The sequence below is a fragment of the Poecile atricapillus genome, chromosome 18 (assembly GCF_030490865.1).
Source record: "Poecile atricapillus isolate bPoeAtr1 chromosome 18, bPoeAtr1.hap1, whole genome shotgun sequence".
Lineage (NCBI taxonomy): Eukaryota > Metazoa > Chordata > Aves > Passeriformes > Paridae > Poecile > Poecile atricapillus.
The window spans coordinates 9,143,483-9,420,435 of NC_081266.1; the positions used below are offsets into that span (position 1 = coordinate 9,143,483).

The 276,953-nt window shown below is 39.6% G+C and overlaps 5 protein-coding genes across 5 annotated transcripts; 4 read left to right on the forward strand and 1 right to left on the reverse strand.

The window, feature by feature from the left end:
* Positions 1–20,434: 20,434 nt before the first annotated feature.
* On the forward strand, positions 20,435–79,344 carry LOC131586216 (pleckstrin homology domain-containing family A member 5-like). The gene is given in 4 exon segments (XM_058853106.1): positions 20,435–20,556; positions 20,559–20,652; positions 23,500–23,557; positions 79,169–79,344. Coding segments are annotated over 4 exon segments (369 nt in total). The 5' UTR covers positions 20,435–20,469; the 3' UTR covers positions 79,299–79,344.
* Positions 79,345–85,707: 6,363 nt separating this feature from the next.
* Positions 85,708–131,068, reverse strand: LOC131586085 (1-phosphatidylinositol 4,5-bisphosphate phosphodiesterase zeta-1-like). The gene is made up of 13 exons (XM_058852823.1): positions 130,914–131,068; positions 129,833–129,983; positions 125,235–125,469; positions 118,533–118,734; positions 116,827–116,971; positions 114,828–114,983; positions 107,384–107,611; positions 105,079–105,235; positions 103,034–103,150; positions 93,933–94,105; positions 90,905–91,037; positions 89,221–89,370; positions 85,708–85,790 (listed from the first exon to the last, which is right to left on the reverse strand). The coding sequence occupies exons 1-13, from the start codon at positions 131,066–131,068 to the stop codon at positions 85,708–85,710; spliced, it is 2,085 nt and encodes a 694-aa protein (XP_058708806.1).
* A 115-nt stretch (positions 131,069–131,183) lies between these two features.
* LOC131586086 (F-actin-capping protein subunit alpha-3-like) lies at positions 131,184–131,728 on the forward strand. Its single transcript, XM_058852824.1, is given in 4 exon segments — positions 131,184–131,283; positions 131,286–131,460; positions 131,462–131,610; positions 131,613–131,728. Coding segments are annotated over 4 exon segments (540 nt in total).
* Positions 131,729–143,749: 12,021 nt separating this feature from the next.
* Positions 143,750–156,974, forward strand: LOC131586087 (uncharacterized). Its single transcript, XM_058852825.1, has 4 exons — positions 143,750–143,809; positions 151,064–151,228; positions 154,233–154,463; positions 156,230–156,974. The coding sequence occupies exons 1-4, from the start codon at positions 143,750–143,752 to the stop codon at positions 156,638–156,640; spliced, it is 867 nt and encodes a 288-aa protein (XP_058708808.1). The 3' UTR covers positions 156,641–156,974.
* A 51,067-nt stretch (positions 156,975–208,041) lies between these two features.
* LOC131586196 (pleckstrin homology domain-containing family A member 5-like) lies at positions 208,042–275,401 on the forward strand. The gene is given in 4 exon segments (XM_058853074.1): positions 208,042–208,261; positions 208,264–208,357; positions 211,222–211,279; positions 275,171–275,401. Coding segments are annotated over 4 exon segments (369 nt in total). The 5' UTR covers positions 208,042–208,174; the 3' UTR covers positions 275,301–275,401.
* The last annotated feature ends 1,552 nt before the right edge of the window (positions 275,402–276,953 follow it).

Sequence of the window (276,953 nt, forward strand, 5' to 3'; positions counted from 1 at the left end):
TGCTCATCTTCACTGGCAGAAAGCAAAGGATCAAAGGTCTTTGCTTGTTCAGCTATTCATTGCTTTTTCTTAAATATATTTTGTTTATTCTTAAACACAGGTTTAGGAGCCTGAGGAAGATAAAATATTGAGTATGGTGCTGCTCATGTAATTTTACTGTTACCTGACTTCTGAGACACAACCAGCCCACCAAGGAGTTAGACTTTAACCCAAATAAATTGATCAGGCCATACTAAATCCTACACATTCAACTAAGTTGAAACTATGAGTATGTGTTCACAGTCATTCATGTTCATGGCTGGAGATTGTCACAGGGGCTCCTTTTGGCATTAATCCTCAGTCATTCTACCTGGGCACATGGTGAACTGCCCATTTCATGTGGCTCATTTTTGTCCACCTACTCACATTTATTTCCCTTGTTTAATGTTTAATTTAGGGTTCTGTTGGGACAGGAGAGCATACTGAGGAACATATCCCACTATGGGAATTCAATGGCTGAAAGAGTCCAAGTTCCTCTAAAGGTTAAGAAAAATAAATACGTTACAAGCCACTTCTCTTGGAGTGGGGAATTGGCAGCTAAACCTCCTAGAGACTGGTATCAGTTAAAAAAGAAAAAAAAAGTTTCAATAAACATCTTTAGTTTCAGATAGAAACTGTTTCTGAAACAAGATAATCAAAGCAAAGATGAACACATTTCTTGGGGGGGGGGGGGGGGGTATTTGTAGAGTTTTGTGAGTTTTACCCTGCAATGAAGATACTGTTAATAGGATTTCCTCTGAGAAACTCACAGAGAAGTAAACACTCCTGTACATGCCTGGAACAGCTGTGTTGTCCTTTATGTACCATTGACTCCATTGATCTTGAAGCAAATGTCATAGATAACTTCTCTTTAGAATCAGGCATGTTCCAAGCCATCGAGTTTCCTTATGCTGTTTTTCTTGCTTTATAGCATTCAACAGATGAGAAAAAGTGAGTTTTTGTTTCCAATTCTTACGAGTTCATTAGTAAATATCTTTTATAAATCCCTGTGATTATTTTTGAGAAGAAAGCAATTGCCAGCTCACTGAAGATATTAATTTTATTTAAGAACTATATTTCACACAAGACTTCCCTTTTTCAACTCACTTTAATTACATAGTCATTAGAGACAGATATGAGAAGCGCAGCTTATTTGAAGTATTTATTATTCATTCTTGTATTGTTAATGAAGTAATGCCTGAAGCGCATCTGCAGTAAGAAGTCACCTTCTTGTTCATCAGTTTTTCAAGTCCATAAAATAAATGTGATTGCTTCAGGTACTGTATTACACAGATTTAATACCATTGCTTTCCATAGTAACATCTACATGCAGATTTATTCTGTTGTTCTTTCTTCAATAATTAACATTATCTGCTAATATATTCTTGCTCAGACCAGTTCCTTTAGTAATTATCATCCAATGCTGTATGTATTCACTGAGCAGCTATAGTTTATTCTTCCTTTTTCCATCAAAAGGTCATTTTAAAGACACATCCACAACATGCCTTCTATGATCTGCAAGCCCTGCAAGAACCAAGCTGTTGTTTCAGCCCCTGGGCTGTAGTTCCATATGCCTAAATCCATTACAAAATCTGGATTTATATCAAGCCAATGAAAAACATAATTAACATTTTGGTATTTGGTGTGCAATAATTTATTTTCTGTTATCAAAGTTACATAGGCTGCCAAATGTGTGATACAGATTATGGGACAAACTGTGCTTAAAATGCAGGTTCTTTCAAAACAACCTGTTATTTCCCATGAAGTATTCATGGGAAGAAAGAGATTAAAATGCATAGGCTCGATTTTGCCTTCAGCTCTTTTCTGGCTCCTCTGTTTAAGTCCCAGTTCAACAAAGTGCTTAATTGTCTGATTAATTGCAATTATGTGACTATTTCCACTGAGAGGAGTAGTATGATATAGGTACCATGATGCTACAGTTGGTTAAATTTCATCATACAAAATGAAGGACTTGATAAAGAGGGTACAGAGAACAACAGAAATGTGCCCTTCTTTTGACTGTGGACTTTAGACCTGGCTGAAGAAAGTTGCTACAGACCAATTTCCAGTCCTTTGCTTAAATCTATTTTATAGCTTTATTTACACGATTCTGCTGCATTTTTTTCGTATTAAATATAATACAAGTTGATTCATTTTCTTTAAATTAATACTTCTAGATCCAGAAATGTTCTTAAAAGTCTAGAAGCTTTGGTAAATTAAATGCTAAGTATTTATTCTTGCTCTAGTCAGAAACACAACATTCAAGTGAAGAGCCTTGTCCATTTAAGCTCTGAGCAAGAGTGTTCAATGTCTCCTGAATTTGAGGAGGTTCTGTTGGAGGCTGAGACACAGAGTGTGGGCCCTTGTTTCTGATATTTAGTTCTAAGATCCAGAAAAACACTGAATTTCATGCAATATGAAATTTATGAGCATGTTTTCATGGTGATACATGAAAACAACTGTTAAAGTTAGATAGAAAAAGCTAAAAGTGTGAGTGTGTAGATCAGAGAGTTTTCTTAAGTCACTGGGTGAAAAAGTTAGTTTAGAGTTTAAGTTGATTTAGGAAGCAGAAGGCAAGATGGAGGATTTAGAATGTTGTCTCTTTTCCTTCTTTCTTTTTCATTTTCTTCTTCTAGAGGTTTTTGGGTAATTGTATGTGATTGAATAGAAAACGCTGCAATGCAGCACACAGGTGATGGGTCATTGGGTCATTAAGAAAAATAATATACGTGTCTATTGTTAATTGGATAAGAATGAGTATAAAGATAAAATAATTGCGTAGTTCGAGGCCATTTTGTGCCTTCAAAGCCCAAAGTGAGCCACAAGGCCATTCTGTACCATCAGAAGAAAATGAGCCAGATTGCAGTGAATTGAACTTGTGCAGAAAGTCTGGAGAGACCTGCCAAGTTTTGTGATAACATCCTAATAAACACGAGAAACAAGATCCTAATGAGCTTGAGAGCTTTCTTCAAACCCAGAGAACTGAGATAAGCAGGTCTCTCCACGAGGGAGGATCCCAAAGGAGCTCAGCCCAAAGGGGACTGAGAAATCCGGGAGGAAATAAAAATACAGAAGTGCAGCAGAATCAAGAAAGAGAAAAAAGAAACAAAAAAGAAAAAGTTGCAGGTTCAGCTGTGTGCTTCAACTCATTTTTCCACTGGAGTTCCCTTACAGCTGTAGGAAAATGTTCATGTGTCCTACAGAATGAGCAGTTTGTGGGCATGAATGGAGCAAGATTAGCATCACTCCTGACATAGCAGGGAAGTAGCTGGAGAATGTTCTGGTCATTTCTTCTGCACCAGGAAGATGTAAAAGCAGTTTTTTTAAAACTTTCCATACTGCTTTTGTGGATTCAGAAGAGTGAAGTTCTGTTTCATTTCTATGAGGTAATTGACCATTGTGTATTGGGAAAGTAAATACATGAAGCAATGTGAGCTGATGAGATTCTACAAGAGTGTGGGCTACTTACTTGTTTTCAGATGACAGGGAGGAGATTAGAAATTAAATTCATAATAAGGGTGAAAAAAAAAATTGGATTTTTGCTTGCCATGGATCTTTAGTTTAGAATTTTAGGTTGTCCAGTAGTTGGGTTTTTTTAAAGCAAGATTTATTATAAGAATTTCCTATAAAAAGGGAATTTCTGCCAATTTTCTGAAGACATAGGACCAGACTAGAAGAGGTGAAAGCATTTGTAGATTTACCCCTGCAACAGAGTAGGTAATTCCAGTGTCTGATTTCTACTGATATTGGCACAATATTTTTATAAGCAAAAAGTTGAAGTAGAAACAAAAAGAACTCAATATATTTATCATAAAATTCTGCAGTCAAAAGTGACTTTGATGCTGTCTGTTCCTGTTTCATTAAGTTCCTCATAGGCAGCATAATCCTGATAATTTCAATTCCCTAGAAGAATATTCTCTATTTCATTTGCTTCTAAAGGACCGAATTATTAACCATGTCATATTGTAAAATTGCCATCTAAAGACTTGATGATGTGCTAAGTAGAAAGGGAATTGCCAGAGGCTGTAAGCTCTGGGTCAAAGGACAGTTGTTTGTACCTCATTAGTATGATGTGGTGAAATCTGAAATTATATTAAATGTTTGTTTAAGATGTAATTAGTGAACAATTTATGCATTTTCAAGTATTCCATGCAGAGTCTCATGTAGAATCTGTAATCTCATATCAACAGTGGCAGAAATGCTTTCTTGGGTGCATTATTTGCTTCATTCAGAAGCAGGAAAACAATTCAAAAGTCAGAATAGATTGCTCAGCATGTTTGCTTCTTTTTTTTTCTTTTTTCTATTTCTCTCTTTACTCAGCTGTGCAGCCCTGACTGCCAATATATGGTTTTACAGGAGAGCTCAATTCAGTCTGTTCTGTTCCCATTCTGCCTTTTGAAGAAAATTCAAGTACAGGCTGAATTAGCCTCATGGCTTTGGGCATGTGTGGGCCAGGAGTCATTTTCCAGGCTGCTGTGACACAAGTGCTGGGTACCTCAGAGGCTCCTGCTCAGATGCACAGGCTAAAGGCTGGGTGACCTCTTTCCTCAGTCTGCTGAGAAGGAGAATAAAGTCATCACACAGAGCACTTCATCTGGACTCCTTGTTTTGATGTCAGGGAGTGTGGCATGAAATAAGAGATTGCACTTTCTCCCAGGGAAGTTGGTCTTGGTGCTGTCTCTCCCCAAGCACACACATCACCTGAGCTGCAAGCTCAATTTAGTGGTTCATCCACCCCCTTCTTCCTCCCTTTAAAGCAAGATCTGGGTGCACACCTTCACACCTAACAGCAGAACTCTTCTTCAGTGTGTCAGGTGGAAAGGATTAAGAGCCTGTGTTGGAGTCAGAGGCACAGAGAGCGTGCCCTTATCTCTGATACCTGGCTCTGACATCCAAGAAAGCACTGATTTCTTATAACATCCTGAAAACAACTGTTCAAGTTAAATAGAAAAGCTAGGGGTGTAAATGTGTCAATTAGAAAGTTTTCTTAAGTCACTGGGTGAAAAAGTTAAAGTTTGGAGTTTTAACTAGTTTAGAGAACGGAAGACAAGATGGAGAATTTAGGGTGTTATCTCTCATCTTTCTTTCTTCTTCATCTTCTTCTTCCAGAGGTTTTTGGGTAGTAATGAGTGATTGGATAGAGAATGCCACAGTGCAGCTCACAGGTGTTGGGTCATTGGGACACCAAGAAAAATAATTTACTTGGCATTTGTTAATTGGGTAAATGGACATATGAAGAACCTTAAGCAGGATCTTTTTTGGCCATTTTGCACCTTTCTATCTTAGTGCACATAGCTCCTTGTACCCTGTGTACATGTAATGCTGATAAGAGAAGAATAAACAACCAAGTCCAAACAAGAGAAAAATCTGCCTCCTTCTCATCAACTTCAGTTCAAGGGGAGAAAGAACATAATCACGAATGCCTAACAGAGACAATCCTGTTTTCCACCAACACACCAAAAGAAAAGAGCTTGGCAAGTAGCCTGGTGAATGAGAGTACCCACATCTGAAAATGAAAGAAATGGAAGGAGGCAGAAAAAAGTCTAAGTGTGCTGGGGGAGGAAATAGTGTTTGTCCTTAGAGTACAGTAGTGCCTGTTTCTTTAAAAAGACTCAGAATACAGTAAATGAGGGGCTGATATGCTTCTATCAGACTGTTGAAATAAGGATTTTGGATAGCCAAGTGTGAATCTACATTTGTTTGGTATTAAATCCTTCTAAAATCTTTGCACAACTGATCTTGGTACTGGGATATCCAAACCCTGATCAGCCTAGTTCTTGAACCAGATTCATTCCTGCTCTGCCTGAAGAGCTAAAACCCAGGCTAAGGAGGTTCTATGCACTATGGAACTACTGCAGCTCAGCTGATTTTGGAATTCATGTTGGATCTCTGAGAGAATCCCCAGTTGTGCTGCACAGTACAACTGACATTGCTACCTCTGGGGTCACTGCAAACTGGTTGTGGCCATGAAATGCCCCATATAGGACAGGACAGACCTGCCAAACATATTTCAGGGGAAGAAAAAAGCCTATAGTTGCATCTAAAATATAAAGTGTATGTGTGTATATGTATATAGATAGATATTATAAAGCATAAAGAGCATGTGTGTGTATATATGTACACACTTTGAGATGAAATAGAGCCAATAAAATTAGAAGACCTAAAAATCTCTATTGAGATATTTTATGTATATATTTATAGTATGCTCTAATTCCCATACAGGATGCAAGTTGCAGTCGCTAATTCAATGTTTAATGCTGTATCATTGAAGATTCAGTCTATGAAATAAGGTTGTAGTGGAAGTAATATTTGAGGAATTATTGAAAAATAAATATATCTAAGCAAAATGAACCTGAGTGCACTGGGTACATCTGTATTATGCTACACATGTCAGGATAATAAAAGCTTTCCTTTGAAAGAAAATAATATAATAATTAGTTGACAGCTAAACTTTTTCCCTGGCTGCCAGATAGTTTTACAAATATGCAGTTTAAAATAGTGACTTAGCTACTGTATCTAATATAATTATAGAACATTGAAGGTTTATACACAGAATTCATTGGTATCTGCATACTTTTTTAAAAAACAGCAAATACTGTGTTTTTCAGTATTACAGCCTTGGAAAATGCTATCTGATCACTTAAAAACTTGGACAAAAACCAGTTTTGATTCCAGGTCACTGTAAATATCTCTAAAAGTGGAGTTATTATGTATAAACTTGCTATTACTCATGATAAAAATCTATCCCACATTAAATCTATCCTGCTCTCATACTTAATCTGTTCCTACAAAGACAGTATTTATACACATCAGGATTGCTTTAAACATAATATTTGATTTAAATTTTGTTATTTATATACAAAGAATATTGAAATGCCTGAGTTGTGTCAAATCAAGTGAAATATCACTGAGAGTAAATGTTGCTAAAAGCTTTCAGACTTAGTAAAGGCTTGTGTATGAAATGAGTTTTGTAGCTTTGGCAATGCCCATGTAGAAACCTAGACAAAAGGTATGTAACTATTTATTGAAGACATGTTTATCCTGCATAAAACATTATAATAATAATATATAATAATATATTATAGAATACAATAAAAAGTCCTGAAAACAAACATTACTTGTACCACTATATTCCTGTACCCTGCATCCATCCTATGGGAAGCCCCATCCTAATGAATTGCTGCAATGCTGCAGAAGCACCTGCAATTAAATACACAGAGCAGCCAATACAATTTGGCTTCTTGAGCAAGGGCAAACAGCTTCAGGAGAATCAGTTTCCACCCATGAGGGGAATAAAATTGTGCCAGGTCATAGCTCAGTCTTAGGTGGGAGAGGAATGAAGCCTGCCCAGATGGACGAGGTGGAGTTCATAGTGGAGAACTTAATGGTCACAGTCCCACAAGTGCTGGCCAGGGGGGAGGTCTTCAGACACTCCACCAATACTGAGCAGATTGTTTCCAGCTTTAGGAAGAATATCCCCTGAAATTGCATCTACATGACACTGAGCAGGCAGAAAACCTCTCCTTTTTTTTCTTTTTGGTACTCCTCTGACAGCGAGCTGCACAGCCTAGAGAAGCGGGAATTAAGTGAATTATGGTGCACAGGGGTAAAAAGCTTGTGAAGGATAAAAGAGGGATGACTAGAGACCAGAAGTTAAAACAAGGGGAGATGGAAAAGGACTGGAAGAAAATGGATTTTGTAGAAGCAGACTTGCCCATAGCTCTGGAAGAGTACTCTGCATTTTGCTGTGGTTCAGCTTTGAATTTATTCTGCTGATTCTATATAATTCTAAAATTCAATTCATAATAACCTCCTATTCACTATAACCACCTTTCTTATGGGTATCTCCTTGTGTCAATACTATCTCCATATGTCAATTTGCTATGACATTTTCCTTGGTTTATCAAAGCGACAGACATTGCACTCTGCTTCAAAATGATCTACTCTTATGAATAAAGAAATACCGATATTTTCCAAGGTTTCAGAATTCTTGTTTTGATCCATTGCTCTTTAAAAATTGTGTCTAAATTTTCTATTCAACGAAAAATATGTTGAAAGCAAAGCAGTGAGATGTTTACCTTTATGTATTTCTACTTTCTGATACACTCTTTAACTGCTCAATCACACATTAGTTATTTTCTGCTTGCTTGGCTGGTGTGTTGCTTAGCTTGGTTTGCACAAATGTTCTCTTTTTTCATTAACTTATTTCATTCACATGGATGAATTTGGGATACAGTTTACACTTTCTCTTCCTTTTGACATGTTAAGAAAAAGAAGAAATAACTTCGTTTTGAGGTGGGCCACTTTTAAAATAGATTAAAGAGATTGTTATTGCTGTACAGCACAACAGAATAGCACAACTTCGCATCTCTGACTTCATCAGCAGACTATCCACCCCAATTCACTACATGTGACTGTTTATGTCGTTGTGTATTTGAATGGTCACTGCAAATTTTCATTTCTGTCATCAATTAAATGGAATATTGCAGATGGAAAAGAAATGAAGTTAAACCACTAGACTTTCAGAAGCTCACACTCTCAGCTTTTAAGTTATTGGATGTTGGTTTCCAGTCTCAAGAAGATGGACTATGTTTCAGGAAATCGATTTTGTTCTCATTTAAGCCAAAGGACCTTGCTATTGCTGCATATCCTGCTCCTTCTTCAGAAAGATTTATTACAAAAGATGTAGAAATTCTGATGAGTTTCCCTGAAAATCTAGATTATTTGAAGGCAAACTCTGTAGTGTATAACCTCACTGTTGTGCCAGTGTCTTATCACAGAAATCCCTAAATGTTGCTGCATGTCTCCTCTGTATTAGTGGGGTCTGTATTAGGGCATTCACAGAATTGTGGAATCTTCTGCTGTACTGACTGTGGCTTTGGCTAAACTAGAAAAATCTATATTCCCTCCAGAGATTAAAATCTAAAACCTGTAAAGACTGAAACATCTATTTTACACAGTGTTAAAAACCACACATAAACTTCACAGATTGTTAGGTCATGCACTACAGCAGAGAAGCAATAAGTTCCCTCTTCTCTTTTAAACAGGTGAGCTAAGTAAAACAAATTTTATCACCACTATATGCCTTGCTATGCTGCCAAATATATCCATTTAGGGACATGGAGGGAAGGAACTAGAGGTGAAGCTACACTCTTTACACAGAATAGCACGGAGGCAAAAGTTATCACAAAGAAAGCAGGGGTGCAGCCCCTGGCCCCAGGTCATGCTCTGAATTGCTGTGAAGCTCACTCTGAACTGATCAGCAAGCTGCACATGTCCACCCTGTGCACCTCTCCTGCTTTGCCAGCTCCTAAAGGGGGAAGCAAATGCATGAACTCTGACCCCAGCATCGCTTTCTGCTGCTGTTTCTCTGCCCAGAAAGTAAACAAGGAGTAGGAGTGCTCACAGAACCTGTCCATGGGATTTGATTATATACTGGAGGTACAGCTGAGAAGTCTCCATTACTGTTTGGGAAAGGTCAGCAGTAATCAAAGCTCAGAACTCTTAAGGTAGGAATATATTAAAATTTTTCCTCCCCTTTTCCCTCCCCTTTTCCTTCCCTTCTTTCCTCATACTGGATACAGCCTATAACCACAACCTCTTCTACAGTTCATTATTTCATTTCCTTCATAAAGGTATTCTGCTGTGGGCATTTCTACTGCACTATAATTATTATTACACTGGCAATCTGACTTTCTCTTTTTTTTTTTTCACTTTTATTTTTACCTCATAGTGTTACTGGAAATGTTTTATCTTCTGCTGGTTTACATGATCTTTTCAGCAGTGGTCAACAACACGGAAGAACTTTTTCCCTGGGATAGCTGAACTGGTAAAACTTTTCTTCACCACCACATAAACAGCACTGAACAACTCCTGTTAAAAAAATAATATATCCTTTCTTCTGCTTGTTTTTCTGTTGCAGCAGGCAATCTTTGTAAGTGGTGCTAGACACAAACTCTGTCTGTCATCGAGAAGAAATCAAGCACATCCCTTTCCTTGCAAACCTTCTCCTTTCCTCACATTAGCACAGGGACACACAGATGGTAACAATTGCATTGTCCCATCTCCTACCACACACATTAGGGCATTTATCTGACGAGTCTTGTGGCTCCTTGGCAGGCAGGTTAACACACCCAGGAGGGTTTGCACAACTCCTCGAGCAGGGTGGCCATGTGGCCTCTGCTGCAGCTTGTCGTGAAGCACCAGCAGCCTTTGGGCCTCTGGCGTGCTGCTGCTCACTCCTGCTTTTGATTGAGCAGGGTTGCTTCATTTGTCAGAGCTTTTGCAATCCCCTCTGCAGTTGTCTTTGTTACAGACTCTGTTTAAAAGCCCTCCCCCTGCTCTTGCTGAAGAATTCTGGTTTTCTTTTTTTCATTTCAAAGATTCAGGATTACTTAATTTCTTTCTGTTCCAGAGAGCTCCTGGTTTTCTTTCAAGCTTTTCCCAGCAGCCTGATCTCACAGAGATTTTTCTTACTCTCTTCCTAGTACGACAGTAGTATCCTTTCTTTTTTGCTTCAAGATGTTTTAAGAATAATGGCAAAGCTTGGATGTTAATCTCTTCAAGCTGCAAGGCTGACACATGCCTCCTTGACCTCTCGAAAACCTGAAAAATTAAAAGAGTTACATGTTTAACGATGTCAGTAGCTTGGTTGATGAAATTACCATGAGCATACTGAAATGTCATGAAGAAAGCAAAACAAACAGGGCTTATCTGGAGAAAGAAAGCAGCTGATCTAGCAGAGCAGCAGAGATTTCAGTCCAGAAAATGAAATCATCAGCTCTGGGAAGCAAAAATGGAACGCCAGGAGCCAGTTGTAACGGAAGGCTGAGTACAAGAGAGAGAAGAATGGTGTCAGATGGGCATTAAACATAGAAAATGAGTGGGCAGGGAGGAAAAAAAAGAAGTGATAGTCAGAACAGACTGGAGGGAGGGAAGCCTCGTTATTCACAGCACGAATCTGGGTCCTCTGGGGACCAGCTGGAGGAGCAGAGTTCTGCAGAAATTATCACAAGAGAGGACAGGTGCGCAGCCAGCCTTGGAGAGAAGATGCAGCCTTCGGGGAAAGGCAGGCGCAGGGGACAGGTCACCCTGTCACAGCTTTTACCTGTTTCTGTCCTCTGGAGAAGGAGCAGAAGTGTAAATGGAGGAAGAGAGTGGATGAGTTAAAGGGGAACGCCAGGAAATGCAAAGATAAGGAGGAGGAAGTAGGGTTCAAGGTGGAATATGGGGAGCGCCATTTCAGAGGAAGATAAAGAAGAAGTTGAGAAAGGAAGGCAGAATGGGAAGGTAAAAGCTGGTGGGAGCAGCAGAAGAAGGTAGAAAGGAAATAGAATCAGAAAATCATACAATTGTTTAGATTGGGAAAGACAAGATATTCTCCATATGCAGAAATCTGTATAAAAAATTTGAGATGAAAGTTCCTCAGTACAGAAAATATAATTTCAGAAAATTAAAAGCATAAAGATTAAAGGCAACTACTACAAATCAAGCTGGCTTAACCTTTGCTACAAGCTGGGACAAATGGAAATAGCTGGGGAAAAAAAGAGATGCATTAACAGCAATATTTAACCAGGGAATTACAGCCTGTGTGTGATGTGTGAACCACAAAGTGTTTAATGAAAGATAACCTTGTTTTCAGCTAATACAACCCTGCCACACAGGGCTCCTGCTTCCCCTGGAGAAGAGAAATCCACAAAAATAAAAATGAAGATTGGAAACCATTTGAATGACAATAGGATATGAGAAAATAAAATGTATGACAGAACTAAACAAGCATAAAACCAAGCACAGATGAGCAGCTGAGATTATGGCAAGACAAATGACAGTGGGTTTCTGGCTATAACAAAGTGACCCATTGCCTTAGAGGCTGGAACACTCCCCAGTTCAGCAACTGCTGTCAGTGATACTTGGTGACAGAAACTGGCTCAGTGGAACATTTTTAGTTTCTCCTTCACAAGTTCTTTCTTCTCTTGTATGTTTATTACTTATATATATATATATATATATATATATATATACATTTGCATGTGCCCCTTTTTTTTCTATGAGAAATGCCTTTTTTATCACTAATCTGGCATTTTCTTTGATGTAACTTAACATGTGGCAGAGTACAAACAAAAGATGACATGGAGCAAAAAAAAAGACCAGAAGGAGTGGTAAGGGGAGAACACTGGAGCAGAAACTAAAAAAATTCAAAGCATATTAAATTCTCCTGAAATGGGGGATATGGTTGAAGTAGGTTCAATAAAGTAACACAATTTTTCTTTAAAAAGGAGACAGGGCTGATGAAAAGAAAGATGAATTAAGGTAACTCTGAGTACTGCAGGACCAGAAGCACCAGATTGCTAATGAGAAATCCTGTGCTATAGCTTTGAGAAAATATTGTGCTCTTGGAAATACTGAAATATTTGAGACATGGCCACTGTATAACTGAAACCTAGAAGAAATCTTTCCAAATACTTATAATGTTTGAAAGCACTGATGATTGTGTAATTTTCAAAATCAAATCTGAGATCAGAATACTATAGGGACCAAGAGACCCTCAGAAGTTGGTTGCTAGAAGTGCACAGCTTTAGCTTGCTAAAGATTGTCAGAATTGGCTGCAGAACAGAGCTAGATCTGATTACAAGTCTTGAAAATGAAACCAGCTGATGCTACAGAACCTCATCACAAAATGAAGAAGCAGAACAGGTCTGAATAGTCAGAGATGAAGTCTAAAAACTGCAGTCAACCAGCGTGAAGTTTCATGAAGCAATGGAAGAAACTGGTTGGAAGAAAATGCACAGTTAAATTAAATAAGAATAAAAACATCTTGTAAAAGCTTTCCAAGAGTGACTACAGTTGTCTTTGAAAGAAATACTCTGTATGGGAGGCTCTTTGTGGGGACTGTCCAAATGGCAGCTGTGTTTCAGGTGGGATTTGTCTCCTCTGACTACAGCAGTTTACAGTAAAGGTCTCTGCTCCTGCCTGGGAAGGAATCCCACCACTGTTAACAGAGTCAGTGTAGCCAGTCCAGCTCAAGGTGTGATTCAAGTGAGTGGATATAGGTCCCTACATCAGAATAAGAACTGCTCCATAGTCTACATTAACTGTATTGACTATCTAGACCAGCCCACTGCTGCTGTAAAAGAGGCCTTGGAAGACACCTTCCTTTTCTCAGGAAAATCCAGCCCCAGTACCTGAAATCCAAAGAGTTTGAGCTGGACACAATTTTGCAAGCCAAGTTGCAGAAACTTTTTTTTTTTTTTTTTCAGTTAAATAACTATTCAGCACGAGTAGGTAAAAGTCATGTCATGCAGTGAACAAAATATTCTTACTGTGAGTAAAATGTAAATCAGATGTAAGGGAAACAAATGTGAAAGAACAAAACTATGTCTTACCTCCCGTTGGGAGAGCTGAAACTATGGAAGAACAGCAGTTCATGAAGATAAAATGAAAGAGATGTGCACAGAAAAGCTGAAGTATACAAAAAATACAACAAAAAAAAAAGAATAGAACTTCTAGTAAATAGATTAGGCCAGATAGAACCTGCTGAGATGATAAAAGGTGAGTGCTGTTAACAACAAAACAAGCCTTGAAACAGATACCAGCCCATATCTAAATATAGCCAAGGAAATTTTAGATCAGCAAGTTAAGATATGGCTTGGATTTGCTTATGTTGCAGGGAAAATTACAGGCTAAAAATAGATTACTTTTCTTGTTCTGCTGTAACACTATTAAAGAACATCACTGGTAATCTTATGTCTAGTCCATAAAGACTGACACACGTATTACACCAACTGTGGTAATTACAGAAAATGGCCCATGATTTGATTAAGATGTTAAATGGCTTGCAAAAATAGTATCACTTAAAGCACTTCATGGCCAAAGTATCCACAACATCATGATTTTATGGAAAATGTCATCCAGATTGCAACAAGGGTGCCTACCAAAATCTCAAGGGTGAAACACAGTATTATTTCACCCTGCTCTGGAAAAAGACTGTCAGCTGCTGAAAGTTGAATGGGAATAGCTTAAAATTCATTATATAGTTGGTATTAAACACAAACATACTTCAAATTCTTACTAGCCCCACTGAAAAAAAAAAAAAAGAGGGAGGGGGAGAATGAATGCATATGAGGAAAGGTATGAAAAAAGACCACATAAAAGACCACATAAATAAAACCTTTGCAGCCACAGGGCCCTGTATATCTCACATAATGCAAACCACAGGTGAAGCTCTTCCAGATATTCCACATGAAGCTCATTCTTATTTGTTCAAGCAATTACTGAACAAACAAAGGCAATTCTTTGGCAGAAACTCAGGTCATCTTCTTCTAGAGCAGAGAAAGCTTCTTCATCTCCTACTGTTTGAAACAGAGCAGGTTTTTGTGCAACTGGACAGCAGCAGTGAAAAGAACTGTGTGAAGAAAAGCAGATGCTGAAGTCTACCAGATACTGAAGAGATCTGTGAAACAGAGAAGCCAGCTGAGAGACAGGGAATTTATTTGTGTTGCACTGTATATGATTTCCATCTAGATGATTCAAGTGAGAGGGTTATTTGAGAGATGAAATACCCTGGCTTAAGTCAAATGGAGCTAGCAATGGCCAGTTGGAGGAAAAGTAACATATTGAGATCACTGCACTTCCCTCACAAATTATTTCCTTCTTAATACTATTTTAAACTAATCCTGGCAATAAACATGATATTAAAATGTCATTTTTAACACTCTGTGAACATCACAGGCAACTATTGTTATAGTAGGCTTGAGGGCTTCCTAAGCAAGAAGGCTGTGAAATGGTGTGAAAATAATGAAGAAGGTTCCAGAAAAGTAGCTGCTCATCTTGAAAAGTAGCATCTTCAATCCTTTTTGAAACACTGAATATCATAGCATCACTAAAAGAAACCTGAATGTCCCAAAGAGGGCATCCATCATTTCAGGCTGGAAGATTCTCATGTAACCTCACACATGACATGGACCATACAGTGAATGAGTCTCTGAAAAAAGGCTTGCAACAAAAAAGTGTATAGACTTTTTTCAAAATTACACTGAACAGGCAAGATGATTCTGGCAAGATGGTGCTGGTTCAGAGAATAATAACCCCTTTTTCTTTTCTGGTGTTGTCTGCCAGGGAAAGGCAAATTTCACACTTTGGCTTTGGAGTTTGTTTTGTATTAGTCTGACTGGATGTTTCAAAGAAAATGGCCTCATATTAGGATTCACTGCCATGAAGGAAACAAAAATTCTACACAGCACAGCTAGACCTGGAAATCATTAGTTGCAGATAAAAAAAAAATAGTTTTGAGATGAGAACAACTGCTTTTCCTGTCAAGCACAGATTGCAAAACTTATGAAGCTGTAAGATACCACTCGTTTCTACTGCCTGAGTGTGCACAGGCTTTGGTTGTGCATCTCCCAGTGTGTGAGGATATCTGGTGCTGATGGCAGGCAGGCTAATGACCCAATGCTTGTTCAGTCACATTGATGCTTTAACCCAGAGGAGGACTCCTGTGCCACTGGTACCAATGACCCCCCGAAAAACTTTCAGCCTCCAGAGCAACCAGACAGGAGCCCTGGACAGTCGTCAGGCTCTTTATTTGGAGTAAAAGAGAGGATCCATTCTAGCAACAGAGCTGTCTGCAGAGGCTGTGTTCAACAGCTTTTTTCCTCTTTCTTATTTCCTCTGACCTAGGCTAATTGCTTCTTTCATCTGCACAGAGATATCCTGACTCCAGAGAACGTTAATTAGCAGATTGTTGATTTTTTCCCCCCTCCTCATCACTGAAGAATGTAGCCTAAAGGAGTGGTTCTTCTCTTCTCACCCCATGTGTTGGATCTAGTTATCAAGTGACCTCAGGATGTGTTAGATCAGCTTATTGATCTGATAGGAAACTAATTATTTGAGAGGATTTGTGATTTATTTTCTAACAGATCAGCAAACTGATGTAATTCACCATGGTCTGCAGTACTGCTACAAAGGCAAGAAAAACTAATGTTTGGGGATGGGGTAAAAGGGAACCCACCCTTCAGAAGTAGAGCAGTGCACATTCCCTCGTGAGAATGTGTAATATAAAACTGCACCTCCAGCAATGGCCTTTCCTCACATTTAAAGGGTTATATTGTCTCACTAGTTAAACAACATAAAAAATGTAAAGTCACAGACTCCATGAAATAACCTCATCCAGTTTGATTCACGTTGACAGAACACACAGAATCAATCGTGATGAACACAGTTCTGCAGAGAGGTTTTAGGTGGAGTGTCTGCACTGGGATGGGGCAGCCCTGGCTGTATGGACAGACTGGGGTCTGGAGTGCTGGAAATGGACCAGCAATGGAATTCTATGGAATGCTGGGGTCTGGAGTGCCAGGGAAAGGGACCTGGGGGTGCTGGTCGAGGGCAAGCTGGACATGAGGCAGCAGTGTCCTGGCAGCCAGGAGGGACATCCCTGTCCTGGGGGTATCAGGGACAGCATCTCCAGCTGGGCAAGGGAGGGGATTGTCCTGCTCTGCTCGGGGCTGGGATGGCCTCACCTCGAGTTTTGGGGGCAGTTCTGGGTGCCACAATATAAAAAGGACATGAAGCTGTTAGACAGTGTCCAAAGGAGGCCACAAGGAAGGTGAAGGGCCTTGAGGGGAAGCCGTGTGAGGAGCAGCTGAGGGCACTGGGTCTGCTCAGGCTGGAGGAGACTGAGGGGACACCTCACTGCAGTCACAGCATCCTTGTGAGGGGAAGAGGAGGGGCAGGCACTGCTCTCTTCGCTCTCATGACCAGTGGCAGGACCCAAGGGAATGGCCTGAAGTTCCATCAGGGGAGGGTTAGGTTGGATGTTAGGATAAGGTGTTTCCCCCAGAGGGTGGTGGGGCACTGGAACAGGCTCCCCAGGGAAGTGGTCATGGCCCCAAGCCTGGCAGAGTTTAAGAAAGGTTTGGAAAACTCCCTCAGGCACGTGGTGTGACTGTGCAGGGCCAGGAGTTGGACTTTGATGACCCTTGTGGGTCTCTTCCAGCTCAGGATGTTCTGTGATTCTCTGACTGCAGTCCACTCCCTGCTTCAGAGGCTTTGTCAGATGCTATGCTTAGGGTCTAGCCCTCTCTACTCAGCTCATTGTGTTTGTTGTCACCTCAGACCTGTTGGGAGAGGTGTGGATGGAATTCTCTGAGTCTTATTCAATGAATGTTCTCTCAACACTGTTTTTAATTAATCTCATTTAAAGGGATTCATTGTTTTGTGGGCAGGGTTCCTTTGCCCCAGGAATTTTAAGTATTTTGATTATGAATACATTATTGAACCAAAATTATTTTCTTAAAACATCAATAGTCTTACTTCTCCCTTAGTACTCCCTGGCCTGGAGGGATTTGCTAGGAAAGGTTCTGTCGTGTGGAGGTGAAAGAGGAAGAGAAGAAGCCTGGATCAAGATGGAGAAACACGGGAAAAGTCTCAGTGGAGCTGGGTTTTTGCTTCATCCCATGCTCCCAGGGCTGGGGGTACTGATGGGAGGGCTCTGTCTCACAGATTAACATCCTGCTCCACATCCTCTTCCCGTCGGTGACAGGAGCAGCAGATAAATAAGGCCATACATGCAGAGAGCAGAGAACAGCTGTGCCAGTGGTGGTCACCACTCCAACAGTCTGTCTTCAACTCTTCTGGGAAAAAAAATAAACAAAAAAAACCCCATTGGGCAGATGGGAACATTCTGATGGATTTCTCTGAGCTTTACAAATCACACTGACCAGTTTCACATTTGGAATCATTAGCTCTTTTTTATAGTAAAAGGAATGATGTGAAAGGTACAATATGTAGTGTCTTGAATTATGCATGCAGTTTTTATAGTGATATAAACCCTTTTCAAAGACAAGTTTTACTCCCCCTAGAGATAAATCTTTTTTTTCCCTGAATGTTGTTCTCGAGTCCCTCTTTTAAGAGCATTCATGCACTTATCTGACTGTAGAAAAAAATGTATCATTACTGAACCTTGCAAAAAAACTCCATGTGTGATTTGTTTTGATCAAACTTTTAGACCAACTTTGAAGCCAAAGTTTTAACTGTGGAACCTACAGCAGCCTTCAGAAAGACAAGCTGCCAGCACCAGCCTGCACAAGTGGTGCAGATGTGCTTTCCCCCATACCCTTTGCTCCACAAAATGGCAACATTTCGGGCTCCCAGGAATCACTGTGAGTTCAGGGTGCATAGCACCTGGCAGGATAAGCATCTGCAAATACATTTTATTTGATGGCTACTTAACATAAAATACTTGAGTCCCTGAACCCAATGTCCCTGGGTGAAGTAGAACCAGGGTCTTCCATCACTCCCTGGCTGAGCTTCCTACTCATGAAACCAGCAAGTCATGCCACCACCCTATAACCCAATAATTACATTTGCAAAATAATGTGAGGGGGAGGAGGAGCACCTTCAGTATCCTCATAGAATAGTCTCAGCTTCAGAACACCGTATAGCTTGGAGCAAAAACATTTTCCTGGGAATAGAGTGGCATGGTTTTGAATGCCCTTCATCCTTGAGGCTGAATATGCTCCCCGTAGTGCTCATGGTGATGACTCTGCTGCCAGCCTGTTTGCTGTGAGTTATTCAGAAATGAAACTTGTCTTTCTTAGGTGTGGCCTGAACACGGCCGATTTATCCAGCCTCTGTGGCATCTGGGGCAGTAATGTCTTGCCTGAGAATTTGGGCATATTTTAAGTACCATGATCCTGGTTTTACCAAGATGGCAGCAATTCTAAGCACAAGCAAAACAGAAAGAGGCTGCAAAGCAAGGGACTGGCAGAACCTGGTGGCCTGAGGAAGCCATTTGGCAAAGCACATGCTGGGACTGGGCAGGATTTATGCCCCTAAATTCTACCTAAATACCTAATTTATGGATCTAGGCCAATATAAGTCTAGCTGTGCTGCATGCATTTCTCTGCTTGTGAAAAAAATTGATTCTGCATACTGGAAGGTATCCACTGTTCGGGGGATTAAGAGCACTTGCTCTACGCTTTACTTAGGCTGTGTGGGGAAATATTAGGGCATGAGCACCTCAGGAGCCCCAAATGCACAGGATTCCCACCTTGCTGTTGTCAGGCAGCTTTCCACAGCCCTTCACAGGAAGAGCCATTACTCACTTCACTCATCATCTAAGGGCTCTTTCTCTTAGGAGAGAAGGGAACTGTTTATAGAATAACTTGTGTTTTCCCCAGAGTATTGTTCCTCTGGTAGTCTATAAATCTCAGGTGCTGTCAGTGCTGAGTGGAAATGAAAGGTATTGCTGGACAGGGAGGAATTCTTATCTTGCATCCAGTTACTTAAAGATAACTCCAGATCTTCTCATATGGCTGCTCTTCGTATCTGGAATATCTTGTGTGGGACAACAGGGATTTAAAGTTTTGACCACATGGCACGATGGGGACCAAACAACAAAACACAATTTTAGTTTTCCTAAGGTGTTCAAAATGGGAAAGGGGGCAAAACTGCCTGTGCAAAATACCGTGAATTACAGATGTGGACATGGGAATGCTGCAAGACTTCCCAGCTTTAGTGCTTATTCAGAAAGTGGTATTGCAAGGCAAGGTTCCCTTAGAAATATCATGGCCAGGGCACAGTGTTTTTTTAATTTACATTTGTCATGTATAAGTTAAATCGAAGGGGTGCATGGCTATAATACACGTGCAGTAGGGTAATTTACGTGCATTAAACTATACACAAGGGCACAGAGAGTCATTTCTGCAGTGGGTTTTACCTGAATTACTGCCACTTCCCTGAAGCACTGAAAACACGCACCCATGCCATATCCCAGAGCTCTTTCGCAAGTGGGGCACAAAGCACAGATAGCACGGTTTGCGTGAAGGAAAAATATGCCACTTCTTTATACTTTGAGCCTTTACGTAAGAAATTTCAAAAACGCCTGAAGCGGAGGGTGTGAGAAGAGCGCGTTCACCCGGGGAGGAAATAGGACAAAACTTTCAATTTCCTTTGTCCTTACGGACCCGATGAGGGGCTGCCAGGGGCGCAGCCACGATTCTGGAGTTGGCAGCGCTGGGGTGCGAACGAGCGGAGCCGGGGCCGAGGAGCCGTGCCCTCCTCTGGCAGCCGCGCTCCGACCGGCCGCAGCTCCCTCCGTCCGTCCGTCCGTCCGTCCGTCCGTCCGTCCGTCAGTCCGTCCCTCCTCCCCGGCTGCCGGCCGCACATCGCCTCCCGGCCCCGCGGGACGGCCCCGGCCGCCTCCCGGCGCTCCGTCCATCCCCGCGGCTCCCTCCCCACACGCCGGAACCCGCCCCCGCCGGCCGGGCGCGCCCCCGCGGCCAGCGCGCCCCCGCGGCGGGCGGGGCGGGGCGGGGCGGGCGCTGCTCCCGCCCCTCCCCAAGGTGTTGGCGGCGGCGGGGACGCGCTCGCTGCTCGTGCCCGCGCCGCCCCCCCGCCCGCGCCGCCCCCCCGCCCGCGCTCCCCTCGGCTCTCCCCGGCTGCGGCTGCTCGGCCATGGCGGAGCTGAGCACGGAGCGGCTGCGGGCGCTGCCCGGCAGCTGGAGTTACGGGATCAGCCAGGGCGGCCGCGTCTTCTGTGTCCGTGTGTCCGTCCCCGCAGCGAGGAGGCGAAGAGCACGACCTGGCTGCACCCGCTCACCGGCGAGGCCGTGATCACCGGGCACCGCCGCAGCGCAGGTAGGACCCTGCCCGGAGCCCTGCCCGGAGCCCTGCCCGGGGCCCCCGGCCCTGCCCCGGCTCGGCCGCCCCCGCCCGCCCCTGGCCCGGGCGGGCTCAGCCCGGGGTCCCCGCGGAGCCGCCGCAGCCCCCCGGGACAAGTCCCGATCCCGCTTTCCCCGCACTTCGCGCAGTTGTTCCCCCGGGGTGAGCAGCGCTGCAGCCGCCGGGCGCTCCTGCGTGTCCAGCCTGCTCGCCAGTTTCTTCGAGCGCCTTCTCCCCCTGCCCCCGAGTTGTGCCTGTGTAATGTATCTGTCTCCGCTTTCCCTCCGTTGCCTTGTATCACCCCTGCGAGGCTGTGTAGTTACCATTAGAGACCGCCTCGTTCCTCTCGTGCTCCTTGCTGGCTACCCCGGTTATCCACCTGCATAGCATCCTTCCTCACTTGAGCACGAAACCTTTCGCCGTATTTCTGTTTCCAGCGGTACCTAGATTGAACCACGATAGGTGTACTAGAAATGGAGAGGCTGATTTCGCTAGTCACCTAGAAACCCTTTTTCTCCCTGCGCTTCCATCTAGGCTGAGAGTCTGTGTGGTTTCCAAGTGACTGTGAGAGGTGGAATAGGTAGGAGGAAAAGGGACTTGAAACATTAGAAATAACTTGGAGGGAGGAGGGTGGAATCAAGTCTTTGCTTCTGCTGTTTGCTCCACTCTGGAGAAGTAGCAGCAGGAGGTGCTGGAGGAGGAGGATTTACAGCAGACACTCTGGAGACCCGGAGCCAACTCTTGACTGCTGGAATTGCACACAGGCTGCATATGCCACTGGGAGGTGGTGGAGTGTAGTAATACGTGCAGTTGTTTTTATGTGTATAATCACTTGGATAATCACGGGGAAATAATCTGCAAGTGAATTGGTCTGTATCAGATTATCTGCTTTCATGTTTGGTTAATACTTATGCATTAAGGAATCAGAAACAGCCTTTTAGAAAACTGTGGACAGCCTTTCTTTTTTTTTTCTTTTTTTTTTTTGTAGTTTTTGAGTTGGGAATAGTTTAAAAACCACAGGGTTCTGTTTATTAGAACTCTACAGTTTGATTTGCAGCAAAGGTTCTGTTGTTTAAAAGAAGTCATTTAATGCTTGGGAGTAGAACTACTGATTGCTGTCAGGCTCCTCTTCCTCCTGCTCTCAGTGCTCAGAGAGAGTGGCCTTCATCTACAGCAATATGCATGGGGGCAGATGTGTGTGAAGTGCTTTTCTCATTCAACACTGGCATTAGCTGAGTATTAATTCTTTTTTTAAACTATTCCCACTGTCTCTGTTGACTGATGATGATTTCCCGGTAATTTTCCAAGTGTCTCATTTGTTTCTGCTGTTAAGTGCCTTCGAAAGGAAATGCAGTTTGCTTTTGAGTGTCTGGAGTATTGTGTATAACAGAGTAGAGTTATCATCAGGTAAATTAAACTTATTTTTGAACACAAGACTGAGACATGACCTTGGATACGTTGGCCATAATTCATCAATCAGATACCAAAGTGTCTAAAAACCAGATCTGTTCCTAATGTTTTCCTCATTCACAAGTATGTAAATGAATCTCTCCATACACAGATATAATCAAACAGAATTATTCTGAGGTTTATCTCTTCTTTTGCTCTGACCATTGTTTTGGAACCTAGTCAAAATATGTTCAAAATGCATCTATCTTCTCTTAAACAATTTTTGAGTGAATGGCACTTCTTTTGCAGATGTATATTATTGCAAAGCTCTCTGTTAAATAATTCTGTGAGGCATGTTCTAGACGGTGAGGAGAGCTTTGTCCTCCATTATGAATTGAAGTGCTTTTTATTCTTGCAGCTATTCAGCACTGGAAGGGTATTTTTTGCAAAGTTCTTATAGCAACCATAAATACTTCTGCTGGAGAGACTTCCTGTTTGCTGTACTTTGCCCCATTGTCGAAATACACCTTGATTTTTTGTTCTGCAGAAGACGGGAGCGAAAAAAAAAAAGCAGCCAGAGCAAATAAATAATAAGGAGGATGAAAACCACCACATAACCCAGACTGATTGCTTTCTTTTTCTTTAGGAATGCATTCTTGCTTTTATAATTCAATGAGAGAGCTCTATGTATCAATCATTATTTTTATTGACAGGGGCAAACTTTTAAGGGTGGTGGTGCATCTAGAGGTGCAATATCTCCAGAGCTTCAATCACACCAGGAAACTGTTAGTTGAGAGATTTTGACCATTAGTGGTATGGGTTTTTTTTATATCTGGACTCCTGACTCCAAAGAGTGGTAAAAGAAAGGAAGAGATATGCCCACATTCTCTACTAGATTTACATGGAAAATGATTTTCATGTAAAATGCAATAGAGTTGTAAACACTGCAGGAACACTTGTTAGTCACAAGAGTGGTGGAATTATGCTAATACAATGCTAATGCTCTGGTATAGTTGATATCGTGCCTCTTCAGGAGCTTCTGACTTGCATGGAACTCAGTTAGGTGGATTTTTGTTTAGATCTCTGCCTGCCAGGTAATGTGATGCTGCTCAAGTTCAAGGCAGGGAGATGTGGCGATGACCCCGAGTTGCTGGGCAAAGGGACCTTAAACAAGGGCACACTGAAGCCATCCTTGTTATTATTTGAGAACAAGAAAGCCCAATCAGATTTTCAGGCGTGCAGCTTCTCTTGGCTCACAGAATTCACACTTAGGCAGTTTTGTGAGTCAATTCTGAAATACTTGTTTCTGGGACTAAAGGTTTCGACATGTGGAATCAGACACCGTATTTCAACTCCCTCAGTGTTAGGGAGTAGACCAGTATGGCTAGCATCATTTCAGAAGGTAATTGGAATGTTTTGCTGCTTGTTTTCCAGACTTACCCACAGGTTGGGAGGAAGCATATACTTTTGAAGGTGCAAGATATTATGTAAAGTAAGTTGAATGTTTGTCACATTACTATAATTTTCAATTAGTTTGTCTAAATGTCACTGTAATTTTGAATGCGTTCCCAACTGAACTTGAGTGTTGTGCTGTCAATCCAAAAGGTGCATTTAAATTTGTCATAGGGTATGTAGCCCTTTTTTTACTGAATTCTGCACAGCTAAAACAATTTCTTGACTTTTTGTGTTTATTAAAGCTGTTTGAGGATGCAGATTCAAATGCAGTTTCTGCTATGAATGTAACCATCTGACAACAAATGTCCTTGCAATTCAAGAATACCTGGAATTTGTCTGTTTGCTTGACATTTGTGTGCGTACCCTCTTGTGCCATAAATGCTTTCACAAAGGCAAGATTTTACTTCATCACTGGGAGAAGAGTTGATTTCAGCCCTGTTGGCTAATTACATTGTTTAAAGCCACACTGAAGGTTTAATTTGGCCATTTTCTTTGCAGACCTCCTGCTTCTGCTTCTAGCATTGATTTCCATTATTTATTTCTTTTTTCTTCTGGTTTCAGTATGTTTTGAGGAGCACGTTCACTGTGGTAGCCTTGCTGTGTGTATTGTCTTCTTGGATGAGAGACATGAAAATCAAGCTCTTGTGTAGAAATCCAGGGGGTGTATTGGTTGGATCTGTACAAATTTCTTACAAGCTTTTCCCCTCCAGATAGTTAGTCCATTATTCCTTATCTGGAAAATTTTTAAGTGGCTAAAAATACACTATGTATATTTGGTTAATATGCTTCTTTTTCTTCTATTTAACAATTCACAGGCTTTTCTCAAATCATTCAGGAGTTTTTGCTCACTGCACTGTGTTTGGTTTGCTGTCTTTAAGTTAGTAATGTCATTAGTGGGGTAACTTTTATGAGTGAACTTTACAGATAGAGTTTATAGGCTGCAGGTAGGTTTTTCCTGTGTTGTAGTGTTGAGCACAAGGTTGCTGCTCTGTGTAAGAGGCATTGTAGGCAGCGTGAGGTGGCTGTTACATGTGTGTTTCATGGTTGATTTTATATGAGTGTGTTTGATTTGGTCCTAAACAAAAGTTAAAATAGAGAGCATACAATAGAGCATAATGCTCCCAAAAATCTGACCAGAATAGGCACTGTGCTGTCTACGAGGGCAGATTATTTGTTAATAAGCAAGTTGTTTTTCTGTTCTATTCCGCCTTCTTGCAATTTACATTGCAGGAGTGTTGTGTAGCAGTTGACAAGAAATACACCAATCTGAGGACAAGGATCCATTAAAAATTTCACCTCAGGAGTACTGTGCAGATTGTTAAATGATGACAAGTGAGAATTAAAGAAAGCTGTGTTTGTGTGTGTATACAATATGAAAAAAAAAATATTCTTCTGGACTTTGAGATGGAACCTTTTCTTGTAGAATAAACCCATGAACAGAGTGTTGGCTAGCTGTAGTAACTGGAAAATAGCAACTTGAGTTTTCCTGAATAAACAAGTGTGTGAACAGCTGTTGTACAGTAACTGATGCTCTTCTGGCCAGATTTACTGAGTGCTGAGTTGGTTGTGCACCCTTGTCCTTCCAAGATCTTGTGTTCAAGGTGCTGCCATAACTGTGAGATGTGCATGGAGCTGATTGTCTTGCTGACAGCCAACAGAAAATAGCTCTGTTTGTGTTTGGAAGTTGTGCTGCCTTTGAAAACATGTTGCACAAACACTTCTGTGTGGTTTGAGAGCTGTAGGAGGATAGCAGGGATGGTGCTGTCAGGCCTGCTGAAAGGTTCACGTGGTCTGACCAGTTTGGCATCCTAAGTTAAATACTGGTTTGTTGTGTAGTGTCTCAGGCTGAATTTGAATTCCTGCCCGGTGATAGCTTCTTTTAAAGCTGTCTCGCATTCCCTCTCTGTGCTGGTGCTAGAGAGGATGTGAGAGCTAACGAAGACAGGGTGACAACGTTATAATCACTGTCTTCTAATCCCAGGCACTGTAACTCTGGGTGATGTGTTGATTATAATAATTCTGGTTGTCTGAATTTTAACTACTGTGGGGCTTCTGCATGAGGGGCAAACAGCACGGGCTGTTGTGACCTTCTGCTATACAAACACCCCCACATGTGGATTTTTAACCATAACCTGCTGATTTGTGTGTACTGATTTGCTGAATGTTATTAATACCCAATTACGGCGTAATAAAGCTATGTTAAAAACTAAAAATATTGAAATCTTGTTTGTGGTTCTGGAAGAAACAGATCGTTTTATGTTCCATATGAGTTACAAAGTTACAATGAAATGAATTTTAATGTCATGCTTTTGGTGCTTCATCCGCTGAAACCTGTCTGTTGGATTGCTGCAATGTTTCCAGTCAGAGTTAGACAAGAAGGATAGTCAAGTTTCCTGATCACATAAATAATTTGACCTAAGTTCTGAGGCACAGCTTCAAATATGTGGGTTGAATAGAAATGTTTAACAACCTTCCTTTGTGGTAAGTTCTTATGCTAGACTGTGTTTGAAAATAAAAACCTTTTGAAAATTATTCCTCTGGTTCTTTAATAATAGGTCTTCAGTGTTCCAAGTGGGTGTGTTGCTGAATCTATTACTGTGCTTTTTTTGGCTTTGATGTAGTAAACACTGTATAATCAAATTGGGATAATGTCGAGGAGATAATCGTCAGCTAAATCTTAGCATTCCTTGGACTGGCATTTCAAACAAATGACTCAGTTTACAGACTGCATTGAAATGTGATTATTTTTAAAGGACACTCTATTTTTCTTGGGATGTGTGCACTCGGTTTCAGAATAAGTAAATACCAAACGGTGACTATTTGACACTTTTTTTTTCCTCTCCCATGGCATTGAATTTGTTCTAGTTTTAAGCTGGAAAGATACACTATAACAGGGAGAGATAAGGGGTTTTTCCCTTTGTATACTGTGGTTTTCTTTTGGTGTAGGGTTGTCTTAATAAGTTGATGCTAGCTAGGACTTTGACCTTTTTTGCATGTTATTTTTTTGGGTTTTTTCGAGTAGTAGAATATTTGCTAATGACAGAACCATTTCCCCACATCCTCCTCACCTCTAGTAAACCTGAATGACAAAAGGTGTAGTTTTCTATTTGGAGTTAAAAAGAATGTGCAATGTGGTGATACCTTGTGTATGTTCTCAGGAGAGTGGTTGTATTGTTTAGGGGTTTTGTCCCTTTCAGAGTGAGAAGTCTGGGTTTGTTTAATTTACTTAGACCTGTGCACTGACAGCCCTTCACTGGCACTTGGTGGGAACTCCAGCAATAAACTTTGCTGAAGTAGTGCTTGGTTTGGTATTTATACAACTAAACTTTTACCCAGAATATAGGTCCCCTGACTGTAGAACCAAGACATTCAATTACAACATTTGTTATTTTCAGTTAAGTATTGAATCTTCTGAAGTAAAACTCATGGGGCTTGAAAATTGTGATGCAGCAAACTTGATATTCCTTTTGTCCTGCTTTGGGTCTCTCACTGGCCTGGTTAATTGTGCTGAGTGTATTGTGCACTTTGAGCTCTGGAAAGTTAAGGGCTTTACTCCCAAAACACATCTAAGCTGGAGAGTAGTATGGGGAGCTTAAGTTACTTATGTTATTTATAAGTGCCTAAGGAAAAGGACCCCATGGGACAATCCCATTGTGATCCTTCCCAGTGGAGAAGACAGACCTGGTCACGGGCCACAGACTCCTCATCTAGTAAGATCATTGAGAATTTCCAGCTTGATCTTTTTAGGATTTTGTGATGACTTCATAATCTTTAGGCACCGAAGCACTGGGTTTGAGTACTATAAAATTACATAACTGTGTATGTGCATTTATGTATTTGCATAAGAAACCCCTTTTGGTGGTTAAAACGACCCAATGATCTAAACTCAGGCACTTGCTTCCTGTTCTTGCAGTTTTGGTTCTCATTGCAATAGTTCTGAATACATGTTCAATATTTATGTAATTTTTTGTTTTCCTTTCCAAACAAGGGTTATATTATATTATTTAAATTGCTAATTTGTCAAATAAGGTTGTTCTAAAAATCAATCCAAATACAATATTTGTGGAATTTTGCATCAGTTTGCCTAGGTTGGCTTGTACAGAAGTACTATTAGGTAAGCTGTTTGGATGTTAGAATTTGATTTTTCTCAACTTTGCTGTAGGACTGACACTTTTTGGGCAGTAAAAAAGCTGACTGCAGAAGTTCTTAAAAACTCAAAGAATTAAGAGGGTTGAAGTTTCATTTTTAGGGTTTGCTCTTGAAGTTTACCTTTTTCTGTATTCATCAGAACAGTTTTTTCCTGTTGCTAGCTGAATCAAGGCATTGGCAAACCCTGGCCACAGCCAAGGTGAATGCACTGTTGCATCAAACAGAGGTTTTGTGTGCTTTTATAGAGGCTTTTTGTCAGTGCAGGTTTGTTTATTGTAGACATGTAGCTTGAAAATTGGGAAGGCAAGAAAAATTTATTAAGTGATTAAAAGGGATAAGATCTCGTTCAGCTCTGAGTTTCTATTGTTTACTAAAATAAACCTGTGCTCATTGAGAATTCAGCTTTCATTTGAACCTTTGTCTTTTATGTGCATTCTAAAGACCCTTTCCCATTCAGATGAGACTTTCTCCAGAAAAATCAAAGAACAACCAGTAGTGTTTGCAGAGAAGCCCTTTCTTGAAAGGAAATTGGACTTTGAGAAAAATATGAACAGATCAAACAGTTTTTCTCCAGGACTAAAAAATCGCAGTGTTCCTCCTGGAAATTTAGTTCTTGTTACCTCTAACCTTTATTTTACTAAAATGAAGAATAAACTCAATTCTTTTTCTTACATGGTATGATCTGTAGGTCAAATAATGGTGTGTGGGTGAACTGGGACGTAGCTACAAGCTATCCTGTGCCTTTTGTAGTGAGCAAAGCTGTTCAGATAAGGAGAACTTTTTTGGGAATGCCTGCACATTTATTATCTGTTTTAACATTTGCTTCTTTCTTCCACTGAAATATTTTGAGAACCAAAAATACTGCAAAGCTCAAGCTGGGTGTGGAGGTGGAAGGATTCTAGGCACAGGAAGAGATGGGTGTGGGTCAGAGGAGAGGTGGGACTGCATCCAAAAAGCAGCTTCTTATGGGTTGGATGTGGAAGGACAAGGCTGTAGGTAGTGCTGTAGTGCAGGGGAAGGCTAAAAGGGTGGGAGAAGTTGCAGAAAGGGAAAGAGTGGAGAGACAAGCAGGCAGGAAGGAGCAGTGGCAAGTCAGGAAAAGGAGTGGGAGCTGATTTCCTAGGAGCAAACTTAATGGGATTTCTCCCAGAGGGAAGGGTGGCAAAAGTTCACCCTGCAAAAACAAGTTGTCTGACTCGTGTGCAGGTCTGGAAGGGCCCATTATCCCTGGCTTAGGAGTCTGTTTCAAAGTTAGTCTGGGAGGTGGAATACCAAATGTGAACGTTAGGAATTGCTGTGCTTCTAAAGGATCTTTTTGCCTATGACGTCTGTGGTTGATATTTGGAGCTGTCTCTTTCCTGCAGTGTGTTTCTAAATTGGGCAATACCTTAAATGCTTCAGTTTCACTGAGAAAGACTTGAAAGCATAAGAAAACTTACTGATTTTTTTTTAAATCTTTACCAAGTTTTTCAACACTTGTAAGAATTGACAAGTAATTATTTAAAAATACAAAAATACCTATACATGAGTAGTCACATGAGATACTGGAGTCCATGAGAAAGATATTGAAGACACTCAAACTTTTTTGATATTTGTTAACAAATTAGTAAATTGGTCTCTAGCTTTAGATCCTTGTTTTTGAAGTGGAAAGATCTTTTCCCTAGCTTTGGTCTTTTTTTGGTGATTAAGTACTACTGGCAGATAAAGTGGATATACTCTACATTTATTACAGTGAAGTGAATTCTTGCATGGTCTTTCATGTGTGAAGGATGGCAAAAAGCAGAGGAAATGCTCATCAATCAAAACTTTCATGTAGGTGGTTGCTGCAGTGTTTAATAAATACAGTAGTACATTTTTTTTCCCCAAGCCCTCCCCCCTTTGCAAAAAAAAAAAAAGATAACTGATGTGCCTTCTTCAGACTGATTTTGGGGCACATACCTGTATTTCATCTTCCTGTTGTGTCTGGGTGCTGCACAGGTTCTTTTTCTCTTCCTCACCTTGGTACCATATCCTGCAGCACCCGGAGCTGAGGGACACTTCCATAAACCTCACCTGGTGCCTTGTGAACTACTCGTTGTAGCTCTGTTTGCTAGAGCTTTTACAGGTCCAAATTTTACCTGGTGCCTTTTATGTTCTGCTTTTGCTTTAAAGGAGTTGCACCCACTTTTCTTTTTTAACCCTGTGGTCTGACGGAGTTTTGTTGTGCTGATCAAACCCGGTGTCTGTTGTGGTGTTGCGCCAAGCCTGTTTTTCCTGCACATGTTTATGTTACCCCAGCTCTTATTCTAATGAATTAGACTTCATTAAACCTGAGATACACTCGGGCTGGCAGTGCAGAGCACTCCTCAGTTCGCTTCTGTGTGCTTGTGAGAGGGGGAGAAGGCTCTTGTGGAGCTTCAGGCAAAGAAATCCTTGCTGGAAGCAAAGCTCCACAGCCCTGACTGCTGGGATTCCTGCCAGCGTGGTGCCTGGATATGTGTTCTTTTCTGTGTTTCAGTAAGTAAATACCTAAATTTAAACTCTTTCCCCTTCTCTCTCTCCCTCCTCCCTTGCCTTCTTTCTTTGGAATGTGTGAGATAACCATGCCTTGCAGCTCTCTCCTTGCATTTGCTTGAAGGTGAGGTGTTCTCTGACAGTGATGGTGAGGAGGGAAGAAGCTGCATCAGTGGTGGCCATCAGAAGTAGAAATTTGGGGATGGGAACTTGACAGCAGAGGCACTCCAGTAAAACTCTGCTTCCCAGTGCTGGGTAGGACAGGGAGGTGTGGTTAAATGCTTGGTTGAGAAGTTTCATCTCTTCTTCATCTCTGCTCCAGACCTATGAAACTTGAATACTTATTTGAAATCTATGGGGTGGGGAAAAAAAGGGTTTTTAAGACAGTATTTTGAATTTCAGTGCGGCCTGTGATTGTCTTGAAGCTTTATAGAAGCAATTAAAAAAATACTTGCATATTCAGGAGGTTCCACAAACTTAATTCTTCATGGCTTTCTCCACTGTGATTTAGTAAGAACAATTATTTGTAAGGAAAGGTACATTGCCAAGCAACCTAACCTTTAAAATTGGCTCTCTGTTTTTACTTCTTCCAGAATCTATAAAAAATCATGTTTAATAGAAACAAGTGCTTTAAAAATAAATCTTGTGTTTTATTAACTGGAAATGTTTCAGTGTGTCAGACCATGCAAGAGAGGTCCTACTAGGAAAAGGTATTTGGAAGCAAAATGCCTGGTGAAAGCTCCAATTTTCAAATGTCATCTTTGCCATCTTTCCACTCCAGTATTTCCTGGAAGCTTTTATCATCTACTCCCTGAATAAGTAGGATACCGTAATTGCACAAATCCTGCAAAAATACAGCTTTGGATTTTGTTCTGAGCTGTACTACTAGCAAAATTCTGTCATTTTGGATTTTTTTTTATTCCCTATTTTTTTATTTAATCCTGAAGATTATGCAGCTCCTGACCAACGTCTGTAAGATTTATCATTTTTGAGACTATTTTTGAGATGAGTAAAAACATGTGATGTATAATCTAAAAATTTTTTTCAGTGAACTTGGTTTATAAAAAGGACAGAAATCTCTCTTTTAAATAAAATTTTGTGAGCAACAAGAATAAACACGTGATGCTCTCAAATGCTTACAGTGAAAAACAAAACCTTTTAATCTTATTTACTTGAATGCCTGAAAGAGTAACTTGGTTTCCTCTTGGCTAAGACTGTGAGGTGGAGGGTTTTGTTGTGGATTTTAAATTTTGTTCACACCATTTTGTAGGGTTACTTTTGTCTTTTTTGATGTATAAGGAAAATCCTCTAGATGAATATAAAACTCTTTGGTTGGAAATTTTTGTAAGGTTTGATGCAAAGGTTGACAAAGAAAGTTGCAAACAAAAATACATGTTTGAGCAATCAATGTCGTAAGATCAAGTGTTCATTTAATGATGAATTTTAATCAGAAGAATGATGCAAGCTAAACCTCATTAGATATTCATATCATCTGTTCTGATCTGAAATCTCTCTTGTGGTACAAACTCATCTTCTCTGCTTGATGTGGGGATCCGTTGCTTACATGGTCTGAAACACTGAAATATTTTCAGTTGGTAAAGCACCCAAATGTTACTATTTTTTTTTTTCAATTAATAGCATTTCAGCTTGTGCTGATTGATCCATCTTCTTTGTTGTATCAGCAGAGTTAAAATAATTTGATTTTTGAATCAATAAAATTTTAACTTGTTTAATTGAAACCTGAAAATATCCCTATTACAGTGAATTTTGGAGGAATATGGCACTAAAGTTACCCTAACCCACCTCAACCTTGCCTTGAAATGCTGTGAGGATGAGGCTGGAAGGAGGCAGAGTGTGAATTTTGCTAACCCTGCTGCAAAAAGTGTTTTATTTCCTTTGTACTCCTCTTCCTCTTGTATTTCTTCATCTGCAGCTCCTGTCTGTCTGACGATTCAATAACTAAATGAAAGGGTTTTTTCCTGTAAACTGAATTTAAAAGTTTCCCAGGTTTAGGATTGCCACATTAGTGATTGCCACAAGGAGGAGGGTTAAAGGGAAGTTTTTTGTTCTTTAGAGCAGATAAAGTGACAACAAAACCATTAAATTTGCCTACTTTCCTAGCTGAATATACTGCACAGTGCATAGTACACAGCATAAAAAGTGTCATTTTAGCATTATTTAGATGAGTGATGCCTAGTAGTATGGTAAAGTGACTTCTGTTTAAATGCAAATCTAATGAAAGGGTATCCTTTTGGTCTTCCTGTTACCACTAGTGTTTATATCTTACATCTATATGTATATATATACACACATATATATATACAGAACACATTGTTCTTTATGCCTCTTTTACAGACCACCCACTCCCAAGTTTCGTACCTGGAACATTTGCATTTTACTTCACTTTCAAGGTATAATAAATATCTGAACCTTTTCCTGAAGTGCTCTTTATTCTTGCATTCGAAGCTACACACTTTGCAATGTGCTTCAGAACTGAGCTCACCCTGTGGTTTTCATCCAACTTCAGGTGAAAAGTGCCAAACCTGTCTAACAAGAAATTCGGGATTTCTGGTGCCTCTGATTGCTCATTTTGTGGTTCAAAACAACAAAAAGTGCTATCAAATTCAGCAATTCAAATACCAGTCTTTTATCCTGTTCATTATAATCTTTTGTTTGGGTGACTGCTGCCTCAAAACATTTTTGAGTTCAGATATGTAAGTTCCTTGAAAATCTTGCTGTTTGGTTGCTGAAAGAGAACTAGAAGTGAGACATAAATAGAAAACAGTCTGTTGATTAAAGTGGTGATGTCCTATTAGGCTCTAAGTGGGGTTTCGCAGCCCTCGATGATTTAAGCAAAGATTGCATCAGGCTGAGGAGTTGGAATTATCAGCATCCTGGTTTTAAATAAGAGGGGGAGGAAGTCTTTTGCTCAGTAATGGAGTTGTTTTTTCTTTCTGACTTTTAGTGATGCTGTTTTTATGTCATTAGTGCAGACAGAGACTTCTCAAACTTTTAATGAGGATTGAAGGTACCATCATTTTTGTCAAGTATTGCAACCATTAACTTACACAAGAGCTCTTGCTTTTATTATTTTCCGTGAAAAACTGCATTGTGCAATTTGAAACAGGGTTTTAAAAGGCGTTCTGGTAACTTAAGGCTTTTATTTATTTTTTCAAGGAGCTGAAGAACTGAATCTGGCTCTGGTTCAGGACCTGTGTGTCTCATACACTTTCACCAGGCCTGATATACAGGAGATTATGTTGCTGGCAGAGTGAATCTGTAAAGAACAAACAAAATTTTTCACTTGTTTGAAGATGGGTTAAGCACCTCTAAGAAATATTGGAGTAGAATTTGTGGAAAATTGGCTCCTGTATTCCTGTCTAATTTCTTTGCAGCAGTAGGAACCTGAATTGCAATGAATGGAGGTGAGCAGGTTTTGGATTTAACACCACGTGTCTCTGTTAGGAGTGGAGAGGGGATGGTCAAAAGCAGAGCTTATGGAGGATTTTATGGTCTGGGTTGTTTTTTTCTGTCCAAATTTGACATAGACATGTCAACCACAACAAAAAAATTCAACACAATGCAGACAAAGCTACAGTTGGCAGCTGTTAATTTGTTTTGATCAGAGGCAAATATTTCAAGTCTTCTGATCAGTTTATTTTCCTTGAGCTAAAGTAATTTGGTTTTTTAGTAGTCTGAAAGCCTCTCTGCACCATTGGTTTGGAAAAAAAAATAAGGATTTATTTATATCAGAAAAACAACTGTCTCCAAGTCTTTGTCTCTTCAGTTCTTCTCCTCTTCTGCTGTTTGACCTTCTCTTTCTCTTCCTTTTTATTTTATTTCTGTGTACATGCCCTTACTGTTCACCCTACTATTTTCACTGTTACTCTGCTTGCTTCTAGCACTGGTAGCTCAAGTAGTGTTAGACATGATCTTCCCCAGTTGGACTGCATGCCAGATTTTCCTGAGGGGAATGTAAATACTGCGAGGTCAGTGCAGTATCAAATGCCTGCAGCCTGAAATGAACCCAGCAAGATTTTCTGCTGTTCAGTCAAAATTAAAGCCTGCTCAGGATACGCTGCTAAATGTTGAAGAGTTGAGACTTTGAATTGTATATTCAACTTTACAGATTTTTAATTTTATTTTTTTTTATTTTAATTAAGCTTACTTTTTTCCCCTAAAGTAAGTGTGCACTAGGGACTACTCACTAGAATTGTGGTAATTAACAGATATGTTTAGAAATCTCTCTCTGTAAATTGATGGATTAGATTACTTGATTTATTTCTGAAAATGAGGAAGAGGTGTATGTATGTGCATGCTCACCTGCAACATATTTAATACAGTGACACTTAAACATTCAACTAATGTGCTGTTAATAGCAAATAAAATCTTCAGCCCATCTATTCCTCTGTTTTTCCCCTCACCTCCTTCACTCTTCCCTTTCTCCCTGGACAAGGATGGAGAGGGGTAAACTCACGTGGCAGAGCAAAAACAAATCGTTCTTTATGACTTTCTCCTGTACTTCAAACAACCTGCTGGTCATTCTTTCCAGGGAGAATTGCACCCTGTGATCCCTTCAGATCAGTGATGCTCTTTAATTTGCCATATGATAGTTTGAATTGCTTGCTAGGGGCCAGTACTTCTCGTTTTACAAGGAGTGGAAGTGGAGATGAACAATTGAACTTGAGGGGTTTTTGCTTTGTAGGGCTGCTGTCATTAGACTGACATACTTTAATTCTATTTGTCTTCCAGACTGTTGTCTGTGAAAGACTGGCTGCTATGAGTTTGGGGAAGAATCTGTCTAATTGAAGAAATTAGAAGAAAATAACCTCTGAAGGTTAATAGACAAGCCAGGGGTTGAGTTGTGTTTTGGTATTTTCTGTTGGCACACCATGGCAAGACTGATTCTTTCTCCATTTCTCTCCAGGTCTCTTAGATGTCTTGGTAATGTCACTGTGATAACAGAAAAATACGATTTGTGGTCAGGGAATTTTTGTTGGTTTTTTTTTAAATCAAAGCTGTTTTCTTTTTGGGAGGAGATAAATAGTGTTGTAGTCATTAGATAAGTCCTTACTGCTTCACAATGTTTTTGTTATGTTCCTGGTAGAGTTTCATGTTTTTGTCTTGGAGACTTCATGATGCTCAGATGAAGGAATATTTGGTTATTAAATACAACACTTTGATTTTCTCAGTGGATTGAAGTGGGTATTGAAAATAACTGTTAGAGGTATTGATGAAAAACTACAGTGCTGAACACAGAATAAAACAGATTTTAAAATGAAAAGCATTAGTAGCTGTCATGTAAGCAAAGTAGTGTTAAGTTCAAATGAATACATTAGGAAATACTCCTTCTGAAGCAAAGATGAATGCATTATGGAGTGTAAAACTATCTTTCAAGAATAGCACTAAAATACGTTCCTTGAACAGCTTTATTAATACTTAGTTTTGTGCCATTGGACAGCAGCATTTTTTCCTAGAAATGATTTACTTGGGAGATCAACATTTCATACCTTTTCTCTCGAAAAATTAAAAGGTAAAACACCTGTGTGCTGATAGACCCTTGCTTAAAATATTCAAGTGAAAACTCAGGCTATTAGATGTGAAGGAGTAGGAACAGCTCATCTATCAGTTCTTTCTTTTAAAATAAAATTAAAAGCTATTGATGGTGCTTAATAGAAGAATATATATGTGGTGTTTTTGTTGTTGTTTATGTAATGATATAATAGGAATTCCCAATGTCCATTTGAAAACGATGGGAATTTCATCAGCAGGATGACAAGAAGTCTGGCATGTGGCTGGCTGGGATTTGTGAGGTTGGTTGGTTTGTTTTTTACAACACTGTTGAATTGGGTTTTGGAAACACCAGTAAGTGCCTGACTTCACCATCTGGATTGGCTGAGGTTTGGGTTTTGCCTGAGTGAACACCACGATGTCCCTTCAGCTCATCACTGCATCACTGATTTCCCTGGTCTGATTCTGTAACCCCAGCGTTTCTTTTGGGAAAGATCCAATATTGTTGGCTGAGATGTCTACAAGGGAATGTAGTTTCCAATGTTTGTTTGGTTTTTTGGGTTTTTTTTTCAATCAAGTAGAACATTGATCTTTTTTAGAGGCTTCTTTTGAAGTGTTTAATGATTCCTCCTCATGAGGTGTGATGATTAAACATAGCATCCCTGTGCATCATTAAAACTTGAAAAAAAAGTGCTGATACTTGTTTTTCATTTCAGTAGGAAAGGGTGGTTGCATCTGCTGTCTTTTGTACAGCTCTGTGCCATGCAAGGCACGGTTTCTTCTCATTGCTGAGTGAAAAATACCTGGTGAAAGGCTCTGAGAACAACAGGGGTTCCGTCAGCGCGTCCACTGAGCGGGCTTTGGGATGACTTTGGAGCATCACCTCTGTGGTTTTGCCTCTCTGCAAACCACTGGCAGCTCTGAATGCTCTGAAATCTGTGTTTAAGCAATTTGTCTGCACCCCTTTTCTGTAGGTTAAGCTTTTCCTGGTCAGTGAAGATGAATTCTGAGAGTTTTGGGAGGAAATTCTCATTCTCGAGAAGGTGGCTGCAGCACCTCTACTCCAGGTGCACTTTCAAGTTGCATCTGTTAGATTTTGTCATCTTAAATAATTGAATCCAAAAGGAGAAGAGTTCTTTAGCATCCCTAAAATTATCTGGAGCTTATTGGCAAGTACTTTCCTCATATACAGTTTTTTAATAACTATAAACCCAGCTTTTTCTTTGGATGGGGAGAGTAAACTGAAAGCAGATAATTGTTTCAAATCCTGATCACACCGCAGGCAGTAAAATCTTATGTCTAAGCAACCACTAGAATATCATCATGGAAAAATTAAAGTTACAGGAAATTATGTTGCTGTGGAAAAAATAATTTACTTTATTCCCACAGGCACTAATTATCAGGGCTCTAAACTGAAACTTGTACTTTTCTGCAAAGGATCATTGTAAGGAAAACATAATCGAGAGCCACTAAAATCTCTGGTCTTGTTTTAAGAGATAAGTTGTGCCATTTCACTGGTTGCTTTCCAAGTTATGTATTGAAATGGTAAAACAAAGCAAAAAATTTTTGCTTGACTGAATTCCACATAATGGTACATTCTTAACACCCAGCACTCAAATAAAAGAGGTGGAAATGGAGAAGAATGTAATTTCATAATAATTTCCATAATTTAGCAACTTGAGTTTACTATGTTTTTAAATATTTGATTTTTTTTTTTTAATTTGCATACGAAACCACTGCTCGTGTTTGCTCACTTTTCAAAGCATCTCAGCTTTTCATGCTCTTTAGGCCATGTTTTGTATTGCACAAAATACCATGGAAATGTTAGTTCTAGAGTTCTCTGGTGACACTGCTTTGAGCTATTTCTGATTGCTGTTCCGGTGATTCTTTGGACCACCAAAAATTATGTAAGACCATTGCTAGTTTGTAAGTTATCCTTGGATGTTTAATAAATTTATATATATATATATATTTATTTATTTATTTACTTGCTTGAGGCGTAATAAAGAAGAGTATATAAATATTGTGTGTGGAATGAATGATCTTTGAAGCTAGGATTTTGTTTTCAGTAATTTGCTATACTCTTCCAGTGCTCTTACTTTGATTCACCTGGTGCTAATGGCCAGGGTAATAATTTGGGGAGAGCTGACTCATGTAAAGCTGAGGAGGTGCAGCTCCCAAAAAAAAAGAGAATGGTATAGAGTAGGAGCTGATGTGCATTGGTAACTTTAGAGATGTAAATATTTTGTGAGTTACAGCAGTAAACAGGGAGCTCTTGGGGAAGAGGCAGCATCCCTCTGAATGGAGACATTTCTTCAAAATAAAACTTATAATGGAGGAAAGAAAATATCTACAAGAAAGATTGTTTCTCCAAATGCTCAGGAGTAGGATTGATGAGCAGTCCTGGCAGCTGAGGAGAGAGTGATGAACACCCTACATGAAATTAGGACAGGAATTTACATACAGGAGCTGTTTCCTTTAAGCTGAGAAGAACAGCAGTGTTTTCAAGATATGACCTGTCTTGGCAGTAGATGAACTAAATAGTGTGAATTCATCAAAAGTTTATGTATCTTTGTAACCTGTTTTGAGGCTGCTGAAGTGGTTGATGTTAAATATTTTACATGGCTCAGCTCTCCCTTTTAAAGGATTTTATTTTTATCTAACCAAAATTAACCATCTGCTTGTCAGAGATTGTTTTGCCACAAAAACAGATTAAAGCTTTTCATTGTGGTGCAAGATTAATAGGTGGAAGAATATGAAGTTAGAGGCCAATTAAAATATTTTCTTGGTTACCCTGTATAGGTAGTCAGCATTAAAAAAAAAATAAAAAGAGATGTGTAATGACATTCTAGAGAGAATTTATTTTGGTAAATGTTTTTTCCTCTTTATATACTTGTTCATTTTGACTACTTAATTGATTTTCTTCTATTTTCTTTATTTTTATTTTATTTTCCCATTTGCCTGGGGGGAGGGACTTTTTGAAATTAAAATAATAGCCAAAAAAAGCACATCTATGTAGTGTTAATACTGGTTCAAGGTTTTTCTCTATAGCTGACACGTAGGGTTCATTCTTTAGGTACTGACTTGAACACTGAAATCCCTTTCTTTGCAGATTTTACCACTGGTTTCTTTAAAAAAAGAATTAAAAAAATATAAGAATCTGTTTCTTATTTAAGATAACTAGGAAGAAAACTGGCCTCTCACTTTAAATGTGTCAAGGTGAATACTGAGTTCAGCAGTAACACAGAGTACAGAGGAGTATCAGCTCCATATTCTTTCAGACTTTCAAATTTTTCAAATATATCCCAACTGTTGTCAATTGTGGTACAGATTTTTTTGTGAAGCAGGCACTAAAATTAAAATTTAATTTTGAGTTAAACAACAGCTTGTGCTTGTTTTTGGGTTTTTTTGGTTTTTTTTTTGTTTGTTTTTGCCTGATGTGATTTGAACCTCTTGAAAGGCAACCTGCAGATAATAGATGCTATTTTATCACTTCAGCTTATGGAGCCACCAGGTCTTAAATTTTAGTGATGACTTTCCAAAGGTGGATGAGTTGGAGTTTGTGTTTTTCTTTTCTTCTTTATGTCTCCTTTTGAGCCGGTATCTTAATTGAATCTTTCATTTCTACTTTGCTAAAATTAACTTGGAGCAAATGTTGCTTCTTTAATGGCTACTCCTCTGGTTTGAGCGAGGAAATTCTGCATGCATTTAAAAAAAAAACTTTACATGCAATTATATCAATTTGTTGCCTTATTGGTATTTCTAGTTCTTAGAGAGTCCTAAGCTATTCAGATGAGTGGGGATTTTTAATAATTTCATTTGAGAAGTAAAAAGTGCTTTTTGATTCTTAGGTGTGCTCTTTTTTGTCACAATGCCACTGCTTTTCACTGACCTTTTCAAGCAAGGATTTCTGGCTCTTTCTAACAAGATTTCCTTTTCCTATTTGAAAGGCAGCACTACTTGCTCAAATTCGATTGATATCTTCGTGATGCTAAGCTTATGAATTGACAGAATTGCATGCCCTCAGGATAGGAAAAAATGTAATCTATTGATATTTGGATGATATTTTATCACTTTCATTTAGGAGAAGAAGCAGAAGCTATGGCCTTCATCCACAGTGCAGAGAGAAAACAGGCTTCTTAAAATCAGACTCCAGCTGGAAAAGCCATGTGGCTGTAAAGGCCTGACATCTGAAATAATATTGTTCCAGTTCAGCGAGCTTAGTTTTATGCTAAAGTAGTACTGGTTTAACAGGAAAATGATATAACAGGACTGGAGACCCAGAGGAGTTTGACAAGGGTGATCAAAGATGGAAGAGCTTCATTTGAGGAATGCCTGCAATTCCTCACTGAGGGCTGATGTGGAGAGTGCAGGTCTTCAAAGTTAGAAATAGTAAAGTGAAGAACAAGTAAAGAACATGTTTGCTGTGTGTTCCACTAAGAGAGCTACCAGGAGGAATCACAAATGAAGAAGAGCTGGCCCTTGTGGCTGGTGTTCCAAAGGTCTGAAAGAAATGCCTGTCATTCAGGAAAGTGGCTGAAAACACATGGAAAGTGTAGCTGGGGATGGTGTAGGCTGGAAGTCTTCAGTCATGGAATCCTGTGGTCACTCCTTTCGTTTGGTGTCCCACTTGTGAACATTGGAATTGCCAAAACAAGGCATCCCTGTGCATCCCTCCCATCCTGATGGGCTGTCCCAGGTGTTTGCTGCTGATCACAGCACTGCTGTGTGGATCTAACCTAGTTCAGCAGCTCTGGAGAGCAGTGTTAATTACCAGGGTATAAATATTAATTTACTAGGAGTAAATGAGAGGAATGTTGTTTTAATTATGGCGCTGCAGGTACTTAGAAATGGTCTTGCAGAGTATCTCTGGCTGGTATCTTATCACTAAAGCTTTGATGGATGCTGTGTGTGCACAAAGCATGGCTGCATGCTTAATAGTTTGCTTATAGTAATGTTTTGGCTTTAACTTGTTTTGAAAATAAACTGTGTAAACATGAAAACCTTACTGATCTTCCTACTGAAGCTTTACTACACACACAGATTTAATGAGAGAAACATAAAAGTTATGAAATCATTAGATACTGTCTGCTGGCTGAGTATTGATTCAGACTGGTGTAATTGACTTTTTGCACAAAGGGGTTTGGGTGAATGAGTTGGAACCTGGCAAAAAGGTTTTAAAGCTGAATTGTTTTTCAGATTATAAATGGATTTGAAGTATTAAACTTGTACCTGCTTTCAGAAATCCTATGAGATCATTTTAGAGATAGTAGGAGATTAATTTAGATGATACAAGCTTGGGGTGTGTAGAGTAAGATGCTTACAACAGTCTAAATGATGAAATATTTACTTACTTGAAAAGAAAATCTTCTCTTTTTCTCTCCCTTTCTTCCCAAAAGATCCATTTTATCAAAGCACATGGGCATCTGAAGAATGATTTTTCTTCAACTCTAGATCAGTACTTGGATTATTAGGAAGTAACTATCTTTTCTATATTATTCTCTAAAGAAATAAATTGTTTGGAAAATGTAACAAGTGGGATATAAATGTTGTAGAGGTTTAATCATAATTTAGACAACATTTTTCTCTGAAGTTATGGATTTGGATTTTTTTCCTTATAACTAGTGAAGCTATGAATTTATTTGAGTAATGAATCCAGAAGCTTTTTTACATATGGATCTCAATGTTGGTCAGCTCTGAAAATGAATTTCTGTTTTCCTAAGAAAATAGTGTCAGAATACAAAGTTGCATATTCCTAAAATCTGACAGCCAAATACTTACCTTAGTATTGCTAATAGTAAATCAGTGTGGGTTGTATACATACAACTCCAAAAGGGTTTGGAGGACAAGAACCCTCTGTTAGAAGGTTCTGTGAAAGGTTTGATGCTTTGGGCTCAATATTATTTCATGTTATCAAACAGAACAGAAAACCTGTGGTGTTTTTTCCTATTTAGATGTTTGGAAGAGTGGAAATACAGATTACTGGTCTGACACAGATTATGGGTTTTGTTGTTAAACTGTATTTGTGGGGATAGACTTGTAAACTTTCTCAAAGGATGGGAATCAATTCCTAAATTTGCTGGATGTGCCACTGGAATATCTTTAAAATATGAAGAAAATGCTATGAAGAGAATTTAGCTGGTAAAAGCTGCTTAGTGTACCACCAGCTGGATTCCCACTGTAGGGTTTATGTGCTTTTAATGATTTCTCATTTGGGTTGGGAGGAGCAAGATTAGGAGCAAGTATCTAAGAGTACTGGAAACCTGGGTTCTCATGTGATCTAGTAAACAAGAGAGAACTGAGTAACAAGAATATTGGAAACGAATACTTTTTAATTCAAGTTTGTTTCTTTAAGTTGTTCATCAGCAGAAATTAGGTTGTGAAGCTTCTACCAACACTGCCTGAATTAAATCCTACCAGGTATTCAGCAAAGCTTTTAAAGCCATTTGGTGGCTTTTTTTGCATGGTTGTCCATTTCTGAAGAGAGAATAAGAAAATAACAAAACTGAAGAATAGCCGAGTGAGTTTCCAAATGCTGATAAAGATCTTGCCATGCTTTCCCAATTTTCAGGCTCTTTAATTTGGACTGGTTTGTGACTACTCCTTATCCAAAAAGAAGCCTGTTTAAATCCCGAGGAACAATAGAAGAATTGTTTGGCAGAGAAGCCAGCAGCCAGTATATTGGCACTACCTTCAGCTTTTTAAGCCAGGTTGCTGACAGCAAAAGCACGAACAGAACTTTGAAAAAAAAAGTTAAAGATCTCCAGTCTTCCAGAAGCAAGTCTAAATGGAAAATGGACTCCACTCTAGAGAGACTACAGCTTTCTATGCAGTTACTTTAAAATTCTTCTGCATAAAATAATGACACTTGAAAAGTATTTTTATCTAAAAATAGTTTTTGTTTTATGTGGAAGCTTTTCAGCTCACATAATTGCTTGCACCTAATCTAATGTGATGGCCTGTCTGCATCAAAAATTATTGGGGTGCGGCTTTCTAATTTTCATTCTCTACAAAAAACTCTTGGGACCTAACTCTTTCAGAACTCTTTGTAATAGCTGAAGAAATTGGAATGCAGGGAACAACACAAGGAATTTGACATAACTTAGAAGTTATGTCAAGAGCTGCATTTGTCAAAGCAGCATTTGCTTTCTGCCACTGTTTGATGTGTAATTTTTGAGCAAGCTTGAAGCAATGGTGAATTGAGGCCACTTTAATTGCTGACAGTATGAAATGTATAATCATATTGAAAGACCCCCGAGCTGTTCACCAGTCTTCACAGAAGTAATTGTGAATGCCGTTTATTTCTGTCTTTAGCACACCTTTTATAGGGTTCTACAGGGTCTGCAGGCAGAGCAAGCTACTATTGGCTAACACACACAGTTTACATTTTTTCTCTTACACACAGGGATATTGTTTTGCTTTACTCTCTCTTCTGCATGAAGGTTTCAAGGACTTTAGCCCTTAATATCACGACTTATTTCAAAGGCTGGTTTGTGCATACAGGCCTTTACTAATATATAAAATATAGCAACATAATCAGAATAGGGGAAAGATGATAATGGATCTTCTTCAGGCTCTGCTGTACAATTATGTATTGTAGAATGGCTTGGGTTGGGAGGGACCTTAAAGACCATCCATGGCAGGGACACCTTCCACTGTCCCAGGTAGCTCAGGACTCCATCCAACCTGGCCTTGGACACTTCCAGGGATGGGGCAGCCACAGCTTCTCTGGGAACCCTGTGCCAGGGCCTCACCACCCTCATAGTAGAGAATTTTTTCCTAATATCCAATCTAAACCTACTCTCTGTCAGTCTGAAGCCATTCCCTCTTGTCCTGTCCCTCCAGGCCCTCCATCTTTCCTGTGGGCTCCCTTCCTGTACTGGAAGGCCACAATTCGGTCACACCTAAGCCTTCTCTTTTCCAGGCTGAACACTTCAAACTGCAGTCAGAGAAATAAATAGAGTGGATGTGGCTTTGCCAGGCTCAGGGTTAATGGCTCAGTCCAAGGGTAAAAGGTGTTCAGGGGTTTTTATTTGCTTGTATTTTCACTGTACCTTTGGAGCACTTTGCCAGGATTGGTTCATCTTGGCTGAGATTGGCTTGAAGCTATAAAAGTTATCAGTGCCACAGATTCCTTTTCCCGTGGTCATGAAGTCTTTCCTCTCTTGCAATAATTTTTGCAATCATGCAGCCATAGGGCAAGTCTCATCAAAATGAAAATGTGTCATTTGTAGTTTACAGTGAGATATGAGCTGATGTGGACCTGTATCACTTTCCAGAAGAGCTGCTGCAAATACCAGCTCCTCAGACAGTTTCAGCTATTCAGGGAAAAGACTTTTGTGCTGGCATAGGCTCCATCTGCCTAAAGAAGGTTTGTTAATGCTGAAATGTTTCTCACCAAATATCATGCTGCCTGGTAATGCTCTATGGGGGGAAAAAAATCTGACATGTAGATTTGCTTATAGTTTTTATACAGTATTTTTATGTGCATACTTAAGTGATGCCAGCTCAGTATTTCCCTGCAGTTCACTGGTGTTTCTATTTATGCTTACAGTTTTCTTTGATTAACTAAAACAGTAAGTAGGTGCTATTTCTAGCATAGAAGGCATATTGAAATAAAGATGTGGAGATATTCTTTGAAGTCTGCCTCCAAAATCAGCAGAAACTTTAGAACCCAGCAAAATTGCTAATACTGCTTATTGGGTTGAGCGACTTGCCTGTCCACAGAAGTTTGAAAAAGAATGTTGTTGGGTACAGCTGAAATGGAAGCTGAATCAAGTTAAAAAGTAACTGTACTGACAGGAATGAATCAGAACTGTAGAATTAGCTGCTCTGGCTTAGCAGTGTGTGTTGAGATCTTAAATAACTAGAACTCTCTGAAACGAGTGTAAAACCTGTGGATTACACTTGCCAGGTGCAAGTCTAAACTTCTAGGTGCTTTCAAAAGTGAACTTTGGCACTGGGGGAAGGCTGATTCCCCTGTGTGTTTTCTCTTGGCTGTCACGTGTGTGCACGTGTGTTTGTATGCACATGAAACAAACTTTGGTATTTAGTATAGTTTCCTGCCAGTTTCAATATCAAAAATTCAGGTCCTCTCTTGGACTTACAGATCATATCTAGAGACTAAACTATTGAAGTTAACATAGGAAAATGAGTGCCAAGCTGACTGAGCAGGTAAAGATTTGTTTTTCAATCAAGGAGGGAAGCACCAAATATAAAATAATGGCAAAAGGAGTGTTTACCTTGGCAACAAGTTTCAGGGGGAATTTGAATCTTTAAGTTGTCTTTGATTCATTACTATATTTGATTAAAACTAAACAAAACAAAACCCCAAAATAACAAAAGAAGTTGACTTCAGAAGTGATTCAGCAAGTCATTTATCATGTTGATAAAATAAGGGAAAAGACCATTCATTTAGCTGACTTGTTCGTAAGCACTGTGTTTTCTCCATGGATTATTTGATGTGTCTGCTGCTTTTAAAGACAGAAAACGTATTCTGCATTTGACCCACCTGTTATCACAGCATAGCAGTAAATATATGGACCTCTATGCCATGAAATAGAGGAGGTATTTCTGACTGAATACCCAGAGTTCTGTCAGTTTTGGCAAGATGACTTCAGGAAATGGTTGTGCTTTGAAAAATACTGTCAGAAACAGTTTTCAGTGCAGAAACTCTGTTATTGGGCATTGACAGCTGCTGCTGCTGTTGCTGCTAACTCTTCCAGTGCTATTTGACGTAGTAATATCATTTTGTCAGCAATGGCAGGGGCTTTTGCCAGCTCTTGATGATAAGGAAATGTAATTATCCTTGAGAGGAGCATAATCTGTGACCTGCTTCATCTCAGCTTTAGACCAGAGGGGCCGTGGGGTCTCTGTCTTTGAAGATTGTTGAAACTTGACTGCACAAGGTTCTAATTAACCTGAACGAGGTTTGAGGCTGTTCCTGCTTGGAGCACGGGGTCAGAATAAATGAGCTCCAGAGGTGGCTCCCAGCCTAAATCATTGGGTGATGTTTTGTCAGTGAAGCAGTGGCTCTTCCATAAGATGATAACATTACAGTATTTTTTCCCCATGGACATCAGCTTGTGGCTGAGATATGGAAGCACTAAGAATAAATGTGAGTGCAAACACAGATCTCAGTTCTGAGAAGTGAGTGATATCAGGGTGAGCAGAGATGGGGATTTTTGATGCTTTTGTGGTCGCCAGTATAGTTGTAGGTTACAGAGAGCTGGAAATGTCTCTGAAATTGCAGTTTGTTCAGTAATGATAAAAACTGAGCACCTTTGTGGATCTCACTACCAATGAGAGGTGACTTTCAGTTTAGCCCCCTGAACTAAAAAATCAAGACACACCTTAAATGTAGACTTTAAAGTCTTGGCTGTGTGTACCTGGGAGGGAACTGAAGCTCAAACTGAGGTGGTTGACTCAGTTCTGAGCTGCCTGATGTGATGCAGTCTGGACTGGGATGAATACTGGGAGCAAGCACCATGCCCAGGCTTCTCACAAAAGCTGCATTTTGACTTTGTTTGCAGTGTTGGGGTTGGCTGTGATGTTAAGAGAAAGCTTAAAGACCCCCCCTCATATCCCAGTGGATGCAATGAAAGATTAATATTTGAAATACAGAATAAAAGTTAATGGAAGTGGGTTAAGGCACCGGCTTGTCCTGAGCTTGGTGAACTGTGAAGGAGAAATTTATGGTGCTTTTACTGTGTTTAGTGTTTTTAGTGGGTTTTATTATGCTTGTGGATTTTCTTTTATTTTTTTTTTGGTAGCAAGGATTATTTCTACTTCATATTAATTTGTATATTTTGTTTGGAAGTGCTACAGTAATTATTAAGGAAAATCTTCTCTATATCACATTGAATTTGGAACGTAGCACTTTTCAGTTTATAAAAAAATGTTGAAATGAGTCTTAGTAATCAAATTACCTCTTCTTCCAGGATGCAGATGTGTCTAGGACAAGGCATTTTTCCTGCCTTGTGCTTTAATGGCATCTCAGGAATAAATAAAAGAGTAGAGGGAGCTTGGTAGTGTCTTTGAATTGTCTAAAAACAGCAGCAGCCAAACAAAACAATCCAACACTTGTGTACCTTCTTGGGATAGCTTTGTGGTACACAAATGAAAATATGCAGGAAGGTTGCAGAGCAGTGTTGTAAGTTGCTTCATTTCTGGTTTGGTCCAGTAAAATATTACTTCATAAGAGAGAGGAAAATCTCTTTTCAATCCCATGGATGATGATAATGATAAAGTGTTTCTCAGTTTGGTTCATGTTGTTTTTTTTACTTCTGGGTAGACAGCAAAAGAACTCAAATATTAAAGTTTGTTCTTTTACGTGTTTTTTTTTAAACTTGTAATTTGTTTCTGTGCTTTTATATGGGCTTGTCCATGAAGAATTTGATGCTAAATCATTTAAAATTAAATTGGAGGATAATTGAGTGTGACAGCATTTCTGGGTGTTATCACACAAAATAAGTTTGATTTGATAAAGCATAAATCAAATAAGTTGTTTGATATTTGTTGTTCTTGTTTGGTTGTTATTTTTAGTTTTGTTTTAAATTCAGTGGCAATTGAATATTTACTTGTAATTGTTATAGGCACAATGCTTGCCTAGATGTTTCTGGTTTGCTATGTGTAAAATAAGTAGCACTGCTAGTAAGAGTAGGGCTCCAAGCACAAGTGCAGATGTAAGCTACCATTATATGTTTATTTTTTGAATTGACTCTTGATAGAGTACATTCAAACAAACTGTATGTTATGAAGTCTCAGGAATGTGTAGGTTTTTAGGTACCAAACATCTCTCTCCATAATATGATTGTACTATATATCTGTATTTATATATATATATATTTATATATATATACACCTATAGATGTGATACATAGGTGCTTTCATTTTTTTTCTTTCTTTTCTTTATTTTCTAGACCAAGAAGTCTAGAAACCAGGACAGTCTTATTTTTTACATTTTGCATGCCTGTTTTTGCATTAGTTTTAATTTATGTAGTGTAACTGTGAATGTTACTTGTAAATATGATAAAAAGAGGCAGAACTTCCTTAAATTTGGGGAGCCTAAATTTATAAATAACAACTAAAGTTGTTAGTACTTGCACTATTGAGGGGTTTTTTGGTGGTTTGAGTCTGTTGCAGTGTGTTACAAATAATCCTGGTTTAATTTATGCTTCAAATCTAATTTAAAAATTTTACAATTCCCTCTATTAAGTGGGAATCCAAAATGGGAAGAGAGAAACAGGGACTTTTGTAGAAATTACAGACTCATCTTTATTTTTTTTTTGTTTGTTCTAGAGCATCTGTTGTGGAAATTTGATAACAAATGTGCTTATTTGGGGAGTTTTGGGGTTTTTTTTAATTTTTGCTGTCTTTTGTAACTACTGCCTTTTCATGCCAGTAGATGAATTTCCTAATCTTATTTCACTGGGACGTGTTTCTTGAAGAAATAATTGCAGGGAGAAGCTTTGGCCTTGTGACTGTGATCCCACACAGACTTGTAACTCGGTTGAGGTCACTTTTTTGGATTGACTGGGTTTATGCACTCTCTGGAAGCATCAATTAGTGCAACTTTGCCGTGGCAAATGCAGATGACCTGAGAGAAAAACAGCTTTGCCTCTTTATGTGGGAGAAAAGCACCAAGTATGGGGTACAGCTACCCTCGGAAACTTTTGTCCTCTCATTGTCTCTGTTTTCCTTGGTGGTCTCTCTTGCCACTGCGTTTAAAACCTCAAACCTTGTAGCTGTTGTCACCTGGGCAAGGTCATTGTGTCAGCTTGAGAGCACTGTGGGGTTCTTAGTGGGATGTTGATTTAGGTGGTGTTATCCTCATCCTTGATTTTCAGCCCAGGGGAAGCCAAGCTAACAGGCACAGGGTTCAAATGTGACTGTGAAGAGATGAATTTCTACATGTTTATAAAGGCATTTATCTACTGTAAGTAATTTCAAACATGCCTGGTGTGGGTTAGAGCTCAAACATGATTAATCCCTACAAGGTTTTGTGTAAACAGATAGAAGCATTTATTCTGTGTGGAGAAAATATAATGGAGAACTTCAGAAATTAATTTCTGTGTGATACGCTATAGAATCCACTACTTAAATCAAGAAATCTTTCCTGAGTGAATTTTCTGGAGCATAAAAAGATTTTCAGATTGTTTGTTTTTCATCTCTGGCATACTTCTGTGCTAGTTCCAGACCAAAGCAGCATTGCTGCATAGTTCTGTGTTGTGTGCAAGTATTTCCAGTTTGATGGCTGTTAGAGATTTCCACTGTGCTTTCACATCTTTAACGTGTCCTACATTTCTTGACATTCCCTGGTAGAGCAGAGAGAAGGCTGCCTAACCAGATGCCTTCCAAAGTGTGGTGTTTTCCAGCCTTCAGAAAATAGAGCAAGCATGAACTTTGGGCACCTCCTTGAGTGAGTCTGTGTTGGTGAGATCATCGCTGCAGTTAATTTTAGTTCATGTGTCTGGAAAAAAAAAACAAAACTTGGAAGCAGGGATGAAGAAGTGGTACAATGAGGAGCAGACTGGAGGAAATGATAACTTTTAGGGTGCATGGAGTGAAGCTTCATGTTTTTGTGCAGGCAACCCCCAACTTCCTACCCCATCATGGCAGTGTAGGGGGAAATAAGTTGTAAAAGACACTGGGAAAATTCTATTTGACTGCCGTGGTTTCATCTGGACAGGAGAAACTATTTGCAAGAGTAACAAGGATTCTGTAAGCAGCTCATTTGTGGAGCAGGATATTGAGAACACCCTACCTGTTGAGTCTGCAACTTCTTCACTCGGTCAAACCTGTTTCTTTAAGAAGCAGAATGAATGTGAGTCATGGCTGCAGTTGTGTCACCTCATATGAGAAGCTTTGATCTTTTATCTAAATCATGCTAATTTCTTTGACAGTGGTTTTTAAAGCCAAATCAGTGTACATTTGTTGTGGGGTTTAGGGATAGGTGTTTCTCGTGGTGGGTTTTTTTTGAGTATTCAAATAGTGCCTTTCTATTAGAAATATTATTTAGGAAGAAAACTGCAGTAGTTAAAGCAGAGGGCAAGGAACCACTAATACTGTACTTAAAGGCTGTAAATGATGCAGGGTTATTGAGGCTTAATGGGCTCAGAACCTTTCTTCTAGACACAGAGATTGTAAAATGAGGTTGCAGCCGCCTGTTCCTGGCGTGAGTGATGTCCCTGTACTAAAATAATGATCCAGTTCTGACTGTATTGGTTTGGGTTTGCTTACCTAGAGACTACTCTTAACTTTGCAGCTTGACTGCTCAGGAGGGCACTAATTGCCAGGATCAGAACTCTGAGCAAGAGTAATTTGGGAATTTAGGACACAGATTGTTTTTTGACTCGTAGAAGCAGAAGAGAAACAGAACTCGAGCTTCTTGTTGAAGTGACCCACATGTTAAACTATAGCCCTCACCTTTTCTCTCCTAGGGCTGACATAGGTTAAAAGGAAGTGGAATAAACACTTGTATTTTAGACTAATAATATGCTTCAAAGCATAAAGCAAGACTTTTCATCTACGGGAGAAGGAGTCCTGTTATTAAGTCTGTTGTGGCAATGTGTGAAAGTGCCTAATTTTTTTGAGCTTCAGAGAGCTATCTTGTAATATTTTCCTCTATTTTTTTATAGCATCTGGATGTTTAATCACTTTCCCAAATTAAGAGAAATTCCCCCAGATATCATTCTTAGACACCTCTCAAAAATGAGCAATCCTGTGTCCAAAACCTCAGTATCTTTCTCATCTGACATCATGAAATAGCAAGTGCCTGTAAAACTTCTTCCATAGGTGCTTAGCATCCCTTTGGATCCCTTATTTGCTCCAACATGAAAACCTCATCTTTGGGAGCAAGAAAAGAAGTCAGTTGCTTCTGTGGGAGTCCTTTTGCCAGAACCACATCAAACAATGGACAACATTCATCAGCAAAGTTAATTTATTGCTTTTAAGACCCACAATATTGTAGCTATCAGAAATTACCCAATGCAAGCTGTGGTGAACGTGGGGTTGAGTGAGTTTTGTATGAAGTTTATTAAGTGTGTTGCACAACGTTGTCCATGTGATTTTGGCTCTCCTGGGCGGTGGTGCAGGTGATGAACTTAGAGTTTACAACAGTTTACAACCAGTTTAGGACCTCGTCTTTCAAGTGTAGTTGAACAGGTAATAGCAATAAAATGCTGGCTTAGGTGTTTGTGTTGCTTTGATTTGAACACAGTGTCTCTTAAGCTTTTCACTGTTTTGTTCCACTTCTAGCTTGAAACACATGAGTAATGCTGGGGTGGAGGAGCTTTGGCAATTAATTATCTTACCTCGATTATAAATGATCAAGGACTAACACAGAAGGAAAAAAAAAAACCATCCTTTCTGTGCACCACTGCTTAATTGGAGTGTGTTCTTCCATGTTAAACTATGAACTTTATGGTTGGTGTGGTCAACAAGAAAAACTTGTTTTAGGCCCCAGGGTGAGTAACTGATGAGTGCTGTGAAGCTCTTGAGGGTTTTCTTTTCTTATTTCTTTATTTTTTTTTTCTCCATTTTCAAATAATTTAGGATTACACAAACTTTAATGCTGGTGTTGACTTTTTTGCTTCATTGAGAAATAGTGTGTTATGCCAGTATGAAAGAGTAAAAATCTGTAGGACTTCACAAACACAGCTTTGTATAAGTGGGATTTATAATTTTCAGGCCAAAATATTTAAATAAATTTGGCTTAGGGAGATTAAAGTTTAATCTTTTAGGAAGAAGATTCAACAGTAAGATATAACAAAAATCCCTCAAGGCAGGAAGTAGTTTCATGAATGTGAATGTGTGTTGATTTTTAACATGGAAAATGGTGTATCACATTGGTACCTACCAAAAAAATTATAAGTTGAATTTATTGCATGACAACTCATAAATTAAACTAAATGAAAACAGCAACAACAAAACTAAGAGAAGAGCAAGAGCAGAAGGAATGACTCAATACAGTGCTAATAAAAGTTGTTCAGCATTAAGGATTTTTAGATTTTGAGTTTGTTGCCTGGGCAATGGGGCAGAGTCAAGCATCTCCCAAGGCTTTTGGTGGTTAGAATTCACCAGCAGCAGTGATAAGAACATCAGAACTTCTGAACTAATGAAGTTGAATAGCTGTCACAAGTGGTAGGTACTTCAGGACTATTTGAAGTCGTTCTTCTGGGTGAGAAGGTGCTTGAAGTGGCAGATGCATCCTGAAACCCTCAGTGCAATCTGAATATGGCAGAAAATGGACTACACTATATATGTTACATAAATAAGTTTAAAGAACCAAGGTAGGGGAATAATGATTGGAAACTTGCAAGATGTGGAAGCTGAGCTGATCCTTTAATGAGTCTACTTTCATATAGACTTCAGCATTTTACAGTGGTTTAAGAGGTTTCCTTGCTTAGATGTTAAATTTAAGAGGCTGCTTTACTTCTACACTTTTACCAAAGGTATTTTTGTGTCATTCTCTTAGGAGAGTCAATGCAGCAAGAGATGTTCCTGTTATTTATAGCACATCATAAAGAAAATCTATAGCTTACAGTCCACAAATGAGCACGTATTTTAATGTGTCTTAGTTCTTGAATTGCCAGAGTGCATCCCTGAGCTGTCAGGTTATCAATTTTTAGATATTTTGGGAGGAGGGGATGCACAGAAGTGTATTTGAAAGTCTTCCCATAACCTCAAGTAACCCTATGGAACTAATAGTTTCTTTTTTTTCCAAAAGTAGACAGGCATTAATTGTGTATATAATATATGAGAGGATTTTTCTCATTTGTATTTTATCTTTAGTAGATATCAACTGGCATCTTAATCAATTAGTTACAGATCCTTATCAGCCCTTGATTCAAGTAGCTCTTACATGTGAAAATACTGAAGTGTCTCGCTTTTTCTTCTGAGAAATGTTAGGAACATAATTTTGCTTCTGCAAGAATTTCAAGTGCTAAAAAAATATAAAATCCTGGTAATTTTAAAACTGGTAGCTGCAATATGCATGCATGTTATGGATATGATTAACAGCCACCTTCTTCTTATCTTCCCATCGACTTGAAAGAGAATCTCTTGGAAGTCTTCTGTCTGTCAAAAAGTAATTTATAAATGAAGCCAGGATACTGAAGTCTGCATTTGAATTTTACTGCACCTTGGGGGCAAGAGGAAGAGCCCTTTTAATTTAAATCCACATCAAAGAGTTCTTTCACAAATTGTCCGGAGTCAGGATGGTCACAGCTTGACATTCACACTTGTGACAATGAATAATTCGCTCGTGTGGTTTCATATGGAATTATGGAAAAGGATAAGATTTAGCAGTGCTGTGGATTTTTAGCAGCTTTTAAACCCAGAAAAAAATTATCTTTTTTTCTTTTTTTTTTTTTCCAAATTAGTGGAATCACTGTGAGATGATTTTCAGCTTCTCTGCCTGCTGGGCAATAAGGGTGTCCCCTCTGCTGGTCTGTTCATGACCTGTAAGCAGCCTACTAATTGGAATAGATTACAAATTTTTTTTAATTTTTTTTTTTTTTAAGTGATCATATTCAACTGAAATGTCTCAAATAAAACCAAACATCTTGCCACTTGCTTGCCTTAGAATCTTCTGTTTGTTGGATTTTTTATGAGATAATGTGACATTCCCCCATTTTTATATAGCCTGGCTGCTGGCATGTTTAAATTCTGCTTCCTACAGAAGTGAGAATAAGTTATTCCGTGTGGTTGGTTTACCTCTGAGTTTTATTTTGAGACCAGCAAGACTACCATGCAAGTTTGGCCAGCTCCCTCTGTTGGAAACTGGGGAGATTTCTGTGCTGAGCATCTCTGTGAGCACCCTTTCTTCCACAGATCATCCCTCCAGGAAAATGTGGGCCTGCAGCTCTACTCTGTCAGCCAAGAGAGGCCATGGAAGCAGAAATAGTAGCTTAAATTTTCCTTTTCCTGTGCTCTGTTTCAGGTGATAACCTATGGGAGTAATTTGTAGCTCCTCAGGAGTGTTTGAAACCAAAACCAAACCTAATGTGTAGTGTCCTTGGCACCAAGGGTTTTGCTTTTAAAGTTCTGTTCCTGTTTCTTCTACTTGTTTCTGTAGTCAATGACTGTAAAATGTGCTTGTTATGATCTGTTAATTGCTCACATGGTTTTAAAACAGGCTATTACTTATTTATCAGCAGGAAATGGACAATATTCAAAATAGTATAATCAGTTTCTGATGTATTTCCCTGCTTGTTTTCCCATCTGTTGAAAAGTTTTTATGGATTGTGTCTGCTCAGGATTTTAAACGTTTTGTGATGTGCCTTCTATCAATTAGTGAATCTTTTAATTGACACTTCTTTCCTTTTAGAAAAATCTGATAGTCTTTGGTCTTGGAAGAGTGCCTTCCATTATGTAATCCTTTGCTGCTGCTTTCTGCTCAGAAATCTCCAAGTTTTGAAATGCCAATTAAGGCAGCAAAGTAAAAATTCTTAGTTTTTTAAACGTTTACCTTGCACACCATTAAAAATGGTCATGAAGGCCTATTTTTCTTGCCTTTCCTGTTTTAATGAATCCTAGAAACCTTTTCAGCAAAGAGAGTCACACAGGATGCATTGCAGTTATACAATTGTTATATTAAACACTTAATATCCGTAATCTATAAATTTTATGCAACCTCTGGCTGAGCATAGGTGCTTAATTTGTACGGGCTTCATTTGAATATTTCATGTAGAAATGGAAAAATAATTCACTATCTTTTATTTTAGCGCATAAAGACTGCCAACATTAGTTTTAATTGTAACTTTTACAGCAAAAGTGACTATTGTGGCACAGACAGCTGTAAAAATACAGAACAAAAATATGAAATACGTCATATTTTTCTCACTTCATTATGAAGCAAATTGCTATGTCCATGGTATAGTCCATAATACCTGTGTTATTATAGTCCATAATACCTTTGTGTTTTCACAAAGCAAACTGACTTTTCTTTAAGGAAGAATTTACTGCAGGCAGAGGAGTTGTATTTAAACAGAGATGCAACCAAACTTTGGCTGCTGAGTTCCTTAAAAGATTGTGATGTGAGCCCCAAGGTACTGGCAGGAAGGGCTTAGCTGAATTACTGTGTAGGAAAAGGGGTCCCTGCAGGTCTGAAATACAAGTTCCAGCTGTCACACAGGCAGGTGTTGGTTTGAATTTGCAGTGTCTGCGTTCTGCTGCAGCAGAATCACTGAACTGAAATGATTTGGACCCTGGACACAAACTCCCTGGCCAGTTAGATATTACTGGGAAACTCGCAGAGGCAAGAGGAATACACAGTTGTGTTTTGCAGGAAGCACATGGAACGTGTTTCACAGTAGAAAATATTTCTTTGAACCTTTCAATTTTGTAAATGGGAAAATGGTTCTGGTTTCAACTTCCTCAGTACAGGAACTGAACTGAAATAAATCCAGAAGGGAAACTTGTACATTATAGCCCAACTAATGCATTTCCACCAAAAAGTTGCTTGTACTGTGTGCTTAGCAATTACTCTGTGTTTAAGTTTTCCTTGGAAACATTTGGATTCAGTAACTCTTCTGATGGGAGCAGTATTTTGATCTCATCAGAAGTCCAAAACAGCTTAAAAATAACAATACTGTTAAAAAGAAATCTGTTTTGCTAAAGGTATAGTCAAGGTGCGTAATCCTGAGATCACGAGAACTGATTGAAGCTGCATTGTTCTCTGGGGATATTATTCTTTTCTTTTTTTCTGCACAGGAATTAAAACAGGTCTGAAACAGCTTAAATATGAAGAGTTTCTTAAGAAAAGTACTAATGCATTGAGATCTCTTCTTGCCTAAAGCATGCAGAAAGTTGATCGCTATGGATCCTATAACTTGTGGAAATTTACAATTTTACTGAAAAAATGGTTCCCTCTAAAGAAAAATAAGAAGCGCCTTAGTTTGTACTTCTGATCTTCATCTTCAGATGTATTTCATGTGCAGATTTTAACATTTTAGACTTGGAAGGTAGTCGTAAATGGAAATGTAAAGACATTCTGCAACCACATGTAGAATACTTCGATTTTTTTTTTAAAGCTTGAATATTCCTGCCAGGTGTTCATCTCTACTTTATATCCTCAGTTATCCTCCTATGGTTTCCTATTCCCATTCTAAGCATTTCTCACATTTCCTTACCTCATGTGAGTGCATTCATTTCCCTACGACCCCCCACATCTCCATATGAAAAGACTGGCAAGAATGTTAATAGTTGTTTAAGCAATAAGCAATTTATGAGGGTCACCCCATCCCTCAGTATTTCAGTTTTTATTCTTGCCAGTAAAATGTTTTTTGTTAACTTCTTTTCCTTTTTTGTTTGTTGAGAAACAAATGATGGAGAATCACACATGAAAATGTCATTGTTTGGAGGGTTGGACTGTCAGTGTGTTTGAGTGTTAAACAACTCTGGTTTGTTATAAATGGAAATTCAAAAGAAGTGATAAACTTAAAATGCATAGCAACTCGTAGTTGCCATGGTGCTTCAACTTGAAGTAATTTTCTTCAATATTAAAATGCTTTTGGGGTATCGCTTCTGCTTTTAAGTAGTCACTCTTTAAGAAGGAAATGGCTCTGGGGAGAAGTAACGGGAAATTATTTCGGCATATTTGATGTGACAACCAATGAAGAAGTGTCAAGAAAATTCCTCAGTGTTCTAGAATGTTTGGGACCTGTGTTTTTTTGGCAATGGAGGCTTTTATGGCACAACTTCACAAAACTAAAGACATTAGTTCTAGACATTAGGTGGGTTAGCGCATTCTTGCTCCCAGTTAGGGAGAGGGTCATGAGTCAGTTCTTCACGAAACAAATACGAAGTTGAGTTTGTCAAATTCAGGAACCTCAGTCCCCAGTGTGTCCTGTCCCTTTGTGTCAGTCAGTGGATGAGCGCTTGTCCTTCTCCTCCCTTCCATCCGCGATGTTCGCCTACCTGCAGCGCTTCCTTCTGCGGTAATCAGAAAGATGATTTGTCTGGATGTGCCACTTTGGAAAGACTTTAAACTTCTCCCAGAGCTGTGATGATGTCTCACCTCGGGAATATTCGGTGCCAGAGCTATTGAAGTGTTAGGCTTGGGTCCCCCATGTGGACCCGAGCTGCACTACGGCTCCAGCTGCTGGATTTACTCTTTATTTTTCCTGCCTCTCTTTGTTTCAAATGAGCACCTTCCATATGTTCTTCTTGCACGAGACCTTTGACTTCTTAACAAGATATAAATAATGAAGAATTCTATCAGTTACTAATCATTTTATTGTGTTCTTGGAAACAACAAAGGCGTGCAAAAGCCTCCAAAGTGGTGCATGACTTTGATACATAAGTAGTTATAATCCCAAACTGGCAGTGTAGAAACTGGCTGTAAATGAATTTGCATTGAATTTCATTTAAGGAGTTCTAATACTGAGCATTTCTCTCTGACTCTTTAGCTTCATTGCATGTAAAAATCAGTAAAAGTGTCTCAGGAAATAACTGCAGGAAGTTGTTGGTTTTCATCTTTCTTCCATAAAATACTTTCTATTTTAAAGGCATAACATTTGATTTTTAAAAAATAGAGTTTAAATCTGCTCCTTTGCTGTAGTCACACAAAGACTGCAGCTGGTGGAATCTTCCTGTACAGTGAACAGGCCAATTAATACAAGTTGCATAATATAAACTTCAGATTGCAGCACTGGCTTCTTTAAAGAGCTTGCATCATGTTTATTCAAATGATCAATGCTGTGTGAACCAAACATGTCAGTTAACTCAACATGACCATGTTCAGAGTTAATTTGGGCCTCTGTATTTTGACTCCTGCTGTATAGCTTGGAAACTCAAGAAAAAAAAAAAACACTGCAGCTTGTAGCTTAAAAGTCTTTAGTTAGGGTTCACTCTGCTTCTTAGGGAACCATCAGTAGAGAAGTAAAATAACTTGTTTTTCTAGGAGTAAAAAAAAATGTTGCCTTGGGTGTATTTTAGAGTATTTTGGTTTTTGGTTGGGGTTTTATTGGCTTGTAAACAACAAGCATCTTTCTTTTCTAATTAGTCACTGAAAACATAACAAACTAAATATAAACAGAACAAACTAAATATAGCATGTTTTGAATGCCATTATTTCAGGCTGAGGCATAACAGGGCAGTGATTTTCTTAACACTAAAAGATGACCTCTCCAAAAAAAGCAGCATTCTGCAGCTGTTCAAAGCAACCTAATGGGTAAAGCTGAAATTCGTATGCAGCTTTATCCAGGACAGTAGGGCAGTGAGTGGTTATTTACTCTTGCTAGAAAGCTCTGTGCATTCCAGCAAGGTTTTAAACAATTTCCTCTCAAAAACAAGCAATAAAATTTTGCATATTTTACATCTCCACGTTGGGTTCAGAGCTGAGAAATTATCTGGGAAGCAGTCAGAAAAGCCGTAGTGCACACTGCCTTCCAAAGAATGCCTTTCTGACCCTGTCACATCCCTGCAGCGGCTTGTGATGAGAACCAGAATGTTTACGTTCTGCTTCTCAGTCTAATGCTCCACCAGCTCAGGAGCTCTGTCCTCGTTTCCAGAGTCAGGAATAAATCACATCACTTCAGAGAGCAGGTTGGTTTTTGAAATGTGCCTTCAGATTAGTCTTTCTGTCTGTCAGCAGTCAGCACAACTTAAGTTGCTTTTTACTCAATTAAGGTGACGTAACCCAGCAGTGCGGTGGACGTAGCTGAGCAGTCTGAGAAGTTTGAGGTAATTTGCCTGCCAGCAAATCCTGCTGGAACCTCCACATCAACAATACTCGAGTTGTTATTGTGAATGGGATAGTGTTTTGAGTTAGAATTCCTAAGGGATTTAATCTTGTAGCTTCAGGCACCTCAGAAGTTATTTCAAAAAGGTTGCCTGTGTTGGCACTTACACTGTGTCCTAGTGATTTCTGGGCTGACTTTTTAGACTTTCCTTACACACCAAAAGTGGTTAAACCAGAGAGAAAGATAGAACTTGACATGTTTTTGAAGCTTTCTTCCCAATGCCTCTGCTCTGCTTTCACCTCAAAATTCCCTCTGCAGTTCCTCACTGGTAATTCCTATGCTTTTATAGTTTCAAGTGTGTTACCTCTATTGTGTCAGATTTTAGGAAAGGGAATACAAGGCTCTTCTGTGCTGCTGCTGTTCCAGTGAAGCTCATAGTTATAAGAACATTTAGCAGCTCCTTCATTACCCATCTGAAGTTGTGTATTCTGTCCTGTTCAATTCCAAATGCTTCCATAGCTTTTAGCAAGACGGCTTTGTGTTTTGTGCAGTAGAACTGTAAATTAAATAATCTCATTCATGTAGCTTCTCTAGTCGAATACCAGATGCTTCCAAAAGGTGCTGTTGCTCAAGGAGCTTCTTACAATGAGAATTTTTCAATTTATCTCTTGTTCCTGCTTGCCAGCAGATATCAGTGATGACAAACACAACCTAAAACTGTGAGAGTTGCTACCAGATTGACACCACCGGAAAGCAGTAGATTTTTACCTAAAGAAATGTCAGCTAGGACATTAAATCCTGTGACTTCACTGTAGCTGCTGTGTGGAGCCCGTGGATCTCATTGTCCTAACAGCTGAGTCTGTAATACCCTCATGATTGGGTGTTCTTTACCAAAACAATCTGCAGTGTTAAGTGCAGCATGTGGTTGTGTTGCTGCTTTAAAAACAGGCAGAATTCAGTTCAGGACATCTTCACATCAGCATCAGAATCACCATCAGTTTCAGGCTTCTGTTTTTATCTGCTCTGTGGATCCCTGTGGCACTCTGGTGTAACTTTGTGCAGACAGAAGCCTGTTTCCACATCTCCTAAGTGTGTTCCAGCTGGCTTTTGAAATAAAACTGATGCCTTGAGGAAGCTGCTACCAGTGCCTTTAGGCTGTCACCTTGGATTCGTTCCATATGAAGTAAGACCTTGTGTCTTGACTTTGGTTGGTTTTTGTTTGGTGTTTGTGTGTTTTTGAGGTCCCACTGAGAAAAGATGCCAGAGACTTCTTAATGTCAGGGGAGGGGTGGGGGATGGTGTTTATGAAAGGAGTTTCATTTCTCAAGTCAGAAGTAATCATGATCTCTTAAGAAGTGTGTGAGGAGTAATAAATCTTAATTTGTGTGAGATGAGAGGCAGTTTTGGATGTACTCCAAGGAAAAATGGTACCTTTAAAATGAAATATTTACTTCTAATCTTTATTTTCTTTGCAAGGAACCTGTAGAGGTTGTTTGGATTCTTAATTTTTAATATTAGGGTGGTATCAAGAGGACTGAACCTGCTCTAAAAGGGGGTGAAGTGAGAAGAGGCAAGTTAATACAACTGTTTGTCTGACACAAAAAGGGATGCCCTAACTAGGAGAGTTAAAACAGTCGTAGAGACATGAAATGAAAAGTGAGAATTCAGCATATAAGAAGAGAGAGTGGAGAAATCCAGAAGGGAAATAGGAATACATGTTATTTTGTTAAGGTGACTCTTACAGGATATGTATAACAAGCATTTAATATCTAATGTAGTATTGGTAGGGGAACCCTGGACAAGGAAGTCTCTAAGTCTGGGAAAGGTCTTTGAAGCGTGAAATAATTGGGTAGTTTGGCTGGGGGAGCTCCAGAGTGTTTTGACAGCCTAATGCAGTCTGAACTAATTGGTAGTTTATGAGCTTGATCCTTGTTCCATTTGAGAGGAGGGACTGGCATTGAGTGAATTGTCTTTGGTAGTGCTTTGAACTGCCTCTATGACTTGTTGGAGTTCTTCCAAGTTATCTCCAGCTTATTTCTTTATAAATACGGCTCATTTTGTCATACTTGATGTCCTCCTCTGAGAGTGTATGCATTCTTGTTATGAGATTTGGTGCCTCAACTTGGAATTAGTGGCAAGGCCAGATTTGCCACTGGTGTAGTCTGGCACATAACCCATTCTTCTTTCTTTGTATTCATTTTATTCTTCTCTTGCTCTCCCTGCCTGGCATGTCAGGCAGGAGAAGGGCAGGAAAGCTTTCAGATGCAATGGATTGCTTCAACTCCAGTAGGGCCATAATGTTTGGTCTTTTGGAAGACTTTTGAGTCTGTTTCCTTGCTGAAGCTGCTCCTCTGTCATTCTTAGGAGCATCCTGGAAATGGACTTCTCTGGTCAGCCTTGGTTGCTGTAGAAGCTCATATCCAGTCAATTGATACTCAAGTCCTATTAAAACCAGTCCTGTCTGAAGTGCTTTTGGCAGCAAAGAATCTCTGAGTGCTGCAGGGGTTGGTACTGAAGATTTCTGTGTCTAATTTTTCCCTGTATTCTGGAATTATGAAGCACTCACATAAATATGCAAGTATACATAGGTAAGCTGTAAAATATTCCAGTAAAGAGGAAATAACTCCTTATTTAAATTGCAACATTATCTTATTAATAATTTATTCATTACATGTAAATTGATCCTATATTATAACTCTCTCCATGGACAAACTGTTCTCTTCCTTTTTGTTCCAAAATTAATTTTTTTTTTTCAATACTGATGCACTGGTAAAATGGACAAGTTGGATCAGTACCCCTGTTGCTCCTTTCCAAAAATACTATGCCTACAAATTAATATTGGAAAAGCTTTTTTTGTCTAGTGCTCATTACAGTTACTTAGTTCAGGATTGACAGTGGTTATATGGGGGAAATTATTTGGTATTAAAATGTGCAATTACTGTAAGTTCTTATTAAAAATATACACAGGATGAGTAAAGAAATAGATATAATTAGATATTCAATCCAGTTAATGTTTTTGATGCCACAGTTATGAAGCAAAGCCCATTTGGGTATGGACCATTCCCAGTCCATCACGGTGGCTTGTTTTCAGTTCTCCTACAGTTTTATGGTTTCTTCATTCTCAGAAAACAGCAAGGAAGGAACCTCAAAAAACACTCTATCTGCCTCATTAATGGAAAGATTTGAGCCGTGACAAAAGTGGTGCAGATGAGGAGGCTGTTTTAGATGTTCATGCAACGATTGTTGCTTTGGAAGGAAACTCTGAGGCAGATTTTTGGGGCTTGAAGGATAAAGTAAGTATTTCTGTACAAAAGGGAAGTTTATTCCCAAGTTGTAAGTACTGTGGTGACATGTTTGCTTTGTTTAAAAGAAAGTGTTGGTATTATTCTAAGATCAACATGAGATTTCTCTGTAATACTCTATCCAGTAAGATTTCCTTGTTGCAAGATCACTTTCAAGCCCATATGTAATTAACTGGCTTACAAAAGCATCTTGATTTCCCTGTCAACAATGCAGTAGTTTTATGATAAGAGCTTGCTAATTCTTATGTCCTTGCTGGAGGACAATCTTGTTCTTGCATTCTCTCTTGCCAGGATTTGGTCATCCTGGATAGAACTGGTAACTGAATCTTAGGGGTTGCTCTACAATTGATCTGTTTTATTGTGAGAGTGCTGCAGAGGTGCATCCTCAGCCATAGAGATCAACTAAAAATACCCCCAAATACTTAAATACTGAAGATATGGAGTGTGCCTGTTGAGGATGAGCAGGGCTGGTGATTTCATCCATACTAGGAATTTTGGATTGTGAAAGCCCGGTGTCCCCAGTTCCATTTATTAGAGTGGAAACCTGGTTAGGGTGAATGAGCCCCTGTTAAAAGCAGTAGTGGATTTCAGAACATGCACATTTCCACTTTCTTCAACTGTCACACATCAAATGTACTGCAAAAAATAGTGAAAAGGTTGTAAATCCATGGGTGTACCACATTTAAGCAATAATCCGGTAAAATCACATCCAGCGGGTGCAGACTTTGAGATAACAAAAACTGTGCAAAGCGATCAGAGAGTCAGGGAAACACAACCTGTAAGGAGAGATTATGTAGCCTACAGAAGAGGGAGCTGGAAGGAACTCCAGAAATACACTAATAAGAGCTGCAGCAAAGTGAGAGCAATTGGTTTTCTGTGTCTGGTAGCTGGGACAAGTACTAATGCTCTGAAGCTGGAGCTGGGAAATAAACAACGTAAAAAGAAGACTATTCCTGATAGTTTCAAAAGCCTTGGTGGGACAAATTACAGTTGCAGTCTGTGTTTGTAGTCATGGTGTTAACACACATCCAAATGATTGTTTTGTTTATTAAGCATGTGATCAAAGCATTCAAATATCTAGCTATAGCCTAGATTTATTGGCTAAGAATGTGCTCTGCATGAGCATTTTTGTTTTTATTTTGAAATTATTATGTCACTAATAAGTTGACATGTGTTAAACTTTCACATTTATTTTTGAATCAGTGTTTGTTCAGTCTTGAGTTTTTTTTTTTTTGTTTGTTTGGTTTTTTGGTGCTGCAGTCTGCATTGTGAAAGACTTTACAGATGCGTATTACTTTTAGGATGGATTTATTAGCTTTCCAGTAGTAATTAATCAGGTACATTCTGTTGCATATTGTCTGCATTTTTTGGTCTATTTTTCCCCTCTCTGAATGTAAATCTCATTGAAGTTTCATTCTGTGCTTATATGGATGATAAGATATTAATCCTTGACTGAGTTTTCCTTTATCATGTGTAGCGCACAAATCAAAATACCACTTGGTTTCTGGGCTAAGAAGGGGATTTTCTCAGGTAAAGCTGAGGCAGCTGTATGTGTTTATAATGGTACCAGGTATCAGAGCAGCTGTATTATGTGGTAGCTGTGTTCTGTGGTATCTATTCAATGGTTATTAAAGTGGTTATTATATAAATACTGGAACCAGTATTATGTACTATAACCCACTGTCTGTTACCTTTAGGAATCTGCCTTGCTTTCCATGCTAAACCAAGTGCTTTCTTTGGGGAGCCAAATTTTTTTTATTTTCCTTTGTTCATCTAGTTACCAAGATTTTACAAGTAAATGCTCCTGCAGGGAAATTAATTTTGTCTTTTGGGAGTTAATGCTGTGTTTCTTAAAAATATGTGTGTAGCAATGGCTGAATGGACTGCCTGGGAAACGAGTAAAGAGTCTTTTAGTGCTTTAGCACTCAAGAGTTGTTTTCTGTGATTGCTGGCAAAATTCTTGATGGAAGGTGAAGTCAGTTCACCTGAGTTAGGATGTTAACCTTGCTGTGATGTAATGTGGGGATAAAAGGGTTAGGCTTGAAGTTTGGGTTGATGCCTGAAGTGCCATTAGTAATTAAATTTGTGGTGCAGTGTGAAAATATTGTTGTTGGGAACAATAGATTTTTTTTTTATTTGTTAATAAACTAGTTAACTGGGAGTGCAGGTTCTGTGCTCTGGCATTAATATTGATTAAACATATTATTTTTTAATAAGTGGAGGGGAGAAAAGCCCCACAAGCATCAGTTTGTTCTCATAAAGGATTATATACCTGTTTCAGAACAATTCTAATGCATTCCCTAAGTGCATATTCAGGGTAGGATTTTATTGTAATCTTAAATGTTCTATTTTGTTATTACGCTGATACCCATGTTCCTATGCAAAAAAGCATTAAGGCTGCCTTTGGGATGTTTTGTCAAAGTGGTTGAATTTTATAGCTCAATTTTAATTGTCTAGGAAATGGGGGGTTGCTTTTGTTTTTGTTTTAATGAATGGTCATCTAGAGTATAACCTCAGAATGGTTGTACTAGGCAGACAGACCTAAAAGACCTGTGTGTGATGAATGTTAAGACCTTGAGGAAAAAATACAATGAAAATAGGGTATCTACTGGGTGTGTGGGTGTAGCTAAATGCTGCACCAAAGCATGTTGTGGTATTTTAGTACTTTTAGTCTGCATATGCATGTGGGTTTTTTTGCTCTCTAGGATACTTTATGATGGAAGATAAAGAATGTGTTCCATTTGTTTCTTTTGATGAGCAAAACTTGCTTTTCAGTGAAGCTGCTCATCCATCCATCCCTCCATCCATCCATCCCTCCATCCATCCCTCCATCCATCCATCCCTCCATCCCTCCATCCATCCCTCCATCCATCCCTCCATCCATCCCTCCATCCATCCATCCCTCCATCCCTCCATCCATCCCTCCATCCATCCCTCCATCCATCCCTCCATCCATCCCTCCATCCATCCATCCATCCATCCATCCATCCATCCATCCATCCATCCATCCATCCATCCATCCCTCCATCCATCCATCCATCCATCCACCCATCATGATGAATGATGATGAGTGCAGAAGGAATTTTCAGTATCACTTTTCAGTGTGGCTCCCCAGTTTGTCTTTCTGCTTTGTCTGTGCCATTTCTCTCGTGTGCCTCCTCCTCATTCTCTGTGCTTGAGTGCAGGTGACCGCGGGCTCTCAGAGACCCTCCGTGTTCATTGCTGTCCCTGGGGCTGGAGTAGGGCACAATGCTGCATCTCCATGGCCCCTGGAGTTCCGTGGTGACAGGGTTGGCTGCTGTTCCATGTTTGCTTTTTGACTGCCTCTGGGCTTTTCTTTTCCAGCCCTTTTCTGAGAGGCAGCACCTAATCCAAGCCTGATGCCTGGCTGCGCTTCTGTTCCCTGTAAGAATCCCTTTTCAATTAATGCACCCCTTTCAATTGCTATCTTGTATCTCAGGCACAGGCTATTGTGGGTTTTCTCAGCAGCCCTCTTCAATCAAATTTCCCTGTCCTGAATAATTTTATATCAAGTGCAAGTTATTCCTGTGCACTTCACTTGCTTTTTCAGGGAGTTTATGAATATCTTGAGTATAATGGGTCCCGTATTCTGCATATTCCTACCTGTACATACACGGGGCTCAGGTTTTGTTTCATTACTGTGAGACTTCTTTAAGAGATCTGAGTGAAGGACTTAAAAAAAATAAAAATCACATTTTTACAGATAACCATGTGGCTCTGATTAATATGATTCCATTACAATAAATGTGAGAGGCTTTCCCCTGCAGAGGTGATACTAATTTTCTTCACGGTATACTCTATACATTGAAATTTCTATTAATTATGTTCTTCTCTGAATACCTGATAATTATATTCTTCTTAATACCCGATAACCACCCAATAGAGGCTGAACTGGGAAAAAAGCAGAGAAGTGAATAAGCAGACAGGATCACCCTTTGGTATCCACATTCTTTGGATAAAACCATCCTCTTACATGTGAAGAGCAGCCATTATGTCATATTACTAATTCTTCTCCTTATTTCCTTAGAATAATTAATATTACTTTAAAGTAATATTTTTTTTTAAAATACTAATTTAACCAGGTGGTTTTATTGCAGTTCACTTATGAGTTCTCCAAAATAAAACTTCCTTAGTGACATGCTTTGGGACGCTTTATAACTCTCTTGCCTATAAAGAAATGCTTCAGTGCTTCTAAGGGGAACTTGGTTTCTCCAGTGAGAAAAACGTGTTTTACTGTGGTTTTGCCTGTCTTAAATGTATTTTCTGCCTCCTCAGATCAAACCTCTTCTTAAGATTCTAAGAGAATTTTGTCTGTTTGGAGCAAGCCTCTGTTCGATTTTTGTGCCATATGCCAGAGGCAATTTTTCTTGGCCTGCTGAAATGCAGCTTTACGTTTTTGCTTTCCATACTTGGACCGGGTTCCACCTTTTGGAGGGTCTTTTTTTTCTTGTGGATTTTATTTAGTGGCTTTTATGTTTTAAAGATTACGACTGAATAAGAATTGGCTGCTGTGTTTACCCAGCAGCTCCTCTGCCTTCCCCCCAGCTCCCTGCTTTCTTACTTGCAGCTGAAACAGAAAACTCCTGACTTTCTGGTAGATGGCAGCATTTACTGCCTGTTCTCCTGCCCATCCCAGTGCTTGCTGGAGGAGCTGGATTCACTTAATATGTGGGCAAACACATTAAAGCCAAGAGGGAGGAGGGGGGGAGATTCTTGTCAGCTTTTTCCCAGCCTTGGAGCAAGGATGCCATCCATACCTTTTGGAACGTGGCTTATGCTGAGCAGCTTGGCTCAGGAGAGGTTTTTCTTTTTCAGATCCTGGTTGTGTGGAATTTCTCAGAGGAGATTGAGTAGCTCAGCCTCTGAGTAAGAGGTGATGCTTCTCTGTTGCACAAGTCTGAGTACTGGATGCACAACCTATAAATACAGGGTATATAAATAGTATATGTTAAAGATTACTTAAGGTGAATTTGAACATAAAGACTAGGATTATTCTAGAAAGAAATCTGTCATTAATGTTGCCTGGCTTTAATAGCAGAGATTATTCAGGCTGTTTAAATCAGGTGGTATTTCCAGTCTTTCTTTCAAGCTCTCAATATTCTCTTCTCTTTGCAAATTTTCTGTGAGAACACACTTGATGTCCAGTTTAACATTTTACTTTGGCATAAATTTAGAAGTGAACTGAGAGGACAAAAAAGCAGTGTTGGAGTAGGATGTGGAATAAAATGCAATGGGGACACAAATGAGGATGATGTGGGAAAAGTAGGTATGTCAGGGGTAAATAGAATTGCAATATTTGGTGTTTTCATCCTTCCTGTGGAAAAAAAAAGCATGACTGGCTTCATTGGGTAACTGTGCTTTCAACCAGTTAGTGTATATATATCTAAAGGGGAGGCAAGTGTCAAAATATTTTTAAATCTTGCTTTTTATGTCCTTGAAATGATTGAATGTAGGGGAGGGAATGGAAATAGTTCATTGCATTATGGAAGTGTTGACTTTTGTGTCCAAACCAATTCAAGGAACATATTGAAAATGCAGTTATAATCTGTTTATCATGTTCCTCCTGTTAACAAAAACATTTGGATATTTTTTGCCAATCATATCAGACACTTTAAAGTCATCAGAGTATAGATGGAAATATCTTCTGAAGAATATGTAACTCACAGACTGGTAAAAATATTAGCCTTTATGGAAGAACTTCATAATACCTGTGCTGTGAATGTTAAATAATATAGCACTTTTCTAATGAAATCTCTAACTCACTGCATTTTTGGGCTGTAAATCTGCTGGAGCTGACTAAATCCTTATGTGTCTTGAAGGCCCAGGTCACTGGTGGGTTACAGGTGTATCAGTGTGACTAAATCAAGTTATTGATTCAGAAGAAGAAAGAATGACTTTTGTAATGATACAAGATTTAAAAGGTAGAGTAATTCTGTTATTGCTAGGAACAGAAATTTTTGACTGTTTAATCCATTCTGGCTCTTTCCTTCTCCCTCCTTTCTGTCCCAGCCTGAGTAGATAGCCCAGAGGAAAGAAGTCTCTTTCTCCAGGAAACCTACTATTTTTATTTTCCATGCTCTGAAGGCGAATTCTGTTCTTCGTATAAAAATTTATGTAAAGGATTTTTGGGGATAAACCACAGCAGTCCTTTCTCAGCATCTTTGAAACTTGAGATGAAGTCTAAACCAAACAAACGTGAGACTGTTTGGGGGGTTTGGTTTTTGTTTTTTTGTTTTTTTTTCTGAAGGAATTTACCTCATGTCTCTTTTACTACTTAAAAGGCTTTTGCTTAGGGTAAGACCCATTCTTGTAGCAACCTTCCTGCTCTTGCTGTTCAAGCCAGGAAGAACATTTGAGGCTCATTTTAATAAATGTAGACTGTCTTATGTTGTGAGATTCATTTTGTTGGGACAAGCTAAATACTTGGATAGGATTTAGTTTTTATTTGGTGGGGTATTGTTATTTTTTTTAAAGTTGCATTTGTATATTAGCTTATGCTGCAGATCAGGTTACTTCTTTCGCGTGCTTCTGTGAATAAGCTGTGCATGTTCCACATTAAAATATTAATGCAGGACATATTTGACTCCTTGGCACAAGAATAAGATTTTCCAGGTGAAGTGACTTGAAGTTGTAAAAACCATGCCAAGTACTGCAGTGCCAAAGAGCACTAGTTTATATGTAATTATTCTCAGACGTACTTCATACAATTAATAATTATATTGTACTTAGCATCATGAATAAAACCTGTTTTTCCAACTGTTTAGGTTATTCATATCTGAATCACTTCAACATGGGTTATTCTGGGGAAGGAAGTTGGCACTAAGTAGAATTTCTTAATGTTTCCAAGAGTGAAGAGGAATTTGGGACTGATTTTTAGAATGGACCTGTTGCCACACTAACCTGTGTTCATCCACAAACAGGCATAAATGTTCTGTACACAATTTAAACCAGAAAGCTGCTGTGAGGGGATACCAGTCAGGTCATCTTTCTAAAGCTGCTTCCAAACTTTAAAACTTGGATGAAGTATTTGAGGGTTAATGCTACTTTTGAGTTAATAAAATCAAAAGCTTTGGAGGAAATATGTGTTACAGGCAAGCATAAATGCTGACACTTTGTTTGGAGGATCTCTTACCAGGTCTTAAAAGAGCAGAAATGCTTGGTCTGGTCTTTAAAATAAAAATTTAGGGTTTAAAATTCATATCCAGAAGGAATAAATGTGATAATCATCAAAGGTAACTTCTGTCTTCACACTCAAAAGGAAATTCAAATGCTTCTAAGTCAACTTGCACTCAAGTCAAATTTCTCAAGCACACAAAATCTAAAACAGTTTGTCTAAAGAGAATAAAAAGGAAAAATGTAGTAGGCCACAATGTAGCTCTAAAGAATCAAAATACCCCTGTATGAAAGTAAAACAAGTCACTTTGACATTCTTTAATACACTCAGGACATTCTTTATCACATTTGAAATGTGAAGTGGTGATGTAATTTTGATTGATCATACAATGACACTGAAAATATCTCTATGTGTGCAGTTCAGATATTGGTATTTCTAATAAGCTTTTGGTAGCATTTTTTATCTGAATGTGCTCTTTGGACGGTTCCTATTTCCGTGGGTTGGCAGTGGAGTACTAGATTATTGCTTGTGGAGATTGATTTTTTTTTTTTTTTTACCTCCTGATATAAAAACTAAAGGAAATTGTAACTCTAAAATCTGGGAGCAGTAAGTAAAGGATTTCTTTGAATATTAACTTATTACAAGCTATAAGAAAATAAATAAAAACCCAACCAAACAAAACCAACCCAGAAAACAAAGCAACAAAACCCCAGCACAAACACACCCTGCAATTCCTATATTTAACAGAATTTAGTAATACAATGTGTAATACTTACCTGAACAAAAAGTTACTTTCAGACTATGGTAGTATTTTCCCTTAAATACATTTAGTAGGAGCACCTGTTTTAAAACTTACAGCAGAATTAACTTTTTTAATACTGTTCTTGGATTGTTTTTGATGTTTTGGTGCAGTAAGAACACTGTATCTTATTTAATTTAATCTTAAAAAATAATACAAGTGTGAGGACACCTTGTGTCAGAGAGAGAGAGAGATTAGGGTTTTAGCACATTAATTGAAACCTACTTTTTGGGAAAGCACTTTTTTCTTTGTCTGTCAAACTTCCAGTTCTAAACAAATTACTGAACTTCAGACCCTGGGTTTTCTTGAGCAGGGAGTGTTTGGGTGAGGAGTTTAGAACAGGAGTTGTGTTTTATTTGTTTGCTTTACACATTGAATGAATTATTCAAAACAGGGGAAAGATGTCAGTGAATCTTCAAGTACTGCTGTGCAATCCTGTGTATCCCAGCACATCCTGATGGGCTGTGGTGTGACTTCCTGGGAGCTGGAAGCTGCAAGTATGTGCCTCAGGAGCTGTCCTGGTGTAGGTGGACAAATAAAAAAATCCTGTCATACTCAATTAATAATCCTCAATTAATAGCTGGGGGTTAGTTGATGCTGCTGTCTCATTAGCCCTTGCAAGTACAAGATTTGGCAGATGTCAACACCTGTAAGGCACCCTTTGCTATGGAAATACAACAAATTCTTGTTTTTCTCTAGTGGCAGGATGTTGCCAACCTATTTCAGCTCTGTTGGCATCGCTCTGCAGTTGAGAGCACAATGATTCATTTGGTAGTACTATAATATCTCAGCATTATAGTCTCAGCAGCTAAGGATTTACCAAGAAACAGTATTAATCCATAATTAATGCTCTTTTATAATTATTCTGCAATGCTACATGTTTATATACAGAGTAAATTAGATTATTATTTCGAAGGTTTTCAGATATAATTTGCTATTTGAACTGCAGCATAGGATATTGCCTTGTAGCTCTATGTAAATTGTTTAAAGGCACCTAACACAATAGATATTTTTTCAGATGAAGGAATTAATGTGATAAAAATGTTAAACTTTTATTTGTCTGGAGATGGTTGCTGGAGAGTTTTGTAGCTGACAATAAAGATGGTCCAGGAGGGTTTGCTCTGTGCATGGTTGAGTTGTGTAGGTCAAACGTGGTGATTTTTGTCTACAGAATCATTGTCTGTCAAACTGCACATTGCAGTTACAGATTTCTTTGGGTACAATCCACTGCAGAAGACAGAGCTGCTGTTGGGCGGAGAAACTTGGAGACAAGTTGGAATAAACACATTTACAGGTTTTGTCCGTTTATGCTGTTTGCACACTCACAATGTGCCTGAACTTGAACTGTACAAACTTCTCTTTTTCAAACTGGATTACTGAAAGTAATTCAGTCTTTTTATATATATCTTTTATATATATATCTTTTTATATATATTTTCTTCCTTTTCAGTTAAGAACAAAACCAGTTTGTCATATTTTCTTATTTTATTTGAATTTATGCAATTGTTTAGGGATTTTTTTCTGAGTTTCAAGCAGTTTGCTTTGAAATCTTGGGTCACAAATGGCTTAAAAGGTGCAGAATCAGCAGCAGTTTCGAAACACAAGCAAATTTTGATTTGTTCTTTTCATCTCTTCAGCAGAGGATTAAAGTAATCATGTTCTCATGTAATAATCAGTGTATAATAAAGCATTTGATCTTTCTTTTATTTTTCTGGTTTTCGAGTAGGATGTCAGAACATTTTTTTTAAATTTTCACTTTCAGTGCTGCTTTATGACTGTTTGTATTTCAGTGTTTGTGTGGATATTTCTAAGTAATACCTTAGCCTTAAGAAAAGCCCATCAGAGGCTGATGAAAAGAACAAGCTGTGAATGAATTGCCTCTGGCTTTCACTGAAGGCTGTCTTGCTCATTAATTTTTCTCTTTTCTTTTTTGGGCTAACTGGGTTTTTGTACTTTGGTTTCAGCATGTAATATACCGTACAGTTTACCTCTCAAATTTCCTGTGATTTTTCTTTTTTTTAAGTTCTTTGGATGATAAGGAGCTTTTTTACTTACAGGAAGCCAAAACTCCAGTATTTACTATTCTATTCTTAAAGGTATTGTAAATACACATCAATGTACATCAGTGTTAGTAATTTTAAAGATGGGTATTCTAAGAAAATATAATCACTAAATATTCTTGGTGTATACTACCTTAAAAGAATTTGTACTGGAAGATTCAAAGCTGAAGAGACTTTTATTAGTCATGTAAATCCAATTGAATTGTTGATTTTCTTGTGGTTTTGTTTTTAGTTTATTTCCTGTGAATCATGTTTGAATAGTATCCTGAGAATAAATTGTGTACTTTTTGAAGGACATGAAATATTGGAGTGATAATGAAACTTCGTCCCTGGGCTGTTGTCCTGAAAGCAAAAGTCAATTAAAAAAAGCATTTTCAAGTGTTGCTCCCTCTAGTTTTTATTGATGTATGTAGGCTTTTTCCTATTGAGGAGAGTATAAAGCTCATTAAATCAGTTAAATCTGTTTTAACGAGAGGGAAAGGCAGAATGTGATGATTTTCATCTGTGCTGGTTTTATTTGAACTGTCACTGAGATTAGATTTGCTTTCAGCAGCTTTAGGAGGTTGGTGTCTGACGTGGAGTTCTTGGGGAGGGTAATGCTGAGCTGGTGGCAGCTTGGACAGAAGGAAAGCCTGTGCTATTAGGGGCTAATCCACTCTGCTGGATCCTGTGATTCAGCTGACAACAAAATTAAACAGCTACACCCTGGCTGGTGAATTTTGTTGTCTGAATATAATAAATAGTATCCCTGTTTCAGGCATCTGTCTGTGAAACCCCCCTAACACAGACTCGTATCAAGTATCTGATGGAAATTTATAATTACAGACCTGTGTTGTGTAGGGAAGTTCAACTGCAAATTAGCTGTGGATCGTTCAGAGTTTAATTATCCTGTTCACTGGTTTCATAATCTTTCAGTGTCTGTGGCTTGAGAATTACTCTACTCTCCCTTCCACAATCCATGCTGCATCAGTTTCCAGGGAAACAGGGAACAGAGGGTAAAGCTCTGGCCTGCTGGAGGGAGATGTTCTTATTTTGGCAGGCTTGTGTAATAGGCAGTGAAAGTCAACTCTGTGTCACAAGTGGGTGGATCACGTCCTGCCTTGTTGAAAAGGTGAAGAAGCCAGGGGAATAGAAAAAACTGTTGGAAGTTAGTTTTAAAGTTTGAAAAGACAAAACCCTGGTTTCTAATCCATTGATGCTGTATCATCATTCCCACTGGGCTTCATGTAACTGTGAAAAGCAGCCAAATGTAGGAGAGATTATGTCCCCTACATTTATTATTATATTATATTATTATCCAGCAGTTTGGCATGTGCTGTGTTCAAGGTTTTTTGAACAGTGTATTTAGTGGTTTTTGCAGCATTTGACAGAAACAGATTGCCAGAGGTGAGGATTTGTTTTGGAGGTTTTTTGGAGAACCTGCACAAGAATTCCTGGCCAGCAGCTGTCTGTGGTTCAGTGACTTCAAGAGTCAGAGCTGATATCTTTGTGTTTAACTGCACCTGATGGGTTTCTGTGTTCACCCCTGACCCCACACCAACTCTCCACAAGTTGTTTTAAAAACTAATTAAAAGCTCTGTGTTGTTTCATACATGCACACAAAACTTTCAGTGAATTCTCTGAGATGACCAGTCTATGAAATGGTATCTATTACTAGATTATATTACTGTTACTGCTAAGGTTTTATTCCATAGTAGAAATGGTCGTCTCAGAGCCCCCTGTTGGATTTTTCAGAATCATGGAATGGTTTGGCTTGGAAGGGGATTTAAAGATCATCTTGCTGCCATGGGCAGGGACACCTTCCACAGGACCAGGTTGTTCAAAGCCCCATCCAACCTGGCCTTGAACACCTCCAGGGAAGGGATGTCCAAAGCTTCTCTTGGCTGTCTTGTTCCAGTGTCTCACCACTCTCATAGTAAAGATTTTTTTCCAATATCTAATGTAACTCTACACTCTTTCAGTTGGCAGCCATTCCCTCTTGTCCTGTGTAAAATAGAGAGGGTTTTTTTTCATTAGTACCACTATGAAATACCACTTGCTATTTTACTGCTTGTGTTCCTAATCTTGTGTAAATCTTCTGTGATCCTTCAGCTGGGCCCTTCTTGTCATCCTGAATGGCACCCATGGTTCTGGGAATACTGCTAAGGTTTAACTTGTGTATTCACTCCCTCTTTGAAATCAGGGTGAAGAGTTTGTGAGCTCAAGTCCTTGCAGGTTTGTTAATTTGCATCCTTTCATTGTTGTGAACCACTACCATCTCTTCATTTCTGGCACCTTAGTTTCTTTCAGCAGCTTTAACAAGTGACCTTATAGGGTACTTTCAGGAGAACCAGATTCTCTGTGAGCTGAAAGGCCTGTTAGATGTTTTTATTATTATTTTTTGGTTTTGTTCATTTTTTCCCTTATTTGGTTTATGGGGTTCTTTTTGTTGTTGTTAGCTTGTTTTACCCAATAGTTCTCTGTGCTATGGCATTCATTTTCAAAAGCTGTTGTGAATGTTTTTATTTCTTTTTTAATTCATTGGGGCTTTTTTTGGTTGAAAAGCTTTCTGATTTTGAAGTTTGAAATATGAGCTGTGTTAGGTTTGAGATATAGGCCTGTCTCTCCCCTTTTTACTCTACACATTTGCAAGTGATTCCTCAGAGCCTGCAATGTATTTATATTTAGACTTGTGACTTTTCATTGAATTTTGTATTCCTTTTTCCATTTGATCACTTTGAGAATTTTTCTTTGTTCAGTACTTCTCTTACTTTGCTATTAGTGATGCTGATCTCTGTTTTGTTTTAATTAATTTGGAGTGCTAGTCACGTTTCCCTTGCAATATATTAAACTTCCTCTAATGCAGACGAGTTTTGCTGCCACTGTTTTATCACTGTTAATTCATCAACTTAATTTTTGCATATTGAGAGACTTGAGAGATGAGGCAGAGATCTTGTGCTTCTTCAGATTGGTTCAGCCAGTGCTCATGGTTGTAATTCTGCACTGGCTACACAGTCAGCAAGTTGTCAGAATAGCATGTTCTTCTAAGTAGTTAATTTTAAATTCATTAAATTTGTTTTTATAAACTGATAACTCTACAAAAGGGTATTGTAATTTCTCTTTCTTTGCCTCCCTTGGGCTCTATTCTCTGTGTCTACAACTTTTCTCTAGTCTCCCAGCCTTCTTTGGGCTGAATTCTTTTGGGATCCTCCCTTGTGGGGAGTTCCACTTATCTCAGTCTTTATGATTCGAAGAAAACTCCCGAGCTTGTTAGAATCTTGTTTCTCGTGTTTATTGAAGGATCCTTACAAAACTTAACAGGTCTCTCCAGGCTGGTTACAAGGTTAATCTTTGCAATCTGGTACATTTCTTTCTTCTGATGGTACAAACAAGGCCTTGTGGCACACTTCGTGTCTGATACACAAAATGGCCCCGAACTCCGCAGTTCTTTTATCTTTATACCTATTTTTACCCAATTAACAATAGACACGTATATTATTTTTCTTAATGACCCAATGACCCATCACCTCTGTGATGCACTGCGGCATTTTCTATCCAATCACTTACTATTACCCAAAAACCTCCAGGAGAAGAACATGAAGAAGAAAGAAGAAAGGACAAGGGACAACACCCTAAATCCTCCATCTTGTCTCCTGTTCTCTAAACTATTTTTTTTCACCCAGTGATTTAAGAAACTTTCTAATCTACACACCTACACTTTTAGCTTTTTTCATCTAACTTTATCATTTGTTTTCATGTATCACCATGAAAACATGCTCATGAATTTCATATAATATGAAATTCAGTATTCTCTTGAATCCCAGAACTACAAATTAAAAACAAGGGCACACAGTCTGTATCTCAGACTCCAACATTGGTGTTACACCTTTACAGTCTTGCAGATTTTTATAGCTTGGATTTATTTGCAAACAAACACAATGAAAGATTTAAGACAGTAATTTAAATTGGGAGTAGCTTCTTCTTAAGGAAGTAAAAGCCTTTATTTTTGGGTTAATAAAATTACTTCAGAATTAAACACAAATAGAATTCATTTTAAAACTTTAGGATTTTTCTGTTACCTTGATCACAAGTCCATTCAAGCCATAAAGGTTTTGTAAAGTGCAAAATGACTTTCCCAAGGTACCCTTTGATTTTCCTTCTGCCCTGTACTATGGACAAAAATAATTGATTTTTTAAAAACTTTTAATAAGAATAAAGAGGGAATTTGCTGGATTTCAGAACTACTTATGAGTCTGCTAGAAATCTTACTCTGTTTCTATCCTGAACTATCAGAGCAGGTACTCTTTGCTGCAAAGAGAGAAGTTCCACCTGAATATGAGGAAGAATTTCTTTCCTGTGTGGGTGACCAGAGTCTGGAACAGATTGCCCAGAGAGGGTGTGGAGAATCCCTCACTGGAGATGTTCCAGAACCATCTGGATGCAATGCTGTGCCATATGCTCTGGGATGACCCTGCTGGAGCAGGGAAGTGGGGCCAGATGACCGCTGTGGGCCCTTCCAGCCTGACCCCATCTGGGATTCTGTGGTTTTGGTCAGGTATTCCTCATGTTAACCTAAATTTATAAATAAGCCAGGGCAGACTGAGTTAGAAGTGATCACTAAATGTGATACTGTAATATGACAGAAGTCATAATCCTTAGTAAGAAAAATATTTCTGATGTTTCCTCCATTCTTTATTTCAGTGCTCAACTCAGAAACCCTAGGAGAGGATTCGTTTGCCCAAAACTTGGGGGTTTTTTGCCTGCTATGTCTGTTGTCTTAATAAAACAGTTTGCTTCAAATTCCACCTACTTATGATTTTAAAAGAGATTTTTTGCCACGTTAATCCAAGCCTTGTTTTTGCACTATTACAGTCAAACTGCCACTATCACTCCTTGTTCCTGCTAGGAAGTGTCTAGCAAAGGACAACTCTTTCCATTGCAAGTCTTGCCTCAAGAAATCCTATGGTTAAGCAGGCTCTTCACAAGAAGAGAAATTCAGCTCTTGTGCCAATCAAAAGAGAAACCGACATAAACTCATCATATGAGCTTTTTTGATTGTTTGGTGGCATAACAGTGCCTCTGCAGATGGAAAACTGGGACAATAGTGGGATTTGGAGCAGCCTGTTTGCCTTTCCTCAGCAAGGGAGGAGGAAGGAGGGAAATGTCACCTCTAAAGTGGGGGAGAAAAAAACCAATAATCAGAACTACAATGTCTACTTGGAATTCAGGTGGCTGCACATCAAGTTACCTCTAACAGTCTGACTGCTGATTGCTACTATTCATGAAAAGGGGCTTTATTTTAGTTCTGAAATAATCCAGAGCAACAGCTCCCCCGTCGAGTTTTCCCGTCTGAATCTCTAAAATGTTCTCTTTTTTAATTTTCTCTCTTGACCCTCTCCTCCCACTCACCTCTTTGAACACAGATTTAAATACATTCAAAGAGATAGTGAGGAAGTAGTTTTCAGTCCATCTCATACAGCCAAAACACTGCTGCAAAGTGCCTCCCTTAAATTTTGGGAGGAATCAGCTGACAGAGGAAGGTTAGTTGGCTGAAGGCAAGGTAACATGAGAAAGAGCAGTCCAAAAGCACAGTGACAGTTTTACCTGACTCCTTTTCAGTTAATCACATCCACTTCTGGACACCCATGTCCTGTTAAACTACATTACCTTTGGAGCCTGTCACCTCAGCCTGGTTCCTTCCTTTGTCTGAAACAACTAAAATCAGTTGACCTTCAAGTTACAGTGATGTTTACCTATTCATTGAGAAGTGCAGATCTAGATTGCACTTAGGATCCTGGTTCCTTGGACTGGGACTTAGGGCTGCATTTCATTCTCCCTCCTGATTTTTAAGAGATGCTCTGTTTACTGTTACTTGTAATCCTCAATGAAGTTTTAGTACAGTCCTAAATCAACAGAGATGGGCTTTCAAGTGGACAGTGTAAATTATAAATCCTGCATTAACAATGTGGCCACATTGGAAAATACCCTTTAGTTCCATTGCCCTTTAATGGCTCTCTTACATTGGCTATTGAATCCCCTCTATCTAAATCCCATGGGAATTTTAAATCAGATGTGCTTTGGGGAACTTAGCAATAGCAATATTAATCACTCCCATAGTGCTGACAATATGTAATGGTTTGAGTGGGGCATCCTTTGATGCTGTATGATGTTAATGGTAGCAAGAATCAGCTTTGCAGTAGACCACATCATTTGCCTTGAAGGATCATTTCAGATAACAAAAACCAGAGGTTTGTTGTGCAAGAACTGGTTGTTCACACACACAAGCACTGTTTTCCTTCCCAACAGAGAAATTATTTATTGCTAGGAGACAGCAGTTTCTTCTATCCCAGGGATATGATGTTGGTAATGCTGTAGAAAGCCCCACATTTCCAGACACATACTGTGAATAATCAAAATCTGAGAAATTTCTTCATCCTGAGCCAGGTGTAAAACTACAACAGGAGATAGAAATGCAAGTGCCTGTATAATCCTTTGGGTTCATTGGCTCCAAATGTTTTAAGTTCTCTTCTTTTTGCCTGTATTCTCATTTGCATCATGTCACTGCATTGCTTGGGTGCTGACAGGCAAACTTCCTGTCTAAAATGCTGATTATATGATCAAAATTATTGATATTTTGATACACTCCATTTTGTGCTTTCTGACTGTATACTGTGTAACCAACACAAGGGTTTGTATTTAATTATAAGCCAAGCATTAAGTGACACGTGCCTGCTCCGTAGTTTTTAATTTTTATGTTTCTTGTGTGTTCTTTTGAAGCCTCAAGTAATAGAATGTGTTTCCTGAGTAATTGTAATCTGCTTTAGGAATGACTTTACAGCTCCTCAGAAGTTATCAGAAAATTCTCCACCCACCAGCACTGGCTGGTGTTGATGACTGAGCCTGGTTAATAGATTGTCTCTGATCTCGAGTTGCTGCTGTATAAGATGGAATATCTGGAATATCATTCAGTAACCTGAACTGGAAAATTAGAGATTGCAGCTGTGTGATGGGTGAGATCAGAAAGGCTGCTGTAAGAATCCTGTTCTGCCCATATTGCTGCAGGAAATGCTCCTGGCTCTTCTATAGCAATATGTTTTACAAAACACCCTTAGAAACCATCGGTCTCCCCAATATCAGCACAGATACTTGGGGGTTAAAATCAGTAGGAGCTTGCCATCTAAAATCCAGTTCCTATGCCTTGCTCTGGAAAGTGGAAAGGCCAGACTTTGTATCAGATTAAGATGAGTTAGAGTAGATTGAGGCTTAAGGATTTTTTCCATCAGAATGAAAATATTAAAGACAGATAATTTTACCTTGTCTCTGTGTTATTTAATTTTTATTTTCCTGATTCCATTTTAAGCTGAATTCTACTAATGCTTGTTATTCCACTGGCGCTCCAGTTTAGCCCAGAGAATACTGAAAATGCAACATGTTTTTATGTCTGCTAAAAACACAGATTTCATTTGGTACTTTTTATTTGTTTTCTTTGCTAGAACATGGACACTCATATTTATGACCTTCTTGTTTTCCAGCACCTCCCAGATGGCTCTGCCCCAAGTGCACACGCTGAATTTTATCTTCTGCCAGATCCTTATGAGGTCAGTCGAAGGAAAACAAGAACAGCTCCAAGAGGCTCTGACCCTACTTACAATGAACTTGTGAGTACCATTCACTTTCTTCCACCCCTTCTTGTTTCATGGAATCATGGAAGGGGTCAGGCTGGAAGGGCCCACAGTGGTCATCTGGTGCCACCTCCCAGCTCCAGCAGGGCCATCCCAGAGCACGTGGCACAGGATTGTGTCCAGATGGTTCTGGGATATCACCGGTGAGGGATTCTCCACAGCCTCTCTGGGCAGTCTGCTCCAGTGCTCAATCACTGCACAAGGAAGTTCTTCCTCCCATTCAGGTGGAACTTCCTGGGTATCTGTTCCTCCTGTTGCCTCTTGTCCCATTTCTGGGCCTCACGGAGCAGATCCTGGTACATTCCCTGACCTCTTCCTGCAGATGCTGACAGACATGGATGAGGTCCCCTCTCAGCTGTCTCTTTTCCAGGGTGAGCCCAGCTCACTCAGAGTTTTCTCATGAGAGGGATGCCCCAGTCCCCTCACCATCTCCATAGCCCTTCACTGGACTCACTCCAGTGGTTCCCTGCTTTTCTTCATCTGCTGAGCTTGGAACTGAACACAGCACTCCAGATGTGCCTCACTAGGGCTGAGTAAAAAGGCAGGGTCACCTCCCTCAACCTCCTGTCAATACTTTTCTTGATGCACCCCAGGATCCCTTTTTGGCCATGAGGGCACACTGCAGGCTCATATTGTCCACCAGAACCCCCAGGTCCTTCTCTGCAGAGCTCCTTCCCAGCAGGTCACCTACAACCCACACAGGTGCAATTTGTTCTATTTGCTTTGCCCTCTCTTGAAACAAAACAACAATACAACATTTTTAGAGCCGTTGCAATGAGGGTGACCAAGAAGAAGGAATGTACCATAAGGAGAACCACAAATGGTGATGACTGTCTGCTTTGCATCTTTCTCAGAAGTGAAACAGTGTCTTTTATGTCTCTCTGTTCAGGAAAACAGTTGGATTTTTCACAGTGCCCTGTCTTACCCCATAACCACAGTTACACGTTAGCCAAATGAGATCAAGCATCATTGCACCATAACCCAGCAGTTCTGAATGAAGTTATGCACAATAGCATGAAAAGTATTAATTGAATGGATGCTGTTATTCAAATTAACATTTGAAAATTGGCTGTCACTGTCCTAAATGGTAACACAAGAATGAATAGCCAGGTTCTTTTCATGTTAAAATGCCATTAGTTCACAGCTATATATGATTATTTCACACACCACTGAAGTGCTCATGCCTCTGGGGTGAAAGGAAACATTTGTATGGAGAAGCATTTATGGCAGAATGGGAAGTGGTATAAACTGTGTTCGTTTGTAAGGGCAGATGAGATTGAAACAGTAGGTGGGATTGGAGATTATAATTATTACATGTAACAAATCTCCTAAAGATCTCAAAGCAATTTACAAATGCTCTTTCAGCAGGCTATAAAGTAGAAGGTGTGGAAAATATTACCACTCCACCCTGTTCCATAGATAAGATATGATGAAGGTTAGGTTAGTCAGCAGAGTCTCAGTGCTTATCTCTTCGTTTCTCAGTCCTGGAGTTGTAATATTTCTCTTTTCCCACATCTGTTAATTACAAAAGTTGCCTGCTTACACTGATGACTTCCAGCGTTCTGTAAGAAGGCTCCCTGAGTAGTATTGCTGCTCACAGCTGAGACAAATTTCCCTCCCTACAGTACTGCAGTGGAATAACAAGAAACTAGGCTTTATTTTTTCTGTTCTTTCCTTCTTTTTTCGCTATCAGAGTGGAATAAATCTAATTAATCTGTCTAAAGAAATTCCTTTACATTTGAAAGATATTTAAAGCAAACAAACATAATATGATTATATCATTACATTCATTGTAAGGTATCCAAAATGGACAACAGATAAGAGCCAGCCAGCAACACTGGAAGACAATTATCTTTCAAATTGCTCTTAGAAACCTTTGAATGCAAGGAAATCCAAAATCCCGTCTGCAGTTAGTCACTAGTCACTGGGAGGAGATTTAATTGTGGTTCACGAGTATTCCGCTGCTGTTAAAAGAAATCCCGTGAAAGCTTTAATGTCCTTAATCAAAACGGAGAGCCTTCTTCCCAGATGCTCAATCTTTTTCACTGGGAAGTGCTAATCACAGTGGGGACATATGGTTCCACTGAACTTGGCCCCTTCCAACCCGATGCCTGTGCTTTAGCAGCTCTGCTCCTCCATATGTGATGTCATTCTGGATGCATTTTTTTGTCCAAGGCTGGTAGACTGAGGCAGAAGCTGCCCCAGGGAAGCAAAACTACTAAAAATATAAGTCAGCTGTCTCTTAAGTTAGTTGCTGTCCAAAACACTGTGTACAGAAATGTAGTAGCCTTTTTTATGAGTTCATAAGTTTTTACTAAAGCCAAATGGCTGGAAGGAAGCTGTATATTAATTTCCTTCTTTGTTCCAGACTGAGAAAAATCTGAAATGTGCTTCTCTTGGGTATTTTTGATTTTAGTTTTGTACTTCTATTGCTTATGACTGCCTACAGCAAATTATCAACCTTGCAAAACTGCTTTTTATGTTTGATTTTTACTCGGGTGTGAGAGTGAAGATGTGAAAGTCCAGGAGGGCTGACAATAAAATGAGTTACAGCAAATGTTTTGGAGCTGCTTTTAGCAAACAAATCCTTCTTTTCTCTTGTGCCTGTGTTTGGATTTTGGAATTTGTGGCACTCATAGCAGTTAATGTTATATTGCATTAAGAAATGGTGGTAGAGAAGAGGAGAAGGAACACAGAAAAGTGGAATGCAGTGTAAAGAGAAAAGGAAGGCAGAGCAGCCCCAGCCAGTCTGATGAAAGGGGAGGAGGGGAACTGCACCAGGAGCCACGGCTGCTCCCTCCAGCACCATGCATCAAAACTGCCTTGGATTAATTACCAAATCTAGGAACTGTGCCATGGCTACCTATGGAGAAGCAACTGTCCCTCATTTGTGATTAAAATGTCATTAGACTCCTGTAGGTCAACAGTGTTTCTCTTTTTGCAGCCAGCAATAGTTGAATTCCAGCCCTAACTGTCCCACTGATTTGCTGCATGGCCACATATAACTCACCTCCATCGGATCTGTCTGTGTAAAAGGCAGGCAAATATTCTCACAGCACAATCATTTCAGGATTTAACTGTTCCCAAATTCTGGAACGTGCCATTTGTTTTATCCACACCCTTATTCAGCTTTCTCCAGACCTTTCTTCTGTCCCTACATCCTGATAATAATCCTTACTCCAGCTGAATTTGCAATACCATTTTAGAAACAGTTTACTGGGAGAATTTGAAAACCACCTACCCTGCACTGCAAAAGTCTGTCATTGCTCAAAGATGAAAGCCTATTTTTGGCCAAAGATTGAAAGTTGCTCATTACCCCAGTTCAGTTTCTTAACATTTACAGCTGATATGTGTAGGTTTTGGTGATTTAAAGCAACAGCTGGTACCTTTAATACATTGGCAAAGAAACAAGGCAGCTTTCTTTGATAGCATTAGCATCACCTCAGCATCAGATCACAGACTTATTCTAAATTATATTCTGCTTACTGTGCCTGTCCTTGCTTTTCAGATTTTCTTCATCATCTCACTTTTATTTTGGTGAGGAAAAGAGAAGCTGTGGAATCTGTAATTCATGGGCAATCTGGCAAATTAGACACAGTAAACATGAAAACCAAAAAGCACCAGGTGCAAATTTCATGACAGCCATCCCAAGCTATTATTTCCAAAGGCTTCTAAATGGAAAAGGGAATTTTAACCCCCTGGTAAGACCTTTCTTGGTGTCCTGTTGGTGCTTTCTGTGAGGGTCACCTGGTGTCCTGTCCATTCCATGAATGCAATTGCAAGTGGAAATACAGAGAGGGTTTATCAGTCCAGCCCACAGAGGTCCAAGCCAGAGGAGCTCAGTCTGCCTCTCCTTTCCCTCAGCAGTGCCATAGGTAACAGCCTGCATTCAGATTCCATGGAAAATCCAAGCAGGCAAATGACTTTAAGGCAGTTTCAGTTTTCCATTCTCCTGAAGTGAGAGAATGTCGCCACGTTTGCTTTTTAAATGGCATAGAGAGATTAAAATTTAAAGCATTTTTCCACTGCAAGTGAAATAGCAAAAACATTTCCAGCCATACCAATTTTAGATTAAATGAGCTTCTCTTAAGCAAACTTACCTTTCAGGCCCGCTCTGAGAGCATTTTCCTTCATATTTTTATCAGCCCACATGCAGTTTGCTCAACAGTTTTTGATTAATGCAGGGACTGAAGCATGGGAATTTGTTCTAAGTGCAATTTATTCTTGTTAGGCTATTGCTCCAGATTATTTGGGGTTTTTTTAAAATTCAGAAACTACACCATTATAATTTCATACTTTATCCCTGTGTGTTCTCACAATATTAAGGTAATTTAAAAGCTATTTTAAATCTATAGACATTAATAATTGTTTAAGACATGCTAAACTACCATCTCATTTATTTGGAGAAGTATCAACAGCACATCTGGAGTATCAGATATATCTAAATTTAGTAACTTCCATTTGCTCAACTGGGTCCAATCTTTCCCAGTTTTCACAGGGAAAATTATGAATACTGGTTTTTTTTTTTCTCAAGCATTGTTCAAGACAGGTTTCAAATTTATTTTAAAATGGTAATCAGATTTCACGAGCTTAAGCTCGTGATTCTAAGGTAGAATCTCTTTATATAAACTAGATAAGGTCAAATGTATTTCTGAGGTAAATTCACTAAGTTAAGTGAATTTGGCTCATGGTTAATAGCTTACTATTCTGGATGGAAGTTTAAAGCAATTATCACAAAGTTGGATTAATCATCATCCTATTTGAAGTGCTTTGCCTGTCAAATAGATTAACAAACTTGTATTTTTTTTTCTATTTCACTATATATTATTGCAGATTGTATATGACAGAGTCCCAGAGCTCCAAGGCCGTGTACTGAAGCTTGTTGTGAAAAGCAAAGGAACATTTGTGGGAGCTGTTAACATTCAGCTGAGCAGTGTCCAGTTCAATGAAGAAAAGTGGTACTCCCTGGGAAACAGTGTAATTTAAATGCTCTCCGAGATGATTCAATTATTTGCCCACTCACTAATGTTTCTTTATCCCATTTCCCACGGTACATTTTGTCTCAGTTGCCCTTGAGAATAGGCAGTCATCTGCTGAGCACATATCCTAACATTTCATAATGCTGTTGTCTTAAATGTGCTACCATGTTCCTGCCACAGATTCCTGACAGCGTGAGTTTAAGGAATCACGTGCTAAGGACTTGTAGCAATATGCAGAAGTTCTTATGACAGCAATGAAGGGCTTGGTTTTGTTAATATTAAATAGTACAGTAAAAATACTAAATTCTCAGTGTGTGGGGCCGCATTCTTTGCCCATTAATTCCACTGATGGTGTTGAAACAATGCTGGTAATGATGTAATTTATCATCATTGCATGTGATGAGTTCACCAGAGGACCACGGGATGGTTCCCTGCCAATACATTTCCCTGCAGATGTCCAGCAAATTTCATATTAAATCTTATCCAATCAATACTTTGGGTTTTTTAAAGAATGTTAGAAGTTTTGATACAATGTCACATTTAATCCAGGACATTAATTTGTCAACAATATGTATCATTGTTTCTTTTATTCTGACATCCAAGAGGCAGATATAACTGGTCATTTGTGTGAAGAGAGGAGGGAGAAGCTGATGTTCATGAATAAAGAGAATATATTGAGTGTGAGCTTTCAGGGGGGATTTATTTAAGCTCATGATGCCACAGATATTTGTTCAGCAGTCTTCCCACATTGCAGTCCTATGCTGCATAAGGGGTTCAAGTCAATACATGCATTGAATAGACTTAGAGCTATAAATATATATTTATATATTAAATAATTAACATGAGTGGTTCCTTTAAGTTCACAGATGCTAATTATGATCATTTTCATGACCCTCCTCTAGACTCTCTCCAAAAGATCAACCTCTTTCTTGTGTTGGAGGCCCCAAAGCTAAATGCAACTTCCCAAGTGGGACCTCCTGAGAGCAGACTAGGAGGGTAAAATCACCTCCCTCAACGCTGATTTTGATAGCAGATGTGGGCTATGTTTCCACTTTTTCCATCAGTGGGAACTTCCCCAACCTGCCCTGACTTCCCAAGTGAGGGATCGCGGCTCAGGCCAGTTTCCTCAGGACCTGTGGATGTTTCTCATCACGTCCCATGGACCTGTGCACCTCAAGGCTCCTTAGGTTTTCTCAGACCCAGTCTTCTCCTACAGAAAAACAGCAGTAGGGCCAAGGACAGCAGCCCTTATTTGGGATACCCCCTCCATAATATTCCCTCTGGCTTCACAAAATCATTGTGAATGTGCCTCTCTGGGAATCAGGCCACTGGGGCTGTTGCAAAGCCACAGATGTTACTTTATTGGAGCAGGGGGCAATCCTCCAGAATGATTTCTTCTGCAGGACATCACTAACAATAACAAAGATAAATAAACAGTGATGCAGGTTCCAGCTTGATGCCTTCTTTGGATATCAATGGAATGTTACGGTAACCTGTAAATATAATGACACCTTTATTAGTGTATTAACCACAAGCACAAATATTATGATGGAGTGTTTTTATGATCACCAATGCAAACAAGGCATAATTTATGATTCTGTAAGTAGCTCTTTAAAATAAAATGAAATTATACTAGAACTGAATATCATTTGTGCTGGTTTTTCTCATTTATATATATATAGTATTTCAATTCTGGTATTTTTGGTGTCAGAGTGAAAAAGCCCAGTGTTTTGCAGGATGTGATATTTTTTCAAATGGAAGACTTTCAGCCCAGTGATATTTAAACATGGGCAAACTTACATTGTAACATCCCAGGTTATGTGCTGCACACATTGTTTTGAGAGCAAATGAAAGAACTTGTGAATCAGCAGTGATAGCACCTACAGAACGGTGCTGCAGCAGCCATGCACTGTGCAGCTGAGGCAGAAAAAAGTGAAGTGTAAGACTTTCTACCATGACTTCTTAAAAAGTTAATTTCATATGAGTAATTCACTTTATCAGAGATAGGTCATGCCATCATGAAGCTACGTGTTCATCTGGTTATTGAAGCATTTGGAAAAGCCATAGTTCTCAATTTCAAACATAATTCACTTACCTGCTTAGAAAACAAAACAACTTTTTCTTAAAAATCCCGGCCTGTACTGCTTTATATGACTAAATGTCCCTTATTTAATAACAAGTGACAATGTCACTTATGGTTAAAAAAAATTCTGTGTTTTTTCTATGTATATATGTAAATAATTCCAGCTATTTAAGTAAGTCTGTTTTGTAGAAGTATCCATGTTCTGAACTGCAGTTTTCAAAATCCCTCTTTAGCTGTGTGTGGATGCCTGTGGAGTCTTTGGGAGCCACATTTACCTGGGTTTGGAATTTCTTGCTTCTTTCATACAGAATCATAGAATTGTTTAGATTGGAAAAGAGCTCTAAGATCATCAAGTCCAGCCTTTGACTGAACACCTCCTTGTGAACCAGGGCATGGCACTGAGTGCCACATCCAATTGTTTCTTGAACACCTTCAGAGATGGTGGTTCCACCTCCTGTCTGAGCAGCTCTTTCTAATAATGGACAACCCTACCAGTGACAAAATTCTCCCTGATGTCCAACTGAACCTTCCCTGGCACAGCTTGAGCCATTTCCCCTTGTTCTGTCACACTACACATAAGTTCCTGTGGTATTTAAGGTTCAGATTCTAGGCAGCAAATATTAAAGCTGGTTGTAGGCAATTTACATTTGAGATCAGTTTTTAAGGCATGCACACAATATGTGGAAGGCTTGGTTGATTTCCTATCCAAAGATACACTTCAAAGACTAAGACTAATTTCTGAAGACTTGTGTTCTAGCCCCTACCTACAGAAGATTCTACAAAGTTTCCTGAGAGAAGTAAAACTTCTTTTTTATTATTGAAATTGCCCCAATTTGCATTAAATAATTAACTACTCTTGGATCCCATGATAATAGAGTTAAAAATTGAGTTCCTGTCCTGTATTAGTATTCACCATGGCAGATTCATTGGCACAGGGACTGTAAGAGAGGACTCCCCCCTCCTATTTGCCTTTAACCACCCAGGTAGAGAATTTTTCTCAATTTCAGCCCCTCTGAGTATAGCTACATAATCACTACATGGAAAATCAAATTCTGCTGCAGCTGGACAGCGAGCATTCCTCCCCAGTGGAGTCTACAGGTAGTTGGGAGTCTGCTGCTGGGGAAAGGAAGGCAGTGTGGATATAGATTTGAATCCTTTCAAAAGAAAATGCAGAGCAGGGAGGAAATGGCACAACCTTGCCCCTCTGGCTGTCAAAGAAAATAAAAGATGTAAGCACTGCTCAGCTTTTGGAAGCAACTTGCCCTCAGGGAAACCTCAGGGATATGAATCCTAGGGACCTGGGGACAGTCCTGTAGTACAGATTTAAGCAATTGGAATGCTGAAGTCTAAGACTGAAATCCATGCTCACTCTCCAGCATATTAGGCAGTTCTTGCCTTGTCTTCTGCTTGTTGTGGCTCCCTCTGCAAGAACATTATTTTCCTATTTCACTGTTTAGAGAGTACTTGGGTACCTAAAGCAAAACCATCGTTCCAGACCTGCTTTCAGAGATCTCAATGTTAAGCATTGCAATGAATGTAATAAATTGTAATAAATTTTGAAATTATTTATCACTTTACCTCTTAGAAGCATTTTATTTATGGCCTCTGGGCATTCTGATAGCAAATTACTTTTTTTATATTGTGTTAAGTGGGGATTGGGGCAATTTGTTTGGCATCATTTATAATTTTTGTACCTAGACTCACTCCCTAGAATTTTAATTATTGCACTGAAAATGTTTCCTCAGAAATCTACTGCTCTTACTTTTCCAAAATATGAATCCCTCATTTGTAACCAAAATTATAAAGACATTAAGCCTCACTGAAAATTTGTATCTAAAAAAACCTCAATCAATAATTTTGCAAGTGCTTGTAAGCAGCAGTGCCTGATATTTGAATTTGTCTCAGATATTGTGAATTGTTAGGTTGAGTGTTCTTTCATTATCCTGAAGTATACAAATAAAAGGAAACGAAAAGGTTATCAGTGTAAAAATTCATGTTGTAGAAAAACAACTGAGCTCTAAGAGTAATGTCATTTTTCTTGTATAACTCCTCAGCCTCACCTAAGAATCACAAGCAGCTTTATGACTTCCAAACATGAGGGAAAAAAAATGCACCATTTAAAATCCTGTTAAGCTTAATAAAAAAGGTGTGGTGCCTGTTGCCAGCTCCAGTGTTTTGCCTTGCCGTCTTTATTCACTAATAAAAGCTGTTTGTTTTGTCAGAAATGGCTTTGGAAAGCCAGTGTAGTAAACAGCCATTTTACATAAGCCTTTCTCCTTGGCCTATTGGCTTCTGTGTCTGCTCTTTATGAGCAGCCTTTTCATTACAAAAGTTCCAGGAACTCTACTGGCTTAACAAAAGAAACTCCAGCAAGAAAAATACCATGAATATTTTGCCCTATTTTTAAACATTGTGCTCCACTCTGAAAAGTTGCAGATAGGTTACCTGAGGGGGTTTTGGTGGTTGATTTTGTTTTAATTTGGTATTGGGTTTTGAACTTATCTAAGTGCACAAAACCACTGTCTTCATAGCAGCTCTGACTAGTCTCACTTCTTGCAATGAATTAAAATACCACCTGGGCAGTTTCCATCTAGAATGGAACACTGCAGTGGGAAGAATCACCTGCCATTAATATTGTTCTGATTTCAACATCATGGATTTGCATTCAGAGAATATGTTTATTTCAAACACAGAGAGTGCCATTTATTCATTTTGTTACAAAATCGTGTTCTAGAAAATAAAGGTGGTGCTGAAGTCTCTCAATGCTACAGTAACAAAAAAAGCCTGGAATGTTGCAGATTTTTTTGAGCTGTTATAAGTGGTTGACATAAAAATATTACCTGTATTGAGGCTCGTCACAGGTAAAGTGTATTGGCCAAGGAATTCGTTGTTACACACAGAAATCTCATTCTGCACGCAGAAGCGTATCATTGCCAGTTCTGGAACTTGGATGTTAAAAGAGAATGTTTCATTCCATTTAGGGCTCAAAGCTAATTAAAGGAGAAAAGAAACAGGATTAAAATATGATTTCTTTTTTTTCTACTCTATAACTAAGCTGCTATCACTAGTCTGAACTGGTAAAGAGTTTCTTTTACCCTAGGTATCTGTGCCCATTTAAACAAATAACTAAACTCCCACTGACTGTAGTGGGGCAAAAGCCTAAGATAGTTGGTGTCATCCCTTAAAAGAGAGAAAAATGAGACAAGGATAGTCAGGTTAAGAACCTCTGCTCAGCTTAAATTTTCCTATAGCCATACCAGTTTCATGCTTTTGTCAAAGTTTCTCCTTTCACAGTGTTGGAAATGAATAAATTCAGGTAGTAAAACGTTCACTTGACTAGAAATACAAAAAGAGAATGTGGAACAGGAGGGGTTTGCCTGGTCTTTAGCAATGGTCATACAGGGAAAAGAAATTCAGGGGCTGATTTAAAACAGCAGCTATCTATAAAAAAGAAAAAGGAAGCATAGAAGACAGAGGCACAGACAAAATGAGATCACAGAAAGCTTGTAGTCTGAGACATCAAGAAGATCTGTATTATAAAGATAAGGGAGTGCTCACAGACAGCTACAAAGAGTACACACTTCACCTGTCAAGCAATTAAGGGATTACTCCTACCAGAGACTTCAAATGAGACGAGTGATGAAGTTACAGCAATTTCTTAAGAAAACCTCGTGTACTGGTTAAGGCTGGGATAGGGTTAACTTTCTTCATGCCAACCCCTATGGTGCTGCATTTTGGATTTTTGACTCAAACAGCACTGACTACACCCCAGTGTTTGAGCTATTGCTGAATAGGGCTTCCACAGTGTCGAGATTTCTGTCTTTCTCACTGCAGAGCAGCCTCCCCATCCCAGTGAGGGGGCTGGGGGTACCCAGGAAGTTGGGAGGAGGCACAAGTGGTACAGCTGACCCCAGCTGGCCAAGGGGATGTTCCTTACAAATGGTGTCATGCTCACAGCTGGGGAGAAGGAGGAAGAGAGGGCATTCAGAATTGCAGTGTCTGTCTTCCCAAGTAACCTCAGAGCTCCAAAATGAAGCCTTGTTTCCCTGGGAATGGCTCTACACCTGCCTGCCCATGGGAAGTGGTGAATGAATTCCTTATTTTGCTTTGCTTGTGTGGGCAGCTTTTGCTTTATCTATCAAACTGTCTTCTTCTCAACCCGGGGATTTCTCATTTTGACCTTTCCAGCCCTCTTCCCATCCAACTAGAGGACAACAAGCAAGCAGCTCTTTGGAGCTGAGCTGCTGTCCAGGATGAGCCCACAGCAGTGTGAAAAAAAATAAATTCCACCTTCCTTTAGAAAGGGGGAGTGCTCCCAGCTGTGTGTTTGTGCTTCCTTAATCTACCAGTCTAGAAAAATGGCACACACAGCATGAACTTCTGCTACAGATTTTGTGCCAGGAAATCCTAGTCTAGAGAGAAATAATTGCATTTTCTATAACTCCTTGGGATGCAAAGTTGGTGTTTCCTTATAAAATGTTGTTGTGCTTTGTTCACAGCCTAGAGAAGCAGACTGATGCTCACCATTGCTTCTTACAATACTAGAGTTCTTTCTTGCTTCATCCTCTGGCACACCATGGATTTCTATCTGTACCATGGGGTTAGCTTTGTTGCTCCTTGACGTGCTGCTGCGTGGTAACTGATGGCCACTGATGAGCTGGAAAATTAAAGTTATATTGAAATAACTGTAAGAACGAACTAATTCACCACAGCCATATAGTCACCATAATAGAAATAGCTTTCAAAAGAAATTACTTTAAGTATATGCCAGTCATAAACTGGTGTAATAAACACAGTGGAATCAAGAATATGGTGCTTCCTATCTAATTTACTTATATATATATATATACTTTTTTAGAAACATTGTGGTTTAGGAGCATGTTTTAACTAGATCAGATTGGTCTGAGCCCAGTCCAAACTGACCATGAATGGTTAGAGGGATGGGATACACATAACCTCTCTGGGCTGCCTGTGCCAGTGTTTCACCACCCTCTTTATAAATAAATAAATATAGAGATAAATAAATAACTGAAATAATATTTTAAACAATAATTTTCAGGTTTTTTTATTCAATAGCTATACATAAAAATTATATTTTGCTACTGTACAAAATAATCCTATTGGAATCAGCCTACAGTGATTTTTACACTTTCTGCTATCGAGCTCATGAATTCCAATCTGTGTGGAGTGGATCAGCATCAAGACCCACCGTGACATCAGCATTGTGCTACAGGGTATGTAGCAGACTGCCTCACCTGTGCCTCATCTCTTGCACAGTGTTCCTTAGTATTAGACAAAAACTCTTCATTCAGTGAGCTTCCTGATGTGTTTTGACCAAAATTTCCAAAACCAGGAAATTTTGTCTCAGACTGCCCTGTAATCTGGCACCCAGACTAAGACAGGATTTATGAAAGTCACAACTTTGTCTGCTTTTTATCTATATTTCAGGGTAGCTAGGAAAGAGTCAACATCTGTGCAGTAATCAGCCTTTTAGGAATTAGTATATAACATGTATTGAGAGAGATATACAAGCCTGAAAGCCCAGGTGAAAGATATGACTCCTGACCCTGGTCTCAGGCCTAAGCATCATAAGAGATTCTTATTCCCCTGTCAACCACCCCAAAAATCAAAACCCACAAATCCCACACTTTGCTTTGATATTTTCCAGTGCTTGTAGCACCTTGCCCCAAGAGAAGTTCTAGCCTGAAATACTGAAGAGCAGTGGCTTGGCAAACACTGATGCTCTTTCTTCCTAAGGAATTGCTGCTGCCTTCACCAGGAATCTTTGCAATCACTGATGGGCTGCCCACTAAGGACATGGGAGATTCCTTGCCATGTCCTGAGGGCCATTGCCAAGGCCTGCATGACCCACTGCTAGACCTAGCCTAAGCCTCCCCTGGCATGGGAAAAGAGTGAGTTCTTTCAAGCACACTGTGACCCAAAGCCATAAATCAAATCAATTTTTGACATCCAAGGTGAAGCAGAGATACAGAGTGATGTATAAATTTAGGAAGCACCTTGAACATCCCTATTTCTGCTTCAAAGGCTCTATGCCTCTTGATGGGAATTGTGGCACATTGGGTTAAGGATAAGGAATTCAGTAACATCAGGCCCTATGTGATTTTTCTATTCTTCATTCGTTCATTCATTCATTCGTTCAGAGAGATTTGCCCCTTAGATGTTTTCTATCTTTGCTTTCTGTTGTCATTTCTGCATTCATCTGGTTAGTAACTTTTTCAGCAGAAGCTGCTTTTCCTTTGACTCCTGCTCCAAATTGCTTTTGTCTTCAACCACAATTTCCTGGTTTTTGCTGCTGGCTATGAATGGGGCTCTCTGTGCCCTTCATTCCCTCAGCCAGTGGGATGCCATTGCCTCTCTGCAGCCCGCACTATCCAGCCTGAAGTCTCAGTCTAAAGTCCTCAATCTTAAACACAGCCTTTCTCTTCTCCAGCTCCTTCCAAACTCAGACACTTCCTCTGCATTGACAATGGTTTTGTCTGTCTCCTGCATTACAATTCAGGGTTTCTCCTCATCCTAATTCCAGCTTCATACAAATTAGGGCTAAAATAAGTGATGTATTTGCCTGGCTGCCTGAAATCATCCAGCAATGTCTATTCACAATTGGTATGCTCACTGTCAGGACACTAGAATGTTCTTGATTAGGTGCGTGCATTATGTAAGTATTTTATAATTGTCACTAACTATTGTTTTATCTCCGCTATTTATTACTCTGAAAGAAACAAAATAGCAATTACACACTAATTATATGCTAATTAAATAGCATTTATGCAAGTGGTATTCTGTGTAATCAGAAATATTACCTTTTCATTGGGAAAAGGGACTTTTCTAATTAGTGAACAATTATAACAAATCTACTTGACCTCAAAATAAAGGCCTTATCTAATCATTTATTTGTAAATGGCATGCATTTCAAGTATTTTTGGGAAGTAAATCACATTATAATTTGGGAGAAGTAGAAATAATTCAAAGACTTATTAATTCATCCCTCCTTTCACCCTTATTTATACCATTTAAGGATTATAAATAGTCTTTTATATATGCATAGAAAGATAATGAGACTTAAAAGAAGCATGAAGCTTCCTATCTTATCTTTAAAAATTTCCATTTGTCAATTAACATTATAATAGTACACGTGGTATTATTGATAGTGAAAGAAATAACACCCGAAGTGCACATTTGAATTCTGTGTTTTCAGTTCAGCTTCCACATGCACAATTGTCTGGCTCCTTTTGCAGCTACATTATTTATATTTATTTGTACAGCATCATTAAAAATCATGTATTTTTACAGTCTCCTGGAGGCTCTGAACCCCTACATATTTTTAGCAAGCATAAGTGAAATACAGATGGGAAAGCACCCAAGCAGCAGTTGATACTCTGTGAGAGTTTTACCATCTTGTTCAAAACATTAGTTCCCAACAAACAGGAATAGGAATAAAATGGGGAAAAAAATTAGATAATAATTGCATCTGAAATACATAAAATTTGCTTTCCCATTTTCATGGAACAAAACAACACTTCAGTCATCTTACCCTTATTGACAGAGACATTGGTTTGCTGTATCCTCCCACATTTCGGGGTGTAAATGTGGTATTGCGATCCCTCAAGAATACAGGTTTCAGCACATAGCCACAACCACCATTGTCCAGGAATTTTCCATCTTGCAATTCCATTTGTGTTCCCGGTGTTTGGAAGTTTAAGGCCACTGTAAAATTATATCAGTATTGATTTTAGTGAATTAGATTTGATATCATTTTATAAAAAAAAGTTAAAAAAAATTTCAAATGAGCTTAAGATATCTACATCTTTCAATTCATATGTAGGATCCTGTTATTTCCCTTAAATTAAGTGATACTCAATAACGAATTATTTGTGCACAAAAACAGTACACTCTTTAGAACTGCACCCTCTTTTAAGAACTAATCTATAGATCTTTTTTACATTGCTATACCTCTCTTCCCTTTTCTTTCTAAATTAGACCTTGGAGAATATGAAATAAGAGATCCTTCTCTCTGCAAGAACTGAATTCACATCCTAGTTTCTCTACAGCAGCAAGACCCTGCACTCCAAACCTGCTATCAAAGATCTGGTGCAGAAGTCAAAACCTCAGGATTGTATCTAACCTTAGTTATGGTGCAGAATTCATCACAAAAACATCTCACCCAGAAGATTAAGAAGCTTTAGTTTAGTTAGAATACTCAGTGAAAATACATATAAATTTATAGAACTAGAAGCAATTTTAAAAGTGTTCTTAAATTTATGTGAGCACACACTCTCTTGGAGCTTAATCCTCAAGTACTGGTGATTATTCTAAGAATACACCTGACAGATTTTTTCCTTTCCTTGGCAGTTCAAAACATTTTCAGTTTGCTGCAGCACCAATAATAAAATATCACACTTCTCATCAACAGGATATTGTAATTCATGAGATAAAGCCAACATTGAAATAGACCTGTTTAATGAAATTTCCCCCTATTCCAGTGCAATGGAGCTTCTTGTCACATTCCAAATAGAAAATGCAGAAGTCAAATCAGCAATGAATTATGACATTATGAACCCATGACATGTGTTAAACAGAGAATGATAAGAAGTCATTTACTTAAAAGGATGGTTTGGTAGGAATGAAAAAAGAAGACTTTAAGCAGTTCAAGTGACTCATAATAATTCATAAAGAGGACCTTATTACATTTTCCTGGGAGATAATATGAATGTATTGAATGAACATTTGACATAATGCAAAAATCCTTATTGCAAGTGGAAAACACACAAAATTGTTTTCACTGCAAAAATTACTCATTCCTTCACTGCTTTGATGATCATTTTAAAATATTCTGAAGCAAACAACACAAATAGGAATGAAGCAGCTGGTACAATGGACCTGATATTTATAATATGATATATAAACACATGTTTTTGGTGGGGTTACTTCTGAAGAGCTCTGGTTCCGTAGTCTCAAAACCAATGAATGGGTGGAATACATGAATTGCTCCCAGAGTGCATCATCTGTTTAATCTGAAAGAAATCCCATCTGTGCTAGCTAAAATTGCTCTGCATCATGAACCAACATGCAGCAAGTAGGAATAACTGGAAACCTTGTCTAGAAAAACCTCAAACAAAACGAAAAAAGCCTCCAAAACAAAACACAACATGCACTCCTGCTTTGATCAAAGTGTTAATGTAGATAAAGACATGATTTTATGTTAATATACACAGGAATTTTGTTTTACCTTTAACAACAGAAACCAAACTTCAGAGTGTTCATATTGCCCATTGCCCACCATTGCCTTTTTTAAACAGGGTTGGTATTTTCTTGGTATGGTTTTGGCAGCGGTTCAAAATTTTCTCTTTATGACTCAACCCATCATCCAGAAACAGCCCCAAATTTGGTGCTATATGATGCTTGTATATTTTAATGCACTGAATCAAGCTGTGCAGAGGATGCTACAGGAGCTGCAACCCTGTGGCCCCTGGAAGTCTGAACTACAGATAAGCCAGGATCTCTCAGTCCTCAGGTGAGTCCTAGGCCACACTTTCAGGATACGTGGGTTTAAAAGTGCAACTGAAATTAGGCACATCGAACAGTCAGCTTCAAATAGCAGCTTCCACATGATGAACCAAATTACATGATTGCACATAATGAGACTATTGCTAAATTTACCAAGCTTTATAGGCGACTAAGCAGGAAAATCTGATGTAACAACAGCAACAAGCAAACGAGAATACTTTATATTTTATCACATTAGGAAAATTACTTTTGCAACACAAGTGAAGGGCAATGTTATTATGGGTTGATATCTCTAAACATCAGCACTGTGTTTTCACTTAATTTAATTTGACCTTAAGAACAAGTTAAAAAACGCATGGAACAGTAGTTTTAATTTACTTACTGGTTTCTTTGTATTGCAAGTTTTAAGGTGATTAAGCAAATGTGAGATTTTGTGTCATATTCTCTGAGATGCAAACCTCTACTAAAACTGTTTACAGGGCTCATAGCTGCTTGGAGCCTCCCAGGGCACTACTTTATGGTGCATTGATGTACAATTTTTCTTTTTAAACAGGTGCAGTATAGCCCTAACACTTCTTGAGAAATGGCAAGGATCATAAACTAAAAGCTATGCCCAGCAGCTTGGGCTGAGCAATATCTTTCTGCAAACAATCCTGAACTTCTACCCAGTGTTTCATTTTAGCTTTGGTGAATTCAAGAGCAGAACTGTTCAATAATATTCTTTGTACTTTTGTTTTATGAAACAGTATAAATATAATGCATGTATGAAGAGAGATTTAAACTGACAGTTTATTTTGGAAAGAAACCCAAATGAGCTTGCAATGAAACCATCTGAGCAGTACATAATCTTAATGCATGGTTTTCATGGGGAAGTAAAGGCATCTGAAGTTGAACACGGTGTACATTAAATTTTCTCCTCAGTCCTTTCATTAAGCACCAGAAGAATTTTAATATTGACATCAAAATCAAAGCAGCACAGCAAAACATGGGCTTGGGGAACAACCTGAGCAAAGCAATTCTTCACTGTGATTCCTGCACCTAAAACAGATTTAACTATTCCTAGAACCATGAGGTTAAATCCCCTTCAGATCAGAGTATTGAATACTCAAATCATCTTGCAAAGTACCAAAGCTGCCATGGCAGTCCCAGTAAGCCCCAGGTGTAAATAACTTCATATGGCAAATTGAGGTTAGGAAATAGACTAGCTCCAAAAAATGAGCCAATCCATAATACACAGAAGAATATTATTTTTGACCCCAAACCTCTGTATCACAAGCAGTTAACTGAAGTCAGTTCCACCACTAATTGCAGAACTAAAGACACTCTAAATATTCATACACAGCACCTTCTATAGGTGCCACCATTCAAGACATAATTGATTTGTGGACTAAAAGCAAAAGCTTTGTAAAACCAAAATGAGAATTGTGACTGTGATTTGAAGGCATTGAGGAAAACTGCACATCTTTTGATCCTGCCTCTCATTAATATTCCCAGTGGGACTTTTAAATTGTAATTTTTTATTTTTTGTTCTTCGCTTGCTGGTTCTATCAGCTACATCACAACCATAAGGTTTAATGCATTTTCCCATTTAAATGGGAAGATTTTAAAATAGATAAGGACACATTTGTCACCATTTTTTCTTGAAATGAGTTACTTAATTGCATTTTATGCCATTTAAAAATGCATCTCAAAATGTATCAATTTTATGCCCTTTCAAAAAAACTCATATTCAGAAAGCACTCACAGTGCCAATGTTCCTATCCCCATGGTTTACCTCACTCATTTGAATCTAAAGAGATGTAATAGATCACACTTTTATCAGCCTTCTTGTCTTGCTCTCAGCTCTTTCCAGTTGTCTGTGCTCTTAAAGTGGGCCACTCACAATGAATGCAACGAAAATCTGTGCCTCAGATATCCCAAATCTGAGCTGAATTCCACCCAGCCTGGGAAATGCTATTGCAAACAGGAGCGTATCCTAATGCTCTGGAATGTTGCCATTGCTTATGAGATGATCAATGTGATTGGATTTGAAGCCACTGCTTTCATTCCACACCAGCACTCCAAGCTGGGCACAGACTGTCTAGGCTTTCTTCTCACATGCAGGTCACAGCTGCACTCAATCCATCACTGCCCAAATTTACAGAAATATTTCAGAAGTCCAGGAAAGATGGAGCGAGACTATTTACAGGGGCATAACAGGACAGGGGGGAAGAGCTTCAAAGTGAAAGAGAATAAACCCGTGAAGAGGTGAGACCCCACACAAACTTTATGAGCAAGGACTTTGGTCTACTAGACCAAAAATAAAGAAAAAAACCTCTTTTTTTTCTACCAGAAAAAAAATAAAATATATAATGATTGATTTTCCTACAACACAGAGCAAGCTTATATGGACAATATACATTTTGGCATAAAAAGTATCACCTCTCTTCCTGGCAAAAAAAAAAAATCAGTAAAACTGTATTTTTTCTCTTCCCTAACAGACTCCAAATTGTATTAATCTTAATGATAACTTCTGGCTTTATTTTTCACCTGCACATTTTGAAATGGTTGTTTTCACTCTACAGAAGCTTGATTTATGGCTTACAATGTGAGGGATTCTGCCGTAGGAAGAGGGACTGCTCCTCTGAGAGCTGAATAAATGCATAACTGCGTGACATAACATCCTTAAAATGTGCAGTCAGTCTTTTTTGTATGGTCTTTGGGCCAGTTTAATACTGTGGCTCTAAAGACACTGTCATTAGAAATGTGAAGAATCCAGTCACACAGTTCATAACTGCTGACATTGCTCCTACTTCATTACAAGTGGTCCTACTGGAAAAGAGATGTCAGGTGATTAAGAGTCCTCCATTGTCCAAGTAAATCTGCAAAGGGTTTAAGTAGAGATCCTCTCTTGTGAGATTCTCATGGGAAAAGTACCTAAAGCATTTCTGATAAATTATCAGATCTGAAAATCTAAATTGATTTTTGCTGTCTAATTAATGTGTCAGTCTGAAAGTCACACTTCAGTGTAAGTCTGAGTATTTTTGGTTGTCATTTGACCAATTTTACACCTGAAACGTTTCCAAAATAATTTTTAAAATTTACTTAACTTGTGATTCTTGGCAGAAAAGTGAATATTATCAGCTTCCCTCTCCTGTTTTAGTCTGGAGTCACTGACAGGTTTTAGAACAAGATCAGCAACTACTTCAGAAACAATTGTGTTCCTGCAATTTTTTCCCATCTTCCTTTAAAATTTATTAGACTTCACATAAATTATTTACTATTCTATTGGTTGTCTGCAGTGAAGACAGCTGGAAAAACTGATAAAATGGAATTTCAGTGTTTCTTTGCTTTAAAGTGAAATTCCAGTATCTATGACACACACCAAAAACTGCCTAAAAAGAAGCAGAATAGCCCAAGAGCTTTTTCATAAACCTGGCAGTAGAAGCATTTCTGCAGAAGAGACATAAAACCTTCATTCAAAACCACTCCCAGCATTTGGAGCCATTCCAAAGGAAAGTTGAGTGCATTTGGAGAGCTTCAGATGTTGAATCATATTATCCCACCTATCTTGCAGGTGTCTACACCTGAATTAGCAGTACCACTTCACTCTTTGTGAAGACTAAATCAGTGAAATTCAAGGGAAAACATTAAAAAAAAAATTAGTCCTCTAGGTTTCACTTCCTAAGGAGGCATTTCTGGACTATTAAAACCAGTAGAAGAGAGCAATAATATAGTTATTGACACAGAACCCAAGCAGGGTCGGGTTTGAGTCATTTTAATTTCCACAGGTGAGGCATACCAAGATCAAAATTAGTTGGTTTCTTTTCCCTTGGTTGCTTCAGAGGTTAAAATCAGAACTAGTTAGAGAGCTCCTTATCACTCCTCTTTTCATGCATCATTTTTTACCATATTTTGTCATATTATTGCACACAAGACTGAACCACAAAACAGATGTGACAAAATTGCCAAGCTGCATTTCAGTGTCACAGTCCAAAATAAAACCTACAGAAAGTAAAAAACCCATCATACAAGTACAACTTTCACAGCAGCATATAAATTTATGCACACCCCAAAAAGCACATATGAGATATTCTGAAATAAAATTCTCTACCTACAACACCATGGTTTTCTCCTGTAAGTTATGGCATGTTTTGGTCATTCCTGCAGAGTGCTTTGGTACATGTAGAACATTTCCAAATGCCACATTCAAAAGGTTATTTAAGTCTTTTTTTATGATTTTCACCAAGGCTTTCTTTCATTTTGGATTTTTGTTGTTTTTTTCAGTCTATATAAAACAACTGATATCAGTTTATTTAAATAAATGTCCTGAATTTTATTTCCCTGCATAAATCTTTCCATTTCATTTTATTTCCTAAATAAAAAGGAGACATGGATACATCAAACCAGTTCTTTCCAGTGCCTCACTGCAGTTGTATGCAGGAGGCATACTAATTTTCACAGACTATGAAAAGTGAGGGTTTTTCTCCATAAGACCTCTTTTTTCCCAAAACCTCCTGTTCTTATGAGTCTCAATTTTCAGAGAATGGACAGGGAGTACACAGTGATATCCAAAAGCTATTTTGTGGAAACTCTGTACTTTTTACTGAGCTTTTTAACTTGCCTTCCTCTGGAAATTAGGTTTACACAATTACATGTCTTGTCCTCAGCCCCAAAAAGTCTTGAGCCTGTTGGACCATTTCATCCTGCTTTAGCTGAGTGCCAGGCTGCTCCAAGTTAATATGTTCCAAGCAATTCAGAGAAAATTGCTGGCAAGGTACAGAAGAAAGCACTGTTTTGAGTCAATCACTAAGGGAAGTGAAGGAGTAACTCAGTTCTCATAATTACAAGATGCAGAGGCCTGGAAGGCAGTGTTATGTGTAGGTTTGAACAAAACCTAATATATTTTCTTTGCCCAGCCAGAAAGGTTATGGATGTTAAAGGAATGTAAGCTTGCAGGTGTGGGGAGGAGAAGGGAGTTAAGAAGGGGAATAGGTGGCAAAGAGAAATCCAAGAGTCCTTTGAAGAGTTTCAGGGAATTGCAAAAGGGATCTAGAGGATTCACTTCTGTGCATGGGGTGTAAAGCACAAAGGCAGGCAGACAGGAGGGGTGTGTGAATTATACAGACATGGGACAGATATAAAAATCAAAAGTCTGTGTTAAATCAGTGAAAGGACATCAGCAGAAGATTCACTGAGATACCCTCACTTTGGGAGTTGCATTGTGAAGAGCTGCTATATTTCTGCCAAACAGCTATCTAAAGCAGATTAGGGAATTAATAGATCTAACATAGCTTGGAAATAATGTATGTGGAGAATTGGTTTTAATCAGCCTATTCCCATGTGAAAAATAGAGGGGTTTTTAAGTGAAGATGCAAATGAAGTGACCAAGAGGGCAAATCTAACCACTTCCTGCAGATTTTTAATTCTTCCAGGAAGGGGCCCAAACCCCCTATGCACCAAAAGTCATATGTTTTGCATATAAATGGTTAGACTGACTTCTCATTAAGGCACACTCTGAGTAAACAGCCAGTGTAGTAATTTTGAAAGATTTTGGCGCTGTCTGTGATCTAACAAATGGTTATCCTTTGCAGAGATAAGTGTGGAGATTCACAGGCTAGAAAGAAAACTAGTAAATTGCAGTATGATAAGACTGGGAGATTAATTCAATTTTAAATTAAGGACCTCTGGCGAGTGCTTTCTCTAAGAATGAAACAAACTTCCTAGTTTTTAATGGCAATGTATAGTTTAGATAGCAATGATAGCACACAGGGAGGGCAGCACCCCGGGTAAATAATCCAGACATGGCACTAAGTGTGGATGAACCACAAGGACACAACATAATCAAACCAATTTCACACAGTATGGTGATGAGAAGATACTTGGATAGTCCAGCACAAGTCCAAATCTGTACTGCAAATAAGCATTTATGAGGACATAGAAGCAAGTCAAATTTATACTAAATAGTAATTTTTGTACTCCTTATGTAGTTATGTAAAATAACAGTCAGGATGGAGAAAGTAACTTGTCACAGAAGATATATGGAGAGCTGAGAAAGGAAACAAGTGGAAAAGGAAGCCTGGAACAAGGGTGACATAAGCTCCAGGGCCCTACAGACAGAATGAAATCTGTGCCTGTCCTTGGATGAGTGTGTATTTCAACATAACAAGGTGAATCCACACCTCTCACCTCTCAAAACCGAGAGCCTAAGGCAAAGTGCCCTGCTCACCCCACAGTCTCCCTCAGGTGGCCTTGGCAAAGACTCAAAGACAGAATATATACCTGGGTACAAAAACTATTCTGCTCTACTTTACCTAGGGCTGAAGAAAATTTAGCAGGCAAACATAGAAATATGTTCTGGAACTGAGAATCTTTTAAACTGAAGAATAAACACGTGAAGGTAAAATTGTCTCTAAAGCCATTAAAAAGGACAAAATGCTTACAGGTGAGAGGTTTTCCAAAGCCTGCTGGGTACAGAAGTCATGCCATGCTTATTTTGAAAAAATTCAAATAAATAACTTTCAATGAAGAAGCAGAAGTTAGCACTTTTTTTGTTGCCCAGGAAACGAATATGTTTTGTACTGGAAATTAAAATTCTACATGTATGTTCATCTGAATAAAGACTGGAGACTCCCAGCAGCTCCCAGCTGTCTCTGGATGTTGTGCTGACCAGGAATGTTTGAGTGCTGCCTTGTGTAGCATATCCTGTTCTGGGAATTTTTGGCACTACTATCAATTGTTGTGCTCACATCTGCACCTAAGCAAGTCACAGAGTGCCACTGAAGACCCACAGACCCTTCAGAAGAAACTTGCATTGCTGAGTAATGGAAACTTAAAAATGCTGAGCTTGTTATTAGTGATTTTCTTAATATCCAATTCAAAGAGGTAGTTTAAAGAGATTAATAAAATAGAATAAATGGAATATCTGGCATAGGAAACAGCTATTTAACACAAAGTGATATTTACAATTACTAGTGAGAAAAAACTGGTGGAATATGTGGGTTGAAGGAAAATTTTATACAACAAAAATTAAAATAATGCCACTGGGGGAAAATTACGTAACCTACATAACACCAGAATACTATAGGAAGCAAGAAACTCCTTTATCTGTAAAGCCTAGAATGCAATAGTTTCTGCAAGGATACATACCCATCTGACACCCTACATTCCAGAACTCCTGAGGATTATAATTTGACGAGCTCATTCTTGTTCCCTTGGGGTAAATTCTTGTAATAAATCTTGTAGTATGTGAAATAAACTCTTTAGCTGATAAACAGAAGGATAAAATCTTGGTAAGAAAACCTTTGTTATTAAAGAAATCCTATTTGAACAAATAATAAAAATACAGTAATTTGATCCAGCAATATTTTTACACAATATTATGCCAATTTATTCTATTTTAACATCATTTTATTTTGAAATATATTCATTTGTTCATTTAATAATTAATTTTTAAACCTTAATATTTTGTGTGTATTTGAATCTGACAGTATTCCTGTATAAAGAAATATATATTCCTTTGTAAGAAGTTCATTATCCAAAAACCATCCCTTCACTGAAATATTCTGTTTCTTCACCTTTTTGCAGGGTAACCTTATGATTTCTACACTAAAGCCCACTGTATTCTCATGGGAAACTGAGACACAGGAAACTGCACAAAAGTTTCCCCCTTCTATAATAGCTCAAAATGAAAAAAAAAAAGGAAAAAAAATCATCTTTAGATGATCTTGGCTTGTTTGTTGTTTGGAGGTTTAAATAAAATGGCTAAATAATATTAGGACCAGGGAAGAGCACGTTTTCAAAAGCCACTGAAATTCTTGTTATATAAGCCTCAGAAGATAACTATCATGTACATTGTTTTTCCTTCTGCTGGCAGTGTTCCCTCCTTTCTCATATGTAAGCATTGACTGCAGGGATGTGGGAAACTTCAGATGACTTCTATCTGCACGATTCCTTTTTAGTGATTAAACAAAAATCTACATTTCCAGGGTCATCTCTCTGATCTCCATTTTCCTCTCACCTCATTTTTTGTTTGTTTAGCGGTTTTGTTTGGTAGAGTTTGGTTTGCTTTGTTGTTTGGGGGTGGTTTTATTGAGGGGGAGGAGAGGTTCTAGAGCTACTTTTCTATCTCCTAGAGTGCTGGAGGAACCAGAGAGAGGACTCAGTGGCTGGAAAATCCTACTTTGTGACACTGTTCAGCATCATTCACCTCGCCAGCTGTTGCCCTGAAAACTAAAACCTGATAATGTTTTCATAGCTTTAGTTACTTTCCCATGGAAGTTCTATAAACAGAAGTTGTTTATCACATTCCTTCTAAGAAACATCTTTTGATGGACGTTTCACACGACCAGTGTGCTTGGGAAGGTGTAACTTAATTATCCAATTCCTGGTCATTGTTGAGAATCTATAAATACTGGAGTCAGAAAATAAAGTTCCTTCTTTCCTGTTCTACCACTGGAAAGTGTTCATGTGAATCATTTTGTGTCCTTTAGCAACAGCCAGCCACTGAATCACCTCCACAAAGTGAGTGGGCATGTGGCAGCCTTCATTGTCATTGTCACTGTCATGCTCGGTGATCTCTGCTTTTAACGCTCCCTCGGGGCTCTCTGCAGGCAGCTGGAGCTCAAACAGCAGAGGCTGCACCAAATGGAGCTGCTCCAGCCCAGAATGGTTTGGATAATTCAGTTTGGCTGGGATGGAAGGTCTGCTCCAGTGGAGCAAGCTGCCTGCTCTGGGGTTTATCCATCCCATTAATGAGGACTCTCTTATCTGCACTTGTCACCAAAGCCAGGCGACTGCCGAGCCAACTCCGCTCAGTTCTCAGCCCAGACATGGGGGTGGGGAGGGAGGTGGTGAAATTTATTCCACGCTTTTTCAAGTGCTGACTGTCATTCCTAAATTACTTGATGCAGAAAACAATGAATCGAAAGGCAGACGTACATTTTTTAGACTGTGTTAATATTTGTTCTTATAAAAATACACGGAATTAAAGCAAAGTTGAATTTCAGTTTTCCTCCCAAAGCCAACAGAAATAAAAATATTATGCAAAGGACATATCTAAAACAGTGTTATACAAAGAACCAAATAAAATCAGACAGCAGGTGTTTCATAAAATTTTACCCCTTCAATGCCTAAGCAGTGAAGCAATCATAGCACCAATGTAACTTTTAACTGATTGACTCCAAAGAAATTACCTGAAGATCTTAAAAGTTTTCGTGCTGCACTCTCTCCAACTGAATTATTTTCATAACACTGCTGATGCTGCAGGGAATGCTCAAAGCTCACAAACTTCTGAGATTTGGTATAAACCACGAGGTCTGACAATGCAAGGGCAATCTTTCCCTTTCTCACCTAAACATCATCAGATGAATAATGGAATAAAAAAGTCACAATGATGAGTATTTCATTATTATTAATATTAATAATTCAGAGAAACAATCATTTTGGATGCATAAAGCATGAAAAAACGTCTCAGTTAATGAATTAATAAATATGACCTTTAATAGTGAGATCTGATCTGCTGAGAGAAAATTGAGGTTATTGTGCCCACGTTTATCACAGCAATCATAGGGTGAGTGGAGAAATCCTTCCTAGCAGAATGTTCTTCTCGATAACTTTACAGTTTTCCTGCTCCTAAGAGTGGTTTGCAAATAATATCATTTTTCATGGCTTTTAATGTTGCTCCTTAAAAATATACCTCCAACTTTCTATTCATAAATATATAAAGTACTAGAAAAGACCAACAGAATAAACTCATCTATAAAATGTAGAATAACAGGAAAATATTACATTGCGCCAAGAAAATTAATCAAAGGCCTATTCCTTTAAGCATTGCCCTGAAGTTAGGAAAACTCTTTTCTTCTTGATTAAGGTTGAAAGTTCTCTCACCAAAATCTTCATTTAGTCTTGCTCAATTACCAAAATAAGCCAAAGTGACTGAAATTTTACCAGGATCTTCTCTCTTACAGAGAAGCACTGTGTGACCACTTCATTTTCCTCAGCATAACTTCTGAGCTAATTGGGGGCTCAGAGCACTGCTGATCCCAGATCAGAGAGCTGCTGATGCTAATCATGTTTACATTCCATTAAAGCTTTTGAAGGCAAATTCTCATCCCACAAAATAATAGAGATTGCCTGCTCATGGCTCTTAAACTATGCAACGTTCAAGTGCATTAATTATTCTGGGGCTATGTCCCATGAGGACACCAGGAGTCTACTGCCATGGAAATCCTGAAAAATACAACTCTGGAGGCAGGCAAAGCCAGCAGCATCACTGGGGTATCTTGGCTGTGGATTCAAATGCTCTCCCACCCTCCCATAAAGCAATACAGTGGGACATCAAGGCAAATATTCCAACAGAGTGGGACCCTGGAAACCACTTTCTCTTCTGCCTGGGAAACATGAGCAGATCCTTTTTGTTGCTGCTGTTTAAGAGTCTGTGGAATTCATTCTAGTCCGTTACATGGTCCTACAAATATTCTTGAAACCTATTGTCTAGAGAGCTGGTCCTTCCTGGTCAGAGTCCATCCTTCCTCAGAATTTTTCCTTACTATTTCTCCATGTCAGTTGGAATGAGAAAGAAGAAAAAAACTTTCAAATCATATAAAAAAAAAGAGACACTGCTTCTCAGCGAGAGTGCTGGGCTCTGAGGAGCACTGCTGGTTTAGCCACATTCAGGCAATCAGAGCATGATGTGCAAGAGTGACTGGGTACACCAGGTGCTGCCTGACATCCTAAAAAAGCTGAACAAGGCAGTTTCAACCTTGATGAAGCAACAGATTTTCCGTGGTAGAGAATTATAGTTGGTTAAAAAAACTAAGTTCAATTTGACTTTCAAACACCAAATTTTTACACTTTTTTCAGAAATAAAGTTAAGTCTCTGCATGATAAATCTAAAAACACCTCTTCAGCTCCAGGTGCTGAAAAATGTTCCAGCACAACCAGGAATGTGCACCTAATTTAATGCAAAAAAATCCAGAACTGAAGAAAATAGGAGACTTTATCTATCTCAAAAATAGACTGGAAGACCTGGGGAAGAAATGGTTAACTCTGCCTGTTGTCATCAGGTACTGCTGTAAGTGTTCTCTATACATAGTTCCAGGAGAGCCATGGCACCAACAAAACACATCTTAAATCTACTGTGGGACCGAGAGCCTGGGACAAGCACAAGTTTTGAGAGAGGAAAATGTTGAAGTTCAAGATGGGAGCACAGGAAGGGGTTGATTTTGAGTTGGGTACTAAAATGTGGTCCAGTCTGACTTTTCTTATAAGAGTAGGAAAACTCTGAAACCTCGAGCTAAAAAATGTAATTTCCAAATGCACTGATCTTAGTAATTTTAAAGTTTTCTCTTTAAATTTTAAATTAAATTTAAAATATAAATTATTTTAAAATAACTTATTTATAACAACTTTTCAGTTTAGTCTCTATTTTAAGATAATCGAGTTTCTTTAAAAAAAAAAATCTGTGTGTTCTCTATATTCAATTGCAGCAAAAGTTACCTTTGGTTTTTTTTGAGGTGGGGGTGAAGGTCTATGATCTCTTCTTCTTCTGGTGGGACTCCTTGATGGCTGAAGAGGTAACGTGTCATGTGCGTCGTCATCCTCAGACTCAGATTCAGAGTCACTCAGTTCCTCTGTCTCACCACCATATTCAGCATCCATCCTGAGCAGACCTTCCTCAATTGTTCCAACTTTTTTATTTTTTATCAGAACTTTGAATTTTAATGCCTATAGAAAAGAGGTTGAACAATAGTAACTAGAATTACTTAGGTTTTCATCTCTTGGTGTTATTTAACCAATCTTCAAAGTTGTTTATTAAATATAATGATGTGAGGTTGCAAAATGAATTAAAATAGAGTGAGGCAGAAGCCAAAGCCAAAGAAACCAAACAGAATCTGGGGATCAATGTACACAACAGAATGAGCCTATCTAACACCCTGACAGGAAAAAAGGCTCTCTTCCTTCCACAGGAACCCAGATGCTGAAACTATGAAAAGATAAAAGTAGAAAGCTAAGTAAGAGCCAAAAGTGATAGCCAGGCAAGACATAGAAGGTATATTTTTTTACTTATTTTTTACTTCTATTTTAAGCCTAAATGTACTTCTATGTGTATATACACACTTAAAGATGTGTCTGCTATTCATTTGGAATGTTTTCATCTATCACTAAGCCTGCAGGAAATTTGTTATTTGATTAATGCCTTTGTGCATATCTCTCTGGTGTACCAAATGAAAACTTTTGTTTATAACTTGTTTTATTTTACAGTAGAACCTTATGCTGGTCTTACCTGGCCAGGGAAACAAAAGTTTGGTGATTTTGCCTAAGCAGTTTCTCTATTTTTAAATGGACGTGTATCAACCTCCATAATATGTAATGTAAAGGGAGAAAAACATCATTGAATTATATTGATTCTAACAGCATGGCTTTCATCTATGGAACAGAATCCTATGAGTATATATTTCACTTCAATTTACAAAACTATATTAATAGTAAAGCTTCTATTATGCAGCAGTACATCTGTGCACAGGAGCTGTCAGGGAGTAACAGGACTTACTGTCACTCTTGAATAAAGTGATCCACAAAAATGTTCTTTGAATTTCCTATGCTCTAGTGGAAAGGAAGATTACACTACTGGGAGTGTGGCGGGAAGAGGGAACAAAAAAATTCACAATAAATGAAAGGTAACTGAAATGCTGTGTTTTAAGGTATCCACGAAGTAAATATGAAAGGTATGGATAACAGAAATATATAAAGCCAAAGTTTTTTAGTAGAAACCAGAGCCATAGGCAAGGATAGAGACATTCCATTTATTTCCATTGCAAGCTCCATTGCTCATAATCCCCCTATCGCTTCAGATCTCGTGTTGGTAGTTTGCCAGGGTGCCAGTGGAATGAGACATCCTATGCCCAATATCTATCAATGCCATGCTGCTGGAAGGTTTGATTAGTCTCTCTGCACTGGTGACTCAGGATAAGGATGCCCTTTAACATTGCCTTCATTTCTTATTAATGCACTCTTTTTTTTATTTTTCTCTGGTATTTTTAGAAGAGTTTTAATATGATTAATGCTACTCATGTTTTTTAAGAGTTCTGAATTTTGCTTTGCATGTTCACATTTCCCAGTATCTAAAAGCAATTCTATCCACTTTTGATCTTGTATTTTGTTATTCATGGGAAGACTTCATCCTACAAATAAAAAAAAATAAAATAAAATAAAAAAAGACCTGGTATACAAGGGAAGAAAAAACTATCTATGGTTACATTACTGCCTCCTATATGCAAACATAACTTTAAGTAAAAAAAGACAATAGTGTGTGTGTGTAATGATATAAAAATGGGTCATGATGTCAATCAGTCTCTAAAATTCTGTTTGCGAGCTGTTAGCAAAAACATAAACATCCTGAGGTAGGAGAAGTTTTTTAAGGTTTGCTTTGTTTTCTACAAAGGTAACATTCTAAAATCATGGTTCTTTTCAGAAACAGTTACAAAAATACTCCAGAGAATTTGCTATTTTTTGGCCAGAAGCAAATGACAATAATAGTTACCCCCAATCACTGAAAGTGAAACACAGAGTGAAAAAATGGCATAGGCTTTTGTCTGAACTTCACACATCTTCAAAAAAACTTATAACAAATGTATGGTTACAAATTCAGTGACTGTGTGAAATCTGAGTTCTTTAATTGGTAATCAGCACTGCTAAACATGTGACACCTTTTTCTCTACATGTCCAGGTCTTCTAAGAGAGCTGAAAAGCCTTTTAATGAGCTGAAAGTCTGAGCATTCACTATAACTTCTCCTTTCTAGTTTTATTATGAAAGGCAAAATATGTTAAAAATACATTTGCTGTTTACTTCTATAAAAACTGCAAGCATACTAAAAAATTCAAATATGTAAAACATCATAGGACCTCCCTAGAGCATAGTGGGACTTCAAGACTGGCATAAGCAAAAACCTCGAAGTGCAATCAACTAGAACAAATATTTACATAATTAAATGAACAAAACCTTTTTCTTGTGCATTCTGGTTAATGGGATGTATAACACAAATCAGCTGAAGTAATGCCAAGTTTCCAAGATAAAAATCACAAGCACTTTGGATCGGGCAAACCCACCTATTGATGACTACAATTAATGTGAAAATTCAGTGCCCAGAAATGTAAGGAACAAACCCTGGATTTGAGACAGAAGTATTAAAGACAGAATAGCTTCTCCTGTTTAAATTGAGCTTGTTGTTCTCCCTTCTTCTCTCCTGACCAGCTGTAGGTGCTCAGTTAGAGGAATATCAAGCCTTGAAAATCTTGCTAAGTAACAAAGTTAAAATCTCTTCTGAGTTTTACATAATATTCTATTTCAAGAATTATACTGCTGCCTTAAATACTGATATAGGGTTAAGATACAACACCTCCTGTGAAGTCTGACACAGGGAAAGGTTTTGAGACAATGACAAGATTTGTTAAGTACAACTGTTAAAAAAACCCAACACCAGCTATCTTTAACGAATCACACTTAGTGAAGTGTGAATGGATGTCTTTGTGGCAGCCTTATAAATCACAGTTATCATCTACAGATACTTTATATCAATACTGTATACTTATTATACAGATATTTTTAATCAATACCACCAGCAAGGTCTGAGCTCTAGGCAAACAAATATTAATTATATCAGGAGCAGCATTTTAGCTACCTCATAGCAAGTTTTCCTACAACACATTTACCCAGTGAGAAGCACCCTACCCTGAAAATTCCATTTCTGTGTTGTGCTCTGTAGTAGACTTCAGGTAAGTCTACTTACCTTAAGTCTACTTAAGGATAAATAGCTGTGCTATAGCTGAAACTATATTCTACATGGGCAACTAAATCTCTGGATGCATTGGAAATAAGTCCAGATGATTGCACAGAAAGATGAGATGGTTACAGGTTGGCTCAGAGTCTTCATTGCACAGATTCCTTACCAAAGTTCAATGGTCCAAGAAGATGCCTTACCAAACAAACCACATGATTTTTATACACCAAATAAGCCATTGACCCAAGACCTACCTGGGTAATGATATAAAATATGGCAATGTCTTGTTTTTAGTTACCTCCTGAAGTTGCTTTACAATGCAAAGAAGCTATTAACAGATAATGACTGTCACATGTTTACCACATTTCTGGGAAAATCATGTTCCCTCAAGAGTGCAATGCCTAAAAATAGTGAAGGAATTAGATGAGTCTTCTGTATGTACTCACTACAGCCTAGAGATTCCTGAAATTTTATGAGAAACAGTATGGATTTTTTTATTATTATTTTTGAGGTCATCACCAAGACATACCACATTCTCTTTTTTTTTTTTTCATATTTTTTGTAAAGAATAGATGCCATAGACTGATCAAAAGGCATAAGAGTGACTAGAAACATTTTGACTTGCTAAGAAACAAAAGTATTTCTGATGCAAAGACTTGGTCAAGACATTTGCATATGTGAATGTGTTGGTCAAAATAAATAGGAATTAATCTCATAAATGAAGCAACAGAATTAGATGTGCTTAATCTTGAATTTCTCACTGAAAACACTCACTGTGTAGAGAAAGCTCTCCTTTTTATACTGAGTAGATAAAGGTGAAGAAAAGTGTGAAGGATGAGTCCTGGCTTATGGAGTTAGCTGGTTTTCCCCATAGTAGCAGAATTTAAAATATCCATAGCCCATGAAGTTGTACTGGAGGCCTTCTATTGATCTTTCTCAAGGATCTCATTAAACAGATCCTTTTATTTGGACACCACAGGTTTAACAACCATAGGGAAGCCTTGGCAATCCTGGCCAGAAATGCTTCTGAGACATCACAATGCAGTAATTGATCTTGCAGCTGTGTGGTAAACATTAAAGAGAACTTGTAAAATCACAGTAGTTGCCACTTCACTTTCAGTTAATCACACAGCAATATCTCATTCCAACTTTGTGACAGGAAACCTGCAAATAATAAAAGATTCCTAACTATCTGATATATCTATCCTGTCAGCAGTGTAAGGCAGTTCAATGCTCTACAATGCAAAATAATTGAGGAACAAACTTTCATCAAAGCATCAATGTGCTTACATTCTTTTCTGTGTTATATTGGATGCCCACATGCTCCTTTCAATTGCTGTCAGATCTCTTGAGAGGAAGAACACAGCAGGGTAAGTAAAACCTTATCTCTTCTAGCATCCTGATATATTCTAAGTTCATCTACAAATTGCTGCATAAGGCACTTCATTCCTTCACTTTCTATCAGCACATCACCAGGAGTGCTGGTACAACCAGCAGAGATGTCTGGCGCCCGTCACTGATGTCAAATCTAATTTAATGCAGGACCTGACTCAAAGGACCTGTTATTCCAGTGAAGATTAGAGGGAGTTCATGAAGTCTCTTTAGAAGCACCATGATGGCCAAGACTGGGAGCAGAGAATTGTATCAGGTCTGTCGCTTTGGGTGGCAAAACATCTTCTTGGGAAAGAGATGGGACAGGTGAAGCTTAAAAGCAGCCTCAGTTTCTCATGGGATAAAGTTTGTGGGAAAGAAAGAAGTAGTGCAAAAGTCTTCTCCTTCCTCCATATGTAGAGGAGGAATTGTGTGCTGAGATGCCACAGAATACAGGAATTGCAGGGAATTAATAATATCAATATAGTCAGATGGAAGTGTGAATATATGACTGAAGGCAAAGAATTAAAAAACCTTTAGTCCTGAAATTTTCTGGGGTTTGTTTTTCAGATGAAGCAAGTGTTGGGAAAAGCAGAGAGAGGAAGTGTTCAGTGATCCTCCGCTTTTATTTCCTGCGCCTCCATGTGATTTTCACTTAGAATTACAATGGTAGGAGACATCATTGCAAGGTGGTCCAAGGAACCACCTAAGAGTGGGCGTGTTCCTCATTTTAACCTCCTTCCACACACACACAATCATCTCAGTTGACAAAGGTATAGTTCAAGACCTACTTAAAGAAAGAAGTAGAAGATTGACCATATAAAAGAAAATTATTTCGATGGAAGCCTCCAAAACTCCAAAACCTAAAAGGAACCTGTAGTTGTCTAATGTTTCTTTGAAGTGTTTGGAGAAACTATGTGATTTCCCACTTCATGTACCCACAAAATAACCATTCAATTCTGATCTTGAAGAACACTGAGGTGGCTTTTTCCCTTTTCTTGCTAATGCTCCATCTTGAAAAAAGTGGACCAACAACTTATATAGGTGACAGCTTTTTTCTTTTTCACACTAACTGAGGATCCTTCCAACAAAGAGCATTTCAAATTCATCATTTGTGGTTCTGTAACATCTCTTTTGCACAGCTTGAGTAAAGCAGTCTGAAGACTAAATTCAGAATTTGGTTTTCTCAAATGACAATGAATTTACCCAGGCCTTGAAAATGCACAAGGTCCCAAGCTTTAAAGATGTGATGTCACTAAACTCCTTTTTTGGCTCTTCAAAAAGATGCCAGCCAAAGTCAAGCTTATAACTGAATTTACAAATTCAGTCATAGCTACATATTTCCATTGCTAAGTAAAGTCCTACTGACTTTTCTTACATGCATGATCAGAAAACCTAGGAGAAACAGAGAAGATCCTCATTTGTGTTCATTCTCAAGATAATAATTTTCTGAATTAAAACTTTTGTAATCAGGTGACGACAGTGGCGTTATTTAGGTAATCCTTACACCTTGCACAGATGGGAAATATGTCTCACAATACTTTAATATGTTAAAAGCTCAGGAGAATTAATCTCAGCTGACAGCATTTCCATACATAGACCCAGCAATCCATTTTCAGGCAAAACTCTACAGAGCTGACTCATGAAAACTCTAAGCTGTGGAAATATGAAGTATGAACTCCCTGTATCACAGTAACCATATGGTAAGGGACATATATCATAGAAATTAATATTTTTAAGTGTGTGATTCAGTGATTCCATTTCACTGATTTTGTGCTTGCTTCAGAGGACATATGATCCTTGCACATCTCCTACACTGAATCCAGCCGTGATTTGAGAAGCTTTACAACAAGCCCTCCTGTTTGATAGAGTTTAGATTTTTTCCTAATTGAAAAAACAGTTTTCAAGGCTTCAAAATTATGTTGGAAACCATGATGCAAAAAAATATATTGCTACAATAAAAAAAAAAAAGGGTGGAGAAACATGAACATTAAATATTACAACATTGTTATGGAAATATAAGAGTACGGTAATACTTCAGCACATCTTCTTGCACAGATCACTTCAAAAATATTTTTCCTTGACAAATCCTTAAAAAATTATTTTAAACACCTTTTGTGTGTTGTTTTTCCTTATGGCAGTGCTTCCTTCCCACATTTTCATTTGCATTTTTTTAGCTACTGTAAAAACACAAGGAATAAAATATGGCTATACTGGCAACAGCGAGAAGCTGAAATAAGTATTTTGTATGTGTGCACGTATTTGTGCTACAAAAGACTTGAAAAAAGTTTTTGTCCTTGAAAGAAAATTATGTGCAAAGACTGGAACAAAGGAAATGTATTTGTTTTAGTTTGCAATAAAATTTTCAACACCCATCTAATTGCCTTTTCTGACTTCATGTCCCAGGGGTCTCGGGCCATCCGCTGAGAAACGCTGTCTGAGGGAGAAACACACTGAGAAAGAGAATGGCTTTGCAGTAGCAGAGGACCAAAAAAAACCTCCATCATCACTGTTATTGACAAAAAATGTAGGCTCAGGTTTCCATTTCAATAACATGTTTAAATTTCAGGAATTTCCTTCAATTTAAGCAACAAAAAAATAAATCAGCAAATAACAGATGTATTTCCATGTGGTTTTTTGGTGCAGTTTAAATATTTTTGTTACTACCTTAAGTCTATTTCTGACACAGATGTGATCCATAAATTCAGTCCCAGAGGACTGAAAAAAAAAAATAATGAAGAACCCCACCATCATTTCCATTTCTTTCACAGAGAAAAATGAAAACTTATTACCTCAGGAGAAGGCAGTTCAGTCATATCTACTGCACCACCAATTGGTGTAGTGAGAAGTTTGTCACCTAGAATACTTTTCAAGCAGTCTGCCATTACTTCCTGCTGTTTAGGGCTGCAGTGGTTCTCCAGAGACAGTATAACTGGATAGGCAGATGACTGGAAATATAATTTTAGGATTTTATTATTAATAAATAAAAATATGAATAATTGCTTTTCCAAAATATCTTACAAAAGTCCCCTTGGCCATCTGTATTTACATTCATTTTCAAAAACTTCAGAATATAGATCACTTGTTCCAGGTTAGTAACACAATAAAACAGGTAACATTTGTGGAAAAAAGAAAGCACAATTGAAGAAGAAAAAAGAAATGCACCTTCAGAAAGTTAAAACAGAGCTAGACATATATGAAAAAAGGACTGCTTTGTTTTGGTTTTAAAAGCTAAAATCAGATTCTAAAATTAAAATTGAAAGCATAAATCAGAATTAAATGTCTTTTGCTTTAGTTTATGACAGATTTTTTGACTACTTTTCAAATAGTCTATCAAGACTCTGATAGTCTCCCCAAAGCTTGTTCAGAAATTATTTCCTTTACATGAACAAGCTATGGATATTTTTTATTTTTGATAATACCACAAACTTTTCTAGGGACAGTATACACTTTTCTCATCACACTACTCAAGCAAGGGTAATTGAGTAAAAATTAAAGCTAAAAGGTGAAAAAGAGAAAATTAGTAAAAATTAGAGAAGAACTCAAAAGAAATGCATCCATCTAGACTTATAAGTAAATCTCATAAGTTGCCAATAATACTGGTGGATACCAAAAATATAGTCTGAATGAAGTCTTTGCTCAGGCAGAGCCTAAATTGTCAATAAGGAAAACACCATTTTATGTTTTTCCTGTCTTTACATTTGTCTCCTGAGCACTTGCTATTGACTTTTAAGAGAAGAAAAGCTCAGCCTGCATGGACAGCTGGTACCAACCATGACCTGTTGTGATTTTATCATCTCATTGGCACTTGGGCTTGAGAACTGAAGTTTGAATTAGAGTTAAGCACAATATGCTGTGTGTTAGCAAGAAGAGGAAAGTTTTATCCAGTGGGTTTTGAAAAACAGTGGAATAAAATCATGTTTTTAATTTCACTTTTAAAATCAGAGATTAATTAAGTTTTATATAGAAAACAGAAAAAAAACACAGCTTTGATTAACACTGAGAAGGCTATAAATACATATGCATGAAAATCCACATAAATTTATGATTGTGGATGTATATATTCATACACATAATGCTGGCCTGATTCTGAGATTTATCTTAATAGTCATTCAGCACTTCCTTTGAGCAGGAGTTTCACCAGAAGCTTATACAAAAGCCTGAGACGGTGCAAAAACTCTCCAGATTTCAGTGTTTTTCTAGAGATAGGTAAAAGGAACTTTGCTCTGATGGGTCACCTGACCAAAAAACATCAGTAGCTGCTAACATTTATCAGTGTCAACATTCAAAATCAAAAGAGAGGAAATGGAAAACAAAGTCTCAAACTCATCTATTATCTAATATTTTTGTCTATTTTATAAATTCACACAGAGGATACAAGACAGACTCATAGCAGCAGAAGAGTAAGTGACAAAAAAACCTTTAAGGGATATAAAGAAGGAGGAAAACATCAGAAAAAATCTGAACTAGGCCTTCAATATAGATTCAGTCCTTGTTTAAATTATGTCAGGTGAGAATTCCACCTAACAAGCTGAGTGAGATCACCTGAATCCTTTGCACTAAGTTTGGTTTATATTCATTATCAGGAAAAATGATTATGATTCCTTTAACTAGATTTTAAACTACATTAAGAACAAATAGCACAATTGCTCTGCAATTAATTTTTAAAATACCCATTGCTCAGTTGCATTTTTTTACCCTGGAGAATTTACAAGAGCCATGTCCCCACTTAGTTAAAGCCACCATCCCATTCTAACCAACTCATGTATACACACACAGATCTGTACGTACCATAAATGCATACTTGTCAATCACATGAATTACAGAGCGAAATGGAATTTTGCTTGTTAAAGTGTGACCATGATACACAATAGGTTCATTGTTGGTGCCATCCCAGCAGTCAATCTCCAGGCAACGGCATCCTTTTAACAGAGCACTTCAGAAGAACAAGAGAAACAATTTTGCAGCCAAAAGAAAGATAGCAAACTTTTTTATACAAGTTGCTGTGTTTCTAATTACAAGCACAGGGATTAATTACAGAAAAAACACCTCATTTTCACCATAAATAGAAATCCTACAGAATTATATGAGACAGACATATTTTCTGTTTCTGCCTATTTTAGGTGTGTGTTATTTAATAAACTTTATTAGACCTTTAAAGAATATGGGATTACCTGCATTATTTTCCTTAAAAGGCTAAAAATCAAAGATTTCAATTAAGGAATTTTGGAACAAAGGCAAATTGCCACTTAAAATAAAAGAATAAATATTTTCAATGCTATTTTGTGCTACTATTCCAAACTTGCTTAGAATTTTGAGAATCACTATATTTAAAAATCTATAGTACTTGGAGAATCAGGTTGCACTTGGTCTTTACATAAAACAGTTCCTCTCCCCAGACCACATTTCTAAGAGTGCTAAAGTTTCTGAGACACCCTGACTTTACTGCTTTAATCTGAATATGTTAGTGTCATCCCTTAAATTCTTAGGTTTCTAATATTTGACTTGCAACTAACTGAAACATTTCTTATAAACTGTTTTACTTAATTACCAAGCTGTCTTTTACATCCTGCTTTTCACACATTAACAATATGTCAAATATGCCTTTAGCTGATTTTAGCATTTTCCTCACACATATAGGAGATAAAGAGAGAGGGGGTTATACCTTCTTTGCAATTACTTTCAGCAAGGCAGCATTAACATAATGGAATTTTAAATACTGTTAGAAATTCAGTACTGTTTCTGATGGTTGCAAGTCACTAAAGAACATCAAGAGAGCAACCAAAAAAAAAATTACAAAGTGTTCAGATAGATGATGATTCCTGCTGCTTTCTCTTCATTAAAGTAGTACAAATAATTCTGGACACATCTCCTCCTAATTCTTAATACATCCTGCCCTCTCAGTGTTGCATTTACTACACAATTAATTTCTTTCTTCCCTGTCTTGGCAATAAGGCATCCTGGTCATCATCCTCTTGGAGTCACACACTGCACAGGTTCCTCTCCCTGCTGCCTACTTGAATGCCCATGTTTTGTTGTTTTTGTTGTTTCTAACCTGCCCACACCGCAACATGCACTGAACACAGATATCCTTGACACAGACATACTCCAACACACATCTTCTACATTGAACAGATCACAGCTTGCCCAGGAATTTTACATTTCTTTCAGGGAGTTATTTATTTTTTGCATGGCACGTTGAGATTAAAAACTGATTTAATCGTGTACTGTACAATATACTATAGATTCCATTTGCTGCAAGGTTGATTTTCTGAGATGTAAGTGAAAAAAATAGATTGCTTCCAGACTATGAACAGATGGTTTGGCAAATATATTGAAAAGTGTACACACAAAATAAAATACCACTCTCATTTCAACTTGTATCTTTGATGGCTTTGTCCCTTATTTCCAAGTAGGATTGTATGTGACTTAGCATTAATTTAAAAAAAAAAAAAAGCCAAAGAAAGTTTAAAATATTAAAAATTATGTCTATATACCTGGTATAGCCCCATAAGTGACTGGGTCCCATTAGCTGGTCAGCTATCAAGTAGGTGTTGTGAGAAGATGAAATAAAATAGTCACATAATGGCTGGTTCATATCTTGATAGATGGTCTTGTGCTGGCTTTTAAATATTGAACATTCGTCTGAGTTCAGGTATCTTATAAATCCTTCAAATGACAACTGCCTTTTCTTCCTCACTGAACAAAAACAAAAGGAAAAAAAAAGAAATCTCTGTTGTGAAGCCACTCTGATGCACTTTCTGAAATTTTTAATAGCCAATTCTGAACACTGCTAAAGGTTATACAGCACAAAGCTTTCCTGCAATTTTAAAATTCATACCAAATGTATAAACAACACAAACATCAGATACGTGTGACTCTGGAGCTGAATTGCTGTGGTTCAAACTTCTGAGAGAAAAAAAAGTGTTTTGACACTTTTATTCTTCTATGGACAGCACTAAGAAGAATTTTCAGTAGTCCTAATTAAATATAAATAAAATATTTGTCATTTACTTTGGAAAGTAACATGCCAGACAACGTGTTAAGGGAATCTTCTCTTTTAAAAGAACCAGGATTGTTCTCTAAAAAGTCAGAAATTCTCAATATAATCTTGCAGAAACTATGACTTCTAGCACCAAATGTCTTCGCCAGGGGTGGAAAATTCCAAATAAATATTGATCAAATCATGTTTAGAAATATTTGAAATAAAAATAGCATTTTAACCAAAGAAATAACTGTCTACACAGATGAATTGCAAATCAAGCCTATTACACTACTATATTTATAACAAAATGAACTAATTGAGTCCATACCAGTGATAGTCATCCCATTTGTTTTGGTTTTGACTGATTTAATGGCAAACAGAGCCATTACACTGCCAGCTACTGCTCTCAATGTCATGTTTGTAATGCAGTCATTTTACAAATGATATAATCTCAAAAGTTAGATTTGCTTCAAAATATAGTTTGAATTAGTGAGGGATTTTGCTCAGTTCTTACTCTAAAATAATTTTATTGTCACCGTTAGGCTAGTAGTTAACAATAAGTAAATAATCCAAGATTATTTTATGTTAATAATAGTTTAGAAGTCGATGTATACAAACTTGGGGACTGGAAATACCTGTAGGAAAACCCCCTTTTCTGCCCTGGTAATTCTTACTGCAGCTATAAGAATCAGAATGTACAAGTTAGAATTGCAATTATCGATCTTTGGTGTGTGACAGACTGGAAGTTTTACACCTGGATGAGAATTTACAGAAAATAATTGTTTCTCAATTACACAGGTCTTTGAACTAGAAAACTTGCAATGTTTTACAATGATAAAGAAAAACAGAAGGGCATCCAGACATCAAACATGCATTCACCCAACAACTTATTCCTAACAGAAGTCTTTCTGAAGTTATTCTTCCAGTCTTCCATTGATGAAGAATCCACAGACAACCCAACAAAAGCATTTCAACTGCTAAATAACCTTGTTAGGAAATTTTTCATAATTAGGAAACAGAAATTTACCCTGAAACTTCCTTGCTGTCCAAAATATTTGTTCTGTTTGGTATTATTCCTCTCCTCTTTTTTCACACTTTTTCTCCTATGAACACTGCTTTGGCACTTCCCACTTTCCACTCCTTTCCTCAAAAAAAAATCCAATCCAGGGCATTTTCTGTTTCAGATTTCTGATAATTTTCGTTTTTCTGCTATCCATCTGTATTGTTAATCTTTCATAGGAGAAAACAGGATACTATTTCTTCATGGAATGTCCTGACAAACTGCTACTCACTTTTACCGTCTTAGAAGGGTTTACGTATTTATTATTTTCTCCTTTTTTTTTCTAGTCACTGACAGTGACTAGTTCTTTAGATGTTCCCTTTCTAAAACAAATATTACATTTGATCTTTTCCAGTCTTTCAATTCATCATTCATTTCCCCCCTGTTTTCAAAAGTAACCTTTGACTTGTATTAGTCAAGCTTGTTACAATTTTCTAAGAACTTGGATTTGTCAACCTGTCTTCACTGACCTGATTACATCATTTAAGAAGGTCCTACCCTGTTCCATCCATATTTTTGACTATCTTACTCAGATTAATAATATTAATAATATTACAGAACCGACTGTACTTATTGCATCGGGAATTTCTTTGGTCTTCTTTTAGCTGAGAGATTTGCAGGATGACTTCTTGCAGCCTTGATGACTCTTGAAAAGTGAATCCTATAGATTTATCCACATGCACGTGGTATATTGTTCTATACTTGTAACAACTGGATTAAATTTCTACTGTCTGGATCTTTAAAAAACATTTTGAATTTTTTCACATTACTCAAAACAGAATACACTCATCCTGTATGTTTTGCCTCTAATGAATTACATGAGCTGTCTGGATTTCATTTTGGATTATTTTATTTTTCATGGTCTATAGATTTCTCTGAGCAATTACAAGTAGAGCTAGTAACTATTTGTGTGTGTGTGTGTGTACATCTTTTATGTTCTACCTTTTCTGCATTTATTTATTAAATTAGTGAAAAAATACTGGCTTTTCAGTCTTGCTTTTTTTCTGAATTATTTATGATGTTTTCCTGGCTGTTCTTGTCATCGACAAAAGTTAACTGCAATATTCTCAAGAGAAATTAATGTTCAAGCAAATATGCTAATGACCATAATCCCCAAAAAATGAACATCTAACATTGTTTTGTTAGTCAAGATGTAAGCTCATAGACTTCAGTAAAACATTCAGCTCATGTCTCCAATCAACAGACTAAAAATCTTTGTATTTTTACAGAGCTTACATTTCTGAGGAATAGCCCAGCCATGCTATTTTCTGACCACTTACAGACATTTTCTGCTTCTACATTAAAGGAAATGGGAATTCATCTCCATAACTATTCCACAGTGAAAAGACTTTCATCAAGACCTTACATTTCTCCCCTGGAGGAACCTCAGTCTTTTTCTCCATTAGGACCTTTTAGCAGTAGTTAGTGTGCACACACATATCCATTTGTTGTAGAAAGGGAAGGCAAGAAAAGATTTCTGCCTTCTCCTTGCCTCTTTTTGTTCACAAAGTTCAATGATTTCTTTTGTCTTGCCCTCCTCTTTTGGATAGTGTACAATTCATTTTATTAACAATATTCCTTTATATTGTTTGGGGTTTTTTTAAATCTGATTTAAGATAAAATTATTTTTCTCATTCCTCCTGTTAGGGTAAACTCCAGCTCTGCCATATATACAAATACTGTCATATCAGAGAGGAATTATGGATATTTGAACCTGGGTATTTGAAAAACTTGGATTACATTATACATTATTTTCAGAGTTTATTACATTCCATTTTTCTTATTTACCTTGGAATTTCTTTGAAAATGTTTCTCTTCAGAAAGAAAAAATGGAAAACTATCACAAGATGTTTGTTGCCCTGAAGGCCTTTAGAGTACCCACAATGAGGCAGACAAAACAAGCAAGAAATCACTCTGCACTGGCCAGAGCCTCCTGCAAGACCCATTTCCTCCTGAAGGGACTGAGTACAACCTGCAGCCCTGCCAGGGTCTGGGAGAGGTGTCTGGACTGAAATAGAGACTCAGGAGTGGGGAGGAGAAGAGCCTGAACGGAATGTGAGACTAGGAAATGTGGAGAGAGAGATGTTTCCCATGTTTTTAAATGTATGTGAGTGCTCTTTGCTTCCAGAGAGCTAAATGAGTAATTAAATGTCTATGGTACTTGGGACAGAGAGAGTGGAGTGGGTACAGATACATTTGCTGGGAATTTTAGGGGTGAACTCATGAGAAATACTTGCAATCACAGACAAGGGTTTTACTCTGCTATAATGGAAGGAGGAATCTTTCAGTCATTAAAAGGCAGAAACATCATCAGATGGAATTTCATACTATGAAATTTGACTACATCAGTATGAAACATTCATGCTCTAAGGGAACAGTAAAGAGAGAAGTATTTCCTTGACTAAAGTTATAATACACTTAATTCTTTTCTAGTCTCAGTTTATATTCTAGGGAGGCTTTTTCTCCCTTACCCACACTTACAACTGGTGCATGCTGGAATAAAGTATCTATCTGAACAGCAGTTCAGTTTTCTAAGGGTTTATATCTCATAATCACCTTGTCTTGAATTTTTTCCCCGAGACTAGACCTTTACACATCTTTTCATAATCTGATATATTGTGTCTCTCAAATCCAGCCACAGCCATTGTCTTTGTTGAGATTTTTAAGCCATCTTTCTTACTTCACATGATTTTTTATGAAATCTGTGGGAGTTTGGCAGAGATGTCTCCTTTATTAAGTTTGATTTACCTTGGCCAATGGGATCAAATGCTCTCTTCTGCAAATTTGTGCTCTACATTCAGCTCTGTCTTGCATACATCAAAAATCCAAAAAAAACCTTCACGACTGTGTGCACTAGGAATAAACTGCGAATGTTTTTTTTTTGCTTCACAAATACATTCTGGATTACTCAAAGTCCTTGTCTGACAGATGCACCAGGCTTATATTGTTATTTACAAAGCAAGCTGTTTTTTTTAAGACAGGATTGCATTTTTGCCCTGTTTTTGTATTGCCTAGCAGGAAAATAGGCAGGAATAGAGTCCTTGAATGGCTCTACATTGTAAATAATACTGGGATGCACTTTCTTATCCTCACTGTGCCTCTAATCCTATCCATGTAAATGAGCAGAATTTTTTTTAAAAAAGACATATATACCAAGCTTAAAAAAAAAATTATTTAGTTAGCATGTTTTCTTTAATCTCATTTAATGAGTTGAGTCTTCTATTCAAAGCTAATAGTAAAATGGGAAGATAATGGAATGTTTGGGAAGAATAAAACTCTCATTGGGGTGCTAGTAAGACACAACTGTCAGGTGTGAATCACATATTTTGTGATCAATTCCATAGAAATGGCTCTTTCTACCAAAAATGCAAGGTTTTAGCGCACACGTGAAAAAACCTGTTAGTGTAGTATTTTGACATTAGGCATCTAAATTGTATAACAAGAATGAAAGATTAGTTTATTCCATACTGTCCTGAGCTAGCTACAGTACCTACAGAGAATAAATTCAAAGTTATCTGGCTCAATAGCTTTGAAAATCTCTCTGCAGAAATGTTAGGGATGCACTGGATGCTATAAATGGATTTATTTAAATTAGATGTAAAATGTAGTCATTGTTTTCATCCTAATCTTGACATAGCAGTGCTATCACATTTATGAGAGAATGGTCATTACTATTAGCAAACCTGTCAATCAAATGTCAAAGCCTGGCCTTTTCCCTTTTTGTAAGACACAGGGAGGGCAAGGGTGACAGATGAGTCCAACAGATCATCCTGATGAATAATGTTCTGTAGCAAATTCAGAACGACACTTACACAAAATGGTCTATCACAATACCATATGAATCATCTCTCATGTCAATCATAACTGGAACTTTTCAAGAAATATGTTTGAGTGGGAGTATGAATTCACTCAAAGGAGCATGAACAATACAGAGGTTATTTTGTTCAGCGAGATTATTTCCAATAACAAGACAAACAAATTTATCACAGGTGAAGAAACAAACAAGAATTTGTCTCAGCATCTGAAATTTCAACCAGACATTAAATTAAACCTATAGAAACTTCAGTTGATATTTATAAAGGTGTTTTCTAATGGACTGAAGATTATTCATTGTTTAACTGTGCTATAGATTTGAACTTTCCCATCAAAACAGGTAACACAAAATAAAAGGAACCTTTTAAGCTGGTAATTTGAACAATTAGTAAACATTAGCTCCTCTGAAAGAGCAGAATATGTTTAATAAAATACAGTTAAATTTGAAAGGCAGCCTTAAAGAGTAAAGGCATAAGGAGTCACATGTTTTTATTACTGGACAGTAAGTGCCTCTAAATGAAACACCCAATGTTCTTCTGTTTCTCATTGAAAAAGTGGCATTTTCCATTTTCTTCTTCCACCACAGGTCACCATAGAAAATCCAGTGCTATTATCCCAGAAGAAATATTTTCCCCTTGGGTTTGTTTTTCTTAACCACTTATCAATTCCACCCGTTTTCAACGACTGGGAACCAAGGAAACAAAAGAATTGAACATATTCCACTGAATAAAATAACAGCTTGCAGCAAAATGCAGTTCTATCCTTTTCCTAGCTGTAAATTTTGCCAGAAGTTGAAATCAGTGACGCTCAGCAGAAGTGTTACACCCCAACTTGAGGCACCTTTAAATAGGTGAAGAACATGTTACAGATTTATGAAGCCCTCCTCATCTCAGCATTCTAGTGATTCACAAAAGGTGACCAGGCACCTACAAAAATTTTCCACAGTGCCCCTGCAAGGAAGTCAGAAGGACATAAAAGTCTTGTCTGAGGCCTTGAATTTTCACTAAGTGACTCAAGGGAGAGAAGACAGTGTAACGAGCAGAGAAGAAAAATGGCAGATATGGACTTTAAGAAAAACAAATTGAAAATGGTTTGTAATGAGCTGAAGAACAGAATTTGTAGAAGGACTAGAAATAAAAAGATAAAGAAATGACAGAAAAAAGAACAGAGCAGAGAAAGGAGGGCACCATAAAAAGAAATTAAAACACAGGAAGAAAACATAATAAATAGATGAAAAGACATGCTTTTAAAGAAATAAATATATGAGGTTTAGGACAACACAGTCATTGAGAGAAGCACGAGAAATAAGAGCTAGATATCAAATAGTTAAACTGTACATACCTTCATCAATGGGTTCATACTTCATAATAATTTCTAAGGCAGTTGTTTCATTAGCTTCAGTTTGAAATTGTTCTTTTATAAGAAATTTAAGGAGCTGGCTGTCAGGTAGAATTTTGCCATCTGTCGAGTAAGCCTTGAATAGTTCTTCAAATTCAGGCCTGTGTACAAGAGCTCGATAAATTGCTCTGAAGTCATCCATGCTAATAATATTTCCTGACTGTTTGTCAATAGTTTTCTGAGGGAAAAAAGCAACCAAAATTTATTAAAAAAAAAAAAAGAAATTAATGAAACAACATGCAATTATACAAATTATGCACCAAACACTCTTTTATAACTGACCATAAGAGTGAGCATCATAGAAGAATCCTCAGGCAACAGTGACTACAATCAGATTACACTCCTCAACTTTTAGATGACACTTTGTGTGCTACAAATATTTTATGTAAAGTAAAATGGACCATATGACACAATTAGCATCTAAATAAGTGCAATAAATTTAGATTTAATGCATTTTTAATATTCAAACACATTGTTGAAAATCTTTAAAATGCTATGCATTAAAATAAATGTGCAGCATAAAACTTATCAAGTGGAAAATATATTTAGTATAATACCTCTCCAACAGCTATTTACACCATATTGTAAATACTGTCAGTCAAATTTGCACACAAAATCAGCAACCAGTAATCTTAAAAATGAAATAAGGATGACCAAATTACCAAGAAATACAAACCTTTCAACACTTCAATAAACGAAGTTTATTGTTTCACAACAAAACAATATTCAAGTTTGAAGACAAGATATTTTGTAAGAACCTATGACACCATGTTCTAATCTTAACAAGCCAGAATGTTTAACTTAGATTAATTATTCACACTTTCAGAATTCTTGAATTGTAAGCTTGTTTTCATACAGCTTACAGAATGTTAGCATAGTAATTAATTTCTGTGTTTCAGTATAAAAGTCACTAGAAAAGTTAAAAGGCCACAAAAGAATTTGAGAAGAATAATGCTTTTTTACCATTTCTGCTTTTTACATTTTTCACAGGTTTAACAATTCTATTTTTCCTTTAAAATTTTCTACTTAAAATAAGTAACTGCATATATATATAAATAAGCATAGAAATAAATATATGTCTTGCATATATATAAACATAATATATAAAAATATAAATATAATATATATAATATATAAATATAAATTGCATTTCTATATAAATATAAATATAAATATAAATATAAATATAAATATAAATATAAATATAAATATAAATATTAATATAAATATTAATATAAATATAAATATAAATATAAATTTATTAAAACATTAATATAATATAATATAATATAATATAATATAATATAATATAATATAATATAATATAATATAATATAATATAATATAATATAATATAATATAACCATAATAAGATATAATATGTAATACGTATATTAAGATATAATAGCATATATATAATAATATATAACATATATTCTATTATATAAACTATATACTATATACTATGTATATTAATATTATTTATTAATATATAATATAAAATATAGTATATGCTATATGCTGTATATTGTATATATGTTATATATTAGTTAATTATGTACTGATTAATTAATTAATATCAATATAGAAATATAAATGTTTCTATCATTTTAGCCTGATTTTTGCTTAAAACCTGCCAAATCAAGAGAAATCTTCTGACAAAATTGCTCACAAAAACCACAAATGGCAATCCACTGCCTCAGTGATTATGACTGTAAACTGATGAAAATTCTCAGTTGTTGGCTCCTTAAACTGAGATGCCAAAGACACCACGTTCCAGCATCCAAACATCCAAACATGGCCCTTACTATGGCTGCTTTGGCTTCCACAGAAATGTCTAGAAGCAGGAAATTGCTTACTTGAGCTCTGGCTGCTCTTTGATCAAGAGATTGGATTACTGCTAAATTAGATTGGTTTTGAAGCCATACCATGAAAGCCAAAAGTTTAAAGATCTGGTGCCAGTTCCTTCCTATGCAGTAAAGTTCTTTCTGCACTTCTGAATAAGTACAATAGGAGTAAAAATATATTAAATAACTGAAACGAGTACAAAATTAAATTTCATGAGGAGTTCTAGTGAAAAAATCTTACAAATGAGTACTTCAGTGTTTGCTTTGAGTTTGCAAAAGAGAATAATAATGATCATTATTAACAGAAATCACCAGCAAGAAAATATTTCTGTACAAATGCTAATTATACACATTTCATTACTGCTGAGAAATTCCCCATCTAAGGTTGATTTCTTCCATCCAATTTTTAATGTTCTTAACAGTGCTGCAAATTTGCTTATAACCATTAAGCAGGAAAAGAAAATACCAACTTCTTTTGAAAATAAACAGTCTATCAGGACTTGGAGGATGTTCACTTAGTTACTGGCACAAAGAGAAGCTGGACAAAAAAGTAAAGTTTCTATTTTAGCTGCCTCCTGGTGAAATACAGGCAATAATACTACACAAAAGAACTCTTCAAATTAAAGTCATAAAAATCATGTCACTATAAAAAGATATTGTAAATTTTTGGGGTAGATTTTTATCATTCCTATTTTTATTAATGCACATCAAATTTTTGCTGTTCAGAAAAAGAAGAGACAAAGTCTTGAGAGAAATTAGATGAAAATTTATTATTCCTTAAAACCTTAATGTTCATAATTCTGATACTGCTCAAAAGAGTATTACAGTAAAATAAGCTCAAAGAGAACAGAGAAGAAAAAAAGCTGATTATTCCTTAAAATTAGCTTTCTATAAAATGTATTTTGCTATGTATAACCATTAGATTAACTGCTGATGTGCAGTTAATTACAAAGATGTCAGTAACATCCAGAATGCTTTGGATTTTTACATATTGTTTCGCTGATGAAATATTTGAACCCCCCAAACTACTGAACCCCTGTAAATCTTTCTCAAATAGCATAGGGCACCTAACAGTACTGCTATAAATAACTAGATCAGGCTATTGGGTATAATATGTTGTTAAATACAACTAGATCAGACTTCTTCTTTGCAGGTCACTTCCCTCAAATCTCCTTTTCTCTTCCCACAGCTGACCATCTCTCACATTCCTGCCAGAAACCAAAGTAGGGGGAAGATAGAGGAAACAATGAGAAATATTTTTAAGTTCTCAAGAGATCCTCTAGCTTTGAAACTTTCTCCATGCAGTGAAAGTTCAAAAAACCACAGGAAGCCTCTTCAGCCAGCGTTGAGCTCATGCTGCTGGTTCTACCTTGGTTTGAGAAGGCAAACAATGAGAGAGGAAGACAGGGTGAGGAAAGCTTAGTGCCTTCCTTCTTATGACCTTTCTGACTTGCCATAGTTAATTGTCTCTGCCAAATCAGGACAAAATTTGCCGGCTGGTTGCAACATTCTCAAAAGAATCATATCTATAAAGGTGAAAGTAAGTAAATATACATGTATTTATATAAATATATATATATATTTATATATATATACACACTTGTTTTCATTCCCTTAGGGAAAAAGCATTACCAGACAGATGGGGTTTCTTGGGGGGGAAATGATGTAAAGGGAAAATCTTAGATATTTTGAGTCATTACATGAAGAAAATATGTATCCAGTACTCATTTGTTAGTATTTGCTCACTGAGACAAGATCTGCTTGGCAGTAGTTTGCTTGCCTACACTAAATGAACTTAAGTCCAGCTTCTAGCTGTATCATGTCATCTTCACAGAAATATCTTAAAAACTGCCACCTCTCAAGGCCAAATCCATTCCCAGGGAGTTAGAGAGCGATTCCCATCCATTCAGGCACACCTCTTAAATATTACAGGAGAGGTATAGTGGAGAAAGGAATGAATGTGTGCTGGATCTAAAGCCTGGACAGCTCAGAGAAATCCCAATTGTCCTCCTGGAAAGAGGATTTTGAGAAGATTGCTCTCATGGCTCTGTCCAGAATCAGACAGACATGTCTGGGCTCATTAGCTTGACCAGAGAAGCTGAATAGGATGAAACCAGAATGCTTTAACTTTTCTCAAGCGCAGACATGTTACAAAAAAAAACCTGGGAATCCAAACCAACATATTTTCCATCTTACACTAATTTGTTGTGGAGAAAAGACAGAGTTATGTGGGTGTCAGTCTCTCCGAGTAACAAGCAGTAGGACAAGCAGGAGTGGACTCAAGTTGTGCCAGGCTATTAGGAAAAATTTCTTCACTGAAAGTGTTGTCAAGCATTGGAACAGGCTGTCCAGGGAAGTGTCTGCGTCACCATTCCTTGAAAGTACTTAAATGCTTGCAGATGTGGTGCTTAGGGACAAGTTGCAGAGGTGGACTTTTCAATGTATTAATGGTTGGACTCAGTGATCTTAGAGATACCTTCCAATCTAAAGGCTCATGATTCAAATTCAAACCCTGGGTTATCTATTTTACACAGACATGAAAGACCTGGAGGAGGAAAATTCTTTGCTGATTTTGCACACCACACTAGCTTGAAATACATTTCCCAAAAAATTAACTTGAAAAAAATCAGCAAACATATGATGTGTGTAACTGAACTTCTAAACCATTCATTGCTTAATGTACATACACCTTACCTTGAAAATATGTTTTAAATGGTCTTCATCAAATTTTATTTGCATTTTTTCAAGCAGCCTCCTGCAGCCCTCTAAATCAACATTCCCATTCTTGAAATCATTCTGAATTGTATTCCAAAACCACGTATGAGACGTCAGGTTAAGGAAGATTCTGGCCAATTAAATTGCCTTTTAATGGAGGGGATGAGGGGGAAAAGTTTAATTTCATTAAACCTAAGAAGATTGTGCTTCCCTTTCTTCATACTCTAGAACATCCTTGCATTCTGCCCTCTGAGAATGCAGCAGGCCCCAAGGTGTGCAGGAAGAGATTTCTGCTCTGTCCTCAAAGTCCCAGAGAGCAGTGACAGAAGGGCCGAAGGGAGGGTGTGATCAAGGGGTGGTCAGGGTGCAAAAAGGGCTGCAGTGAGAGGAGGGAAACGTGGGGAAGCCGAGGGGATTCAGCAGGCTCAGGGAATGGTGGGGAGTGCCAAGAAACACCAGGGAACGAGTGCTCCCAGCACTGTGCCCACCCAAACATTATCAACCGGCCCTGGCTGACAGGACTGGCTGCCCCAGGCCCTCCAGGGCATCCCCTGTGTGCCCAGGCCTGAGGGGAAAGGGCCATGTCAGGGGCATCCCAATGGCAGCTGTCACAGGGCAGGGAGAGCAGAGGAAGAGGAGAAGGTAGAAGAAGAAAAGGATATCTGTTCTCATCCATGGTGGCTGTGCACCGCCTGCTCCAGGCCCCTCACTGCAGTGGCATAGCCGAGATCTCACTTGGGCTCACAGTGGGCTCCTCATGCCACTGTGACCTGACAGAATGGCATGGAATGTTCACTCCCCCATCCTTCCAGTGTCGCTCCAGTGTTGCTCTGGTGATGTCACAAACTGCAGGCGCCCAGCACAGGCCCCTTCCTGCCCCCGCTCCACCACCCTGCCACCATCCTGTGCCTTTTCCTTCCAGCACAAAGTGTCCCCAGGCCCTGCCCCTGTCTCCCACCCATTGCTCCACCACCCTGCCACCATCCTGTGCCTTTTCCTTCCAGCACAAAGCGTCTCCAGGCCCTGCCCGTCTCCCACCCTTAGGATATCCCACACCCACAGCACGTGTGCTGGCAGGAGCTGTGTGGGGCAGAGCAGGCCTTTTGCAGCCAGCCGTGCCAATGTCCTCCAGGGGAGCTTGGCCAGCTTGGCCGAGGTCTCTCTGTCCCGGTCCGAGGTGACAAGCTGGTGAGGCAGAGGCTGCCAGCACAACATCTTCCCCCAGATAACCAGGAGCACTGTGCTACCAACCCACTGCAGAGACCTGGGGGGAAATCCCTTCTTTGGGCCTTGGGGAACCAGCTGGTTTCACGGCACAGGGTGATGGTGGATGTTGAGAGTTGTGGGATGCCACCCCAAAGTGCTGGGAGGCCACCCAAGCTCCCACTTTCCTGCTGGGAACTTCTCTGTCCTCAAAACCAGCCTGGGCAAGAGCAGCTGTCCATGTCCTGCTTTGAGGCACACCAGTATCAGCCTTCAAATCACTGGGACAGCCCTTGGAAATCAGGCTGGACTTACACCCTGACTCCATTTCCCACTCGTTTTACAGGAATTCTTCCCCAGGCAAACTGCTTCGAAGTTGCCAGCTTCCGTGTAGCTGTCAGCAAGCCTGAGTGAGACTCGAAATGTGACAGACCAAAGGCAGTTTGCCACAGATTTTATGAAACTTGTGAAAGCTGAGGACACCAAGTTTTGTATTGACATTCTGGAAAACATTCAGGTTTTGTCAGAGGATGTATGGGACGAAAATCTGTCGAGGAATTCCCTGTTACTCACACTTTTATGAAGTGGAATAAACTATGGAACAATCAGCATCTGAACACCAAGGTCTCCAGTGCTGAAGTGCCTCAATGCTTACTGAAATACCAGCTTTGATACGATGGCCTAAATAAAAAATGGGGGAAAAAAGACAAAATGGAGTTGTTTAATTGATTTATTTCTGGATCACTCAGGAGAGTACAGAGACTTCCATCAGTCAATCACCACTTTAAAAATAATTCAGGTCTGCGGTGACTGGAAATAATTTGGTTTTTTTTTTCACTTTCTTCATGTACTTTTCAAGTACTTTACCAGGGATGGTCAAGATGTCAAAGGCAGCACAGTGCTCCAGCTGAGATAGCAAGCAAATTCTTACTTTCCTTCGCAGTTTTAACCAAAATTATATTCACTTTTGTAATTTCACACCAAATGAACCATTGATTATAAGGAATCTAGTAAGGAAGATCAGCAAAGACATTGGGACATTATATCTAGATTTTTTTTTTCATTGCTACTGAAACCTTGTAAATTCAGCCTTCAGGCTTTGCTTGTGCATATATCTCTGAATCCCTTATATAGATACATGAACAAAGAGAAGATCAGGACACTGGAGGAATAAATTTCTTATAGCTAGTGCAGAAGATATTTCAGGACTGACCAGGGATGTAGGCTGGGTGTTGCAGCATTAAAGAATAAAGAAATGCTATTCCTCTCTCCCAGTATTTATTACAAAGGTCAAAGGAATGCATGTGATTTTGGTTTACTTTCAAACTATGATAGTGATTCTTTCCTAACATTTATCACAGATTATTACAAATGCCTACCATCCTTGCTGTTTTCTGTAAACATAACTTTTAATTAGAGTTTCAACAGAAACAAAGTTTAATTGCAAGAACTACTGTAAATACTACACTTTAAAAACAAAAGGTGTAAACATTCAAGCATTATTCTTGCACATATTAGATGTTTTCATTGTAAGCATAAGATTTTGCTGTTGTTTATCATAGCTGGTGGGAATTGCAGTGCCACATGGGTCAAACACACCCTTTTGTAAATACTCATTTGTGGCTTTATAGATTCACTGCTGACTGGCCATGATTGCTCTCATTGTCTTGGTTTTAAAATGTCATAAAGAACTATGCATTGATATGGTTTCAAGGAGAAAAAACTGTGTAAAAATAGGCATCTTCAGATTACTCTTGTGATGACAAATGAAGATTTTGCATACTTACTGCCCTCTGATTTGGGAGGTTCCTTTCTCTATGTATCTGGATATGATAATAAATATCCCAGAGAAACCAATGCAGTTGAATAGAGAGAAAGATGGAGCACAGAGAGCATTTTCTGTGCTCCCTCCGTTCTTCAAAGAGAGCTGCATTACCTTTGGGTCATTCTCTTTTCACCCCACAGCTGCTACTGAGATCCATCCAACACCAATCCAACCCTTTAGTGCCTATTTCCTGCTGGAGACCATTCAATGAACAAGTAGCTGTCTTTACATGAAATTTGGTTGAATAAGTGATTATTTCTTTATTGAAAGTAGAAGTAATTTTATTAAAAATGTTATACAATCCAGGGCTGCTATAGTGAAGATGGCTTATTGGGAGTGTAGTTTATATCTTTATATCTGCAGTACCAGAAAATAGAAGAAATTTTGGCCATAGATGCAAGTGCTAACAGAAACAGATATAACACTAGAAATTCTGGATTGGAAAAAAATCACTTTTTCACAAATATTGAGCATGAACAAATAATAAGGAACAACAAAGAATGATGAAAAAGATGGAACAGTTAAATGACTTTCAGTTTCAAGATTTATTCCACCAGATCAATCCCTTATGTGATATGATTTTGCAATACATTGTTTTGTTCTGTAGAATTAAATTCTGTCAACTTTAAAATGCTGTTTCTATATAGAAAAACTGTAGCAAAGAGTGCAATAATAAAAAGTATTTAATATTGTAGTATCAGTCTATCAGTCCACCTTTATGAACTTCTCATTTTCTTTCAATTTCCTTTCTCTAGAAAAGAGGGGATCTATGAAACCAGAATTTGTAACAAAAGCTGCTCAGAAGGATGAAATTTCAGCAGAATAAATGTTCTGATGTCACTGAAAATGCCTACTCATTTTTAGCAATGCTATGAAATTAATTTGAAGAAGGTAATTACAAAACAGGCTTTGACAATTTTCCCTCTACATTCTCCAGGATGGGCTTTGATTTATTTTATTTTATTTTATTTTATTTTATTTTATTTTATTTTATTTTATTTTATTTTATTTTATTTTATTTTATTTTATTTTATTTTATTTATTTTATTTATTTTTTTTTTATTTTTGGAAAGTGGAAATTTGAGAAAGAATAAAGATTATGAGAAGAAACTAAAGGTGTACAACTCCATGGAAAACTTCACTGAACTTTTATTTATACATTTTTATGGCTCTGAATGTCTTTGAGACTTAGTTGCAACTGCTCCCTTTTTTGTCTGTAAGTGATTTTTTGTTGCATAGGGAATATGCCAACTTTCATTATTTTTATTCCTGAAATTGCCTCCTGTTCTCTCTAATGCTTTGAAAACCATTCACATTCTTATAGCTGCTTGTGAACCCCTCTCTTTTATTTTTTTTTTCAGTTCCCTGTATTTTAAAATTTAATGAAGGATTGACATGTATAATATATGCATATTTATATACACAACAAAAACAAAAATTCAAGTTTTCCACTGCAGTAAGGAGTTCAGAACACCTTTTTTTCAGAACACAAATTTCAATTCTTCAAGAATGTCTCGGGCCCTTCTCTAGTTAGGATGTGATTAAAAATGTATTTTTGTAGTCTCTACAGGGGAGGCATTGGAGATGGATTCATATTCTGAGATTCCATTCCAAGCATCATAAACTCAGCAGTGCTGGTATCCAGGCTGCCTGGAAAAATTATATTATGGCAGCTGCATGTACACACTGTGTTATTTCTAATTCATTCGAGTTCCGTTCTTTAGGATAAATGGCAATTACAGCGGCTCTCTGGCTGTCAGTAGTACATGACACCACTGTCATTGTGTCTGCTGAGCAGTTATTTTAGTCTCTGTTCACTCCAGAGGTTACACATTTGGTTTCTTCAGAAAAATACACCCAGTGTGGCTTATTCATTAGAACAGCCTCATGCTGCCTCCTGTGCTGAGCCACAGAGCAAAGGCTGAGCAGAGGGAGTTGCATTTCTTGCTGCCACCGCCCTGGCTGTAAGAGCTCTGGGGCACATGTGGGGAGGAGAGGACAAGAGCAGGACAGGGAGTGCCCAGGTGTCAGCTGAGGATGAAAGGGACAGGCGGGAACCCTCCTGCTACCCAGGGGAACAGTCCTGGTACTCCCTGAAAAGCCTCCTGTGGCAGTGCATGACCCTGGCGCGTGGTGGCTCTTCTTACGTTCTCATCATCCTTTCCCACTGCCTCTGCTTCTCAGAAGATGTGTTTCTATTTAAAGAATTAATTACCACTCTATTGTCTTGTCTTGTGTTGTTATGTCACCCTGCAGCAGGTTCAGGGCTGCTGTGTCAGTGACAGATCCCAAGGTGCAGGAAGGAGAGCAGCACTTCTCTGTCTCAGGTCTCTGTTTTAACAGGGAGCAGGGAGAGCAGAGCCCAGCTCATGAGACATCCTTGTTGTGTTGTAAGCCTTGCAGGATTGAGTTCTTACTTTTTTGGGTAAATTGTGGTTGTAATACAGCTTTGGTCTAGTTAAATGTAGCCCTATTTGCCTGAATAAAACCAGGCAACTTCACACGGGCAGTGTCTGGGCTGTCCTCGCTGACCAGGTGGTGCAAAATGGCTCAAGCCCAGCTCCTCATCCCCTGCTCAGGTGAAACACCACAAAATAAGGAGGTCAGATGGATATTGAGGAGAGGTTTTGCTCACCATTACCTGATTTACAGTGGTAAAAGGCATCTTTTCCCTGCTGTGATTCCCTGCTGTCTCTGCAGGGCAGGTAAACCACATTACCAGCTTCAAGGACACACCTTTCTGGCACTGAAGACAGCTGCCTCAGTGCCTCCAGCAGAAAGATGGAGCAGGATTTGCTTAGTCATTTCTTCCACATTATGAGACTGATTCTTCTTGCTTGGAAAATGAAAAATAGCTTTTTTCAGTGGGAATTGTATCAGACTCCTAAAGTGCATCTTAGTAGAAAAATCTATGAAAGCAATGGGTTGCATGAAAACCAACTTGGAATACATAAAGTAGAGAAAGAGGAAGAGAGAATTTATATGTGATGTTGTTTCTCTAACTTGTTTTGGAGCTGGTCAGGAAACTTGCTCTTTTTTCCCTTTGTTATTTTTCCCTTTCTCTTGGAAACTGGAGGAAAAAAAAAATAAAATCCAGTGTTTTTGACCAGACAGAACTGCAACAATAGTGAATAGTGTCATCAGTGACTGCCAAAAAAAAAACACCCCAATTATTTGTCACTCAAGCATTAATTTGCCACTAAATGTCAGACTGATGGCAATTAGTAAACAGAAAATCTCACTGGCAGTTAACAAACAGGAAGGAAAATGAGCACTGCATGTCAGACCACTTTCTTCCATCACACTCCTTATCTGTGTTTTTTAATTTCATCCCTGATTTAAGCATGGAGCAGGTTTTAATATGTTAGCTAACATGTATTTCAATATTTTACAGATCTGCTTCCTCTAAGTTGTTAACTAAAAATAATCAAGCTGTCTGGCCTTTTTTAGGTCCTCAGTCAGCTGGTCACAATCCTGGAGTACAATTGGTCATATCCTATGAGAACAGCCGTCTGACAATAATGCTGAAACACATGAGGAACCTTGTGAGTATTTTTATCAGAATGTGTAACCTGTAAGTCCTTGCATTTGCAGAGTACTGTGAAAACATTAATCTTCAAACAGCCTTTCTGGGAGAACTAATTTCAACTCAAAGTAGTGATAGTGCTGCTCTGTCATGATTTAACAATTGGTTTTTCCCTTTGAGATCACTCAGTATGGTTACAGGTGTGAGACAGATACAGAAACTGGGTTTCCTTAATGGCTGGTAATGGCCTTTTCCAAGAAAACCAATTTTGATACTGTTTTGGCCCTCTCAGCAGACACATTTTGATAGCAGTCAGACATAAGGCATGGTGCAGCAGCATGACTTTTTGCAGCACCTCAGCCTGGAGCTCTGGGTTGATTATCCAGACATTGCTTTCTAGTCCAGCCTGTCTATGAAGAGGGAAGAGCTCAGCAGAGGGAGCAGTGGTGAATTTTAAGGAGCAATGTCATTTGGAGGTGTGATGCTCAGCTTTGTAACACTGTCAGGAGGCTGAGAGGTAAATGTTGAGTGCTCCTGGAGCCAGGCTACGGGAGGGGAAGCTGGCAGTGCTCCTGCAGCACAGAATTCCTGCAGGTGGAATTGGCTGCTGAGGGTGACTTCAGAGATGGAGCTGGGGCTGTGTGTGAAGTGTGATCTCTCGGTGCAGGAGCGTGTCAGCTGCTCCATAATGAATTCCCTGCCTAGATGTGCTCTCGAATTCCCATGGCTCACGTCTCCAGCAATATCTGTGGCAAGAGAGCCTTTACTTGTCTAGCCTGGGGATTAGAGCAGTTATGAGCTATTGTGGGTTCTCAGTGCATACTCTATTCCACCTCCATCCCAAACTGGATTACAATCCTTTTCCTAAATGGGGCCAGATTGAGGGGCTTATGTGGGCACCAGCCAGAAATAAAATGAGGCTGATGGTTTAATTAGTGGGATGAAGCACATGAGGCTTACATAGCTCTGACTGTTTTCTGCTGGCCACTCTGGCTTCTCATTTGCAATTCAAGCATCTCCATTCTGGTCTGTAACATTCAATACTTCTCTGTCCTGAGGCTTGTTTTCTGTGTCCTGTGTGTCACTTTGACAGGTGAGATCAGCCTCTGCTGACAGGCCCAATTTATACAAACTTTACCTTCAGGATGTAGCATAAGACCCTCTTTATTTTTTGTGTTGAGCTTTCTAAATCTAAGTGACTTTGATAAACTTCTGATAAAGTTCTAATTGGTGAGAGGGGCATATCAAAGTGATTGCCATGCTGATGATATCATTGAGATTTCAAGCAGGTGGTGTGGAGATGCACACAATTTGCAGGTGTTGGAATTAGTCTTTGTTTCTCCTTGTTTCCATCTTTGTAAATGTGTAGGTTCCTAACTGTGTTCTTAGGAAGTTCTGGTCATTTAATTAAATGAAAGTAAATTACAGCATAGATAGCTGTGTAGTGCAAACATAAAATCCAGGGTTCAGTTCACTTCATTATGGAAAGGGTGCTGTGGATAGACAGGGAAAGCCGATCGGAAGATCTCGCGTTGTACGCGAAGATAGGGCCCCTCCTTCTACAATGTTCTATAACCCATAATACTACGGTGATTACGTCATCATATCTCGGTGCTATAAAAACCTAGCTCACCGGAAATAACGGCTTTTTCACCGTCCACCAGATTGGTGTTAGCGCGTGATTTGCCAGACAGGCCTGTAAGTTCAGCCGTCGTGTCACCCACGAACCGGGTCGCTACGCCTCACCCCGAGGCGACAAGTGCTGCCGAAACCCGGGACCGCTCCCCGATACACGCGGGTTCGAGCGGCCGGAGTTCAGGAGTCTCGCCGGACGCTGAGTGACGGCTGGAGCGGCAGGACCGACTCCAGCGGGGAGGACGCTCCCGTACCGCCGAGATGCAGTCGATCAGCAAGGTAGATTCGCAGCTGCATAAGCAGAGCGGTATAGACTGCAAAAAATCAAGGAATTTTGAATGCGTGGTTGTCAGATTGTTAGAATCGTGTTACCGATGATCCCGTAGATATTATTCTCCCAGATTGCTGGGATAGGTGTTCCGAGGCGCTCACAAATGACGTCTTGCGCATTAAGTCCAGCAAGTGCCTTAAAAGCTGGGTGAGAGTTACGCAAGCGCTGAGAAAAGCGCTTCACGAGCAGAAAGTTTGCAAGGCAGCTCAAAGCTGTTTAAGGGTTACACCACGGGTGGGGGTAGGAGCTGCCACTCAGACCACGTGTATTGATTACCCCACCGATTTTAACGAGCCATCTAATGATGACGGCCGACCCAAGTCGCCGTCCCGCCTGCCCGGTCCTAATGCAGGTTTGGCCGCGGAACACACTTTGCCGCCGGGGCGTACCGATGCCACGGAGCCACGGGGCGCACCCGACACCGCGGGCCCTGGAGATGTCGGGGAAAGGCCCCCGCCATATGCGCCGCGAAATGGCGCCGGGGACACGAGCAAGGGGCGGAGCGAAGGGTGCCTAACACACGCGGACATACGCGATCGGGAGTCTAAGGGGAGGCGGGCGGACAGCGCCGAGAGTGAAGGGGAAGAGAGCTCACGGTCCAACCGGAGAGCATGCTCTAGAGTGTCTCCTAGTAAGGAAAAGAGCCCGCTGGAAGGAAGGCGGAGAAAGGGAGGGGACAAACCCGTCCCTGGAAAAGGGAGAGGGCGAAGCCCAACAAAAAGGCACCGCAGCCTGGAAACCTCGAGTCAGTCAACTTCCGGCACTGATCCAGACACCGGTCAGAGCAAGCGGTCAAATGACGAGCCCACAGCGCAGGCTTGCAACCGCAGTAAACTAAGCCCTTGTATTTACACCCAAGGCTTTGGCTCCTCTGCTGACTCTGTTGGGAGATCCACGTCCCTTGTAGAGGGAATTCCCTGAAGGGAATTTGCCCATTCACGTGGGGTGTCCTAGAGAAAAAAACCTTTGGATCCGTCACATCCACACGTGCCAGATTTGCTGCTGATGCACAACTCTCACCCCTGGATCAGCTTCAGAGTGTCCTCTCCCTCACTGCTGCAACATTTCAGTCATGTGTGAAAAAAGCCAGTCCTGACTGAGGGAAACTCTACCAAAATTTCTGCAAAGACAAACAACGGAGAACAGCCCTATGGATTTTGTGACTGGAAAGGACCATTAATCTGATCTAACCCTCTGCAAAGTAAAAGCTGTATTTTTTCACTAAGGCAATACTTGCAGCCAAGGAAACTGTTTGAACACAGAGATGTTAAGACTGGTTGGTAATGTTTGCCTACAGTTTAAGGCTGTGGGTGCACAATGAAGACAAGTTCTGTTAAACAGATATTTAGAAGATACTAAAAATGTTTCAGTCTCAAGATTTCCCTCAGCAATTCATAGGTTCATTTGAATCCTGAGATTCTGTAAGTCAGATGGCTCACTGCTTCTGCTTATGATTTGAATGGCATCACCACGATTGCTGAGGAAAATAACTTTAAATTCCATTTTCAAATATAGAAAAGCCATGATGCCAATAAAATGCAATTTTCCAAGCGTGTATTACATAACTTGAAGTCAGCTTATTGGGGCACTGCTCGCTCCTCTCAAATACAAACAGTGCAACACTGGGCACTTTATGCATAGGGTTTACAGTCAATATTGCCTTAATAAAGTGAGGCTGGGCTAGAAGGAAACATTTGTGTAGGGGTGAAAACCCTGGAGGCCTGGAGATTTTGCCTCTGGAGTCATGGAGGATGTGGCAGGTGGAGGGGTGAGACAGGGCAGGTTTATTTTTTAAAGACAATAGCACAGTACCTGGCAAAGTGCACTGAATGGTCTTAGGAGGAATATAAAGGAGCCCCAGAGGAGGTTTTTTTTTGCCTCTGAAAGAATTTGTTAGCTTAGAACAAGAATAGTCCGACTGTGGCAGCACAATACCCAGAAAAGCAGCAGTAGGCAGGAACAGAACACAGGGGGAATGCTGCTCTACTGTAAAAATGTAGGCTTGTGCAGATGTGGAGATGAATTTATGAACACTGAAATACATGTAGGTTTTGAACTTGAACAAGTCCAGTTCTGTTCACCTTCATTAACCAACACAGAGAGTGGGAGCTATCCAGAGCCCACCAGGTCTCACACAGGGCTGGCTATGGGCTGGTTTAGCTCCTCACAGGCAGAAACAGCCAGGCTTCCTACTGCTGGGCTTGCTCACTCCTCAAAAAATACCAGAGACAAGAGAAACAGCCATTGCTGACATCCAGAGAGAGGTTTCTAGCATATTTCCTTGCCTGCTTCACGGAGAAGAAAAGGGAACAGTGGCTCAGCATTGGCTCAGGAGGAAGCCTGTTTTTGCCACTGACTTCATTGCCATGACTTCAGGCATGCCCTGTTTTCCTAGATAAGCAGCTAAACTTTCAATCCTCACTGATAAACATTTTTGCCCATTACTTCTTGTGGACAGAGTAACTCCTCAGGGGTAGAGGGGAGGAGAAACAAAGCCAAGTTATCCTGAACGTCATGCCAGTAAATGTAAAATGTTACTAGAATTCAGGAAAGCGTGCGTGGGCGATGAATTCAGAACCAATTTTACAGGGGGAAAATTTGCTGCAAGAAAAATAAACTCCTACAGTTCTGTGCAAAAGTACTTCCAGCTTTCCTTTTATAAAAGCTCTGAAGCTGTCATGTACCACTCCTGGTGATTAATGATTCTGGGATAGCTGATATGTGGGTGACAAATGAGTAATCAGCTTTAGGCTTACACAGACATCCAGCCTCTTTCCATTTCGTGTCCCATGCCGTGAGAGTACAAATTGCTTTCAAAAATGTTTGTGAGATGCGATGGTTTAAATGTGCTGGGACGAAAGGTGGAAGCCAATCTTTCCCCAATCCAAAGGGATGAAGTCTAAGCCTGCAGCACAGGGCTATAGGGATGTTCCCACCTACAGTACAGGTGGATTCTCTGCTGCCTTTTCTGGGATTTCTTTCAGCTTGAGCTGGGAAAGGGTTGGAGATCGTTGTTCAGTCTTAGCTGGTTCCCATCGTTCCTCTCATGGGCTCCCTAACTTTTACACTTTATGATTATCCTGATATAGATTTAAATGGAAAATATAGAATACCTGCCAACAACGCAGTGCCTGCCAGTGAAATAAAAAGCCACATTATCCTTTCAGAATATTATGAATGTGTACTGCTTTCCTTACTGCAGCCAACAGGGATGGGAATGGAGGTGCACAGGTAGGCAAGGCAGGGATGGAAAACAAGTGGGAAAAATATCACTTTGAGCTGAACAAAGTTATCCAGAGAGTATCAGTAACAGAATTAAATCAGCAGCTTGGCTGACAGAGGGGAGGTAACATTCAGGTGAAGTTCTCCTTAGTCTGGCACAGGAAAACAAAACAAAAAGCCATAGGAAAAAAGCTCTCATACTAACTATAGCTTATAAAGCATTTGTATTTAATTTTATATTCATAGAAAATTCTTTTGAAGTGAAAGGAAATTAGCTCTGATAAGCTATGTTCTCCTTGAGACTCAAAATTAGCTGAACACCTCTAAACAAAGGGTACTACAACTCAGCAGTAGTTTAAATTGGAAAGAGATGAGGTCTGTTCTTGTGGCACAGGGATTACTGTTGGATTCAAACATATTTGTTTTGAAAGGTGTTTGACAAATATGTTGTACAGAAAGTTCTGTTATTATTTCTTGTTAAACACTTTAATCTGTCACAGTCACAGTACTGCCTCAGCTCTAAATTCTAACTGCTCATTTTTAAATAAGTAATTCCCTACATAGTTGATATGTGTTGAATAAGAAAAAAAAAAAAAAAAGACAAGACAACAAACAGTGAGTTCTGTTTAATGATAGGAGTGATCTGGGAGATGAAGGTGAACAAAAATTAGATTTGCCACTGGTTGCAAATGAAGAAAACATTAAAAATAATAGTGCAGACAGAGCAAGATCAAGAGAATAAAAATAATTTCCAGAACCCTACGACCGGCTTAGACAAATGAAAAATATTTCCTCAGGGAGGGAGAGATCTATATCCCAGAGAAATGGGAAGATAAAACAAGCCCATGGTGAGACATGAGGTTGCTACAAGAGATGCCAATGAGAAAGGCCAGATCCTGGTGTCATGGGGCAGAAATGAAGTAGTTCATCTTTATAAGGCTTTGATAATAAACTATTTCTCTCAGGATGTTTTCTTAACTAGAATACAAGTTCAAAGAACAGTTCTCAGTAGGGTTGCTGGGGAGTGATTGATTCTTCAGGAGTGATTTATTGTTACTAAAACTTAGTTAAGGACAGACTAACAAGGACACGAGTCAATTGTGCAAATATTTAAGGGAGAAGACAGGAAGGTTCAAGAGGAATTATTTAGAACATTGAGCAAGAGCGTAAGTAGAAGTAATGAGAGCTAATTAAGGAGCAGAAATTGCAAGCCTCATATAATGAAATGCTTTCTTACACAGGGAGATGGCATGCTGTAGAATAATTGAAGGAAAAGTGCAGAGAGATTGTACAGTTGGAGAAATTAAAGATAGGCACATACAGACTTTTGTAACTAATTAAGAAATTGAGAAGAAAAATAGTGCAGAATGAAGACACAGATCACAATCTCACTGTTTCTTTACACATTTTTATATTCACTTACTATCTGGGCCCAGGCAAGGAGAGAAAAGAATTTGTATGTGGCAGAGAGATAGAAACAGAACAACAGCCTCTGCTTGTGTTTCTTTTCTCAAAGGCTAATTTATTTTCATGCCCTCTAACAGGCAGCAGTGCTCTTAATCCTGAGTGATTTCAAAAAGAAAGTGAAACGGGGATTTGTCTAAAGTATTTGTTCTCCTTTGTGTTTTATTCAAAAGAAGAAATTCTGGGATCTATGTTTCTAAGGGTCAAAACAAGATCATTCTTATCTCAGCCAGTGTCATAGACTTTGTGACTAAATGTTCATCTGAAAGTAACATGTTCCAAGCACAGCAGTAATACAAGGCTGAAAGCAGTGGAATTTAGTTTCCTTATGGGCTTGGTGGTGATTCTGAAATAAAAGCTTCTAAGACTTCTTTATGAAATCTACTCTCTGCATTCTTCACCCTGCACCAACATTGCTGATCCACAGGATAATAGAGCATGACTGAGCCTTGATTCTTGATTTCTCTCACCTATTAGAAAAAAACAAACAAAAAACCAAAAAAAACCCAAACCAGTGGAGTTAATTGTCTCAAAGATAGCAATGCAAACACATTGCCTTTTCTTTCAGGAAAAAAAAAATCTATGTGATTCTCACTCAGCTCTTTCACTGGGAGTTGTACGTTTATTCCATACATTCCCACTTCTGTTTTATATTCTTTTTTTCAGCCTTGGTAACTTTTTAATGCCCTCATGGTGCCACGTGGAGCACACAGTGATCGAGTCCCAGGCATCAGTGAAGATCCTGTGGATGTACAGACTCTTCCCCATTCCATTCCATTCTATTATTTTATATATATATATATATATATATATATATATATTTATATTTATATTTATATTTATATTTTATTGACATTATATCAAGTTGGGGTTGTGTCTCTCCTTATCTCTTTGTGGATCATCAGGACAATAAATTATTCTTTTTAAATGGGTCATCAGAGATACATTTCAGTGCATTTCTTCAACTTTCTGGTTTCAGAGCACCATAGAAATAAAGGCTTGAATAAAGGGAGAGAAACCCATGTGAGCTTCTGGGTATCCTAGGCCAGCTTTCATTTTATATAATTCATTTAAGCAGAGGTAGATGGGCTGTCCTCTATAAATGACTGAAGCAGATGAGAAGCATTTTGCATAATTCTTATAAAACTCTGGGTCTTTTGGGATCCAGTCCATTTTCCAGAACCATCTCCTTTAAAAAAATTAAAAAAACAAAACCAAAAATTTGTTTTTTTAAAATATTTAACAAATAATTCCTGCTCATTTTGAAAATCCCAGTATCTCTGTGCCTTGGGCTCAGTTTGAAACTGAGATGCGCTGGAATCACATTTCCATCTCATTGTGATGGATCACCTGCCTGACCACGGCTGTTTTGAACACCATGAATTATCTTGCCTAACCTCCAGTGGTCACCCCAGAATGGACCATTTTCCCTCCAGTTTCTGGTTCTATACACACATTTTGTCACTGGTGATGATACAAAGCAGCAGGATCAGCACAAACCAGCTGGGGCCAGGCACCAATGTGGGGGCAATTCAACCAAGCCAAGCCAGGAGATGTCCCCAATATGACAGAGTGAACCTCTTGCTGGTTTCCCCCTTGACAGGGCTACTTTTTCCCCATTTGACAGCCAGGACCCCTTGGAAATTGTTGGTTGACTTTTTAGAAATTTTGTGTCTCAGGACAGCTCTAACCCTATTTTTGCCAGCACAATTGTTCCCCCTCAGGAATGCTGCATAAGCAGCTGTTCCAGCCAGGCTGCTCCAGTCCTGGCCACTCTGCTGAGGGCAGGTTGATGAGGATGCTGAAGGTATTGGACATAAGCTATATTTGGATATTCACATCAATAACGTGCATAGAGCATCTTTACATTTTTAGCATGGTAAATGACAAAGCCATCTGGAGGCTCGCTCCACAGACGCTGTCAGATTTCTGAAAGGTAGAAAATGCCTGCTCAAAAAAATGCTCTCCAGAATTTCCGTGACAGCAAAATATTTCTATTGTCCTGCATTAAGTTGAGATAAATGCAATTTCTTCTTTGGTTGCCTTGCCACTGACCTCCATGGCAGTGATCTCTGTCAGTGTGTCTTCTGTCTTCATGCAGATACCCAGATAACCAAAAAAAAATTGGATCAGGAAATGTAAAAAAAAAAGAAACTGCTGCTGAAGAGAAGCAGTTAAATATTTTCAAATTTTAGGTAAAAAAGGCAGTTGTTTGGGGGAAGAAAAATGCCATATTTCTGCAATCACTTTTGGCCAGTTGCCTTCCAGTTTTGTCTTGCCGATAGCAGACAGTGCAGGGTGTACCGTAGTGACAGAGTGGGTTATCTTCTTTTGTAATTATTATTGAATTACTGCGATTGGGATTTTATTTTTAATTTTCTTCGAAGCAATTTGGGTCTATTCTGCAAGAGGAAAATGAAAGTAGCAGGGTAGAAGAGAGGTGTTCATGCCTTGGTATATGCTCAAAGGAAGAAGAAGGAAGGGTCTTGGTACCACATTAGTATTTGGGAAGCAACCATAACCACCCATTTTTCCTAAAGTTTATATATCCTGCTTTTGAAGGAGCCTCTTGCTTTGTAATACTAATTTCTCAGCTCTGCAAGCTTAGAAGTAGCCCAGAGGATGTTCTCTTTTTCCTGAGGCAGAGGCTATATTTGCTAATTAAGCTGCAGCTTTGACAGACAGGGTTTAGCCTTCCTCTGCTCAGTTACACAGGGACTCAGAGGAAGTGAAAAGCAGCAGCAGTGATGGTTCTTCCACGTTCCTTACTGGTTTTAATTTAGTCTAGAGGCAGCCAGTAATTTACAGAGGTTGCTGCAGTGCAAGGATGATTTCTTCTGTGGATTTTTTTTCCTAATCCTCCTTTATTGGATAATAATCAAATCCAACTAATGTCTGTATATAATATATAGATATTTTGTCTTGTTGAAGGTTTTTTCCTAACCACTTACTATATTGATTTGCTTTCAAAAGGTGTATGAATATCTTGATATTAAAAATTAAGAAATATTTTGTAGTCCTTTCTTCGCTATGTAAATAAAGTCTTACAGCAGTGTATGTAAGAGAAGAACATAAGGATGGTAAAGGATAGGAAGACTAAGAGAACTACTGAACACAGTGAATTATTTTTATTTGAGGACAGGAGCTGAAATGGGAGTCTTTCTAATGTCTGGATATATATATCCATATATATATATATATATCTTTATATAGATATATATTATTTCTTTTTCCATTGAAGAAAAGGAAGAGAGAAACTGAGATTTAAAAATGTCAAGGAAATTAATTTTTCAGGGAAGAAAAGTAGTTATTTATAGAGGAGGAAAGATGTCATTGGTTAATACAAGTTGATCATTTGTTTTTACTGTCAAAATTGTTGAAAATGAAAAATGGGAAAAAGAGAACAGCAGCTGGAACTATCAAATGTTCAGGAGCCATCAATCTCTAGGACAAAAGGTGATCTGCATGTCTAACACTAACAGAAACTGATGACATGATTTAAATTTGAGGCAAAAGTCTCCTAAAAAGAAAATTTTACGTTGCTTAGGAAGACGTGAGTTTTAAAAAGTTTTACAATAAATAATCCTTAAAATGCATATTTTAAAAATCATGTGAGTATGGCTCAATATTCATATTGGGTGCTAAATCACTTAATAGTTGAATATGTGGCAGATTTTTCAGTAGTTATGCCTATAGTAATGCTAACAAAGAATGCTTATGTTAGGAGAGCTGAGGATCATTAGTAATGATCATGGGAGAAAAGTCATTAGGATAAAATATTTCTTGTGGAAAAATTAATTGAATTTCATCCATTATATCCCAGCCACAGCTACTATTTTTAAAATTAAGTTATATAGGATGTAACCTATCTGTGTGGATTTCTGTAAGCAAATATCAACATTTTTTGGTTTTGGAAAATAAAACTGGAGTGGAAAATGGAACAGTCATAACAGATGCAGGCTCTGTATTTTAGGTTTTCAGTATTGAATTAGACATATGAAAAGAAGCAAATCCAGAGTATTATTTTCTCTCCCTCATTCTCCCTCATTCTTAAAGATTTTCAGCACCTTCTGCCTGACTTTAGAAGAAAATAATGTTTCCAAAGTAAATTCGTTTTTTCACATAAATACAGGCAATTGTAACTGAGTTCCTTAAAAAACATCTGTCATTATCAAGGTCAAGTAGGCTGGTCATTCTCTGAGAAGACAGTTCAATCATCACCTGGCTGTTGAAGAAAGAAAATACAGCCAGTTTCTAAATTCAATTTGAGCCAACTTCTAAATTCAGGTTTTTTTATTGGCAGATCAAAATCATCAGTTTTGTGGGAGTTTTGTCCCTAAGCATATCAAGAGAACCTATGGCATTTTTGGTGGGAGCTTGGTGTTACACCTTTACAGTCTTGCAGATTTTTATAGCTTGGATTTATTTGCAAACTAACACAATGAAAGTTTTAAGACAGTAATTTAAATTGGGAATAACTTCTCCTTAAGGAAGTAAAAGCCTTTATTTTTGGGTTAATGAAATTACTTCAGAATTAAACACAAATAGAATTCATTTTAAAACTTTAGGATTTTTCTGTTACCTTGATCACAAGTCCATTCAAGCCATAAAGGTTTTGTAAAGTGCAAAATTACTTTCCCAAGGTACCCTTTGATTTTCCATCTGCCCTGGACTATGGACAAAAATAATTGATTTTTTAAAAACTTTTAATAAGAGGGAATTTGCTGGATTTCAGAACTACTTATGAGTCTGCTAGAAATCTTACTCTGTTTCTGTCATGAACTATCAGAGCAGGTACTCTTTGCTGCAAAGAGAGAAGTTCCACCTGAATATGAGGAAGAATTTCTTTCCTGTGTGGGTGACCAGAGTCTGGAACAGATTGCCCAGAGAGGGTGTGGAGAATCCCTCACTGGAGATGTTCCAGAACCATCTGGATGCAATGCTGTGCCATATGCTCTGGGATGACCCTGCTGGAGCAGGGAAGTGGGGCCAGATGACCGCTGTGGGCCCTTCCAGCCTGACCCCATCTGGGATTCTGTGGTTTTGGTCAGGTATTCCTCATGTTAACCTAAATTTATAAATAAGCCAGGGCAGACTGAGTTAGAAGTGATCACTAAATGTGATACTGTAATATGACAGAAGTCATAATCCTTAGTAAGAAAAATATTTCTGATGTTTCCTCCATTTTTCCTTTATTCTCCATTCTCCTTTATTTATAACTCAGAAACCCTAGGAGAGGATTAGTTTGCCCAAAACTTGGGGGTTTTTTGCCTGCTATGTCTGTTGTCTTAATAAAACAGTTTACTTCAAATTCCACCTACTCATGATTTTAAAAGAGATTTTTTGCCACGTTAATCCAAGCCTTGTTTTTGCACTATTACAGTCAAACTGCCACTATCACTCCTTGTTCCTGCTAGGAAGTGTCTAGCAAAGTACAACTCTTTCCATTGCAAGTCTTGCCTCAAGAAATCCTACGGTTAAACAGGCTCTTCACAAGAAGAGAAATTCAGCTCTTGTGCCAATCAAAAGAGAAACCGACATAAACTCATCATATGAGCTTTTTTGATTGTTTGGTGGCATAACAGTGCCTCTGCAGATGGAAAACTGGGACAATAGTGGGATTTGGAGCAGCCTGTTTGCCTTTCCTCAGCAAGGGAGGAGGAAGGAGGGAAATGTCACCTCTAAAGTGGGGGAGAAAAGAAACAATAATCAGAACTACAATGTCTACTTGGAATTCAGGTGGCTGCACATCAAGTTACCTCTAACAGTCTGACTGCTGATTGCTACTATTCATGAAAAGGGGCTTTATTTTAGTTCTGAAATAATCCAGAGCAACAGCTCCCCCGTCGAGTTTTCCCGTCTGAATCTCTAAAATGTTCTCTTTTTTAATTTTCTCTCTTGACCCTCTCCTCCCACTCACCTCTTTGAACACAGATTTAAATACATTCAAAGAGATAGTGAGGAAGTAGTTTTCAGTCCATCTCATACAGCCAAAACACTGCTGCAAAGTGCCTCCCTTAAATTTTGGGAGGAATCAGCTGACAGAGGAAGGTTAGTTGGCTGAAGGCAAGGTAACATGAGAAAGAGCAGTTCAAAAGCACAGTGACAGTTTTACCTGACTCCTTTTCAGTTAATCACATCCACTTCTGGACACCCATGTCCTGTTAAACTACATTACCTTTGGAGCCTGTCACCTCAGCCTGGTTCCTTCCTTTGTCTGAAACAACTAAAATCAGTTGACCTTCAAGTTACAGTGATGTTTACCTATTCATTGAGAAGTGCAGATCTAGATTGCACTTAGGATCCTGGTTCCTTGGACTGGGACTTAGGGCTGCATTTCATTCTCCCTCCTGATTTTTAAGAGATGCTCTGTTTACTGTTACTTGTAATCCTCAATGAAGTTTTAGTACAGTCCTAAATCAACAGAGGTGGGTTTTCAAGTGGACAGTGTAAATTATAAATCCTGCATTAACAATGTGGCCACATTGGAAAATACCCTTTAGTTCCATTGCCCTTTAATGGCTCTCTTATGTTGGCTATTGAATCCCATCTATCTAAATCCCATGGGAATTTTAAATCAGATGTGCTTTGGGGAACTTAGCAATAGCAATATTAATCACTCCCATAGTGCTGACAATATGTAATGGTTTGAGTGGGGCATCCTTTGATGCTGTATGATGTTAATGGTAGCAAGAATCAGCTTTGCAGTAGACCACATCATTTGCCTTGAAGGATCACTTCAGATAACAAAAACCAGAGGTTTGTTGTGCAAGAACTGGTTGTTCACACACACAAGCACTGTTTTCCTTCCCAACAGAGAAATTATTTATTGCTAGGAGACAGCAGTTTCTTCTATCCCAGGGATATGATGTTGGTAATGCTGTAGAAAGCCCCACATTTCCAGACACATACTGTGAATAATCAAAATCTGAGAAATTTCTTCATCCTGAGCCAGGTGTAAAACTACAACAGGAGATAGAAATGCAAGTGCCTGTATAATCCTTTGGGTTCATTGGCTCCAAATGTTTTAAGTTCTCTTCTTTTTGCCTGTATTCTCATTTGCATCATGTCACTGCATTGCTTGGCTGCTGACAGGCAAACTTCCTGTCTAAAATGCTGATTATATGATCAAAATTATTGATATTTTGATACACTCCATTTTGTGCTTTCTGACTGTATACTGTGTAACCAACACAAGGGTTTGTATTTAATTATAAGCCAAGCATTAAGTGACACGTGCCTGCTCCGTAGTTTTTAATTTTTATGTTTCTTGTGTGTTCTTTTGAAGCCTCAAGTAATATCATGTGTTTCCTGAGTAATTGTAATCTGCTTTAGGAATGACTTTACAGCTCCTCAGAAGTTATCAGAAAATTCTCCACCCACCAGCACTGGCTGGTGTTGATGACTGAGCCTGGTTAATAGATTGTCTCTGATCTCGAGTTGCTGCCGTATAAGATGGAATATCTGGAATATCATTCAGTAACCTGAACTGGAAAATTAGAGATTGCAGCTGTGTGATGGGTGAGATCAGAAAGGCTGCTGTAAGAATCCTGTTCTGCCCATATTGCTGCAGGAAATGCTCCTGGCTCTTCTATAGCAATATGTTTTACAAAACACCCTTAGAAACCATCGGTCTCCCCAATATCAGCACAGATACTTGGGGGTTAAAATCAGTAGGAGCTTGCCATCTAAAATCCAGTTCCTATGCCTTGCTCTGGAAAGTGGAAAGGCCAGACTTTGTATCAGATTAAGATGAGTTAGAGTAGATTGAGGCTTAAGGATTTTTTCCATCAGAATGAAAATATTAAAGACAGATAATTTTACCTTGTCTCTGTGTTATTTAATTTTTATTTTCCTGATTCCATTTTAAGCTGAATTCTACTAATGCTTGTTATTCCACTGGCACTCCAGTTTAGCCCAGAGAATACTGAAAATGCAACATGTTTTTATGTCTGCTAAAAACACAGATTTCATTTGGTACTTTTTATTTGTTTTCTTTGCTAGAACATGGACACTCATATTTATGACCTTCTTATTTTCCAGCACCTCCCAGATGGCTCTGCCCCAAGTGCACACGCTGAATTTTATCTTCTGCCAGATCCTTATGAGGTCAGTCGAAGGAAAACAAGAACAGCTCCAAGAGGCTCTGACCCTACTTACAATGAACTTGTGAGTACTGTTCACTTTCCTCCACCCCTTCTTGTTTCATGGAATCATGGAAGGGGTCAGGCTGGAAGGGCCCACAGTGGTCATCTGGTGCCACCTCCCAGCTCCAGCAGGGCCATCCCAGAGCACGTGGCACAGGATTGTTTCCAGATGGTTCTGGGATATCACCGGTGAGGGATTCTCCACAGCCTCTCTGGGCAATCTGCTCCAGTGCTCAATCACTGCACAAGGAAGTTCTTCCTCCCATTCAGGTGGAGCTTCCTGGGTATCTGTTCCTCCTGTTGCCTCTTGTCCCATTTCTGGGCCTCATGGAGCAGATCCTGGTACATTCCCTGACCTCTTCCTGCAGATGCTGACAGACATGGATGAGGTCCCCTCTCAGCTGTCTCTTTTCCAGGGTGAGCCCAGCTCACTCAGAGTTTTCTCTTGAGAGACATGCCCCAGTCCCCTCACCATCTCCATAGCCCTTCACTGGACTCACTCCAGTGGTTCCGTGCTTTTCTTCATCTGCTGAGCTTGGAACTGAACACAGCACTCCAGATGTGCCTCACTAGGGCTGAGTAAAAAGGCAGGGTCACCTCCCTCAACCTCCTGTCAATGCTTTTCTTGATGCACCCCAGGATCCCTTTTTGGCCATGAGGGCACATATTTTTGCCAGCACAATTGTTCCCCCTCAGGAATGCTGCATAAGCAGCTGTTCCAGCCAGGCTGCTCCAGTCCTGGCCACTCTGCTGAGGGCAGGTTGATGAGGATGCTGAAGGTATTGGACATAAGCTATATTTGGATATTCACATCAATAACGTGCATAGAGCATCTTTACATTTTTAGCATGGTAAATGACAAAGCCATCTGGAGGCTCGCTCCACAGACGCTGCCAGATTTCTGAAAGGTAGAAAATGCCTGCTCAAAAAAATGCTCTCCAGAATTTCACTGACAGCAAAATATTTTTATTCTCCTGCATGAAGTTGAGATAAATGCAATTTCTTCTTTGGTTGCCTTGCCACTGACCTCCATGGCAGTGATCTCTGTCAGTGTGTCTTCTGTCTTCATGCACATACCCAGATAACCCAAAAAAATTTGGATCAGGATATGTAACAAAAAAAGAAACTGCTGCTGAAGAGAAGCAGTTAAATATTTTCAAATTTTAGGTAAAAAAGGTGGTTGTTTGGAGGAAAAAAAATGTCATATTTCTGCAATCACTTTTGGCCAGTTGCCTTCTAGTTTTGTCTTGCCGATAGCAGACAGTGCAGGGTGTATCGTAGTGACAGAGTGGGTTATCTTCTTTTGTAATTATTACTGAATTACTGCAGTTGGGATTTTATTTTTAATTTTCTTTGAAGCAATTTGGGTCTATTCTGCAAGAGGAAAATGAAAGTAGCAGGGTAGAAGAGAGGTGTTCATGCTTTGGTATATGCATAGCTCAAAGGAAGAAGAAGGAAGGGTCTTGGTACCACATTAATATTTGGGAAGCAACCATAACCACCCATTTTTCCTAATGTTTATATATCCTGTTTTTGAAGGAGCCTCTTGCTTTGTAATACTAATTTCTCAGCTCTGCAAGCTTAGAAGTAGCCCAGAGGATGTTCTCTTTTTCCTGAGGCAGAGGCTATATTTGCTAATTAAGCTGCAGCTTTGACAGACAGGGTTTAGCCTTCCTCTGCTCAGTTACACAGGGACTCAGAGGAAGTGAAAAGCAGCAGCAGTGATGGTTCTTCCACGTTCCTTACTGGTTTTAATTTAGTCTAGAGGCAGCCAGTAATTTACAGAGGTTGCTGCAGTGCAAGGATGATTTCTTCTGTGGATTTTTTTCCTAATCCTCCTTTATTGGATAATAATCAAATCCAACTAACGTCTGTATATAATATATAGATATTTTGTCTTGTTGAATGTTTTTTCCTAACCACTTTCTATATTGATTTGCTTTCAAAAGGTGTATGAATATCTTGATATTAAAAATTAAGAAATATTTTGTAGTCCTTTCTTCGCCATGTAAATAAATTCTTACAGCAGTGTATGTAAGAGAAAAACATAAGGATGGTAAAGGATACAAAGACTAAGAGAACTTAATTAAAATTAAAATACCACCTGGGCAGTTTCCATCTAGAATGGAATACTGCAGTGGGAAGAATCACCTGCCATTAATATTGTTCTGATTTCAACATCACGGATTTGCATTCAGAGAATATGTTTATTTCAAAAAACAGAGAGTGCCATTTATTCATTTTGTTACAAAATTGTGCTCTAGAGAATAAACGTAGTGCTGAAGTCTCTCAATGCTATAGTAACAAAAAAAGCCTGGAATGTTGCAGATTTTTTTGAGCTGTTATAGGTGGTTGACATAAAAGTATTACCTGTTGTTGCAGGCAGTCAATTAATTTTATTTACACAATTAGTTGGTTTGTTCCTGTTGTCCCCCCCCCGTGGTTCTGTGTTGGTTTCACCCAGTTGTCAATTATTGTAAACCCTAGCCCCTTTTTCCAGATTGTTCCTCATACATTACCCTGATCCTGCCCCCGAGCCCTATCAATCTATGTAAACCCAACCCTTTGATCCAGCAAGTTCCCTGCTTTTCATCCCTTACTCGAAGCCCCATTGGCATTATGACTGCCGCCCCTCCCACGTGTTATCCCTATTGGCCCCCAACATTGTAAACCCTCCCCCCAACTCCTCCCGTGAAATACCCTGATTGGTTCCTGAGTTTGTACCCTCCCCACCTTAAATTGCGGCGCACAGAGGTGCTGCTCGCTCAGTTTGTCCTACCTTTGACCTTTCCAGTCCCTTCCCCGTCTACTGTTCCTGTCTCCTACAATAAATCCGGTTTCTGGGAAGATTATTGGACTCTGAGCCTCCTCCGTTCCTCCACCGAGCATCCACAACGTGCTGAGACCGCAGTGCCTGAGGGCTTAAGAGCTCTGAAGGTTCGGTCTGGGACAAATAGCTCCCAGATCATTCCCCACTCCTGACGCTGCTAGCGGTCAGTGAGGCAGAGCTAGCCTGAGCTGGAAAGGCCGCGGAAGGAGCAGCGTTAACTGGCGCCCAACGTGGGGCCTCTGCAGCCTGTGGAGACCCCCGGAGGAGTCGACCCTGTGGATTACAAAGACTTGTGGGCGGCAGTTACCCCGGTTGTAGCAGGTCGGTTTTTGTCCGGCGGCACTCCCGGGGAAGAAGCGACAACCTCCGGTGTGCAGGAGACCGCTTCTGGGGCTCGGACGCCTTCCACAGCCCAAGTCAGGACCTGGTGAGTTTCCCCAGTGGGGGAAGGAGGGGTGTGTGTGTGTGTGTGAGTCCCCCTTGTGTGTTGTGAATTGGGTCCTGACCCTTATTTTCAGTTAAGTTTACATTTGCTGCTGGGAGGCGGTGGAACTGCGGAGCCAGGGGGGAATCAGAGATGGGCGCATGTTTGTCGGCTCCGCAGAGGGGGATTTTCCTCCAAGTTGTGGGTATCCTCGAGGGTGGGAATCATAAATTTTCGCGTGGGTTGGTCAAAAGGCTAGTACGTTGGCTGTTCCTGCATTTTCCCCATGTGTCCCCTGAAAATGTTATCTCAGTGATATTTTGGAATTCGGTTGGGTCCAAATTAACGGCTTTGGTGGTTCAGGGTGACAAAACAGCCGCCAAATTAATCCCACTTTTCGTTTTAATTCAGACTGCCTTAATTGAAAGAAAGGGAATGCAGAGGCAGCCAACGCAGCCTTCCCCAGTTTCTTCAGTTTCCCCAGTTTCCCAATCCCCATGCTCCTAAGTTGGGGGAGACCTGCGGAGCAACCCGTAGAACGCAGGGCTCCGAAGTCGGCAGCAGTCTCCCTGGCTCCCCAAGCCTCCCTCAGAACCCTTGCCCCAGTAGCCCTGGCCAAGCTGCCGGAGCCCTTACCCATTCCCCTGTTCCCCCAGTTGACAATCCAAAGTTATCCCCTTTCCAAGTTGCAAATCCCCAGTTTAATAAAGTTAATGATCCCCAGTTACTTTCCCAGAACCCTGGATCCCCTATTTTCCCTTGTCTCCAGTGCTCTCCTATGTCTCCCCATGCCCTGCCTGACCCTCAAAATGGCCCCCAAGGGGCACAAGATGGCGGGGACCGCATGGTCGAAACCTTCCCTTGTTCTCCTTCTTCCCAGAACCCCTTTCTTCCCACAAAGTGCAACCCCTTCTTCCCTAGCCCCTCCCTTCTATCCTACCCTGACTCCTCCCACCTCCCCTTGGGTGGTTCCTCCTCCTCGGGGGCGTGCCCCCAAAGTGTAACCTCCCAAAACCCCACCTCTTCCGGCTGCGGCTCCTCCCTCCAACCCTCCTCCTCAGTCGGCCCTCCAGCCCCGCCTCTTCTGGCTCCTGGTTCCCACGCCCCTCCTCCTGGTTCCCACGCCCCTCCTCCTGGTTCCCATGCCCCTTCTCCCAGTTCCCGTGCCGCCCCATCCGGTCCCCATGCTTTGGGGACCGGAAGTGACAGGCCTGAGGACCAGAACCCGGAACAGGTTGTGATTCCCTTTGCCGCACCAGTCAGTTTTCGAGGAAGGGGAGGGAGGTACCGAGAATGGGAACCCTTCTCCTTCCAGACAAAGAGGGAGCTGTGCAAAGCCCAGGAGGAGTTCAGCAGGAGAAGTGAATATTTTAAGGGCTTATTAAAGGCCACCTTCTCGGCGAACGAGATGGTTCCCCACGATTTAAAAGAACTGTTTGCCTGCCTCCTTTCCCCAGCTGACTATAGGCTGTGGAAACAAAGGTGGAAGAAATCGTTGGAGGCCATCCTTCCTGAGCTGTTGCGCAGCGAGGAGTCTTGCGGTTGACGCAGACGAGAATCCCCTCTCGATAGACCACCTGTGCGGTGAAGGGAATTGGGGGAAGCCAGAAGAACATGCCAGGGTTTTACCTTGGCCTGTCCTAATTAAAATAACAGAGGCCGCTGAGAAGGTATTTAACATCTTGCCGGGAGGGGAACCCCTGACCAACTTTTCAAATATCAAGCAGTCGCCCAATGAGCCCTTTACCATTTTTGTCAACCGATTACAGGAACAGATAGAGAGGCAGGTTGACAGACCTGAGCTGCAGGAGCAGCTTATCCTGGAGATGGCAAAGACAAATTGTAATGACATTTGTAAACAAGTTATTTTCAGCCTGCCTTTGTATCCACCGCCAACCTTGGATGTCCTCATTGATGCATGCGAGAAGAAAGTGCCATTAGTGGGGACGTCCAGGGCGCCATCTCTACCACCGGCGGCCACGAGACCACCGACTGCAGCAATAGCCCAGCACCCGCCAGGCCAACCTCCACCACTGTCTGGAAAACCTCTGCAGTGCTATCGCTGTGGGCAGCTGGGGCATATGACCAGGGATTGCCCTGCCGCGCATCCCTGCCCTGGACCTGCGAGGGGCAATATGGGGGGAAAAGGGGGAGAGGGAGTCTTTAATAAAAAAAACTAAAAGCGCGGCGCGAACCTGCCCCGCGTGAAGCAACAAATGGGGCAGGTATCGCGGTGGGGGGGAAAAACACCAACCGGACATGGCCTATTCACTGGACGAGACACTTGGTAACGACACGAGACATCCTCTTCCGGTCCCAGCACTGGACAGTAGTAGCTGTGGACCCGCTGGAGGAAAAGACAATGGACACCGGACGTGACAGTAAGTACATCGCCATCGGGGACACCAAGCACACCCCTCCGGAGATTGAGATTTCTCCGATCACCTTTCCGGGTGGTCCGGAGAACCTCATAAAAGTATTACCTCTATTGAGGCTCATCACAGGTAAAGTGTATTGGCCAAGGAAATCGTTGTTAGACAGAGAAATCTCATCCTGCACGCAGAAGCGTATCATTGCCAGTTCTGGAACTTGGATGTTAAAAGAGAATGTTTCGTTCCATTTAGGGCTCAAAGCTAATTAAAGGAGAAAAGAAACAGGATTAAAATATGATTTCTTTTTTTTCTACTCTATAACTAAGCTGCTATCACTAGTCTGAACTGGTAAAGAGTTTCTTTTACCCTAGGTATCTGTGCCCATTTAAACAAATAACTAAACTCCCACTGACTGTAGTGGGGCAAAAGCCTAAGATAGTTGGTGTCATCCCTTAAAAGAGAGAAAAATGAGACAAGGATAGCCAGGTTAAGAACTTCTGCTCAGCTTAAATTTTCCTATAGCCATACCAGTTTCATGCTTTTGTCAAAGTTTCTCCTTTCACAGTGCTGGAAATGAATAAATTCAGGTAGTAGAACGTTCACTTGACCAGAAATACAAAAAGAGAATGTGGAACAGGAGGGGTTTGCCTGGTCTTTAGCAATGTTCATACAGGGAAAAGAAATTCAGGGGCTGATTTAAAACAGCAGCTATCTATAAAAAAGAAAAAGGAAGCATAGAAGACAGAGGCACAGACAAAATGAGATCACAGAAAGCTTGTAGTCTGAGACATCAAGAAGATCTGTATTATAAAGATAAGGGAGTGCTCAAAGACAGCTACAAAGAGTACACACTTCACCTGTCAAGCAATTAAGGGATTACTCCTACCAGAGACTTCAAATGAGACGAGTGATGAAGTTACAGCAATTTCTTAAGAAAACCTCGTCATTAAGTTAAGTGGTTAAGGCTGGGATAGGGTTAACTTTCTTCATGTCAACCCCTATGGTGCTGCATTTTGGATTTTTGACTCAAACAGCACTGACTACACCCCAGTGTTTGAGCTATTGCTGAACAGGGCTTCCACAGTGTCGAGATTTCTGTCTTTCTCACTGCAGAGCAGCCTCCCCATCCCAGTGAGGGGGCTGGGGGTACCCAGGAAGTTGGGAGGAGGCACAAGTGGTACAGCTGACCCCAGCTGGCCAAGGGGATGTTCCTTACAAATGGTGTCATGCTCACAGCTGGGGAGAAGGAGGAAGGGAGGGCATTCAGAATTGCAGTGTCTGTCTTCCCAAGTAACCTCAGAGCTCCAAAATGAAGCCTTGTTTCCCTGGGAATGGCTCTACACCTGCCTGCCATGGGAAGTGGTGAATGAATTCCTTATTTTGCTTTGCTTGTGTGGGCAGCTTTTGCTTTATCTATCAAACTGTCTTCTTCTCTACCCGAGGGTTTTCTCATTTTGACCTTTCCAGCCCTCTTCCCATCCAACTAGAGGAGAACAAGCAAGCAGCTCTTTGGAGCTGAGCTGCTGTCCAGGATGAGCCCACAGCAGTGTGCAAAAAAAACAATTCCACCTTCCTTTAGAAAGGGGGAGTGCTCCCAGCTGTGTGTTTGTGCTTCCTTAATCTACCAATCTACTTAATCTACCAATCTACTTAATCTACCAATCTAGAAAAATGGCACACACAGCATGAACAACTGCTACAGATTTTGTGCCAGGAAATCCTAGTCTAGAGAGAAATAATTGGTGTTTCCTTATAAAATGTTGTTGTGCTTTGTTCACAGCCTGGAGAAGCAGACTGATGCTCACCATTACTAGATTCTACCAATACTAGATTCTACCAATTACTACATTCTACCATTACTAGATTCTACCAATACTAGTTTTCTTTCTTGCTTCATCCTCTGGCACACCATAGATTTCTATCTGTACCATGGGGTTAGCTTTGTTGGTCCTTGACATGCTGCTGCGTGGTAACTGATGGCCACTGATGAGCTGGAAAATTAAAGTTATATTGAAGTAACTGTAAGAATGAACTAATTCACCACAGCCATATAGTCACCATAATAGAAATAGCTTTCAAAAGAAATTACTTTAAGTATATGCTAGTCATAAACTGGTGTAATAAACACAGTGGAATCAAGAATATGGTGCTTCACATCCAATTTAATTTTTTATATATAATTTTTTAGAAATATTGTGGTTTAGGAACATTTTTTAACTAGATCAGATTCCTCTGAGCCCAGTCCAAACTGACCTTGAATGGTTAGAGGGATGGGATACACATAACCTCTCTGGGCTGCCTGTGCCAGTGTTTCACCACCCTCTTTTAAATAAATAAATAAATAAATAACTGAAATAATATTTTAAACAATAATTTTCAGGTTTTTTTATTCAATAGCTATACATAAAAATTATATTTTGCTACTGTACAAAATAATCCTATTGGAATCAGCCTACAGTGATTTTTACATTTTCTGCTATCGAGCTCATGAATTCCAATCTGTGTGGAGAGGATCAGCATCAAGACCCACCGTGACATCAGCATTGTGCTACAGGGTATGTAGCAGACTGCCTCACCTGTGCCTCATCTCTTGCACAGTATTCCTTAGTATTAGACAAAAACTCTTCATTCAGTGAGCTTCCTGATGTGTTTTGACCAAAATTTCCAAAAACAGGAAATTTTGTCTCAGACTGCCCTGTAATCTGGCACCCAGACTAAGACAGGATTTATGAAAGTCACAACTTTGTCTGCTTTTTATCTATATTTCAGGGTAGCTAGGAAAGAGTCAACATCTGTGCAGTAATCAGCCTTTTAGGAATCAGTATATAACATGTATTGAGAGAGATATACAAGCCTGAAAGCCCAGGTGAAAGATATGACTCCCAATCCTGGTCTCAGGCCTGTTATGAATTATGTTTGTTCATTAACTGGGATTAATTGGGATGATGTTCGTCAGTTAATCAGGATGTGGTTGGTTGTTTTTTTTTCTTTTTTTTTGCTCTCTTTTCCTTCGCAAGCTAATGTGGAAAGCTTTTCGCAAGTTGTGGTCGGGGTTGTTTTCGTACAGACCAGGCGTGGGACTTTCCAGGAAGAAGAATAGAAGTGAAGCAAGATGTTTCAACAACAACCCCGAAGCATGCGCAAAAGGCTCGTGAACATCTTAAAAAGACTGACTGAAACCTCAGTATGCGCGGCAGTGGCGGAACAGAGAACCCCCTGTCGCCCAGCGCTGCATTGCCTCCATGTTTTGCTGCTATGATTAATAAAATTTGTTAATTAGTTGCTAATTTGACTCTTATTAATCAATATAATCAATAACAATTGGTGCCGTGACTCGGATGGGAATATTGGTGAGCTATTGAGGTTTGGGGAGGCGCCCCGCTGTAACTTGCGGCCCCAGCTTCGGTTGCTTGCCCTACTTCCACCGACGAACCCAAATTAAAACAGGGAGGCAAGGAAGGACCGGTCGACCCCTTAAATTTTGTGCACAAAAGTCCGGGCGAAGACGCGGAACGCGGACGCGTAAGTTACTGCCTGTTTGGCAGGGGTTTCCGTTCGGTCGGGGTCGGGTTCCCGGAGTGTGGCGATTGTGGTTTGTGTGTTTGAGAGGGGAACTGGCAGCCGGATTCCCCAAGCGAGTGCGGACCCTCAGTAGTGCATTTCCCATTGTCCGCGAGGACGTGGGTCACGAAAAAGGGGAAGTGAGTGAAGCGAGTGAAACGCACACACGATCGAGAGAAGGCACTCCGGAAGATGGGACAAGGGAGAAGCAAGCCCCTTTCACCCATGAAGCGTTCTCCAGTACCCAGGGACTCCCCATTGGGATTTATGTTGGAGATGTGGAAGTATTATCCTGGGACTGGGAATAAAGATAAGGCCAAGATGATCTATTATTGTGTAAAAGTGTGGGGAGGAAAACAAATTGATGAGGCAGTATGGTGGCCAAAGTTCGGTTCTACTGAGGATTGGATGCAACAAAAATTAAATATTTGGGTAAATAATAAAATCCCATTCAATCAAGAGGAGAGTGAGTATGCAGCAGTCTGGGTTACACGCCCAGGAGGACCGGGAGTCTCAATTTTTAAATTATCAGAAATAGACCCGGAAAGTAAAAAACAAAAACCCCGACAGGAAGAGGATCTTCCTGTAAGACCCCCACCGTATGTCCCACCGCAACCGATGGCTCCCCCACCGCCACAGGCGGAGCCGGAGTTAAATAATCAGGGAGATCGGGGTCTGCAAGAAAGACCAAATGAGCAGGAAGGAAGCCAAGATCAGGGACCCAGAACTAGGAGCCGTGCGCGGCAACAAAACTTGTTTCCGTTAAGAGAAGTGCCCATGGGAGGTCCTAATCCACAGATGGGATTTATTTCAGTACCTCTCAGTTCGGGGGATGTGAGAGATTTTAAAAAGGAGATGGGAAAGATTTTAGAAGATCCTCTGGGGGTCGCTGAGCGAGTGGATCAATTTTTAGGACCTAATATCTATACTTGGGATGAACTGCAGTCCATCTTAAATATATTGTTTACCACTGAAGAGAAGAATATGATAAGGACTGCAGGGATGCGCATTTGGGACGCTCAACATGCACAAGGACCCCAGGCAGACATAAAATGGCCCCTGCAGAGGCCTCAGTGGGACCACCAGAACGGAGATCATAGGACGCATATGCAGGATTTGCGCACTATAATTATTCAAGGAATTAGGGAAGCAGTTCCTAGGGGTCAGAATATCAATAGGGCCTTTAATGAGAGGCAAAAGAAGGAAGAATCTCCCAATGAGTGGCTGGAAAGATTGCGTAAAAACTTGCAAATGTATTCTGGTTTGGATCCAGACACTCAGTTAGGTCAGGCTTTATTAAAGACTCAGTTTGTTGCTAAGGCCTGGGACGACATACGTAAGAAATTAGAGAAAATTGAAAACTGGCAAGATAGAGGATTAGATGAACTTCTTAGAGAGGCACAGAAAGTTTATGTTAGGAGGGAGGATGAGAGTCATAAGAGACAAGTTAGAATGATGGTTGCGGCAGTCAGGGAAAGTAGAGAATTGGATAAACAGGAAAGACGGCCATTTCGGGGGAAGCCCCCAAACCGGGAGGGAAATAGAGGAGTGGAAGAAAGAAGAGAAGAAAGGAATTGTTTTTATTGTGGGAGGAAGGGACATCTTAAAAGAAATTGCAGGATTAAGGTGCAGGATGAAAAGATGTTCAAGGAAGATTAGGGATGTCAGGGGCTCAATTTGTACTTGTTGGGGACCCAGAAACATCGTGAGCCCTTGATAAAACTAAAAGTGGGTCCCCACCGCGAAGAAATAGAATTTTTGGTAGACTCGGGGGCTGAGAGATCTACCGTACAAAAATTGCCCTCTGGATGTAAACTATCCAGAGAGACAGCCCTGGTTGTAGGAGCTAAGGGAGAACCCTTTAAAGTTGGAATTGTTAAAGATGTAGAGGTAGAAACTAAATGTAAGATAGGGTTAGGGAATCTTTTAGTAGTACCTGAAGCAGAGTTTAATTTATTAGGTCGGGATTTAATAATTGAATTAGGAATAAACTTGGAAGTGGAGAATAAAGAAATAAAAATAAAGCTTTGTCCCCTTAGAGTAGAAGATGAAGAGATGATTAACCCTGAGGTTTGGTATACCCCGGAGACTGTAGGGCGACTAGAGATACCCCCTTTTACGGTAAAAATTAAAAACCCGGAACTTCCAATTAAAATCAAACAATACCCTATTTCACTAGAAGGAAGGAAGGGATTAAAACCAGAAATAGAGAGACTTATAAATCAAGGACTATTAGAACCTTGCATGTCCCCATTTAATACTCCCATCTTGCCGGTAAAGAAGCCTAATGGGACGTATCGATTAGTACACGATTTGCGGGAAATAAATAAAAGAACTATTTCTCGGTTTCCCGTAGTGGCCAATCCCTATACGTTGCTAACTAAATTAGGCCCTGAAAATCTATGGTATAGTGTGATTGATTTAAAGGATGCATTTTGGGCCTGTCCCTTAGATGAAACATGCAGAGATTACTTTGCATTTGAATGGGAGGATCCTGATACTGGGAGAAAACAACAACTGAGGTGGACGGTTTTACCTCAGGGCTTTACTGAGTCCCCCAATTTATTTGGACAAGCACTAGAACACATTTTGCAGGAATACAAGCCTGCTTCAGGTATTACTCTTATTCAATATGTAGATGACTTATTAATTGCGGGGAAAGAGGAAGAACAGGTCAGAAGAGAAAGTATCAAACTCCTTAATTTCTTAGGATTAAAAGGTCTCAAAGTATCAAAAATCAAACTACAATTTGTAGAAGAAGAAGTACGATATTTAGGACATTACATCAACAAAGGAGAAAAGAAAATAGACCCCGAACGCATAAAAGGAATCTTGTCATTACCACCTCCTAAAAATAAAAGGCAAATTAGACAAATCCTAGGTCTAATGGGATATTGTCGGCAATGGATCGAAAACTACAGTAGTAAAGTTAAATTTTTATATCATAAATTGACTCTCGGGGGTTTAATTACTTGGACTCAGCAAGATGAGGAGAACCTTCAGGCATTACGAGAAGATCTGATAAACGCCCCAGTTTTAAGTCTGCCGGATCTGAATCGGCCTTTTTATTTATTTAGAAATGTGAGTGATGGCACAGCATATGGGGTCCTGACCCAAGAATGGGCTGGGAAGAAAAAGCCGGTAGGCTATTTGTCAAAGTTATTAGATCCCGTAAGCAGAGGATGGCCTACCTGTTTGCAAGTGATCGTAGGATGTGCCTTATTAGTAGAAGAGGCCAGAAAAATCACCTTTAATAGCTGCATAAAAGTGTTGTCCCCTCATAATATCCGGGGTGTGTTGCAGCAGAAAGCTGAGAAATGGATATCAGACTCCCGTCTACTTAAATATGAGGGAATTTTATTGGAAGCTCCGAATTTAACTTTAGAAACAACGAGCCTCCAAAACCCTGCCCAATTTCTATATGGAGGGTCTGAAGAGTCAGAACTAACACATAATTGTCTTCAGACCATTGAAGAACAGACAAAGATTAGACCCGACCTGGAAGAAGAAGAATTAGACGATGGGGAGAGAATCTTCGTAGATGGTTCTTCCAGAGTGATTGAAGGGAAAAGAAAATCAGGATACGCAGTTATAGATGGGAAGACATTGGAGATTCTAGAATCAGGACCATTGAACAGTTCTTGGTCAGCACAAGCTTGTGAACTATATGCTGTCCTACGAGCTCTAAAGAGATTAAAGGGAAAGGTTGGGACAATTTACACGGACTCTAAATATAGTTATGGGGTAATACATACTTTCGGAAAAATCTGGGAAGAAAGGGGATTAATCAACTCACAAGGGAAAGATTTGATCCATCAGGAGTTAATAAAAGCAGTTTTAGTCGCTTTGCGAGGACCTGTAAAGCTAGCTGTAGTACACCTAAAAGGACACCAGAAGGGGGTAGATTACAAAACAAGGGGAAATAATGCAGCAGATCAGGAAGCTAAACAGGCAGCATTACGAGAACTAGTGTTAAAGGAAAAGGGAATGGGGCCCTCAGTACCCGAATTGAAAATTTTTGTACTCACCCCAAAAGAGGAACAGAAACTTGCTCAAATGGGGTGCACTAAAAATAAAGAAGGGAACTGGCATTTACCTGATGGAAGAAAAGTGTTACCAAAGTCAATAGCTTTTCAGATTCTAGACAATCTACATAAACAGACACATTGGGGTAGCCAAGCCCTAATAGACCATTTTGCGGCTAAATATATGTGTATAGGACTACATGATCTGGCAAAATATATTACTCAGGGATGCCCCACATGCCTAAAAGTTAATAGAGCTGTACGGAGACAAATGCCAATGGGGGGAAGACCCTTAGCAGTGAGACCATTTTCTAAAGTTCAAATCGATTTTACAGAACTCCCCAAAGTAGGGAGGTATAAATATATTCTAGTCATTGTAGACCATCTTACACATTTCGTAGAAGCCTTCCCAACCATCAGGGCCACCGCACAGACAGTAACAAAGGTTTTATTAGAACATATAATCCCCAGATATGGAATAACCGAAGTTATTGATTCGGATCAAGGACCACATTTTACATCTAAAATCATAAAGAATCTGGTGGAAGCCCTGGGAATAAGATGGGAAGAACACACTCCGTGGCATCCACAAAGTTCAGGTCTAGTAGAACGAATGAATGGAGAACTTAAGAAACAATTAACAAAATTAATGCTTGAGACTAAACTCTCATGGATTAAATGTATTCCTTTAGCATTGCTGAATATTAGAGCCCAACCCAGAGCTGACATAGGAATATCTCCCTTTGAAATGTTATATGGAATGCCCTATGATGCAGGAATCCCCATGAACCACCCGGGAATCTCAGATAAAATTACTCACACGTATATTCATAAACTGATGCAGTATCGCCAGGAACTTTGGAGAAAAGGACAACTAACCCAGAGACCTCCTCTTGATATTACATTACATCAGGTCAAGCCAGGGGATTGGGTTCTTATAAAAACGTGGAAAGAGACCACTCTACAACCTCGCTGGGAAGGACCGTACCTGGTGCTTTTGACCACCAACACAGCTATCCGAACTGCTGAGAAGGGATGGACTCATGCCAGCCGTATTAAAGGACCAGTGAGCAATAGAGAGTGGATGGTCACTAGTCCTGCGGGAGACTTGAAGGTTAAATTGTCCAAGAGACCGCGGCAATAATAAGGGACATTAAAATTTCAGAATTTGATGAACAAGAGCAACCAAAATAGAACTTTTGTAATTAAACACCTGTCTAAGGCACTTAAATTTAATGAGCAAGGAAACATTTATAACAAAGATGTGGGTGTAACATGCACCGATATTAGTTGTGGGGGAAATTGCTATCCATTTGTTTGTTTTATTTGTTTAGTTTGTAAGGAAAAGTGGTGGACCCATTGCAGAAACGGACATCCCCCTCGAGGAGTGTGCCGGCCGTGCTGGACATTCCAGCGAGAATTAACTGATTGGGTATTAGCTCAAAGAGTCAAAACAGGAGACCTAGAAAAAGGATCGGCCGAGTGGTGGAATATATTTACAAAGGGGGTAAATCCGGACCTATACTGTTATCACCCGAACGAGCCTCGACCCTTTGTGGCCCGGCTAGTGGCAGGACTGTGTCGCCGAAGGGTGGCATCAGCGAGCTGCAAAGCCCCGGAGGTGAAGAATTGTAATTGGCAGTCTTATAGACTGAGGCTCACACAGACAGGGAGACAGTTCCCTCCTGAAGAATTCTCTTGCTGCCGAGAAGATGGCTCACCCCGTGGCTCGAAGCAACCGAGTCGACGGGCGAGGCAGAGGGGAAGTAAACAGTGGAGGGAATTCTCCGGTTGTCAATGGGATCACAATATTATGGTCCAGGAGATGCCCCAAGAGTGGGAATAACTTCTCTAAGAGGTGGGATCCCCATTACTGGAATGGGAAAGCCATGGGCCTTTTGTTATCCTGGATATTGTTTTGGAATCTATTGGGAGTTTATGGGAATGATAGAGTTACGCATGAACCCTTTGAGTGGTCCCTAATTAGGGAAGAAGAGCAGAGAGTAATTCAATCGGTAATCAGTTCAGGGGCGCCCACTTTCGAATGCCGGCTTTTTGAGTTACTTTCAATAGATCAGCCAAGTCAGTTTCTTGAGTTAGTTGCAAAAGGTCCACCAAGACGACCAATCTATATATGCCCAGCTTCGAATCCTGGGAAAGGATATTGTAATTATCCCGGAGAATTCTATTGTGGATATTGGGGTTGTGAGACCCTGGCATTAGGATTTACACCCGGAGGGGGCCCAGATCCATATATTTCTGTAAAGTGGCTACCCTGCACAGAGGAGGGCATTTGTGATAGGTTAGGAATTACAGTGGAATCTCAAACATTGGCAGACCTCGGTTGGTTTATTGGGAAGACATGGGGAATACGAGTGTGGGAACCTGGAAAAGATCGAGGAGGACACTTTCTTATAAAGAAAGAAAGGATTCCTCATAATTTACCAGAGGCAATAGGACCCAATGAACCCTTGAAAAACATAATCGAAGGAGAAACCGAGAAGAGAAAGCCTGCATCTAGCGGTAATACCACCTATAGTATATCTAAAGAAAAAGATATCATGATGCTACCCACAGAACATTCACCCCCTGAAGCATATGATACTTTTTGGAAGATTATGCAAGCTAGCTTTAGTGTTTTAAATCAAACCCATCCTGAATTAACTAAAGAATGCTGGCTATGTTATGACATTCATCCTCCATTTTATGAAGCAATAGGGTCAGTAGCTAATATAAGAAGGAGGAACGGAACTAATCCCAGAGAGTGTTTATGGAATCGGGAAAAAGGAACCCCGGGGATTACAATAACGCAAGTTACCGGACAGGGGTTATGTATAGGAGCTATCCCTCCAGAGCAAAAGTACTTGTGTAATAAAACTATAAAAATACAGAAGAAGGAGGTCGCTAATTGGTTAGTGCCAGCTTATAATAATAAATGGATATGCTCCAAGTTAGGGGTAACACCATGCTTGTCCACCACAGTATTCGATGAAAAATCTGAATACTGTATACAAGTAATCATTGTCCCTCGAATTATATACCATCCCAAAGAATATGTACTAGACCATCACGAGGCAGAAAAACATCATTTAGTAAAAAGAGAACCATTTACAGCACTTACGATTGCATTACTGTTAACAATAGGAGGAGCTGGAGCAGGAACAGGTATAGCTTCTCTAGTATCCCAAGGAGCTGGACTAACAACATTGAGAAAATCAGTGGATGAAGATTTGCTAAAAATAGAAAGAGCTATTGATGCTCTTACCAAATCAGTACGGTCTTTATCAGAAGTAGTCCTACAAAATAGGAGAGGATTAGACCTTCTGTTAATACAACAGGGAGGATTATGTATAGCCTTGAAGGAACAATGTTGTACCTATGTGGATTCGACAGGGGTGGCAGTAGACACTATGGCTGAGCTCAGGAAGCAACTTGAGCAAAGGGAACGTGAAAGAGAATCTCACCAGAGTTGGTATCACAAATGGTTCAATCAGTCTCCCTGGCTTACCACCCTTCTGTCAACAATAGCTGGACCAGTGCTTATATTTGTTCTAGCATTAACTCTTGGTCCCTGCATCTTTAATAAAATAATAGCTATTGTTAGAAAAAGACTAGAAGCAGCTCATCTGATGTTAATACGGGCAAAATATGAACCCATCAACCTAGCCCCGGATGAAGAAGAGTTAGAATGGAGTAGACAAGAACTAAAAAGGTTTAATGAACAAAGCAAAGAATTGTCCTAGATAAAAAGGGGAGGGACTGTTATGAATTATGTTTGTTCATTAACTGGGATTAATTGGGATGATGTTCGTCAGTTAATCAGGATGTGGTTGGTTGTTTTTTTTTCTTTTTTTTTGCTCTCTTTTCCTTCGCAAGCTAATGTGGAAAGCTTTTCGCAAGTTGTGGTCGGGGTTGTTTTCGTACAGACCAGGCGTGGGACTTTCCAGGAAGAAGAATAGAAGTGAAGCAAGATGTTTCAACAACAACCCCGAAGCATGCGCAAAAGGCTCGTGAACATCTTAAAAAGACTGACTGAAACCTCAGTATGCGCGGCAGTGGCGGAACAGAGAACCCCCTGTCGCCCAGCGCTGCATTGCCTCCATGTTTTGCTGCTATGATTAATAAAATTTGTTAATTAGTTGCTAATTTGACTCTTATTAATCAATATAATCAATAACAAGGCCTAAGCATCATAAGAGATTCTTATTCCCCTGTCAACCACCCCAAAAATCAAAACCCACAAATCCCACACTTTGCTTTGATATTTTCCAGTGCTTGTAGCACCTTGCCCCAAGAGAAGTTCTAGCCTGAAATACTGAAGAGCAGTGGCTTGGCAAACACTGATGCTCTTTCTTCCTAAGGAAAAGCTGCTGCCTTCACCAGGAATCTTTGCAATCACTGATGGGTTGCCCACTAAGGACATGGGCCTACAGCCTGCTCCGAAGCTAGCCTCCAGAATTCACCCTTTCAGTTTAGGAAAAAAATAAAAAATATACAGTGTTTGTAACATCCTGCTGGGCCCTGCAGGAGGGAGAACAAACACGGCACAAGTGGTTTCTTTTACTAGATATTGGAACGGATACTCATTTGGAATTTTGGTTTATGATTTTGATGTTTAAAGATTGTTTTCCTTGCAAGGATTTGACGGTTGAGTCAAATATCTTTAACTCAGTGAACGAATACAAAACATTGTTAGTCTGGTCGAACTAACAGTCTAACTTGTCAATATAGTAGTTAAAAGGAACACTAAAGTGGTACAAGGTGAGCAAATTTGGGTCTCGCAGGGATTGCAGGACTTTGGTGCGGTTCACCCCCTGCAAGGCGGGGGGGAACGCGTGCCGGCCGGTGCACTGCTCGAGCCCCGGCATCGTCTCGCGGGGCAGCTCGGGTTCGCAGGAGAAGAACCCGGCAGCACAAGGCTGGCAGAACTCGGCCCGGCGCCCGTAGCACGGTCCGCGTGCGCGCGGGCCACGCTGACGGGCGCGGGGGGGAGCAAAGTTCGCTCTCCGCGCTCACCTCCGCTTCCCCGCTGGAGCGCGAGCGAGCGCGGGGCGCTGTGCGGGCCCCGTGGTTCCGTGCCGCTTCTCGCGGCTCGCTCCGCGCGGGGCGCGCACGCGCGGGGGGAGCAGGGGCGTCCGCGCGGGCTCCGCGGTCTCGCGCCGCTTCCCGCGGCACAGAAGAAAGGAGCTCACAGGGCGCGCGCGCGCGAGCGAAAGGGGGGCTTGGGCTCCCCCCCCTTCCCCCGCCGCTTCTTGGTCGGCACCTTAGATGGGTGTGTGGGGGGGGGGGAATGCTCGCCACGGCCCCGGCCCCAGCTCCAGATCTGGGCTTGGGCTCGGCTTTTACGGGGTTTTTGCGGCCGGCCGGAGCTAGGGGGCCCGGCTGGCCGCCCGGCCCGCGGCTGGCGGCGGCGGGCGGGCGCAGGGGGAACGGGGTTGTTGCTACCCCTCCCGCCACCGCTTCTCTGCCGGGGGGAGCCGCGCGCTCCGCCGCGTTGGTACACGGGGGGTTTGTCACTCATGTTACGGATCTGGTTCTGGTCCCAGACCCGGGATCGGGCTCGGTTTCTACAGGGCTCTCGCGGCCGGCTGGCGGCCGCGACCGGACCGGTTGCCCGGGCTCCCCTGCGGCGGTGGCGGCAGCGGCAGCGGGCAGGGGCGCCCCGGACAGTTCCAGCGGCGCTTCGAACTTGGTTTTTTTTTCTCTTTTCCATTTTTTTTCTCGTTTTTTTTTCGCCGCTGCTGCTGCCGCTGCCGCCGAGGTGGTTTTGCCGGTGGCTGCGGCGCTTCTGTGTGTTCGGGTTTCTTGGCGGCAGCGGCGCCCTGCACGCTGGGCGCGGGGGGGGCTGAAGAGAGGGTTTTTCGCGGCCGCGCTGGCAGCTATTTGGGGCACCGGCGGAGGCTCCATGGCGGCCGCTGGCAGCAGTGCCCGCAGCGCCGGTCCTGGAGGGGCCGGCGGAGGCTCCGCGAAGGGCGCAGGCAGAAGCGGCTCTCGCGGCGCTGGCGATGGCGGCGCCTGCGGGTGCGGTAAAGGCAGAGCCGCGCGACTTCTGCTCTGTTGTTGTTTTTCTGCTGGCAAAGCCTGCGCGCCGAGCTCTGCGGATGGCGGGCGCACAAACTTTTTTGGGGAGGGAGATTTCTGGCTCACGGACTGCTCCTTTCAAAAACAAGGGTCTGGACTCTTCTGGATGTTAAAAGAAGTAGCCAAACCTTTATTCGATGGCAAAAATACCAACAGGAGTAGGAAGACAGGCTAGCCTGACTCCCTGCAACTCACAACCCGAGGAGCAAGGAGACCTCCCCCAACACAGCTGTGCACAAGGTTATATACCGCTTGAGCCCCAGGGGATGGTACAACTCAGGGTCCAATGAGGGATCAGGGGAGGAGGAGTGAGGGGAGGCGGTTACACTACTGGGAACCAATAGGGACATGTCATGGGCGGGACGGCAACTAGGGAACCAATCGCGAACCGAACCAGGGGTGAGGAGCATGGAAGGTTCTGGAAGAAAGGGTCGGGTTTACAATGATGGATAGGGGGATTAGGGCAGGCCGGGGTGATGGGCAGGGAAGGTTGGGGATTAAGGGGAGGGGTTTACATAATTGACAACTGGGGTCAAAACCAATACAGTTAATAGGGGAGAACAAGAACATACCAACAGACTAACAATTACAATCATACCACTATAAATACTTATAACACTCCTGCCCGCTGCTAAAGTTCTCTAAGGGTCTGGGCAGAGCTGAAGGACCGCCACGCAGTTCGGTTTCACTGTTTTTAGGCTGGCGCTGTTTCAGTGCCTTAAAAATCACTCCCCAGGTTGCTGCCAAGCTGCATGCACTGGTATCTCCCGCAGCCAGCCTAGTCCACAGGTGGTCCCCCACTGACCACCAAATCTCAAGGTTAAACACATCATTCACAGTCATAGCAAACTCCTGCGCTTTCACCCAGTGGAACAAAGCGCGTATATCTTCTTCAGGAATACAGAGTCCCATGCTCAGCAAGGCATCTTGCCATGCAAGGCTGACAAGTTGCTCGTCAGCTAAATCACAAGTTCTCCATTATGAAATTTTTTTATCTTGGCAGCTCCGCGAATGCAATTATGCAAACGCTAATGGCTCAGACCCGGGTTTTTGAGCTCTGCTTCACCAAGATGAGCCGTTCCAAGCCCGCTCTCTGGTAGGCTCCACTATCCCGTTGGTTAAAATACCAGTTCCCTCTAGGAGAACCCGGGAGAATTCCACTTACCCCTCTAGGGGGAAGGGCTGGCTTTGTCCTCGCTCGCTGCTTACCCTCAGGGGATTAGCAGATGTCGTCACGTCGGTTGCTTTCTGACCTCGGGGGTCGGCTGCACATCACGTCGGGTTACCAGACCTCGGAGGGTCGGTTCATCATCATGCGGGGTCACCAGATGTCGTTCTAATTGGGAACGGCAGAAAGAACGACACGGACTCTCAAGGGAGTCAGAACAGGAGAGAATCTCTAGTTTATTGTTACAGCCATGTTATATAGACTAGTTCGTGAAGAGTACAGAAAGGAAACTCTTATTGGTTAGTAAAGTACTACATTACCATCATTGGTCAGTGGGGTTTACCACCACCTGACCTTCTCCTGCAAGGAAAACAAGAGAACAGACAAACAGCACCTGCAGGCTGTTTTCTGTCTTTGAGGATTGTTTGAAATCCTCCCATGAAATTCCCAGGCTAGCTCTCAGGCAGGTCTGGCAGGCCATGGGCCTACAGCCTGCTCTGAAGCTAGCCTCCATAAAGTTCCACCTGAATATGAGGAAGAATTTCTTTACTGTGTGGGTGACCACACTCTGGAACAGATTGCCCAGAGAGGGTGTGGAGAATCCCTCACTGGAGATGTTCCAGAACCATCTGGATGCAATGCTGTGCCATATGCTCTGGGATGACCCTGCTGGAGCAGGGAAGTGGGGCCAGATGACCGCTGTGGGCCCTTCCAGCCTGACCCCATCTGGGATTCTGTGGTTTTGGTCAGGTATTCCTCATGTTAACCTAAATTTATAAATAAGCCAGGGCAGACTGAGTTAGAAGTGATCACTAAATGTGATACTGTAATATGACAGAAGTCATAATCCTTAGTAAGAAAAATATTTCTGATGTTTCCTCCATTTTTCCTTTATTCTCCATTCTCCTTTATTTCAGTGCTCAACTCAGAAACCCTAGGAGAGGATTAGTTTGCCCAAAACTTGGGGGTTTTTTGCCTGCTATGTCTGTTGTCTTAATAAAACAGTTTACTTCAAATTCCACCTACTCATGATTTTAAAAGAGATTTTTTGCCACGTTAATCCAAGCCCTGTTTTTGCACTATTACAGTCAAACTGCCACTATCACTCCTTGTTCCTGCTAGGAAGTGTCTAGCAAAGTACAACTCTTTCCATTGCAAGTCTTGCCTCAAGAAATCCTATGGTTAAACAGGCTTTTCACAAGAAAAGAAATTCAGCTCTTGTGCCAATCAAAAGAGAAACCGACATAAACTCATCATATGAGCTTTTTTGATTGTTTGGTGGCATAACAGTGCCTCTGCAGATGGAAAACTGGGACAATAGTGGGATTTGGAGCAGCCTGTTTGCCTTTCCTCAGCAAGAGAGGAGGAAGGGGGGAAATGTCACCTCTAAAGTGGGGGAGAAAAAAACCAATAATCAGAACTACAATGTCTACTTGGAATTCAGGTGGCTGGACATCAAATTACCTCTAACAGTCTGACTGCTGATTGCTACTATTCATGAAAAGGGGCTTTATTTTAGTTCTGAAATAATCCAGAGCAACAGCTCCCCCGTCGAGTTTTCCCGTCTGAATCTCTAAAATGTTCTCTTTTTTAATTTTCTCTCTTGACCCTCTCCTCCCACTCACCTCTTTGAACACAGATTTAAATACATTCAAAGAGATAGTGAGGAAGTAGTTTTCAGTCCATCTCATACAGCCAAAACACTGCTGCAAAGTGCCTCCCTTAAATTTTGGGAGGAATCAGCTGACAGAGGAAGGTTAGTTGGCTGAAGGCAAGGTAACATGAGAAAGAGCAGTTCAAAAGCACAGTGACAGTTTTACCTGACTCCTTTTCAGTTAATCACATCCACTTCTGGACACCCATGTCCTGTTAAACTACATTACCTTTGGAGCCTGTCACCTCAGCCTGGTTCCTTCCTTTGTCTGAAACAACTAAAATCAGTTGACCTTCAAGTTACAGTGATGTTTACCTATTCATTGAGAAGTGGAGATCTAGATTGCACTTAGGATCCTGGTTCCTTGGACTGGGACTTAGGGCTGCGTTTCATTCTCCCTCCTGATTTTTAAGAGATGCTCAGTTTACTGTTACTTGTAATCCTCAATTGAAGTTTTAGTACAGTCCTAAATCAACAGAGATGGGCTTTCAAGTGGACAGTGTAAATTATAAATCCTGCATTAACAATGTGGCCACATTGGAAAATACCCTTTAGTTCCATTGCCCTTTAATGGCTCTCTTACATTGGCTATTGAATCCCATCTATCTAAATCCCATGGGAATTTTAAATCAGATGTGCTTTGGGGAACTTAGCAATAGTAATATTAATCACTCCCATAGTGCTGACAATATGTAATGGTTTGAGTGGTATGGAGGCTAGCTTTGGAGCAGGCTGTAGGCCCATGGCCTGCCAGCCCTGCCTGAGAAGCTAGCCTGGGAAATTCATGGGAGGATTCAAAACAATCCTCAAAGACACAAAACAGCCTGCAGGTGCTGTTTTCTGATTCCCGTGTTTTCCTTGCAGGAGAAGGTCAGGGGGTGGTAAACCCCACTGACCAATGATGGTAATGTAGTACTTTACTAACCAATAAGAGTTTCCTTTCTGTACTCTTCACGAACTAGTCTATATAACATGGCTGTAACAATAAACTAGAGATTCTCTCCTGTTCTGACTCCTTTGAGAGTCCGTGTCGTTCTTTCCGCCGTTCCTAATTAGAACGACAGAGTGGGGCATCCTTTGATGCTGTATGATGTTAATGGTAGCAAGAATCAGCTTTGCAGTAGACCACATCATTTGCCTTGAAGGATCACTTCAGATAACAAAAACCAGAGGTTTGTTGTGCAAGAACTGGTTGTTCACACACACAAGCACTGTTTTCCTTCCCAACAGAGAAATTATTTATTGCTAGGAGACAGGAGTTTCTTCTATCCCAGGGATATGATGTTGGTAATGCTGTAGAAAGCCCCACATTTCCAGACACATACTGTGAATAATCAAAATCTGAGAAATTTCTTCATCCTGAGCCAGGTGTAAAACTACAACAGGAGATAGAAATGCAAGTGCCTGTATAATCCTTTGGGTTCATTGGCTCCAAATGTTTTAAGTTCTCTTCTTTTTGCCTGTATTCTCATTTGCATCATGTCACTGCATTGCTTGGCTGCTGACAGGCAAACTTCCTGTCTAAAATGCTGATTATATGATCAAAATTATTGATATTTTGATACACTCCATTTTGTGCTTTCTGACTGTATACTGTGTAACCAACACAAGGGTTTGTATTTAATTATAAGCCAAGCATTAAATGGCACGTGCTTGCTCCGTAGTTTTTAATTTTTATGTTTCTTGTGTGTTCTTTTGAAGCCTCAAGTAATATCATGTGTTTCCTGAGTAATTGTAATCTGCTTTAGGAATGACTTTACAGCTCCTCAGAAGTTATCAAAAAATTCTCCACCCACCAGCACTGGCTGGTGTTGATGACTGAGCCTGGTTAATAGATTGTCTCTGATCTCGAGTTGCTGCCGTATAAGATGGAATATCTGGAATATCATTCAGTAACCTGAACTGGAAAATTAGAGATTGCAGCTGTGTGATGGGCGAGATCAGAAAGGCTGCTGTAAGAATCCTGTTCTGCCCATATTGCTGCAGGAAATGCTCCTGGCTCTTCTATAGCAATATGTTTTACAAAACACCCTTAGAAACCATCGGTCTCCCCAATATCAGCACAGATACTTGGGGGTTAAAATCAGTAGGAGCTTGCCATCTAAAATCCAGTTCCTGTGCCTTGCTCTGGAAAGTGGAAAGGCCAGACTTTGTATCAGATTAAGATGAGTTAGAGTAGATTGAGGCTTAAGGATTTTTTCCATCAGAATGAAAATATTAAAGACAGATATTTTTACCTTGTCTTTGTGTTATTTATTTTTTATTTTCCTGATTCCATTTTAAGCTGAATTCTACTAATGCTTGTTATTCCACTGGCGCTCCAGTGGAATACTGAATACTGAAAATGCAACATGTTTTTATGTCTGCTAAAAACACAGATTTCATTTGGTACTTTTTATTTGTTTTCTTTGCTAGAACATGGACACTCATATTTATGACCTTCTTATTTTCCAGCACCTCCCAGATGGCTCTGCCCCAAGTGCACACGCTGAATTTTATCTTCTGCCAGATCCTTATGAGGTCAGTCGAAGGAAAACAAGAACAGCTCCAAGAGGCTCTGACCCTACTTACAATGAACTTGTGAGTACTGTTCACTTTCCTCCACCCCTTCTTGTTTCATGGAATCATGGAATGGGTCAGGCTGGAAGGGCCCACAGTGGTCATCTGGTGCCACCTCCCAGCTCCAGCAGGGCCATCCCAGAGCACGTGGCACAGGATTGTGTCCAGATGGTTCTGGGATATCACTGCTGAGGGATGCTCCACAGCCTCTCTGGGCAGTCTGCTCCAGTGCTCAATCACTGCACAAGGAAGTTCTTCCTCCCATTCAGGTGGAGCTTCCTGGGTATCTGTTCCTCCTGTTGCCTCTTGTCCCATTTCTGGGCCTCATGGAGCAGATCCTGGTACATTCCCTGACCTCTTCCTGCAGATGCTGACAGACATGGATGAGGTCCCCTCTCAGCTGTCTCTTTTCCAGGGTGAGCCCAGCTCACTCAGAGTTTTCTCTTGAGAGACATGCCCCAGTCCCCTCACCATCTCCATAGCCCTTCACTGGACTCACTCCAGTGGTCCCCTGCTTTTCTTCATCTGCTGAGCTTGGAACTGAACACAGCACTCCAGATGTGCCTCACTAGGGCTGAGTAAAAAGGCAGGGTCACCTCCCTCAACCTCCTGTCAATGCTTTTCTTGATGCACCCCAGGGTCCCTTTTTGGCCATGAGGGCACACTGCAGGCTCATATTGTCCACCAGAACCCCCAGGTCCTTCTCTGCAGAGCTCCTTCCCAGCAGGTCACCTACAACCCACACAGGTGCAATTTGTTCTATTTGCTTTGCCCTCTCTTGAAACAAAACAACAATACAACATTTTTAGAGCCGTTGCAATGAGGGTGACCAAGAAGAAGGAATGTACCATAAGGAGAACCACAAATGGTGATGACTGTCTGCTTTGCATCTTTCTCAGAAGTGAAACAGTGTCTTTTATGTCTCTCTGTTCAGGAAAACAGTTGGATTTTTCACAGTGCCCTGTCTTACCCCATAACCACAGTTACACGTTAGCCAAATGAGATCAAGCATCATTGCACCATAACCCAGCAGTTCTGAATGAAGTTATGCACAATAGCATGAAAAGTATTAATTGAATGGATGCTGTTATTCAAATTAACATTTGAAAATTGGCTGTCACTGTCCTAAATGATAACACAAGAATGAATAGCCAGGTTCTTTTCATGTTAAAATGCCATTAGTTCACAGCTATATATGATTCTTTCACACACCACTGAAGTGCTCATGCCTCTGGGGTGAAAGGAAACATTTGTATGGAGAAGCATTTATGGCAGAATGGGAAGTGGTATAAACTGTGTTCATTTGTAAGGGCAGATGAGATTGAAACAGTAGGTGGGATTGGAGATTATAATTATTACATGTAACAAATCTCCTAAAGATCTCAAAGCAATTTACAAATGCTCTTTCAGCAGGCTATAAAGTAGAAGGTGTGGAAAATATTACCACTCCACCCTGTTCCATAGATAAGATATGATGAAGGTTAGGTTAGTCAGCAGAGTCTCAGTGCTTATCTCTTCGTTTCTCAGTCCTGGAGTTGTAATATTTCTCTTTTCCCACATCTGTTAATTACAAAAGTTGCCTGCTTACACTGATGACTTCCAGCGTTCTGTAAGAAGGCTCCCTGAGTAGTATTGCTGCTCACAGCTGAGACAAATTTCCCTCCCTACAGTACTGCAGTGGAATAACAAGAAACTAGGCTTTATTTTTTCTGTTCTTTCCTTCTTTTTTCGCTATCAGAGTGGAATAAATCTAATTAATCTGTCTAAAGAAATTCCTTTACATTTGAAAGATATTTAAAGCAAACAAACATAATATGATTATATCATTACATTCATTGTAAGGTATCCAAAATGGACAACAGATAAGAGCCAGCCAGCAACACTGGAAGACAATTATCTTTCAAATTGCTCTTAGAAACCTTTGAATGCAAGGAAATCCAAAATCCCGTCTGCAGTTAGTCACTAGTCACTGGGAGGAGATTTAATTGTGGTTCACGAGTATTCCGCTGCTGTTAAAAGAAATCCCGTGAAAGCTTTAATGTCCTTAATCAAAACGGAGAGCCTTCTTCCCAGATGCTCAATCTTTTTCACTGGGAAGTGCTAATCACAGTGGGGACATATGGTTCCACTGAACTTGGCCCCTTCCAACCCGATGCCTGTGCTTTAGCAGCTCTGCTCCTCCATATGTGATGTCATTCTGGATGCATTTTTTTGTCCAAGGCTGGTAGACTGAGGCAGAAGCCGCCCCAGGGAAGCAAAACTACTAAAAATATAAGTCAGCTGTCTCTTAAGTTAGTTGCTGTCCAAAACACCGTGTACAGAAATGTAGTAGCCTTTTTTATGAGTTCATAAGTTTTTATTAAAGCCAAATGGCTGGAAGGAAGCTGTATATTAATTTCCTTCTTTGTTCCAGACTGAGAAAAATCTGAAATGTGCTTCTCTTGGGTATTTTTGATTCTAGTTTTGTACTTCTATTGCTTATGACTGCCTACAGCAAATTATCAACCTTGCAAAACTGCTTTTTATGTTTGATTTTTACTCGGGTGTGAGAGTGAAGATGTGAAAGTCCAGGAGGGCTGACAATAAAATGAGTTACAGCAAATGTTGTGGAGCTGCTTTTAGCAAACAAATCCTTCTTTTCTCTTGTGCCTGTGTTTGGATTTTGGAATTTGTAGCACTCATAGCAGTTAATGTTATATTGCATTAAGAAATGGTGGTAGAGAAGAGGAGAAGGAACACAGAAAAGTGGAATGCAGTGTAAAGAGAAAAGGAAGGCAGAGCAGCCCCAGCCAGTCTGATGAAAGGGGAGGAGGGGAACTGCACCAGGAGCCACGGCTGCTCCCTCCAGCACCATGCATCAAAACTGCCTTGGATTAATTACCAAATCTAGGAACTGTGCCATGGCTACCTATGGAGAAGCAACTGTCCCTCATTTGTGATTAAAATGTCATTAGACTCCTGTAGGTCAACAGTGTTTCTCTTTTTGCAGCCAGCAATAGTTGAATTCCAGCCCTAACTGTCCCACTGATTTGCTGCATGGCCACATATAACTCACCTCCATCGGATCTGTCTGTGTAAAAGGCAGGCAAATATTCTCACAGCACAATCATTTCAGGATTTAACTGTTCCCAAATTCTGGAACGTGTCATTTGTTTTATCCACACCCTTATTCAGCTTTCTCCAGACCTTTCTTCTGTCCCTACATCCTGATAATAATCCTTACTCCAGCTGAATTTGCAATACCATTTTAGAAACAGTTTACTGGGAGAATTTGAAAACCACCTACCCTGCACTGCAAAAGTCTGTCATTGCTCAAAGATTAAAGCCTATTTTTGGCCAAAGATTGAAAGTTGCTCATTACCCCAGTTCAGTTTCTTAACATTTACAGCTGATATGTGTAGGTTTTGGTGATTTAAAGCAACAGCTGGTACCTTTAATACATTGGCAAAGAAACAAGGCAGCTTTCTTTGATAGCATTAGCATCACCTCAGCATCAGATCACAGACTTATTCTAAATTATATTCTGCTTACTGTGCCTGTCCTTGCTTTTCAGATTTTCTTCATCATCTCACTTTTATTTTGGTGAGGAAAAGAGAAGCTGTGGAATCTGTAATTCATGGGCAATCTGGCAAATTAGGCACAGTAAACATGAAAACCAAAAAGCACCAGGTGCAAATTTCATGACAGCCATCCCAATCTATTATTTCCAAAGGCTTCTAAATGGAAAAGGGAATTTTAACCCCCTGGTAAGACCTTTCTTGGTGTCCTGTTGGTGCTTTCTGTGAGGGTCACCTGATGTCCTGTCCATTCCATGAATGCAATTGCAAGTGGAAATACAGAGAGGGTTTATCAGTCCAGCCCACAGAGGTCCAAGCCAGAGGGGCTCAGTCTGCCTCTCCTTTTCCTCAGCAGTGCCATAGGTAACAGCCTGCATTCAGATTCCATGGAAAATCCAAGCAGGCAAATGACTTTAAGGCAGTTTCAGTTTTCCATTCTCCTGAAGTGAGAGAATGTCGCCACGTTTGCTTTTTAAATGGCATAGAGAGATTAAAATTTAAAGCATTTTTCCACTGCAAGTGAAATAGCAAAAACATTTCCAGCCATACAAATTTTAGATTAAATGAGCTTCTCTTAAGCAAACTTACCTTTCAGGCCCGCTCTGAGAGCATTTTCCTTCATATTTTTATCAGCCCACATGCAGTTTGCTCAACAGTTTTTGATTAATGCAGGGACTGAAGCATGGGAATTTGTTCTAAGTGCAATTTATTCTTGTTAGGCTATTGCTCCAGATTATTTGGGGTTTTTTTAAAATTCAGAAACTACACCATTATAATTTCATACTTTATCCCTGTGTGTTCTCACAATATTAAGGTAATTTAAAAGCTATTTTAAATCTATAGACATTAATAATTGTTTAAGACATGCTAAACTACCATCTCATTTATTTGGAGAAGTATCAACAGCAGATCTGGAGTATCAGATATATCTAAATTTAGTAACTTCCATTTGCTCAACTGGGTCCAATCTTTCCCAGTTTTCACAGGAAAAATTATGAATACTGATTTTTTTTTTTCCTCAAGCATTGTTCAAGACAGGTTTCAAATTTATTTTAAAATGGTAATCAGATTTCACGAGCTTAAGCTCGTGATTCTAAGGTAGAATCTCTTTATATAAACTAGATAAGGTCAAATGTATTTCTGAGGTAAATTCACTAAGTTAAGTGAATTTGGCTCATGGTTAATAGCTTACTATTCTGGATGGAAGTTTAAAGCAATTATCACAAAGTTGGATTAATCATCATCCTATTTGAAGTGCTTTGCCTGTCAAATAGATTAACAAACTTGTATTTTTTTTTCTATTTCACTAGATATTATTGCAGATTGTATATGACAGAGTCCCAGAGCTCCAAGGCCGTGTACTGAAGCTTGTTGTGAAAAGCAAAGGAACATTTGTGGGAGCTGTTAACATTCAACTGAGCAGTGTCCAGTTCAATGAAGAAAAGTGGTACTCCCTGGGAAACAGTGTAATTTAAATGCTCTCCGAGATGATTCAATTATTTGCCCACTCACTAATGTTTCTTTATCCCATTTCCCACGGTACATTTTGTCTCAGTTGCCCTTGAGAATAGGCAGTCATCTGCTGAGCACATATCCTAACATTTCATAATGCTGTTGTCTTAAATGTGCTACCATGTTCCTGCCACAGATTCCTGACAGCGTGAGTTTAAGGAATCACGTGCTAAGGACTTGTAGCAATATGCAGAAGTTCTTATGACAGCAATGAAGGGCTTGGTTTTGTTAATATTAAATAGTACAGTAAAAATACTAAATTCTCAGTGTGTGGGGCCTCATTCTTTGCCCATTAATTCCACTGATGGTGTTGAAACAATGCTGGTAATGATGTAATTTATCATCATTGCATGTGATGAGTTCACCAGAGGACCATGGGATGGTTCCCTGCCAATACATTTCCCTGCAGATGTCCAGCAAATTTCACATTAAATCTTATCCAATCAATACTTTGGGTTTTTTAAAGAATGTTAGAAGTTTTGATACAATGTCACATTTAATCCAGGACATTAATTTGTCAACAATATGTATCATTGTTTTTTTATTCTGACATCCAAGAGGCAGATATAACTGGTCATTTGTGTGAAGAGAGGAGGGAGAAGCTGATGTTCATGAATAAAGAGATTATATTGAGTGTGAGCTTTCAGGGGGGATTTATTTAAGCTCATGATGCCACAGATATTTGTTCAGCAGTCTTCCCACATTGCACTCCTATGCTGCATAAGGGGTTCAAGTCAATACATGCATTGAATAGATTTAGAGTATTTATATATTAAATAATGAACATGAGTGGTTCCTTTAAGTTCACAGATGCTAATTATGGGCCCTGTTTTTCTCTAATTTGAGGAAGCACTTAAACACCTCTTTAAGCATTTGGCATATGAGCAGCCACAATGAGCTGTCCATTACTGCCAGACTCTTGCACACACCCACTGACCATGTAAATAAACCTTTCCAGGGCCAGGGGCACAGTTTTAAGGCACAGGAGATGTGTTGATTTGTGGTCTGATCTGCTGTAAATTTTAAGTTCCCTTATACTGGGCAGATCTGACATTTGTCGTACCAGGTGGAAAAGTGGTCAACAGAGGGGTAATAATCCCAGAAGTGAAGATAATTGCCTTCTTCTCCCAAAGGACACCCACAGCAGTCGTCAGAATAGAAAGTTGTATAAAGCTCCTGAAGTGGGACTTGGAGTGTTAGGAAATAAAATAAGCTGGAGTTTTTCTCAGCATCAAACAAATGGACTTGATCAGGTTTTATCTAAAAATACTTTCCCTAGTCAAACTGATGTACTAAGCTCCTCCTCAGTAAGGGGAGGTCAGGGGAACTCTGTTTGGATATTAATATTATTCATCTATTCAGAGCTGTGAGAAACTGTAAAATATTCGCCACATGCAAAGGATATTGGCTGGCACACAGAATATCATCACTACAAAGATCAGGACACCAAACATTTTTGTACTATAGGGTCTCATGGGAGACAAATCAAGTGCCTTGTCATTCAAGCACAGAAAACACACTGAGACCAGCTTACAAAGTTGTGGAATCACCTGACCTTACATTCCAATATTGATTTTAGATTCCTCTTAGTCTACTGTCTGTTTCCTTATTAAAACTATAATGCAATTTTCTAACAGTGTTATTTCCTGTGACATTTTCTAACACTTGTTTACCACATGCCCTGATTTTCCATCTTAGAGCAACATTTAATGAAACAGCATTAGAATAACAATAAAGAAAAAGAGCATTAAAATCTATCATCAGAACTGTCTGTAAACTTAAGCAATATTATTTGGTATTAAAGAAACTTGTTGATATAACATCCTTTTTTAAAAAAAAATCATATTTGAGTGACAAATCTGCCATTAGTTGTGTAACTGTAGTCCTGTGGAAGGTCAACAATGCTTCAGTTCTGAAAGGAAGATGGGAAAATTGTGTCTTATGGGTAAGATCTACACTGATGTTAAGCAAGTAGTTGTCCTCCTAGATTTCACACACATAATCAACCCTTGATTTTTCTAAAACTCTCCAGTTCTCCTCGGAATACTGTGTTTCCAACTTCCTGAGTTCCCGGTAAGATGTATCCTGAGCTCCCTGCTCCTATGAGGAATATGGTTCTTTACAAACTCTCCATGAATTTTTTTATCTTGCTTTAGCAGCAGAACATTCAAGACTAAGCTAAGGAAAGGTACCAATACTAGCATATGATTTTTTTATGATTTTAATTTTTTTCTGAAAACTATTTTTTCAGGTAAGAAAATGACAGTGGGCACTAAAGAGGAATAATTCAGACAGAGCCCACTTTTTCCAAATTTAAAGGGAACATTGTATGTATAATTTTTCCTGTCCCCTTGAAAAGCTACAATGGTAAGAGATGTTGTTCAATACAAATAAAAATGCCAAATTCACATGCTTATATCCTAAAAAATTAGCATGATCTCTTATATGTATTGGATTATTATTCTCACTCAATAATTAATCATAAATTTGAAATTAGCTTCAACTGACATTAACTCAATTTTTTAAATATTCAAAAGCATTCAGTGTTTATTAATTGTTTCTAAACATTCATAGAATAATTGAATCACAGAATGGCTTGGGTTGGGAGGGATTTTAAAGATCATCTCATTCCAACCCCATGCCATGGCCAGAGACACTTTGTAGGTTGCTCAGAGCCCCATCCTACTGGTTTTGAACTCTTCCAGGGATGAGGAGTCCACAACTTCTCTGGAAACCTGTGCCAGTGCCTCACCACCCTCACAGTAAATAATTTCTTCCTTATACCCAGTTAAACTTACAGTTTAATTTACAGTTAAATGTAAATTACAGTTTAATCTTTCAGTTTAAAGCCATCCACCCTTTTCCAATCGCTACATACCCTTCTACTGGAAGGTTCTATAAAGTTTCCCTGGAGCCTTTTCTTCTCTAGGCTGAACAGCTCCAACTCTCTCAACCTTTCCTCACAGCAGAGGTGCTCCACACCTCTGATCATTTTCATGACCCTCCTCTAGACTCTCTCCAAAAGATCAACCTCTTTCTTGTGTTGGAGGCCCCAAAGCTAAATGCAACTTCCCAAGTGGGACCTCCTGAGAGCAGACTAGGAGGGTAAAATCACCTCCCTCAACGCTGATTTTGATAGCAGATGTGGGCTATGTTTCCACTTTTTCCATCAGTGGGAACTTCCCCAACCTGCCCTGACTTCCCAAGTGAGGGATCGCGGCTCAGGCCAGTTTCCTCAGGACCTGTGGATGTTTCTCATCACGTCCCATGGACCTGTGCACCTCAAGGCTCCTTAGGTTTTCTCAGACCCAGTCTTCTCCTACAGAAAAACAGCAGTAGGGCCAAGGACAGCAGCCCTTATTTGGGATACCCCCTCCATAATATTCCCTCTGGCTTCACAAAATCATTGTGAATGTGCCTCTCTGGGAATCAGGCCACTGGGGCTGTTGCGAAGCCAGAGATGTTATTTTATTGGAGCAGGGGGCAATCCTCCAGAATGATTTCTTGTGCAGAAAGATATCACTAATAGTACCAGATATGAACAAACAAAGATGCAGGTTCCAGCTTGATGCCTTCTTTGGATATCAACGGAATGTTACGGTAACCTGTAAATATAATGACACCTTTATTAGCGTATAAACCACAAGCACAAATATTATGATGGAGTGTTTTTATGATCACCAATGCAAACAAGGCATAATTTATGATTCTGTAAGTAGCTCTTTAAAATAAAATGAAATTATACTAGAACTGAATATCATTTGTGCTGGTTTTTCTCATTTATATATATATAGTATTTCAATTCTGGTATTTTTGGTGTCAGAGTGAAAAAGCCCAGTGTTTTGCAGGATGTGATATTTTTTCAAATGGAAGACTTTCAGCCCAGTGATATTTAAACATGGGCAAACTTACATTGTAACATCCCAGGTTATGTGCTGCACACATTGTTTTGAGAGCAAATGAAAGAACTTGTGAATCAGCAGTGATAGCACCTACAGAACGGTGCTGCAGCAGCCATGCACTGTGCAGCTGAGGCAGAAAAAAGTGAAGTGTAAGACTTTCTACCATGACTTCTTAAAAAGTTAATTTCATATGAGTAATTCACTTTATCAGAGATAGGTCATGCCATCATGAAGCTACGTGTTCATCTGGTTATTGAAGCATTTGGAAAAGCCATAGTTCTCAATTTCAAACATAATTCACTTACCTGCTTAGAAAACAAAACAACTTTTTCTTAAAAATCCCGGCCTGTACTGCTTTATATGACTAAATGTCCCTTATTTAATAACAAGTGACAATGTCACTTATGGTTAAAAAAAATTCTGTGTTTTTTCGATGTATATATGTAAATAATTCCAGCTATTTAAGTAAGTCTGTTTTGTAGAAGTATCCATGTTCTGAACTGCAGTTTTCAAAATCCCTCTTTAGCTGTGTGTGGATGCCTGTGGAGTCTTTGGGAGCCACATTTACCTGGGTTTGGAATTTCTTGCTTCTTTCATACAGAATCATAGAATTGTTTAGATTGGAAAAGAGCTCTAAGATCATCAAGTCCAGCCTTTGACTGAACACCTCCTTGTGAACCAGGGCATGGCACTGAGTGCCACATCCAATTGTTTCTTGAGCACCTTCAGAGATGGTGGTTCCACCTCCTGTCTGAGCAGCTCTTTCTAATAATGGACAACCCTACCAGTGACAAAATTCTCCCTGATGTCCAACTGAACCTTCCCTGGCACAGCTTGAGCCATTTCCCCTTGTTCTGTCACACTACACATAAGTTCCTCTGGTATTTAAGGTTCAGATTCTAGGCAGCAAATATTAAAGCTGGTTGTAGGCAATTTACATTTGAGATCAGTTTTTAAGGCATGCACACAATATGTGGAAGGCTTGGTTGATTTCCTATCCAAAGATACACTTCAAAGACTAAGACTAATTTCTGAAGACTTGTGTTCTAGCCCCTACCTACAGAAGATTCTACAAAGTTTCCTGAGAGAAGTAAAACTTCTTTTTTGTTATTGAAATTGCCCCAATTTGCATTAAATGATTAACTACTCTTGGATCCCATGATAATAGAGTTAAAAATTGAGTTCCTGTCCTGTATTAGTATTCACCATGGCAGATTCATTGGCACAGGGACTGTAAGAGAGGACTCCCCCCTCCTATTTGCCTTTAACCACCCAGGTAGAGAATTTTTCTCAATTTCAGCCCCTCTGAGTATAGCTACATAATCACTACATGGAAAATCAAATTCTGCTGCAGCTGGACAGCGAGCATTCCTCCCCAGTGGAGTCTACAGGTAGTTGGGAGTCTGCTGCTGGGGAAAGGAAGGCAGTGTGGATATAGATTTGAATCCTTTCAAAAGAAAATGCAGAGGAGGGAGGAAATGGCACAACTTTGCCCCTCTGGCTGTCAAAGAAAATAAAAGATGTAAGCACTGCTCAGCTTTTGGAAGCAACTTGCCCTCAGGGATATGAATCCTAGGGACCTGGGGACAGTCCTGTAGTACAGATTTAAGCAATTGGAATGCTGAAGACTAAGACTGAAATCCATGCTCACTCTCCAGCATATTAGGCAGTTCTTGCCTTGTCTTCTGCTTGTTGTGACTCCCTCTGCAAGAACATTATTTTCCTATTTCACTGTTTAGAGAGTACTTGGGTACCTAAAGCAAAACCATCGTTCCAGACCTGCTTTCAGAGATCTCAATGTTAAGCATTGCAATGAATGCTTGTAATAAATTTTGAAATTATTTATCACTTTACCTCTTAGAAGCATTTTATTTATGGCCTCTGGGCATTCTGACAGCAAATTACTTTTTTTATATTGTGTTAAGTGGGGATTGGGGTAATTTGTTTGGCATCATTTATAATTTTTGTACCTAGACTCACTCCCTAGAATTTTAATTATTGCACTGAAAATGTTTCTTCAGAAATCTACTGCTCTTACTTTTCCAAAATATGAATCCCTCATTTGTAACCAAAATTATAATATATATAATATATATATATATAATATATAATATATAATATATACATTAAGCCTCACTGAAAATTTGTATCTAAAAAAGCCTCAATCAATAATTTTGCAAGTACTTGTAAGCAGCAGTGCCTGATTTTTGAATTTGTCTCAGATATTGCGAATTGTTAGGTTGAGTGTTCTTTCATTATCCTGAAGTATACAAATAAAAGGAAACGAAAAGGTTATCAGTGTAAAAATTCATGTTGTAGAAAAACAACTGAGCTCTAAGAGTAATGTCATTTTTTTGTATAACTCCTCAGCCTCAACTAAGAATCACAAGCAGCTTTATGACTTCCAAACATGAGGGAAAAAAAATGCACCATTTCAAATCCTGTTAAGCTTAATAAAAAAGGTGTGGTGCCTGTTGCCAGCTCCAGTGTTTTGCCTTGCCGTCTTTATTCACTAATAAAAGCTGTTTGTTTTGTCAGAAATGGCTTTGGAAAGCCAGTGTAGTAAACAGCCATTTTACATAAGCCTTTCTCCTTGGCCTATTGGCTTCTGTGTCTGCTCTTTATGAGCAGCCTTTTCATTACAAAAGTTCCAGGAACTCTACTGGCTTAACAAAAGAAACTCCAGCAAGAAAAATACCATGAATATTTTGCCCTATTTTTAACCATTGTGCTCCACTCTGAAAAGTTGCAGATAGGTTACCTGAGGGGGTTTTGGTGGTTGATTTTGTTTTAATTTGGTATTGGGTTTTGAACTTATCTAAGTGCACAAAACCACTGTCTTCATAGCAGCTCTGACTAGTCTCACTTCTTGCAATGAATTAAAATACCACCTGAGCAGTTTCCATCTAGAATGGAACACTGCAGTGGGAAGAATCACCTGCCATTAATATTGTTCTGATTTCAACATCATGGATTTGCATTCAGAGAATATGTTTATTTCAAAAACAGAGAGTGCCATTTATTCATTTTGTTACAAAATCGTGCTCTAGAAAATAAACATAGTGCTGAAGTCTCTCAATGCTACAGTAACAAAAAAAGCCTGGAATGTTGCAGATTTTTTTGAGCTGTTATAGGTGGTTGACATAAAAATATTACCTGTATTCAGGCTCATCACAGGTAAAGTGTATTGGCCAAGGAATTCGTTGTTACACAGAGAAATCTCATCCTGAACGCAGAAGCGTATCATTGCCAGTTCTGGAACTTGGATGTTAAAAGAGAATGTTTCATTCCATTTAGGGCTCAAAGCTAATTAAAGGAGAAAAGAAACAGGATTAAAATATGATTTCTTTTTTTTCTACTCTATAACTAAGCTGCTATCACTAGTTTGAACTGGTAAAGAGTTTCTTTTATCCTAGGTATCTGTGCCCATTTAAACAAATAACTAAACTCCCACTGACTGTAGTGGGGCAAAAGCCTAAGATAGTTGGTGTCATCCCTTAAAAGAGAGAAAAATGAGACAAGGATAGCCAGGTTAAGAACTTCTGCTCAGCTTAAATTTTCCTATAGCCATACCAGTTTCATGCTTTTGTCAAAGTTTCTCCTTTCACAGTGTTGGAAATGAATAAGTTCAGGTAGTAGAACGTTCACTTGACCAGAAATACAAAAAGAGAATGTGGAACAGGAGGGGTTTCCCTGGTCTTTAGCAATGTTCATACAGGGAAAAGAAATTCAGGGGCTGATTTTAAACAGCAGCTATCTATAAAAAAGAAAAAGGAAGCATAGAAGACAGAGGCACAGACAAAATGAGATCACAGAAAGCTTGTAGTCTGAGACATCAAGAAGATCTGTATTATAAAGATAAGGGAGTGCTCAAAGACAGCTACAAAGAGTACACACTTCACCTGTCAAGCAATTAAGGGATTACTCCTACCAGAGACTTCAAATGAGACGAGTGATGAAGTTACAGCAATTTCTTAAGAAAACCTCGTCATTAAGTTAAGTGGTTAAGGCTGGGATAGGGTTAACTTTCTTCATGTCAACCCCTATGGTGCTGCATTTTGGATTTTTGACTCAAACAGCACTGACTACACCCCAGTGTTTGAGCTATTGCTGAACAGGGCTTCCACAGTGTCGAGATTTCTGTCTTTCTCACTGCAGAGCAGCCTCCCCATCCCAGTGAGGGGGCTGGGGGTACCCAGGAAGTTGGGAGGAGGCACAAGTGGTACAGCTGACCCCAGCTGGCCAAGGGGATGTTCCTTACAAATGGTGTCATGCTCACAGCTGGGGGGAAGGAGGAAGGGAGGGCATTCAGAATTGCAGTGTCTGTCTTCCCAAGTAACCTCAGAGCTCCAAAATGAAGCCTTGTTTCCCTGGGAATGGCTCTACACCTGCCTGCCCATGGGAAGTGGTGAATGAATTCCTTATTTTGCTTTGCTTGTGTGGGCAGCTTTTGCTTTATCTATCAAACTGTCTTCTTCTCTACCCGAGGGTTTTCTCATTTTGGCCTTTCCAGCCCTCTTCCCATCCAACTAGAGGAGAACAAGCAAGCAGCTCTTTGGAGCTGAGCTGCTGTCCAGGATGAGCCCACAGCAGTGTGAAAAAAAAACAATTCCACCTTCCTTTATGTTGGAGTCTGAGATACAGACTGTGTGCCCTTGCTTTTAATATTTAGTTCCAGGATTCAAAGAAACACTGAATTTCATATAATATGAAATTCATGTGCATGTTTTCATGGTGATACATGAAAACAAATGTTAAAGTTAGATAGGAAATGTGTAAATGTGTAGATTAGAAAGTTTCTTAAATCACTGGGTGAAAAAGTAGTTTAGAGAACAGGAGACAAGATGGAGGATTTAGGGTGTTGTCTCTTGTCCTTCTTCTTCCTTCTTCATGTTCTTCTCCTAGGGGTTTTTGGGTAGTAGTAAGTGATTGGGTAGAAAATGTCACAGTGCAGCACACAGGTGTTGGGTCATTGGGTCACTAAGAAAAATAGCTTAGTTGGCATCTGTTAATTGGGTAAATGGACATATAAAAGACCTTGAAGAAGATCTTTGTTAGCCATTTTACCCCTTTTCTATCATAGTGCACATAGCTCCTTGTACCTTGTAATGCTGATAAGAAAAAATAAACAACTGAGACCGAACGAGAGAAAAAAAAACCGCCTCCCTCTCATCAATCTTCAGTTCAAAGGGAAAAAGAACCCAAATCTAAAAGTCCCCTAAACAGACAAATGGCTCCCAAACTTGGGGCTCTTTGAACTGAAGGCTCCAGTAAAAAAAGAAAAAAAAAGAGAGAAGAAGAGAAGACAGCGAAAAGCTGGAAAAAAGGAGAAGACAGCGGAAAGCTGGAAAACCCCCTGGAAAGGGGAAAAAGAAGATCTCAGTAATCCCGGTGCTGGTGAGAGCGGACAAGCCAAGCCAGACGTCTGTGAGCTGTGGAACGGATCACGGATAGAGGAGCTGAGACAAAGCTGACCCTGAGGTCAGGTAAGCCGTCAAAAGGGAGCAAAAATATGAAAAACATGTCCAAACCTGAGGGGGAGGTTTTGGCTACCTTGGAAGCTATGGTAAAGGAGCACCCACTCTCTGTATCCACGGATGAGTTTAAAAGCCTTATATCCTGGGTACGAGTAGAATTCCCTAATGTGAATTCAAAGAATATTTTTACCCCAAGCCTGTGGGAGAAGATAAACGTAACAGTATATGAAAGAACCACTCTTAGAGACGAGGTAGCAGCTGAACTTCTAACAGCTTCTGCAGTGACTTATGAAGTCATCGCCTGTAAATGGGAGTTTGAAACTCAGGCAAAGGACACTATGGGTCCAGAAAAACAGAAGGGTTTGTTTCAGCCAGATCCGGAATGCTTATTACCACATGCTGTAAAGTCTGTATTAGACTTCCTGAAATCTACCTCAGGAATGTCTAAGCCTGTTGAAAGCCCAGAGAAACAACTATACAGAGACGAGGAGGAGATTCAAAAATGCGGGCAGAATTTGCAAAAAGGGGTCTTAGAGCTTTCGCAAGAGTGTCTGGGTTCTCCTGAAGCTGTTCCAGCAGCCGGTATGCTGGTGCCGGCAGAAGAGGGAGGGGAAACTTCCTTGGCCGCCTGCGTGCCGGCAGCCGAGTCCCTTTCCGGCCCTAGGGGGGTGGAGGGGACAGCCCTGTCCCCCCTGGGAGGGTACGGGAGGGTTCGGCCCGACCCAGAGCGGTCCGGGACCTCCACGGGCACAGCGGCGCCTGCGCCCCGCCTTCCAGGGGTGGGCTTGGAGCCACAGCTGTCAGTCAACGTGACGTCAGCAGTGACGCAACCACAGCCGCAGCTCCAGACCCCGCCTGCGGCACCGCCCCCAGGCCAGCCCCCATCAGGGGCGCCCGTGACGTCACAGGGAGGCGTGGTCCCGTCCCTCCGTGCCCAGCCCGGAGCCGGGGCACAGGCGGGTGGAGAAACCGAGCCTTGGCCTGCACCGAGCACTGCGGCGGCACTTTTAAAATTGAATTCGCTTTGCAATAAAGCTGCGGCAGAGCAACAACATCTTGAAAAAACAACGGCTTCACCACCGCAGATAGATTTACTGGACACCACACAAAGCCAAGAGTCTTTTGAGCACAGCCGTGCTAACGCACAGTCCTTTCAATCTACAAATCCTCCCACAGACATGGACACAGGGTTACAGGACATGTCAATACAAAGTCCAGCATCTCTGGAATGGTTTCAGAAAAATAGCCGAAAAGCAAAAATCAAAAGCATTGTAAGATGCATTGCTGGCTGATCTGCAAATTAGAGCAGTCACAAGCTTCAGAAAGAAGCCCTTATTAAAGTGCCTTCAAAAATGGATCAAAAAGTTTAAAAATGTTGCATAATAGAATGCATATGGATGTTGTATTTCTAATGATATCTGTTGATTTTGTTTTTACAGAATAACGTAGAAAAACATGATATTTATGCATCCCAAGAAATTTAAAAGATTTTTCTTCAGATTCAGTATTCTCAATACATGAAGGTTTTGAAAATGTTATCTTCTCTATATATCTACTGATAATGTAGTATTGTATGATATAGAGTGATCAAGCAGTATTACTGAAATTACAGTTAATTTCTGCAAGATGCATTTCTTTAAAATTAAGTTGAAAAATCATATGATTAATCCTACAGAAAAAGGATTTAATGACAGGTTTCTTTCATTTTTAACATTTCATTTGAATAAGTGTATTGTAGATTTAGTTCAATACAGTTTTCAGTAATCTGAAAGTCATATTAACCATACAATACCCATTTGCTTGGTATTTTTTTTTTACAGTTTTAATAAAGAAATTTTAATGTGAGTCTTTTTGTTATAATAAAAAACCTGTATAACAGCATATATACCAATTTAGATTTTAGTTAAAAAAGTTAATGTTTCTGAAAAATACTGCAAAAGCTAAATTGCAAATTATCAAATCTGTAGTGTTGTATTTTTTCTCTAGTAAAACTGCATTCTAAAAATCCTAACAAATTTAAGCATATACCAAGCAAATTCTTGTTACAAATGGTATTTTTAATAACATCTACAGTTATTATAAGTTATTCTCAAAACCAGATAGCATAGAATGGTGATAAATTTGTTGCATCCCTATAATCTCTATAGTGAATCAATATTCCCGTTATATTGTGTTCAAAGAAGTGTATACCAAACTTTTAATTGCCTTTTTTTATAGTAACAGAGTAAGATTAAGTTGTATTTTCATCTAATATAGATTGTGTTAATAAGATTAATCAAAGTTAAATTTCACTATGTTTAAGTTTAAGTGTTTTTTACTTAAGTTATAACTTTAGTACTTTTTAATTTTAAGTTTTATTACTTCCTTTTATCATAATTAATTTCTAACAGGTTTAAATTTAAATTGCTTCATGTCTTATTGAAGACATTTGTTTAAACTACATAGTTATTTTCCTATAAAGATGAAGATAATTACAAATATTTTTAATTTATTATCCTGATTTCCTCAGACATTCACTGATGACATATTCATTCTATAATGTAAATTTATAGATTTCTATGATGAGCATTATCTATGGAGTGTCATTGTGTTTGCAGCCGGCGTTGTGCATATTTTGATGTGTCTTTGTGTAATTACCTTTTAAACACGTGTCATTTGAGATTTTTTTGTTTTCTCACTACAGATGCATCTTGGTAAATAAGTTATGCAGCTGCTCTATACAGAGTTTTTTTGTCTTGGTTTTTACTCTTTTCCTTGTTTAAAAAGATTTGCATTTGCCTAATCCAATGTATCTTTATTATTTTAGTTTCCAAAATTCTAAGAAAATGTATCATGGTTGAAAGTCAAGGGTTAAGAAAGAAACTTCAGATTGAATTGACTACTGAATGGTTTAATTAGTCAATTGCCTAAGACATCTGATCATTGTTTTATACAAATGCTTTTTAAAAGTTTGCTGTGTTTTAAGCATCTTATAGTTGTTATTTTTAAACCCCTTGCTTTGAAAATGAGTTAGGAGACATCTTTCCAGATGAAGCCTAAGGCTCTGGCCAAGCCTTGACTTTACCTGGATGGAGAATTTACCAATAAACCCAGAAGTTTTCTGCATCAAAACAATATTCAGGTCAATTTGACTTAGCAATTAGTGACTTAATATAGCAGCTGGATTTTACAGTGAGCTTGGAAAATTGTTATCCGGACATGATTTTCCAATCTTCCATTGATTTATCAGCTGTGGCAGACTCTGGGATGAGAGTATATATTTAGTACATTCAGCAATTCATACTATAGATTATTTAGATAAATTTAATCTCGCATAATATTAATTATGCATCTTCTTAATAAGTTTTTGATTTCTGTAAAAGTGTTAATTCCTATGTGTATACATGTGCAAGTGTTTTAATTTGATGGTTTTTCATTTTCATAACAAAAAAACAAATACCTTACTTAATTATATAAAGAAAAAGGGGGGGACCAAGGCTATGCCTCGGAAGTATAAAAACCTTATATATCTTAAATTTTTGAAAAAAGTATAAAGATCTTATATCTATTGCAAATAATTCTTAAACAGTCCTTTTTAGACAAGTCTTTTACAAAGCCAATTCCATCAATTACCAGGTATTGTTCTAACAAGTACTCAAGCAAAGTTAAGAGAGAATTCTTTGCGTCTAGTCAAAGGTTCAAAAACAAGATTAAAAAATTCATTTCAATTAATAATTTGGAGGAAAGTCTATGTTTGTGTATTCACAGGTTTAAAGCAGAAGTAACTTCCTAGAGAAGAACATGGAAACTCATCAGCTGCAGAGACAAGCAGACAGCCCAAAGAGCAGAAGAGCGAGCATGCTGATGTGAACTGTATCAAAACCACAGTTGACAGCAGAACAGCTTGAATCCAACATGCAAGAACAATGGACTTTGGGTTTCAAGTGAAAAAGTGGGAAAATTAATATTGTAAAGCCTCATTTGTTAAAACATGAGTGAAAGAAAAATAACCTTTCTTGAAAAGTAATCCAAGAAAAGATTTAGGTTGATTTTTTTTTAATTTTTTTTTAAAAAAGAGAGGGGCAGATGTTGGAGTCTGAGATACAGACTGTGTGCCCTTGCTTTTAATATTTAGTTCCAGGATTCAAAGAAACACTGAATTTCATATAATATGAAATTCATGTGCATGTTTTCATGGTGATACATGAAAACAAATGTTAAAGTTAAATAGGAAATGTGTAAATGTGTAGATTAGAAAGTTTCTTAAATCACTGGGTGAAAAAGTAGTTTAGAGAACAGGAGACAAGATGGAGGATTTAGGGTGTTGTCTCTTGTCCTTCTTCTTTCTCCTTCATGTTCCTCTCCTAGGGGTTTTTGGGTAGTAGTAGGTGATTGGGTAGAAAATGTCACAGTGCAGCACACAGGTGTTGGGTCATTGGGTCACTAAGAAAAATAGCTTAGTTGGCATCTGTTAATTGGGTAAATAGACATATAAAAGACCTTGAAGAAGATCTTTGTTAGCCATTTTACCCCTTTTCTATCATAGTGCACATAGCTCCTTGTACCTTGTAATGCTGATAAGAAAAAATAAACAACTGAGACCGAACGAGAGAAAAAACCGCCTCCCTCTCATCAATCTTCAGTTCAAAGGGAAAAAGAACCCAAATCTAAAAGTCCCTAAACAGACAGGCAAACAGCTTCAGGAGAATCAGTTTCCACCCATGAGGGGAATAAAATTGTGCCAGGTCATAGCTCAGTCTTAGGTGGGAGAGGAATGAAGCCTGCCCAGATGGACGAGGTGGAGTTCATAGTGGAGAACTTAATGGTCACAGTCCCACAAGTGCTGGCCAGGGGGGAGGTCTTCAGACACTCCACCAATACTGAGCAGATTGTTTCCAGCTTTAGGAAGAATATCCCCTGAAATTGCATCTACATGACACTGAGCAGGCAGAAAACCTCTCCTTTTTTTTCTTTTTGGTACTCCTTTGACAGCGAGCTGCACAGCCTAGAGAAGCGGGAATTAAGTGAATTATGGTGCACAGGGGTAAAAAGCTTGTGAAGGATAAAAGAGGGATGACTAGAGACCAGAAGTTAAAACAAGGGGAGATGGAAAAGGACTGGAAGAAAATGGATTTTGTAGAAGCAGACTTGCCCATAGCTCTGGAAGAGTACTCTGCATTTTGCTGTGGTTCAGCTTTGAATTTATTCTGCTGATTCTATATAATTCTAAAATTCAATTCATAATAACCTCCTATTCACTATAACCACCTTTCTTATGGGTATCTCCTTGTGTCAATACTATCTCCATATGTCAATTTGCTATGACATTTTCCTTGGTTTATCAAAGCGACAGACATTGCACTCTGCTTCAAAATGATCTACTCTTATGAATAAAGAAATACCGATATTTTCCAAGGTTTCAGAATTCTTGTTTTGATCCATTGCTCTTTAAAAATTGTGTCTAAATTTTCTATTCAACGAAAAATATGTTGAAAGCAAAGCAGTGAGATGTTTACCTTTATGTATTTCTACTTTCTGATACACTCTTTAACTGCTCAATCACACATTAGTTATTTTCTGCTTGCTTGGCTGGTGTGTTGCTTAGCTTGGTTTGCACAAATGTTCTCTTTTTTCATTAACTTATTTCATTCACATGGATGAATTTGGGATACAGTTTACACTTTCTCTTCCTTTTGACATGTTAAGAAAAAGAAGAAATAACTTCGTTTTGAGGTGGGCCACTTTTAAAATAGATTAAAGAGATTGTTATTGCTGTACAGCACAACAGAATAGCACAACTTCGCATCTCTGACTTCATCAGCAGACTATCCACCCCAATTCACTACATGTGACTGTTTATGTCGTTGTGTATTTGAATGGTCACTGCAAATTTTCATTTCTGTCATCAATTAAATGGAATATTGCAGATGGAAAAGAAATGAAGTTAAACCACTAGACTTTCAGAAGCTCACACTCTCAGCTTTTAAGTTATTGGATGTTGGTTTCCAGTCTCAAGAAGATGGACTATGTTTCAGGAAATCGATTTTGTTCTCATTTAAGCCAAAGGGCCTTGCTATTGCTGCATATCCTGCTCCTTCTTCAGAAAGATTTATTACAAAAGATGTAGAAATTCTGATGAGTTTCCCTGAAAATCTAGATTATTTGAAGGCAAACTCTGTAGTGTATAACCTCACTGTTGTGCCAGTGTCTTATCACAGAAATCCCTAAATGTTGCTGCATGTCTCCTCTGTATTAGTGGGGTCTGTATTAGGGCATTCACAGAATTGTGGAATCTTCTGCTGTACTGACTGTGGCTTTGGCTAAACTAGAAAAATCTATATTCCCTCTAGAGATTAAAATCTAAAACCTGTAAAGACTGAAACATCTATTTTACACAGTGTTAAAAACCACACATAAACTTCACAGATTGTTAGGTCATGCACTACAGCAGAGAAGCAATAAGTTCCCTCTTCTCTTTTAAACAGGTGAGCTAAGTAAAACAAATTTTATCACCACTATATGCCTTGCTATGCTGCCAAATATATCCATTTAGGGACATGGAGGGAAGGAACTAGAGGTGAAGCTACACTCTTTACACAGAATAGCACGGAGGCAAAAGTTATCACAAAGAAAGCAGGGGTGCAGCCCCTGGCCCCAGGTCATGCTCTGAATTGCTGTGAAGCTCACTCTGAACTGATCAGCAAGCTGCACATGTCCACCCTGTGCACCTCTCCTGCTTTGCCAGCTCCTAAAGGGGGAAGCAAATGCATGAACTCTGACCCCAGCATCGCTTTCTGCTGCTGTTTCTCTGCCCAGAAAGTAAACAAGGAGTAGGAGTGCTCACAGAACCTGTCCATGGGATTTGATTATATACTGGAGGTACAGCTGAGAAGTCTCCATTACTGTTTGGGAAAGGTCAGCAGTAATCAAAGCTCAGAACTCTTAAGGTAGGAATATATTAAAATTTTTCCTCCCCTTTTCCCTCCCCTTTTCCTTCCCTTCTTTCCTCATACTGGATACAGCCTATAACCACAACCTCTTCTACAGTTCATTATTTCATCTCCTTCATAAAGGTATTCTGCTGTGGGCATTTCTACTGCACTATAATTATTATTACACTGGCAATCTGACTTTCTCTTTTTTTTTTTTTTTCACTTTTATTTTTACCTCATAGTGTTACTGGAAATGTTTTATCTTCTGCTGGTTTACATGATCTTTTCAGCAGTGGTCAACAACACGGAAGAACTTTTTCCCTGGGATAGCTGAACTGGTAAAACTTTTCTTCACCACCACATACACAGCACTGAACAACTCTTGTTAAAAAAATAATATATCCTTTCTTCTGCTTGTTTTTCTGTTGCAGCAGGCAATCTTTGTAAGTGGTGCTAGACACAAACTCTGTCTGTCATCGAGAAGAAATCAAGCACATCCCTTTCCTTGCAAACCTTCTCCTTTCCTCACATTAGCACAGGGACACACAGATGGTAACAATTGCATTGTCCCATCTCCTACCACACACATTAGGGCATTTATCTGACGAGTCTTGTGGCTCCTTGGCAGGCAGGTTAACACACCCAGGAGGGTTTGCACAACTCCTCGAGCAGGGTGGCCATGTGGCCTCTGCTGCAGCTTGTCGTGAAGCACCAGCAGCCTTTGGGCCTCTGGCGTGCTGCTGCTCACTCCTGCTTTTGATTGAGCAGGGTTGCTTCATTTGTCAGAGCTTTTGCAATCCCCTCTGCAGTTGTCTTTGTTACAGGCTCTGTTTAAAAGCCCTCCCCCTGCTCTTGCTGAAGAATTCTGGTTTTCTTTTTTTCATTTCAAAGATTCAGGATTACTTAATTTCTTTCTGTTCCAGAGAGCTCCTGGTTTTCTTTCAAGCTTTTCCCAGCAGCCTGATCTCACAGAGATTTTTCTTACTCTCTTCCTAGTACGACAGTAGTATCCTTTCTTTTTTGCTTCAAGATGTTTTAAGAATAATGGCAAAGCTTGGATGTTAACCTCTTCAAGCTGCAAGGCTGACACATGCCTCCTTGACCTCTCGAAAACCTGAAAAATTAAAAGAGTTACATGTTTAACGATGTCAGTAGCTTGGTTGATGAAATTACCATGAGCATACTGAAATGTCATGAAGAAAGCAAAACAAACAGGGCTTATCTGGAGAAATAAAGCAGCTGATCTAGCAGAGCAGCAGAGATTTCAGTCCAGAAAATGAAATCATCAGCTCTGGGAAGCAAAAATGGAACGCCAGGAGCCAGTTGTAACGGAAGGCTGAGTACAAGAGAGAGAAGAATGGTGTCAGATGGGCATTAAACATAGAAAATGAGTGGGCAGGGAGGAAAAAAAAGAAGTGATAGTCAGAACAGACTGGAGGGAGGGAAGCCTCGTTATTCACAGCACGAATCTGGGTCCTCTGGGGACCAGCTGGAGGAGCAGAGTTCTGCAGAAATTATCACAAGAGAGGACAGGTGCGCAGCCAGCCTTGGAGAGAAGATGCAGCCTTCGGGGAAAGGCAGGCGCAGGGGACAGGTCACCCTGTCACAGCTTTTACCTGTTTCTGTCCTCTGGAGAAGGAGCAGAAGTGTAAATGGAGGAAGAGAGTGGATGAGTTAAAGGGGAACGCCAGGAAATGCAAAGATAAGGAGGAGGAAGTAGGGTTCAAGGTGGAATATGGGGAGCGCCATTTCAGAGGAAGATAAAGAAGAAGTTGAGAAAGGAAAGCAAAATGGGAAGGTAAAAGCTGGTGGGAGCAGCAGAAGAAGGTAGAAAGGAAATAGAATCAGAAAATCATACAATTGTTTAGATTGGGAAAGACAAGATATTCTCCATATGCAGAAATCTGTATAAAAAAATTGAGATGAAAGTTCCTCAGTACAGAAAATATAATTCAGAAAATTAAAAGCATAAAGATTAAAGGCAACTACTACAAATCAAGCTGGCTTAACCTTTGCTACAACAAGCTGGGACAAATGGAAATAGCTGGGGAAAAAAAGAGATGCATTAACAGCAATATTTAACCAGGGAATTACAGCCTGTGTGTGATGTGTGAACCACAAAGTGTTTAATGAAAGATAACCTTGTTTTCAGCTAATACAACCCTGCCACACAGGGCTCCTGCTTCCCCTGGAGAAGAGAAATCCACGAAAATAAAAATGAAGATTGGAAACCATTTGAATGACAATAGGATATGAGAAAATAAAATGTATGACAGAACTATACAAGCATAAAACCAAGCACAGATGAGCAGCTGAGATTATGGCAAGACAAATGACAGTGGGTTTCTGGCTATAACAAAGTGACCCATTGCCTTAGAGGCTGGAACACTCCCCAGTTCAGCAACTGCTGTCAGTGATACTTGGTGACAGAAACTGGCTCAGTGGAACATTTTTAGTTTCTCCTTCACAAGTTCTTTCCTCTCTTGTATGTTTATTACTTATATATATATATATATATATATATACATTTGCATGTGCCCCTTTTTTTCTATGAGAAATGCCTTTTTTATCACTAATCTGGCATTTTCTTTGATGTAACTTAACATGTGGCAGAGTACAAACAAAAGATGACATGGAGCAAAAAAAAAGACCAGAAGGAGTGGTAAGGGGAGAACACTGGAGCAGAAACTAAAAAAATTCAAAGCATATTAAATTCTCCTGAAATGGGGGATATGGTTGAAGTAGGTTCAATAAAGTAACACAATTTTTCTTTAAAAAGGAGACAGGGCTGATGAAAAGAAAGATGAATTAAGGTAACTCTGAGTACTGCAGGACCAGAAGCACCAGATTGCTAATGAGAAATCCTGTGCTATAGCTTTGAGAAAATATTGTGCTCTTGGAAATACTGAAATATTTGAGACATGGCCACTGTATAACTGAAACCTAGAAGAAATCTTTCCAAATACTTATAATGTTTGAAAGCACTGATGATTGTGTAATTTTCAAAATCAAATCTGAGATCAGAATACTATAGGGACCAAGAGACCCTCAGAAGTTGGTTGCTAGAAGTGCACAGCTTTAGCTTGCTAAAGGTTGTCAGAATTGGCTGCAGAACAGAGCTAGATCTGATTACAAGTCTTGAAAATGAAACCAGCTGATGCTACAGAACCTCATCACAAAATGAAGAAGCAGAACAGGTCTGAATAGTCAGAGATGAAGTCTAAAAACTGCAGTCAACCAGCGTGAAGTTTCATGAAGCAATGGAAGAAACTGGTTGGAAGAAAATGCACAGTTAAATTAAATAAGAATAAAAACATCTTGTAAAAGCTTTCCAAGAGTGACTACAGTTGTCTTTGAAAGAAATACTCTGTATGGGAGGCTCTTTGTGGGGACTGTCCAAATGGCAGCTGTGTTTCAGGTGGGATTTGTCTCCTCTGACTACAGCAGTTTACAGTAAAGGTCTCTGCTCCTGCCTGGGAAGGAATCCCACCACTGTTAACAGAGTCAGTGTAGCCAGTCCAGCTCAAGGTGTGATTCAAGTGAGTGGATATAGGTCCCTACATCAGAATAAGAACTGCTCCATAGTCTACATTAACTGTATTGACTATCTAGACCAGCCCATTGCTGCTGTAAAAGAGGCCTTGGAAGACACCTTCCTTTTCTCAGGAAAATCCAGCCCCAGTACCTGAAATCCAAAGAGTTTGAGCTGGACACAATTTTGCAAGCCAAGTTGCAGAAACTTTTTTTTTTTTTTTTCAGTTAAATAACTATTCAGCACGAGTAGGTAAAAGTCATGTCATGCAGTGAACAAAATATTCTTACTGTGAGTAAAATGTAAATCAGATGTAAGGGAAACAAATGTGAAAGAACAAAACTATGTCTTACCTCCCGTTGGGAGAGCTGAAACTATGGAAGAACAGCAGTTCCTGAAGATAAAATGAAAGAGATGTGCACAGAAAAGCTGAAGTATACAAAAAATACAACAAAAAAAAAAGAATAGAACTTCTAGTAAATAGATTAGGCCAGATAGAACCTGCTGAGATGATAAAAGGTGAGTGCTGTTAACAACAAAACAAGCCTTGAAACAGATACCAGCCCATATCTAAATATAGCCAAGGAAATTTTAGATCAGCAAGTTAAGATATGGCTTGGATTTGCTTATGTTGCAGGGAAAATTACAGGCTAAAAATAGATTACTTTTCTTGTTCTGCTGTAACACTATTAAAGAACATCACTGGTAATCTTATGTCTAGTCCATAAAGACTGACACACGTATTACACCAACTGTGGTAATTACAGAAAATGGCCCATGATTTGATTAAGATGTTAAATGGCTTGCAAAAATAGTATCACTTAAAGCACTCCATGGCCAAAGTATCCACAACATCATGATTTTATGGAAAATGTCATCCAGATTGCAACAAGGGTGCCTACCAAAATCTCAAGGGTGAAACACAGTATTATTTCACCCTGCTCTGGAAACTGCTGAAAGTTGAATGGGAATAGCTTAAAATTCATTATATAGTTGGTATTAAACACAAACATACTTCAAATTCTTACTAGCCCCACTGAAAAAAAAAAAAAAAAAAGAGGGAGGGGGAGAATGAATGCATATGAGGAAAGGTATGAAAAAAGACCACATAAAAGACCACATAAATAAAACCTTTGCAGCCACAGGGCCCTGTATATCTCACATAATGCAAACCACAGGTGAAGCTCTTCCAGATATTCCACATGAAGCTCATTCTTATTTGTTCAAGCAATTACTGAACAAACAAAGGCAATTCTTTGGCAGAAACTCAGGTCATCTTCTTCTAGAGCAGAGAAAGCTTCTTCATCTCCTACTGTTTGAAACAGAGCAGGTTTTTGTGCAACTGGACAGCAGCAGTGAAAAGAACTGTGTGAAGAAAAGCAGATGCTGAAGTCTACCAGATACTGAAGAGATCTGTGAAACAGAGAAGCCAGCTGAGAGACAGGGAATTTATTTGTGTTGCACTGTATATGATTTCCATCTAGATGATTCAAGTGAGAGGGTTATTTGAGAGATGAAATACCCTGGCTTAAGTCAAATGGAGCTAGCAATGGCCAGTTGGAGGAAAAGTAACATATTGAGATCACTGCACTTCCCTCACAAATTATTTCCTTCTTAATACTATTTTAAACTAATCCTGGCAATAAACATGATATTAAAATGTCATTTTTAACACTCTGTGAACATCACAGGCAACTATTGTTATAGTAGGCTTGAGGGCTTCCTAAGCAAGAAGGCTGTGAAATGGTGTGAAAATAATGAAGAAGGTTCCAGAAAAGTAGCTGCTCATCTTGAAAAGTAGCATCTTCAATCCTTTTTGAAACACTGAATATCATAGCATCACTAAAAGAAACCTGAATGTCCCAAAGAGGGCATCCATCATTTCAGGCTGGAAGATTCTCATGTAACCTCACACATGGCATGGACCATACAGTGAATGAGTCTCTGAAAAAAGGCTTGCAACAAAAAAGTGTATAGACTTTTTTCAAAATTACACGGAACAGGCAAGATGATTCTGGCAAGATGGTGCTGGTTCAGAGAATAATAACCCCTTTTTCTTTTCTGGTGTTGTCTGCCAGGGAAAGGCAAATTTCACACTTTGGCTTTGGAGTTTGTTTTGTATTAGTCTGACTGGATGTTTCAAAGAAAATGGCCTCATATTAGGATTCACTGCCATGAAGGAAACAAAAATTCTACACAGCACAGCTAGACCTGGAAATCATTAGTTGCAGATAAAAAAAAATAGTTTTGAGATGAGAACAACTGCTTTTCCTGTCAAGCACAGATTGCAAAACTTATGAAGCTGTAAGATACCACTCGTTTCTACTGCCTGAGTGTGCACAGGCTTTGGTTGTGCATCTCCCAGTGTGTGAGGATATCTGGTGCTGATGGCAGGCAGGCTAATGACCCAATGCTTGTTCAGTCACATTGATGCTTTAACCCAGAGGAGGACTCCTGTGCCACTGGTACCAATGACCCCCCGAAAAACTTTCAGCCTCCAGAGCAACCAGACAGGAGCCCTGGACAGTCGTCAGGCTCTTTATTTGGAGTAAAAGAGAGGATCCATTCTAGCAACAGAGCTGTCTGCAGAGGCTGTGTTCAACAGCTTTTTTCCTCTTTCTTATTTCCTCTGACCTAGGCTAATTGCTTCTTTCATCTGCACAGAGATATCCTGACTCCAGAGAACGTTAATTAGCAGATTGTTGATTTTTTCCCCCCTCCTCATCACTGAAGAATGTAGCCTAAAGGAGTGGTTCTTCTCTTCTCACCCCATGTGTTGGATCTAGTTATCAAGTGACCTCAGGATGTGTTAGATCAGCTTATTGATCTGATAGGAAACTAATTATTTGAGAGGATTTGTGATTTATTTTCTAACAGATCAGCAAACTGATGTAATTCACCATGGTCTGCAGTACTGCTACAAAGGCAAGAAAAACTAATGTTTGGGGATGGGGTAAAAGGGAACCCACCCTTCAGAAGTAGAGCAGTGCACATTCCCTCGTGAGAATGTGTAATATAAAACTGCACCTCCAGCAATGGCCTTTCCTCACATTTAAAGGGTTATATTGTCTCACTAGTTAAACAACATAAAAAATGTAAAGTCACAGACTCCATGAAATAACCTCATCCAGTTTGATTCACATTGACAGAACACACAGAATCAATCGTGATGAACACAGTTCTGCAGAGAGGTTTTAGGTGGAGTGTCTGCACTGGGATGGGGCAGCCCTGGCTGTATGGACAGACTGGGGTCTGGAGTGCTGGAAATGGACCAGCAATGGAATTCTATGGAATGCTGGGGTCTGGAGTGCCAGGGAAAGGGACCTGGGGGTGCTGGTCGAGGGCAAGCTGGACATGAGGCAGCAGTGTCCTGGCAGCCAGGAGGGACATCCCTGTCCTGGGGGTATCAGGGACAGCATCTCCAGCTGGGCAAGGGAGGGGATTGTCCTGCTCTGCTCGGGGCTGGGATGGCCTCACCTCGAGTTTTGGGGGCAGTTCTGGGTGCCACAATATAAAAAGGACATGAAGCTGTTAGACAGTGTCCAAAGGAGGCCACAAGGAAGGTGAAGGGCCTTGAGGGGAAGCCGTGTGAGGAGCAGCTGAGGGCACTGGGTCTGCTCAGGCTGGAGGAGACTGAGGGGACACCTCACTGCAGTCACAGCATCCTTGTGAGGGGAAGAGGAGGGGCAGGCACTGCTCTCTTCGCTCTCATGACCAGTGGCAGGACCCAAGAGAATGGCCTGAAGTTCCATCAGGGGAGGGTTAGGTTGGATGTTAGGATAAGGTGTTTCCCCCAGAGGGTGGTGGGGCACTGGAACAGGCTCCCCAGGGAAGTGGTCATGGCCCCAAGCCTGGCAGAGTTTAAGAAAGGTTTGGAAAACTCCCTCAGGCACGTGGTGTGACTGTGCAGGGCCAGGAGTTGGACTTTGATGACCCTTGTGGGTCTCTTCCAGCTCAGGATGTTCTGTGATTCTCTGACTGCAGTCCACTCCCTGCTTCAGAGGCTTTGTCAGATGCTATGCTTAGGGTCTAGCCCTCTTTACTCAGCTCATCGTGTTTGTTGTCACCTCAGACCTGTTGGGAGAGGTGTGGATGGAATTCTCTGAGTCTTATTCAATGAATGTTCTCTCAACACTGTTTTTAATTAATCTCATTTAAAGGGATTCATTGTTTTGTGGGCAGGGTTCCTTTGCCCCAGGAATTTTAAGTATTTTGATTATGAATACATTATTGAACCAAAATTATTTTCTTAAAACATCAATAGTCTTACTTCTCCCTTAGTACTCCCTGGCCTGGAGGGATTTGCTAGGAAAGGTTCTGTCGTGTGGAGGTGAAAGAGGAAGAGAAGAAGCCTGGATCAAGATGGAGAAACACGGGAAAAGTCTCAGTGGAGCTGGGTTTTTGCTTCATCCCATGCTCCCAGGGCTGGGGGTACTGATGGGAGGGCTCTGTCTCACAGATTAACATCCTGCTCCACATCCTCTTCCCGTCGGTGACAGGAGCAGCAGATAAATAAGGCCATACATGCAGAGAGCAGAGAACAGCTGTGCCAGTGGTGGTCACCACTCCAACAGTCTGTCTTCAACTCTTCTGGGAAAAAAAATAAACAAAAAAAACCCCATTGGGCAGATGGGAACATTCTGATGGATTTCTCTGAGCTTTACAAATCACACTGACCAGTTTCACATTTGGAATCATTAGCTCTTTTTTATAGTAAAAGGAATGATGTGAAAGGTACAATATGTAGTGTCTTGAATTATGCATGCAGTTTTTATAGTGATATAAACTCTTTTCAAAGACAAGTTTTACTCCCCCTAGAGATAAATCTTTTTTTTCCCTGAATGTTGTTCTCGAGTCCCTCTTTTAAGAGCATTCATGCACTTATCTGACTGTAGAAAAAAATGTATCATTACTGACCCTTGCAAAAAAACTCCATGTGTGATTTGTTTTGATCAAACTTTTAGACCAACTTTGAAGCCAAAGTTTTAACTGTGGAACCTACAGCAGCCTTCAGAAAGACAAGCTGCCAGCACCAGCCTGCACAAGTGGTGCAGATGTGCTTTCCCCCATACCCTTTGCTCCACAAAATGGCAACATTTCGGGCTCCCAGGAATCACTGTGAGTTCAGGGTGCATAGCACCTGGCAGGATAAGCATCTGCAAATACATTTTATTTGATGGCTACTTAACATAAAATACTTGAGTCCCTGAACCCAATGTCCCTGGGTGAAGTAGAACCAGGGTCTTCCATCACTCCCTGGCTGAGCTTCCTACTCATGAAACCAGCAAGTCATGCCACCACCCTATAACCCAATAATTACATTTGCAAAATAATGTGAGGGGGAGGAGGAGCACCTTCAGTATCCTCATAGAATAGTCTCAGCTTCAGAACACCGTATAGCTTGGAGCAAAAACATTTTCCTGGGAATAGAGTGGCATGGTTTTGAATGCCCTTCATCCTTGAGGCTGAATATGCTCCCCGTAGTGCTCATGGTGATGACTCTGCTGCCAGCCTGTTTGCTGTGAGTTATTCAGAAATGAAACTTGTCTTTCTTAGGTGTGGCCTGAACACGGCCGATTTATCCAGCCTCTGTGGCATCTGGGGCAGTAATGTCTTGCCTGAGAATTTGGGCATATTTTAAGTACCATGATCCTGGTTTTACCAAGATGGCAGCAATTCTAAGCACAAGCAAAACAGAAAGAGGCTGCAAAGCAAGGGACTGGCAGAACCTGGTGGCCTGAGGAAGCCATTTGGCAAAGCACATGCTGGGACTGGGCAGGATTTATGCACCTAAATTCTACCTAAATACCTAATTTATGGATCTAGGCCAATATAAGTCTAGCTGTGCTGCATGCATTTCTCTGCTTGTGAAAAAAATTGATTCTGCATACTGGAAGGTATCCACTGTTCGGGGGATTAAGAGCACTTGCTCTACGCTTTACTTAGGCTGTGTGGGGAAATATTAGGGCATGAGCACCTCAGGAGCCCCAAATGCACAGGATTCCCACCTTGCTGTCGTCAGGCAGCTTTCCACAGCCCTTCACAGGAAGAGCCATTACTCACTTCACTCATCATCTAAGGGCTCTTTCTCTTAGGAGAGAAGGGAACTGTTTATAGAATAACTTGTGTTTTCCCCAGAGTATTGTTCCTCTGGTAGTCTATAAATCTCAGGTGCTGTCAGTGCTGAGTGGAAATGAAAGGTATTGCTGGACAGGGAGGAATTCTTATCTTGCATCCAGTTACTTAAAGATAACTCCAGATCTTCTCATATGGCTGCTCTTCGTATCTGGAATATCTTGTGTGGGACAACAGGGATTTAAAGTTTTGACCACATGGCACGATGGGGACCAAACAACAAAACACAATTTTAGTTTTCCTAAGGTGTTCAAAATGGGAAAGGGGGCAAAACTGCCTGTGCAAAATACCGTGAATTACAGATGTGGACATGGGAATGCTGCAAGACTTCCCAGCTTTAGTGCTTATTCAGAAAGTGGTATTGCAAGGCAAGGTTCCCTTAGAAATATCATGGCCAGGGCACAGTGTTTTTTTAATTTACATTTGTCATGTATAAGTTAAATCGAAGGGGTGCATGGCTATAATACACGTGCAGTAGGGTAATTTACGTGCATTAAACTATACACAAGGGCACAGAGAGTCATTTCTGCAGTGGGTTTTACCTGAATTACTGCCACTTCCCTGAAGCACTGAAAACACGCACCCATGCCATATCCCAGAGCTCTTTCGCAAGTGGGGCACAAAGCACAGATAGCACGGTTTGCGTGAAGGAAAAATATGCCACTTCTTTATACTTTGAGCCTTTACGTAAGAAATTTCAAAAACGCCTGAAGCGGAGGGTGTGAGAAGAGCGCGTTCACCCGGGGAGGAAATAGGACAAAACTTTCGATTTCCTTTGTCCTTACGGACCCGATGAGGGGCTGCCAGGGGCGCAGCCACGATTCTGGAGTTGGCAGCGCTGGGGTGCGAACGAGCGGAGCCGGGCCCGAGGAGCCGTGCCCTCCTCTGGCAGCCGCGCTCCGACCGGCCGCAGCTCCCTCCCTCCCTCCCTCCCTCCGTCCGTCCGTCCGTCCGTCCGTCCGTCCTCCCCGGCTGCCGGCCGCACATCGCCTCCCGGCCCCGCGGGACGGCCCCGGCCGCCTCCCGGCGCTCCGTCCATCCCCGCGGCTCCCTCCCCACACGCCGGAACCCGCCCCCGCCGGCCGGGCGCGCCCCCGCGGCCAGCGCGCCCCCGCGGCGGGCGGGGCGGGGCGGGGCGGGGCGGGGCGGGCGCTGCTCCCGCCCCTCCCCAAGGTGTTGGCGGCGGCGGGGACGCGCTCGCTGCTCGTGCCCGCGCCGCCCCCCCGCCCGCGCTCCCCTCGGCTCTCCCCGGCTGCGGCTGCTCGGCCATGGCGGAGCTGAGCGCGGAGCGGCTGCGGGCGCTGCCCGGCAGCTGGAGTTACGGGATCAGCCAGGGCGGCCGCGTCTTCTGTGTCCGTGTGTCCGTCCCCGCAGCGAGGAGGCGAAGAGCACGACCTGGCTGCACCCGCTCACCGGCGAGGCCGTGATCACCGGGCACCGCCGCAGCGCAGGTAGGACCCTGCCCGGAGCCCTGCCCGGAGCCCTGCCCGGAGCCCTGCCCGGGGCCCCCGGCCCTGCCCCGGCTCGGCCGCCCCCGCCCGCCCCTGGCCCGGGCGGGCTCAGCCCGGGGTCCCCGCGGAGCCGCCGCAGCCCCCCGGGACAAGTCCCGATCCCGCTTTCCCCGCACTTCGCGCAGTTGTTCCCCCGGGGTGAGCAGCGCTGCAGCCGCCGGGCGCTCCTGCGTGTCCAGCCTGCTCGCCCTCCCCCTTCTTCGAGCGCCTTCTCCCCCTGCCCCCGAGTTGTGCCTGTGTAATGTATCTGTCTCCGCTTTCCCTCCGTTGCCTTGTATCACCCCTGCGAGGCTGTGTAGTTACCATTAGAGACCGCCTCGTTCCTCTCGTGCTCCTTGCTGGCTACCCCGGTTATCCACCTGCATAGCATCCTTCCTCACTTGAGCAAGAAACCTTTCGCCGTATTTCTGTTTCCAGCGGTACCTAGATTGAACCACGATAGGTGTACTAGAAATGTAGAGGCTGATTTCGCTAGTCACCTAGAAACCCTTTTTCTCCCTGCGCTTCCATCTAGGCTGAGAGTCTGTGTGGTTTCCAAGTGACTGTGAGAGGTGGAATAGGTAGGAGGAAAAGGGACTTGAAACATTAGAAATAACTTGGAGGGAGGAGGGTGGAATCAAGTCTTTGCTTCTGCTGTTTGCTCCACTCTGGAGAAGTAGCAGCAGGAGGTGCTGGAGGAGGAGGATTTACAGCAGACACTCTGGAGACCCGGAGCCAACTCTTGACTGCTGGAATTGCACACAGGCTGCATATGCCACTGGGAGGTGGTGGAGTGTAGTAATACGTGCAGTTGTTTTTATGTGTATAATCACTTGGATAATCACGGGGAAATAATCTGCAAGTGAATTGGTCTGTATCAGATTATCTGCTTTCATGTTTGGTTAATACTTATGCATTAAGGAATCAGAAACAGCCTTTTAGAAAACTGTGGACAGCCTTTCTTTTTTTTTTCTTTTTTTTTTTTGTAGTTTTTGAGTTGGGAATAGTTTAAAAACCACAGGGTTCTGTTTATTAGAACTCTACAGTTTGATTTGCAGCAAAGGTTCTGTTGTTTAAAAGAAGTCATTTAATGCTTGGGAGTAGAACTACTGATTGCTGTCAGGCTCCTCTTCCTCCTGCTCTCAGTGCTCAGAGAGAGTGGCCTTCATCTACAGCAATATGCATGGGGGCAGATGTGTGTGAAGTGCTTTTCTCATTCAACACTGGCATTAGCTGAGTATTAATTCTTTTTTTAAACTATTCCCACTGTCTCTGTTGACTGATGATGATTTCCCGGTAATTTTCCAAGTGTCTCATTTGTTTCTGCTGTTAAGTGCCTTCGAAAGGAAATGCAGTTTGCTTTTGAGTGTCTGGAGTATTGTGTATAACAGAGTAGAGTTATCATCAGGTAAATTAAACTTATTTTTGAACACAAGACTGAGACATGACCTTGGATACATTGGCCATAATTCATCAATCAGATACCAAAGTGTCTAAAAACCAGATCTGTTCCTAATGTTTTCCTCATTCACAAGTATGTAAATGAATCTCTCCATACACAGATATAATCAAACAGAATTATTCTGAGGTTTATCTCTTCTTTTGCTCTGACCATTGTTTTGGAACCTAGTCAAAATATGTTCAAAATGCATCTATCTTCTCTTAAACAATTTTTGAGTGAATGGCACTTCTTTTGCAGATGTATATTATTGCAAAGCTCTCTGTTAAATAATTCTGTGAGGCATGTTCTAGACGGTGAGGAGAGCTTTGTCCTCCATTATGAATGGAAGTGCTTTTTATTCTTGCAGCTATTCAGCACTGGAAGGGTATTTTTTGCAAAGTTCTTATAGCAACCATAAATACTTCTGCTGGAGAGACTTCCTGTTTGCTGTACTTTGCCCCATTGTCGAAATACACCTTGATTTTTTGTTCTGCAGAAGACGGGAGCGAAAAAAAAAAAAGCAGCCAGAGCAAATAAATAATAAGGAGGATGAAAACCACCACATAACCCAGACTGATTGCTTTCTTTTTCTTTAGGAATGCATTTTTGCTTTTATAATTCAATGAGAGAGCTCTATGTATCAATCATTATTTTTATTGACAGGGGCAAACTTTTAAGAGTGGTGGTGCATCTAGAGGTGCAATATCTCCAGAGCTTCAATCACACCAGGAAACTGTTAGTTGAGAGATTTTGACCATTAGTGGTATGGGTTTTTTTTATATCTGGACTCCTGACTCCAAAGAGTGGTAAAAGAAAGGAAGAGATATGCCCACATTCTCTACTAGATTTACATGGAAAATGATTTTCATGTAAAATGCAATAGAGTTGTAAACACTGCAGGAACACTTGTTAGTCACAAGAGTGGTGGAATTATGCTAATACAATGCTAATGCTCTGGTATAGTTGATATCGTGCCTCTTCAGGAGCTTCTGACTTGCATGGAACTCAGTTAGGTGGATTTTTGTTTAGATCTCTGCCTGCCAGGTAATGTGATGCTGCTCAAGTTCAAGGCAGGGAGATGTGGCGATGACCCCGAGTTGCTGGGCAAAGGGACCTTAAACAAGGGCACACTGAAGCCATCCTTGTTATTATTTGAGAACAAGAAAGCCCAATCAGATTTTCAGGCGTGCAGCTTCTCTTGGCTCACAGAATTCACACTTAGGCAGTCTTGTGAGTCAATTCTGAAATACTTGTTTCTGGGACTAAAGGTTTCGACATGTGGAATCAGACACCGTATTTCAACTCCCTCAGTGTTAGGGAGTAGACCAGTATGGCTAGCATCATTTCAGAAGGTAATTGGAATGTTTTGCTGCTTGTTTTCCAGACTTACCCACAGGTTGGGAGGAAGCATATACTTTTGAAGGTGCAAGATATTATGTAAAGTAAGTTGAATGTTTGTCACATTACTATAATTTTCAATTAGTTTGTCTAAATGTCACTGTAATTTTGAATGCGTTCCCAACTGAACTTGAGTGTTGTGCTGTCAATCCAAAAGGTGCATTTAAATTTGTCATAGGGTATGTAGCCCTTTTTTTACTGAATTCTGCACAGCTAAAACAATTTCTTGACTTTTTGTGTTTATTAAAGCTGTTTGAGGATGCAGATTCAAATGCAGTTTCTGCTCTGAATGTAACCATCTGACAACAAATGTCCTTGCAATTCAAGAATACCTGGAATTTGTCTGTTTGCTTGACATTTGTGTGCGTACCCTCTTGTGCCATAAATGCTTTCACAAAGGCAAGATTTTACTTCATCACTGGGAGAAGAGTTGATTTCAGCCCTGTTGGCTAATTACATTGTTTAAAGCCACACTGAAGGTTTAATTTGGCCATTTTCTTTGCAGACCTCCTGCTTCTGCTTCTAGCATTGATTTCCATTATTTCTTTCTTTTTTCTTCTGGTTTCAGTATGTTTTGAGGAGCACGTTCACTGTGGTAGCCTTGCTGTGTGTATTGTCTTCTTGGATGAGAGACATGAAAATCAAGCTCTTGTGTAGAAATCCAGGGGGTGTATTGGTTGGATCTGTACAAATTTCTTACAAGCTTTTCCCCTCCAGATAGTTAGTCCATTATTCCTTATCTGGAAAATTTTTAAGTGGCTAAAAATACACTATGTATATTTGGTTAATATGCTTCTTTTTCTTCTATTTAACAATTCACAGGCTTTTCTCAAATCATTCAGGAGTTTTTGCTCACTGCACTGTGTTTGGTTTGCTGTCTTTAAGTTAGTAATGTCATTAGTGGGGTAACTTTTATGAGTGAACTTTACAGATAGAGTTTATAGGCTGCAGGTAGGTTTTTCCTGTGTTGTAGTGTTGAGCACAAGGTTGCTGCTCTGTGTAAGAGGCATTGTAGGCAGCGTGAGGTGGCTGTTACATGTGTGTTTCATGGTTGATTTTATATGAGTGTGTTTGATTTGGTCCTAAACAAAAGTTAAAATAGAGAGCATACAATAGAGCATAATGCTCCCAAAAATCTGACCAGAATAGGCACTGTGCTGTCTACGAGGGCAGATTATTTGTTAATAAGCAAGTTGTTTTTCTGTTCTATTCCGCCTTCTTGCAATTTACATTGCAGGAGTGTTGTGTAGCAGTTGACAAGAAATACACCAATCTGAGGACAAGGATCCATTAAAAATTTCACCTCAGGAGTACTGTGCAGATTGTTAAATGATGACAAGTGAGAATTAAAGAAAGCTGTGTTTGTGTGTGTATACAATATGAAAAAAAAAATATTCTTCTGGACTTTGAGATGGAACCTTTTCTTGTAGAATAAACCCATGAACAGAGTGTTGGCTAGCTGTAGTAACTGGAAAATAGCAACTTGAGTTTTCCTGAATAAACAAGTGTGTGAACAGCTGTTGTACAGTAACTGATGCTCTTCTGGCCAGATTTACTGAGTGCTGAGTTGGTTGTGCACCCTTGTCCTTCCAAGATCTTGTGTTCAAGGTGCTGCCATAACTGTGAGGATGTGCATGGAGCTGATTGTCTTGCTGACAGCCAACAGAAAATAGCTCTGTTTGTGTTTGGAAGTTGTGCTGCCTTTGAAAACATGTTGCACAAACACTTCTGTGTGGTTTGAGAGCTGTAGGAGGATAGCAGGGATGGTGCTGTCAGGCCTGCTGAAAGGTTCACGTGGTCTGACCAGTTTGGCATCCTAAGTTAAATACTGGTTTGTTGTGTAGTGTCTCAGGCTGAATTTGAATTCCTGCCCGGTGATAGCTTCTTTTAAAGCTGTCTCGCATTCCCTCTCTGTGCTGGTGCTAGAGAGGATGTGAGAGCTAACGAAGACAGGGTGACAACGTTATAATCACTGTCTTCTAATCCCAGGCACTGTAACTCCGGGTGATGTGTTGATTATAATAATTCTGGTTGTCTGAATTTTAACTACTGTGGGGCTTCTGCATGAGGGGCAAACAGCACGGGCTGTTTGTGACCTTCTGCTATACAAACACCCCCACATGTGGATTTTTAACCATAACCTGCTGATTTGTGTGTACTGATTTGCTGAATGTTATTAATACCCAATTACGGCGTAATAAAGCTATGTTAAAAACTAAAAATATTGAAATCTTGTTTGTGGTTCTGGAAGAAACAGATCGTTTTATGTTCCATATGAGTTACAAAGTTACAATGAAATGAATTTTAATGTCATGCTTTTGGTGCTTCATCCGCTGAAACCTGTCTGTTGGATTGCTGCAATGTTTCCAGTCAGAGTTAGACAAGAAGGATAGTCAAGTTTCCTGATCACATAAATAATTTGACCTAAGTTCTGAGGCACAGCTTCAAATATGTGGGTTGAATAGAAATGTTTAACAACCTTCCTTTGTGGTAAGTTCTTATGCTAGACTGTGTTTGAAAATAAAAACCTTTTGAAAATTATTCCTCTGGTTCTTTAAAAATAGGTCTTCAGTGTTCCAAGTGGGTGTGTTGCTGAATCTATTACTGTGCTTTTTTTGGCTTTGATGTAGTAAACACTGTATAATCAAATTGGGATAATGTCGAGGAGATAATCGTCAGCTAAATCTTAGCATTCCTTGGACTGGCATTTCAAACAAATGACTCAGTTTACAGACTGCATTGAAATGTGATTATTTTTAAAGGACACTCTATTTTTCTTGGGATGTGTGCACTCGGTTTCAGAATAAGTAAATACCAAACGGTGACTATTTGACACTTTTTTTTTCCTCTCCCATGGCATTGAATTTGTTCTAGTTTTAAGCTGGAAAGATACACTATAACAGGGAGAGATAAGGGGTTTTTCCCTTTGTATACTGTGGTTTTCTTTTGGTGTAGGGTTGTCTTAATAAGTTGATGCTAGCTAGGACTTTGACCTTTTTTGCATGTTATTTTTTGGGTTTTTTCGAGTAGTAGAATATTTGCTAATGACAGAACCATTTCCCCACATCCTCCTCACCTCTAGTAAACCTGAATGACAAAAGGTGTAGTTTGCTATTTGGAGTTAAAAAGAATGTGCAATGTGGTGATACCTTGTGTATGTTCTCAGGAGAGTGGTTGTATTGTTTAGGGGTTTTGTCCCTTTCAGAGTGAGAAGTCTGGGTTTGTTTAATTTACATTAGACCTGTGCACTGACAGCCCTTCACTGGCACTTGGTGGGAACTCCAGCAATAAACTTTGCTGAAGTAGTGCTTGGTTTGGTATTTATACAACTAAACTTTTACCCAGAATATAGGTCCCCTGACTGTAGAACCAAGACATTCAATTACAACATTTGTTGTTTTCAGTTAAGTATTGAATCTTCTGAAGTAAAACTCATGGGGCTTGAAAATTGTGATGCAGCAAACTTGATATTCCTTTTGTCCTGCTTTGGGTCTCTCACTGGCCTGGTTAATTGTGCTGAGTGTATTGTGCACTTTGAGCTCTGGAAAGTTAAGGGCTTTACTCCCAAAACACATCTAAGCTGGAGAGTAGTATGGGGAGCTTAAGTTACTTATGTTATTTATGAGTGCCTAAGGAAAAGGACCCCATGGGACAATCCCATTGTGATCCTTCCCAGTGGAGAAGACAGACCTGGTCACGGGCCACAGACTCCTCATCTAGTAAGATCATTGAGAATTTCCAGCTTGATCTTTTTAGGATTTTGTGATGACTTCATAATCTTTAGGCACCGAAGCACTGGGTTTGAGTACTATAAAATTACATAACTGTGTATGTGCATTTATGTATTTGCATAAGAAACCCCTTTTGGTGGTTAAAACGACCCAATGATCTAAACTCAGGCACTTGCTTCCTGTTCTTGCAGTTTTGGTTCTCATTGCAATAGTTCTGAATACATGTTCAATATTTATGTAATTTTTTGTTTTCCTTTCCAAACAAGGGTTATATTATATTATTTAAATTGCTAATTTGTCAAATAAGGTTGTTCTAAAAATCAATCCAAATACAATATTTGTGGAATTTTGCATCAGTTTGCCTAGGTTGGCTTGTACAGAAGTACTATTAGGTAAGCTGTTTGGATGTTAGAATTTGATTTTTCTCAACTTTGCTGTAGGACTGACACTTTTTGGGCAGTAAAAAAGCTGACTGCAGAAGTTCTTAAAAACTCAAAGAATTAAGAGGGTTGAAGTTTCATTTTTAGGGTTTGCTCTTGAAGTTTACCTTTTTCTGTATTCATCAGAACAGTTTTTTCCTGTTGCTAGCTGAATCAAGGCATTGGCAAACCCTGGCCACAGCCAAGGTGAATGCACTGTTGCATCAAACAGAGGTTTTGTGTGCTTTTATAGAGGCTTTTTGTCAGTGCAGGTTTGTTTATTGTAGACATGTAGCTTGAAAATTGGGAAGGCAAGAAAAATTTATTAAGTGATTAAAAGGGATAAGATCTCGTTCAGCTCTGAGTTTCTATTGTTTACTAAAATAAACCTGTGCTCATTGAGAATTCAGCTTTCATTTGAACCTTTGTCTTTTATGTGCATTCTAAAGACCCTTTCCCATTCAGATGAGACTTTCTCCAGAAAAATCAAAGAACAACCAGTAGTGTTTGCAGAAAAGCCCTTTCTTGAAAGGAAATTGGACTTTGAGAAAAATATGAACAGATCAAACAGTTTTTCTCCAGGACTAAAAAATCGCAGTGTTCCTCCTGGAAATTTAGTTCTTGTTACCCCTAACCTTTATTTTACTAAAATGAAGAATAAACTCAATTCTTTTCCTTACATGGTATGATCTGTAGGTCAAATAATGGTGTGTGGGTGAACTGGGACGTAGCTACAAGCTATCCTGTGCCTTTTGTAGTGAGCAAAGCTGTTCAGATAAGGAGAACTTTTTTGGGAATGCCTGCACATTTATTATCTGTTTTAACATTTGCTTCTTTCTTCCACTGAAATATTTTGAGAACCAAAAATACTGCAAAGCTCAAGCTGGGTGTGGAGGTGGAAGGATTCTAGGCACAGGAAGAGATGGGTGTGGGTCAGAGGAGAGGTGGGACTGCATCCAAAAAGCAGCTTCTTATGGGTTGGATGTGGAAGGACAAGGCTGTAGGTAGTGCTGTAGTGCAGGGGAAGGCTAAAAGGGTGGGAGAAGTTGCAGAAAGGGAAAGAGTGGAGAGACAAGCAGGCAGGAAGGAGCGGTGGCAAGTCAGGAAAAGGAGTGGGAGCTGATTTCCTAGGAGCAAACTTAATGGGATTTCTCCCAGAGGGAAGGGTGGCAAAAGTTCACCCTGCAAAAACAAGTTGTCTGACTCGTGTGCAGGTCTGGAAGGGCCCATTATCCCTGGCTTAGGAGTCTGTTTCAAAGTTAGTCTGGGAGGTGGAATACCAAATGTGAACGTTAGGAATTGCTGTGCTTCTAAAGGATCTTTTTGCCTATGACGTCTGTGGTTGATATTTGGAGCTGTCTCTTTCCTGCAGTGTGTTTCTAAATTGGGCAATACCTTAAATGCTTCAGTTTCACTGAGAAAGACTTGAAAGCATAAGAAAACTTACTGATTTTTTAAAAATCTTTACCAAGTTTTTCAACACTTGTAAGAATTGACAAGTAATTATTTAAAAATACAAAAATACCTATACATGAGTAGTCACATGAGATACTGAAGTCCATGAGAAAGATATTGAAGACACTCAAACTTTTTTGATATTTGTTAACAAATTAGTAAATTGGTCTCTAGCTTTAGATCCTTGTTTTTGAAGTGGAAAGATCTTTTCCCTAGCTTTGGTCTTTTTTTGGTGATTAAGTACTACTGGCAGATAAAGTGGATATACTCTACATTTATTACAGTGAAGTGAATTCTTGCATGGTCTTTCATGTGTGAAGGATGGCAAAAAGCAGAGGAAATGCTCATCAATCAAAACTTTCATGTAGGTGGTTGCTGCAGTGTTTAATAAATACAGTAGTACATTTTTTTTCCCCAAGCCCTCCCCCCTTTGCAAAAAAAAAAAAGATAACTGATGTGCCTTCTTCAGACTGATTTTGGGGCACATACCTGTATTTCATCTTCCTGTTGTGTCTGGGTGCTGCACAGGTTCTTTTTCTCTTCCTCACCTTGGTACCATATCCTGCAGCACCCAGAGCTGAGGGACACTTCCATAAACCTCACCTGGTGCCTTGTGAACTACTCGTTGTAGCTCTGTTTGCTAGAGCTTTTACAGGTCCAAATTTTACCTGGTGCCTTTTATGTTCTGCTTTTGCTTTAAAGGAGTTGCACCCACTTTTCTTTTTTAACCCTGTGGTCTGACGGAGTTTTGTTGTGCTGATCAAACCCGGTGTCTGTTGTGGTGTTGCGCCAAGCCTGTTTTTCCTGCACATGTTTATGTTACCCCAGCTCTTATTCTAATGAATTAGACTTCATGAAACCTGAGATACACTCGGGCTGGCAGTGCAGAGCACTCCTCAGTTCACTTCTGTGTGCTTGTGAGAGGGGGAGAAGGCTCTTGTGGAGCTTCAGGCAAAGAAATCCTTGCTGGAAGCAAAGCTCCACAGCCCTGACTGCTGGGATTCCTGCCAGCGTGGTGCCTGGATATGTGTTCTTTTCTGTGTTTCAGTAAGTAAATACCTAAATTTAAACTCTTTCCCCTTCTCTCTCTCCCTCCTCCCTTGCCTTCTTTCTTTGGAATGTGTGAGATAACCATGCCTTGCAGCTCTCTCCTTGCATTTGCTTGAAGGTGAGGTGTTCTCTGACAGTGATGGTGAGGAGGGAAGAAGCTGCATCAGTGGTGGCCATCAGAAGTAGAAATTTGGGGATGGGAACTTGACAGCAGAGGCACTCCAGTAAAACTCTGCTTCCCAGTGCTGGGTAGGACAGGGAGGTCTGGTTAAATGCTTGGTTGAGAAGTTTCATCTCTTCTTCATCTCTGCTCCAGACCTATGAAACTTGAATACTTATTTGAAATCTATGGGATGGGGAAAAAAGGGTTTTTAAGACAGTATTTTGAATTTCTGTGCGGCCTGTGATTGTCTTGAAGCTTTATAGAAGCAATTAAAAAAATACTTGCATATTCAGGAGGTTCCACAAACTTAATTCTTCATGGCTTTCTCCACTGTGATTTAGTAAGAACAATTATTTGTAAGGAAAGGTACATTGCCAAGCAACCTAACCTTTAAAATTGGCTCTCTGTTTTTACTTCTTCCAGAATCTATAAAAAATCATGTTTAATAGAAACAAGTGCTTTAAAAATAAATCTTGTGTTTTATTAACTGGAAATGTTTCAGTGTGTCAGACCATGCAAGAGAGGTCCTACTAGGAAAAGGTATTTGGAAGCAAAATGCCTGGTGAAAGCTCCAATTTTCAAATGTCATCTTTGCCATCTTTCCACTCCAGTATTTCCTGGAAGCTTTTATCATCTACTCCCTGAATAAGTAGGATACCGTAATTGCACAAATCCTGCAAAAATACAGCTTTGGATTTTGTTCTGAGCTGTACTACTAGCAAAATTCTGTCATTTTGGATTTTTTTTTATTCCCTATTTTTTTATTTAATCCTGAAGATTATGCAGCTCCTGACCAACGTCTGTAAGATTTATCATTTTTGAGACTATTTTTGAGATGAGTAAAAACATGTGATGTATAATCTAAAAATTTTTTTCAGTGAACTTGGTTTATAAAAAGGACAGAAATCTCTCTTTTAAATAAAATTTTGTGAGCAACAAGAATAAACACGTGATGCTCTCAAATGCTTACAGTGAAAAACAAAACCTTTTAATCTTATTTACTTGAATGCCTGAAAGAGTAACTTGGTTTCCTCTTGGCTAAGACTGTGAGGTGGAGGGTTTTGTTGTGGATTTTAAATTTTGTTCACACCATTTTGTAGGGTTACTTTTGTCTTTTTTGATGTATAAGGAAAATCCTCTAGATGAATATAAAACTCTTTGGTTGGAATTTTTTGTAAGGTTTGATGCAAAGGTTGACAAAGAAAGTTGCAAACAAAAATACATGTTTGAGCAATCAATGTCGTAAGATCAAGTGTTCATTTAATGATGAATTTTAATCAGAAGAATGATGCAAGCTAAACCTCATTAGATATTCATATCATCTGTTCTGATCTGAAATCTCTCTTGTGGTACAAACTCATCTTCTCTGCTTGATGTGGGGATCCGTTGCTTACATGGTCTGAAACACTGAAATATTTTCAGTTGGTAAAGCACCCAAATGTTACTATTTTTTTTTTTCAATTAATAGCATTTCAGCTTGTGCTGATTGATCCATCTTCTTTGTTGTATCAGCAGAGTTAAAATAATTTGATTTTTGAATCAATAAAATTTTAACTTGTTTAATTGAAACCTGAAAATATCCCTATTACAGTGAATTTTGGAGGAATATGGCACTAAAGTTACCCTAACCCACCTCAACCTTGCCTTGAAATGCTGTGAGGATGAGGCTGGAAGGAGGCAGAGTGTGAATTTTGCTAACCCTGCTGCAAAAAGTGTTTTATTTCCTTGGTACTCCTCTTCCTCTTGTATTTCTTCATCTGCAGCTCCTGTCTGTCTGACAATTCAATAACTAAATGAAAGGGTTTTTTCCTGTAAACTGAATTTAAAAGTTTCCCAGGTTTAGGATTGCCACATTAGTGATTGCCACAAGGAGGAGGGTTAAAGGAAAGTTTTTTGTTCTTTAGAGCAGATAAAGTGACAACAAAACCATTAAATTTGCCTACTTTCCTAGCTGAATATACTGCACAGTGCATAGTACACAGCATAAAAAGTGTCATTTTAGCATTATTTAGATGAGTGATGCCTAGTAGTATGGTAAAGTGACTTCTGTTTAAATGCAAATCTAATGAAAGGGTATCCTTTTGGTCTTCCTGTTACCACTAGTGTTTATATCTTACATCTATATGTATATATATACACACATATATATATACAGAACACATTGTTCTTTATGCCTCTTTTACAGATCACCCACTCCCAAGTTTCTTACCTGGAACATTTGCATTTTACTTCACTTTCAAGGTATAATAAATATCTGAACCTTTTCCTGAAGTGCTCTTTATTCTTGCATTCGAAGCTACACACTTTGCAATGTGCTTCAGAACTGAGCTCACTCTGTGGTTTTCATCCAACTTCAGGTGAAAGTGCCAAACCTGTCTAACAAGAAATTCGGGATTTCTGGTGCCTCTGATTGCTCATTTTGTGGTTCAAAACAACAAAAAGTGCTATCAAATTCAGCAATTCAAATACCAGTCTTTTATCCTGTTCATTATAATCTTTTGTTTGGGTGACTGCTGCCTCAAAACATTTTTGAGTTCAGATATGTAAGTTCCTTGAAAATCTTGCTGTTTGGTTGCTGAAAGAGAACTAGAAGTGAGACATAAATAGAAAACAGTCTGTTGATTAAAGTGGTGATGTCCTATTAGGCTCTAAGTGGGGTTTCGCAGCCCTTGATGATTTAAGCAAAGATTGCATCAGGCTGAGGAGTTGGAATTATCAGCATCCTGGTTTTAAATAAGAGGGGGAGGAAGTCTTTTGCTCAGTAATGGAGTTGTTTTTTCTTTCTGACTTTTAGTGATGCTGTTTTTATGTCATTAGTGCAGACAGAGACTTCTCAAACTTTTAATGAGGATTGAAGGTACCATCATTTTTGTCAAGTATTGCAACCATTAACTTACACAAGAGCTCTTGCTTTTATTATTTTCCGTGAAAAACTGCATTGTGCAATTTGAAACAGGGTTTTAAAAGGCGTTCTGGTAACTTAAGGCTTTTATTTATTTTTTCAAGGAGCTGAAGAACTGAATCTGGCTCTGGTTCAGGACCTGTGTGTCTCATACACTTTCACCAGGCCTGATATACAGGAGATTATGTTGCTGGCAGAGTGAATCTGTAAAGAACAAACAAAATTTTTCACTTGTTTGAAGATGGGTTAAGCACCTCTAAGAAATATTGGAGTAGAATTTGTGGAAAATTGGCTCCTGTATTCCTGTCTAATTTCTTTGCAGCAGTAGGAACCTGAATTGCAGTGAATGGAGGTGAGCAGGTTTTGGATTTAACAGCTGGGTTCACCACGTGTCTCTGTTAGGAGTGGAGAGGGGATGGTCAAAAGCAGAGCTTATGGAGGATTTTATGGTCTGGGTTGTTTTTTTCTGTCCAAATTTGACATAGACATGTCAACCACAACAAAAAATTCAACACAATGCAGACAAAGCTACAGTTGGCAGCTGTTAATTTGTTTTGATCAGAGGCAAATATTTCAAGTCTTCTGATCAGTTTATTTTCCTTGAGCTAAAGTAATTTGGTTTTTTAGTAGTCTGAAAGCCTCTCTGCACCATTGGTTTGGAAAAAAAAATAAGGATTTATTTATATCAGAAAAACAACTGTCTCCAAGTCTTTGTCTCTTCAGTTCTTCTCCTCTTCTGCTGTTTGACCTTCTCTTTCTCTTCCTTTTTATTTTATTTCTGTGTACATGCCCTTACTGTTCACCCTACTATTTTCACTGTTACTCTGCTTGCTTCTAGCACTGGTAGCTCAAGTAGTGTTAGACATGATCTTCCCCAGTTGGACTGCATGCCAGATTTTCCTGAGGGGAATGTAAATACTGCGAGGTCAGTGCAGTATCAAATGCCTGCAGCCTGAAATGAACCCAGCAAGATTTTCTGCTGTTCAGTCAAAATTAAAGCCTGCTCAGGATACGCTGCTAAATGTTGAAGAGTTGAGACTTTGAATTGTATATTCAACTTTACAGATTTTTAATTTTATTTTTTTTTATTTTAATTAAGCTTACTTTTTTCCCCTAAAGTAAGTGTGCACTAGGGACTACTCACTAGAATTGTGGTAATTAACAGATATGTTTAGAAATCTCTCTCTGTAAATTGATGGATTAGATTACTTGATTTATTTCTGAAAATGAGGAAGAGGTGTATGTATGTGCATGCTCACCTGCAACATATTTAATACAGTGACACTTAAACATTCAACTAATGTGCTGTTAATAGCAAATAAAATCTTCAGCCCATCTATTCCTCTGTTTTTCCCCTCACCTCCTTCACTCTTCCCTTTCTCCCTGGACAAGGATGGAGAGGGGTAAACTCACGTGGCAGAGCAAAAACAAATCGTTCTTTATGACTTTCTCCTGTACTTCAAACAACCTGCTGGTCATTCTTTCCAGGGAGAATTGCACCCTGTGATCCCTTCAGATCAGTGATGCTCTTTAATTTGCCATATGATAGTTTGAATTGCTTGCTAGGGGCCAGTACTTCTCGTTTTACAAGGAGTGGAAGTGGAGATTAACAATTGAACTTGAGGGGTTTTTGCTTTGTAGGGCTGCTGTCATTAGACTGACATACTTTAATTCTATTTGTCTTCCAGACTGTTGTCTGTGAAAGACTGGCTGCTATGAGTTTGGGGAAGAATCTGTCTAATTGAAGAAATTAGAAGAAAATAACCTCTGAAGGTTAATAGACAAGCCAGGGGTTGAGTTGTGTTTTGGTATTTTCTGTTGGCACACCATGGCAAGACTGATTCTTTCTCCATTTCTCTCCAGGTCTCTTAGATGTCTTGGTAATGTCACTGTGATAACAGAAAAATACGATTTGTGGTCAGGGAATTTTTGTTGGTTTTTTTTTAAATCAAAGCTGTTTTCTTTTTGGGAGGAGATAAATAGTGTTGTAGTCATTAGATAAGTCCTTACTGCTTCACAATGTTTTTGTTATGTTCCTGGTAGAGTTTCATGTTTTTGTCTTGGAGACTTCATGATGCTCAGATGAAGGAATATTTGGTTATTAAATACAACACTTTGATTTTCTCAGTGGATTGAAGTGGGTATTGAAAATAACTGTTAGAGGTATTGATGAAAAACTACAGTGCTGAACACAGAATAAAACAGATTTTAAAATGAAAAGCATTAGTAGCTGTCATGTAAGCAAAGTAGTGTTAAGTTCAAATGAATACATTAGGAAATACTCCTTCTGAAGCAAAGATGAATGCATTATGGAGTGTAAAACTATCTTTCAAGAATAGCACTAAAATATGTTCCTTGAACAGCTTTATTAATACTTAGTTTTGTGCCATTGGACAGCAGCATTTTTTCCTAGAAATGATTTACTTGGGAGATCAACATTTCATACCTTTTCTCTCTAAAAATTAAAAGATAAAACACCTGTGTGCTGATAGACCCTTGCTTAAAATATTCAAGTGAAAACTCAGGCTATTAGATGTGAAGGAGTAGGAACAGCTCATCTATCAGTTCTTTCTTTTAAAATAAAATTAAAAGCTATTGATGGTGCTTAATAGAAGAATATATATGTGGTGTTTTTGTTGTTGTTTATGTAATGATATAATAGGAATTCCCAATGTCCATTTGAAAACGATGGGAATTTCATCAGCAGGATGACAAGAAGTCTGGCATGTGGCTGGCTGGGATTTGTGAGGTTGGTTGGTTTGTTTTTTACAACACTGTTGAATTGGGTTTTGGAAACACCAGTAAGTGCCTGACTTCACCATCTGGATTGGCTGAGGTTTGGGTTTTGCCTGAGTGAACACCACGATGTCCCTTCAGCTCATCACTGCATCACTGATTTCCCTGGTCTGATTCTGTAACCCCAGCGTTTCTTTTGGGAAAGATCCAATATTGTTGGCTGAGATGTCTACAAGGGAATGTAGTTTCCAATGTTTGTTTGGTTTTTTGGGTTTTTTTTTCAATCAAGTAGAACATTGATCTTTTTTAGAGGCTTCTTTTGAAGTGTTTAATGATTCCTCCTCATGAGGTGTGATGATTAAACATAGCATCCCTGTGCATCATTAAAACTTGAAAAAAAAGTGCTGATACTTGTTTTTCATTTCAGTAGGAAAGGGTGGTTGCATCTGCTGTCTTTTGTACAGCTCTGTGCCATGCAAGGCACGGTTTCTTCTCATTGCTGAGTGAAAAATACCTGGTGAAAGGCTCTGAGAACAACAGGGGTTCCGTCAGCGCGTCCACTGAGCGGGCTTTGGGATGACTTTGGAGCATCACCTCTGTGGTTTTGCCTCTCTGCAAACCACTGGCAGCTCTGAATGCTCTGAAATCTGTGTTTAAGCAATTTGTCTGCACCCCTTTTCTGTAGGTTAAGCTTTTCCTGGTCAGTGAAGATGAATTCTGAGAGTTTTGGGAGGAAATTCTCATTCTCGAGAAGGTGGCTGCAGCACCTCTACTCCAGGTGCACTTTCAAGTTGCATCTGTTAGATTTTGTCATCTTAAATAATTGAATCCAAAAGGAGAAGAGTTCTTTAGCATCCCTAAAATTATCTGGAGCTTATTGGCAAGTACTTTCCTCATATACAGTTTTTTAATAACTATAAACCCAGCTTTTTCTTTGGATGGGGAGAGTAAACTGAAAGCAGATAATTGTTTCAAATCCTGATCACACCGCAGGCAGTAAAATCTTACGTCTGAGCAACCACTAGAATATCATCATGGAAAAATTAAAGTTACAGGAAATTATGTTGCTGTGGAAAAAATAATTTACTTTATTCCCACAGGCACTAATTATCAGGGCTCTAAACTGAAACTTGTACTTTTCTGCAAAGGATCATTGTAAGGAAAACATAATCGAGAGCCACTAAAATCTCTGGTCTTGTTTTAAGAGATAAGTTGTGCCATTTCACTGGTTGCTTTCCAAGTTATGTATTGAAATGGTAAAACAAAGCAAAAAATTTTTGCTTGACTGAATTCCACATAATGGTACATTCTTAACACCCAGCACTCAAATAAAAGAGGTGGAAATGGAGAAGAATGTAATTTCATAATAATTTCCATAATTTAGCAACTTGAGTTTACTATGTTTTTAAATATTTGATTTTTTTTTTTAATTTGCATACGAAACCACTGCTCGTGTTTGCTCACTTTTCAAAGCATCTCAGCTTTTCATGCTCTTTAGGCCATGTTTTGTATTGCACAAAATACCATGGAAATGTTAGTTCTAGAGTTCTCTGGTGACACTGCTTTGAGCTATTTCTGATTGCTGTTCTGGTGATTCTTTGGACCACCAAAAATTATGTAAGACCATTGCTAGTTTGTAAGTTATCCTTGGATGTTTAATAAATTTATATATATATATTTATTTATTTATTTATTTACTTGCTTGAGGCGTAATAAAGAAGAGTATATAAATATTGTGTGTGGAATGAATGATCTTTGAAGCTAGGATTTTGTTTTCAGTAATTTGCTATACTCTTCCAGTGCTCTTACTTTGATTCACCTGGTGCTAATGGCCAGGGTAATAATTTGGGGAGAGCTGACTCATGTAAAGCTGAGGAGGTGCAGCTCCCAAAAAAAAAGAGAATGGTATAGAGTAGGAGCTGATGTGCATTGGTAACTTTAGAGATGTAAATATTTTGTGAGTTAGAGCAGTAAACAGGGAGCTCTTGGGGAAGAGGCAGCATCCCTCTGAATGGAGACATTTCTTCAAAATAAAACTTATAATGGAGGAAAGAAAATATCTACAAGAAAGATTGTTTCTCCAAATGCTCAGGAGTAGGATTGATGAGCAGTCCTGGCTGCTGAGGAGAGAGTGATGAACACCCTACATGAAATTAGGACAGGAATTTACATACAGGAGCTGTTTCCTTTAAGCTGAGAAGAACAGCAGTGTTTTCAAGATATGACCTGTCTTGGCAGTAGATGAACTAAATAGTGTGAATTCATCAAAAGTTTATGTATCTTTGGAACCTGTTTTGAGGCTGCTGAAGTGGTTGATGTTAAATATTTTACATGGCTCAGCTCTCCCTTTTAAAGGATTTTATTTTTATCTAACCAAAATTAACCATCTGCTTGTCAGAGATTGTTTTGCCACAAAAACAGATTAAAGCTTTTCATTGTGGTGCAAGATTAATAGGTGGAAGAATATGAAGTTAGAGGCCAATTAAAATATTTTCTTGGTTACCCTGTATAGGTAGTCAGCATTAAAAAAAAAATAAAAAGAGATGTGTAATGACATTCTAGAGAGAATTTATTTTGGTAAATGTTTTTTCCTCTTTATATACTTGTTCATTTTGACTACTTAATTGATTTTCTTCTATTTTCTTTATTTTTATTTTATTTTCCCATTTGCCTGGGGGGAGGGGCTTTTTGAAATTAAAATAATAGCCAAAAAAAGCACATCTATGTAGTGTTAATACTGGTTCAAGGTTTTTCTCTATAGCTGACACGTAGGGTTCATTCTTTAGGTACTGACTTGAACACTGAAATCCCTTTCTTTGCAGATTTTACCACTGGTTTCTTTAAAAAAAGAATTAAAAAAATATAAGAATCTGTTTCTTATTTAAGATAACAAGGAAGAAAACTGGCCTCTCACTTTAAATGTGTCAAGGTGAATACTGAGTTCAGCAGTAACACAGAGTACAGAGGAGTATCAGCTCCATATTCTTTCAGACTTTCAAATTTTTCAAATATATCCCAACTGTTGTCAATTGTGGTACAGATTTTTTTGTGAAGCAGGCACTAAAATTAAAATTTAATTTTGAGTTAAACAACAGCTTGTGCTTGTTTTTGGGTTTTTTTGGTTTTTTTTTTGTTTGTTTTTGCCTGATGTGATTTGAACCTCTTGAAAGGCAACCTGCAGATAATAGATGCTATTTTATCACTTCAGCTTATGGAGCCACCAGGTCTTAAATTTTAGTGATGACTTTCCAAAGGTGGATGAGTTGGAGTTTGTGTTTTTCTTTTCTTCTTTATGTCTCCTTTTGAGCCGGTATCTTAATTGAATCTTTCATTTCTACTTTGCTAAAATTAACTTGGAGCAAATGTTGCTTCTTTAATGGCTACTCCTCTGGTTTGAGTGAGGAAATTCTGCATGCATTTAAAAAAAAACTTTACATGCAATTATATCAATTTGTTGCCTTATTGGTATTTCTAGTTCTTAGAGAGTCCTAAGCTATTCAGATGAGTGGGGATTTTTAATAATTTCATTTGAGAAGTAAAAAGTGCTTTTTGATTCTTAGGTGTGCTCTTTTTTGTCACAATGCCACTGCTTTTCACTGACCTTTTCAAGCAAGGATTTCTGGCTCTTTTTAACAAGATTTCCTTTTCCTATTTGAAAGGCAGCACTACTTGCTCAAATTCGATTGATATCTTCGTGATGCTAAGCTTATGAATTGACAGAATTGCATGCCCTCAGGATAGGAAAAAATGTAATCTATTGATATTTGGATGATATTTTATCACTTTCATTTAGGAGAAGAAGCAGAAGCTATGGCCTTCATCCACAGTGCAGAGAGAAAACAGGCTTCTTAAAATCAGACTCCAGCTGGAAAAGCCATGTGGCTGTAAAGGCCTGACATCTGAAATAATATTGTTCCAGTTCAGCGAGCTTAGTTTTATGCTAAAGTAGTACTGGTTTAACAGGAAAATGATATAACAGGACTGGAGACCCAGAGGAGTTTGACAAGGGTGATCAAAGATGGAAGAGCTTCATTTGAGGAATGCCTGCAATTCCTCACTGAGGGCTGATGTGGAGAGTGCAGGTCTTCAAAGTTAGAAATAGTAAAGTGAAGAACAAGTAAAGAACATGTTTGCTGTGTGTTCCACTAAGAGAGCTACCAGGAGGAATCACAAATCAAGAAGAGCTGGCCCTTGTGGCTGGTGTTCCAAAGGTCTGAAAGAAATGCCTGTCATTCAGGAAAGTGGCTGAAAACACATGGAAAGTGTAGCTGGGGATGGTGTAGGCTGGAAGTCTTCAGTCATGGAATCCTGTGGTCACTCCTTTCGTTTGGTGTCCCACTTGTGAACATTGGAATTGCCAAAACAAGGCATCCCTGTGCATCCCTCCCATCCTGATGGGCTGTCCCAGGTGTTTGCTGCTGATCACAGCACTGCTGTGTGGATCTAACCTAGTTCAGCAGCTCTGGAGAGCAGTGTTAATTACCAGGGTATAAATATTAATTTACTAGGAGTAAATGAGAGGAATGTTGTTTTAATTATGGCGCTGCAGGTACTTAGAAATGGTCTTGCAGAGTATCTCTGGCTGGTATCTTATCACTAAAGCTTTGATGGATGCTGTGTGTGCACAAAGCATGGCTGCATGCTTAATAGTTTGCTTATAGTAAGGTTTTGGCTTTAACTTGTTTTGAAAATAAACTGTGTAAACATGAAAACCTTACTGATCTTCCTACTGAAGCTTTACTACACACACAGATTTAATGAGAGAAACATAAAAGTTATGAAATCATTAGATACTGTCTGCTGGCTGAGTATTGATTCAGACTGGTGTAATTGACTTTTTGCACAAAGGGGTTTGGGTGAATGAGTTGGAACCTGGCAAAAAGGTTTTAAAGCTGAATTGTTTTTCAGATTATAAATGGATTTGAAGTATTAAACTTGTACCTGCTTTCAGAAATCCTATGAGATCATTTTAGAGATAGTAGGAGATTAATTTAGATGATACAAGCTTGGGGTGTGTAGAGTAAGATGCTTACAACAGTCTAAATGATGAAATATTTACTTACTTGAAAAGAAAATCTTCTCTTTTTCTCTCCCTTTCTTCCCAAAAGATCCATTTTATCAAAGCACATGGGCATCTGAAGAATGATTTTTCTTCAACTCTAGATCAGTACTTGGATTATTAGGAAGTAACTATCTTTTCTATATTATTCTCTAAAGAAATAAATTGTTTGGAAAATGTAACAAGTGGGATATAAATGTTGTAGAGGTTTAATCATAATTTAGACAACATTTTTCTCTGAAGTTATGGATTTGGATTTTTTTCCTTATAGCTAGTGAAGCTATGAATTTATTTGAGTAATGAATCCAGAAGCTTTTTTACATATGGATCTCAATGTTGGTCAGCTCTGAAAATGAATTTCTGTTTTCCTAAGAAAATAGTGTCAGAATACAAAGTTGCATATTCCTAAAATCTGACAGCCAAATACTTACCTTAGTATTGCTAATAGTAAATCAGTGTGGGTTGTATACACACAACTCCAAAAGGGTTTGGAGGACAAGAACCCTCTGTTAGAAGGTTCTGTGAAAGGTTTGATGCTTTGGGCTCAATATTATTTCATGTTATCAAACAGAACAGAAAACCTGTGGTGTTTTTTCCTATTTAGATGTTTGGAAGAGTGGAAATACAGATTACTGGTCTGACACAGATTATGGGTTTTGTTGTTAAACTGTATTTGTGGGGATAGACTTGTAAACTTTCTCAAAGGATGGGAATCAATTCCTAAATTTGCTGGATGTGCCACTGGAATATCTTTAAAATATGAAGAAAATGCTATGAAGAGAATTTAGCTGGTAAAAGCTGCTTAGTGTACCACCAGCTGGATTCCCACTGTAGGGTTTATGTGCTTTTAATGATTTCTCATTTGGGTTGGGAGGAGCAAGATTAGGAGCAAGTATCTAAGAGTACTGGAAACCTGGGTTCTCATGTGATCTAGTAAACGAGAGAACTGAGTAACAAGAATATTGGAAACGAATACTTTTTAATTCAAGTTTGTTTCTTTAAGTTGTTCATCAGCAGAAATTAGGTTGTGAAGCTTCTACCAACACTGCCTGAATTAAATCCTACCAGGTATTCAGCAAAGCTTTTAAAGCCATTTGGTGGCTTTTTTTGCATGGTTGTCCATTTCTGAAGAGAGAATAAGAAAATAACAAAACTGAAGAATAGCCGAGTGAGTTTCCAAATGCTGATAAAGATCTTGCCATGCTTTCCCAATTTTCAGGCTCTTTAATTTGGACTGGTTTGTGACTACTCCTTATCCAAAAAGAAGCCTGTTTAAATCCTGAGGAACAACAGAAGAATTGTTTGGCAGAGAAGCCAGCAGCCAGTATCTTGGCACTACCTTCAGCTTTTTAAGCCAGGTTGCTGACAGCAAAAGCACGAACAGAACTTTGAAAAAAAAAGTTAAAAGATCTCCAGTCTTCCAGAAGCAAGTCTAAATGGAAAATGGACTCCACTCTAGAGAGACTACAGCTTTCTATGCAGTTACTTTAAAATTCTTCTGCATAAAATAATGACACTTGAAAAGTATTTTTATCTAAAAATAGTTTTTGTTTTATGTGCAAGCTTTTCAGCTCACATAATTGCTTGCACCTAATCTAATGTGATGGCCTGTCTGCATCAAAAATTATTGGGGTGCGGCTTTCTAATTTTCATTCTCTACAAAAAACTCTTGGGACCTAACTCTTTCAGAACTCTTTGTAATAGCTGAAGAAATTGGAATGCAGGAAACAACACAAGGAATTTGACATAACTTAGAAGTTATGTCAAGAGCTGCATTTGTCAAAGCAGCATTTGCTTTCTGCCACTGTTTGATGTGTAATTTTTGAGCAAGCTTGAAGCAATGGTGAATTGAGGCCACTTTAATTGCTGACAGTATGAAATGTATAATCATATTGAAAGACCCCCGAGCTGTTCACCAGTCTTCACAGAAGTAATTGTGAATGCCGTTTATTTCTGTCTTTAGCACACCTTTTATAGGGTTCTACAGGGTCTGCAGGCAGAGCAAGCTACTATTGGCTAACACACACAGTTTACATTTTTTCTCTTACACACAGGGATATTGTTTTGCTTTACTCTCTCTTCTGCATGAAGGTTTCAAGGACTTTAGCCCTTAATATCACGACTTATTTCAAAGGCTGGTTTGTGCATACAGGCCTTTACTAATATATAAAATATAGCAACATAATCAGAATAGGGGAAAGATGATAATGGATCTTCTTCAGGCTCTGCTGTACAATTATGTATTGTAGAATGGCTTGGGTTGGGAGGGACCTTAAAGACCATCCATGGCAGGGACACCTTCCACTGTCCCAGGTAGCTCAGGACTCCATCCAACCTGGCCTTGGACACTTCCAGGGATGGGGCAGCCACAGCTTCTCTGGGAACCCTGTGCCAGGGCCTCACCACCCTCATAGTAGAGAATTTTTTCCTAATATCCAATCTAAACCTACTCTCTGTCAGTCTGAAGCCATTCCCTCTTGTCCTGTCCCTCCAGGCCCTCCATCTTTCCTGTGGGCTCCCTTCCTGTACTGGAAGGCCACAATTCGGTCACACCTAAGCCTTCTCTTTTCCAGGCTGAACACTTCAAACTGCAGTCAGAGAAATAAATAGAGTGGATGTGGCTTTGCCAGGCTCAGGGTTAATGGCTCAGTCCAAGGGTAAAAGGTGTTCAGGGGTTTTTATTTGCTTGTATTTTCACTGTACCTTTGGAGCACTTTGCCAGGATTGGTTCATCTTGGCTGAGATTGGCTTGAAGCTATAAAAGTTATCAGTGCCACAGATTCCTTTTCCTGTGGTCATGAAGTCTTTCCTCTCTTGCAATAATTTTTGCAATCATGCAGCCACAGGGCAAGTCTCATCAAAATGAAAATGTGTCATTTGTAGTTTACAGTGAGATATGAGCTGATGTGGACCTGTATCACTTTCCAGAAGAGCTGCTGCAAATACCAGCTCCTCAGACAGTTTCAGCTATTCAGGGAAAAGACTTTTGTGCTGGCATAGGCTCCATCTGCCTAAAGAAGGTTTGTTAATGCTGAAATGTTTCTCACCAAATATCATGCTGCCTGGTAATGCTCTATGGGGGGAAAAAAATCTGACATGTAGATTTGCTTATAGTTTTTATACAGTATTTTTATGTGCATACTTAAGTGATGCCAGCTCAGTATTTCCCTGCAGTTCACTGGTGTTTCTATTTATGCTTACAGTTTTCTTTGATTAACTAAAACAGTAAGTAGGTGCTATTTCTAGCATAGAAGGCATATTGAAATAAAGATGTGGAGATATTCTTTGAAGTCTGCCTCCAAAATCAGCAGAAACTTTAGAACCCAGCAAAATTGCTAATACTGCTTATTGGGTTGAGCGACTTGCCTGTCCACAGAAGTTTGAAAAAGAATGTTGTTGGGTACAGCTGAAATGGAAGCTGAATCAAGTTAAAAAGTAACTGTACTGACAGGAATGAATCAGAACTGTAGAATTAGCTGCTCTGGCTTAGCAGTGTGTGTTGAGATCTTAAATAACTAGAACTCTCTGAAACGAGTGTAAAACCTGTGGATTACACTTGCCAGGTGCAAGTCTAAACTTCTAGGTGCTTTCAAAAGTGAACTTTGGCACTGGGGGAAGGCTGATTCCCCTGTGTGTTTTCTCTTGGCTGTCACGTGTGTGCACGTGTGTTTGTATGCACATGAAACAAACTTTGGTATTTAGTATAGTTTCCTGCCAGTTTCAATATCAAAAATTCAGGTCCTCTCTTGGACTTACAGATCATATCTAGAGACTAAACTATTGAAGTTAACATAGGAAAATGAGTGCCAAGCTGACTGAGCAGGTAAAGATTTGTTTTTCAATCAAGGAGGGAAGCACCAAATATAAAATAATGGCAAAAGGAGTGTTTACCTTGGCAACAAGTTTCAGGGGGAATTTGAATCTTTAAGTTGTCTTTGATTCATTACTATATTTGATTAAAACTAAACAAAACAAAACCCCAAAATAACAAAAGAAGTTGACTTCAGAAGTGATTCAGCAAGTCATTTATCATGTTGATAAAATAAGGGAAAAGACCATTCATTTAGCTGACTTGTTCGTAAGCACTGTGTTTTCTCCATGGATTATTTGATGTGTCTGCTGCTTTTAAAGGCAGAAAACGTATTCTGCATTTGACCCACCTGTTATCGCAGCATAGCAGTAAATATATGGACCTCTATGCCATGAAATAGAGGAGGTATTTCTGACTGAATACCCAGAGTTCTGTCAGTTTTGGCAAGATGACTTCAGGAAATGGTTGTGCTTTGAAAAATACTGTCAGAAACAGTTTTCAGTGCAGAAACTCTGTTATTGGGCATTGACAGCTGCTGCTGCTGTTGCTGCTAACTCTTCCAGTGCTATTTGACATAGTAATATCATTTTGTCAGCAATGGCAGGGGCTTTTGCCAGCTCTTGATGATAAGGAAATGTAATTATCCTTGAGAGGAGCATAATCTGTGACCTGCTTCATCTCAGCTTTAGACCAGAGGGGCCGTGGGGTCTCTGTCTTTGAAGATTGTTGAAACTTGACTGCACAAGGTTCTAATTAACCTGAACGAGGTTTGAGGCTGTTCCTGCTTGGAGCACGGGGTCAGAATAAATGAGCTCCAGAGGTGGCTCCCAGCCTAAATCATTGGGTGATGTTTTGTCAGTGAAGCAGTGGCTCTTCCATAAGATGATAACATTACAGTATTTTTTCCCCATGGACATCAGCTTGTGGCTGAGATATGGAAGCACTAAGAATAAATGTGAGTGCAAACACAGATCTCAGTTCTGAGAAGTGAGTGATATCAGGGTGAGCAGAGATGGGGATTTTTGATGCTTTTGTGGTCGCCAGTATAGTTGTAGGTTACAGAGAGCTGGAAATGTCTCTGAAATTGCAGTTTGTTCAGTAATGATAAAAACTGAGCACCTTTGTGGATCTCACTACCAATGAGAGGTGACTTTCAGTTTAGCCCCCTGAACTAAAAAATCAAGACACACCTTAAATGTAGACTTTAAAGTCTTGGCTGTGTGTACCTGGGAGGCAACTGAAGCTCAAACTGAGGTGGTTGACTCAGTTCTGAGCTGCCTGATGTGATGCAGTCTGGACTGGGATGAATACTGGGAGCAAGCACCATGCCCAGGCTTCTCACAAAAGCTGCATTTTGACTTTGTTTGCAGTGTTGGGGTTGGCTGTGATGTTAAGAGAAAGCTTAAAGACCCCCCCTCATATCCCAGTGGATGCAATGAAAGATTAATATTTGAAATACAGAATAAAAGTTAATGGAAGTGGGTTAAGGCACCGGCTTGTCCTGAGCTTGGTGAACTGTGAAGGAGAAATTTATGGTGCTTTTACTGTGTTTAGTGTTTTTAGTGGGTTTTATTATGCTTGTGGATTTTCTTTTATTTTTTTTTTGGTAGCAAGGATTATTTCTACTTCATATTAATTTGTATATTTTGTTTGGAAGTGCTACAGTAATTATTAAGGAAAATCTTCTCTATATCACATTGAATTTGGAACGTAGCACTTTTCAGTTTATAAAAAAATGTTGAAATGAGTCTTAGTAATCAAATTACCTCTTCTTCCAGGATGCAGATGTGTCTAGGACAAGGCATTTTTCCTGCCTTGTGCTTTAATGGCATCTCAGGAATAAATAAAAGAGTAGAGGGAGCTTGGTAGTGTCTTTGAATTGTCTAAAAACAGCAGCAGCCAAACAAAACAATCCAACACTTGTGTACCTTCTTGGGATAGCTTTGTGGTACACAAATGAAAATATGCAGGAAGGTTGCAGAGCAGTGTTGTAAGTTGCTTCATTTCTGGTTTGGTCCAGTAAAATATTACTTCATAAGAGAGAGGAAAATCTCTTTTCAATCCCATGGATGATGATAATGATAAAGTGTTTCTCAGTTTGGTTCATGTTGTTTTTTTTACTTCTGGGTAGACAGCAAAAGAACTCAAATATTAAAGTTTGTTCTTTTACGTGTTTTTTTTTAAACTTGTAATTTGTTTCTGTGCTTTTATATGGGCTTGTCCATGAAGAATTTGATGCTAAATCATTTAAAATTAAATTGGAGGATAATTGAGTGTGACAGCATTTCTGGGTGTTATCACACAAAATAAGTTTGATTTGATAAAGCATAAATCAAATAAGTTGTTTGATATTTGTTGTTCTTGTTTGGTTGTTATTTTTAGTTTTGTTTTAAATTCAGTGGCAATTGAATATTTACTTGTAATTGTTATAGGCACAATGCTTGCCTAGACGTTTCTGGTTTGCTATGTGTAAAATAAGTAGCACTGCTAGTAAGAGTAGGGCTCCAAGCACAAGTGCAGATGTAAGCTACCATTATATGTTTATTTTTTGAATTGACTCTTGATAGAGTACATTCAAACAAACTGTATGTTATGAAGTCTCAGGAATGTGTAGGTTTTTAGGTACCAAACATCTCTCTCCATAATATGATTGTACTATATATCTGTATTTATATATATATATTTATATATATATACACCTATAGATGTGATACATAGGTGCTTTCATTTTTTTTCTTTCTTTTCTTTATTTTCTAGACCAAGAAGTCTAGAAACCAGGACAGTCTTATTTTTTACATTTTGCATGCCTGTTTTTGCATTAGTTTTAATTTATGTAGTGTAACTGTGAATGTTACTTGTAAATATGATAAAAAGAGGCAGAACTTCCTTAAATTTGGGGAGCCTAAATTTATAAATAACAACTAAAGTTGTTAGTACTTGCACTATTGAGGGGTTTTTTGGTGGTTTGAGTCTGTTGCAGTGTGTTACAAATAATCCTGGTTTAATTTATGCTTCAAATCTAATTTAAAAATTTTACAATTCCCTCTATTAAGTGGGAATCCAAAATGGGAAGAGAGAAACAGGGACTTTTGTAGAAATTACAGACTCATCTTTATTTTTTTTTTGTTTGTTCTAGAGCATCTGTTGTGGAAATTTGATAACAAATGTGCTTATTTGGGGAGTTTTGGGGTTTTTTTTAATTTTTGCTGTCTTTTGTAACTACTGCCTTTTCATGCCAGTAGATGAATTTCCTAATCTTATTTCACTGGGACGTGTTTCTTGAAGAAATAATTGCAGGGAGAAGCTTTGGCCTTGTGACTGTGATCCCACACAGACTTGTAACTCGGTTGAGGTCACTTTTTTGGATTGACTGGGTTTATGCACTCTCTGGAAGCATCAATTAGTGCAACTTTGCCGTGGCAAATGCAGATGACCTGAGAGAAAAACAGCTTTGCCTCTTTATGTGGGAGAAAAGCACCAAGTATGGGGTACAGCTACCCTCGGAAACTTTTGTCCTCTCATTGTCTCTGTTTTCCTTGGTGGTCTCTCTTGCCACTGCGTTTAAAACCTCAAACCTTGTAGCTGTTGTCACCTGGGCAAGGTCATTGTGTCAGCTTGAGAGCACTGTGGGGTTCTTAGTGGGATGTTGATTTAGGTGGTGTTATCCTCATCCTTGATTTTCAGCCCAGGGGAAGCCAAGCTAACAGGCACAGGGTTCAAATGTGACTGTGAAGAGATGAATTTCTACATGTTTATAAAGGCATTTATCTACTGTAAGTAATTTCAAACATGCCTGGTGTGGGTTAGAGCTCAAACATGATTAATCCCTACAAGGTTTTGTGTAAACAGATAGAAGCATTTATTCTGTGTGGAGAAAATATAATGGAGAACTTCAGAAATTAATTTCTGTGTGATACGCTATAGAATCCACTACTTAAATCAAGAAATCTTTCCTGAGTGAATTTTCTGGAGCATAAAAAGATTTTCAGATTGTTTGTTTTTCATCTCTGGCATACTTCTGTGCTAGTTCCAGACCAAAGCAGCATTGCTGCATAGTTCCGTGTTGTGTGCAAGTATTTCCAGTTTGATGGCTGTTAGAGATTTCCACTGTGCTTTCACATCTTTAACGTGTCCTACATTTCTTGACATTCCCTGGTAGAGCAGAGAGAAGGCTGCCTAACCAGATGCCTTCCAAAGTGTGGTGTTTTCCAGCCTTCAGAAAATAGAGCAAGCATGAACTTTGGGCACCTCCTTGAGTGAGTCTGTGTTGGTGAGATCATCGCTGCAGTTAATTTTAGTTCATGTGTCTGGAAAAAAAAAACAAAACTTGGAAGCAGGGATGAAGAAGTGGTACAATGAGGAGCAGACTGGAGGAAATGATAACTTTTAGGGTGCATGGAGTGAAGCTTCATGTTTTTGTGCAGGCAACCCCCAACTTCCTACCCCATCATGGCAGTGTAGGGGGAAATAAGTTGTAAAAGACACTGGGAAGATTCTATTTGACTGCTGTGGTTTCATCTGGACAGGAGAAACTATTTGCAAGAGTAACAAGGATTCTGTAAGCAGCTCATTTGTGGAGCAGGATATTGAGAACACCCTACCTGTTGAGTCTGCAACTTCTTCACTCAGTCAAACCTGTTTCTTTAAGAAGCAGAATGAATGTGAGTCATGGCTGCAGTTGTGTCACCTCATATGAGAAGCTTTGATCTTTTATCTAAATCATGCTAATTTCTTTGACAGTGGTTTTTAAAGCCAAATCAGTGTACATTTGTTGTGGGGTTTAGGGATAGGTGTTTCTCGTGGTGGGTTTTTTTTGAGTATTCAAATAGTGCCTTTCTATTAGAAATATTATTTAGGAAGAAAACTGCAGTAGTTAAAGCAGAGGGCAAGGAACCACTAATACTGTACTTAAAGGCTGTAAATGATGCAGGGTTATTGAGGCTTAATGGGCTCAGAACCTTTCTTCTAGACACAGAGATTGTAAAATGAGGTTGCAGCCGCCTGTTCCTGGTGTGAGTGATGTCCCTGTACTAAAATAATGATCCAGTTCTGACTGTATTGGTTTGGGTTTGCTTACCTAGAGACTACTCTTAACTTTGCAGCTTGACTGCTCAGGAGGGCACTAATTGCCAGGATCAGAACTCTGAGCAAGAGTAATTTGGGAATTTAGGACACAGATTGTTTTTTGACTCGTAGAAGCAGAAGAGAAACAGAACTCGAGCTTCTTGTTGAAGTGACCCACATGTTAAACTATAGCCCTCACCTTTTCTCTCCTAGGGCTGACATAGGTTAAAAGGAAGTGGAATAAACACTTGTATTTTAGACTAATAATATGCTTCAAAGCATAAAGCAAGACTTTTCATCTACGGGAGAAGGAGTCCTGTTATTAAGTCTGTTGTGGCAATGTGTGAAAGTGCCTAATTTTTTTGAGCTTCAGAGAGCTATCTTGTAATATTTTCCTCTATTTTTTTATAGCATCTGGATGTTTAATCACTTTCCCAAATTAAGAGAAATTCCCCCAGATATCATTCTTAGACACCTCTCAAAAATGAGCAATCCTGTGTCCAAAACCTCAGTATCTTTCTCATCTGACATCATGAAATAGCAAGTGCCTGTAAAACGTCTTCCATAGGTGCTTAGCATCCCTTTGGATCCCTTATTTGCTCCAACATGAAAACCTCATCTTTGGGAGCAAGAAAAGAAGTCAGTTGCTTCTGTGGGAGTCCTTTTGCCAGAACCACATCAAACAATGGACAACATTCATCAGCAAAGTTAATTTATTGCTTTTAAGACCCACAATATTGTAGCTATCAGAAATTACCCAATGCAAGCTGTGGTGAACGTGGGGTTGAGTGAGTTTTGTATGAAGTTTATTAAGTGTGTTGCACAACGTTGTCCATGTGATTTTGGCTCTCCTGGGCGGTGGTGCAGGTGATGAACTTAGAGTTTACAACAGTTTACAACCAGTTTAGGACCTCGTCTTTCAAGTGTAGTTGAACAGGTAATAGCAATAAAATGCTGGCTTAGGTGTTTGTGTTGCTTTGATTTGAACACAGTGTCTCTTAAGCTTTTCACTGTTTTGTTCCACTTCTAGCTTGAAACACATGAGTAATGCTGGGGTGGAGGAGCTTTGGCAATTAATTATCTTACCTCGATTATAAATGATCAAGGACTAACACAGAAGGAAAAAAAAAACATCCTTTCTGTGCACCACTGCTTAATTGGAGTGTGTTCTTCCATGTTAAACTATGAACTTTATGGTTGGTGTGGTCAACAAGAAAAACTTGTTTTAGGCCCCAGGGTGAGTAACTGATGAGTGCTGTGAAGCTCTTGAGGGTTTTCTTTTCTTATTTCTTTATTTTTTTTTTCTCCATTTTCAAATAATTTAGGATTACACAAACTTTAATGCTGGTGTTGACTTTTTTGCTTCATTGAGAAATAGTGTGTTATGCCAGTATGAAAGAGTAAAAATCTGTAGGACTTCACAAACACAGCTTTGTATAAGTGGGATTTATAATTTTCAGGCCAAAATATTTAAATAAATTTGGCTTAGGGAGATTAAAGTTTAATCTTTTAGGAAGAAGATTCAACAGTAAGATATAACAAAAATCCCTCAAGGCAGGAAGTAGTTTCATGAATGTGAATGTGTGTTGATTTTTAACATGGAAAATGGTGTATCACATTGGTACCTACCAAAAAAATTATAAGTTGAATTTATTGCATGACAACTCATAAATTAAACTAAATGAAAACAGCAACAACAAAACTAAGAGAAGAGCAAGAGCAGAAGGAATGACTCAATACAGTGCTAATAAAAGTTGTTCAGCATTAAGGATTTTTAGATTTTGAGTTTGTTGCCTGGGCAATGGGGCAGAGTCAAGCATCTCCCAAGGCTTTTGGTGGTTAGAATTCACCAGCAGCAGTGATAAGAACATCAGAACTTCTGAACTAATGAAGTTGAATAGCTGTCACAAGTGGTAGGTACTTCAGGACTATTTGAAGTCGTTCTTCTGGGTGAGAAGGTGCTTGAAGTGGCAGATGCATCCTGAAACCCTCAGTGCAATCTGAATATGGCAGAAAATGGACTACACTATATATGTTACATAAATAAGTGTAAAGAACCAAGGTAGGGGAATAATGATTGGAAACTTGCAAGATGTGGAAGCTGAGCTGATCCTTTAATGAGTCTACTTTCATATAGACTTCAGCATTTTACAGTGGTTTAAGAGGTTTCCTTGCTTAGATGTTAAATTTAAGAGGCTGCTTTACTTCTACACTTTTACCAAAGGTATTTTTGTGTCATTCTCTTAGGAGAGTCAATGCAGCAAGAGATGTTCCTGTTATTTATAGCACATCATAAAGAAAATCTATAGCTTACAGTCCACAAATTAGCATGTATTTTAATGTGTCTTAGTTCTTGAATTGCCAGAGTGCATCCCTGAGCTGTCAGGTTATCAATTTTTAGATATTTTGGGAGGAGGGGATGCACAGAAGTGTATTTGAAAGTCTTCCCATAACCTCAAGTAACCCTATGGAACTAATAGTTTCTTTTTTTTCCAAAAGTAGACAGGCATTAATTGTGTATATAATATATGAGAGGATTTTTCTCATTTGTATTTTATCTTTAGTAGATATCAACTGGCATCTTAATCAATTAGTTACAGATCCTTATCAGCCCTTGATTCAAGTAGCTCTTACATGTGAAAATACTGAAGTGTCTCGCTTTTTCTTCTGAGAAATGTTAGGAACATAATTTTGCTTCTGCAAGAATTTCAAGTGCTAAAAAAATATAAAATCCTGGTAATTTTAAAACTGGTAGCTGCAATATGCATGCATGTTATGGATATGATTAACAGCCACCTTCTTCTTATCTTCCCATCGACTTGAAAGAGAATCTCTTGGAAGTCTTCTGTCTGTCAAAAAGTAATTTATAAATGAAGCCAGGATACTGAAGTCTGCATTTGAATTTTACTGCACCTTGGGGGCAAGAGGAAGAGCCCTTTTAATTTAAATCCACATCAAAGAGTTCTTTCACAAATTGTCCGGAGTCAGGATGGTCACAGCTTGACATTCACACTTGTGACAATGAATAATTCGCTCGTGTGGTTTCATATGGAATTATGGAAAAGGATAAGATTTAGCAGTGCTGTGGATTTTTAGCAGCTTTTAAACCCAGAAAAAAATTATCTTTTTTTCTTTTTTTTTTTTTCCAAATTAGTGGAATCACTGTGAGATGATTTTCAGCTTCTCTGCCTGCTGGGCAATAAGGGTGTCCCCTCTGCTGGTCTGTTCATGACCTGTAAGCAGCCTACTAATTGGAATAGATTACAAATTTTTTTTAATTTTTTTTTTTTTAAGTGATCATATTCAACTGAAATGTCTCAAATAAAACCAAACATCTTGCCACTTGCTTGCCTTAGAATCTTCTGTTTGTTGGATTTTTTATGAGATAATGTGACATTCCCCCATTTTTATATAGCCTGGCTGCTGGCATGTTTAAATTCTGCTTCCTACAGAAGTGAGAATAAGTTATTCCGTGTGGTTGGTTTACCTCTGAGTTTTATTTTGAGACCAGCAAGACTACCATGCAAGTTTGGCCAGCTCCCTCTGTTGGAAACTGGGGAGATTTCTGTGCTGAGCATCTCTGTGAGCATCCTTTCTTCCACAGATCATCCCTCCAGGAAAATGTGGGCCTGCAGCTCTACTCTGTCAGCCAAGAGAGGCCATGGAAGCAGAAATAGTAGCTTAAATTTTCCTTTTCCTGTGCTCTGTTTCAGGTGATAACCTATGGGAGTAATTTGTAGCTCCTCAGGAGTGTTTGAAACCAAAACCAAACCTAATGTGTAGTGTCCTTGGCACCAAGGGTTTTGCTTTTAAAGTTCTGTTCCTGTTTCTTCTACTTGTTTCTGTAGTCAATGACTGTAAAATGTGCTTGTTATGATCTGTTAATTGCTCACATGGTTTTAAAACAGGCTATTACTTATTTATCAGCAGGAAATGGACAATATTCAAAATAGTATAATCAGTTTCTGATGTATTTCCCTGCTTGTTTTCCCATCTGTTCAAAAGTTTTTATGGATTGTGTCTGCTCAGGATTTTAAACGTTTTGTGATGTGCCTTCTATCAATTAGTGAATCTTTTAATTGACACTTCTTTCCTTTTAGAAAAATCTGATAGTCTTTGGTCTTGGAAGAGTGCCTTCCATTATGTAATCCTTTGCTGCTGCTTTCTGCTCAGAAATCTCCAAGTTTTGAAATGCCAATTAAGGCAGCAAAGTAAAAATTCTTAGTTTTTTAAACGTTTACCTTGCACACCATTAAAAATGGTCATGAAGGCCTATTTTTCTTGCCTTTCCTGTTTTAATGAATCCTAGAAACCTTTTCAGCAAAGAGAGTCACACAGGATGCATTGCAGTTATACAATTGTTATATTAAACACTTAATATCCGTAATCTATAAATTTTATGCAACCTCTGGCTGAGCATAGGTGCTTAATTTGTACGGGCTTCATTTGAATATTTCATGTAGAAATGGAAAAATAATTCACTATCTTTTATTTTAGCGCATAAAGACTGCCAACATTAGTTTTAATTGTAACTTTTACAGCAAAAGTGACTATTGTGGCACAGACAGCTGTAAAAATACAGAACAAAAATATGAAATACGTCATATTTTTCTCCCTGCATTATGAAGCAAATTGCTATGTCCATGGTATAGTCCATAATACCTGTGTTTTCACAAAGCAAACTGACTTTTCTTTAAGGAAGAATTTACTGCAGGCAGAGGAGTTGTATTTAAACAGAGATGCAACCAAACTTTGGCTGCTGAGTTCCTTAAAAGATTGTGATGTGAGCCCCAAGGTACTGGCAGGAAGGGCTTAGCTGAATTACTGTGTAGGAAAAGGGGTCCCTGCAGGTCTGAAATACAAGTTCCAGCTGTCACACAGGCAGGTGTTGGTTTGAATTTGCAGTGTCTGCGTTCTGCTGCAGCAGAATCACTGAACTGAAATGATTTGGACCCTGGACACAAACTCCCTGGCCAGTTAGATATTACTGGGAAACTCGCAGAGGCAAGAGGAATACACAGTTGTGTTTTGCAGGAAGCACATGGAACGTGTTTCACAGTAGAAAATATTTCTTTGAACCTTTCAATTTTGTAAATGGGAAAATGGTTCTGGTTTCAACTTCCTCAGTACAGGAACTGAACTGAAATAAATCCAGAAGGGAAACTTGTACATTATAGCCCAACTAATGCATTTCCACCAAAAAGTTGCTTGTACTGTGTGCTTAGCAATTACTCTGTGTTTAAGTTTTCCTTGGAAACATTTGGATTCAGTAACTCTTCTGATGGGAGCAGTATTTTGATCTCATCAGAAGTCCAAAACAGCTTAAAAATAACAATACTGTTAAAAAGAAATCTGTTTTGCTAAAGGTATAGTCAAGGTGCGTAATCCTGAGATCACGAGAACTGATTGAAGCTGCATTGTTCTCTGGGGATATTATTCTTTTCTTTTTTTCTGCACAGGAATTAAAACAGGTCTGAAACAGCTTAAATATGAAGAGTTTCTTAAGAAAAGTACTAATGCATTGAGATCTCTTCTTGCCTAAAGCATGCAGAAAGTTGATCGCTATGGATCCTATAACTTGTGGAAATTTACAATTTTACTGAAAAAATGGTTCCCTCTAAAGAAAAATAAGAAGCGCCTTTGTTTGTACTTCTGATCTTCATCTTCAGATGTATTTCATGTGCAGATTTTAACATTTTAGACTTGGAAGGTAGTCGTAAATGGAAATGTAAAGACATTCTGCAACCACATGTAGAATACTTCGATTTTTTTTTAAAGCTTGAATATTCCTGCCAGGTGTTCATCTCTACTTTATATCCTCAGTTATCCTCCTATGGTTTCCTATTCCCATTCTAAGCATTTCTCACATTTCCTTACCTCATGTGAGTGCATTCATTTCCCTACGACCCCCCACATCTCCATATGAAAAGACTGGCAAGAATGTTAATAGTTGTTTAAGCAATAAGCAATTTATGAGGGTCACCCCATCCCTCAGTATTTCAGTTTTTATTCTTGCCAGTAAAATGTTTTTTGTTAACTTCTTTTCCTTTTTTGTTTGTTGAGAAACAAATGATGGAGAATCACACATGAAAATGTCATTGTTTGGAGGGTTGGACTGTCAGTGTGTTTGAGTGTTAAACAACTCTGGTTTGTTATAAATGGAAATTCAAAAGAAGTGATAAACTTAAAATGCATAGCAACTCGTAGTTGCCATGGTGCTTCAACTTGAAGTAATTTTCTTCAATATTAAAATGCTTTTGGGGTATCGCTTTTGCTTTTAAGTAGTCACTCTTTAAGAAGGAAATGGCTCTGGGGAGAAGTAACGGGAAATTATTTCGGAATATTTGATGTGACAACCAATGAAGAAGTGTCAAGAAAATTCCTCAGTGTTCTAGAATGTTTGGGACCTGTGTTTTTTTGGCAATGGAGGCTTTTATGGCACAACTTCACAAAACTAAAGACATTAGTTCTAGACATTAGGTGGGTTAGCGCATTCTTGCTCCCAGTTAGGGAGAGGGTCATGAGTCAGTTCTTCACGAAACAAATACGAAGTTGAGTTTGTCAAATTCAGGAACCTCAGTCCCCAGTGTGTCCTGTCCCTTTGTGTCAGTCAGTGGATGAGCGCTTGTCCTTCTCCTCCCTTCCATCCGCGATGTTCGCCTACCTGCAGCGCTTCCTTCTGCGGTAATCAGAAAGATGATTTGTCTGGATGTGCCACTTTGGAAAGACTTTAAACTTCTCCCAGAGCTGTGATGATGTCTCACCTCGGGAATATTCGGTGCCAGAGCTATTGAAGTGTTAGGCTTGGGTCCCCCATGTGGACCCGAGCTGCACTACGGCTCCAGCTGCTGGATTTACTCTTTATTTTTCCTGCCTCTCTTTGTTTCAAATGAGCACCTTCCATATGTTCTTCTTGCACGAGACCTTTGACTTCTTAACAAGATATAAATAATGAAGAATTCTATCAGTTACTAATCATTTTATTGTGTTCTTGGAAACAACAAAGGCGTGCAAAAGCCTCCAAAGTGGTGCATGACTTTGATACATAAGTAGTTATAATCCCAAACTGGCAGTGTAGAAACTGGCTGTAAATGAATTTGCATTGAATTTCATTTAAGGAGTTCTAATACTGAGCATTTCTCTCTGACTCTTTAGCTTCATTGCATGTAAAAATCAGTAAAAGTGTCTCAGGAAATAACTGCAGGAAGTTGTTGGTTTTCATCTTTCTTCCATAAAATACTTTCTATTTTAAAGGCATAACATTTGATTTTTAAAAAATAGAGTTTAAATCTGCTCCTTTGCTGTAGTCACACAAAGACTGCAGCTGGTGGAATCTTCCTGTACAGTGAACAGGCCAATTAATACAAGTTGCATAATATAAACTTCAGATTGCAGCACTGGCTTCTTTAAAGAGCTTGCATCATGTTCATTCAAATGATCAATGCTGTGTGAACCAAACATGTCAGTTAACTCAACATGACCATGTTCAGAGTTAATTTGGGCCTCTGTATTTTGACTCCTGCTGTATAGCTTGGAAACTCAAGAAAAAAAAAAACCACTGCAGCTTGTAGCTTAAAAGTCTTTAGTTAGGGTTCACTCTGCTTCTTAGGGAACCATCAGTAGAGAAGTAAAATAACTTGTTTTTCTAGGAGTAAAAAAAATGTTGCCTTGGGTGTATTTTAGAGTATTTTGGTTTTTGGTTGGGGTTTTATTGGCTTGTAAACAACAAGCATCTTTCTTTTCTAATTAGTCACTGAAAACATAACAAACTAAATATAAACAGAACAAACTAAATATAGCATGTTTTGAATGCCATTATTTCAGGCTGAGGCATAACAGGGCAGTGATTTTCTTAACACTAAAAGATGACCTCTCCAAAAAAAGCAGCATTCTGCAGCTGTTCAAAGCAACCTAATGGGTAAAGCTGAAATTCGTATGCAGCTTTATCCAGGACAGTAGGGCAGTGAGTGGTTATTTACTCTTGCTAGAAAGCTCTGTGCGTTCCAGCAAGGTTTTAAACAATTTCCTCTCAAAAACAAGCAATAAAATTTTGCATATTTTACATCTCCACGTTGGGTTCAGAGCTGAGAAATTATCTGGGAAGCAGTCAGGAAAGCCGTAGTGCACACTGCCTTCCAAAGAATGCCTTTCTGACCCTGTCACATCCCTGCAGCGGCTTGTGATGAGAACCAGAATGTTTACGTTCTGCTTCTCAGTCTAATGCTCCACCAGCTCAGGAGCTCTGTCCTCGTTTCCAGAGTCAGGAATAAATCACATCACTTCAGAGAGCAGGTCGGTTTTTGAAATGTGCCTTCAGATTAGTCTTTCTGTCTGTCAGCAGTCAGCACAACTTAAGTTGCTTTTTACTCAATTAAGGTGACGTAACCCAGCAGTGCGGTGGACGTAGCTGAGCAGTCTGAGAAGTTTGAGGTAATTTGCCTGCCAGCAAATCCTGCTGGAACCTCCACATCAACAATACTCGAGTTGTTATTGTGAATGGGATAGTGTTTTGAGTTAGAATTCCTAAGGGATTTAATCTTGTAGCTTCAGGCACCTCAGAAGTTATTTCAAAAAGGTTGCCTGTGTTGGCACTTACACTGTGTCCTAGTGATTTCTGGGCTGACTTTTTAGACTTTCCTTACACACCAAAAGTGGTTAAACCAGAGAGAAAGATAGAACTTGACATGTTTTTGAAGCTTTCTTCCCAATGCCTCTGCTCTGCTTTCACCTCAAAATTCCCTCTGCAGTTCCTCACTGGTAATTCCTATGCTTTTATAGTTTCAAGTGTGTTACCTCTATTGTGTCAGATTTTAGGAAAGGGAATACAAGGCTCTTCTGTGCTGCTGCTGTTCCAGTGAAGCTCATAGTTATAAGAACATTTAGCAGCTCCTTCATTACCCATCTGAAGTTGTGTATTCTGTCCTGTTCAATTCCAAATGCTTCCATAGCTTTTAGCAAGACGGCTTTGTGTTTTGTGCAGTAGAACTGTAAATTAAATAATCTCATTCATGTAGCTTCTCTAGTCGAATACCAGATGCTTCCAAAAGGTGCTGTTGCTCAAGGAGCTTCTTACAATGAGAATTTTTCAATTTATCTCTTGTTCCTGCTTGCCAGCAGATATCAGTGATGACAAACACAACCTAAAACTGTGAGAGTTGCTACCAGATTGACACCACCGGAAAGCAGTAGATTTTTACCTAAAGAAATGTCAGCTAGGACATTAAATCCTGTGACTTCACTGTAGCTGCTGTGTGGAGCCCGTGGATCTCATTGTCCTAACAGCTGAGTCTGTAATACCCTCATGATTGGGTGTTCTTTACCAAAACAATCTGCAGTGTTAAGTGCAGCGTGTGGTTGTGTTGCTGCTTTAAAAACAGGCAGAATTCAGTTCAGGACATCTTCACATCAGCATCAGAATCACCATCAGTTTCAGGCTTCTGTTTTTATCTGCTCTGTGGATCCCTGTGGCACTCTGGTGTAACTTTGTGCAGACAAAAGCCTGTTTCCTCATCTCCTAAGTGTGTTCCAGCTGGCTTTTGAAATAAAACTGATGCCTTGAGGAAGCTGCTACCAGTGCCTTTAGGCTGTCACCTTGGATTCGTTCCATATGAAGTAAGACCTTGTGTCTTGACTTTGGTTGGTTTTTGTTTGGTGTTTGTGTGTTTTTGAGGTCCCACTGAGAAAAGATGCCAGAGACTTCTTAATGTCAGGGGAGGGGTGGGGGATGGTGTTTATGAAAGGAGTTTCATTTCTCAAGTCAGAAGTAATCATGATCTCTTAAGAAGTGTGTGAGGAGTAATAAATCTTAATTTGTGTGAGATGAGAGGCAGTTTTGGATGTACTCCAAGGAAAAATGGTACCTTTAAAATGAAATATTTACTTCTAATCTTTATTTTCTTTGCAAGGAACCTGTAGAGGTTGTTTGGATTCTTAATTTTTAATATTAGGGTGGTATCAAGAGGACTGAACCTGCTCTAAAAGGGGGTGAAGTGAGAAGAGGCAAGTTAATACAACTGTTTGTCTGACACAAAAAGGGATGCCCTAACTAGGAGAGTTAAAACAGTCGTAGAGACATGAAATGAAAAGTGAGAATTCAGCATATAAGAAGAGAGAGTGGAGAAATCCAGAAGGGAAATAGGAATACATGTTATTTTGTTAAGGTGACTCTTACAGGATATGTATAACAAGCATTTAATATCTAATGTAGTATTGGTAGGGGAACCCTGGACAAGGAAGTCTCTAAGTCTGGGAAAGGTCTTTGAAGCGTGAAATAATTGGGTAGTTTGGCTGGGGGAGCTCCAGAGTGTTTTGACAGCCTAATGCAGTCTGAACTAATTGGTAGTTTATGAGCTTGATCCTTGTTCCATTTGAGAGGAGGGACTGGCATTGAGTGAATTGTCTTTGGTAGTGCTTTGAACTGCCTCTATGACTTGTTGGAGTTCTTCCAAGTTATCTCCAGCTTATTTCTTTATAAATACGGCTCATTTTGTCATACTTGATGTCCTCCTCTGAGAGTGTATGCATTCTTGTTATGAGATTTGGTGCCTCAACTTGGAATTAGTGGCAAGGCCAGATTTGCCACTGGTGTAGTCTGGCACATAACCCATTCTTCTTTCTTTGTATTCATTTTATTCTTCTCTTGCTCTCCCTGCCTGGCATGTCAGGCAGGAGAAGGGCAGGAAAGCTTTCAGATGCAATGGATTGCTTCAACTCCAGTAGGGCCATAATGTTTGGTCTTTTGGAAGACTTTTGAGTCTGTTTCCTTGCTGAAGCTGCTCCTCTGTCATTCTTAGGAGCATCCTGGAAATGGACTTCTCTGGTCAGCCTTGGTTGCTGTAGAAGCTCATATCCAGTCAATTGATACTCAAGTCCTATTAAAACCAGTCCTGTCTGAAGTGCTTTTGGCAGCAAAGAATCTCTGAGTGCTGCAGGGGTTGGTACTGAAGATTTCTGTGTCTAATTTTTCCCTGTATTCTGGAATTATGAAGCACTCACATAAATATGCAAGTATACATAGGTAAGCTGTAAAATATTCCAGTAAAGAGGAAATAACTCCTTATTTAAATTGCAACATTATCTTATTAATAATTTATTCATTACATGTAAATTGATCCTATATTATAACTCTCTCCATGGACAAACTGTTCTCTTCCTTTTTGTTCCAAAATTAATTTTTTTTTTTCAATACTGAGGCACTGGTAAAATGGACAAGTTGGATCAGTACCCCTGTTGCTCCTTTCCAAAAATACTATGCCTACAAATTAATATTGGAAAAGCTTTTTTTGTCTAGTGCTCATTACAGTTACTTAGTTCAGGATTGACAGTGGTTATATGGGGGAAATTATTTGGTATTAAAATGCGCAATTACTGTAAGTTCTTATTAAAAATATACACAGGATGAGTAAAGAAATAGATATAATTAGATATTCAATCCAGTTAATGTTTTTGATGCCACAGTTATGAAGCAAAGCCCATTTGGGTATGGACCATTCCCAGTCCATCACGGTGGCTTGTTTGCAGTTCTCCTACAGTTTTATGGTTTCTTCATTCTCAGAAAACAGCAAGGAAGGAACCTCAAAAAACACTCTATCTGCCTCATTAATGGAAAGATTTGAGCCATGACAAAAGTGGTGCAGATGAGGAGGCTGTTTTAGATGTTCATGCAACGATTGTTGCTTTGGAAGGAAACTCTGAGGCAGATTTTTGGGGCTTGAAGGATAAAGTAAGTATTTCTGTACAAAAGTTTATTCCCAAGTTGTAAGTACTGTGGTGACATGTTTGCTTTGTTTAAAAGAAAGTGTTGGTATTATTCTAAGATCAACATGAGATTTCTCTGTAATACTCTATCCAGTAAGATTTCCTTGTTGCAAGATCACTTTCAAGCCCATATGTAATTAACTGGCTTACAAAAGCATCTTGATTTCCCTGTCAGCAATGCAGTAGTTTTATGATAAGAGCTTGCTAATTCTTATGTCCTTGCTGGAGGACAATCTTGTTCTTGCATTCTCTCTTGCCAGGATTTGGTCATCCTGGATAGAACTGGTAACTGAATCTTAGGGGTTGCTCTACAATTGATCTGTTTTATTGTGAGAGTGCTGCAGAGGTGCATCCTCAGCCATAGAGATCAACTAAAAATACCCCCAAATACTTAAATACTGAAGATATGGAGTGTGCCTGTTGAGGATGAGCAGGGCTGGTGATTTCATCCATACTAGGAATTTTGGATTGTGAAAGCCCGGTGTCCCCAGTTCCATTTATTAGAGTGGAAACCTGGTTAGGGTGAATGAGCCCCTGTTAAAAGCAGTAGTGGATTTCAGAACATGCACATTTCCACTTTCTTCAACTGTCACATCAAATGTACTGCAAAAAATAGTGAAAAGGTTGTAAATCCATGGGTGTACCACATTTAAGCAATAATCCGGTAAAATCACATCCAGCGGGTGCAGACTTTGAGATAACAAAAACTGTGCAAAGCGATCAGAGAGTCAGGGAAACACAACCTGTAAGGAGAGATTATGTAGCCTACAGAAGAGGGAGCTGGAAGGAACTCCAGAAATACACTAATAATAGCTGCAGCAAAGTGAGAGCAATTGGTTTTCTGTGTCTGGTAGCTGGGACAAGTACTAATGCTCTGAAGCTGGAGCTGGGAAATAAACAACGTAAAAAGAAGAATATTCCTGATAGTTTCAAAAGCCTTGGTGGGACAAATTACAGTTGCAGTCTGTGTTTGTAGTCATGGTGTTAACACACATCCAAATGATTGTTTTGTTTATTAAGCATGTGATCAAAGCATTCAAATATCTAGCTATAGCCTAGATTTATTGGCTAAGAATGTGCTCTGCATGAGCATTTTTGTTTTTATTTTGAAATTATTATGTCACTAATAAGTTGACATGTGTTAAACTTTCACATTTATTTTTGAATCAGTGTTTGTTCAGTCTTGAGTTTTTTTTTTGTTTGTTTGTTTGGTTTTTTGGTGCTGCACTCTGCATTGTGAAAGACTTTACAGATGCGTATTACTTTTAGGATGGATTTATTAGCTTTCCAGTAGTAATTAATCAGGTACATTCTGTTGCATATTGTCTGCATTTTTTGGTCTATTTTTCCCCTCTCTGAATGTAAATCTCATTGAAGTTTCATTCTATGCTTATATGGATGATAAGATATTAATCCTTGACTGAGTTTTCCTTTATCATGTGTAGCGCACAAATCAAAATACCACTTGGTTTCTGGGCTAAGAAGGGGATTTTCTCAGGTAAAGCTGAGGCAGCTGTATGTGTTTATAATGGTACCAGGTATCAGAGCAGCTGTATTATGTGGTAGCTGTGTTCTGTGGTATCTATTCAATGGTTATTAAAGTGGTTATTATATAAATACTGGAACCAGTATTATGTACTATAACCCACTGTCTGTTACCTTTAGGAATCTGCCTTGCTTTGCATGCTAAACCAAGTGCTTTCTTTGGGGAGCCAAATTTTTTTTATTTTCCTTTGTTCATCTAGTTACCAAGATTTTACAAGTAAATGCTCCTGCAGGGAAATTAATTTTGTCTTTTGGGAGTTAATGCTGTGTTTCTTAAAAATATGTGTGTAGCAATGGCTGAATGGACTGCCTGGGAAACGAGTAAAGAGTCTTTTAGTGCTTTAGCACTCAAGAGTTGTTTTCTGTGATTGCTGGCAAAATTCTTGATGGAAGGTGAAGTCAGTTCACCTGAGTTAGGATGTTAACCTTGCTGTGATGTAATGTGGGGATAAAAGGGTTAGGCTTGAAGTTTGGGTTGATGCCTGAAGTGCCATTAGTAATTAAATTTGTGGTGCAGTGTGAAAATATTGTTGTTGGGAACAATAGATTTTTTTTTTATTTGTTAATAAACTAGTTAACTGGGAGTGCAGGTTCTGTGCTCTGGCATTAATATTGATTAAACATATTATTTTTTAATAAGTGGAGGGGAGAAAAGCCCCACAAGCATCAGTTTGTTCTCATAAAGGATTATATACCTGTTTCAGAACAATTCTAATGCATTCCCTAAGTGCATATTCAGGGTAGGATTTTATTGTAATCTTAAATGTTCTATTTTGTTATTACGCTGATACCCATGTTCCTATGCAAAAAAGCATTAAGGCTGCCTTTGGGATGTTTTGTCAAAGTGGTTGAATTTTATAGCTCAATTTTAATTGTCTAGGAAATGGGGGGTTGCTTTTGTTTTTGTTTTAATGAATGGTCATCTAGAGTATAACCTCAGAATGGTTGTACTAGGCAGACAGACCTAAAAGACCTGTGTGTGATGAATGTTAAGACCTTGAGGAAAAAATACAATGAAAATAGGGTATCTACTGGGTGTGTGGGTGTAGCTAAATGCTGCACCAAAGCATGTTGTGGTATTTTAGTACTTTTAATCTGCATATGCATGTGGGTTTTTTTGCTCTCTAGGATACTTTATGATGGAAGATAAAGAATGTGTTCCATTTGTTTCTTTTGATGAGCAAAACTTGCTTTTCAGTGAAGCTGCTCATCCATCCCATCCGTCCCATCCGTCCCATCCATCCCTCCATCCATCCCTCCATCCATCCCTCCATCCATCCCTCCATCCATCCCTCCATCCATCCATCCATCCATCCATCCATCCCTCCATCCATCCATCCATCCCTCCATCCATCCATCCCATCCCTCCATCCATCCATCCCTCCATCCATCCATCCATCCATCCACCCATCATGATGAATGATGATGAGTGCAGAAGGAATTTTCAGTATCACTTTTCAGTGTGGCTCCCCAGTTTGTCTTTCTGCTTTGTCTGTGCCATTTCTCTCGTGTGCCTCCTCCCCATTCTCTGTGCTTGAGTGCAGGTGACCGCGGGCTCTCAGAGACCCTCCGTGTTCATTGCTGTCCCTGGGGCTGGAGTAGGGCACAATGCTGCATCTCCATGGCCCCTGGAGTTCCATGGTGACAGGGTTGGCTGCTGTTCCATGTTTGCTTTTTGACTGCCTCTGGGCTTTTCTTTTCCAGCCCTTTTCTGAGAGGCAGCACCTAATCCAAGCCTGATGCCTGGCTGCGCTTCTGTTCCCTGTAAGAATCCCTTTTCAATTAATGCACCCCTTTCAATTGCTATCTTGTATCTCAGGCACAGGCTATTGTGGGTTTTCTCAGCAGCCCTCTTCAATCAAATTTCCCTGTCCTGAATAATTTTATATCAAGTGCAAGTTATTCCTGTGCACTTCACTTGCTTTTTCAGGGAGTTTATGAATATCTTGAGTATAATGGGTCCCGTATTCTGCATATTCCTACCTGTACATACACGGGGCTCAGGTTTTGTTTCATTACTGTGAGACTTCTTTAAGAGATCTGAGTGAAGGACTTAAAAAAAATAAAAATCACATTTTTACAGATAACCATGTGGCTCTGATTAATATGATTCCATTACAATAAATGTGAGAGGCTTTCCCCTGCAGAGGTGATACTAATTTTCTTCACGGTATACTCTATACATTGAAATTTCTATTAATTATGTTCTTCTCTGAATACCTGATAATTATATTCTTCTTAATACCCGATAACCACCCAATAGAGGCTGAACTGGGAAAAAAGCAGAGAAGTGAATAAGCAGACAGGATCACCCTTTGGTATCCACATTCTTTGGATAAAACCATCCTCTTACATGTGAAGAGCAGCCATTATGTCATATTATTAATTCTTCTCCTTATTTCCTTAGAATAATTAATATTACTTTAAAGTAATATTTTTTTTTTAAATACTAATTTAACCAGGTGGTTTTATTGCAGTTCACTTATGAGTTCTCCAAAATAAAACTTCCTTAGTGACATGCTTTGGGACGCTTTATAACTCTCTTGCCTATAAAGAAATGCTTCAGTGCTTCTAAGGGGAACTTGGTTTCTCCAGTGAGAAAAACGTGTTTTACTGTGGTTTTGCCTGTCTTAAATGTATTTTCTGCCTCCTCAGATCAAACCTCTTCTTAAGATTCTAAGAGAATTTTGTCTGTTTGGAGCAAGCCTCTGTTCGATTTTTGTGCCATATGCCAGAGGCAATTTTTCTTGGCCTGCTGAAATGCAGCTTTACGTTTTTGCTTTCCATACTTGGACCGGGTTCCACCTTTTGGAGGGTCTTTTTTTTCTTGTGGATTTTATTTAGTGGCTTTTATGTTTTAAAGATTACGACTGAATAAGAATTGGCTGCTGTGTTTACCCAGCAGCTCCTCTGCCTTCCCCCCAGCTCCCTGCTTTCTTACTTGCAGCTGAAACAGAAAACTCCTGACTTTCTGGTAGATGGCAGCATTTACTGCCTGTTCTCCTGCCCATCCCAGTGCTTGCTGGAGGAGCTGGATTCACTTAATATGTGGGCAAACACGTTAAAGCCAAGAGGGAGGAGGGGGGGAGATTCTTGTCAGCTTTTTCCCAGACTTGGAGCAAGGATGCCATCCATACCTTTTGGAACGTGGCTTATGCTGAGCAGCTTGGCTCAGGAGAGGTTTTTCTTTTTCAGATCCTGGTTGTGTGGAATTTCTCAGAGGAGATTGAGTAGCTCAGCCTCTGAGTAAGAGGTGATGCTTCTCTGTTGCACAAGTCTGAGTACTGGATGCACAACCTATAAATACAGGGTATATAAATAGTATATGTTAAAGATTACTTAAGGTGAATTTGAACATAAAGACTAGGATTATTCTAGAAAGAAATCTGTCATTAATGTTGCCTGGCTTTAATAGCAGAGATTATTCAGGCTGTTTAAATCAGGTGGTATTTCCAGTCTTTCTTTCAAGCTCTCAGTATTCTGTTCTCTTTGCAAATTTTCTGTGAGAACACACTTGATGTCCAGTTTAACATTTTACTTTGGCATAAATTTAGAAGTGAACTGAGAGGACAAAAAAGCAGTGTTGGAGTAGGATGTGGAATAAAATGCAATGGGGACACAAATGAGGATGATGTGGGAAAAGTAGGTATGTCAGGGGTAAATAGAATTGCAATATTTGGTGTTTTCATCCTTCCTGTGGAAAAAAAAAGCATGACTGGCTTCATTGGGTAACTGTGCTTTCAACCAGTTAGTGTATATATATCTAAAGGGGAGGCAAGTGTCAAAATATTTTTAAATCTTGCTTTTTATGTCCTTGAAATGATTGAATGTAGGGGAGGGAATGGAAATAGTTCATTGCATTATGGAAGTGTTGACTTTTGTGTCCAAACCAATTCAAGGAACATATTGAAAATGCAGTTATAATCTGTTTATCATGTTCCTCCTGTTAACAAAAACATTTGGATATTTTTTGCCAATCATATCAGACACTTTAAAGTCATCAGAGTATAGATGGAAATATCTTCTGAAGAATATGTAACTCACAGACTGGTAAAAATATTAGCCTTTATGGAAGAACTTCATAATACCTGTGCTGTGAATGTTAAATAATATAGCACTTTTCTAATGAAATCTCTAACTCACTGCATTTTTGGGCTGTAAATCTGCTGGAGCTGACTAAATCCTTATGTGTCTTGAAGGCCCAGGTCACTGGTGGGTTACAGGTGTATCAGTGTGACTAAATCAAATTATTGATTCAGAAGAAGAAAGAATGACTTTTGTAATGATACAAGATTTAAAAGGTAGAGTAATTCTGTTATTGCTAGGAACAGAAATTTTTGACTGTTTAATCCATTCTGGCTCTTTCCTTCTCCCTCCTTTCTGTCCCAGCCTGAGTAGATAGCCCAGAGGAAAGAAGTCTCTTTCTCCAGGAAACCTACTATTTTTATTTTCCATGCTCTGAAGGCGAATTCTGTTCTTCGTATAAAAATTTATGTAAAGGATTTTTGGGGATAAACCACAGCAGTCCTTTCTCAGCATCTTTGAAACTTGAGATGAAGTCTAAACCAAACAAACGTGAGACTGTTTGGGGGGTTTGGTTTTTGTTTTTTTTTTTTTTTCTGAAGGAATTTACCTCATGTCTCTTTTACTACTTAAAAGGCTTTTGCTTAGGGTAAGACCCATTCTTGTAGCAACCTTCCTGCTCTTGCTGTTCAAGCCAGGAAGAACATTTGAGGCTCATTTTAATAAATGTAGACTGTCTTATGTTGTGAGATTCATTTTGTTGGGACAAGCTAAATACTTGGATAGGATTTAGTTTTTATTTGGTGGGGTATTGTTATTTTTTTTAAAGTTGCATTTGTATATTAGCTTATGCTGCAGATCAGGTTACTTCTTTCGCATGCTTCTGTGAATAAGCTGTGCATGTTCCACATTAAAATATTAATGCAGGACATATTTGACTCCTTGGCACAAGAATAAGATTTTCCAGGTGAAATGACTTGAAGTTGTAAAAACCATGCCAAGTACTGCAGTGCCAAAGAGCACTAGTTTATATGTAATTATTCTCAGATGTACTTCATACAATTAATAATTATATTGTACTTAGCATCATGAATAAAACCTGTTTTTCCAACTGTTTAGGTTATTCATATCTGAATCACTTCAACATGGGTTATTCTGGGGAAGGAAGTTGGCACTAAGTAGAATTTCTTAATGTTTCCAAGAGTGAAGAGGAATTTGGGACTGATTTTTAGAATGGACCTGTTGCCACACTAACCTGTGTTCATCCACAAACAGGCATAAATGTTCTGTACACAATTTAAACCAGAAAGCTGCTGTGAGGGGATACCAGTCAGGTCATCTTTCTAAAGCTGCTTCCAAACTTTAAAACTTGGATGAAGTATTTGAGGGTTAATGCTACTTTTGAGTTAATAAAATCAAAAGCTTTGGAGGAAATATGTGTTACAGGCAAGCATAAATGCTGACACTTTGTTTGGAGGATCTCTTACCAGGTCTTAAAAGAGCAGAAATGCTTGGTCTGGTCTTTAAAATAAAAATTTAGGGTTTAAAATTCATATCCAGAAGGAATAAATGTGATAATCATCAAAGGTAACTTCTGTCTTCACACTCAAAAGGAAATTCAAATGCTTCTAAGTCAACTTGCACTCAAGTCAAATTTCTCAAGCACACAAAATCTAAAACAGTTTGTCTAAAGAGAATAAAAAGGAAAAATGTAGTAGGCCACAATGTAGCTCTAAAGAATCAAAATACCCCTGTATGAAAGTAAAACAAGTCACTTTGACATTCTTTAATACCTTCAGGACATTCTTTATCACATTTGAAATGTGAAGTGGTGATGTAATTTTGATTGATCATACAATGACACTGAAAATATCTCTATGTGTGCAGTTCAGATATTGGTATTTCTAAGAAGCTTTTGGTAGCATTTTTTATCTGAATGTGCTCTTTGGACGGTTCCTATTTCCGTGGGTTGGCAGTGGAGTACTAGATTATTGCTTGTGGAGATTGATTTTTTTTTTTTTTTACCTCCTGATATAAAAACTAAAGGAAATTGTAACTCTAAAATCTGGGAGCAGTAAGTAAAGGATTTCTTTGAATATTAACTTATTACAAGCTATAAGAAAATAAATAAAAACCCAACCAAACAAAACCAACCCAGAAAACAAAGCAACAAAACCCCAGCACAAACACACCCTGCAATTCCTATATTTAACAGAATTTAGTAATACAATGTGTAATACTTACCTGAACAAAAAGTTACTTTCAGACTATGGTAGTATTTTCCCTTAAATACATTTAGTAGGAGCACCTGTTTTAAAACTTACAGCAGAATTAACTTTTTTAATACTGTTCTTGGATTGTTTTTGATGTTTTGGTGCAGTAAGAACACTGTATCTTATTTAATTTAATCTTAAAAAATAATACAAGTGTGAGGACACCTTGTGTCAGAGAGAGAGAGAGATTAGGGTTTTAGCACATTAATTGAAACCTACTTTTTGGGAAAGCACTTTTTTCTTTGTCTGTCAAACTTCCAGTTCTAAACAAATTACTGAACTTCAGACCCTGGGTTTTCTTGAGCAGGGAGTGTTTGGGTGAGGAGTTTAGAACAGGAGTTGTGTTTTATTTGTTTGCTTTACACATTGAATGAATTATTCAAAACAGGGGAAAGATGTCAGTGAATCTTCAAGTACTGCTGTGCAATCCTGTGTATCCCAGCACATCCTGATGGGCTGTGGTGTGACTTCCTGGGAGCTGGAAGCTGCAAGTATGTGCCTCAGGAGCTGTCCTGGTGTAGGTGGACAAATAAAAAAATCCTGTCATACTCAATTAATAATCCTCAATTAATAGCTGGGGGTTAGTTGACGCTGCTGTCTCATTAGCCCTTGCAAGTACAACATTTGGCAGATGTCAACACCTGTAAGGCACCCTTTGCTATGGAAATACAACAAATTCTTGTTTTTCTCTAGTGGCAGGATGTTGCCAACCTATTTCAGCTCTGTTGGCATCGCTCTGCAGTTGAGAGCACAATGATTCATTTGGTAGTACTATAATATCTCAGCATTATAGTCTCAGCAGCTAAGGATTTACCAAGAAACAGTATTAATCCATAATTAATGCTCTTTTATAATTATTCTGCAATACTACATGTTTATATACAGAGTAAATTAGATTATTATTTTGAAGGTTTTCAGATATAATTTGCTATTTGAACTGCAGCATAGGATATTGCCTTGTAGCTCTATGTAAATTGTTTAAAGGCACCTAACACAATAGATATTTTTTCAGATGAAGGAATTAATGTGATAAAAATGTTAAACTTTTATTTGTCTGGAGATGGTTGCTGGAGAGTTTTGTAGCTGACAATAAAGATGGTCCAGGAGGGTTTGCTCTGTGCATGGTTGAGTTGTGTAGGTCAAACGTGGTGATTTTTGTCTACAGAATCATTGTCTGTCAAACTGCACATTGCAGTTACAGATTTCTTTGGGTACAATCCACTGCAGAAGACAGAGCTGCTGTTGGGCGGAGAAACTTGGAGACAAGTTGGAATAAACACATTTACAGGTTTTGTCCGTTTATGCTGTTTGCACACTCACAATGTGCCTGAACTTGAACTGTACAAACTTCTCTTTTTCAAACTGGATTACTGAAAGTAATTCAGTCTTTTTATATAATTTTCTTCCTTTTCAGTTAAGAACAAAACCAGTTTGTCATATTTTCTTATTTTATTTGAATTTATGCAATTGTTTAGGGATTTTTTTCTGAGTTTCAAGCAGTTTGCTTTGAAATCTTGGGTCACAAATGGCTTAAAAGGTGCAGAATCAGCAGCAGTTTCGAAACACAAGCAAATTTTGATTTGTTCTTTTCATCTCTTCAGCAGAGGATTAAAGTAATCATGTTCTCATGTAATAATCAGTGTATAATAAAGCATTTGATCTTTCTTTTATTTTTCTGGTTTTCGAGTAGGATGTCAGAACATTTTTTTTAAATTTTCGCTTTCAGTGCTGCTTTATGACTGTTTGTATTTCAGTGTTTGTGTGGATATTTCTAAGTAACACCTTAGCCTTAAGAAAAGCCCATCAGAGGCTGATGAAAAGAACAAGCTGTGAATGAATTGCCTCTGGCTTTCACTGAAGGCTGTCTTGCTCATTAATTTTTCTCTTTTCTTTTTTGGGCTAACTGGGTTTTTGTACTTTGGTTTCAGCATGTAATATACCATACAGTTTACCTCTCAAATTTCCTGTGATTTTTCTTTTTTTTAAGTTCTTTGGATGATAAGGAGCTTTTTACTTACAGGAAGCCAAAACTCCAGTATTTACTATTCTATTCTTAAAGGTACTGTAAATACACATGAATGTACATCAGTGTTAGTAATTTTAAAGATGGGTATTCTAAGAAAATATAATCACTAAATATTCTTGGTGTATACTACCTTAAAAGAATTTGTACTGGAGGATTCAAAACTGAAGAGACTTTTATTACTCTTGTAAATCCAATTGAATTGTTGATTTTCTTGTGGTTTTGTTTTTAGTTTATTTCCTGTGAATTATGTTTGAATAGTATCCTGAGAATAAATTGTGTACTTTTTGAAGGACATGAAATATTGGAGTGATAATGAAACTTCGTCCCTGGGCTGTTGTCCCGAAAGCAAAAGTCAATTAAAAAAAGCATTTTCAAGTGTTGCTCCCTCTAGTTTTTATTGATGTATGTAGGCTTTTTCCTATTGAGGAGAGTATAAAGCTCATTAAATCAGTTAAATCTGTTTTAACGAGAGGGAAAGGCAGAATGTGATGATTTTCATCTGTGCTGGTTTTATTTGAACTGTCACTGAGATTAGATTTGCTTGCAGCAGCTTTAGGAGGTTGGTGTCTGACGTGGAGTTCTTGGGGAGGGTAATGCTGAGCTGGTGGCAGCTTGGACAGAAGGAAAGCCTGTGCTATTAGGGGCTAATCCACTCTGCTGGATCCTGTGATTCAGCTGACAACAAAATTAAACAGCTACACCCTGGCTGGTGAATTTTGTTGTCTGAATATAATAAATAGTATCCCTGTTTCAGGCATCTGTCTGTGAAACCCCCCTAACACAGACTCGTATCAAGTATCTGATGGAAATTTATAATTACAGACCTGTGTTGTGTAGGGAAGTTCAACTGCAAATTAGCTGTGGATCGTTCAGAGTTTAATTATCCTGTTCACTGGTTTCATAATCTTTCAGTGTCTGTGGCTTGAGAATTACTCTACTCTCCCTTCCACAATCCATGCTGCATCAGTTTCCAGGGAAACAGGGAACAGAGGGTAAAGCTCTGGCCTGCTGGAGGGAGATGTTCTTATTTGGCAGGCTTGTGTAATAGGCAGTGAAAGTCAACTCTGTGTCACAAGTGGGTGGATCACGTCCTGCCTTGTTGAAAAGGTGAAGAAGCCAGGGGAATAGAAAAAACTGTTGGAAGTTAGTTTTAAAGTTTGAAAATACAAAACCCTGGTTTCTAATCCATTGATGCTGTATCATCATTCCCACTGGGCTTCATGTAGCTGTGAAAAGCAGCCAAATGTAGGAGAGATTATCTCCCCTACATTTATTATTATATTATATTATTATCCAGCAGTTTGTCGTGTGCTGTGTTCAAGGTTTTTTGAACAGTGTATTTAGTGGTTTTTGCAGCATTTGACAGAAACAGATTGCCAGAGGTGAGGATTTGTTTTGGAGGTTTTTTGGAGAACCTGCACAAGAATTCCTGGCCAGCAGCTGTCTGTGGTTCAGTGACTTCAAGAGTCAGAGCTGATATCTTTGTGTTTAACTGCACCTGATGGGTTTCTGTGTTCACCCCTGACCCCACACCAACTCTCCACAAGTTGTTTTAAAAACTAATTAAAAGCTCTGTGTTGTTTCATACATGCACACAAAACTTTCAGTGAATTCTCTGAGATGACCAGTCTATGAAATGGTATCTATTACTAGATTATATTACTGTTACTGCTAAGGTTTTATTCCATAGTAGAAATGGTCGTCTCAGAGCCCCCTGTTGGATTTTTCAGAATCATGGAATGGTTTGGCTTGGAAGGGGATTTAAAGATCATCTTGCTGCCATGGGCAGGGACACCTTCCACAGGACCAGGTTGTTCAAAGCCCCATCCAACCTGGCCTTGAACACCTCCGGGGAAGGGATGTCCAAAGCTTCTCTTGTCTGTCTTGTTCCAGTGTCTCACCACTCTCATAGTAAAGATTTTTTTCCAATATCTAATGTAACTCTACACTCTTTCAGTTGGCAGCCATTCCCTCTTGTCCTGTGTAAAATAGAGAGGGTTTTTTTTCATTAGTACCACTATGAAATACCACTTGCTATTTTACTGCTTGTGTTCCTAATCTTGTGTAAATCTTCTGTGATCCTTCAGCTGGGCCCTTCTTGTCATCCTGAATGGCACCCATGGTTCTGGGAATACTGCTAAGGTTTAACTTGTGTATTCACTCCCTCTTTGAAATCAGGGTGAAGAGTTTGTGAGCTCAAGTCCTTGCAGGTTTGTTAATTTGCATCCTTTCATTGTTGTGAACCACTACCATCTCTTCATTTCTGGCACCTTAGTTTCTTTCAGCAGCTTTAACAAGTGACCTTATAGGGTACTTTCAGGAGAACCAGATTCTCTGTGAGCTGAAAGGCCTGTTAGATGTTTTTATTATTATTTTTTGGTTTTGTTCATTTTTTCCCTTATTTGGTTTATGGGGTTCTTTTTGTTGTTGTTAGCTTGTTTTACCCAATAGTTCTCTGTGCTATGGCATTCATTTTCAAAAGCTGTTGTGAATGTTTTTATTTCTTTTTTAATTCATTGGGGCTTTTTTTGGTTGAAAAGCTTTCTGATTTTGAAGTTTGAAATATGAGCTGTGTTAGGTTTGAGATATAGGCCTGTCTCTCCCCTTTTTACTCTACACATTTGCAAGTGATTCCTCAGAGCCTGCAATGTATTTATATTTAGACTTGTGACTTTTCATTGAATTTTGTATTCCTTTTTCCATTTGATCACTTTGAGAATTTTTCTTTGTTCAGTACTTCTCTTACTTTGCTATTAGTGATGCTGATCTCTGTTTTGTTTTAATTAATTTGGAGTGCTAGTCACGTTTCCCTTGCAATATATTAAACTTCCTCTAATGCAGACGAGTTTTGCTGCCACTGTTTTATCACTGTTATTTCATCAACTTAATTTTTGCATATTGAGAGACTTGAGAGATGAGGCAGAGATCTTGTGCTTGTTCAGATTGGTTCAGCCAGTGCTCATGGTTGTAATTCTGCACTGGCTACACAGTCAGCAAGTTGTCAGAATAGCATGTTCTTCTAAGTAGTTAATTTTAAATTCATTAAATTTGTTTTTATAAACTGATAACTCTACAAAAGGGTATTGTAATTTCTCTTTCTTTGCCTCCCTTGGGCTCTATTCTCTGTGTCTACAACTTTTCTCTAGTCTCCCAGCCTTCTTTGGGCTGAATTCTTTTGGGATCCTCCCTCGTGGGGAGTTCCACTTATCTCAGTCTTTATGATTCGAAGAAAACTCCCGAGCTTGTTAGAATCTTGTTTCTCCTGTTTATTGAAGGATCCTTACAAAACTTAACAGGTCTCTCCAGGCTGGTTACAAGGTTAATCTTTGCAATCTGGTACATTTCTTTCTTCTGATGGTACAAACAAGGCCTTGTGGCACACTTCGTGTCTGATACACAAAATGGCCCCGAACTACGCAGTTCTTTTATCTTTATACCTATTTTTACCCAATTAACAATAGACACGTATATTATTTTTCTTAATGACCCAATGACCCATCACCTCTGTGATGCACTGCGGCATTTTCTATCCAATCACTAACTATTACCCAAAAACCTCCAGGAGAAGAACATGAAGAAGAAAGAAGAAAGGACAAGGGACAACACCCTAAATCCTCCATCTTGTCTCCTGTTCTCTAAACTATTTTTTTTCACCCAGTGATTTAAGAAACTTTCTAATCTACACACCTACACTTTTAGCTTTTTTCATCTAACTTTATCATTTGTTTTCATGTATCACCATGAAAACATGCTCATGAATTTCATATAATATGAAATTCAGTGTTCTCTTGAATCCCAGAACTAAAAATTAAAAACAAGGGCACACAGTCTGTATCTCAGACTCCAACATTGGTGTTACACCTTTACAGTCTTGCAGATTTTTATAGCTTGGATTTATTTGCAAACAAACACAATGAAAGATTTAAGACAGTAATTTAAATTGGGAGTAGCTTCTTCTTAAGGAAGTAAAAGCCTTTATTTTTGGGTTAATAAAATTACTTCAGAATTAAACACAAATAGAATTCATTTTAAAACTTTAGGATTTTTCTGTTACCTTGATCACAAGTCCATTCAAGCCATAAAGGTTTTGTAAAGTGCAAAATGACTTTCCCAAGGTACCCTTTGATTTTCCTTCTGCCCTGGACTATGGACAGAAATCACTGATTTTTTAAAAACTTTTAATAAGAATAAAGAGGGAGTTTGCTGGATTTCAGAACTACTTATGAGTCTGCTAGAAATCTTACTCTGTTTCTATCATGAACTATCAGAGCAGGTACTCTTTGCTGCAAAGAGAGAAGTTCCACCTGAATATGAGGAAGAATTTCTTTCCTGTGTGGGTGACCAGAGTCTGGAACAGATTGCCCAGAGAGGGTGTGGAGAATCCCTCACTGGAGATGTTCCAGAACCATCTGGATGCAATGCTGTGCCATATGCTCTGGGATGACCCTGCTGGAGCAGGGAAGTGGGGCCAGATGACCGCTGTGGGCCCTTCCAGCCTGACCCCATCTGGGATTCTGTGGTTTTGGTCAGGTATTCCTCATGTTAACCTAAATTTATAAATAAGCCAGGGCAGACTGAGTTAGAAGTGATCACTAAATGTGATACTGTAATATGACAGAAGTCATAATCCTTAGTAAGAAAAATATTTCTGATGTTTCCTCCATTCTTTATTTCAGTGCTCAACTCAGAAACCCTAGGAGAGGATTCGTTTGCCCAAAACTTGGGGTTTTTTTGCCTGCTATGTCTGTTGTCTTAATAAAACAGTTTGCTTCAAATTCCACCTACTTATGATTTTAAAAGAGATTTTTTGCCACATTAATCCAAGCCCTGTTTTTGCACTATTACAGTCAAATTGCCACTATCACTCCTTGTTCCTGCTAGGAAGTGTCTAGCAAAGTACAACTCTTTCCATTGCAAGTCTTGCCTCAAGAAATCCTATGGTTAAACAGGCTTTTCACAAGAAAAGAAATTCAGCTCTTGTGCCAATCAAAAGAGAAACCGACATAAACTCATCATATGAGCTTTTTTGATTGTTTGGTGGCATAACAGTGCCTCTGCAGATGGAAAACTGGGACAATAGTGGGATTTGGAGCAGCCTGTTTGCCTTTCCTCAGCAAGGGAGGAGGAAGGGGGGAAATGTCACCTTTAAAGTGGGGGAGAAAAAAAACAATAATCAGAACTACAATGTCTACTTGGAATTCAGGTGGCTGCACATCAAATTACCTCTAACAGTCTGACTGCTGATTGCTACTATTCATGAAAAGGGGCTTTATTTTAGTTCTGAAATAATCCAGAGCAACAGCTCCCCCGTCAAGTTTTCCCGTCTGAATTGCTAAAATGTTCTCTTTTTTAATTTTCTCTCTTGACCCTCTCCTCCCACTCACCTCTTTGAACACAGATTTAAATACATTCAAAGAGATAGTGAGGAAGTAGTTTTCAGTCCATCTCATACAGCCAAAACACTGCTGCAAAGTGCCTCCCTTAAATTTTGGGAGGAATCAGCTGACAGAGGAAGGTTAGTTGGCTGAAGGCAAGGTAACATGAGAAAGAGCAGTTCAAAAGCATAGTGACAGTTTTACCTGACTCCTTTTCAGTTAATCACATCCACTTCTGGACACCCATGTCCTGTTAAACCACATTACCTTTGGAGCCTGTCACCTCAGCGTGGTTCCTTCCTTTGTCTGAAACAACTAAAATCAGTTGACCTTCAAGTTACAGTGATGTTTACCTATTCATTGAGAAGTGGAGATCTAGATTGCACTTAGGATCCTGGTTCCTTGGACTGGGACTTAGGGCTGCGTTTCATTCTCCCTCCTGATTTTTAAGAGATGCTCAGTTTACTGTTACTTGTAATCCTCAATTGAAGTTTTAGTACAGTCCTAAATCAACAGAGATGGGCTTTCAAGTGGACAGTGTAAATTATAAATCCTGCATTAACAATGTGGCCACATTGGAAAATACCCTTTAGTTCCATTGCCCTTTAATGGCTCTCTTACATTGGCTATTGAATCCCATCTATCTAAATCCCATGGGAATTTTAAATCAGATGTGCTTTGGGGAACTTAGCAATAGTAATATTAATCACTCCCATAGTGCTGACAATATGTAATGGTTTGAGTGGTATGGAGGCTAGCTTTGGAGCAGGCTGTAGGCCCATGGCCTGCCAGCCCTGCCTGAGAAGCTAGCCTGGGAAATTCATGGGAGGATTCAAAACAATCCTCAAAGACACAAAACAGCCTGCAGGTGCTGTTTTCTGATTCCCGTGTTTTCCTTGCAGGAGAAGGTCAGGGGGTGGTAAACCCCACTGACCAATGATGGTAATGTAGTACTTTACTAACCAATAAGAGTTTCCTTTCTGTACTCTTCACGAACTAGTCTATATAACATGGCTGTAAGAATAAACTAGAGATTCTCTCCTGTTCTGACTCCTTTGAGAGTCCGTGTCGTTCTTTCCGCCGTTCCTAATTAGAACGACATCTGGTGACCCCTCGTGATGACGGACCGACCCTCCGAGGTCTGATAACCCGACGTGATGTGCAGCCGACCCCCGAGGTCAGAAAGCAACCGACGTGAAGACATCTGCTAATCCCCTGAGGGTAAGCAGCGAGCGAGAAAAATACCAGCCCTTCCCCCTAGAGGGGAAAGTGGAATTCTCCCGGGCTTTCCAAGAGGAAGCTGGTTTCTAACCAACGGGATAGTGGAGCCTGCCGGAGAGCGAGCTTGGAACGGCCTATCTTAGTGAAGCAAAGCTTGAAATCCCGGGTCCAAGCCGATAGCGTTTGCATAATTGCATTCGCGGAGCCGCCAAGATAAAAAAAGTTTTCATAATAGAGAACTGTGATTTAGCTGACGAGCAACTTGTCAGCTTTGCATGGCAAGACACCTTGCTGAGCATGAGACTCTGTATTCCTGAAGAAGATATACGCGCTTTGTTCCACTGGGTGAAAGCGCAAGAGTTTGCTGTGACTCTGAATGATGTGTTTAACCTTGAGATTTGGTGGTCAGTGGGAGACCACCTGTAGACTAAGCTAGCTGCGGGAGATACCAGTGCGTGCAGCTTAGCAGCAACTTGGGGAGTGATTTTTAAGGCACTGAAACAGTGCCAGCCTAAAAACAGTGAAACCGAACTGCGTGGCGGTCCTTCAGCTCTGCCCGGACCCTTAGAGAACTTTAGCAGCGGGCAGAAGCAATCCGTAGAGCAGAGATCTCCCTCTCCAAAAAATTTGAGCGCCCGCCCTCCACGGAGCTCAGCGCGCAAGTTTTGCCAGCAGAAAAACAACAAAAGAGCAGAAATCGCGCAGCTCTACCTTCACCGCACCCCCAGGCGCTGCGAGCACTGCTGCCAGCGGCCGCCGTGGAGCCTCCGCCGGTGCCCCGAGTGCCTGCCAGTGCGGCCGCGAAAAACCCTCTCTTCAGCCCCCGCCGCGCCCAGGGGGCGGGGGGGCGCCGCCGCCGCCGCCGCGGAGCCAGGGCAGACGCCCGAGCACACAAAAGAACCGCAGCCACCGGTAAAATCCCCACAGCGGCAGCAGCAGCGGCGAGAAAAAAACGAGAGAAAAGGTGGAAAAGAAGGAAGAAAAAGCTAACTCAGGACGCTGCCCGCCGCCACCGGCCGCGGGCCGGGCGGCCAGCCGGGCCCCCTAGCTCCGGTCGGCTGCAAAAACCCCCTAAAAGCCGAGCCGAAGCCCGGATCTGGAGCCGGGGCCGGAGCCGTGGCGAGCATTCTCCCCCCACACACCCATCCAAAGTGCCGGCCGAAAAGCGGCGGGGGAGGGGGGGGGAGAGCCAGGCCCCCCTTTCGCTCGCGCGCGCGCGCCCTCTGAGCTCCTTTCTTCTGTGCCGCCGGAAGCAGCGCGAAACCGCGGCACCCGCGCGGACGCCCCTGCTCCCCCCGCGCGTGCGCGCCCCGCGCGGAGCGAGCCGCGAGGGTCGGTGCGGAGCCGCGGGACCTGCACAACACCCCCGCTGCCCCGCGCTCACCCGCGCTCCAGCGGGGAAGCGGCGGGGAGGACGGGGAGCGAACGTCGCTCCCCCCGCGCCCGTCAGCGTGGCCCGCGCGCGCGCAGACCGTGCTACAGGCGCCGGGCTGGGTTCTGCCAGCCTTGTGCTGCCAGGTTCTTCTCCTGCGAACCCGAGCCGCCCCGCGAGATGATGCCGGGGCTCGAGACCCCGGCCAGCACGCGTTCCCCCCCGCCTTGCAGGGGGTGAACCGCAACAAAGTCCTGACCACTTTAGTGTTCTTTTAAACTACTATATTGACAAGTTAGACTGTCAGTTTGAACAGACTAACAATGTTTTGTGTTAGTTCACTGAGTTAAAGATATTTGACTCAACCGTCAAATCCTTGCAAGGAAAACAATCTTTAAACATCATCATAAACCAAAATTCCAAATTAATATCCATTCCAATATCTAGCAAAAGAAACCACTTGTGCCGTGTTTGTTCTCTCTCCTGCAAGGGCCCAGCAGGATGTTACAAACACTGTACATTTTTTATTTTTTTTCCTAAACCGAAAGGGTGAGTTATGGAGGCTAGCTTTGGAGCAGGCTGTAGGCCCATGGCCTGCCAGCCCTGCCTGAGAAGCTAGCCTGGGAAATTCATGGGAGGATTCAAAACAATCCTCAAAGACACAAAACAGCCTGCAGGTGCTGTTTTCTGATTCCCGTGTTTTCCTTGCAGGAGAAGGTCAGGGGGTGGTAAACCCCACTGACCAATGATGGTAATGTAGTACTTTACTAACCAATAAGAGTTTCCTTTCTGTACTCTTCACGAACTAGTCTATATAACATGGCTGTAACAATAAACTAGAGATTCTCTCCTGTTCTGACTCCTTTGAGAGTCTGTGTCGTTCTTTCCGCCGTTCCTAATTAGAACGACAGAGTGGGGCATCCTTTGATGCTGTATGATGTTAATGGTAGCAAGAATCAGCTTTGCAGTAGACCACATCATTTGCCTTGAAGGATCACTTCAGATAACAAAAACCAGAGGTTTGTTGTGCAAGAACTGGTTGTTCACACACACAAGCACTGTTTTCCTTCCCAACAGAGAAATTATTTATTGCTAGGAGACAGCAGTTTCTTCTATCCCAGGGATATGATGTTGGTAATGCTGTAGAAAGCCCCACATTTCCAGACACATACTGTGAATAATCAAAATCTGAGAAATTTCTTCATCCTGAGCCAGGTGTAAAACTACAACAGGAGATAGAAATGCAAGTGCCTGTATAATCCTTTGGGTTCATTGGCTCCAAATGTTTTAAGTTCTCTTCTTTTTGCCTGTATTCTCATTTGCATCATGTCACTGCATTGCTTGGCTGCTGACAGGCAAACTTCCTGTCTAAAATGCTGATTATATGATCAAAATTATTGATATTTTGATACACTCCATTTTGTGCTTTCTGACTGTATACTGTGTAACCAACACAAGGGTTTGTATTTAATTATAAGCCAAGCATTAAATGGCACGTGCTTGCTCCGTAGTTTTTAATTTTTATGTTTCTTGTGTGTTCTTTTGAAGCCTCAAGTAATATCATGTGTTTCCTGAGTAATTGTAATCTGCTTTAGGAATGACTTTGCAGCTCCTCAGAAGTTATCAAAAAATTCTCCACCCACCAGCACTGGCTGGTGTTGATGACTGAGCCTGGTTAATAGATTGTCTCTGATCTCGAGTTGCTGCCGTATAAGATGGAATATCTGGAATATCATTCAGTTGTTGCTATATTTTATATATTAGTAAAGGCCTGTATGCACAAACCAGCCTTTGAAATAAGTCGTGATATTAAGGGCTAAAATCCTTGAAACTTACCTGCAGAAAGTAAAACAATGTTCTTGTGTAATAAGACAAGAATGTAAACTTGTGTGTGTTAACCAATAGTAGCTCGCTCTGCCTGCAAACCCTGTAGAACCCTATAAAAGTGTGCTGATAATAGAAATAAACTGGCGTTCACAATTACTTCTGTGAAGACTGGTGAATTGCTCGGGGGTTCTTCAATATTTGGCGCTCCGACCAAGGACTCCCCTGCAGGCAGAGGGGCTTTGGAGTCAGCGGAGTGGATCTGGGCATTAATCGTCGCGGGCTCGGATCGGCACCAGATAGGCAGCCTGAGCGCGGTGAGACGCGGAGCGGTTAGACGTGGAAGTAGGGCTGCTGGGGGGGACCCAGGAGGCAAGTGCGTGTGAGAGGGATAGCGACCTTCCGCCTTGCGGTGAGCCGTTGGCATGGAGACAGAGTTTGCGGCGGCTAAAAAACTGCTTCTCTGCATCCTCGTTAAACGAGGCGAAGCAGCCCAGGAAAAGGACCTGGATATGCTCATTATATGGGCTAATTGTCTTGAGCATTTGCAGTGCTCACTGCTTCTTGCGGGGCAAGAACGGACTGATATCTCGGCTTTGATATGGGAAACGGCAATTACGGAAAAGAGCAAGGACACTGTGTTTCTCGGTCGAACTTGGCAGATTGTAATTAATACCCTGAAAAACAGAAAAGTGAGATATGCTGAGGATGTGAGCCCTGTAATTCTACCTGCGTCACAGCGGCAGATGCCTTTACCTCCCACTGCTGGGCAAGCTCTCCTATCTATACTGCCCATGGAGAGAGGGAGAGAGAGTTAGGGAAAAGAAAATAATGAGAAAAAAGTTCCACAGGGAACGCTGAAACAACGAACAGAATCTGTTCAGTTATGGCAGGATGTGATACATCCAGAACTATTTGCTTTATTTTTGGAGTCACTTTTAGCACTATAATTTTATTTAAGTTCCATCTTTACCACCCTGGAAGAAAAGAAGCCAGATTTAGACTGGTTTCCACCCGAACCAGGAAGAAATGAGGGAGCAGCGAGGTGAGCGCAAAGAACAAAGGCACCCTGGGGGTAAAAGCAGCGCAAGAAAAGTTCCAAGGCCACTCTGAACAATTACGGAAACAACTGAGCAAAAACAGGTGGCTCAGACAGCTTCAAAGAAAGACAAACTAGTCAAAAAATCTCAAACTAAATGGTATCTAGTTCAAAATTCATCCTTGTAATTAGAAGCTGATAAACCGCAATGATCACCGTTGTTAGCACCTGGCCGTGAAAGACTTTTCGTGTAAAATCGCCTGCTTTTGCAAAAGTATGCCTTTTTCCTCTATCAGCAAACAACAAGAGAGATTGAGAGAAAAACTGCATTTGTTAAAGTTAACTTTGTGAGGTTTTTTTTTTCTTTCTCTCCGTTTTTCCTCGCTGCAAGAGTATGTAGAGAATGTGAAGAAAGATAACAGCAGAGCTGCAGCAGGGGCGGGGCGGGCAGTCCACCCCCCCCGCTCCCTCTCTCGGGGGGGGCACTGGGACGGTGCCTGGCTTGTTGCAGAGTCGTGATTTATTGAGTTTTTAAAATGTTTTTATATACCATTGTAGAGTTAATTTTGTGTTTTAAGTAATTATGAGTTTATGCAATTGCAGTTTTTAGGATTTTACTATAGAAATTATTGTGGTTTTTTAAAAGTTAAGAAAAAAAAAAAAAAAAAAAAAAAGTGTTTAAGGTAAATACTAATAAAAGTTGCCTTGCAATAATTGGTTTTAGAACCCAAGGTTAAAACATGGTGTGATTTACAGCTTTTAGGAAAACCTTCCAATTAATGTTATTTATAGAAGAGATTTGTAGTTTAAACAATAATTAATTAAGAAAATTTTACTGTATAAGACAAAGCTAAGTTAAAGTATATATTATCCATTTATTCGTTTTTTTCCACAATTTTAATAAGGTAGTTTTAATGTAAGTTTTTTTTTGCTATATAAAACACATATAACTGTATATTTATCAATTTGGATTTTGGGTTTTAGTTTAAAAACTGAACTTAATGTTTTTGAAAAGTGTTACAAAAGCTGGATGGCAACTTGCCAAATCCCATGTTGTTGTGATGGTTTTTCTTTAGAAAAACTGCACTTTAACATTTTAACCAATTTAAGCATATACTAGGCAAATTTTTATTATGAATAAGTATTTTTAATAACATTTGTAGTTATTGTAGGTTATTTTTAAAGCTAAATAACATAAAATTGTGATATGTTTGCTACATTTTTATAATCTTTATAGTAAATTTATGTTATTGTTATATTGTATTTAAAAGGTATATATTAAACTTTTAGTTGCTTTTTTGTAATAACAGAATAAGATTAAGTTAAGTTTTTATTTAATATAGATTAAGTGTTAATAAAATTAAGGATAGTCAAGTTTTATAATATTTAGGCTTAAATGCTTTTAAGTTAAGTTTTTTAACTTAGATATTTTTTTTAAGGTTAAGTTTGTTATTTTTTTTTTTTTTGTTATATATAATTATTGTTGAGTTTAAATATTGTTTAATTTAAATTGTTTTATGTTTTCTTGGAGACACTTGTTTAAACTGCAAAGTATAGTTGTTTTCCTAGAGAGAGGAGGACGGCCACAGCTGAGACAGCTGTGATGAAACACTGGTAAACACCTGCTTATAAATAGAAGTGAATACAGTTTGTGACACCCTTAACTCCATCAGGAGTTCTACTGGTTGTTGCAATCTCTGCAGTTTTTGTTTGTTATAGTTTTCTTATTTTACAGTGTTTCCAGAATTTTAAGAAGATGTGCCATTGTTAAGGATCAGCTGCCATGGAACAGGCTTCAGATTAAACCAACTGCTGTATGGTTTAATTGGTCTGGTACCTAAGGCTTCTGATCATTTACTTTGTATAAATACATTTTAACAGTTTGCTATGCTGTAAGCATCTCATAGCTGCTACTGTTGAGAACCTTGTTTTAGAAATGAGTTAAGAGGCATCTTTCCAGTTTAAAGCCAGGCCCTGGCCAAGCCTTGACTTTACCTGGACAAAATGTTTGCCAACAGATCCAGATATTTTTTGTCTCAAATCAGTATTTGAGTCACTTTTTGACTCAACAATTTGACCCTATTAATATGACAGCTGGATCAATTTTGAAGTGGGCTTGGAGAATCATTTCCAGAGGTGATGATCCAATCCTTCACTGATTTTTGTTTCTGTTTGTTTGCTAACTATGAGATGCTAGTACAGTATTTTAGTAATTAATAGTAGTTTTATATTATATATATTATTAATAATGTTTAAGATTTAATTAATTTTTAACTAGTATAAGTTCTTATTAATTATATATAAAGTTTTATGTTAATGTTGTTGCTTATAACAGAAGTACATCTCATTTTTATTTTTTTTTAAGAAAAACGGGGGAAAATGGATGCCCTAAAAGCATTTAATTAGTATAATTTATTAACTTCAAGGAGAGAAGTGTCTGTGTTTTGTTGGCAGGTTCAGAAAGGTCACCTGTCCATCTGACCAGACTGTCTGCCTCTGAACACATGAGATCCAGTGAACAGAGATGTCATCACACAGCCTTGGTACTCCAGACATGGATCAGAAGTGGAGCTGTCAGGAGACAGTTGTGTCTGAACACTATATAGACAGTTGCCAACAGAAATTCTATGTTGTTATTATGACGTTGTGTCTCTACCAATTTTTCAGGTATCCTTTGTTTTAAGATTTAGAAGGATCTGAAGAACAACTTGAACATCAAAGCCCTCAGTCACCGATCAACTGCCAGCTGACATCATAGGAGCAGTGAACATTCCAGGACTAAATCATTCTGGAGAAATTCTGTAGAAGATCTAAAAAGTGTAGAGACTCCATTTAATTGTATATAAGGCAAATTGTAGTTGTGTGTTTACCCTTTCAGTAAATTGCTTTTACGCTTAGACTACATATATACCAGAGCACCTGTGTTAAAAGTAGTTAGACAATAGTTTAAGTGTTTAGCTTGTGTAGTAATTGTTATGTTAGTATAAAGTATAAGTATTCCCTCTTTAAGAGGTAGTGTAAGCATCTTTGAAAGTTCATTTAACGATTGAAGTTCTAGCTGTGAGTTTGCAAATATGGTGTCATTTACATGGTAAAATGCTTATGGTAATTGTGTTGTGTATAGTCATGACCAACTGTCTGCTAACTAACATCCAAAAGTGACAGAACATATGGGTCACTCTTGCACATTGAACTGGCCAAAGGTCAATGTGTCTGAGCTTAGCCACCCCTGGAGATCCTTTCGCACCTGTCTCGTAGGAGTCCCTGAATGGGATCCTCCAGCATTTAAAGTTTAATTAGTAATGAAACTCAAATGAATCGATTGGCAATGTTGCAAGAGTGCAGTCGCACTGTTGGCTTCACATTAAGACAACTTGAAGCCTGTTAGCAAGCAAAAATTACCAAAGTTCTTAATGTTACAACCCTCAGAAGAATTAGATTTGTTATGTTCCACCAATACCTCGGGTGGATGGATAATGTTTGAACCCCCGACAAAAGGTCATTCTAACAAAGTAATGCAGCACTGGGTTGCAGTCAACCCTATAGCTGATCTCGTTACTACCACTGTAAGTAAAGCCTTTATTCATGGTGCAATCTCACAGAACAATTACCAAAGCGATTACCTAGCTCCATCTTCCTAATCTGTGGAGATAAAGCATGGAATTAGATTCCTGCTAATCCACATGGAAGACCCTGTTATCTTGGGAAACTCACTTTGTTCCACCCAAGCTTACATCAATTGTTGAATATAGCTAACAAAATGAAGAACATCAAACAATCAAAGCGAAGCCTGAATAAATTAAAGTTTAGCCACTCTAAAAAGGCTCGCTTGCTGGACTAGGAAAGAATTAAACTTAACATCCACAACGTTAAGTGAGCTTTCAGCTGATGTGAATAGTGTGTATCATGCAGTATTATAAAATCAAGTTGCAATTGACTTTTTGCTCTTAGCACAAGGACATGGTTGTGAGGAGTTTGAAGGCATGTGCTGCTTAGATCTTACTGATCATTCAGCTTCCATCCATGAGCAACTACAACAGCTACAGGATGGGTTGCATGCCCTGAAAGAAGATAGTGACCCCATTGAAAGTTGGTTCGCCAGCTGAGGCATCACTGGATGGTTGAAGTCTCTTATGCTAGAAGGGGGACAGACTTTACTTATAATGTTAATTGAGATGACAGTCTAGGTTGTATGTTATCTTATCCAAAGCCTGGTTTGTGCAAAAAGAGAAAGGGGGATTTGTTGCTATATTTTATATATTAGTAAAGGCCTGTATGCACAAACCAGCCTTTGAAATAAGTCGTGATATTAAGGGCTAAAATCCTTGAAACTTACCTGCAGAAAGTAAAACAATGTTCTTGTGTAATAAGACAAGAATGTAAACTTGTGTGTGTTAACCAATAGTAGCTCGCTCTGCCTGCAAACCCTGTAGAACCCTATAAAAGTGTGCTGATAATAGAAATAAACTGGAGTTCACAATTACTTCTGTGAAGACTGGTGAATTGCTCGGGGGTTCTTCAATATTCAGTAACCTGAACTGGAAAATTAGAGATTGCAGCTGTGTGATGGGCGAGATCAGAAAGGCTGCTGTAAGAATCCTGTTCTGCCCATATTGCTGCAGGAAATGCTCCTGGCTCTTCTATAGCAATATGTTTTACAAAACACCCTTAGAAACCATCGGTCTCCCCAATATCAGCACAGATACTTGGGGGTTAAAATCAGTAGGAGCTTACCATCTAAAATCCAGTTCCTGTGCCTTGCTCTGGAAAGTGGAAAGGCCAGACTTTGTATCAGATTAAGATGAGTTAGAGTAGATTGAGGCTTAAGGATTTTTTCCATCAGAATGAAAATATTAAAGACAGATATTTTTACCTTGTCTTTGTGTTATTTATTTTTTATTTTCCTGATTCCATTTTAAGCTGAATTCTACTAATGCTTGTTATTCCACTGGCGCTCCAGTGGAATACTGAATACTGAAAATGCAACATGTTTTTATGTCTGCTAAAAACACAGATTTCATTTGGTACTTTTTATTTGTTTTCTTTGCTAGAACATGGACACTCATATTTATGACCTTCTTATTTTCCAGCACCTCCCAGATGGCTCTGCCCCAAGTGCACACGCTGAATTTTATCTTCTGCCAGATCCTTATGAGGTCAGTCGAAGGAAAACAAGAACAGCTCCAAGAGGCTCTGACCCTACTTACAATGAACTTGTGAGTACCATTCACTTTCTTCCACCCCTTCTTGTTTCATGGAATCATGGAATGGGTCAGGCTGGAAGGGCCCACAGTGGTCATCTGGTGCCACCTCCCAGCTCCAGCAGGGCCATCCCAGAGCACGTGGCACAGGATTGTGTCCAGATGGTTCTGGGATATCACCGGTGAGGGATGCTCCACAGCCTCTCTGGGCAATCTGCTCCAGTGCTCAATCACTGCACAAGGAAGTTCTTCCTCCCATTCAGGTGGAGCTTCCTGGGTATCTGTTCCTCCTGTTGCCTCTTGTCCCATTTCTGGGCCTCATGGAGCAGATCCTGGTACATTCCCTGACCTCTTCCTGCAGATGCTGACAGACATGGATGAGGTCCCCTCTCAGCTGTCTCTTTTCCAGGGTGAGCCCAGCTCACTCAGAGTTTTCTCTTGAGAGACATGCCCCAGTCCCCTCACCATCTCCATAGCCCTTCACTGGACTCACTCCAGTGGTTCCCTGCTTTTCTTCATCTGCTGAGCTTGGAACTGAACACAGCACTCCAGATGTGCCTCACTAGGGCTGAGTAAAAAGGCAGGGTCACCTCCCTCAACCTCCTGTCAATGCTTTTCTTGATGCACCCCAGGGTCCCTTTTTGGCCATGAGGGCACACTGCAGGCTCATATTGTCCACCAGAACCCCCAGGTCCTTCTCTGCAGAGCTCCTTCCCAGCAGGTCACCTACAACCCACACAGGTGCAATTTGTTCTATTTGCTTTGCCCTCTCTTGAAACAAAACAACAATACAACATTTTTAGAGCCATTGCAATGAGGGTGACCAAGAAGAAGGAATGTACCATAAGGAGAACCACAAATGGTGATGACTGTCTGCTTTGCATCTTTCTCAGAAGTGAAACAGTGTCTTTTATGTCTCTCTGTTCAGGAAAACAGTTGGATTTTTCACAGTGCCCTGTCTTACCCCATAACCACAGTTACACGTTAGCCAAATGAGATCAAGCATCATTGCACCATAACCCAGCAGTTCTGAATGAAGTTATGCACAATAGCATGAAAAGTATTAATTGAATGGATGCTGTTATTCAAATTAACATTTGAAAATTGGCTGTCACTGTCCTAAATGATAACACAAGAATGAATAGCCAGGTTCTTTTCATGTTAAAATGCCATTAGTTCACAGCTATATATGATTCTTTCACACACCACTGAAGTGCTCATGCCTCTGGGGTGAAAGGAAACATTTGTATGGAGAAGCATTTATGGCAGAATGGGAAGTGGTATAAACTGTGTTCGTTTGTAAGGGCAGATGAGATTGAAACAGTAGGTGGGATTGGAGATTATAATTATTACATGTAACAAATCTCCTAAAGATCTCAAAGCAATTTACAAATGCTCTTTCAGCAGGCTATAAAGTAGAAGGTGTGGAAAATATTACCACTCCACCCTGTTCCATAGATAAGATATGATGAAGGTTAGGTTAGTCAGCAGAGTCTCAGTGCTTATCTCTTCGTTTCTCAGTCCTGGAGTTGTAATATTTCTCTTTTCCCACATCTGTTAATTACAAAAGTTGCCTGCTTACACTGATGACTTCCAGCGTTCTGTAAGAAGGCTCCCTGAGTAGTATTGCTGCTCACAGCTGAGACAAATTTCCCTCCCTACAGTACTGCAG

Coding starts and splice junctions, on each gene's coding strand:
- LOC131586087 (XM_058852825.1), top strand. CDS start 143,750: ATGGTGCCACGTGGAGCACACAGTGATCGAGTCCCAGGCATCAGTGAA. Junction 143,810..151,063: donor TCAGTGAAGATCCTGTGGAT/GTACAGACTCTT, acceptor TTTCTTTGCTAG/AACATGGACACTCATATTTA. Junction 154,464..156,229: donor ACAGCCCAAGTCAGGACCTG/GTGAGTTTCCCC, acceptor AACCGATTACAG/GAACAGATAGAGAGGCAGGT.
- LOC131586085 (XM_058852823.1), bottom strand. CDS start 131,068: ATGTTGTGCTGGCAGCCTCTGCCTCACCAGCTTGTCACCTCGGACCGG. Junction 114,984..116,826: donor TTGACAAGTATGCATTTATG/GTACGTACAGAT, acceptor TTATATTTCCAG/TCATCTGCCTATCCAGTTAT. Junction 107,612..114,827: donor CTGAACTGCCTTCTCCTGAG/GTAATAAGTTTT, acceptor TCTTTTCTATAG/GCATTAAAATTCAAAGTTCT.